General features: G+C 38.8%; 2 protein-coding genes and 1 long non-coding RNA gene across 3 annotated transcripts; 1 reads left to right on the top strand and 2 right to left on the bottom strand.

Annotated features, from left to right (window-relative positions):
• Nucleotides 1–98,670: 98,670 nt before the first annotated feature.
• LOC115947167 (uncharacterized) lies at nt 98,671–101,840 on the bottom strand. The gene is made up of 3 exons (XR_004081122.2): nt 99,188–101,840; nt 99,016–99,076; nt 98,671–98,919 (listed from the first exon to the last, which is right to left on the bottom strand). It is a non-coding gene; the product is annotated as an uncharacterized lncRNA (long non-coding RNA).
• A 3,968-nt stretch (nt 101,841–105,808) lies between these two features.
• On the top strand, nt 105,809–156,044 carry STT3B (STT3 oligosaccharyltransferase complex catalytic subunit B). Its single transcript, XM_034066616.1, has 16 exons — nt 105,809–106,295; nt 127,148–127,256; nt 128,664–128,951; nt 130,780–130,845; nt 133,897–133,996; nt 138,524–138,622; nt 139,731–139,877; nt 142,373–142,421; nt 143,966–144,120; nt 145,880–146,091; nt 146,862–147,049; nt 147,538–147,709; nt 149,998–150,171; nt 151,070–151,183; nt 152,215–152,427; nt 154,395–156,044. Exons 1-16 carry the CDS (start codon nt 106,015–106,017, stop codon nt 154,473–154,475), a joined length of 2,448 nt encoding a protein of 815 aa, XP_033922507.1. The 5' UTR covers nt 105,809–106,014; the 3' UTR covers nt 154,476–156,044.
• Nucleotides 156,045–159,061: 3,017 nt separating this feature from the next.
• On the bottom strand, nt 159,062–265,679 carry OSBPL10 (oxysterol binding protein like 10). The gene is made up of 12 exons (XM_034066625.1): nt 265,369–265,679; nt 234,366–234,541; nt 232,524–232,603; nt 222,560–222,751; nt 205,028–205,238; nt 196,116–196,270; nt 180,372–180,518; nt 174,146–174,629; nt 165,042–165,228; nt 163,435–163,617; nt 161,750–161,903; nt 159,062–160,999 (listed from the first exon to the last, which is right to left on the bottom strand). The coding sequence occupies exons 1-12, from the start codon at nt 265,677–265,679 to the stop codon at nt 160,955–160,957; spliced, it is 2,325 nt and encodes a 774-aa protein (XP_033922516.1). The 3' UTR covers nt 159,062–160,954.
• Between the last annotated feature and the right edge of the window lie 22,679 nt (nt 265,680–288,358).

The following is a 288,358-nucleotide window of genomic DNA, read 5'->3' as shown; positions in this document are numbered from 1 at the left end:
AAAGGCCAGGGCAGACAGTACTCTCTTGGCCACCACCTACGTCTGCCAAAGCCTCTCACATAACTCACAACATATCAGTAATCGAGGTAACATCTGGTTGCAATACACAAACAGGACAAAAAAGACTATCTGGATGATCCCCATAGTCATTATGCATCTCTGCAAGGTCAGACAGGCACAGCATGACCTAGAGACATTAACTTTGTGCCAGCTGTTCTCTCATTCCAGAAAAATAATCTTGCTTTAATCTTATTTGCAAGACTCTGATAAGAGAACCATTTATCATCCACTTTAAATGAATAAATCTCATTTAAAAATCATTGCGATTCAGGTTGTACGTGATCTATATTGTTAACTTAGCACTGCAAAAGCTGGCAGTGCTGCTTTGGATATGGGGATTCAGCTGCATATGGATATGGGGAAGCAAGACTGAACACCACACTGTCTTTCTGCTTCACTCTGCTCTATGGTGGTGAATTAAAATTAAGTCAGAAAAAAATACAGCAGAGAGCAGGATCCTTGCATATTTGACTATTTTCAAAGGCGTTTCAGGGCCTTCCTGAAACACAGGGAAAAGATGCTTTGGAATACAAAAGATCACTGCAGAAGTCAGTAGCGTACATGTGTGTACGGTGGTGATTGTGAGTTGTCTGTATGAGAAGGTAAACTGTTATCTGTGTTACAGCCTTGTTTCATTTGTGTGTACAGCTCAGTCACATGTTTTGGGAGCTATGGGATATAAGGGGAATTTTTGTGGGGTTTAAGTGTCACAAGAGTTTTAAGACAGTTTAAGTATTACACATGTCAGCCTTAAAAATGTTGCTGTAAAGTGGCATGTGAAATGAATTACATGGCAGGACCTGAAGACTACTAGATTCATGGATTGCTGAGCGTAAGGGTTCAGAGGACAGAAGAATGAATTTCCTGATAAACATAAGGGAAGAAGCAGCACTGCAGTCCATTAGTACACCCAGATATTGAGCCAAATACAGCAGTCTGCCAAGTGTCAGTACTGCAAAGACCCCACCAGGTCCCTGACAAATCATTAAGCACATCTTTTCAAACTAAGCAGGTTCTTGATTATACAACCACACAGTCAACCCAGACTCAAACACTTTTGGTTAACTTTCAAGCACGTGCCTTGTGCTTGAATCATTCAACAGTCACTCTATTTCAATTTCTGACATGACTATTTTGTTATGAGACTATTAGGAACACAATAAAATTATGCAGGTGTATCTCTTTGTGTCTATCAGGTACCTGTATTTCACTACATACCCAGTGTACAGTTTCATTTTTTGGTAAGTATACATGTTCCTTTTGTCCCTGTTCTCTTCAAATAATTTTACTGTTCAACAGAATGTTTGTAATGCTTTGTACAACACTGTATTCTGAAAAACTAGAGTGCCAAAGCAACCCATGGTAACCTTTCATTCCAGCCACTCTACTTTTACACACAAATGTAGAATGCAATACAGACATACTCTCAGCTTCTTTTTCTTGTGTGTTTACTCTTACTCCGGTGACAGTAACAGTTTAGTTTCTGACTGTGTTTACACCAAATAGAATGCATGTCAGTAAAAGTGCAGCTTTTCTGAGCACAGGTAGTACAAGGGGTACAAATTCTCAGCACAGGAGCCACTCAATTTTAATTCCCTTTGCAAACACTCTGCAAAAAACAGAGCCTTTTCCATCTCGCATAAGCCAACTCATATTAAGTGTGCTCATATTGAAAGGTCCCCCAAACACAGCATGGCATACCTATTGCACTTTATACTCATAGCCTTCACACTAACTTCTCATACAAACAAACTCTAAGAGACACCACATATGGACTGCAAAGGAGAAAAATAACATGACAACAGATTATTCACAAACTAGATAAGAACAGGTCCATAGAGTAAAGCTTGAGAGATCTACCATCTTGTATAACTCCTGCTAATCTACTTCTGCCAAGTTAGATGGCTGTTAGTAAATTTCCAGACAAGAGCTGACAAAAAAAACTTAAAAAAAAATGCAGGTTTAGGGTCTTGTCGATAGCCCACATACATCATCAAAAAAAATTAATAAAATCTAGAGATTCAAGGAATGAGACATAAAAAAAAATAGCAGTATGTCTACCTTCAGCTTCAACATCATTTACTTTTTATATAAGCTTCACTGTTTGAATCTACGATCAAAAATAGCCCTTTGAAGACATGGTCAGGATCATGCTCCATCTTATTGTTAAGGAAATGGTACACAGGGTCAGAACTTGTGTCTTGTTGAGATTTAACTTTTTAGCCGTATTGCTACAGCTTCTGATAGCATAATGCTTCATAAACTACTGAAGTGGCTGCAAGAAGAAATCAGTCATATTTCTTTCACCTCTGATATAGATAATTGAAATTTCTCTCATAGAAACAAATTGATTGGATGGAAAATGAAGGAGTAAAGACTAGAAAGGAAACAAAACTTTATGAAGTACTAAAATCTTGGCATGTGCATGTAAGATCATTTACTATTCTACACTGCATAAAAGGAAGTTCAGACTAATCAAGAGCCAATGTCATGAATGCAACAAAAACAAGAACAAGAAGTGCTCAAGCATTCAAACCTACTGGGCAGGGTGTGAAGACATAGTAATGAATATTTTCCTATTTTGTTTTTATGTTCAATTAGGGGCTTTTTATTGTGACTATCCAACCCCAATGAAACTGTTGCAAATGAAAGTTTAAGATCCTGAAAGACTTAGAAGCATAAAAGACCAAGCTATTTCAGAAAATCTTTCTGAAGCGATCTTTTAATGATGCATCAAATTTCTGTGTACTTCTGAAACTTAGCAATTAATCAATTTAAGAAATTAACTGATAAAAATGGGAATGTGTCATGGTTTAAACCAACTCCACACACAGCTCGTTCACTCACTCCCCCCCCTTGCTTCCCCAACTCCCAGAGAATTAGGAAGGAGAATCCAAAGAATGTAGCCCCCACGGATTGAGATAAGAATGGTTTAATAGCTAAGGCATAACACAAATCACTCCTGCTACTACTACTACAAATAATATCGATAAAGCCAATAACAAGTGAAGAGAATACAACACCTCACCAGCCACCGACCCATAACTCACTCCACCCTGCCCAACCAAGCACCGACCGATACCTCCCCCAGAGCTCCAGCCCTTCCGGGTCTCTCCCAGTTACATCCTGGGTATGACCTCCTATGGTATGGAATACCTCTTTGGCTAGCCTGGGTCAGGTGTCCTGTCACTCCTTCCTCCTGGCCTCCCCTCCTCCCTGCAGAGCATGAGGCTCAGAAAAGGCCTTGGACAAACCAAACACCCGAGCAGTAACTCAAAACACACTTGCTATCAGCAACCGTTCCCAGCCCGAAAGTCAAAACAGCACTGCATCAGCTACCAAGAAAGCGAAAAATGACTGCTACTGCTCAAACCAGGACAGAATGTCATGATGCCAAGTAGTGTTGACACCAAGAACACAAATATCAGTACAACAGGCTTTGTAGTTCTGTTATTAATATTCAAGTCGGTCTTTCTAGACTATTGCACCTAGGCCTATAGGTCAGTTCACATGTGTGGCATATGAGGCACGAACTCCAGCTGTGTTGCAGCCAGAGACATTTATTAAGTGAGCTTACAGGATTTTACAGTATTCTGCTTAGCCACCATCAGCCAATGGCTTTACTGATCACACGCCTTTTCAACCAGTCATGTTATCGCTCATGTGCCTTTGCTGAAGCAGCTCTTCCAGATAAGACAAGTCCTTGCCCAGACATGTTCTAACATGTTCTTTCTGCTGCTACAGACATCACAAGTGTGTGCCCAGACATGTCCTGAATAAGGCAAGTGCTTGCCCAAACAAGTTCTACCTAAGGCACGCGCTTGTACAAACATGTTCTACTGCTGCAAACATCATTACTTCCCGTTCTCCTTGACCACACATTCTGTGTCCCCTTGGCCTACACACTTGATCATATGTAAAATGAAAAAGAACATTTATAAATCAAAACCATAATAATTTACAAGTGTTTGGCTGAAAGGCAGCTGTGTTTTCTTTTGCTGATCAAGACCACTTAAAGGAGCTCCAGGCTTCTCTATACTCCAAACATAAAAAGCTCTGCTCCCAGTTCTTAGTTTTAATAAATTATACTCTAGGAGAAAACAAGTATCCATGTGGAAAATAAATAAATAAATAAATTCTGAAGCCATGAACTACAGCTACTAATTTTAGGTACCATCCACAGATTTGTCACAATTTATGCAGACATGAACAAGCAGCCCAAAGCAAGGCTGTGCCTACACGTGAGTTATTTCTATTTAGATAGATCAGCAACATTAAGCAACTTTCAGCAAGGTTATACCCCGAGGTGTCTATATTGCTTCCAGCAGCCCCCATAACTCATGGGTCCTAGACATATCCTTATGATATCCTCAGTGATCTCATTACAGTATTGGCCCATTCTATTAGCTAAACAATATTCAGACTATTGCACCTCAGGGCTGCATTACACTACTTGGGTTGTTCTGGAAATCAGAAACTGAAAGCATGCAGTAATCCTCATGTTGTACCTTCTTATTCAAATGGCCAAGGTTTCCTTTGGAATGAGAAGCTTTTCTTCTGCTGGGATTACCTAATTCAGGTGTTAGATGGTTGGCATGATCACAGAGCAGGGGAAAGATCTAGATATTGGTGGGGACAAGTCAGCACAAGTCAGCAGGGCAGGATTCAGCAGTCGTCCGAAATGATTGCCAGCCACTAGATTAGACAATGTTCCAGTTGGTGCAGAAAGGCAAAAATTAGTTAAAATCCAAATGCCACTTAGCTTCAAGGCAAGACCTTCAGAAAAGACCTTCCCCTAAAAAGAAAATGTTGAAAAGAAAACCAGTTCAAACCTGCCATAAAAATCAGGTGAAGTTACATATGCTCTAAGAATCAATAGGACTGGAATAATTTGGGTTCTAAGCCTGCACTCCATTCCCTGTGGTCAAGCTTTTAAGTGAGGACATCACTTGAAAAGAAATGGCACTCCACAAAGGCAGGCATCTTCCCATGTGACTTCAAGATTGAACAGAAAGAGCATAAAATGCAAGTGATACAAAATGTATGATATAGTGAAACTAAACTACCTTTTTTGAGAGGGGAGAGACATGTTTGTTTTCTTGCCAGTTTACATGACTTCAAGAATGATTAGCGACTAAGAAACCTAATGTAATTAGGGAACTGAATAGCCTAATAGCAAATGCATCTTAAATGGAATTGAATGCAGAATAATGGAAGGACAAGATTAACTCTCTGCATATTCTGATGGCTTGTACCCTTAACCACTTTGAAAAAAGAATTAGACAAATTTCTGAAAAGCACAATGTCCAGTGGCAGTATAAAAACCCCAAATTACTTTTCAGCCTTCATTAAGGAACAGATAACAAGCAATCTAGAAAATATCAAAGTGCCATTAAATGAAATCACTGGTATAATCACATTTCAGTCTGGTCATCCATTTTCACACACCAAAAAAAAAAAAAACAGAGCAGAAATATTAAGGGACAGGGAAGGGCAACTAAAAAAAATTAGAAACACAGAAATATTTCCATACTGGAACAGATTAAAACCAAAGAAAAATAAAGATTATAACTCTTGTTTGGAAAGAAAAAACAAAATACCATTCTGGGAATACAAAATGTCTATAAAATAAATAATGTATAGAAAAATGCAACATAAGACCCTAGCTGCTAATGAAATATACTAGAACAGAAGATATTTTAAAAACTGATAAATCATGTGAAACTCAGTTCCATGAAATACTATTGAAATAAAGAGCTCAGTAGGATTTAAAAGGGGAGGTATTGCTGCAAGTACATGAGAGTCTCCATCTGAAGCTATAAACACATTTCAGTTACATCAACCTGCTTGCTTTCACATATTATTGTGTATAGGGATATTACAGTAAATTTGTTCATGAAAGACTGCATTTTAATCTTTCTCTAAAATGTGTGGTATTGGCTACTGCTGGTCTTTGGAAATGCAGTTCTAGGTGGATGTTGAGTCTGATCAATTGCAGCAACTTGTTTTACTTTTGAAAGTGAATAACATAATGTTTCCACTAATAAATTAGTATATAAACACTTAACAAATTGACCATTTACTTTGAGTTGGAGAAATTGAATACGCAAATAACAACCCAGGGAATTATTTATAAAAGAGGGAAATAAAACAACACCACCAAAAGAAATCAAAACCCAAGTACCAGGAGTGTGATCCATACCATAGGTCTTGTTGCTTTGAATTGAACAAATAACTTTTGCCAATCTGTTCCAGAGCTACAAATGATGAAAACTTCTAAAATAATGCAATTTATAACTTCTGCAATTACAGGGCTTTAGCTAAATGTTACAAATGCTAAAAATTTCACATGCTTCCCCAGCCAAGGGTAGCAGTTGATCTCACTGTAATTGAGCTACTACTTCAGGAAGTGAAGTACACTCTGGAGGTGTGTTTTTATTAAAGATCAGGACAAGGTTTAATGATTCCAGTTTTTTTTCCCCCCTTTTGGCTACTAGTTAGAAGTTTCACACAGTATAATTGAAATAAATGAGATATTAAACCCTAAAAGTCAAGGTAATATACAATTAAAAAGTAATCACGGATCACTTCAGCTACCTGCTAGGACATAGTCTTACAGGTCTCAAAAGCCACATCATTTTAAGTAACTCATTTCTGTCTGTCCTTTATTTACAAAGTACCAGCACTACTGAACTATGTCTGCTTTGATTATTCCACAGAAACCACCTAATATAGGGGTTTTCAGCTTTCCAAGCTCATTTGACAGAGGTTCACAGCTCAGACTCAAAACAAGGTCTCTGAGAAAAAAAAAAAAAAAGCATTTATTTATCCACTAAAGCCATCTACAGAAAAATCAATACCTCAGATGTAATGAGTTGTAAGACAAGTAAATTAGAGTACAGATTACTCTATCAATTGGAACATATAGCTTTTCTCTGTAATTAAGTATTTCATACGTGGTGCATTGCATTTGGCACTGGTTGCTTTGTCTAATTACTGTACATTCTATTTTAAGTGAACAACAAACTTCCTAAAGTACCTTGGCTTCCATTTCCAAAGGTGCATGAGCCAAAACAGAGCCTCTGGAGTAACCACAAAAATTTCCTGCCCTAGCAGGAGCTGGCACTGGAAATAAAGTGTGCTGGATAGTTAATGTGCCTGTCCTTCCTCACTTCAGCCCTGCTACTGATATGAAAACAGTTAATTATACCAGTTCTAATAATCACTTGTCCTAGTCACAGGGACAGTGTGAACATGGAAGGCAACACAAAAAAAAATTGTATCTCAAATCCATAACTCAAGGAAATATTTCTGTTTACAAATGCAGCTAAGAAGAATACACATTACTTCTTGTGGTTCTTAGAACATTCACTGTCTAAGAGTGTGCAAAGCCTGTTCAGGTTTGCAGATGGTGGAGGCATCTAAAACCTGTTACACCTGTACAGAGTGACACAGGAGTATGCTGTGAGCTCAGGACATACACAGGCAACATCAGCTTTGGAAGCAGAAGACTTTGGGGTGGGATCCTGGACAAACCAAGAATATTCTGAATGCTCGAGAAGCCTATACTATAGCGAGACCCCCACACACTGCTGAAGATAAAGGAAGAGTTTGGAGTTGTCCGTGTTACAACTGTAGCATGATCACCAATAAGTCTGAGACTTGAGAGCTGTTAGTTGTACAAATCTCTGTTCACAGGATGGAGATACCAGAAAGGATGTCAGTATCTGCATCTCAAGAGTATGCTTGCAGATTTATGGATATGAGTAGTGCCTGACCTCTTAGATTCACAAAAATTTGGTTCAGTTCAACTAGCTCTAGTAAGATTTAAACACAGAAAGCTGATAAATACTATGTTTGCACTTGAAGAGATCTGAGACTTACACCTGTTCTTTAAAAAAAGGTCTAGGAGACTGCACATGCATAGTTGTGGAGGATTATATACCAGAAGGGCCTACTAGAAATCCCACATTGCCATGTATGTACTGATTTTTTTTTTTTTGTTTCAAGAGATTTCATATTATTCTATGATTTGCAGGTTCTGTGTACAGAAAGTTTTGCTCACTCTAAGACTAAATAAAGGACTGCGTTGTCTGTAGTTCCAAATAACATCTTTGTGGACAGAGACGAAAAGTTCGCTTCTTTATGTTGTTCATTTGTTCTTCAGCTCCTTCCTTTTCACTGCTGCATCTGATCCACTACCCAGAGAAATCAAAGGAAGATTTTTCTGATCAGTAGTCCTCTGTTGGTGTCAGATACAATCAAAGACTGGGAGTTTATTACATTTCAAGGTGCTGGGATTTAGTGGCAGATCAGATCAAATTGGCTAAGGGAAACTACCATGGATCAACATTTAAAGTGCGCTGCCTTTTTCTTAAGTAAAACTTGGCCTGTTGTCAAGGAAGAAAACTTTTCATATTTTGATCCTCACTTTCTCCTTTCAAAGTCACATAAAAAGCCCCACATATGAAACAATAGCTGTTTGGATTCTCTGTTAAGTGGGAATTATTATGTTTTCTTTATTTAATGTGTGTTGCAGAAAAGATACTTTATTTCCAAGAAACCAGAAATTATTCTAGACCAAAGTCCTCCTGTACCACCAATAATACAGAACACAATTTATGGAAGTATGAGATATACTTACCTTCATTTCTAAGTTCCTTTTACATTACCTGACTAATGTAAGGAGGTCACAGTGTTAATCAGATAATACCATTTCCCATCTTCAAAAATTTTACCAAATATTTTCTAGGCATGTAGGTGGTAGCTCAGAGTATTGCCTTCAGACTACCTACACTGTGCAATGAAGTAACACAAGAGACTCTAGGTGGTGAATCTAAATGGCACAATGCAGAGTTGTGTGTGGCACTCTCTCAGGACAAGAATCTCTGTCTGATGAGCTTGGGTACCACACTGGAATAGTGCGCCCATCCTGCTCCTGAGACTGACTAGTTCAAACACGCCTGACTTAAACTGTTCTCTCCAACATCTTCACAAAGCAGCAAACTTTTTTATTCTTTCAAACCCTCTTACAATCAAAAGAAATCAGTTTCCAGCAACAGAGATATAAGTCAATAAAGAAAGAACAGCTTTAGGATGCATTTGTGAACCATGGTTTAGCAGATCTGAAAAAGCAGCAGCATAGTTGTGCATTATAATTCAGCTGACAGGAATCATGACTTCTTCACATGACAAGTTCCATCAAAATCACAACACATCACAACACAACACAAGAAACATCACGAGGACTTTAGGTGCTGATATTACAAGTGACAACGCACAGACAAACTGCTGAGACTACACTCTGTCCCACTGAACACCAACAGAAATACTTTAAGATCCCGCTTTCTACCCTGGTGCTACCAGTTGCTGAATTTGAGTTACATTTTCCAGTCTTGTAGGAGAATAATCAAATGGGCAAATACACAGAGAAAGAAAATAACTCATCTGCTTGTGTTTTAAATACTGGTTATGATATTCTTCTCAGTAAACTGCATCACACAAAAGTTTTCCACCATAAGCAGCCTACAGGTACATACAAATGGTACATGGTACCAATACATGGTACTAAACAGCATATAGTGTAATTTTCAACTTCATATCCAAAATAAGTGTCTTCTTTTAAAAGTGAGACAACTAGCTTTAAATGACTAACCTGAAAAATCAAACAAAAGTGAGAGTTTTTTTAACCACATTTTGGGTATTTGGTGTTTTTTAACTACAATATAGCTTGGCAAAGTCACAGTAGGTAAGATCTGCCAGACACAGACCACATCAAAAGACAAAGTTCCTAGTACTTTTGTCTCCATCAGGATCATACCAACAAAAAAAACAAAAGAGCCACACTTCTTAGAGTGAAAATGCAGGAGACAAAGATTTTGCCACTCTCAAAAATAAGACATGGAGCTGGACACACAGTGATCTCTCCACCTGGGCAGTCACCAGCTCAAAGTCCACACGCACAACAGAGAGGAGCTTCAAACCTTTCCCAGTCATTCAGCATTCAACAGGACTTACAGTACAACTTTCCTGCTAACCTTAAACAGAGGAAAACCAGATTACATGCCATTACATAACAAATTTGGAGTCATCTGATCTGGAACAGTAAGAATTCAGGTGATTCAACCTGTCTGCCCTTAATGCTATTCTTCCATCCAGTTTGCTGCTAAAATTAAATGTTTTCATCACCATGTTTGTAGGCATCCACAGTATAAACATTGAAAATATGGAAGATGTGTAGCCTAATCTGTTTCAATTTTGCGCATAAAACTGCATAAAGACCCATTCACTTTATTCCTATCAGTCATGAAGACACTTTTTCCTGAGTATTACTCATAGGATGTAATCTTGGGTGTCAGGTTCAACCGTGCCCTAAAATCCTGAAGAAAGCACTGCTGAACCCATTTCTGTTTTAATGCAAAGGAACTAGGTGTGGGAGAATATTCAAAAGAAGTAATCCAAATTCACTTTTTAAGAAGATTAGTTAAACTACATTAAGCTGGCAAATGGATGTTTTTACTCAGAATGAAAGTGGCCTTAACTTGGTTTAGTTTAATTTGCTTTGGAAAAAGATCAGGAATTAATCTGACTTAAAAAATCCACCTTAAGTCCATTAATTACTTCTGATTCTTGAGTTTTGCAGTGCAGACAAATCTACTTACATCTAGAGTCTGAGCTTGCAGATCTAGATGAAAGAGTTCAAGGAGCATTTCCCAGAAACAGGTTAGCATCTCCATGGTTAAACCTCATTAAAAATTTTTGTGATATTACCTACTACAATTCTATTGCAAAACAAAAGACATTAATCACCTTCAGTGTTCTACAGAGTAGGTCATGTGTGCCTACCTACAACAGACTAGTTCAAGGCAGGCTCAACAGATAATCTGTTGCTCAAGAGGCTTTTAGCTGATAATAGTTGGAGGGTTTGTGGTTTGGATTATCAACTGAACTGGTATATTGAAAATACTGAAAATGGATCCCAAGAGGAAGAAAATACAGAACTTTTAGAGCAGTTGATATGCAAACACGGTAGATGCTCTGAAAAGAAAACTTTCAGGTGGCCCTGGGGCACCAATCTGTCACCTGGAGATGGTGCTGGTATGAGCCTCGCTCAGTATTTTCAAAGATTTTCCATCTATCACTTAAAAGGAGGTCAAAGATATTGATTATTTTGCAAGGCTTCTGAGGATGGAAATTACCATTAGATTAGGGGAAATCTGAATAAGTGACACAAATGCAAATAGTCATTTGCTCCAGGAAAGAGAGGCTGAAGTCAAGCCTGCTGCAGTTACTCATCTGGGTTTTGTGACACTTCTCAGCCACTTATCAAAACCTTCCTTCAGAGAACAAGTGAAGAACAGCCCTACTGTTTCACTTCAGCTCAGCTCAGATCTTACCTGTAGTTCTTACCTGCAAATGTGGTTTTGGAAAGAGAACTGCTTATACCTCAGGGAGAACTCATGCCTCAACACTTCTCACTGTCCCAGCTCTCTTGAGAAGGGCTGCTACTGTCCATCCTTTATGCCCCCACTGATCCCAACAGGCAGGATTGAGGGCAACTGGGGCCAGCCACTTTCTAGAGGAACTTTTAAACCCAAGTATTGAACAGCAATTTGGGGCATGCCATGTCACTCAAGTACATAGAAAATCAACCACACGAATTGTCAGGATTCAGATGGCACCCAAACAGCAATATGACCCCAGCTGATACTCTGCTCCACAGGACCAGGGTTGGAACTAGATGATCTTAAGGTCCCTTCCAACTCTAACCATTCTATGATTCTATGATTAATGGCATTCTAAATTTTCTATTTTACATTTATTTATCCTCTCCACAAAAGGAAGAAAGAATAAGAATAAAGGTGAGAGAAAAACCTCTCAGAAGTGCTGTTACAGATAGGTAATTCACAGTGCATGTTCTCCCTCACAATGGTTGTGTGGTTGTGTATTTTTTCAATCTATTTATTTATATATATATATATATATATATATACACTTATATATATATAAAGGTATTTTCAGAAAACATAATGCAACATGGGATTTCACACAAAATTTTAAAAGACTAAATTAAGCAGGATTGAAAACATAGGAAACTGCTACATTAAGTAACTCGACCTCAATGAATTCTCACAAATTATAGACAGATTATAGACTCAAGGCACAAAGGAAAGATTATTGCTTATTGCTTCTCTCTGTGCCACGACTGAAAGACCACAGAGCCCTACCACCTTTTCCTGTTATCTAAGGACTAAACAATAGCGCCCTGAAGTACCTAATCCCTACAGCCACCAGTCTACTTCCTGCCTGTGCTTGCAGGTAAATCACTGGAGCTTTTGAGCCTTTTCTTCCATTACTTTTCTAGGTCCCCAGATTTGCAGAATTACCAGCATTGTTTCTGACGCGATCTCTTCCAGACTCCTTCCCATCACAAATCATGCTGCTTATATATCTTCTCATGGCCTACTTTTCCTACCAGCAATCCTTTTTCAGCATCTCTTACAACCATATTTCCTTTACCTTCAGCTTTTCCATGTTTCTTTAATGATGCTACCTACTTCCTGCCTCTCTCTTTTCTTCTGCTGCTCTGTCTAGTAGTTACAATTTCTTTCCTTTCTCTCCATAAATGGTTCAATATGCCCTTTGGTTCAATACGTCTTCAACAGATTGTATATGTGCTTCTCTTCACCACTCAGCCTACCCTCTGCTCTTCCATTCTTACATTTGATTTTGAAGCTACATTCAACAATATCTAAATGCAAAGCCAGAAAGAAATAAAGCACTAGTAAAACTCTAATCATATCACCATGTATCTTCCAGCAAAGTTTAGCTCTAGCAGCCTTGCTAACAGTTTAAGGAGGGCCAATAGATCTCATTAGGTAACACACCTGGAGCAGTACATGACTGTGCTCAGCTGTCTTGGCTCTACCTCACATCATTAGCACAGAGATTGCTGTGCTCCATGAAGCCAGGCATTACTCTCAGTGTATAATATAAACACTGCATAAGCAAGCAAAACTTAATGCAGGAAAAAATTTACTTATTTCATATTAGTAAAGCATTCTGGAAAATAATGTCCCAGAGGATTACTGCTCATCCAGTTGTGTGGACTGCAGCCTTATGACTTTCAGCAATCCAGCTGAGGCAGTCAATAACCTCTCTGAAAGACACTGCTGCCCACGGTGAATTATTGCTTAATTAGATGGAGCTCGTGTGTTCTATCACATGTGAAATGCTTTATGAATAAAACCAAGTGTATCTTGCTTTCTAAACATTTATCTTACCGCACCAACAAACTGGAGAAGTGACAGCTTGCTACCAGGAGGAAATCTACCAAAAAGACGTTATCTGCTATGTTTCAAAAAAAGAAGGGCAACTATAAACAGTTCAAACAACTCAATAGTCTCCAGTGCTGTCAGTCATAAATGCTTATGTGGTGCAGAAGCAGAAAAAAGCTCCAGTCAGTATCAGGACCCCACTGTGATGAGCTGCATCAATGTGGGAAAACAGCCTGGCAAAATTTTCTCAGCAAAAGTCACTCCCCTTCTATGCTTACTCTAATTCCCCACTATGAATGTCTTTATACTAATCTGCTTCCATACTAGTTGGAGGCAATTTCAGAAAGATCCTTGGGATTAAGTGTGTCCACAAGAAGAGTCTGTGCAAAAATAGCTGACATGTTTTAAATTCACATTCTAGATGGTTTTGAAGCAGCTTTAATGTATATTACTTCAACATAAAACCTCTGCCTTTGAAGATTTATTATCCAAAAATCCAATCTCACAAATGTTTATATACTTTCTCAGCTTGCAGTACACCATTAAACAATTCTAGTGTGTTTCAAGAAGGCTGCATAAAGTTTCATGACATAAAATGTAGGAACAGCTTTTAATTTCTGAGTTAATTGGAGGTGATCTCCCTTATGTCAAACTCCTAAAAACAGGTCAATAAATTCTGTAGGAGGTCTTTTCAAGCAATATTTAAATTTCCAGTTCATACGAGAAGACTATAAAATCAGCATATACTTGAGTGAATACTGCACTTCTCAAGAGGCTAAAATCACTTATACTTCCCACATTTCAAACATTTTGTTAGCTTTAATACTATAAAGACACATGCTAACACTTTAATTATTTGGTTAGTCAATTACTGAGGGTTTTCTATACAAAACTGGTGCAAAATAAATTCCCTGATTAATTTAACTCTTCAAAAGGTAGCGCAAAGAGTGAACAGAAGGATGAAAAAAGACTGTAAATAATACTACTGTTAAAAGGTTTTGTAATCTGTGTAGTGCACAGAAAATCCCTACAAACAAGACCTAAAGACACACTGTGTGAGATACAGAGATATAGATATGGCTAGGAGCCCAGGGGAGCAGTGACAGTAGTTCAAATAAATCCAAAGATTAATTAACTAGAGATGTTGTTAGTGAAAAAATATTCCAATGCCTGTTCAGTACAGAGTTGAGGGCAGAAACTGTCAGGTCTCACAAATGAGTGACATCATCCACAGAAGGGAATAACCCAACTGAGAGCAAAGTGAGTGTACTAATTCCACTGAGCACCTCTACTGATAGGTCTCTGCAAAAGTTCTGGCTAAATGAAGATGCTGTGGTCTGAAGGAAGCCCTGAGGAAACATAATCAGAGACTAACTGATGAGCGGAGATGGACTGTGTAAGACTGAAGGCACAAACGCTAAAGGCAAAGGTGGACAGTGCATATTGGACTAGTAATCTTTCTACAGTAACTGCCATCACTGATGTGTCATGAAATCTCCTTTGAAAGCTGGTATTATGCTGAAGAGCATGAACTTAGATAATGTATGTATAATTCATCCCTTCTATAACATTCAATATGTGAAATTAATAGCTCAAGCAGGATATTAAAGTATAAATTCCTCAGCCCACCCTGGACAAAAATAGGTGGCCAGAGGCTAGCCCTAAATGCCTGCCTCCAGAGAAAGCCATCAAGCCTTCACATCTTTATTCTAAACCTCAGTTCTCAAAGATGTGGACCATGGGTGAGTGAAGACACCAAAGCTATCGGAGAAGAAAGTCTTATTGGCTACTCAATGCAAACTTTGAAGCTGAAGTAGTGAAATTAAGTGGGAAATCAGATTGGAGGGAGGCTGTCCAGAACACACACACATTTGGGCTCTGGCTGAAAAAGGATAAGCATGTCTATCTACTTACTGAGATTAACTGGATCTTTTTGTGTGTGTTTGTAACATTTCCTTCCATATTGTCAGGCAACAGTATGGCCTTAACTCTTTCTTGGCCTTGTTTGACCAGTTAAGCTTGAAGTTGGCTACAGGGTGGCTTGGGAAAAAAAACACTGAACTGAGCAGATAATAAAAATTTCAATGTGACAATGATCCTTGTAGACTTGCAGGCATTTTTAGGACACCCAATGCTGAAGGCTACTACTTGCTACACTGCTGATGACCCTTATTTGCAGGTGGTGTCACTGGTGCCAAGACTTGGAAAATACTTCCCTGTGGCAAACATAAAACATCATTTCTCTTGCAAAGAGCACATGGATGAGCAGCACCCTGGGAGTTTAGGCAAAGCCTGAGGCATTGCACTTGGGAAATTTTCAGTTATCTCTCCCATGGTTTTATAATTTAAGGAGAGGTTATAGAAGAGGTCAGGCAAATACTGTCATAACCAAGGAAACATTTCAGAAAGTCATACAGTTACATTGCTTTACTGGTTACACTATAAACTGATTCTTTTTTTGCTAATCAAGGCCACTGCTGCAATCTCTTTTTTAACTTTGATGGTGATAAATGCCTTTGGTTCCCAGCATCCCAGTTCACAGTGAATACTTGAGAGTACTGCAGATAAATCATCTGGGGTAGCAAGAAGAAAGAGGGGCAACAGCTGCTATTTTTAGAGGCCAGTGGATTTAGTGTGCTAGTCTCTTTCTCCATCTACATTGTGTAATGTTGCAACAGTTATATAGTGGGAAATATCCTGAACCAGCTGGTTGTGAAAGTAATTTGGGTTGGTATCTCACAGTCTGCAGCTGCCTGGCTTGGACAGAAAGCCACCATTCTCTGAATGAGCCATACCTTAAAATGAGCTTTTGTCATTCATCATATGTCATTCCTCATCAGATACAGTTGGGTTTCTTTGGATTCTGCCAGGCATGTGGTTTTCATGGGAACTTAGTGCCAGCAGCCCCACAGAAACAGTCTGCATGAAAAATTCATTTACGTCAAATTACTGCAGCATCTAGTTTATCAAAGCAAGTGCTTCTACGCTCGACCAGTGTAAGCCACAGATGGGAGGTTTTAGGCAATCAGTTGTAAGATTAGGAAAAAATCTGAATATATAACCTGCTCATGCATTTCTGAATGTAAAAAATAAATACCCAGTGGCACAGGAACAGTAGGCAGCAGGTCACTGCTGTCCATCAAATATTTTATCAGCTTCAGTAATGGAACATGGATATTTATCTGGGATGAAAACACAGTGCTGTATAGTCTGCTTTGATTAACTCGTCACATAAATCCTCTCCTACGAGAATTTTCAGGACGTATTGAAGGCATTATTAGAAATGTCAAGGCTAGAACTGTCAGGTGCTACAGCGTGTGGGAGCCTCAATTGAGCAAGGCAGCAGATAACAAAACCCTCTGAGTTAAAAATGCTTGATTAATTTAACTTCCTTACATGAAATGAAAACCTGAGTTTGTTTTCTAATTCTTCCCTTGCTGTTCAGATAAGCATCTCCACTTTAGAACATTATTCTGATTTAGTTTCCAGCTATGATTTCCCAAAGTACCTTTGCCAATTGGATGTCTCAAGTTAGGTTAATTTTTATGAATGACTGGACTGCTGACAAGTGTTAAACTTCCTATAGTTTTAATATCGCCTCAATAATTACATATCCCTCGTATATCCAGAAACAAACATAATTTTTCAAAGAGGTGGTATCAGAAAAAGATGCAGATTTGAGTCGAAGTACTTTGGGGAGCTTGGATGTTGAGAGGACATCCTACAGACTGAAAAATACTGTTTCAGAGTTCCTAAGAACCTGTGAAGACTGTAGAGACACTGCAAAAAGCAATTAGACCCTTGCAAGGAGAAGGAATTTTACATGGTTTTGCTACTAAAAGACCCAACTAAAAATGAATACAATTAGAAATAAAGTTTTTACAAGATTCTCTCAATTTGTATTCCAAATCTCTGCCAATTCCTAGCTGTAGTTTTTGTGACACTAATCTATTTTTTACAGCCACACAGCATTTTTATTAAACAATTTCCTGTCTTAGAAAATATTCATTTCATGAGCAAAATAAAATAATAACCAAAAAAAACCCCCAAATCATAAAGCTGGAAAGGTCTGCATTTTTGTTTATATATGAAAATCTAACTATTTTATTTGGATGTTTTATTACAACGCCTCATGAAATTCATACACTGGTTGCTGAATGCTCCCATTCTCCCCTGCACATTGTGCTCCCTAGCTGGATTTTCTCTTCCATCATTAAAGACCTTCTCTCACATGGGATGAGGCTGTCATAGTCCCTTTATGAAGGAAGGAAATTATGAGCCAACAGGGAAATGTTTTGGAATCCAAAATATAACTGGTTTTAATTAAATGTTCCATTTTCAAGTGTTTTGCCAAAATCCATATTTTTTTCAAGACAACAAAAACAAACTGAAGTCTCCATACAGCTTTATTTTAAAGTTTTGTCAACAGTGGGGAATCATCAGGCACCACTGTGTTTGCCCATGCAAATGAGTTATCTAAGTGTGGGAAAACTAGAAAGCCCTAAATTTAGCCACAATAAACCCAGAGTATTTCTGCAATGACAATAATGGTACTGAAATTATTAAAATTGTAATTTAAATCATAGAAGGTCAACTTTAATTTATTCAGACAGAATTTGTTCTTCCTATAGGAACATCTGTGACAGGGGTTGTTGGAAAATGACAAGTATCCCATACTTCATTCTGATTTCTTTTACTAAACCCAATATATTTACCTAAACTAGGTAAATATCAGCATAGTAAATCCAGAGGGCCACTGTAGCCAGGGAATGTTAAATTCTTTGCCTTCCCCAGAAGGAGAGCAAACAGGATCTGCAAGAAATAGCAAATGAATGCCTGAGATTCTCTAGTATAAAGCAAGCATTCCCCCTAAGCCTGAATCAAATGTTGTTCAGGCACTAACTGCTTTCTTCACCATAATTTTCCAAGTGAGAAAAGGTGTGATACTGCAAAGAGGGTGAAGAATGGTAAATTTGCAGAAATAATATCATAATAACCTTACTAAGATTCATTGACTGTTTTAGTCCTAGAACCATACGTGTTCTTAAAAATATAATTTCTTTAATCTGTTGTGGTTTTTAGCATACACATTGTTTGTTTCCTTCTTCCCACACAGTTTGACAGGTAGTTTGTTTCTCTTGTTTTGTTTCTCTTTCATCCGATGGTTTTCAGGAACAAGAACTGTGTATTTTGAATTTATAGCAGAATAAGAACATACTGAATTTAAAGCCATAATCTGATGTGAAGGCATTCAAATCACTACAAATAATAAAAGGCAGATATAAATTGTCCTAGACTGCTTAGTTGTAAATGCAAGAGTTATGAGTCAAGACTAAGCTGTAGTGGCATTTTGGTTGTCTCAATGTAGACTAAGCCAGAGATGGAATGCCTGCTCTGATCTTCATAAACTAAAGTCCTGTGTAGATTTTGAATATCCATTTGCATATGCAAATGACACCATTGTTTATGTAAATTGGACATTTGTTCACACAGCAGAGTAGAAAATGTACTATGTCCACACACAGTTAGTGGAAATACCTGTGCTATCCACATACACAAAAGTAACCCTGATTACAAGAAGCAGTTACCAAGTAACTTTCAGGTCAAAGGTACGTGTTCAGCAGCATACAGTCAATTACATTAGTTTGACAGTTATTGTCTGAAATTGCCAATAAATCCAGTAAGGGAAAGAAATTAATTTTCAGATGCAATAACAATAGAGAGATGGCAGTCATAACTTTCATATTAAGACAGGAGGAAAAGCAGAGATCATTTAACTCAGTATTCCTGAAAATAGTCCTGGGAGCAGACTTGAGCAGACCTGAGCTGCCATCACTTAACCATCACAGACCGCTCACTGTTCTCTGGCTACAGCAAATACTTCTACAGCATCTACACATGTATACGGTTGTAAACATGCAGATAAGCTCATGAGACACATCCTGAGATTGCTGCAAAGTAATTAATTATTCTGTTTCAGTTATCCGTCCAAAAATAATTAATGTGTGCAGACTTCAAACACATCATGCAGGTCAGGTTTGTCAGGGAGGCTTTGATAAGTGAGTTAATGATAAAAAAAGTCTTTTCTAGAAATATAAAAGTTATGTCATGATGACTTTGAAAGTCTTTCTTATATCATCCTGTGATGAGATGTATTTCTTTATTCTCAATTTATTTCTCTGTGGCATGTCTAGTCTGAAGCATAAGTAACATGGCAGCCCCACAGACAAAAAGGGAAAGAGGGAGAGAAAGTGTCTTTTTCAAGGAACAGAGATACCTAAACGGTGGCCAAAATATCTGTGAATCCACACTGAAGGCACATTTTTGACCCATTATTTAGTCTTATTTAAGAAAGATTGATACAGCTATCAGACTTATCATATATAATTTATGCCATTTTCATTGAAATAAAGGGTGTTCATAAAGTCATTTGACTCTGATAGTCCTTTACTCATAGTGAAATTGAGTAAAAACATGGTTTTAAGCTGAACCTTAGCTAAGCCCCTTAGACCCCCAGATTCTTCTTGAGCACCCCTACAGGTCTATATGCAGTTTAGTCTTTACACTTTAGCAATAACACAGCTGTTCCCCAAATGTGTTCAACAACTGTTCTCTAAAATGCCATCAGTTTCATAGTGTAAATGGGTCCTAAAATAGCTAGAACATTATGTCCTTTACCATTATATCTTCCCTCCTGTCTGCCAGATTGTTCTCTTTTCCTTCTTTGATGGATTAAGTAGAACCACAGCAATTTGTTGATTTGAAAACTAAGCAATCTCTTTAAACTGCCTCTGTGCTTATTCACTTCTGTCACTGACTCTACCTGAATTCATTTTGGAGCCTGCATTATAAAAGCTTTACTCATAAGGAATCTGCATATGCAAGCAGTGTTGACAAATCTGATAGAATAGACTAATACCATATCAAGACTCATCTTTAAAGACTTACCTTTTTGGCTCCGTTGCTGACATTGACTCCCTTCCCTGGTCTTTTTAGGTTAATTCTGCAAACATTTCACTTTTAAGGAAAGTCCTTTCACAGATGCCCCTCTTGTTGGACTGTGCAGAAGTACTATCAGTTACAGCCCTCTTTCAAGATTTGTCAGCAGCAACGGTGCTGTTCAAGCATCGGTGTGATTTTTCTTGAAACCACCAAAGAAAATAGGCCCAATTCCATTCCCAGAAACCAGGAAGAAATTAATTAACAAATGACTTGACATTAGACAGACATTCTTCTCTGCAACTTAAGTGCTCCCTTCTTCTCCATTGAGAGGTGTGTGGGATCACAAGCCAGTTGTTAAGGTTTCTCTTACTCTTCTCATATCCTTCACTCAGAGGATATAAATACAGTTATGTTTGAGAGTAAGAAGAAAAAAAACAATTGTTACCCCAAAACCTCAAAATGGAGCAAAAGATTGCACTGGTAGAGCAGGGAGCATTAGCAAGGTCAGATCACTCTGCCTTTTCCCTTAGTTCACCAATAGATGGTGGCAAAGACCCCTCTGAGGCTACCACTGGATCTGCACATTTAACATTTTAAAATCCCTTAATAACATGTAAAATGGTTCAGATGCAGACGTCTCCCTTGCAACAACCACCTATAAACAATTTACTAACTTTCTTACTCCTAACATACCTGTACATAAATATTCTGTTAATGCTAGCTTTCTGCATTTTCAGATATGAACGTATTTGTTTCCTCTTTCGTAAAGTAACAATAGTGTACCTCTTTAATTTCATGCAACAGGGCATAAAGAGGAACACCAAAGCAAAGCTCTTCTAAAATAGGTTAAGAAATGACACTTGTTCCTAAGACCTTGGCACATGTCTGCCTGAAAGGGAGGAGGGACTGGAGAAGAAATACTCACGGAAAGTGATTTCAACCTCTTGTTCCTGTATGTAACATGTTGAAGAGCAGGTTGCTCTCTTCTGAATCATCAACAATAGAGGCAACTTCCTGTCATTTCCAGAGACTCCACCTAGCTGCAAGCCATTGAGCCTGTGTCTGGCAGTATTTGGTGGTAAAATCAGCAAAGATTATTTTGGTTTGATTCAAAGGCTTTCAAGTTCCATCTTTATGCTTCAGGAAGTCATGAAAGAAATCTGCTCCTGCCTGACTCAAAGCAGAGGGGTAGGTAGGGGCAGAGCACTGAGAGTGGCTGGAACACTAAGGGTGGCTAAGTCACTAGCAGGGGTGATTTATGAAACAGGAGCTCTAAATGTTTACTAAGAACTCATCACAATACTGGCTGAAGTAAACCAGATGTGTTAGCCAAATTACAGAGCACATAATGATATCCTGCCTATCTTAATATGTCATCGTTTTCAGTTCATGGTGATATTCACCACCTCATCTTATGATCCTCTGTAATGCTGCCAGTAAATGCCTGTCCCATTCCACACCAGCTTTAGTGAGATGGCAAAAAGAAGTTTTATTAATCTTTTATTTGAGAACAAAGAGCTTTGAGGTCCTTGGGATTAAATTGATTTTAAAAAAAGTTATTTTAGTCTCTTTGCTGTCAGGTTCACCTCTGAACACAACTGTGCCAGTTTCTTTTACCACGTACCTTTTTAGAGCACTTCACAAGGATTTTTTTGTGTGTTTAGATAATTCTCTTATATGCTTTTTAGTTCTCTGCTTGTCTCCAACATAGGGATCTCTGGTCAGCTTATTTTTGTAAGTACCTAACTGTCAGCATAAATAACCCATTATGCATCAAGCTTTTCATCTTAAAACTAAGAGCAAAAAATATTTTCTCAGCTGTTTTTTTCCCTAGCAAGCATAAGGAAAACTTCCCACACTAATTTGCACAGAGAATATTATTTAGAATTTTTGTATGGGAGTGCTGAACTATTTTTTCTAAATTATAAACCTTATTTTTCCTTCAGGTTTTGAAATGTAGGCATGTAAAGAGTTCAAAAACACACCCCCAATCAACTCTGGAACTATTTCCTACCAAGAGCTAGAAAAAGCAGCCCTGAATAGGGTATCTGTGATGTTGGACCAGGTGAGCTCCAGAGATCCCTTGCAACCTAAATTATTCTATGAATCTATAACTCTGTAATTCATTCACCTTCAGTTCATATTGGTTTGCTTCTCTGGCTTATTTATAGTAGAAGGGTTGAGTTTCTAAAAATAAGTTTAAAACAGAGAACATGTATAAATAGTTCAGTTTCTATTCTTATCCAGTCTGGAGCTGATATAAAAGTGATAATTCTCAGAATCCCAAAAGGAGAGTTGATACTAATACTTTGCTAAGAGATCATCACAGACAATGCACAAACCTCTTAACACTCAAAGTCCAGACAGCTCCTTTTTTACCACTGTAAGATATCTTTAACTTACTGAGTCACATACTCTTCAGTGTGAGTTTTTTATTGTCTATATGAGGTGAGGTGGTATCTTTACTCAAAGTGGATGCTAAACCTGGGATGTGTACTGTGCCTTAATTCATGCCATTCAATACCAGCTTATGTTTTTAATTTCATCTATGCATTTAGCTAAGAGGATGGCAAGAATTTGTACTGGGATTTTAGATGATGATGAGGATGATTATTATTTTCATTATTGTGGTTGTTATTATTATAGCAGGATGAAGGAAGGATGAAGGATGAAGTTATATTCCCAGCCACCATCTTATTTATTATTCATTGGCTTTTACAGATTTTCAGATTAGTTTCTGATGATCAAACATACTCCTGAGGGTTTGAATACTATGTAGTCTTTTACAGAGCAAACTGGACAATAATGGCTAAGAAAACTAAGCGTAGCCCTACTACAAAGGGACAAAATCAAGCAGCGGTTCAAACAGATTAGCAAAAAACCTAGGTAAGAGTGTAGTGCATTTGACTGAATTAGTGGTCCCCCTTCTTGCCTACTTAAAAGGGATTCCTTGGGAAGTGTGGACTATGGTATTTCTTAGTCTAAATAGTGTAATGGCCTGAGTACAAGAAGTGAAAACACACCTTCAGAAGTCAGAAGGTTTACAAATGCACTAGCTGTGCTCCAGCTATCCAGCAAAGACTATATGCATCAAAGATACATTTTACATGTGTTTTTGTCATCCAGCGATGTTTGCTGGCTCTGGACTACTGCCTTGATCTAAAAAGCTTCTTCAACAAGCTGAACCGGGAGTAGTAGTGGGAGCATTGTGGCTTCAGTTTGTACAGGCAAAAAGGGGTTGCTTGCTTATGTGTTTGAAGTCAGGGCACATATTGTTGGGAGCAGCATTCAGCCTGAAGAAAAATGCTAGGAACTTCAGCATACTGAGTATAATTATTCCTAAAAGCTTAGCACTTGATCCAATGTCTATTTAAGCCATTGGGTGTTTTTCATTGACTTGGGGTGATAGATAAAATGGGCCATTAGTGCACTTTTTAAAAGCTTTGCTGAACAAACATCACTAGGTGATTCAGGTCTTTTTTATAATGCCTTTCCTTCTCTCATATACTGCATTTATCTCCATTCTTGTCCTTTACAGCAGCTTGTACTGTAAAACCTTCTCCTGCACCACACAAGGAGACAAATTCTCAGTCTCTTTTCCTTTTAGTAACAGCGAATCTGCTCCATGAATGTCTTCATACCACGCAGCTCTGAAGAAACTTTATCAGGGTATATAAAGGTAAATTTGGGTATTCAATGCTGTATAAACAAACTTTTAAAAATACCACTATTTAGCCTTTAAATTCTAATTAAACCATTTCTTTAAAGAATTTTAGATCTCTCATATTCAAGTACAGCAGAGTGAAACAACTGGACAAGAAGCATGGATTCAGCAAATGAACAGTACTTTGAATTTTTCTGCTCATGCTGGACATTTCCCAGGTGAGAAAAGAGGGAAAAGGAAAACAACTTTAGAAGAGGCATCTGCATTATACCAAATTGCCATTCCATTCTGCCTTCTAAAAAGGCCTTGTTAACTGATGGTAGTGTGATTTAATAACTAAGATCAGGTAAAAGTAGATACCATGGAGAAAACACATAGCACAAAGCAGTAATAATACGCAGCAGCAGCAGGATCTCATTTGCTGCCCACATACTGTAAACTTGTGGGTAACTCCATATGTGTTAAGTGCCCCGTATTCAATTCACAGTAAAACAGAGCCAAAAAAAGGCAATGACTGTAGCTGTCTGGACCAGTAACACCTCCCACCTGCAGTAGCACTTAGTTGTTTGCTTTTAATAGCTTTTTGTTTTTTTAATTTTATGTTTACTTGAGGTGTAGTACACCCAGCCCTGACATCATTGTCCATATCTCTAAGTATGGGCAGACAGGTCAATGTTAAATGCAGTTTATCCACCTTTCACTGCTGGTCTAGGCCACCAAATACAGATGTTGCCCTGCTGTTTTACTTGCCATTGCACCACTGGAATACAAATGCTCAAAAGTAAGCAGACCTTCTGCAGCATGATTCCCCTAAATAGTTGGAATTCCTACAAAGACAACATTATTATTAGTACACAAAAGTGGTAGGTCAACATTTCCAGAAGCATCTCAGTTGCTTAAAGGCTTGTATGCTCATGAATGTCATTTTCACTTGAAATGCAACAAGCACTGCTTAAAAGGGAAACCTTTGAACTGAAGGATAACATCATTTCCAGAAACACTGACAATATTGGTGAAAATGAAATGTTGGAAATGAAACGTTTTTAGATAACGCTGCCTTTCAGCTCCCCTGTGCTTTATATGAGACAACAGTGAGTCACAGCATAATGGCCTTAAGTGATAGGCAACACTGCTGACACAGCAGTATCATGAATCAAAAGATATACAGTATCACTTAATTAGAAAATTATTACATGCTCGTACTACCACGGTGTCTCTAGTCAGTGCTCCCTGTGTCTCTGCCCCTGTTTCCTGCCCATGTGAGCCCAGGGCAGTACCAACAGATCAGATCCCCTGCCCTGCTGCAAATAGCTGGAGGAACTGCAATGGCACTGCCTCCCTGTTAGCTAGCAGCAATACTTCCTTTGCCCAGTATGAAACCCAGTGCCATCTTTGTGGGCCTGTGAAGACCTAAGGGCCTGGGGCAGATAGGAGAGAAGAGGGGAGGCTGTACCACTGCCTGTACTGCAGGCTCCTACTAGACTGTGAAGCTCTCTATTGACAAGTCCCAGCTCCCCCGTCTTTCTCCCTAAGCCAACTAATTTCTAGACTGAAATGAACTGCATTGCGTTTGTGGCAGAATATTCTATTATCAGTATCATTATAGATTCAGTAGGTATTGCCCCTCACTAAGCCACCTTTGGACCTCTATACCAGTAGCAAAGAAACAGAAAAGGAGAACAGAGAACTTGGCTTCAGGAAAGGTGTCAGCAGCAGGGACACATGAACCACAAAACTCTCTGTTATTCATAAAATGGAATACTATCTCATTTTAAATTAAATCATGAGGCTTTCTATTTGTCTGAATCATACCTCTTGCTGATACCCTCATTACTCACCATGTCCAGAGTTTTTGATTTTCCATCTGGGCATTTAACAAACAACTTAATTTGCCTCATAAATCTTTGTTAAGATTTTTTGAATACTGGCTGCTTACCCACACAGGCATGCAAATGCACTCTCATTTCCACAGTAGATCACCCCATCTCACAGCTGGGGAATCAAGGCAGGGGGGAAAGACCCAACAGAACAAAAACTAGCTGTAGTGGAGTCCTGCAAAAATGAATATTACCAAATCTGATAAAATTTAGCCTTCCCTTGAATTTTGTGGTTTCTCAGAATGAACCCAGCTTTACCTCCTTGTCAAGGAGGAAAAAGGATGGTTTTTAAGGAAAGGAGGTCTTCAGAACTCTTCAGAAGACTTCCACTTTCCAAAAACCTTTGTTTGAGGTAGAAAGGTGGGTGAGCAAGAGAGGAGGAAAGTAAGGACTTGTTAAAAGACAGTAATGAGAGAAAATCAAGGCAATATGCACTCCTATACACAAACAGTGGCAAACTATTCCAGAACTGCATGCGTTTGCTCTCCTCCCTCAATCCCATTCCCCAGATTTCATGCCATTGAAGTGAATCACAACACACTGTCTCATCACAGAAGTTGAAACTCTGTCCTTTATGTTCTTCCCTACCAAAGACAAGCAGCAGTAGCTTTGGAGGCTAAAGCGTCAGTGTACACTTATAACAGTAAATGAACAAACTAAGGATTACAAGCTCCTAATGAGGTCTTTGAGGTTTTACAGATCAGGCTCCTCAAATTGCTGTTCTCCAAACAAAAGGCTCTTGCTAATCACTGGATTTATGCTTTACAATTTTGAGAAGTGTGCAGTACTGTTCAAATGATGTTATCTGTTTTTAGATTTCTTTCTTAAGGAGCTCAACAGAACTATCCATCCCTTCTCCTGGCCCCACTCCAGGAAGGTATTTAGTCACATAGCAAGTCAGCTCTTACTCATAAATTCACCTAGGCACAGTTTAAAAGCGCATAAATTCTAATGGAGTTGAAGTACACATTACCCAAAAAGTCAATTTTCCTGACCAAAGCTTTGAGAATTGATTCAACTGAAAAAATTAATTTTGTAGAAGATGGACAACTGTGCCTGCTGGACAGGTATCTAAGAAGATGTTCTTTCAAAGGTTTTGTTCTTTCCTAAGTTTCCTTCCCCAAGTCTAGATATGCTGAGGTAGCTGTTCTCTAAGATGCTGGCTAGAGAGCTGCAGAATTCTTTTTCTTGTAGTTCTTTGACCTCATCTGTTTTTATTTACATATTCTGCAGATTTTCAGCTCGATCTGTCAAATTTGCTTGATATATGCCTAACTCTTTTCTCATCCAAGGGTTTTATCATTGTTGTTTACTTCATGCACCTCCTTTTCAAAACCAGCTTGGTTCTTAGGAAGAAAATGCCACTTCTTTCCTTGGTCCTTCTCTTCAGTCCAGCTGTCCTCCATAGAGGAGAGGAGGCTCTTTTTACACCAGCAAGCACTGCAAAGTGTGAATCAAACCCAAAGGTTGTTTGACTGAGAATTCAGAAAGTTAAACTGCTGAAATAAGTAGTTTATAATTAAAGTAGCGAGAAAACCTGAACCGAAGAATCACTAGAGCAACACTATAATTATGCTGTCCTTCATATCCTGCCATTAGCATTTCTAGAAGTGACATAATAATAATGCAGCTTTCTTTCTCTTTAGGAACTGTCAGCTCTCTTTACTGAATTCAAGTAAGTTTATAAAGAATATCAAGTTCTTAAATGGAAAATGCAAATGGTGACTTTCCTGTAAGAGACATGACAGTCACGTTAGTAAGCTCATGAATCTCATGGCTGTATGTGTTTCAAGTCAGTCGAGTAGAACACCTTTTTCCTTTTCCTTTTTTTTTTGTTTTTGAACCCGAACATCTATTCAGGGTTCAAGAAAAAAAAAAGGACCTAACAATCCTTTTTTGTGCTCTCCTGTTAACTGCTCAAATCAAGTGTTTTTGTAGGAACATAGACTGCCTGTACTTCCAGAAGCACAGAAAGCCCATCTCAATCAATTAGAAGGGAAGTTCTGATGCCAGACACCAAAAAGACTTTATGCATATATCAACCAAGCTTGTAATAAGCTTGTAATACGAACCACATTCTGGGGGACGTCTCAAGGACACCTTCACACTGCTCTTGCCAGCAGAAAACGTTCTTTCTGCCCCATAGCAAGGAAAAAGCTGCAGTACCAGCTGTGGTTGATGAGTTCCTGGGAGCCTACTAGGCACGTATCTTCCAACCACTACATCCTATCAGGAGGTGTAATTTGATTTGCATTCTGACATAGCCTAACATGTTCTGAAAAGGTAAAAGAAAGCATGTAGCCCTGTGTTACTTTATTGGGGATGCTAGAGAGACTTACTATGGATTCTGAAGGAGATCTGATACACTTCCAAAGCACAAGTTGCAGGAGTTGTGGCTCACAACAGTATGTGAGGCCCTGACAGCCAGTTCTATTTGGTTGATCTCAGTCAATCATAAGTGTTGATAAAAGCAAAAAAAATATTTAGGAAAAGTGCATTTTCTGTCAAACAAGCGGCAAAAGTATAATGCAGTTAAAATAATATGCTTCAATGTTTTACTTCTGTCATGGAGTGTGAAAAGTGAAGTACTAAATCAAATCTAAATGAGTTCTGCAATAAATTTTAATTATTGACTGCTTGAAAATAAATTATTATATTAAAAGAATATGTTGTCCTGGGTTCAGCAGTGGCAGTTATTTTTTTCTCCTTCTTGGTAGCTGGTGCAGTGCTGTGTTTTGACTTTCGGGCTGAGAATGATTGCTGATTGCATGTTTTGAGTTACTGCTCAAATGTTTGGTTTGTCCAAGGCCTTTTTCTGAGCTCATGCTCTGCCAGGGAAGGAGGGGAGGCCAGGAGGAAGGAGAGACAGGACACCTGACCCAGGCTAGCCAAAGAGGTATTCCATACCATAGCACGTCATGCCCAGGATGTAACCGGAAGGGACCTGGCAGGGCTGGGACTCTGGGGGATGGAGGAGGTATTGGTCGGTGCTCGGTCAGGCAGGGTGGGGTGAGTTATGGGTCAGTGGCTGGTGAGGTGTTATATTCTCTTCACTTGTTATTTCCTTTATCATTATTATTATTATTGGTAGTAGCAGTAGTGATTTATGTTATACCTTAGTAGGTATAAGAACATAACTGTTCTTATCTCAATCTGTGGGGGCTACATTCTTTGGATTCTCCTTCCTAACTCTCCGGGAGTTGGGGGAGCAAGGGGTGGAGTGAGTGCACAAGCTGTGCAGCTTGGTTTTAAACCACAACATATGTGATATTGATTAAATTGCATGGAATTACACAGGATATTTCAGGATCATAAAATGTTACACTGAGGGCAAATATATCTCGTTATAACAACTTTTGGGGAAGACAAGCATGTCACATCTGACACAGGCAAATAGAACTATAGAATAGAATCATAGCATAGTTAGGGTTGAAAAGGACCTTAAAATCATCTAGTTCTAACCCCCCTGCCATGGACAGGGACACCTCACACTAAACCATATCACCCAAGGCTTCATCCAACCTGGTCTTGAACACTGCCAGGGATGGAGCATTCACAACCTCCCTGGGCAACCCATTCCAGTACCTCACCACCCTAACAGTAAAGAATTTCTTCCTTATATCCAATCTAAACCTCCCCTGTTTAAGTTTCAACCCGTTACCCCTTGTCCTATCACTACAGTCCCTAATGAATAGTCCCTCCCCAGCATCCCTGTAGGCCCCCTTCAGATACTGGAAGGCTGTTATGAGGTCTCCACACAGCCTTCTCTTCTCCAGGCTGAACAGCCCCAACTTTCTCAGCCTGTCTTCGTATGGGAGGTGCTCCAGTCCCCTGATCATCCTCGTGGCCCTCCTCTGGACTTGTTCCAACAGTTCCATGTCCTTTTTATGTTGAGGGCACCAGAACTGCACACAATACTCCAAGTGAGGTCTCATGAGAGCAGAGTAGAAGAGCAGGATCACCTCCTTCGACCTGCTGGTCACGCTCCTTTTGATGCAGCCCAAGATACGGTTGGCTTTCTGGGCTGTGAGTGCACACTGCTGGCTCATGTTCATTTTCTCATTGACCAACACCCCCAAGTCCTTCTCCACAGGGGTGCTCTGAATCCCTTCTCTGCCCAACCTGTAGCTGTGCCTGGGATTGCTCCCACCCAGGTATAGGACCTTGCACTTGTCATGGTTAAACTTCATGAGGTTGGCATCAGCCCACCTCACAAGTGTGGCAAGGTCCCTCTGGATGGCATTCCTTCCCTCTAGCGTATCAACCGAACCACACAGCTTGGTGTCATAGAATCATAGAATCAGAGAATAGTTAGGGTTGGAAAGGACCTCAAGATCTTCTAGTTCCAACCCCCCTGCCATGGGCAGGGACACCTCACACTAAACCATGTCACCCAATGCTTCATCCAACCTGGTCTTGAACACTGCCAGGGATGGAGCATTCATCGGCAAACTTGCTGAGGGCACACTCAATCCCACTGTACATGTCAGCGACAAAGTTATTAAACAAGACCGGTCCCAACACTGATCCCTGAGGGACACCACTCGTTACTGGTCTCCAGCTGGACATTGAACCGTTGACCACAACTCTTTGAGTGCGACCATCCAGCCAGTTCTTTATCCACCGAGTGGTCCACCTATCAAATTGATGACACTCCAATTTAGAGACAAGGATGTCATGTGGGACAGTATCGAATGCTTTGCACAAGTCCAGGTAGATGACGTCAACTGCTCCACCCCTGTCCATCATTTCTGCAGCTCCATCATAGAAGGCCACCAGATTGGTCAGGCAGGATTTCCCCCTAGTGAAGCCATGCTGGCTATCACCAAGCACCTTGTTGTTTTTCATGTGCCCTAGCATGCCTTCCAGGAGAATCTGCTCCCAGATTTTGCAAGGCACAGAGGTGAGACTGACTGGTCTGTAATTCCCCGGGTCACCCATTTTCCCCTTCTTGAAAATGGGGGTAAAATAGCATTTACCTGTTTTATATGTACATATAAAATACAGATTTCCTAAAGATAGACAGGAATAAGAGTGAGGTCCTGGGAACATGTGAAGTAGATGTGAGCTAAATCTGCATGCACCATCTTAGTGCAGCACTAAGCTCATCTCATAAACTTTATAAAAGTCAGTGTATAACTTGTTTGAGTTTAGTACTACTTAAATGTAGCTATACTTCTTTCATAGATCAATTCCCTCCAGCTCAGAGCAGCAACAGAAGGAACTCAGAGCTGACAAAACATGCCAGGAGAATTGCTGCTGATAAAACCTTGAACTTCTGTTCTTTTTAGAAGCCTGGTTCAGAACCTGTGTAATGCACGGTGTCATGGGGTCCCCACCTCCTGCCAGCAAAAGCATCTTCTTTCATAACAGGGATCACAGACGTAAGAAATGGACTTCAGTGTAAGTCTCTTTCAGGCTGCATAGAGTGGGAGAAAAGATTTGCCTTAACACCACAATTAAATCAAGATATGTCTCCAAAGTCTCTCTTTCTTGCACATAACCCAAACCTTTCTTTTACCATATTGTCGTGGTTTAAATCAAGTCCACACACAGCTCGTTCATTCACTCCCCCCCTTCGCTCCCCCAACTCCCGGATAGTTAGGAAGGAGAATCCAAAGAATGTAGCCCCCACGGATTGAGATAAGCACAGTTTAATTGCTAAGGTATAACACAAATCACTACTGCTACTACTACTACAAATAATAATGATAAAGCCAATAACAAGTGAAGAGAAGCCACCGACCCATAACTCACCCCACCCTGCCCAACCAAGCACCGACTGACACCTCCTCCATCCCCCAGAGTCCCAGCCCTGCCAGGTCCCTCCCGGTTACATCCTGGGCATGACGTGCTATGGTATGGAATACCTCTTTGGCTAGCCTGGGTCAGGTGTCCTGTCTCTCCTTCCTCCTGGCCTCCCCCCCTCCCTGGCAGAGCATGAGGCTCAGAACAGGCCTTGGACAAAACCAAACATTTGAGCAGTAATTCAAAGCATACTTGCTATCAGCAATCATTCTCAGCCCAGAAGTCAAAACACAGCACTGCAATAGCTACCAAGAAGGAGAAAAATGACTGCTACTGCTCAAACCAGTACACATATATATGACAAAGGCCTCCAACTCGAGGTAGCTGGCTTGTAAGATCACAGAATCATTGAATGATTAGGGTCAGAAGGGACCATAAAGATCATTTAGATGAGGAAACTAGATTAAATGTGCACAACTCAGTTGTTCACCCAGTTATTCTGTATATCATATTTTGATGTGGCTAAGAGCTAGTCTACACAAAATGGGAGGGGAAAGAGTAAATATGTGGAATATTCTGGTATTTTATTTTCTGGTTGAAATCTCTGCAGCCGAATGATGGACTTCTCCCTAGCAAACTAGCAAGCTTCTGCCAGCTGGGGAAACTCTTCCAAAAGGGCATTACATTCATTTCAGGATGAGTTAAAGCAGGGGAGGAAAAGTTCATATGGTTGCAATATGTACGTCAGATGTCCTTTTTTAGGCTTTGGCAGTCTTCCTACTGCTGTCTTGCACTTTGCTGTCTCGCACCATGACCAGACTGTCAGATCACCTATCTGCCCTGTAGTCCACCAGAATCAAGCTGACCAGCTGCTAATTCACTACTTTCAAAAGTTAGCATGCAGCTCAGTGCGTTCCACTGATGGTCACACACTACTAAAAGCTGACTACCCTACTCAGCATCACAACAATCATGCATTGTGTAACTGCCTAACACTAAGCAGAGGTCCCAGATTTCTCTGACACCTAATAGAAGAAATTATTCTCCTTTAAAAGTTTGCACTGTAGCAGAAAGATCTATGAACTACAGCTAAATAAAGGTATGACACGGTATTTGCCTAGGACAAATCTTAGGTAATGTCATAAAGAGGTATACTTTTTAAAACATCATAGGAGAGAAAGAGGTCTTTCAATAATCATGGAAGTCCTCATCCTTATTCTGAGTTAGAAAAACGCTGAGACACTGAAGATAGCAGAAACAGAATTCTCATGAGATAGAAACAAAAGTCAGAACAATTTTGTTATGAAGGAGTCAAAGAAATAGACACAGAGAAACAGACAGACAGAGAGAGAGAGCATAAGTCCCAAACTCAAAAGGGTTATGAAAGAGAGCTGTAAGTACATGCTACATTAAAGTACATGAATGGATGATCTGAACAAAGACAGATCCTCTGTGCCCAACAGAGACTGCATTTTAGGCAGGTGTTAGTGAAGACCCTTTCTGACCCTATTTGGCTCTCTCCCCATATTTTCGCATGTATGCTGGGAAATTCACATCAGCAGCAATTATCTTCCTTCTGTTTTCAGATCACACAGACTTCAGCTGCATTAGCACTTACCCCTCAGCTGTCCCCTTTCATTTGGCCAGCAGTCAGGGCATACTACTTATGCACTCCAAGTGCCTTGTGTAAGGTTTCATATGGCAAAGCAACAGAGGGTAAGCTGGAAACCTCAGGATCAGTGACAGGTTAATAAGCCTTTCTCAAACCTTTGCATCTTCTGTTTCAAGTGAAAGGAAAAGTCCTTTGATCTTTTCTTATCTACATATTTATGTAGAAGCATGTAGACTGAAAGAGCAAATAAAATAAATAAAATCCCCCAGATCCACCAAAATAAGAGACCTAATTAGACGAGATTTTCCTCCTAGAAGGAAAATCTGAGAATAAGTATATAGAAGATGTATAAGATAGATGGCTTAACGCACTAACAGAAGGCTCTTGCACCCACAGGGATAAATGCAGTCTAACAGTCTATGGAAAATGGGATTATTCTTAGTAGCACAACCATGAATATTATCTTTTGATAATTATTCTATGGGTATGTACAGCATGTATTTTATATGCATATATACATTTGTTTCCTCCTTTTTACTCATTTAAGGTGTGATTTTTCAAAACTGCCTAGGTGACTTTCCCACTTTAACTCTTTTATGGAATATCAGAGCATGAGGCTAAACACTGCCCTTGAAAGCACTAACTTCTCTGGGAACTGTGTGTATTCAGAAGATCACAGGCTTTTGCAGGGGTGAATCTGCAAACTCTGCATAACTGTAACAGCCTGGTCTGACCTTTTGGAGTTGTCTGTTGCCAGAGCCTTCAACATAGACACCATTTGAAAAAACAAAATCCTTAACAGAAATGGTCCATTCTTCTCCGTACATCTGTGCTGGGCTTTTCCAGCACTTCTCTGTAGTTTGGAGTGAGTACCATTAATTATTTTAGGGCGTTTCATTGCAAACTAGCAGAACTTCTTGATTCCTCTGTCTTTGCTGTGGCATTGCCAGTTCCAAATCCCTGCCAGCCACAGTGGAGAAACACAGCCATGAGCTGTGACTGTGATTGATAGTTCTAACAAAGATCACTGAACATTTCCTTCTGCCCATCCGGCCAGGTGGCTTTAGCCGGCAGCAGCCTGGAAGGTCTTTGCACAGAAAAAGGCGGATGCCCTGTGAAAGTTCCACCCTGATGGACTTTTCCTGACGTTACTTTTCTGAGGTATGAAAACAAGGTGGGAAGCCATTAGCTTTTATTAAGAGAGGATAATAGTGTGGCCATGGTAACAAAATCTGATAGAACAAAGAAACAAGTAGATCATATGTGGAGGGCACCATGTATCTACTTGTTTAACACTCCCTAACCTGATTTAGCCACAATTACCACCTGAACATTAATGTTTTACATCATAAATGTAGATTGATTAGACTCATTTTGATAGAATAGGGTTAGGCATTGCTGGCAGCCCTGAATAAGTGACAGCTTCTCACACCACAAAGGGTGGTGATGAGGTGCTGTGGTATAAGCTACTGGTGGTATCTGCTTCCTACTGCGAGCAGAACACAGCATCTCTCTATAGGCTTAAGAGCTAACCTGTTTAAAACGTGAAAACCAGTGGTAATGATTCTTTTTTTTCTTAGTGTGAAATGTCAGAGCACAAAACCAGTGCTCCTGTGAGCCAGTGGAGTGCAATCCCTCAGGTTATGTTACATTCTTGTATGCCACAAATATGGGGGTAAAATGATTCCAGCTTCTGAAGTATCTGATAATAGCATTTGTGCAGTCTGAATGGGGAACCAAATCCCAGGCTCCTTTACTCATGTGAGTAGTTTTGTGCTGAGCTATTCTTAAAATAATCATCAATTCCCTCTCGGTACTTTCCCCCATAAATTAGTTTCTATGATGTATAACAGCCACTGAAAGAAGAATTGAACAGGAGAAATTAACTTGCTTTTCAGCAACAGAAATTTATCAAGCCACAGTTTTTACTGGGACAAAAATAATTAATTTAAGCCTTGTCATGATTCCTAATTAAAAATCCTTTATTGCTAATTGCAACTTACAAATACTGTGCTTAACTTAGAAACTAATAATATTTCCACACATTTCAGCTTTATTCTGCTGTATCAGTGTCAAGTCTGGTCTGATAACAAGAGCACTGTATCCAAGCCAGCAGTAAACAACTTTCCTTATTTCTGTGTCAAAATGAAACTTTGTAGAAGGGTGATGGGGAACTTTGAAGCTGTATTTATTGTCTGAATTTCAGTTCTACTGTATGGGATACTAAAGACTTGTCTCTTTTAGGTGTAGGCTAATGCATCAGATATTGCAGGCCTGAAAAGCTTTGACTTTTTATTGTTAATCAATCAGTTCCCGCCAGACTACCTGGCAGGTCTCCATTGATAAGTGTTTGTGAGCAGCTTAGATCACAGGTCACACTAACGGAAGACCAAGCCTTCAACTGACTAACCCATGAGTGGAGCTCAACATTGCTTTTCATTAGCTATAATTTGGAATAGGTATCTTCCTTCAAAGACTTTGGTAGTGTAAACCTTCATCATGTTCAAGGACCAATTTTCTGTTCTAGAATGTGATTTTTCTGTGATGGACAATTATGATTTCATAGGTAATCATTCAAGCTTGTAGTACTTTGACTGGATTTTTTTAATGCAAATATAATAAGACCTTGAAAGAAAAACACCTCTCAGTCTTCACCAACATAAAACAGTTTATCTTCTGCTACTTACAGAGGAGTATTACAATGAAGAACATGTGACAGATCTCCAGTAAGTCAAAAAACCAACACCTCTCTTAAGCATCTCAAAAATGTTTCACTTTGAAGTAACCCATATTCTGCCTTCACTGTATATCAGTAACACCTTTTCTCTACACAGTCTCATCTTTGTTAGTTCTCACCTTGCTTATAATCTGTGAGACAAGAGTGTGCACAAGAATGTTTGCTAATCATACAATGAGGGTCCCAAACATTTATTTTCCTGTGCACTAGCAATGTTATTACCTCAGTAGCCTGTCTATGGCCAAAGGTCCTGGGAATATTGCTTAAAACCAGACAGTTTTAAGGAGAAATCTAAGAGAGAAACAGAAGGCAACTTTTCTGATATTTATAGGAGAGGGTTTTTTAATCATGAGGACCAGCACAGTAGAAAAAGAAAAGCTGTAAGTTAAAAAAACATCAAAATAGAGGTAATGGAGGATGTGATCCCTGCTCAACCATGGCCATCATGAAGTTTGACCTAAACTGTATTTTCCAATAAAACATCTGAAAACCAGGCTTGATTTCCTAATGCATACACACACTTAAAAAAAAAGAAGCATGAAAAGCCTTTTAAAAGGTGAACCAGCCTTTTCATTCTTAGTTTTATATGAGTTGGATATAAAATATTCAACAGTCAAAACACAGCTTAAGAAATACCAGTACAAACATGAAGCGGGGGAAAACCTTAGTACAATGATTATTTTTTTTCCGTGTTGTCTGGGGGTTTGATTTGTTTTGTTTTTTTTTTAAGCTGAATTTAAATATTATTACTTGGTTTTGAAGTTTCAGAAGAATATTGTGGTAAACCTCGCAGTTTAACCACCTTAGGAATCATTAAGAGCCAAAACCAAGTCAAAACTAGATACTAGTGAGGTATCTTTTCCTGTAATCATTGAAAACTGGCATACATACCAATCTATGAACTCTGAGATGCAATGTACCTGAGAGTGTACACTCACTAGCTAACACTATTAAGAATTAATAGTATTAATTAGACAGTCATTAAGAAACAAGATAAGAAAACTTATCTTCATGTTGTCAGGACTTGGTCTAAAGCCACCAGAGCAAATATAAGTCTTTCCAATGGTTTCAGATGAGGCCATAAGTCTGGAGACAGCACCATCTCTTGAATTTGGTGAACTATGATTCCTCAGCACCGGTGGCACACACTGTCACTCGCAAGGTCACATCAACTGTGAAACCCAGCCAGTAATAGCAGCCAACCTGCCTCTGGTGACAAAAGAAAATCCAATGGGTCATTCATTTTTGCAGCTATCGGTTTTCACTTAATGCAAAGGGAAAAAAAAAGACGAGAATGGGTCTCAGTTCTGCACTCTACCTGATATTCTCTGTTTCTATTTTTATTTCCTTTTCCAATTTAAATAATGTACACCTTATGTGGCAGTTATTTTTACTTACTCAAATTATATGATATGATTTTTATATTCCTGCTCTATAAATGCAAAAGAAGAGATGTCTTGGCCTCTTGAACAGACATCACTTGAGAAACTAGGATGATGTGGGAGGCCAAAAAGAAACTAGAGGCTGAAAATGTGTGGGAGTCCAGCAAATAAGTAGTGGCCAATAAGAAATTAGAGGCCAAAAAGAAAGTGGAGGCTGAAATTGGATGGGAGGCCAAAAAGAGGCTAAAAAGAAAGTAGAGACAAACAAAAAAGAAGAGGGTGAAAATAGGTATGAGGCCAACAAGAAAGTAGAGGTCAAAAAGGAAATTAGAAGCCAGAAACAAATTAGAAGGCAAAGTAGGTGGAAAGCACACAAGAAACTAGAAGCTGAAAATGGGTGGAAGGCCAAAAAAAAAAGTAGAGTCCAAAAAGAAAGTAGAGTTTGAAAATGGGTAGTAAACTGCAAATAAGTTAGAAGCCAAAAAAAAAACATAGAGGCTGAAAATGGGTGGGAAAAAATAAAGTAGAGTCAAAAATGGGTAGAAGCCCAACAAGAAAGTAAAGGCTGAAAAGAAAGTAGAGGCTAACAAAAAAAAAGTAGAGGCCAAAAATGAGTGGGAAACCAACAAGGTAGAGGCCAAAAATAGTGGAAGACCAAAAGGAAAGTAGAGGCTGAAAATGCATAGGAAACAAAAAAGAAAGTAGAGGCTGAAAAGTAAGTGGAGGCTGAGAAGAAAGTGGAGGCCAAAAGTGGAGGCTGGGAAAAAAGTAGAGGCCATAAAGGAAGTGGAGGCCCAAAAGAAAGTGGAGGCCATAGGTAGAAGCTGAAAGTGGAGGACAAAAAGAAAATAGAGGCTGAAAAAGTGGAGGCTGGATGGAAAGAGGAGACCAAAAAGGGAATGGAAGCTGAAAATGGAGGTCATATGTGGAGGTTTGAAAGAAACTAGAGGCTGAAATGAATGTGGAGGCCAAAAGCAGAAGCCAAAATTGGAGGCCAAAAATAAAGTGGAGAGTGAAAAGTAAGTGGAAGTCAAAAAGAAAATGGAGTCCAGACGAAAGCAGAGGTCAAAAAGAAAATTGAGTCTGAAATGAAAGTGGAGGCCAAAAGTAGAAGCTGAAAGTGGAGGCTGAAAAGAAAGTGCAGGCTGAAAAGAAAGTGGAAGCTAAAAGCAAAAGCCAAAGTAGAGGCTGGAATGAAAGTGGAGGCTGGAAAGAAAGTGGAGGCTGGAAAGAAAGTGCAGGCCAAAAAGAAAGTGGAGGCCAGATAGAAAGTGGAGGCTGAAAAGAAAGTGGAAGCTGAAATGAAAGTGGAGGCCAAAAGTAGAACCTGAAAGTGGAGGCCGAAAGTGGAGGCCAAAACTGGAGTCTGGAAAAAAAGCGGAGGCTGAAAAGAAAGTGAGGGCTGAAAGCAGAGGCCAAAAGTGTGGTCTGAAAAGAAAGTGGAGGCCAAAACTGGAGGCTGAGAAGACAAAAATGCAGGGAAATAAAGTGGAGGACAACAAGAAAATGGAGGCCAACAAGAACGTGGAGGCCAAAAAAGAATTGAAGACCAAAAACTAAGCGGATGTTGCAAACTGATGGGAGCCTAAAAAAATTGTAGAAGATGAGAAGAAAGTGGAGACCAAAAAAGATAGGCTGGAAAGAAAGTGGAGGCAAACAAGAAAGCAGGGGCCAAAAAGAAAGTGGAGGCAGAAGATAAAGTAGAGTCTGAAAATGGTGGAAGTTCCACATGAAAGTGGAGGCTGAAAACATAATGCAGGCCAACATAAAAAATGGTGGCCAAAAATGGTGGAAGGCCCAGAAGGATATAGAGGCCAAGAAGAATATAGAGGCAAAGAAGAAAGTAGAGGCCAACAAGAAAGTGGTACTCAAAAAGAAAGTGAAGGCCAAAAATGGGTGGGAGGGCAACAAGAAATTAGAGGTGACAAATAATTTACAGGCTGAAAACAAAGTGAAGGATGAAAAGACATGCCAAAAAGAAAGGTCAACAAGAAAGTAGAGGCTGAAAATGGGTGGGAGTTCAACAAGAAAGCAGTAGCCAAAAAGAGAGGCTGAAAAGAAAGTGGAGGCCAATAATAAAGTGTGGGATAAAAAGAGAGTGGAGGCTGAAAAGAAAATGGAGGCCAAAAAGAAAGTGGAGGCCAAAAATTAGTAGAAGGCCAAGAAGTATGTAGGGGCCCAAAAGAAAGTGGTGACCAAAACCAGGTGGAAGGTCAACAAGAATATACAGGATGAGAAGAAAGCAGAAGGGCAACAAGAAAGTGGAGGCCAAAACGAGTGGGAGGCCAATAAGAATGAAGAGAAAGAGAAGAATGCAGAGGCCAAAACCAAAGTGGAAGCTGAAAATAAATTGGAGGCCCAAAAGAAAGTGGAGACCAAAAGTGGAAGAGGGTGAAAATGGGTGGGAGGCAAACAAAGTATTGGAAGAAGAAACAAATTAGAGGCCGAAAACAGTGTGGAGGCAGAAAATGGGTGGGAGGCCAACAAGATATTGGAAGCTGAAAGAAAGTGGAGGCTGAAAAGAAAGTGGAGGTCAACAAAAAAATGGAGACCGAGAAGACAGTTGAAGCTGAAAATGGGTGGGAGGGCAGCAAGAAATTAGAGGTCAAAAATAATGTACAGGCTGAAAAGAAAGTGAAGGATAAAAAGACATACCAAAAAGAAAGGTCAACAAGAAAGTAGAGGCTAAAAATGAGTGGGAGTTCAACAAGAAAGTAGTGGCCAAAAGAGAGGCTGAAAAGAAAGTGGAGGCCAACAAGAATGTGGAGGCTGAAAATGGCTGGGAGACTAAAAAGAAATTGGAGGCCAAAAAGAAAGTAGTGGCCAAAAATGGGTGGGAGTATAACAAAAATATAGAGGACAAGAAGGAAGTTGAGGCCAAAAAGAAAGCGGAGGCCAAGAAGGGGTGGGCGTGCAACAGGAATGTAGTAACTAAAATAAAGCGAACGCCAACAAGAAAACAGAAGCCATCAAGAACATGGAGGCCAAAACAAAAATGGAAGACAAAACCGAAGTAGAAGCTGAAAATGGGTGGGAGGCAAACAAGATATTGGAGGCTGAAAAGAAAGTGGAGGCCAAAATGGGTGGGTTGGCCAACAAGAAAGTGTACGCCAAATAGAAAGTGAAGACTGAAAATAAGTGGGAGGCCAAAAATAAAGTGGAGGCCGAAAGAAAGTGGGGCCCAACAAGAAAGCGGAGGTTGAAATGGAAGTGGAGGACAAAAATGGGTGGCCAGTCAACAATAAAGTGGAGGCTGTAAAGAGAGGCCAAAGAAAAACTAGAGGCTGAAAATGGGTGGGAGGCCAAGAAGAAATTAGAGGCCATAAAGAAAGTAGATGCCAAAAATTGGTGAGGAGGTCAACACGAATGTATAGGCTGAAAAGAAATTAGAGGCCAAAAAGGGATGAGAGGCTGAAAAGTGGTGAGAGGCCAACAAGGAAAGTAGAGACTAAAAAGTTTTGGGAGGCCAAAAAGGTACAGGAAACCAAAAGGAAACTAGAGCCTGAAAAATGGTGGGAGGCACACAAGAAAACAGAGGCTAAAAACGGGTAGGAGTTCAAAAAGAAATTAGAGCTAAAAAGTGGTGGGAGGCCAAAAAGAAACTAGAGGCTGAAACTGGGTGGGAGTCCTACAAGAAATGTAAAGGCAGAAAATGTCTGGGAGGCTGAACAAATGTAGAAGTCAAAACTGGTGGGAGGCCAGCAAGAAAGTAGAGACTGAATAGGGATGAGGAGGCCAACAAGAAAAGTAGAAACTAAAAGTGGTGGGAGACTGAAAAGTGAGGATGATCAGGGAGCTGGAACACCTCCCATGTAAAGACAGGTTGGGAAAGTTGGAGCTGTTCAGCCTGGCAAAGAGAAACTGTGTGGAGACCTCATAGCAGCCTTTCAGTATCTGAAGGGGGCCTATAAGGATGCTGGGGAGGGACTCTTCATTAGGGACTGTAGTGATAGAACATGGGCTAATGGGTTAAAACTTAAACAGAGGAAGCTCAGGAAGGATGATGAGGCACTGGAGTGGGTTGCCCAGGGAAGTTGTGAATGCTCCATCCCTGGTGGTGTTCAAGGCCAGGTTGAACAGAGCCTTGGGTGACATGGTCTAGTGTGAGGTGTCCCTGCCCATGGCAAGGGGGTTAGAACTAAATGATCTTGAGGTCCTTTCCAACCCAAACCATTCTATGATGTTGGAAGCCCACAGTTTGACGTTGTTCCTATGTAGTTCATAGGGATGCAACTTTTGTTAGATAAAGCACAATTGTTACGAACAAAAATGAGAGGAACTGACAGAAATAGAAGAGCTAACTTATGCAGGAATATTTACCCAGTGACTCAATAAAACACTGAAAGCAAAAGCTCACAACAGTCCTCCAGCTAGCAAAATTTAAACAATCTGAAGGATGCTTTCCACGTCATGAAACTCATTCACCTCAGCCCAAAGAGGGGCCAGCAGCACACCTGCCTCTGGGAATACCTGACCTAAGAGGATCTCCAGGGGTGTCTCAGGCCAAGATAATGCGGTCCAAACCAGCGCTAATACCCCACTCTCCTAAACTATTAACAACTGCTGCTCCAGTGAGCACCTAAAATAGAAGTAAAAATCATCCCATTTTTGTAACTCTGTAGTCTTCTACATATTAATAATCACTCTTTCACAGAAACAATAAATATCTAAACTTCTTCACACAGATCTAATTATCACATAGGGTTTGACATGTGAGTTCAGTCCATCCTGACCTGAACCACAATCATAGGCAATGCACTTTGAAACTCAATATTCTCACTGAACTTGTATTAATTCTGATAAGCACAAAAATAAGCAGGACTACTGACAGGAGGTTCAGAAAGCCTAGAACAGGCTTCATTATCTGTTACAGCTATTGTAAAACATTAAATAAATAAATGCACACATTCTTCCTAGATAAAAAAGAGATCCAAAAGTCATCACTTCCTCTTCTAGTACTGTTAATGGGGCTGGTGTCACAAATTTGGTTTCTCTGGTCATACAGGCTTATCTTCTTGCCAGAGATGATACTGAAAAAACTTTAAAAAAAAGCTCTATACACAAACTTGAATTTATGAAAACAGCAAAAATACCTAGTTGCCATAAATTTTGTGAAATAGTAATACATTTTCTGCTTTCAGACTTAAACCCACATCTAACTGCTGCTCAAAAGGGCGCCTAACGTAAAGAACACATCAGCTTCATTTCAATATGAAGCAGGTGGTTTCTTCCACCTTCCCTCTGAAACATCTGGTTCTGGCTATGTTCGGAGACAAGTTTGTAGTGCAGATTGATATGAAGTCTAATTTGGTAGGGCAAATCCTCTAGGCCAAATTCCTCCACAATGTGGAGATGTACCAGGAATCTGAATTCAACAACACTGCATCATTTACATCATCACTAATTTGTGCCAGATTGGTTGTGCCTGGGTTTTGTGGTTTTGTTGCTGTCCTTTTTCTCCTTTTTAAGTAAAACTTTATTGGATTTTTAACAAATATACATACACAAAATTGTGTGTTCTTTAGCATTCTGACTCCTGGATATAAGGATGGAGTTTTTGGAAGGCTACTAAATTCAAACAGGCTAAAAATCCCTTATTTCATGAGATAGTCACAAGTCATGTCAAGAAGTATGATGTAGCATGATGGGCAGTAATTTTATATATACAAGTGCGTATTCTCTAGATGTAACAGCATGGTTGTTGCTTCTTTGTCAAGCGTGCTGCCAGGTCCTACAAAAACCGATAATACTATTTCCAGCTGTATTACTCAACATAAGGAACACTTCATCACCAGGATTGCTTTTGAGCACCTGCAGCCTGCCCTGACAGTCAGTTTTTTCTGTTCCTTCATAAATGCATACAGTATTTAATTTAAATCAGAAGCAGTGACTTTTACCTGGATATTACTTGAGAGCTTGCGACCTGTGTACATAGGGAACCCACAGATGGTCCAGTAGGTCCTGGGAATAAAGGGAGAAATGCAAGGAATGAACAGCTTTGTCCTCATCCTTCTGTTTTCTGTCTTTTGGGAAGACACCTGAAGACTATTTGATTTCTTTCTCATTGTGAAGTGATTAATTTTTACTTATTTCATGCTAAAAAGGTTCAGTTCCTGTTAAAATTAGCAAATACTTTTTACCTCCATGGGCACAACAATACTGCTTCTCACATTGCATTAAATATTCTTTCTTACAGAACTGAACAAAGCACTAAGTCATATAGCCATTCCCTCTGTAGAGCTTTGGTTATATTTACATCACACAATGATAACACTACAAAAAGGCTGTTATACAAAGGTAAACAATGAGTTTGCATAGTCAAGCTGGTGACAGACCTTTTATACCTGTTAGCAAGCTTCTATGAATATAACTGCAAGCTGTAGATACCATCAACCTACATTTTACTTTTATTTTGGGACTTAAAATGGATTCCTTCATGCATCCCGAATTCAGCAAACATAAAGTATTCATTATAATCAATAGAGTGTATTATATTGTGACCTCTCAGCTGCAGCAAGATCTTTCACCCAGCAGAAATCATTCTATGTGAAGGGCCCTTGAGCAAAAATTAAATGAAAGTAGACTGCAATTGAAGGAAATTATAGTCATAACTGCCATAGAAATGAAGTTGACTCTTTCTCTGTATGATCACCGCAAATAGCGCAGATGCTCTCTGTTATCAGCATTGATGCAGGTGCCAAAACTCCTACCTGCTAAAAGAGTTTTATTAAAATGCCTTTATCCTTAAGGGATGTCTCACAGTATTACACAAAAACAAAGAGAAACAAGCTTTAAAATACAATAGGACCCAAGAACAAATTTGATCTACTAGTGTCATTATAACACATTGAATTATAGAATCACAGACTAATTTGTGTTGGAAGGAACCTTCAAATTTCATCTAGTCCAACTGCCCTGCACCGACAGTGGCATCTTCAACTAGATCAGGTTGCCCAGAACACATCCAGCCTGGCCTTGAATATCTCCAGGGATGGCGCATCCACCACCTCTCTGGGCAACCTGATTACCATCCTCAGTACAAAGAATTTATTCCTCACATCCAGACTGAATCTCCTCTCTTTTAGTTTAAAACCATTACCCTTCATCCTATCACAATAGGCCCTGCTAAAATGTCTGTCCCTATCTTTCTTATAGGCCCCTTGTAAGCACTGAAAAATACAAATTAATAAATATAAAATAAAATAAATAAATACAAATGAGTGTCTAATGACAGACATTGCATTTCAGGTGTGAGTAAGAATCCATACATTACCTAAGTGATGTGCATGGAGTGCTATAAAACACACTTAAAGGTCTCCTGCTTCAAGAAGTTTGACAGAATCACACACACACACAAAACATACCTATTTAGCAAATTGAATGTTTTCTTTTTTCCTTCCAACTGCTTCTTCAGCATAGATTTTACAGTATATAATTTTTTCTCTATAAAGCTTATGAAAGCTAGTGATAGATTCTACACAGTAGTAAATCACCAGAATCCAAGCTAGCTTGACAATAGGCAAAAAGCTAAGAACATTTAATGGAATCTGCTTGCCAACAGCCACCAATTGAAATACAAAATATTACTACTTATGACCATATTTATCAGAGAACTCATTCACTTGTATAATGTACTACAGTCAATAAAGGATCATAGAAAGGGCAGAGATATTGTTCTTCTGAACAGAAACACCAACTTCAGAGCTATAAGCCTTTGAGCAGAAGATTGGGTTTAGTGAAGATTTTGAGCTCTCTACAAGAATAAAAGGTCTTTCATAAAGGTAGAAATATCTGAGTTTCCTAAACAAATGAATGCAAAATGAACAATTCTCTTTTAGAACTTGAAAACCTTAAATGTAGATCACTGACAGACCAACAGGTCACTTTATTTCAAAGACACTAGGAAATAAGGAAACAAACAAAAAAAGAGAAACTTTAGGAAATTACGATCAAAACCTTTTTAAGGATACTTCCTCTTTAAAAATGTGCTTCACAAACACACAAACTAAATGAATCTTTCTTAAAGGTTAACTAACATGCTAAAGATTACAGTGCTGACTTCTCAAAGAGGAAAATGCAAATAAAAGCAAAACATGTTATCTTAATTGAACTGCTTGCAGGAAACATACCCATTTCCATCAATAACAGACAGTACACTCTGGGGACCAGGAGAGATGGCTGACAGGCAAATGATCAGTAACATCACTTTACGATTCCTTTGTCTTTCCATTCTGAAACCATTGAAAGAGAGAAGTGGAAGGAAATATCAAAGGAAATATCTCTTTTCTCCATTAAAAAAAAACAATATGCACAAGCATACTATCTTTTTCATTTATGGCCTTTATTGATACAGAAAATATTTGGTTTGGTTTTTGCTTGCAATATTTTCCCCCCACATTAAAGATTTTAGAAAAATGTAAATGTAATGTCAAATTACTATTTATCATAGTCCTGGCTGAATCCCTTTCACAGGCCATCATTCCTGCTACAGTCTTTACTCTGTCTTTCTCTGCAAATTCCTGTATATAGAAATCCTGTCTGGAGCCCTCTTCAAGGGATCCATTAGTCCAACTGCCTAGGACCCAGGACCAGCAGTAATACCCAGCTGAAATCTGCTGTTAATCACATTCTCCCACAATTACACCTTCCTGTAGCTGTTCTGGCTCATGGTCAAAAAAAAGCCAAACAGAACAGACATTCAAAGGAATCTCCTACACACATGGACTTTAATTTTAGATAGTGTGAAAACATTGCAATGTTTATAAAAAATGAACATAAACACAAATACTTGAAAAACATCCCCCTTTTGAGCATTTGGATTTGGTCTGCATCCTTGAGGAAGGATAGCACTCCACTTGCTCCACAGCTACTTCAGCTGTCTTCTTTTCCCAGAAGTAGGTTGGACGTACCTACTTTTCTTTTACAGATGCATCTCCTTCACAGTAGCAGAACACTATCCTTTTTCTCTTTCCTCTACTTGAAATTTTCCCATGTCTGCCCCTTGCCTCCCTTTCTTTATCAGCAGCTGAGCAGGGAACATGTGGAAATTGGTAATTCTGCTAGTAGAAACCCTATTATTCTGCCACAATGGAAACATTTGCTGAGACCTTGATTGGCTTCTTTGCTTCGCAGATGCATTCAACATTACATAAAAAAGATATTCTTCTCTACAGTGAAGATTACAATCATAAATGATGCTCATAAAACACAGAAAAATTCTTGTTCTGACAGGGGCATATTCCCCACACTGTCACACTATTGCTACTATCTTTATGTACCAGAGAATCAATAGACTCTGTTGAAGGAGAGCTACTGTAGCAGAGTATAAACAGCCTCCCTCAGCAGACTCCAGGCCATGTGTCATACTAACATGGCTAGGCTGCCTCAAATCCCCATCTTAGCTATCTGTGGTACACTTGTGTGATGCTACCCTACTGGCTTCTGACTGTCAAACTACTGGTCTTCTTTGCTTTTGCTAATTGGCATTTATGGGAGCAGAATGAGCTTTGGATGCAATTAAAGAAGCATCCATATCTATGAGCATGCAATTTAAAACAATCGTTTTGTGCTAATGTTTTCTTACACAGGGCACTGTCACATATAATAATTTATCAGTACAAAAATATAAACATGAAATTAAGGCATAAAGAGCCTCTCTAATGTAATGGCCCATGAAACAGATAACTCCACAAGATATCATTAAGGGTTTTCAGGCTAGAGAACACAGATACTCCTAAACCTAGAAATTCAATACTCACCCCTAAGCTCTTCATTTGTCAATTTTCCTTCAGAAATCCCTGGGCAGCTATAACTGTGGTCCAGTCTAATTTTGAAACATCATGTGAACTGAACCTTGTCTCAAGCTGAGCTGTCCAAATCAGATAAAGAGGTCAACTCATTGAACATGCAAGCCCCCAGATACACAATCAATCATGAAGTCAGGATTTCAGGCTGTGTGTATTTGAAAGTGTATTTTAAATAAAATAACACTAAAACTCTCTTAGCCACCTGACCTGTTTGTTGGTCCTAATAATAAATAGGTCTACTTAGCCAGAACTTGCTGGCACAAAAAGATGCATTTAAATTAAAATAACTCTTCCTCTTTTCATCAGTTACCATCTAATAGATTAGTTTATAAGACATAAACCAAAGAGCAAATCGGAAAAAAATACAGAAGATTTTGTGCATGCTCAGAGGTGTCCACACTTGAGATCTGAGAATAACATTCTGAAAGACAGATTGTGCCACAACTCAGAAAACCTGTAATCTTAACATAATTTCTTTTCCCTCCCTACTAACACATCAGTTTCTTAAAATTAAGAATTATATCTTCCTTTATGAGTTACACAGAAAATTTTTGCTCCCTCCATGTATTATATTTGGAGCCATAGCTTGTCATTATCTTCTTTCAGATTGCTCAATATTTGCACTGATTGCCTCCATTCCTTGCCGCTGAGTGTCATGACACTTGCCATTAATTTGTTGCCTAAAGAAATCATTCTGGAAACCTTCTGAAATAACTTACTTGCTTGGTGTATAAAATTAGGTACTTCTACAATAAAGGATGCAGCTTCATCAAACAGCCAAGTTCTAAACAAAATTACTTGAGTAGTGATTTGATGCCTTTAGGCACTATGCTGTCATGTAAAGGAATCATTAATAAAGCAAGTATAATTTTTATACCTAGAACAATCCATTATTTGGTTTGGAAAAAAGCATACCAAATGATTTGAGCTAAATTCCCAAGAATCCCTGGGAAGAGGGCCAAGTAGTAAAAAACCCATTTCAGCACAAGACCAAAGAAAGCAAAGTAGAACAGGGTTTTGATGTTATCCTCTAGACAGCTATTGACCTACAGCAAAACAAATTATAACCACTTCTAACTATTCACATTGCTGCCTTTTCAGTCTTACTTTTTCTTTATATATGCAGATATAAGGAGTCCATGGAATACTGTATTCTTTACTATGGTCACCTAATCCCACAGCTTCAGAAAGAGTGAGACAGCATTATTTTCATATACAATCAAAAAAGCAATATTATCTGGGGATAAACATTCTTCACCTTTGGACAGGAGGAATTTCACACTACCTTCTCCATACCACAAGCAGTAAATTACTTCAGCATCTGAGAAACTCTGCAGCTGACTGCCAAAGTGCAGTTTGTAATTTGCTTAATCAGTTTCCTTTATTTTATCTATAATGTTAACAGGCTACCAAGTCAGTGCACTAATATGTCAAGTACTTCAGTCCGGAATATGTGGTATAAGAAGTGTCAGAGAGAGAAATTAAATAATTTACATGTTATTACCTTTTCATCTTAAGAAGCTGTTGATAAGATCATGTTAATATGTCAACATTTTGACTTGGAATGAGTCTCTGCCTCATCTCTCTGCTGAAGCACTGGGTTAGTTCTGGGGAATAAGAAGAACAAGCCTATAAAATTCCTTCCAGGCTGAACAGCAAAAACATCAGCTGCAAGAGGTATGAGTAGCTTTTTGGCAAAAAGGCATCCTGTCATGCATCAGACCCACACTCATTAGTATAACTGAGCATTGCTGCAGTAAGAATTAACTATTATGCACATGATTCAAGAATATTTCACCCCAAACAATGAGAAAACATATGTATTTTAACATTAGAAGCAATGGTGGCATCCACTCAACTGCACTCTTGATTCTTTTGAACAGAATTAAAAACTAGCCCCATGCAGAATACCCTCCTGTTATGCTAGTTGAGGACTTCCAAAATATTAAATAGAAAATATAAGACAGTGAAATAGGATAAAATAAAGAAAAAACTCATGTGGGAAAAAAAATAAATAAATAAAAAGCAGCATTACTTGGACCTACTTTTGCACAGTACTGAGCACATGCTGAATATTAACCATCAACAATTATTAAGTGTTAAGAGCTTTCATTACCATTCACATAGCATCTAACAGAATCAGCCCTTTTCCAAGGAGAAAGTAGCTACAGAAAGGGTCATAGCAGCATTTTTCATCAGTACATCTCAAAGCACCATAAGCTGGTTTCATTATGCGTATTTTACAGATAAGGAAATTGAGGCAAAAAGTTGTGAAGTACCTTCATCAAGACTTGACAAGCTACTATTAAAGATAAAAATAGAATCCAGTTCTCTTAAATCCAGCTTCCCAGGGAAAAAATTGAGACAATTGTTCTTGGACCTGACTTTTCAGAGGTGCAGCCAGCAAGGGAGACAGACACTTGAAGCCCATGGGAAAAAAAGCACATATTTTTTCCTTTCTTATAGCCAACACAGTCACCAAATCAATAAGCAGCCTGGACTGCTATAACTGTATTTCTTGGCCTGGTTTCAAATGGCCAGAAAGACAAATCCTGCTGTCACCAAAGGGCTGATCTGAACAGAGTGGGATTCCCTTAAGGCAGAAAAGTCGCATGTACAGGACAAGTTATAGTATCAAGATATGATAGTGTGCTACATTATTAATTTTAAAATGTTTAAAATTTCAACATCCCTTTAAGTATAAACTATTTCCTACACAGTCTTGACAGTACTCTCATTAAATGCTAATAGATGATTTTGTAATAAACAGAAGCTTGAAAATGAATCACATTTATATACCTTGGGATGTCATGAGTAACAGTGTTTTGCAACTTAGGAGTGCAGATAATAATTTTTTATGATACACTCACATCTCCTTCTGGGGTTGAACAACACTTCATAATATCTTACACTGCAATTTTAATTCTTTTGTACCAAAATTTGTAGTTTTTCTATAAGTCTCAAAATTTAATTGTATAATTGTCCTTTACGAAGATACAAGAAAGTCTCTTCAGATACACTTTTTTTTATACATGCAGAGCAATTGCTCCCTTGTGTGCCATAATAATGACAAACCAGAAGTGTATTTTCTTCTGAGCTAAAAGTGATATACCACTCCTCTCATTAGAAATGTAAATATTTAGTCTGAAGAACTGTAACCAAGCAGTGTTTTCAGAAAGTCACATTTCTCATGACCTACTGTCTAATCCTTCTCTAGATGCACACATCATAGACTATTCCATGCAAAGCTGCTGGTAGCACTGAGGTAACATTTAATTAAATATGTTGTTCTAAGACACTTTGAAATGCTTCAGTCAATGGCACCAAGCAATTTCAAATGTTACTACATCCAAAAATCACTTAACAGCTATTGTAACAATATAAATTACATTAACACAGGCTGCAGGCCCATCAATGGAAGCAAACTTGAATTTCAGGGGAGTCCTAAAATAAGATTCTGATGTTGAGACAAAGGCAGGTGTCTCAGTCATTAAAAATGTGGCATTGTCTCAGCTTCTTTTCTTGGAGCCATAGTATGGGTACATCTCAATTCTGACACAAAAAAAGGCAAAGAAGTCAACAACTGTTAATCATTGCTATTCACATGGTTTCAAGCTCACCAGAGCTACCTGCAAGGGAAACTACATGATGTCTGCATATATGTGGTATTCAAGCTGGAAATAATAACAGGGCTAAATGGAAGGTTTTACATTACTTTTATATTTGGAAATGTCAAGGGAAAGAAAACAAGATGAGAATGTAGCTATCTACTTAGGTACAAATGGATGTCTATAGAGATCCATTTTTAGCAATAAGTTGTTAACATTTATTGTATAAAAAAGCAAGACAAGTATACCATGTAAGCTCTGCAGTTTAGTGGGCAATGTTGGTTTTAATCGGACAATTATTAATAACCTGATTCAATTATTAGTAGTTGCCTTGAATACAGGGCTACAGCACAAACATGAACCAGGAGACTTAATTTCCACTTCACATCTACAGGCTCTAATTCTGTCTACTGTGGGTGTAGTCATAGAACAGTGACACAAGTGTTATTATTGCTAGTTACGACAATACCAGGATCAAATTACCTTATTTATTTGCTCATGTAGATTTAAAAAAAAAAAAAGGCAAAACACAAGTTTAATAGTAATTATCAGATTAGTTACATTGTACAAAATCCTAGAGGTATGTGCATACACACAGTTTAGTGTGATGTAAAGCAAGGTACTGATAGATTAAAACAGTGCTGCTGAATTTGGAGACAGATAGACAAAAATTAATACTGGTAAAGGTAGTAGAAGGTCCAATTAAGAACTCCATTTGTTGCCAGGAAGTTCTCAATTGTAGTAGTTTTTGTACCTGCAAAGGTGGAAATAACATTACACACAAGGTTATTATAAATATCTGATTACTCTTGTCTGAAATTTAATCCTACCTGAAGAAATAGTGTCAGACAACCCAGAAAGAGTTAATTATTATCCTTGGAAGAAATTACATATTTCTACAGCTTTAGCAAGCCAAGTTAAAAATGTAAAACCTTTTGCTCCTCACACTCAAGGACTACAGCTAATTAGATTGAATTATAATGCTCCTTTAAAACCAATACATATTAAAAGGAGAGTATTTAAAAGACTAGAAAAAAACTATATAAAGGAAAATGAAATTAGTAAATTCTTCATGATTCTAAAAATCAGTATCAAAGGGTTTACTGTCATCCTATTTTAACATCAAACTGTATAAAAGGTAATTTCTTTATGTGTTTTGAAGCAGGAACATCTCAAAAGAGATTTACCAGGTATATTGCTTTGGTTGGAAGTGTCAAAATATACAGGAAAAATATTAACGTCCAAGGTGTCCAGGCTGATTTCTAAATAAAAGAAGTAATAGGCTGAGTTTCATCTATTATGGGAATCCCTATGGTTTGGGAAACACATTAATACAAAAAAGCAAAATATCCCAGCACACACAGGAATAAACAAGGCCTTGATTGACAAAAATTACTCCTTGCTGAGACTACTTGAGATCAATTAGACTCAGGATTGCCATGGGATATGGTTTATTCAGAACATTTTGCAAGATTGAGGCCAAAAATCTAAAAAACCAGAAATTCACTGCAACAGAAAGCCCCTTCTGCATTTGTTTTCAGTTTTCCATTTTTGTTGTTCCTTCTATATCTTATTGTAAGATATTATAAATAATACCTTCTACGAATGAGAATGAGGAACTGCTGGGCTTGATACTCACAAACTAAGAGAACTTTTGTAGTATCTCTGTTAGCAATAGGCTTGGCTGCATTGACCACAGTATTGTGGAGTTTCAGATCCAGCTGAGCACACTGAAGGTTAGTATAAAGACAAAGGATTTAGAGCAAACATTAGCTCCCTCAGAGCTCAGTTGGGAGGGATTCCATGGGAAGCTTCCACAAAGGATAAAGGAGATAATAAGTGCTGGGAGATGTTTTCAAGACTGTTTTTCTGGGAGCACAAAACCAGTTCATGCCCTTTAAAGGGAAGGGAAAGCAGAACAAGAGACCTCCTTGGTTTAACTGTGAGCTTCTGAGTCTGCTCAAAACCGAAAGAGAAGTGTACCAGTAATTAAAATGTGGACAAATATCCGTTGAGAACTACAAGGACATTGCCAGGGCTTACAGAGACATAGATAGAAAAGCAAAAGCTCATCTCAAATTGAAATTGACCAGAGACATCAAAAACTACAAGCAGGGGTTCTTCAGGTATGTAAATAACAAGCAGAAAAAGAAGGAAAATATTGGGCTGCTGCTCAGCAGCAGAGGGGAATTGGTCACCAATAGCGCTGAAAAGACACAGGTTCTCTTCACTTTCTTCACCTCTGTCTTTACCAGCATTGTCGAGCCCTTGGCATTTGGGAACAAAAATCCGGGTTGATGCAAAGACAGACCTATCACCAGCGAAGGAAGAGTCGGTGCGCACTGCTCGTTATCCTCTTTATTGATGTGGCAACTTCTTGTTCCGCTGTTATGGAGAGCCAGCCCCCTGCAGAGCTGCAAAGCAGTCCTGGGTGGGGACATTAGAGAAAGCCTCTTGCTTTTATTTTCCCTCTTGCTCTCGCTTTTGATGATTTTTTTCCTGACAAGTTTCCAACCCCTGGATTAATGCCGTCCCTCTTTTCCGTGTGTGTTAGGGGTATGCTTGTGTCTCCTGCACAGTTTGGGCCTGTGGCAAGCAGTCCAGCTCTCTCAGCTTCCCTGTCACCTTTCAGCTCCTGCAGCGTCCCGCAGCTCAGCCCTGCTGCTGTAGGAGAACCTCCACCAGGGCGCACGAGTGCAGCCCTACCCATTGTGCACCCACGGCTCAAGAGACCCGTGCAGACACTTTCCACACCCGAGCTCTGCACTGCAGCCTCCGCTCTCATCAGCTCTGCCTGAGTGACAACACTGACCACCACCACGTTAACCAGCTCAGCGCTCCCAGGCTGGGCCACAGCAATCACCCTACCTGCCGCATTGCTCCGTGGGTAGTGCTTTACCCACTCAGGGCAGTGCCGTCCCTCCTGGCACTGCCAGTTAAGAGCTAGCAGCTTGGTCAGCAGGGCTGCAGGGTCCTGGGGAAGGCCTGGCAAGCACTTGTGCAGCACAGGCTGGGATCCACCCAGCTGGGGAGCAGCTCTGTGGAAAGGGACCTGGGTTCTTGCAGGACAAGCAGCTCAGTATGAGTGGACAGTGCACAGCTGCTGCAAAGCAAGCCAACAGAACATCAACAAGGGCATCACCAGCAGAGAGAACCAAGTTGTGATTTCACTTGGCGCTTGTCGTGCCATACCTGGAATCCTGTGTTCAGTTTAGGCCCCTGCTCCACAAAAAAATACGTGGGCAGGCTGAAGAGTGTCCAGAGAAGGGCACAAAGGTGATCAAAGGACTAGGAAGCCTGCCCTGTGAGGAAGGGCTGAGAGAGTTGGGTTTGTTCAGCCTAGAGTAAAGAAGGCTCAGGGAAGACCTTATCACCATATGCCAGTATTTAAAGGGTGGCTACACTGGATATGGAGATTCCCTTTTTACAAGGAGTCACATGGAAAAGATGAGGAGTACAAGAACAGAGAGATTCCAGCTGGATACAAGAGGAAAATTTTCCACAATGAGAACAATCAGCCATTGGAATAGTTTCCCCAGGGAAGTGTGAATTCCAAAACATTGGATACTTTAAAGATTCAACTGGACAGGGTGCTGGGACATCTGTCTGGACTATGCTTTTACCAAGACAGGTTGCAGCAGATGATCCTTGAGGTTTCTTCCAACCTGGTGTTCTATGATTAGAAAGGCCAAGGTTTATTTTATTCTTAACATTTTTCATAAGTGAAAAGGGATATAATAATAATAATAATAATAATAAACCCCACATTTTAAATAAATAATTTCACAAGTACTACTAATATTCAGTGATGACTTCATAGGTAGCCAAATCATTTCTAAAGGGCTAAGAAATTTTATGAGGAAGCACTCCCCAAAAGCCAACCCCCAATTTCATATTCTCTCCTACAGGGAAACTTCCAGATACCTTTTATTTTCATTAAAAAGTTTCCCAGCTCATCCCTGTGGGTATAGGTGGTGTGAACCAGTGGTTATGGAGCAAGGTCATTCTGAGCTGTTGTAATTCAAGTGTTGGCACTGGTTTAAAATAAAACAACATTCTCAATGCCATGAAAAAGGCTGATCCTCCAACAGTCATGGTTTAGCTGCTATTGAAACTATTACTGATGTACAGTGGTATTCTCAGCAATTCATACTAACCTTGGAAAATTTGCAGAGAAAACTGAGAAATGCCACTCTACTTAAAAATGCATGGCGTATATAAAGTTTCAACCATTAGCTTAATAAAACTTTATTTAGTTTTTAAAAAAAACTTGATTCACCATAGAGCTTGTATGCTCTTCCTACTTTCACTGCATTAACTAAAATGCAAAAGGCAACACTTATCCCAGGAGGGAATAGCACAGACATTTCTTGGCTTTGTTTCAAATCAAAGGAGACGATCAGATCATCCCATCACTTCAGGTATTTCATAATCTGTTGTGTTTCATCTAGTCATCACTGCACTGAGCCTCCTGTAAAACTTGTGTTTGTTGAATGCCTGTCAATCAAAGTAGGCACCTGGAGTTTTTGCTTGAGTCGTTACTGGTTAAACTGTGGTCACTGTGGCCTCTGCTGCAGCTGCAAATTAGTCATGGGCAAAACATCAGCAGAGTTTTTTGTGTCACTCTCTGCCAGGGCATTTCACACACACTGCAACTCCTCGTGTTTACATGTGAAGACAAGGCTGATGTAAGGATGCTCACCTCCTTCACAGTTCATGGCACTTGAGGGTCAGAGCGACAGTAGAGGGGCAGGTATGTCATAGTGTAATGACAGAATCTGAAAACAGTTATCCTGGTAATGGTGGTGCAGATGACATTGTGAATGAGTGGCCATCAGGCACCTTCATGAAAGACAACTGTGAGGTGTTCCAAGACTATCCAAAATGGATGGATAGCATATGATCAGGCAGGAATAACTGTAAAACAGGGTTTTTTACAGAAACCAGAGGGTTCCTTCACTTTGTGCCTATGTAGATCTTTGAAACTAGGACACTTGTAAAAACATCTATCTGTAGCATACTATCTATATAACAGTTCCAGCACAAAGGAGACTAGCAGTTTTTAAATTTAAAGAATTACATAGGTAATTCTTTACTATCCCCTGTTCTCTGTCATTTGACCCATAACTTTGATAGTGCACATCCTTCAGTTTGAACTTTTCTACGTCACTGACACAACTGGAGCCTGAATTAGGATGTATAATAACATACTTGAAGACCTTTGAAGACAGCTGCTACCTTTTCGCAATCTGTTTAGTGATTGATGTAATCATGACCAGCATGACAACCCAGGTAGGCCCATGCAGAGGAGTTATGTTCACCAACAGTAAGTGAAAATGCATCAATATGATCATATGATTCTATGATTCTTCGGCTCTCACTCAAAGGCTTTCTGAGGAATTTGGAAGGAATTTAATTAATGTAGCCATTCCATCTTTATATTCTTGGATGAGAACATGAGGAGGCACAGCAGGGGCATACCGGTCAAGTGTGAAAGAAGAGAATCTCCCATAGGGCCCAAGGGATGGAGAAACCCTGATGCTGAATCAAAAGAGAGGGAAAAGCACAGATGTCTGGATAAAGAGTCCCACATGATTCCTAAGTACAGTCAATTTTTTGCTTTGCCACAGAGGAAAAGGAGAACTGCTGTTAAATCTTTTAATAGTGAGACAGAAAGAAACAGTAAAGAATAACCACCTGTTTCCTTACAGTTTCGCTTTGGAGTTCTCATCTTCAACACTGTGATTGAATTGCCTGCAAACACAAGGGAACCTCACCTGCCCTTTTTTTTCCCCCTATAGTCAGTCATTACTGCCTTTCCCCGAGGTGCCACTGAATTATGAAACTCAAGGAAGAATTTAGTCAGTGAGTAGGTAGGAGTGTAAAAGAAAAACAGGGGAAGAGAAGGTAAACAAGCGGGTAAATGTCAAAACAAACAGGCAAAAGGAATCTGTAGCACCAATATCAAAGCAGCAAAAGGCACAATGGCTGAGAACCTGAGGCTGACATGATTTAGTTTCATGCCTTAGGACATTCAGTTCCATATAATCCACTGTCAAAGTCAATTATGAATATTATAGTATCTGCCACTGGAACTGATCTAATCCATTCAGAAGAAAACATCAAATGCTGCCTGTAAGGTACATGAGCACTTAATGACAAGGATTTATACCAAGATACAATCAGAATGAACAAGCTGTGCAAAAGAGAAAACCAAAGCTAGGTTGTTAGTGTCTCTGTTTTTAATATCTGCACTTGATTTCTCAAGGGATTTTTTAAAACTAACTTTCTTCGAACATAACAGCATTAGGAAACAAAGGACCAAAGATTTTTATTTTTTTTTTTACACTGCCCCATAAAGTTACTTTCCTAAGTCTCTGCTAATATATAGAAATAGTAATAATTATTAGAATTTTAAGCCACCCAGAGCCCAGCACCTTCTGCTGAAATCAGTAACGCCATGTACCTCTCACTACATGACTTTACCACTCCTGAGAGGATGATCCACTCTTACATGTGACGAAGTAGTACTATCTGACGAAGGAAACTGCTGGCAGGGATAGGGAGGTGCTTTTAAGAGTCTGAAATCAAAGTACAGTCTCTTTTTACACAGGCTGTTTATTTAGAACTGGAACTGCTGCTTGGATCTTACCCCAGTTTTAGCTTGGATGGGTGAGATTTTGGCTATTAACTGCTTGGATAGGAAGCACCAGAATATTCTGACAAAAGAGAACCTCGACCACATTTATATCTGCCTTTGCCCTTTTTTTATTTGTGTACAACTGCCATGTACTTCAATACAGAGTGTCTAACACTTTGGAAATTCCAGCTGGCACACAGCAGAGCTCAGAAACACATGTTGCTGTGAGCACATCAAATCTATTCTCCTCACTGAAAAGTGGCTTCTCAACAGGCAACAAATGAAGTCCTAGTTCTAACAGATGGCAGGGTGTCCAGAAGATCAACAAAACCTCCAAAATGAACATCATGATCAACCTAATCCCATGGCCCAAGCCTGCACTATGGTAACAATCCAAACCTCACCACACAACTACAGAACAGAAGAACAGAAAGAAACCTCTAAAGTGATATTCCAAGTCACTTTGGATATCCTTTATGGAAGAAAATTGTGCTGCTTCTGTTCCTCTTGAAAACAGACTCAAGATTTGTTTTCAGACCTGTTCATTTGACTTATTCCTGTATTTCTTACTTTTTTAAATAGGAAGAACTCCACTGAAAATTGTGGATAGCACTGGAGACTAGCTTTAGTCCACATTTTTAGCATAGTAAAAATCTTCCTACACTATATAATTTCAGTTGCTACAATGAATCATAAAGGCAGCTGAAGTGCAAGATAACATATTTTAAGAACCTTCAAACAGAAAAATATGTAAAGGTATGTACCTAATTGTACATCAAAGAATACTTTAGGAATAAATTGTGTTATCTGCAATGTTAGAATTTTTTTAGTGCTTTAATTTAGTAATAATAAAAGAACAGTGCTGCTTGAATTAAGCATTGTGCATACCTGTGTTCAGATATCAGGGGGGTGCAAATGTACTTTTACATGTCCATTCTATTCTTATCATTAGAGATTCTCATTTCATATTTCTCACAGAAATATCCAGTTCTTCCTGTAGAAGTACTTCCACCGTGGTCCTTTTTAATAACTTCAGTCTTGTCACAGTTCAGCATAATATTTTATAAAGCTTCTTTTTAGGTTAAAGGGCATGAAGTTCCAATAATACCATTAATGTATATTGCATTTGTATTTCAGTTTTCAATTATTTTCACATTTCTATTATCACTTTCTCCACAAAAATGTTTACATGGGGACACTCATTTTACACTCAAGAATTCATCTAATTCTGACATCCATCTGGTAGGCTGTCTGGAAACTTTTTTTTTATTGTATTTGTCATAGCATATTTAGAGGTAAACTTACTCTGTGACATTTCAAGATATAACAGCATTTTCTCATGCATAATAACAAAAATCCTAAAAATCTCCTATCCTATGTCAAAAAATTGCCCCAAATCAGAGACAGGGGCAAGGTACTTGAATCTGCATGTTATTTTACACCTGAAAACACTTTATCAAAGTTGACTGGAGTTGAGGTTGGACGTGACCCCTGGAAGTCATCTTGTTCAACTCCCAGCACAAGCCAGATCACCTGGAACCTGTTGCCCAGGACCATGTCCAGATGGCTTTTAAACATCTCCAAGATGGAAGATTCCACAATCTCCTTGGGCAGCCCATGCCAGTGCTCTGTCTGCTCTGTCACCCTCACACTGAAAAGTGTTTCCTGATGTTCAGATGGAACCTCCTGTGTTTCAGCTGGTGCCCATTGCCTCTGGTCCCATCACTGGGCACCACTGAAAAGAGCCTGGATCTGTCTTCTTTGCACCCTCCCTTTACGTATTTACATACATTGGTAAGATCCCCCTCAAACCCTTTTCTTCTCCAGGCTGAACAGTCCCAGCTCTCTCACTCTTTCCTCATAGAAGAGATGCTCCAGTCCCTTAATAGTTTCTCACTGCCCTTCATTGCACTCTCTCCAGTATGTCCATGTCTCTCATGCACTGGGGAGCCCACAGCTGAACACAGCACTCCAGGTGTGGCCCCACCAATGCTGACAAGACGGAAGAACCACCTCGCTTGATCTGCTGGTAGTCCTTTGCTTAATGCAGCACAAGAATACACTAGCCTTTCTTTTGCTGCAAAGGCACATTGCTGGCTCATGTTCAATTTGGAGTCCACCAGCACCCCCAGGTACTTTTCTGCCAAGCTGCTTTCAGGCTAGGTGTTCCCCAGCATTTATTACTTCATGTTATTCCTCCCCAGGTTCAACATGAGTCAGCAATGTGTCTTTGCAGCAAAAAAGGCAAAGAGCACCTTGGGCTGAATTAGGAAGACTGTGGCCAGTAGGTCAGGGGAGATTCATAAATACCTGAAGAGAGGGTACGGGATCCAGTATTGGTCCCTGGTGTCCATCACTTGTTATTGGCCTCCAACTAGACTTTATGCCACTGATCACAACAGTCTGGGCTCAGCTGTTCACTCAGTTGTCAGTCCGCCTCTCTGCCAGCTCATCTAGCCCACACTTCAGCTTCTCTGTAAACATCTTTTGGGCAGCAGTGGTGAATGCCTCACTGAAGTGAAGGTATACAATATCAACTGTTCTTAAGTTTACCAGAGCCATGATTTCCTTTCATGTTCTTTTATTGTTCATATATATATATATATATATATCAATATTCCTGATGTACAACTGCTAACATTTTTAAAAGAGTAGGTCAGATATTCAGTGTTTACCAAAGGGTTCATTGCTCCTGAAATCAGTGATACAATACTGCTTCTCCATTAGACCAGGAATCAGCCATTAACCCTGGGAAGAGAGAGCAAGAAAAACAGCAGATCAATCAAGTTCATGTTTTCTTCTTCTTTTTTTTTAATCATTGTTTTTATAAATTCACTTCTTTGGGGCATCCCTGAGGATGTCTGTATGAGATGTCTGAAAGAACAAAGAATGATGGGCTAGTAATTGGGATGGAAGAATGTCCTATACACATCAGTCCTCAAAAAAAAAAAGAAACAGAAAAGTGGGACTTGAAAAGCTGGAATCACTGATAGAACAAAAGAAGGAGTGGTGATACAATAAAAGACTGCTCAGAGACAACAGACCCCGCTGCTTCTCAGCTTTGAATAAACAGCAGATCAGGCTTATCTTGTGTATTGAATGAGCCAATGGGTCCTTTGGAAAAAAGTGGGAAAGCCTTGGTGGCACAGAACTAATTAAAACCTAATGAAAAACATACCCAATGAGAAATTATTAAGAACAACTTAAAAGTATAGATTCCTTACATATTTTACCCCAGTGCAGTTTCTTTCTTTCCAATAAACATATGCAAATTTGAAGTTTCCAAATTATTCACCTTTTTACATGCATTCAAAGGTCTTTCAAATAATCTTCCTTAAAAGTAAGAGTAAAACCCTTTATTTTTTTTCAGAAGTTAACTCTCACAGCAGAGGTGTCATAGGAGACAATTATGAAATCTCAAAGTAAAATCCATCTTCCAAAGGGTAAAAAGTAGCACAGTTATTTAGTTAATAAGGTGGAGTAATATAATAATAACAGTGGCAAATTCTTTCCAAAGGTCTTGGAAAGCTGTATAAGTATTGGTGTAGATGTAAACATTATAATTCACCAGGAAATTAGGAAATAGTTTTGGTTTCATTTCAGAGATAAACAAAGGCACACAAAGGTTAACTAATTAGCTCAGGGTCACTCATGGAATTAAAAAGGCAGATGCAGAACAGCTGTGCTTGGCCACTGTTTCAAGAATATAACTGAAAACTACTCCAAAATCACATGCCTTCCTAGATTGCATTCCATTCGGGAGTACTATGTATCCAGAAAATAGACGACTTTGTGCCTTACACTGGCAAACAAAAGAAGTTACAAATCTGCCAACACAGTAACTCAGTAATGAAACACATATCAACAAACAGTATGGAACAAATGAAAAACCAAAATTCTGAAGATATTCTGTCAGTTCCTTACATGCTTTTATTATTGCAGATAAATGAGAGCAGGTTTGTGTGGATAGACTGAATGATTAGAAGAAATGCAAATAAGATCACATGGATAAAATGAAATTCTAGTATAAAAATGTGACTGATAATGAAGTGGGAGGAAGAAGGTGTGTGCTTACATGCCCTTATTTTTTGTCAGTGCAGGACTGAATCTATTCTACTGCGTTTCCTATCAAGGTGAGAAATAATCACATTCTATCCCACATCTATTTCCTCTAAAAATGTAACATAAACACAGGGCGATACTGCAACACAATCAGCAACATCCTAGACTGACTTCTCTAAAGGGGACACATAGTAAGTGTAATTCAGTGGCATCATACTCTGATATTTCTAATAGAGACACAAGAGAAATAAAATAGAAAATTAAAAGTGAAACTCTTTGTTGATATGTCTTAGTCACTGATATGTCTTGATACATATTAGTCACTGTCGTTATCTTTAAAATAAGTTATAAGGGATGAGGCATACCTAATGTTGGTTAATATCCTGGTTGTTACCATTATACCAAATTTAGCAGTCTATTTAACAGACAAAGATTTTTACTCTCATTTGAATGTGACTAGTAAACGTAACATGGCACTTGTATGAGTCCAACCTGTTGCTGAAGAAGCAACTGCTTGTTGAGGTTACATCTGTGTGGAAGTAGCTTCAAGTTTACTATTCTGTTATTTGTTGTACATCTTCCCAATCAGAAGACCACAACACAACAGGAAAGATAAGAGATGCTCGGAACAACCTGAATGTTGAATATCCCAGGACAATTCAGATCCTGTAATATCAATGTTCTTTCTAGCCTTATATATCAAGCATTCTGGTTGCTATTTTATATTGTAATAGGGCTAGAAAATATCAGAATTATTCAAGGGAAATTTATTATTTTTTTAATGGTAGTTTTGACAAAACTCATGCACCAAAGGTAAAAGGGTTGGTATTTTTAAAACCTGCATCAAATTTTCACTTGCAGTAGTATCAGTCTGTTAATAAGCACCATAAGTAGAAGATTACCACACCCACATACATTCCTTTGCTATCAGTTTAGCTATTCACTTAACCAAAAGACGGATCCTGAAGTGTGCTGTAGCTGGAATCCCATGGATCTTAACAGATCCAAAAGAACATTTTGATGGCCAGGTAATAAGGAATTAGGGAACAGAGCTACAAAGGCTATCTATGTAGAAACTGGCAAATGGGGAGGTTCCTATTTCTTCTTTATTCCCCATTTCTTCTTTATTCCTCAGCGGAACACTGTCAAAGAGAACTTATAAAGGCACCTCCACAGAAATACTGAGCAGATATATTCAGAATAGGTTAATAAATTGTATCATTTATTTATATTGGGCAGTGGTGGCTTTTTCATGTTTTGCACACATAATTGCAATTTATTTTAAAAAATCCAACAGCTTTCTGTCTTGTAGCAGCAAAGTCTCTCATCTTTTGAGTAAAACCTTCAAAGGCTATCTCACTGTGCTCCTTTTTATTAGCAGTACATAATGCTAAAACAAGAATATTCTCATGTCATTACAAATGAAAAATAATTTGCATCATCTGGGACAAAAAAAAACCCTCACAATCTACTAAAGAAAAGTCATGAGAAAATGGAAAATAGGAAACAATTTGTGATCAGACAAGGAGCTAAAATTGGTGATCTTTAGAAACATGAACAAATCAGGTGTTTTACTTGAGATCTCATGGAATCAAATTTATTTCCTGAGAAAGTTAGAAGATTGTTAATCTACACAATATTCACAAGCCAGAATTCTGAAAGAGTGCAAGAGCAAGCACCTCCCAGTCATGTATTATCCACCATCTGTAAGACTTGTCTGTAAATGGAGAGTTGGGAGCAGTACTTCATTGGTTCCAAAATGCAGTTCCAAAACAGCGTTCTCAGTTTTCTGAGTAGGTGGCACAGAGAAACACGTATAGGAGTCCTGGACACTGAATCTGTCATAATTTTCTCATTGTTAGAGGTCCACAATATGCCTGCAAATCCTTTTTTGGCACCTAATCAGAATGACTAAGACTGTAACTTTAATAACAGAGTCCAGAGAGTGCTCTTTGGCCCTAAGGCCACGTGGCAAATGCATACCACATAGCATTTGACCCTGTGTCTCTCTAGACTCCAAGAATTGTCCCTCTGACCACAACACATAATTACTTTTACTGTGTTTTATTTTCAGTTCAAACTGCCTGAAATAACATGAGAGCTATTCATACAGCTCCTCCAGTTGTTCTTTGCAGAATTTTAAATCTAAAAATAGGACTTGGATATTCCTTCCATAATGATATGTCACACTGAAACAGCAGGCAAAAAAAATTAGTATGTATTACCATATACTACTGCTGTGGCTGGTAGCTGTGCTGTAATTAAAAATTGTTAACGGTTCTATTCCAAGTGTCTAATTCATAGGTTTTATCATTTAGCCTTAAAAGATAATGGCTTCATTTTACTTCATTTACTTGAGTGAGTAATCCTGACTTGTGAAAGGAGTCTTGTTAATGAGTTGCATCAATAAATATGCAGAATTGGACCCAAACTGAAAACAACTTTTACAGCAAAAGCCACATTTCTTTCTTTCCACTCCTCTACCTGTAAAAGCAAAAGAACCATCTGAACCAAAATGAAAACATGTAGACACTCTCAGCTGACACTGGATTTGGTTCCAGAACTAAAAAGGAAATTAATCAAGTAAGCATTTGTTGCAGGGTTATGATTTCTTTTGGAAAGAAAATCATTGAAATGTAGTTCATGTGTTTATCTTTGCTCATGTTCAGTGGTCAGTGCTCTTCTAAAGCAAAATCCAAAAGATCTTATTGCAAAGCTTACATGTGATGCTGAGTTTAAACTCATTTTATACTTCACAACCCCAAATTCACATCAAATACAGTAGTTACTGGTCAGATCCAACAGAAATGTTTGTTTCTGGGTACTGCTACATATCATGATTTTTCATTGGCAAATATGAGGCTCTTCCTATGTTAAGGATGTCTATTTGACCATTTAAGGCCTGGTCTTTTTCACAATTATCAGTCTATCACTGCACAGAACAAATTCAGTAATTTCGGTGGAGATCTTATCTGCATTTTTGTGCAGAGCCTCTACTGTGGGATTTCCCAGAGCCACAATGTACCCCTTGCACTTCACATTCCATACTCTGTAGCACTGTAACTTTTTCCTGGAACATTGTTATTTTAGACACTACATTAAACAATGTGCCAGTGCATCAACAGAGATCTTGTCTCAGAGTACCAATGCATAGAAGTGCTAAATCACAGGGGACATGAACTCCAGGCTACTGAGGCCAATAAAACAATCCAGTTTATTCTGCTAAGATGAACAAGGAAAGTGAGTATATATCACAGAAGCTAGGAAGAAGTCTGTGCATCGAAACTGGTGACAGAAGGGTGCAACATTCAAAGCACCAACAGTGCTGGAGAGCTAACACAAAGAAGGCCAGCCAACCCAGTGATGATTCTGAGGATTTACCTTACTTTGGGCTGCTTATTTTAATGGGAATATTGAACTCATAAAACTAGATCAGGATTTGTAAAGGAAAAGTTTGACGCTGATGAGTTAAAATCCTAGCAAGATAAGCCAGTCCCCCAGCTCAGTCCTTTAAGCAATACAGTAAGATGCTTTTATCAGCACATCAATTGCAGACCACAGAGAACTTTCAAGAGAGAAACTAAGCATTAAAAAGGCACAACAAACCACAGATAACACCTCAGCATGGAGGAAAGTTTGACTCAGAGCTCAGAGGAAGCGGCCAAGAGCAGGATGAGCAAAAGTGCTTAGGTGTGCTAACAGCTAAAAACCTAGCTCAAGACAGCAGCCACTGAAAGAAAAGGTAGGTTAGGCATGTATTTGAAAAGCTTACCTACAATTTAAATTCCGGTGATAACAAGTGATAAAGAGATCAGGAGGCCTCAGGCTGAAACTTACAGGAATCAAGGATTTCATTTTATTTACATATGTGTAAACATATATCTGCACTGAGCACTTAAGAGGCTTTGACAAAAAGCTAAAGCAGTGTTGCTACAGTGATTGGAAATTACTGGAATTATAGAATAATTGGAAATAATTCTTGGGCAAGGATTTTCTTCCAGGTCTTCAGTTACAAAGGAACTGACTGAAATACTCTCAGAGCTATGAGATTTTGAGAGCATGCACCAGTGGGGTGGACCCTTTGGAACAATCTAAAAAGTTTCAGCAGTTAGCAGTTCCCCTAATTTGTGTTGAAGTGTGAAAAACAAGATGAATAGGTGAAAAATTAAATTACTGCTACATCAAGCTACAGAAAGGGCAAGGATTTTGACATGGGGACAAAGAAAAGCTGGACACTGGGAAAAAAGTGTGAGATGGTGCTGACCACAGAGGAGGTAGAAATAAAACTCAGGAGGCTTCATGAACTATAGGGTATCTGCCAGTTTCCAAGCTTGTATTCAAACAATTTAGCACATGCATTCACATGAATATACTTTTGATAATGTCTCAAGTTGTCATATGAATAGATAGCAGCAATTATGGAACTTCTGTTTATATGAAGCAGTGGGGGCAGAAAAAATGATTCAGTTACAGCACTATTTAGACCTCAGTGGAACACAGCACTTTCAAACAGATGATGCTGGTAGACAGAAAAAAATACAAAATGGATTCAAAGGCAGCTAAGTCCAGACTAAATTTGACAGAGTTCTTTTTAAAAGAAAGCTGGCTTTAAAAGAAAATCTTTGGATGCACTTTCTCCAGACTTCAGTACAATAGCTGACACAGGGCTAGGTGAGAAATTAATAAGTAATGATAGAGAAGAGGTAAAAGAGGAACTCTTAGATGGGTGTTGCTCAAGATAAAATAGAAATAAGAGTGTTGGATAGTTGACAGTGTTTAAAGGAGCAGTTTGACACCAGAGGGAGCTTAGTGGTAGTTACCTGAGGATCAGTTCTGGGACCAATTATTTTTAAGTTTCCTTTCATGATCATGGCATAAAAATGAGTAGTATGATGACACAAAGCAAAGAAGCATTGCCAATAGAAAACAAAATCAAGTCACTGCAGAGACAAATTGTAATGATCTAAAGACAGGACTAATGGAAAAAAGACTGTGGACTGCAATGCTATTTACTTGACACCCTAATTGCAAATCTTTCTGCAGTAAGTGTAGGAAATCCCTAGTGGTAAATGACTAAAGAAAAGAACCTATCTTGGCTATGAGGCACAGATTTACCAGGGAACTAGAATATGCTACTTCTCTTGCACCAGTATTTATCCGACAGTGGCTATAGCACACATACTCTCTTTGCATGTGATGCAATTTCAGTTGTTCAGCTACCTAGACCCCCAGTCAGATCACAGCTGTAATAAGAATGAAGACAAAACCATAATGTATTATTTTTTAGGTGTTTTCGGTGGACACAGAGAACCATGTGTACTGTGATAGAAGGCACTGGTAATTCTAATTTCAGTCACCTATTTAAAAACAAGGAAGACACAAACAAGAACAGGTGGGGAGAGGCTATTAGGAAAAGCAAGAGTTATGATTGATGTAATAGCAGAGCTTTAGAGTTCAAGTTGCAGGAGGTCTTAGCCAATCCTTTTTTCTTGGGTTGAAATTGGCAGTGTTTGTTAGCCTGCCTCTATTTGAAGTGACAGTCCTGAAGTAGAAGTAAAAACTTCTGTTGTTGGTTTTGTGTTAGTGTTTGCTGTTTGTTTCTTTGTTTTTTAAATCTCACAACAGCCAGGTATCTTAACAGGATATTTTAGCAAAGCTTTACATTTACAGCTTAATGCAGATCCAAACTGACAAAGATAGAAGAGATATTAAAAACATAACTTTGTTTGCATGGTTTATCTTTCATGCCATTGTAGAACAGTGTATTATATACTCAAATACAACAAAAGAGTCAGTAACTCAACCAGAGAGTGATATATTTATTGTGTTCTGCAGGAAGGGCAATTATCACCACCACATCATAATATAGGAAAAAAATATGCATTTGTGTAACATCTTTTTGTAACCATGATTAGCAAACAGAAGGACCAAACGGTAAAGCCTGGGGTTTCATTCATTCCTCCAAATAGCCTCCAAATAGCTCACTCTTGCATTTTCATTGGTTTATATCTTACTTATGAATTTTTGCAATTAAAGTAATAGTCTTTTCAATCTGTTACCCTGTCTTACACAGTAGCCACAGGCAGGTAATTTATGCAACAGTTAAAACTTTCTTCCTCGATAAGGAGCTGTTTGGTATCATATTGATTCATAAAATTCCTTCCTCACCTCTGGCAGATAGCAGCTAGATTACATCCTGAAAATTTATGTCCTGGATGATAGCCTTTCCTTTGAATATTTCTGATAGAAATCAGCATTACTGTTGTTGTGTCCCTGTGAAGTGGGAAGGCCCATCTAGAAACATGGGCCATATATAACTTGTCAAAACAACTGATCAAGTCTGGCTGCTCTTTTCTTTTATTATTCCTGAAGCACAAGTAAGGAGGGAGCTGCCAGATCCCTGAATATTTCTAAGTCCAGCCTTCTTTTCCAGCAGCCCAGTATGTGGCAGTCACAGAAAAATGGGAAAATGGCAGTGAAGGGCTCTTGTGAAAGAAAGCCGCAAGGACTGAGACAAATCAATGATTCTGGATGTGGCAGATAAATATGGACAGACAAACACTGCATCATGCATCAGCGATATTTCTGTTGCTTCAGGGAAGCATCAGATAGCAAGCATATTCAATCTCATTGATTTGGGCATGTTTTGTAAACCCAGTGCCATAAGGAGTAATCTCATCTACTGTGCAAGTGCAAATTCTCTGGTCAGTCCATTACGTGCTGGCCACCTAACCATGAAAGAGCCATGGCACATGACCTAAGTGCTTTTATAAGAAATTGTGTGGCCATCTGTATCAGAAAGACTATGCATTACCTACATAAATAAATAATGGCAAAAAAGCTTGTCCACATATTAAGGTACCAGTCTACCATCCAGGTCTATAAAAATCAGTTTTGCTCTACAAGAGATACTATCTGTGGTCCAGGGTAAAGTACTTAGTGTCCCCTCAGTGTCAATCCTGTTCACTAGATTATGGGCACTTTCCTGCCTTAGAAGCCTGTTGCAAACGTCAATACATTAAGCATTCTTAAATACGCAGATCATGTGTTATTGGATGATTACCCAAGATAGCAAGAAATTTCAGACCCTTTTATTAATCTCATGTTGTTCACTACCTCAAATCTTGAGGCAGTGAGGCCACATTTACATGAAAAGGATTTCCTGTTGTCAGTTTTAAACTGAAAGGCTATGATTTCATTGTGAACCCATTGTTCTTACATTCTGAGACAGTTAAATTGGTGCACCTTCTTGACCTTCTCTAAATCATTAATAATTTATACACTTCTTTCATTTCACCTTTTATTCATCTCTGCTATTACGTAAATACCCTAATCTTTTTAATATCTGCACATATGGAACTCTTTCCATGCCTCTAATCATTCTCATTACCATTCGCTATTTCCTACTTCACTTACAGCCTAAATGAAATTAAGTGACCAAGCTGAATGTATATTCAAAATCCAAGGATACTGTTTCTTTATGCACAATGTTTATATTTGATTTCCTTCTGAACTTCGGGATCCTCTTTTGTTGGGTTTTTTTTTTTTTTGTTCCTTGTGTGTGTAGATGTTTTCAATTAAGAGGTCCACAGTAACAACATAGCCTTTCCTTTGAATACAGCTGCTGTTCATTTAGGACTTCTTACAGTGAGAAAGCAGTTCTAGTAATTTTTTTTCAATGTCCATTACTATTTTCTCAATGAATCAGCTGCTGTTGGAGTACAGACTTCCAAGTGGTAGCTCCCTGAAGTCTGCTGTTCTCTCCGGTTTGCTCTTAGTTTTCTTCTGCCTCTCCTGTGTCAGCACAGTATTGCATACTGTCTTTGAATTCATCACCCAGTTACATACATAACCTCAGTTAGATGTTTTCTGCTTTCTTACAGATCATAGTGATGTCCGTAATTTCAAAACAAGATGCTGTCCATTTCATACCAGCTTCTAAGATTATTACTTAATTCTCTATAAACAAAATGTCTCAACCACAGAGCTCATCCATTATCTCATATAAGAGATAGCTTCATGTGGTACTTAGTCCTCACAATCTGGTCAATGACAGATTGCAAACTTTTTCACTCTCATTAATCACCACTTCCAGTACACTGTTGCACTGAGAGAGCACATATGCATCTCAAGAAAAGAAGCAAATATAATACTGTAGTACATTGCTGGAATCCATCTCACATAGATGCATGCATTGTGTTTAGGAAAGCCAGTTCAGTATCTGCTACTAGTAGTGACTCCTGCTTCATGCTGTAGTTCTGGAGTCTTCACAACACTCAGTCATTTGAGTGTACTCAGAATACAGCTTTTTTGTTGAGACTGCTCACAGTGCTAGTACCTAGACATGAGCTGGTAAAAATATTGGTTTACAAAAAGCTGTCTGTGACTCTTTCTAATAGCCATTTTTTGTGTTTCTTGATGCTTTCTAACAAATTTTGCAAGATGCTGCCTTAGCAGTCACAACATCCTTGGTTTCCAGCAGGACAAGTACTTCAGGCAAATTCTTCAGCTATAGTATTTGAAGAATATAGCATTCTTCAAATGCTTATTCCTGAACTCATGACATGTCTCTTCTTATGCTGCATCACTGTGTTAAAACCTGCCTCAATGGCTATTTGTAAGAGCATGCAGTATCTAGGAAGAGTTACTCGTCCTTATAGACCATTGGCTCCCTTCATATACATCAGTCTTACGTAGTCTTAATAGCATGTCAAGGCCTGATCCTTATTTCCTGCAGTCTATACAGTTCAGTTCCCCTCTGCTTCTCCTTGCCCATGTTTTCAGTAATACACCCTTCACAGTACTTGATTGTAAATTGTTGTACTTTCATATTAGGGACCTGCATTGCTTGAGTTTTGATGCCTCATTTACCTTCAAGAATGTCATCAGTACTGCTCCTAGGACTTTTTCTAGTGGGTGTTTCAATTAATATTAGAACTCCTTTGAAGATGGACAGATACTTAAATCTACTCATGGCCAGCAGTGCCAGCCCAATGATACCAGTAAATGTAGTTGTACTGCCTTATTATATCAAAACTTATACATGACTTCATCTAAAATGGTATTTTTATCCTAAAGCAGATCTTACATCCTCAGTCTCTGGATAAGGCTAATGACTTTTTCCAGTGTGACTTCAGTACATGTTCTGATATTAACTGAGGAGTCACTCATTCCTTGTAGAGCTAGATTACCTCTGCAGTCTGCTGTAAATAATTACTGTACACAGTAAGGCAGTTCATCTGTATGTTTGCCAGTTCCTTTTTACAGGGAGCTCAGAAACACTTCACTGTCTCACATAATAAACATGGGACTATACCTCCAAAATAGCCCAGTGCTGTAGGTGTCCTTTTCCTTGAAATGTATTATCAGTGTACAATTTGGATGCTGCTAGACAGTTTTCATTTCTCTTTTCCAAGGACTTCATTGCTGTTCAACAGCGGGAGGTACACCTGCATTTGGACTACTGGAAATTCTAACAGATAACATCATCTGGGGAGAAGGAGTTCTTAGGGACAGAATCTACTCACTCCACTGACTTGAAAAGGTTTTACTGTGCTGCATGACTTGGTAGACACTCTTCTTAGATCTAACCATTTATCAGCTAGTATTTAATTCAGCTGGGATTTAATTGGTTACCAGTCCAATAACATAGCTTTATACGTTATTTGACATGAATATACACACACTTCTTGGGATCGTTCACACATAACAAACATCTCTCCTATAAGGCTTCCTTCATTATCCATACTGGTGATTACTGCTCCTATAGTAGTTTCAGTTTTGGGATAAGAAGTATCTTTAGTCCTCCTCTCTGCCAACAAACTGGGCTTTTTATTTTTTTCTGCTTTTCTTTCTGTTTTCCGACGTCTGCCCTAGATCACACTATCAGCCCCAATGTCTCCCACTTTCTGTTTTTCTTTAATTTAAGCCAGTACATTAGTTTGTTGGGTTTTTTTGCTTGTATCCACTACTGATTTGATAGCTTCCCTGGATAGGGCAACAGTATTGGTTATTGGAAGATATGCTGTTGCACTGGATATATGTCTCTTGACAGTCTACCCTGTGAGAAACTTGTCTGGTACACACAAATCTGTCATTAACAAGGATTTTTTAATATTTCCAGAGTTTCATGAGGACACAAGAGTTTTCAGCTCTTGGTATAATTATTACCTGTCTGCTTGTAGAAAAAAAAAACAAAACCCAGCACAACAGCCTCTTGTCCAAATGGGTCGCCCAGGGAAGCTGTGAATGCTCCATCCCTGGCAGTGTTGAAGGCCAGGTTGGACAGAGCCTTGGGTGACATGGTTTAGTGTGAGGTGTCCCTGCCCATGGCAGGGGGGTTGGAACTAGATGATTTTAAGGTCCTTTCCAACCCAAACCATTCTATGATTCTATGATCTCCTTCTGTGGGATCACATCACTTATTAAGTACTCCCATCACTCTTCCGAGTGTTGCAGACACAACAGCATCTTACTTGCTTCTCTACCATCTTTTCTCAAAAAGGATGGTAAAAAAAACCCTGTCATTTTCTGATCTTTATTCCTTTGTGCATACACACACTTTTTTACCACTTCCTTGTTTGTGTAGGTTATTTTGTCTGGAAATACACCAGCACATTTTTTAAAGTGTCTCCAAGACATCTGTTTACTCCTAGCTTTATTTTCTAGTTAATCATATTTGAAAGGGAAGGTGTGTCTCTCTGGAATTATTGCTGCTGACATGTTTCTCCATCAGGTACTGGACAATAATACAAGCACACTCCATGTTTATAATACTAACATGGCATTTTAATAAGGAAACTATTTACACAGATGCTGAAACTGCAATTAACACCAAAGCCACGTGCATGCAGATTAGCATATGTGTGGTCTTCAGATCTCCCTGCAAACTGTATTCTTCTCCCTGGTTTCACACAGATTGCTGTACTCAGTTGCCTTTATTTTCCCAAACTAAGGAATCATACGTGATTTAACAGCAGCTAGAAGTCAGATACTGAGCACTTACCAGTAGTGGTGGCAGCTGTTACCTCAATAAATCTGTCTTTTCCAGCTTGGCTTTATATTTAGGTACTCACTTCAGCAAGACTGAATCTACGTTAAACAGAATTCCTCTCAAAAAAAAGTATTTTATAATGTTATGTATTTACTAGGAGAGCAAGTTATCAAAACTTTGTGCTCATGTTGCACATACAATACAGGCATACACAAATAAAATTACCAATTATGAGTACTGATGAACTTTTCTTAAATCCATCACTGGGCTTGTACACTTTATCTCACTTGGACTGTGTCACTCACATAGGACGTGCAAAAATTCTTTGCCTAATAAAGCAGTGTATCATGATGACAGAAAAACATTTAACATACTCGAATTTACTCTTTGATCATAGACTATGATGGTATTGCCAAGATAAGGATAAAAGGCTCACTTAAAATTACTTTCAGTTAAATATTTAAACATTACTATTTCTAAATTCCAATTTATAGAGAGATGCTCTAAAACATATGACCTGCTAAAAATAATCACTAAGCTCTTGCTACAGTCTTTGACTCCAGCAGCTAAACTTGGTAAAATGTATGACAATATTTTGACAGGACATTAAAACATGACCACTAAAATATAGTATCTACTGTGGGGGGCTCTTTAGTCAATAATTCCTGTGTTTATCTGGAAATAACTGTAGTAATTCAGGAAAATCTGAGAAAGAAATGGCAGTTCAGATGTTATGCTTAACGCATTATGCTCTTTAGTGTAAACCAGCAAAGATTAATTTTACATTTAAAAATTAAACAGCCATAAATACAAGATTCAACACCAACTACAAAATGAAGAGTGTATTGCCTTTGAGAAAATCTGGTTAATTCCCATTCATCCAAATTAATACGTACTTAGAGGCATACTGCATTTTCCCAGGAAAAGAGAGACATAGTATGTTTTCTTCCTTCACACTGCAGTAGAAGTGGCCACATCTGCTCACCTCAGAAAGCAGATGGATGTGCAAACACTGTATTAAAGTTTACATCTCAAGGAGAAAATTTAACTGCCTGGGTGTCACAGTTTAATTCAATACAGCTGAAGCAGGAAGATTAGAATTTTAAAAAATTTCCTGAGTTAATTGATTGATGAATAACAGCTTCCAAGAGCAGACCTTTATTCGTCTCATTTCATATACCCAATCCGAAATTCATGCAGATTACCTCAGGTCATATAAAAATGATAACTAAGGTCACACTGAAGTGTGCACTGCACACTCGCAGTTTCTATTTTCTAGCATTTTTCTGGGGTTTTAATTTACTGGAGATACATGACCAGAATACCTATTTCTATAAAACTACTGTAGACCTCCAGTCAAGAAATATTAAGAGCAAATATTTCCCCAAAGTATTTCTGTGAAGAGCAATAATGACCTGGTGCCACTTCCCTCTCTCAGGAGAAATTTTTTACAACTCTCTGCCCCTAGACAAATGGGAAAGCTTCTCAGCTCCAGTAATAAAACATTTTTATAAAGATGGTTATTGATGCAGATGTTTCCATGTTTTCTGCCAGAACAGCTTTCCTGCCCAATAGCTTATACAGTTGAAGAGGTGTTTGCTAAAATGATAGCCATATAGGTACAAACAACTTAACAATGAAAGAACACCAGCACGAAGTCTGGAATGTTAAATCTATACATAAGTTATTATGGATTTATCTCATTTTATCACTGCTGAGTGGTTTTAAAATGCTGGATTCCTTTGACTTGTGCATCCCCAGCAAGCATATAAATGTCAACTCTTTCAATTATAGATACCTAATAGCAGGCAGCCAAATTGTCTAAATAGTAAGAGGGAAATTTAAGAGATTTAGATTTTGAGATAGCAAGAGCCAATTAGAAACATAATAAAAGACATAAAGCTTTGGAACACAGTTCAAATTGTATCTTCTTAAAGAATGACCCACATCATATTCAGGAGCTCCACAGCTTGCAGAACACCTTGTCTGAACTGGGTACAACCCTGTACAGAACATACATGTTTTTCATAGGGACACACATGTTCCACACTGAATAGATATGTCACACACTGACTGTATCTAGCCCTCCACTGGACAGTGAATAGAAGCCAGGGGAAAATACCTCCCTCGTTACCAAGACTGAGTGAATAAAAAAACATTCAATCTGTGAATAACTGAAGGAAAAAATAAAATTCATGGAGAACTTGGAGTTGTTTGTTTAGTATGATTCTAAAATGTGTGCTGTTCACACAAATTTATATTAAAAAATTAATACTTGTTCTTCAAAAATAAGTAAGTGCTTTGCTGCAGAACTCCATCATCTCTGATGCTGATCATAGTGGTTTTCTTTTGTCATAAGAGTGATAGAGTATGACCAGTTTTAAGCAGGCCATATGATGTAATTATTATCAACATCCACATATATTCAGTTGGACAGGTCATTTTTTTCTCACTGATACTGGCTTCCATCAGCTCTGTGGACATTCTTTTTGTCTTCTGGAATATTCATAGTACTATTGGGAAATTGATTTCTAAATTATAAATGAAGCATAGTCATTTATAATAAACACTGGGTTTTAAAAGATCAGGTTTTTGCAAGTCAGTTTCTAACATTAATATGAACTGCCATTGCAAAGGGTTTGTGAGCACTGCTACAGCAAACAGCATGAACAAAGTACAGAACAGCATCACAGAAGAGGACATTATTGAACATAACAGGGGAAATAGGATGCCAAAAATATAAGGTGTGAGGAAGGTTTAAGAAACTATGAGCTTTAAAATTATTGTTTCACTTCTAGCTTGGTGCTGATAATGTCATCAACTAACTGGTATCATTTAAACAAGTGGCTAGCTAAATTTACTAGCTGTATATAGGCAACTGTGTAGAAATATACTAAAGCCCAGGCTCAAGCTGAATTTTTCACTTCTCCACAGTGCTTCCCTGCAACAACCTATTCAAGGGTAAGCTCTACAGCAACCCAACTAGCACACCTTGTAGAGAAATACCACGTACTTTTGAAAGCACATTAGGTTATGCTTACTTGCTACATGGATGCACTGCAGGATATCGTTACTAATGGGCCCTTAGGATGGCATCATGTCATGGACCAAAATGAGACAGCAGGAAGGTTCCACTGAGTCCTACTGCAAAGCCAAATGGTTTGTGAGAGCTCAAACTCCAGTTGAGAGAAAACTGCTCATAACAGAAATGTAAAACTTCAAGGTTTCAAAGAATTTGGGGGCCACAAAGCTCACATACAACGTGTAGATATGGCTGGAGGCTATTAACAGCTGTGATGTCTTTGTATCTGCCTGAGAAACTATATAAATAAATAGTAGGTCTCATGGCCAAACATCACTTTACATGTTCCGATCACTGTTACCCACATATTTGTCCTTCCTTAGATTGTTGGGTTTCTTCATTTAGGCCCCAGTTTTGCAAAGAGTTCCATGGCTTTATCACAAGGATGCTCAAAATTTTACATTCAAATCTGCTTTGAAAAGAAACTGTCTTGTGATATAGGTCTGTATAATGCTCACAGTTTCAGGGTATTTGAGTTTGCTATAATTAAAAAGAAAACAGACAAAACCTTCACACACCCCACACACAACACAAACAAAAAAAAAAAACCCTCAAACACATAACAAAGCAACACAACTAGTAGAACAAAAGATTCCTTCCACACCTTAAACTATTGGATTACTTGGAATTGGCTGGTCCATATAATTCTGTGGCCTCAGTCTTCTCCTTTTTTCTATCTTCTTTGGAGTTAGGAAAGTACCCAGAAATGGGCTCTTGCCCACTTTAATTACATCTTCAGAACCAACCAACAAAGTCAGCACTATTGGTAAATAAAAGAATGTAACATTTCAGGCGACAATACTCTTACTTGCAAATTCTCCATCTCATTTCCATTTCTTGTTTGCATTCTGGAAACAATACTTTAATGTTGGCACTCTATCCTTGCAACAATTATAATCTTCAAGTGTCTTTATTTTTGTAAACTAATGGCTTTTTATTCATAAATAAAAGTGGTATTGAATAAAGAATGCTGGCAAAACTAGCAAAAGAAAAAGCCTTTGAAGCGAAAGCTTTCATTATCCTAAGTCACCATATGAAAAGTTTTCTCCTATATTCATCTTAACATTATAAACAAGAGGTAGAACTGCTTCCAGAGAACAGTGGAATGAAGGTGCCACAATATTAGCAGTATCACAGCAAGTTACAGATTCTGATGTGACAGAATAATAATAGAATATAGTAATAGAAAATGTACTAATTTGTTGTCAAGTCCACACAGTGAAGACATACTGAAGATGGCAGGATATTAGCTGAGTCTCTTTCCTGAGACAATCAGCCAAGTGCATTACAGAAGAATGACAAGTGCTATTTTTGTGAAAGGGTGGTTAACTATTTGTACTATTGTTTATTTCTACTATTTCTACTAATACTAACTTGGCTTTTCATATAGTTTTCCATCTCACAGCACTTTGTGAAAGTTGTGTTTTATAGTTCCTTTCAGCCTGGGAATACAAAAGCAAAGCACTGTCAAAGTGGGTAGGCCTTTTAGAAAACACCAAAGGAAGGAAAAATAGGGCCAAACCATTCCTGTGGCCGCCAATAACATTCATCTCCTGTGCCCTCAGCCTTGCAAGATCAACCTGGAGGAAGCTTCACAAGAGTTATAGAGGGAAGGTAAAGGTAAGCAAGCTGACTGGAAGGAAGCAGAGGGGAAAATAAGGACCAGGAAAATTCTGGAGGAAGTACAGTTGATAAAACAGAATGTGGAAAGCTCACACAGATGGGAGGTCCAAGACCCAGAGGTAAAGATTAACGTTTATAGTCAACCACCTCAGGAAGTAGACCACAGATATGACAACCCTGCACTGACTACAGAGTTATTTCTAGTGGGGAATATGCCATCTGTTGTACAGTGAGTAACATTTCACCACAATCTAGGGGACAAAAACAAAGCATCTAACTGAAGCTACTAGGAATTTAGAAAACAGCAGGTAATTCTCTACAGTACAGAGTGAAGTTTGTTTTTCCCACAACTGCTAAATGAGAAAAGGCTCTGCTTAGCTCCCAGCTAGTAGAAGACAACTGAGGTCCACCTGTCTATATTAAGAAGTGTATTTCTTTCCCTTATGTCATTACTCTTCTACAGAGGTCAAGGAACACAAGAAAAAGTCTCTGCTATGCAATTCGCTAGTGGAGAATACAGAGTTCCTCTTTCACAATCCTTTAAGCAACGCTTTCGCTTTGTATCTATTGCCAGTAGAATCTGTAAGTTACCATATGGATCTCACAGTAGACATGGCATTGGCTCCCTTCCAGCAATTAGCTGAAAAACACTGCTTCAACCACTAAATCTACAGTTTTAATCAATTTACAAAACCAAATCATTCTTAGCAGTAAGCCACTGCACTCCTCCTCACTCTCTAAGCCTCATGGAAACAGTTACTGCATCTGTCACCCCAAATGCAATAACCCCAAACACCTGCTCTCTCTTAGAGAGCTCTTCACCATCCCTAGAGTCAGACTCCACACTTAAAATTAATCCCTCTGAATTTAGGCAAGATTTTAAATATGGAATAGTGCCCCAGTTGTTGCTATTTGGACCAGAATTCCTATGAATCATAAATTACAAGGTTTGAGACAGAACTGTTAATGAATATTTATCTGTATCATCTGATTCCTAGTTTGATCACAGAATTCCATACTGCTGTTATGATATGTTTTATGGGAGACCTTCCAGTATAACTGAATTTCTTGGCTACCATTTCCTTCACACCAAGAGACAGGGGGAGAAGGAAAAAGGTGGAAAAAAAAACCCCAAACCCTGGTAGGGACCTCATTAGTGCAATTTCCAGATAATCTAACTTTTTAAATTAACAACAAAGCAAAAAAAAATATTTCTAGGATACTTAATTCTAACCATTCTTGAGCCCTGCAAAATCAATTGTACAATAGAAAGCAAAATTCAGTAATCAGTTCATCTTTCCTATAGTAGTTCTCTACTATGTGCAATGCTCTCACCTGTTTAGTAATGTGGGAATGACTGCAATTTTCTCTTATATCAATCCCAAGGAACACAAGTCCTACTAAGAAATGCAAGTCTCTGGTAAAAAAAAACTTGTAATACGACCTTTACGGAAAAGTGTGCAAGAGGCTTGAAGTGTTTAGTTACTATCTAGCTGTGTATAGCACAGCAAATGACATTAAAAACATTTTCACCAGACATTAATTCTATGACTTCATATTAATTCTATCACCAGACATTTAACTATCTGGCCTATGTCTTATCCCTGTGTACTTACTTACACCTGTTCTCATTTGAAATAAAGAGTAGGTAAGGCGGCCATCCAGTATTGCTAGGACATACAACATTCTCTTTTAATAGCACAAGCACAATTTTGAAAAATATATAAATTCTTAAATATCAATATGCTACCACATAGACAAATTGCTTAAAAAGTATAGCAAAAAACCTACTTAGAGACAAATATATTTGTCCTAGCAAACTGTAGCAATCTGGAAGAAATCTAAAGCACATTGCAAAAGATAATCTTTCCAGAAGAGACTTCAAACATTCAAGTAAATTTCTGTTTATTTTTACTGTTGTTTGATCACTGTTGTCACAGACCATAAAATCACATCACCTTAAGCTGTTGAAAAATTAATATTTACTATGCAATTGAGTTTACTTGTATACATTGTTAAAGGTAATTGTCTACAGTTAAAAGGCTTCAGGGCAGAAAATTGAATACTTGATGTCATCAAAAGTGGGAAAAATGTCTGGTGTCTGCCCATCATATAGTGTAAATCACTGTTGTACTTGAGCAGTTAACAATAATGTGAAGAAAACAAACTGTATTTGCAGTAGAATTTTGCTTTGCATATCATACCTTCACTTACTGTCTTGCTTGCACAATTCTGTTGCCTTGTACAAATACACAATAGCTACATCTTCATTTTTCTAAGGAGAATGCATGTGGGGTTTCTGCCTTCCCATCAAGTCTGAACTGTCTTTAGTTTGTTAAAGATATATGTGGAGAAGAAAAGAGAAGAGAAGAGAAGAGAAGAGAAGAGAAGAGAAGAGAAGAGAAGAGAAGAGAAGAAAGAAAGAGAAGACAAGAGAAGAGAAGAGAAGAGAAGAGAAGAGAAGAGAAGAGAAGAGAAGAGAAGAAGAAAAGAGAAGAGAAGAGAAGAGAAGAGAAGAGAAGAGAAGAGAAGAGAAAAGAAAAGAAAAGAAAAGAAAAGAAAAGAAAAGAAAAGAAAAGAAAAGAAAAGAAAAGAAAAGAAAAGAAAAGAAAAGAAAAGAAAAGAAAAGAAAAGAAAAGAAAAGAAAAGAAAAGAAAAGAAAAGAAAAGAAAAGAAAAGAAAAGAAAAGAAAAGAAAAGAAAGGGTTCTACATTCAACAGTGTTTGACATGAATCCAGTATTGGGGAAAAAAAAACGAAGTATCTTTGTAGCACATGTGCTATCACACTGTGACATTACATTACCAGGTGGTGATTAAACATGACATTATGTGAAAAGATTATACCCCTTTGTTATAGAGAATGTTAGCTGCTTGCGAAGAATATCACTTGCTGTTCCGAGAAATAAAAATATCAAGTTATCAGGAAACTTATAGGATGGCTGCATCCAACACTGAAGAAAATAACTCGAAAATAGTTTCAACTTCACTGCCCAGAGCATCCATTAAATGCATTATCTGTATTGAGCTCTGCTTCAGCTCTAAATTTAGTGAAATGTGGTTTTCACTGAGGCTAATGAAACTGGTAATCCCTATGGAGAGTGGAATTTCAGTATTTTCTTTACTCAGTGGCTTCTCATTTTCCAACCAGGGTTGGAAAAAAAGAGATGATACAGATAAATATTCATTAAAACTTGGTGTTGACAGAAATGATAATGATACTACTGCACTACTATATATTCTGAACAAGGATATTAGGTACCTAGCACTGAAATTGCCTTCTTTTGACTGAGATCTAAACTATAATTAGCAGAAATGTGTTAAAAGATCACTATTGGAGTTTGGTGGAGTTTTTGTTGTGGGTTTTTGTTTCGTTGGTTGGGGTTTGTTTGTTTCCCCACAAGTGGAAATTTTTGTACTCCTATTTTAGTGGGATATGAGGCTGTAGTTCTTTGAACAGCCAGGTCATGTCACAGTAAACAATTCTTCTGGCTTAAATGTGGGCACACAACCATAGTTCTATTGAATTTGCTAGATGATGCAACTTGGAGCTTATACTGGCTTCATGATTTTGTGATAACTGTATGTCACTACAGAACACCTGCTTTACCCTAAAACTGGGCTGGCATAAAGTCAAGAAGAGCACATCTAGGCCACCAAAATTTTTCAGAGAAGTCTAACCTAGTCATGTGAGTAGGTTTGTTTTGTCCTGTTGCTAGGGTGGTTTCTATCCAAGACTAAGAGGTTTAATGCTGGATCATCATGTTATAGCTTTTACACAAATCCAAAGTTCAAAAAACAAAATTGATGCTCAGTAAGAAGCTATGAGCTCTGAGCTAGATGTCTACACATCCACTGTAGTTAGTGGATATCTGATCAATATAGTTGATAGAATTCAAAAGCAATTCAGATCAAGTCTGCTCTGAATTTGGCAGCTCGTAAGGCCATCATGGTTAAGAACACTGGTTTTGTGGCTAATTTTATACAAATTAATGATGCATCTGTCAAGCAACTTCATTACTTTCTGCTCCTGAACCCAAATGACCAAGGATCAACGCATAATAGGATCAATTACGGAGTTTTGTCAAAAGGCTGGAATTTACATCTCTACATAAGGGCCACTCTGCTTCCACAGCACCATCACTATCTATATTTCATCTCTGTGTCTTTACTACAAAGCTCCACTTAAAAGCAAACAAAACAGAAGCATAATAGTTAACTTTGGGTTAAGACCACAGTTCAAATGGTATAATTTCCAACCAGTATTAAGTCCTCTTGGAGAAATATATATAATGGCATAATCTACGCAAAGCACCTAAACTTACCTAAATGCCTGAGGTACTAAGCTGCCTGCTGAAACATATACTGATCCTATACATCCTCTAGGCAGCCTTTTCTGGCTGACACCTAAGAAAGCCAGCATGGAATTTAAATCTCCCCCTTCATAGAGTTCTCAAACTCTCTGTCCAATAATTACACCTGGGCATTACAGAAAGGTTCAAGCATCCTCTCTCACAAGTCATTTAACTGGAAATGGTTCACCCCTCAAGGAAGTATTATATGAAGATGCTAAAGTTATCTTCTGCAGATCAGCTTAAAAGCTTTTCAGCTTTTTAGTTAATAGATGAGAATCTGATTGTATTAGTATCAGCTAACTTATTTGGGATACAAAAACCTACTGCCTTAAGTTTAGCCTGTTTTACAACTACCCTATAGTTTGCTGGTAAAGCTAAACAGTCAGAGAGCAGGTCTTACCAGATGCAGCAGAGACTGGAAATTGGATGTTTTCCAGCACAGTAATTGGTATAGACACTATCTGGATTATGCAGTCCCTTATTTGGAAGTGTCAAGGATTAGCCAGAACTAAAAACACTTGTGGGATTAGGGATTTATTTATATGGGGACAATCAGGAAAGTGAATTAACTTGAAATGTTACTTTAAAGAGAAGCTGTAAAACTGCATTAAACCCTAATGTGGATGTTCTCCTTTAGAATTGCATTTAAATGATCTAACTTCACCATAAAAGTAAATTAAATAAGGACCACATGAATTCTGGGTAAGAAGGTCCTTGGGGGTTTTAATGATGTTTAACTGATCCATTTCTAAGTCGCATCTTTAGTTGACTCACATTAATTTTCATGAATTGCTCCAGGTAGGTAAGTCTCAAGTTCTGAAAAGAGGAAATCCCACAAAAAAGTGACTGCTAAATTAATGGTGAAAAAACATTTCTAAAGACAGTTGCAACACAGCTTATTCATCTGCAAACATGACAGTAAGTAATCACAATGACTGGATCTGTATACAGAAGGACAAGATTTAGCAACAGGCTCTCAAATAAGTTTTCTTGTGACAATGCCCAAGTGATGTTCCTTCTATGCTTCTCATATTGAAAACTGCTTCCTCTGTAATTGTTGTTTGTCTAAGTCTTACACCAAGATTTGATATTTTAGGAAACTCCAACCATTTTGGAAGGCACTTAGGCCAATGTTAAGATTTGTAACTAAATTTCATAATTAAAGAGTTGTAAACTACTGAAATGTCAAGAAAGCAGTTTTCTTTTTTCATTCCAAGTTCAACTGTTGGAAACAAACAAATCTCAAAACTCTATCCACACCCCACACCCTCCATTTCTGTAATCTATGTAATCCATGTTTGACAGCTTCCACCTAGTTTATTTCACATATGGTATAAGAAAGCCAGTGGGACAAATGGCATTACTGACCCTTCTGCTTTATGGATGTTTAATATCCTGTTTCCAGACAGGAAGGAGCTACATGGCTTTACAATATTATTTGAGTCAAATTATGCACCAGTTAATTTATTGTAAATTCAGCTAATTTACCATTGTCACCCCCCTTTTGCACATCCAGTTCCTTCTGTGCTTTCACTGTCTATAGAACAAATGCTATTACAGATAGTCACACCTGGGATGTTCATAAGACTTCATTCCCTCATATAAGGTTTCCTTTTCCTTCAGAGGTGTAATATAAGAATATGCATTTAAATTTTAATACCAAGCCCATATACAGATTTTCCTTGCAAACAGATAGTTTCTCAAGTCTCTCTCATGGCATGTGCAATAACAAGCTTATCACATCACTGTAGATGAGCTGTAGTTATTGCTGTACAGTGAATATCTCTACTTAGAGATGAAAAAAAAAAAAGGCTGTAACCAGGCTAAAAGATGCTGAACCACTGTTTCAATTCCTTTTGTCTTCATCACTGTCACTAGATAAGGACAAAAGCATCCATATCATGCCCCAAAAGAAGCAACCTCAAAGATTTTCCTTGTGCACAGGATAATCTATGGAGGCCTGACCTCTGTTGCTAACAGTAAACCTACCTTTGGGTCAAAATGCAGGTCTTAAAATATCATGCTCTTGAACACATGCACCTACAAGGATGTTATGTCTAATTTATGCCTTTGGGGAGGCTTACTATTTTCAGATCACGTTTTACTGACAGATTACTACAGTTGCGGAAATAAAGCACTGTATGTTTTATAAAAAACATGTTTAAAAAAATAAAAATCAAGATCAATATGGTGCTTTTTCCTCACTCAAAAGAATAAAAGAAATAGATACTTTGTACTAAAAACCAAAGCACTTTCAGAAACAGTCGGCTGGTGCACTGGTACAGAAGATCTCTACTGGTGCCGCCAGGAAAAAGCGGCGGGTGGTAGTAGTGGGGGACTCTGCCATGAAAGGGACAGAAGTGCTCATCTGTTGGCCTGACCCGGTTGCAAGGGAGGTGTGTTGCCTACCTGGGGCACTGATCAGGGATGTTGCAGAGAGGCTGCCTGCTCTAGTAAGTCCCACGGACTATTACCCACTTCTTGTGGTACATGTGGGTGCTAGGGATATAGATAGTAGTAGCCTGAGGAGTATAAAGAAGTACTACAGAGCCCTGGGAGAGGTGGTCAGGGGTTCTGGAGCTCAGATAGTCTTTTCAACAATTCTCCAAGGCACAGGGGAGGACCTTCCAAAGGCAAGGAGGATTGGACAGGTTAATAAATGGTTAAAAGGGTGGTGTCATAGCCAAGGGTTTGGGTGTCTTGGACATGGGGCCCACATTTGTAGGCCAGACCTACTGGGGGCTGGTGGAGCTGCTCTGATAAAGAAAGGGAAGAGTGGCTTTGCTGGGAGGCTTGCCAGACTTGTCAAGGATGCTTTAAACGAGTTGTGTTGGGGGAGGGGAGCATCATTCCATCCCAACACACCCAGTCAGTTGCCAGCACCTATAATAAATACTCTGAGCAATGTAGTAATATTCTAGCCGCTCCAGCCACTGAACTGGCTTCATTTGGAGCTCGGATCAGATGCCTCTATACAAATGCCCGTAGCATGGGGAATAAACAAGAGGAATTAGAGATGTGGGCACATCTACGGGGCTATGATATAATATAGGCATCACAGAAACATGGTGGGATGGCTCCTTTGACTGGAGTGTTGGAATGGAAGGTTACAGGCTTTTTAGAAAAGACAGGCCCAGTAGGAGGGGAGGGGGAGTTGCCCTTTTTGTTAGGGATAGGCTGGAGAGTATGGAACTCTGTCTGGGGACAGGTGATCAGTTAACAGAAAGTTTGTGGGTCAGGGTTAAGGGGAAATCGGTGACGGGACACATTACTGTGGGGATATGTTACAGACTGCCTGGTCAAGAGGAACCTGTGGATGAAGAACTCTACAGACAAATAGGAAAAGCCTCACACTCGCAGGCCCTTGTTCTCATGGGGCACTTCAACCACCCTGACATCTGTTGGGGCGACGGTATGGCCCGGCACAAGCAATCCAGGAGGTTTCTTAATTGTGTGGAAGACAACTTCCTTCTGCAAGCAATAAAGGAGCTGATGAAGAGAGGTGCCCTGCTTGACCTCGTGCTCACCAACAGGGAAGGGCTCGTTGGAAATGTGACTCTCCAGGGAAGTCTTGGATGCAGTGATCACGAGATGGGCGAATTTGAGGTCCTCAAGACAGTGAGAAGAGCGTGCAGTAAGCTCACTGCCCTGGACTTCAAGAGAGCAGACTTTGGGCTCTTCAGGAACCTGCTTAGCAAGGTTCCATGGGATATAGCCCTAGAGGGCAAGGGGGCCCAAGACTCTTGGATCACCTGCTACAAGGTCAGGAGTGTTGCATCCCAACTAGAAGGAAGTGCAGCAGGAGGGCCAGGAGACCTCCTTGGATGGATAAGGAGCTGCTGAGGAAAATTCACAGGAAAAAAGAGGCTTATAAAAGGTGGAAGCAAGGACAGGTGGCCTGGGATGAATACAGGGATGTTGTCCGGGTAGTTAGGGACCAAGTTAGGAAAGCTAAGGCCCAACTGGAGCTAAACTTGGCAAGGGATGTTAAAGGTAATAGGAAGGGATTTTATAGGTATGTAGCGGCTAAAAAACAGACTAGGGACAACGTAGCTCCCCTCCGGAAACTTTCAGGAAAACTGGCTACACAGGACTTGGAGAAGTCTGAGGTTCTGAATGGCTTCTTTGCCTCGGTCCTCACTGGCAAAGGTTCTGACCGCAGCACCCGAGTCTTGGAAGGCAGACACAGGGACTGTGAAAACCTAGACCTTGGGCCCACTGTACGAGAGGATCTGGTTCGAGACCATCTTAAAAACCTGAATGTACACAAGTCCATGGGACTTGATGAAATCCACCCGCGGGTCCTGAAGGAGCTGGCGAATGAAGTTGCAAAGCCACTGGCCATCATATTTGAAAAATCACGGGAGTCACGTGAAGTTCCTGATGACTGGAAAAAGGGAAATATGACCCCCATTTTCAAGAAGGGGAAAATGGATGACCCAGGGAATTACAGACCAGTCAGTCTCACCTCTGTCCCTGGCAAGATCTTGGAGCAGATTCTCTTGGAAGGCATGCTAGGGCACATGAAAAACAACAAGGTGCTTGGTGACAGCCAGCATGGCTTTACTAGGGGGAAATCCTGCCTGACCAATTTGGTGGCCTTCTATGACCGGGGTACAGAAGTGATGGACAGGGGTGGAGCAGTTGACGTCATCTCCCTGGACTTGTGCAAAGCGTTCGACACTGTCCCACATGACATCCTTGTCTCTAAATTGGAGTGTCATCAATTTGATAGGTGGACCACTCGGTGGATAAAGAACTGGCTGGATGGTCGCACTCAAAGAGTTGTGGTCAACGGTTCAATGTCCGGCTGAAGACCAGTAATGAGTGTTGTCCCTCAGGGATCGGTGTTGGGACCGGTCTTGTTCAACATCTTTGTTGCTGACATGGACAATGGAATTGAGTGTCCCCTCAGCAAGTTTGCTGATGACACCAAGCTGTGTGGTTCTGTTGATATGCTAGAGGGAAGGAATGCCATTCAGAAGGACCTTGACACGCTTGTGAGGTGTCCAATGCCAACCTCATGAAGTTTAACCATGCCAAGTGCAAGGTCCTACACCTGGGTCAGTGCAATCTCAGGCACAGCTACAGGTTGGGCAAAAAGGAAATTCATGGTAGTCCTGCAGAGAAGGACTTGGGGGTGTTGGTCAATGAGAAAATGAACATGAGCACTCACAGCCCAGAAAGCCAACCATATCCTGGGCTGCATCAAAAGGAGCATAACCAGCAGGTCAAAGGAGGTGATCCTGCCCCTCTACTCTGCTCTCATGAGACCTCACTTGGAGTATTGTGTGCAGTTCTGGTGTCCTCAACATAAAAAGGACATGGAACTGTTAGAACAAGTCCAGAGGAGGGCCATGAGGATGATCAGGGGACTGGAGCACCTCGTATATGAAGACAGGCTGAGAAGGTTGGGGCTGTTCAGCCTGGAGAAGAGAAGGCTGCGTGGAGACCTCATAGCAGCCTTCCAGTACCTGAAGGGGGCCTACAGGGATGCTGGGGAGGGACTATTCATTAGGGACTGTAGTAATAGGACAAGGGGTAATGGGTTCAAACTTAAACAGCAGAGGTTTAGACTGGACACAAGGAAGAAATTCTTTACTGTTAGGGTGGTGAGGTACTGGAATGGGTTGCCCAGGGAGGTTGTGAATGCTCCATCCCTGGCAGTGTTCAAGACCAGGTTGGATGAAGCCTTGGGTGATATGGTTTAGTGTGAGGTGTCCCTGCCCATGGCAGGGGGGTTGGAACTAGATGATCTTGAGGTCCTTTCCAATCCTAACTATTCTATGATTATTGTCATTAATTACGGTCTGAAACACCATTCATGCTACTAGAGTTAGAGGAGCAGAAAAACTAAAAGGTTGTAGTAGTAGAGCTCAACACCTTTTTTTTCATTATCAGATAAAGACTTGAGCATTTTGATTTACCCACAGCATCATAATTTTCAGCAGAAACAAAACATAACTTGCGTATTTCAGAGCACTGAAAACCAACAAAAGTAGGGAGAGAGTTCCATTTATGAACAAGGTAGAGAATGCAAACTGTCTCTGAATTTTCTGGAAAACACAAGGGGATAAAAGCCAGAGAGGTTAAGGGGAGAAAACTCTGCCAGTTTTCAAACTGAGAATGAAGCCAATTTAACCTTGATTTCCTCATCATTTGTGAAACCTGAGTGAGTATCCAAGCAGACCTTTAACTGAAAAAGACAACTTTGTCTCTCAATTATACTGGGATGACAGGGACCACAAAACTTCAGAGGCCATGGTTCTGTGATTCTGGCATGCTGTTGTCACAGAATCACATAATCCCAAGGTTTGGAAGTGACCTCAAAAGATTATCTAGTCCAACCCCCCTAGGGTAACCTAGAATACATCACACAGGAACTGGTCCAGGTCACTGGTGGATGATGATGATCTTGGCTTCCCCATCACTGCTGCTGCCACAGTGGAGCCAGCGAAGAAATAAATGTGGTCCTTCACAGGCTGCATCAAGTGAGCCGAACATCAGAATATCCCGATTTTATTTTCCACTGGAAAACAAAAAAATTATTTCTTCCTTTTTTGGGCCCCGAAGTAGTAATGGCTTAAGCACATACATAAATCCTTCTGATTTCTAAAATACCACGTTTTTCAGGACTGTGATTGTCTTGTTATGTGTTGGTACATATTATTCTACTACAAATATAACAAAGTTGCAAAAGCCAGCCTGGTTCAGCAAAAAACCCACCCTGCTTTCTGCTGACTTAGAGCTGCACCAGCTCATAAGTGGTTGAACAACTAACAGGGCCTGTAAAAAGAGAAGTTGGACATCGGGACCATTGGACTGAAGTAACGGAGGGCAGAAGTATGTGAGGACAGAACAGAACTCAAAATCCTCCTTTCAGCAGTAGCAAACTACTAAATGAGCTCAGACATCTCATCGCTTTTCAGGTCTACAGACCCAAGTATGACATCTGAAAACATGCAAGCCTTTCTGCCTTTTTCTCTTCCCTTGCTTCCCAGGGGCACAGTTCTACTAAATGTGTAATAAAGGCTGTTGAATCTTACAAAATTTAGCAAAAAAAATTTTTTTAAATCTATGTTAAAATATTACCAGTAACTCTGATGCATTAAACAGTCTTATAGGGAAAGTCTTAGCCTTTTAATAATAACCCTTATGCTTTCTCATGCCAGCTATTAAGTCTTCAGACAAGGTCCCTTCATATGGCTTTTCAAAAGGCAGATCTCTGTAAAAATGAGAACAATTTATTTTCAATTTCCATCCTCTCAGAAAAATACCTCACACAGTTAAACTTGAGTCCTTTTCAAGTACCTTTTTTGACGACACATCATATTCCAAGATTTAAAAAGTTTTCCTTTATGAAAGCCAACAACAAAATCTTCTAACAAACAGTATTGTAAAACTTTAACTATTAAACTGCTACTGGAAGACTGTATTTCTAAGATGTACTGCAAAATAACTGGGGGGACAGGTACAGAAATTGGTATGGATGTTTCTGTAAATAATTTTCAACATTCACTGAAAGACTTTGCTGGAATGTACTAAAAAACAGTAAAGAAAAAAAGTGTTACCCTTTTCTATCTATATTTAAATTAGACCTTTGTTCAAAAGCCCATTTCAGATGAGATTTTTTTTTTTTGCTTAAACCAACATTGGAAGAGATCAGGGGAAAAAAAATATCCCCCCAAATGAAAAAGGATTATCCAATTTTATTTTCTAGCCAGTTATGATTAAAACTCAGTGATAAAACCCCTCATATGCTATCCTGTGTAATAAATTGATATATAAGCAGCATCTGCAGAAATCTTAAAAATACAAACATCTTTCAATGCATATTAAATATCACACAGCAAACTCGTCAGCCTTCCACTGTTAAATAATACAAGTACCACAAGGTCCCATATGACAGTCTTTCATGAAGCCTTCTGCTCTTTTGCTGGAACAGAAACACTCTCATGACAGGTTCTTTTACAAAATTTATTATACATGGATAAATTTGATGGCATTTTCACTTTGAATATTACTTCTACACAGCCACAGACAGACCAGTAGTTTTATTTAAGCAGCTAAGTCTTACCATTGATTATAGAAAGTAAAACATATGCATGTTTGTGGAGGAAATGTAAATGTAGAAGAAAAACAAAACCAAATGTGAACTCCTGCATACAAAAGATAGTGGTAGCAAGTGGGGTGTGTAACATCCTTTGCTCTGTCAGAATTTGGTCATTTATGCATCTGTTGGGGAGAGAAATCAAATATTATAACTCTTACGACAGTGATGTAACTCCTGTGTCATACGTTTTTCAGTCTGAAGCCACCACAGACCACTTAAATATTGCATATCTCTTTATTGCCTCCACAAGAGTCTGAACACAACGACCTTTCTTCACCCTATGCAACTTAAAATGGAGCAAAGAATATGTTGGTTTGACACTAGAGAGTGTAGCTTGGGTATACATAACCAAGCTGACTCAACTAACCTGTTTGGTGACTGAGAAAAGTCCATCCCAAAGCAGGATGAAACTCAGTAAGGACTCTTGAAGCCTAATACATCAAGCAGCCTAAATAAAACTTGAGGCCCCTGTCTGGCTACCATATGCTCGGTACCCAAGCTAGCTGTTTTAAAGCCAGCTCAGGTGTCCCATGAGGAGCTATAGCTGCACTACTAGATTGCAGTGTAGATGTATATGATATTAGAGATGACCATAGATACTCATCAGCTTTAAAAATTAAAAAACGCTCATGTTAAGAGCAGGAAAGAGACAAAGGCAAATTTTTAAAGGAAATAAAATTTTACTTTCTGGAAATTGCAAACTGGACATAAAGCCCGATCAATGACAATTTAGTGATGGTTTTAGCATCTAATCATATTTGTTCAGGGTGGTTTTGGCTCCCACCAATGCTGGTTATCCAGTAAATTCCTAACCAGTCAAATATATGATTCCTCGGTCATCTGAAGATCCAGTGGGAAGATTTCTTGCAGGAAACTGATCCCAGTCCAAGAGGTTCTTCTCAGGAATGTCACACAAATTTTGAAGATTTCTATTCTTCACTTCCTAGGCAACAATCTTGCTCATCCATCTGCTCAGTACTACTTTCTTATTGATTCATTTTACCTACTTCATGTTTTTACTTTCTTGAAGCAAAATATCGCCACAGGCATTCTAAAAAAAAAAACCTTCCTTCAAAAAGGAACATAGACAAATGTTTAATATAACTTATTTTAAAAGTCATTAAGTACTTAAAACATTTTAACATAGGTATAAGTCCCATCAATATTTTGGGGAAGCAAGGAAGGTGAGTCTGTTTCTTAAGGTCTTTACCGTTACAGAGGGAAAACATCAGAAACTTGCTATGTGTAATTAAGGGATGAAGGCCATAGGAGTTCCAAATCCCTTTTATGGTTATGAACTGATCTACAGCTATGTAGGCAATCACGCTATTTCATTCAGATATAGTTCATTAAGGAACTTAAGCCTACCAAACTGTAACCATGAATGATTATTATCACCAAAACTAGAAATATTGGAAGACCATTATGTATTGGAATTCAAGCTATTCGGAAAATGAACAGCTGTTTTATTTCAAACCTTTAAAGATATATAGAGAATTTTTAAATGAGAATATAGTATTTTTAGTTTTATATGAACTGCTTTATCAAGCTGTATTTTTAGGCTTATTTACTTAAATTGACCAATTTCAGTTCCATGATTTCTATTAATCATCCTCTCATTGTATATCTTACACAAGTCATTGTTATCATGCTAGTTTTCCTGAAGAGGTGACAAATCACTGTATTTATGGGCAAACAGATGTGCTACATTGATGTTTTAAAGCACCACAAATTATTTCCGTTGCACCTTCTAGTAGGAACACTAACAGTTTCATTAAAGGATGAAATAAAATGAAAATGAGTGTTACCTTTCTGTGCCTCTGTAATGTTCTTACTTATTTGATCTTTAGAGACATTAAAAGAACGAGACCTGTGCAATTTGTTTCAACAACAACATTGTTAGTTCAGAAGGAATGCCTATAAAGACCTGCAGTGCCCAGCAGCAAGAATTATTAAGGACAATAGCAAAGACATGTAGTCATGAACTCAAAATAAAGAGATATAACATAAAAATCTAATTTTCCTCACTCTTTTGTTTACCTTCCACTGCAATTAGCAGTATATTAAACGGCTGTGATAAAAAATTACGGTAACAGCAGAAGCTCTTTTTTCTGTTTGTTAGTTGTGATGTATTTGAAAGGGTTTGTTATTATATCCTCAGTCATTCTTCAGTAAGGGCTCTTACCGCAATAAAATATAAATGAAAACATAACTGCAAAACCTCATTGTTTGCTAACACATTTGATATATGTGGCATTGGAATGGAAAAGAGTTTCATTTTTTTTTTCTCATTATCTATCTCAGTAAGTATCAGATAACAAGCTTCTGTCCTTTAAAATATATCTTTGTCCACCTACCCATCTATATATGTATGCTAAATATAAAGTTAAATATAATGGAATAGTTTCAAAAAAGTTGCTCAGTACCTTCCCTAGGGAAGCAGTCAAAATCCTGTTATTTGTGGGGATATTTAAAACTGAATTGCATAAAGCACTGGAAAAGTTTATGGTAGAGAACTTGCAGATTCAAGGTGATTAACTACGTAACCCAATAGGTCTTTCCTGCCTCTAGATTCCACGATTCATATAGTACATGAAGATGACCTATCACTTTTTTTTAATTAACCAGTAAAATTAAAACCAACATCTTAGGAAAACGCTGTCCTTCATTGTTCTGGGAAATAAGAAGGTTGAGAAGTTGCACATGTCTACTGGTAGCTCAAAAATTGCAACAAAATAAAAATAAATTATTTTAAGTACCATTTCACAAGTACTGTATTATGCTTACACTTTTAAAACATTAAATTTTCTGACATGTTTACATCTGATCATGGTCCAATGCAACCTGCTGTGAGCCCAGATCAACGTGAAATTGCAAACTCATACAAGTAAACAAAGGGTGCACAACAAGTATTTAAGCACGTTTTGAGCTGTAAATTTAGTAGCCAATAGATGAGCAATAAATAACTGATCACATCAGTGAGAATTCCAGAAACAACACAGTAGCCTGGAGTCTTCCCAGCCTCCCTTGGGATATTAACATTGTCACCTTGAGCTCCACCTATCATCACTTAGAAGGAAGATCCTCTGCTTTACCATTCAGGCCACCTACAAACCAAAAGAGACACCAAGACAGGGACACTCAGTTATTGATCCCTACCCCAACAGGGAGTACAGTCTGAGACACTCCTGGAAACCCAATTGCAAATCCTTGCTCAGAAATATTAGTAGAAAATGCTCTGCATGACCCCAACTCCTATTACAGCAGAGAGCTACAGCTGACCCCATAGTGATACGCAGCCCCAGCTACTGCTTTCTCCTGTCCACAGGGAATAGAAAGATCATATACTGGAACCACAGAGAAAACTAGTAGTAACTGAGCTGTGCACTGGCTATACCTATCAGCTACTCTTTATTACACTTGTGTGAGCCTTGAGTAACTTTGGCTTCTTCGCATGCTCACCCATGCACCTTCCCATCACGAAGAATAAAAATCTGAGATCCACTTCTGTGGGCTGATTCTTCCAAAAGAAATTACAAATAACTCTTATGACATCAATGGCTTAGTCATGTTTGCAGATGGAGCACAAAGACTAGTATTATACTGGATCAGAGTAGGAGAGCAGGTGATGTCTTGCACTTCCTCTGTGCTTATGTAACAGTATGGAACAGCACACACATCCAGCCCTTAGGCTGTGGAAAAGTACCTTATTACTGTCCAGCATTTTATAAATACTTAATGAAATTGTAACATCAATATCCAGCATGATACACTTGCAAATGCAGCTTTGGGGAAGAGGGGAAAGGAGAAAGGGAGGGAGATAGGGAGGGGAAAGATATTTATGGCATGCTTCTTGCATCTGTGTTGCTGAACAGCAGAATTATATTCAAACTGCATTCAAGGGAAACTTACACTAAGAAGTACACATAGAAAGCAAAAATATTTCCACCAAACCTGGCAACAATGCTCATATTTAGCTATATTTTTCTTTGCTCGCATTAAATTCTCTAGGGACTCAATTCAGCAAAACACTTCAGCATGAGATTAGCTCTGTGCACATTAATTGTGCTATTCACGTGCTTATGGAGAAATACCAGCTTAAGTGCTCAACTTAAGGCTTACACATTTCAACAACTTTTGAATTACTGTCTTAAAATAAAACATGCCAAAATAGACTGCATAAAAATGGATCTTATAAAAATATTCCCAGCTTGCAAGCAATTTTTCTCTCATCATCTGGAATCTGCAGGGATAGATATCCTCAACTCATTCATTGCTAGAGAGAATCCTCAAATATGTCCCTTTTGTTATATCCATACAGATATACCCATATACAGTGTAAAATCCAAATAGTGATACAACCAAAACACAAATGGCCAAGGCAACCTTACCTCTAAAGGGAGAACAGCAACTTGTTTTTTTTAATCATAGCTTTTCTAATTCTCTTAAAAAAAAAAAAACAAACCAAAAAACCAAAACAAAGATTTCAAGCAATATACAGTGAAAACTGTCAAGAAAGATGTTTTCTTGATCTAATACTTAAGCCAAAGTGTGTCTGCAAGAAGTTATCATTCTGATCCTGATTAATAGTAAGCAGCATCTTCCTGGCTTCTAGGAAGGACATGAGACACAAGTCTAGCACATACACATACACAGAGCAATCTCGGGCACACCTACAGGCTGGACAAAGAAGAGATTCAGAGCAGCCCTGTGGAGGACTTGGGAGTGTGGTCGATGAGAAAATGAACATGAGCTGGCTTCAGTGTGCGCTCACAGCCCAAAAAGCCAACTGTATCCTGGGCTGCATCAAAAGGAGCATGACCAGCAGGTCAAAGGAGGTGATCCTGCCCCTCTACTCTGCTCTCATGAGACCTCACTTGGAGTATTGTGTGCAGTTCTGGTGTCCTCAACATAAAAAGGACATGGAACTGTTAGAACAAGTCCAGAGGAGGGCCACGAGGATGACCAGGGGACTGTAGCACCTCCCATATGAAGATAGACTGAGAAAGTTGGTGCTGTTCAGCCTGGAGAAGGCTGAGTGGAGACCTCATAGCAGCCTTCCAGTATCTGAAGGGGGCCTATAAGGCTGCTGGGGATGGACTCTTCATTAGGGACGGTAGTGACAGGAGAAGGGGTAAAGGGTTAAAACTTAAACAGGGGAAATTTAGATTGGACATAAGGAGGAATTTTTTTACTGTTAGGGTGGTGAGGCACTGGAATGGGTTGCCCAGGGAGGCTGTGAGTGCTCCATCCCTGGGTTGCTCAAGGCCGGACTGGACAGTGTCTTGGGTGACATGGTTTAGTGGGAGATGTCCCTGCCAATGGCAGGGGGGTTGGAAGTAGATGATCTTAAGGTCCTTTCCAACCAAAACCATTCCATGATTCTATGATTCTACATACATCACCATAAGTGTGCTCTAGCAGCACTTCTCACCTAGATGGAAACCGTCACAAGAAAATCTAGAGATTTTTCTCTTCTCACAGTCTGAGTTCTTCTGTCACAGATTTAGCCCAGTCAAAACCCAAGCAACTCCATCTTTAAAAGAATCTGAAAATTCACAGCAAGAAATGTTTAACTCCATTACTGTAGGCAAGTTGCTTAGATTAATCAAGTAACTAAGCACCAAGAATGCTCCTGCTGATTATGATTTTATATGTGCTCCTTAATGCACAGGCATTTTAATTTTCTCCCCACCACAGTCACAGGATAAAAGTGTCAGATTTAGAATATTTTTTAAATTTCTCTACAACTGAAGTAAAATCTTCTACAACTATCACCCTAGTTTTCTTCCTTTCTGCTTCAGGTATCAGTCAGTACCCCTTATAACATATCTAAACTGCAGAATATTTAGGACTATTTAGTGTTAGTGGTTTAAGGATAGTTCATCTCCCATCAAATCAAGACATCTGTCTATCTGCAGTACTCTTCTTCAGAGACCTAAGAAACCTAGATTTTAGGGACAGACATTCAAATCTGAGTCTAAAAAGTATAATACACTGTCATATCCTTCCAGTCTTTTTTACTCTGTGTAAACTCTATATGCCAGCAGACAGGACTGAGGCAGCTCCTTGCTGTAGCATACCCTGCACTTGACCAAAAGTATAAGCATTGTAACAGAACAAATGTTTTCAGTCTTTTTCAGTTTTTATACCACAAAAAGTTGTCTCATGAAGATATATGTTTCCATAATCAATTTAACATCATTAGTATTGGGCTTCCTTTTGCAGACTCCTTAGAGGCCACCATGATGTGGATCCACTGACCACACTCTGGAATCTGTAAAAAGCATTGTAACAGGAACTGACCCTGTTACTCTATTCCTCCAGTGGCAAAAAGCTCTGCCACATATAAGTTACACCTAAAAATTGTGGTTTTCAAAAAATTCAGAGTTGATTAGATATGTGGGTAAAAACACATGGTGTTTGTTTCTCATGACATACATACTGATGAGCTTGTTTTGAACACTTAACATCTCAACTCTCAATTATTTCTAACTCCAGACTGTTTCTTAAACCTTGCAGATGCCCCAAAATAAGGACTACATAAGCTAGGGAAGGAGGCAAAGCTGGTAACTGTACTAAGAGGCTCAGAAGAGCCATAATACCATTCTGGCCAATTTAAGAACTCATTCTTTCCTCATTAACATAAAGCCTCTCTACATTCAGTTTCTCAATTAAACAAGAGGTGAAATGGTTTACATAGCAGTGCTTTAGTGAGATGGAATCTAATTATAGGTAATCTCACAATACACAAAAGGGTGGCTTCCCAACAGTTAATAAAAAAAGAGATGGTTAGGAATGATGAGAGTATTGCTTCCAAAATGAACATAAGATAAAGCACAAGAACGTCTAATTACCAGATAAAAAACCTGCATTGAAAGGTATTCATGTCTCAAGCAAGAATGACTGGAACAAGTTAGGATTATATTCATCCCAGCAGAAAGGAAAGCTTACCATGTGCATTTCTTACAGACTGTCATAGTTTAAACCCAGCCACACAGTCTTTCTCTCACCCCCTCCCCTTCTTTCCTTCCGCCCCCCCCCCCCCTCCCTCCCCCCCCAGCTCTCAGAGGTATGGGGAGGAGAATCGAAAGAATGTAACAAAATAACAAGGGAAGAGAATACAACACCACTCCCCGAAACAAGCCTGACCAGGAAGAGAGCGAGCCCTTCCAGGAAAACTCCCAGTAACCTTCCCAGGCATGACGTGCTGTGGTATGGAATACCTCTTTGGCTAGGTTGGGTCAGGTGTCCTGTCTCTGCTTCCTCCCGGCCTCCCCTCCACGCTGGCAGAGCATGAGGCTCAAAAAGCCCTTGGTCAGAGTAAACATTACTTAGCAACAACTAAAAACATCGGTGTTATCAGCGCTGTTCCCAGGCTGAAAGTCAAAACACAGTGCTGTACCAGCTATTAAGGGGAAAAATGACTGCTACTGCTAAACCCAGGACACAGACCTACCTTGCACTAGTACTTAGGAATCTGAATGCTTCTGCTTCATTATCAAGAAACTAGGTGCCATGATGCTGGTTGTGTGAGTAAAAGGATAATACCATACAGAGACAGAGGAGCTAAAAGGTTTATATTTCATTTTTTAGTTCTACTGGGGACCTGTCATTATTCAGATTGTTCTAATATCTGACACACAAAACTCTTTGCTATAATATATTAATATGATTCAGGATTGCACACCTAAAAGCACTCAGGGTTTGACCTTGCATTTCCAAATTTTTAGGAGTCTCTAGTGTACTCCAGAACATAATTGTATTAGGCTGACAGACAGTGCTTATAATACTCTGGAGGATCTGGCTGATCTTCAGAAGCATATCTTTATCTCAACTAAAATAGAGAATTATGTAAAAGATGGTCAGTTTCCACACTTAATATTCACAGCTTTCCTAGTTTCTAGCTGCGAGAACCAGTACTGACTGTATTAATAAAAAATCTTCAATCACATTAGAAGAAAACATCTTTAGAAGAAAAAAATCTTTACTTCAGGTCAGGACAGTGAACACTAAGCTACAGGCCACAGCAGGAAAGAGGGACTACAATGAAAAAACATTGCATATTCCCAAAGGCTGACAAAATCAATCTAATGCTGTTAGAATAGCACATGAACACTGTGTCTTCTTGTTATGTAACACAATGAGTTAATGGAGAAAACCAGGAAATCACAGACTAATACAAGTCACGTTTCTCTCCAAAAGGAGGATAATTGTTGCAGAAATAAGGAAAGATTACCATGCCTAATAATTCAAATGCCACTAATTAACAGCCCAATAAAAACTGCCTAGGATTTCCACACAAATCTTACCATCTGCCTGCAATAAAAACTATGGAGTGTATCTGTGCTTCAAGTGGAAGTCATATCAAAGAGATGCAAGTAGAACGAATTCAGCAAATTAAAGAACCTTGCATATCAAGATAATGGGGGTATTTTCTCTAGAAAATGCACATTATCTTAAAAATTCCTGAATGTATTATCAATATTAACAAATAACATCCTTTCAAAGGTTGCATGACTCCATAAATATATAGAGCCTCCAAATATAATACTGAATGTGTGATGTTGCACAAACAATAACAGTATGTAATTAAAAGACTTTTGAATAAAGTAATAAAGTTTTGGTAATCAGCAAAAATATCCCTTGATTGAGATAACCTGGTCACATTTCCTATCCAGCTTGACTATGTGGACTTGGAAACCTGTACTGGGTAGTATATGGCATTGTATATGTCAAGATTGTGGTAGCGGGAAGACTGCAGGAGCAGCCACTGTGGTAAGAGGTCAGAGGCCAGTCACAAACGATTACAGATGGCTTTGCAGTGGACCCACTGCAGGTGAAGGCTGAGCCCATCAGCCAATCTGGTGGCACTTTTATGAAAACATATCTAAGAAAGAGAAGAAAACACCAGCTAGAGAGAGGTGGGAACAGAAAGAATCAGAAAGAACAGAGGGAACACTAAGCTCAAAGGAGGAAGATGAAAGGGAGGTGCTCCCCAGAAGATACTCCCTGCAGTCTGTGAGACACTAACTTTATACCATGCACTTGAAAGACTGTAATTACATTCACAAAGTACACCTCTCTCAACTTAATGTTGATAAGCTCTTTATGACATTGTGTGTCTGCTATATGACAGAGGATGAGAGCAGGCATGGAAGCTGCCCTTCAGTTCGGATCCCAGCATCTACATCCCCCTTTCCTCCACTGACAATGCCTGTCGCACACAGTAGGTTATGGAAGTGAAAAAGCTCTGAGGATGTATCTTCAATACCATACATAACAGTCCACGCTTCTGGCATCCATACATGAACAGCTGGAAGGTTTGTTCATCTCCCCCCTACAATATCAACAAGGTGGAGAAAGGGGTAAGCGGGCCATATGCCTGTGCCAGAGGAGTAGTTATTAAATCAACATTTATAAGACACTTTAGTACCTTCATGTTAAAGCCAATGCAGAAGAGTCTATCCTCTGGTCCCATTTCTGCAGCAGCTCTTCTTACATAATCAAATAAGAAAATGATTATTATTTTTGTATCAGATTTTACATGGCTGCATTCCTTTAGCAAGTAGAAATTCTCTTTTAGGAAATTAATTTGAAATACTAACTGTTTTTTAAGTCTTGGAGCACATATCAGTGACTGACATAAAGTATCAATAGGGACTGCAGTGTTCTAAGACCTATAAAAGTGGAACAAATATTTAAAGGAGTTATGCATGAGAGTTTGGCAGTAATGATTAATTATTGCTGGATAAGTTTCCTCAGAATAAGATTTTAACCATTAAGATCCATTGTTCCAGATACATCTGCAATAAAGAAAAAAGAAAATCAAAAACATGCCAAAAATTCAACTCCATAATAATAAATCTGGGATTCAAGTGCTAAAGTCATTTACAAAAAAAATAGATTCCTGTAGTAAGAACCGAAGACATACAGATTAGATAGCACAGAACACAGTGTCTCAGTTCACATGTGGATAGAAGCTGTTAAAAGCCTTTTAACGCCTCCTCTGATACAGTGGTCTTTTTACTTCTGAAGCCTCCAATCATCTGACACCACTGCAGCAGCCAGAAAAACTCAAGTAATATGAAATCACAAAGTAGTCATTGCTGAATTGTCTTCTTGACAATGACGGAGTCCTCACTTCAGATCTGGGTGTGAACATGGGTTGAAATGACACTGTCCCAAAGCACCCATAAGCTCCTGTTTTGTAGTCCATCATGCATTTTGGCACAGTTCATTCCACTACAAAAATGACTTGAATTCTTTTGCATTTCTGATGCAATTATTAATGCGGCAGTTGACCAGAAGAATATCTACAAGTAGTGTAGAGAACAGCAAGGAGACAATTAGTCTGACTTGCTAGCAATATAAAAGCATTATCCTTTGTAAACTTCTCTTTCCTCAAGGCTATGCACATTCAGACTACAAACCCAATTATGGAAGAATACTGCCCAATGCTTACAGCCAAATTTTCAGGCATGGGGAATTATTTGCTGATATTATACTACATGATCTTCAGATTTTTTCATACTGAAATAGTTAATGCACTGAAGTATCTTTGATACTGTAGAAGAACTTTCCAACTTAACTTGCTCAAATTTATCATCCAAACTAAAAATCAGAAGAGTTAAGCTTTGCTGAACTATGGTAATAGTTGACACACAGTGTGTGAACAACACCCTCTTCCCCTTCCCCTACATTCAAGTGCTAACAGGAACTGTGTGGAATGTTCTGGTGAGGGTGGCAATGAAGAAAAATACAATTCAAGGGTGATCAAAATCCAACTGACAAAAAGCTCCCATGGATTTCAACAGGCTTTAAACAACAACATAAAAATAATTTTCTTTCCTCACTGTCCCCGATTTTCTGTTTCCACACATCTTACTCTGATGGTGTAACACACAGCTGGTGCTACAACCAACAGCAAAACGCCTGTTTCCTGTATTTTGCTCTCCCCTCACTTTAATCTAGTAACAAAATTCACCTTAGCTGCAACTAAAGAGCCCATATATTTAAAATTGTTCTCTCTTTCTCCCCTCCCCAGATGTTAGCTAACCCTCCAGCTGGTTCCTTTAGCAGTTTTACTACCCCAACATAACATTTTAATAAGACCCAGTATCTACAGCTTAGGGGAACTCAGTATTTACATGCTCAGCATCACTTCTCAACTATTTGATGGGCCATTTAGCAATGTCCCTGAAGAAAAGGGCCTTTTTCTACCTTTCATTTATTTTTTGCTGATCATCCCCAAGGCAGCACATTGTTTCTTACCAGAAGGAATATAAAGAAAGTTTTGCAAAAATACCTGATTGCAGTATTTGCTCAGAGCAACTAAATTTTGGTTAAGGTTCTTGCAAACACTAGAAATGACAAAATGGCACACTTCAAGAAAGGTATTTCACAGGTCCACAGGTTTGAAATGTCGCACAGCACTTGGAGTACAATATGTAGACATGCATCTGATTTTTCTAGTTATTTATTCAAAGAAAGACCCAGGTTTTCCTCAGTTTTTCTAACAAAAGATGAGGACTTTGAAGAGCCAGTGCCCACCCACCAGCAGGAAAAGCTCAATTTCTCCACAAGAAGCTAAGACAAGACTGATACAAAAGGTGCTGGCAGCAGCAGAATATGCCAGGGTTGGTTAGGGAGAGCAAAAAGCATTTTGATTCCTGGCAGGCCTCTGTGTGCAAACCAGAGTGATTTTTACGACTGTGCAGGTCATGGAAAAGGGAAATGAAGCAGGATAATTAAGACAGGAGAAGCAAAGGATGAATATCAACATGTGCTTAAATTACTGGGAACGAAGAAGGGAAATCACTAGTAGAAAGCTGTGAGTAGTAAGTCAAGTTTCTACTGTTACTGAATTAAATGCTAGATGAAGGCCTTGTCTAAACACAACAGTTGCAGCATTTTAATTCAAATCAATTACAACCTCATTATAGTTACACAGGTGCAAAACTCTTTGAAGACAACCAACCAGATTGGTTCACAACTGGCCTAAATGACTTGCACATTCCACAGAGGGCTGCACCTGCTGAATTAAACTGATTTAAAAATTATTTTAAACTCATGTCACTTTCTTTATATGCAGACTAATAAATAGTTGTGTTTTTTTTTAACGCAATAAACTTCAGATTCTCAAGGATAATTATGTGCAATATTATTACCTTTCCTCTCATTTAAACACTGTCATGCATTTTGAAACAACGATCATCTGAGCACATAGCTGAAATCGGGCAGCTTCCACCACGAGTTATGCTCAACTGTGCTACTTACATTGTAATAGTCTTTAGTTTGGAAAGTATTGCATTGTTAATTTCTAAAGCCACCCTCAAAAAATCTTAAACCAAACTTAACTTGTTCATCTGCAGGACCACACAGTTGGAAGGAGTGTTTAAGAGACTTCTTTATTCACCTTAAACCTTAACTACTCTTCAAATGGCTTTCTAAACTGCAAACAAACACTGCCGAATTGTTGCCAATAAAGTTTTGAGAAAAGTATGAACTGACCCCTCCAACCATGAGTGTGTTACTTCTGATTAGTAATTTATTACCTGGATATGTTCATGTGCAGTTTTTTTTCTGCAAAAATTTTGTTTGCATTCTTTCAATAGCAGACATAACATCAGAGACACATGGTAGCTGTGTTGGGGAATGAGAAGCTGTCATCTGACATTTTCTTGCATGCAGCTCCACAATTTTCAAGATGCTCTTGTTTGTACAACCATAACATGAATTTTGCACTTGGCATTACCCCCTGAATAATTCAATTATTGAGGAACCTTGGAAATGAAATAAGATTTTTTTTGTTTTCCCCTTAAGGCATCTGGCAATGATTTTACATACTCGGAACCGGAAACTGATTTTCTATATGCAAAATAGTTCATAATCACTACACAACTCCTCAGTCACTAATGAGGATATTTTGGTGGGGCTTTTTTTCTGTTCAAAGAAAACACCACCACAGTGCATGGAACAAATCAAAACAAATTACCTTAAAACAAATGACAGAACACAAAAGGATGGTGGAAGATGGGGAGAAGAGACATAAAAAAACTCTTTCTCTATCAAGTTATTAATAGGGGTTGGAGTTTTCAGGAGACATGTTTTGCATTTCCTCTACAGAAATTTGCTTTCCATTGCTGTCATGGCAGTATAGTATCAAAATCATTGAATCCTTCCATCTTCCATTAACAAACAATAGGAGTCTATGAATTTCCAGTTTTGTGTATTTGATCAATTTTACTGTAAGACCACTAAACCTTATTTCACACAAAATTCAAACAATGCATTTACAGAAACATTAATAAAAGCTTTTACTAGACCTGCGCTTTTGCTGCCACTAAATTCCACTGCCCAGGCTATAAGGTATTCAACAGTCCAGACTTTTGAACAGTTTGAAAATGAACAGGCAACAATTTTGTTTGTTACCAGGAACAAAGAAACACTTTACCACTAGTCAGCACTCAAACAAATCACATTGTCTGGGCTTGTCTATGCTCAAAAAATTGTCTGATATATCTGTCAGTACAGTCAGAATGGATATTGCCTAGCTGTTGTAAAAGTCATAGCACTGAATTGTAAAGTAGACACCATATAACCTTATCCACAATAACAGTGGTAAAATACTGGCAACACAGGTTGCCCAGTGAGGTGGTGGATGCACTCCCCTGGAGATATTCAAGGCCAGGCTAGATGTGGTTCTGGACAATCTGATACAGTTAAGATATCTCTGCTCACTGCAGGGGGGGTTGGACTAGCTGACCTTTGAAGGTACCTTCCAAACCAAAATATTCTGTGATTCTATGATCTGCAATAACCGTGCAGTAAACCAGACTCCCAATCAAGCAAAGTTAATGATACTAAACTTTTACATAAAAATAAGTTCTGATATACATTTTTTTTTCCAGCTGTTATGCATCATCAGTCCTTCCTAGCTCCTTAACAGCTAGAAAAATGGCTGGTGGGAGTGTGAGGGAGGAGAAAAGACAAAGGTATTCCAAGTACAACACTACCATTTAAAGCAGCTCCTCTACTGCATCATTAAGCTTGAACTGCTGATACTAGAAGACATGATCTCAACAGTGGGAATGGAAATACTGCATTGTCATTTTGAAAAAGCAGGCCAGGACAAAGCCTGTTGTAAAATTAGTTGGTTCCTGTTATAAAATCTTTAATAGTTGCACATTTCTAGTCACATTTGCTCTTTGCTCATGATCCAATTAGAAAAAACAAATCCACCCTCGAAATGCCACTTGGTCAGCTCATTAAAAAGGCCTTGCTGACAACACTCAAAAAGGGGCAAATGTCAGACTTAGTTTATCTTGAAAACAGTATTGACCTATTTAAACAAGAATAAGAAACAACACAGTATTAAAAAAAACAAAACAACAAAAAAAGCACCATTTAATAGTCAGATTAAGCAAAACTGAACCTCAAAGTCTTCTGGAAGTTTTCCTAACCCTTATGCTAAAAGGGTAAGTAAAATGGAGTCTTTTATGAGCAAATTTATCTAACTGCTCAGCTTAAAACATACACACACAATTCAAAAACTGCTTTCAAACCTACTGACCAAGTCACAGCTGCTGACTAGTGCAAGGACTAAGGAAAATTAGTTACAAATTGTTAAATTGAGCTTTCCACTAAAAGAACAATTTTCATAGAAAGGCTTCTACTTTGCTTACATGGAAACATACTGTTTTCTTCCTCTAGCAAATAAAATAAAACCAGAGACAAAAGCAAGGACTAATTAGAATTATATTAGTCAGCTAAGGCCCAGATTAGTCCCCTTTGGTATCAGTGAAATTGAACTGCAAATCTTCAGTAACTCTGAAGAGTCGTGTTTGTACATCACAGGCAATGCCTGGAGCTGAGACAGCAAAACCCAAACTTACTTAATTTAGAAAATACAGCCCTACATAAAAGCGACAGAATTAGCTGTTGGTGTAAAACAGTGCAAACAACTATGAATTAGCTTATTTTGCCTGTGCTTAGTTTCAGCTTCTAAACGCAGGCAGCCTTCTGCCATCTGAAAAGGATGGTCAGCACAACCATTCAAAAAGTAAGACTGCAAAACCAGAGTAGTTTTGCATTTTCTTCACATTCTTCTAACTGCAGGTTTCATAAAATACTTGGAAGAAGTTACAGGCCTCCCAAGCAGCATTTCATTATGAAAACACTTCGGAGAGAAGTCACTGTTTAAAACAAAATCGCCCCAGGTTTCCATTCGCTGGCCCCTGACCCAGGCTGAAGCACTTCCAGCAGAGGCAGGCACCTGCACCCAGGGTGAGGGCTGCAAGGTCTCCCTGACCCCAGCCAGGCCTTGCTTCCAGCCGCTCCTCCGAGCTGCCCAGGGCCAAGCTCTGGCACAACACTTACTGCAACCACGAGGGTAACTAACTGAAAATCCGAACAAAACCCACGAAAGCCCCGGGAAGCGCAGCATCACAGAGCGACCACACAGCGTGAATGACAAACAAGCAGGCTCCCCACGCCGAGAGACGAGCGAGCACCGCTTAACCCCAGCCTCGGGGGAGCGATCCGACCCCCGGGACTGCCCGGGGACACTGCTGCCACACACACCCCGAGCAGTGCCACCGCGAGCACTGCCCTGAGCCGTTACACCCATCACCGCAGCGCCCGGCCACGCCCACACCCCGCGCAGACTACGGCTCCCGGCAGACTCCGCTCCGCTGCCCGCCGCGCGACTCGGGCGCCCCCGCACAGAGAACGCCGGGATCGGTGCCGGCCCACAGGCACTGCGGAGGTGACCGCCGCTCCTGAGGGTGCCCACGTGACTAGCGAGCCTCACTCCGATTGGAGCAGACAACCACCAATCACTCCTGTACACCCACCACCCCAATGGGTCAGCAATGAGCGCAACCTTCCCTACGCTGCCACGCCTTCACCTCCACCGCTCCGATTGGCCGGCTGGGTTCGCCCCGCCCCTTTACGATACCTGTCGCTCTATGACAGGCCGCCGCGGTGTTCCTGCGGGGAGGGATGCCGCGGGGGCTGCTCCCTCCCCTCCCCTCCGTGGCACCTCCCACGCGGGAGGCCGGCAGTGTCAAACCGCCCGCCCCCTCCCCCCTCTCATGGGTGGCTGCGATTTCCCCACACCCCCGGCCGCGCGCTTCCCGCGAGCCAGCCCGCCCCGCCCTCGGCTCTTCTCGGCTCCTCCCCCCGCCACCGGCCCCGCCCCGCGCAGCGCCGCTCTGGGATGGTGACGGCCGTGGCGGTGGGAGGCAGAGCCCGGCTGCGCGAGGAGGCGGCGGCGGGGAGCCCGTGAGGAGAGCCGAGGGACCGGGTGGGCTCCGCCCCTGCCCTTCCTCCTGCTCCCTCCCCCCAGCTCCTCCTCCGCCTCCTTCCCCCCTTTCCTCCCCCCTCCCGCACGCGCCAGGCGGAGAGGCTGCGAGGGAGCCCCGGGTACAACATGGCGGAGCACTCGGCCCCCGACAACAAGCACAAACCCGCCGCCAACTCCATTGCGCTGCTCAACAGCCGCGCCGGGGCGGGTGGCGGCGGCTTGGTGGCGGCGGCTGCCGGCGGCCCCCCGGCGGGCGGAGGCGGTCTGTCGGGGGGCCTGTCGCAGCCGGCGGGCTGGCAGTCGCTCCTCTCCTTCACCATCCTCTTCCTGGCCTGGCTGGCCGGCTTCAGCTCCCGGCTCTTCGCCGTCATCCGCTTCGAGAGCATCATCCACGAGTTCGACCCTTGGTGAGTGCCTGCCGCGGCCGGACGGGACGGGGCGGGGAGGCGGGAAACCCGACCCCTCACGGGGTGCGCCTCAGGTGGGCGCCGTGCAGTGACCCCCGGCGGTGGGGCGGCGAAGGGAGGTGTTCCCCCTGCCGGTTTCCTCCGCCTCGGCCGCCGGAGGCCACCGCCGCCTGCGCCCCGAGCCGCCACTTCGCGAACTTGCGCCCTGCGTGTTCCCGCGGCTGCCGGGCGGAGGGAGCCGAGAGTCGTGGCCGCTTTGGGAGGGAGAGAGGAAGGGAGGGAGGAAAGCGGGAGAATGGAGGCGGTGCGGAATGGACGCATCGTGGCAGGTCGGAGGGACCCCGAGGGGTCGCGACTCACGGGGACGAGGCATGAGGGCCGGCGGGGAAGAAAGAGCGGCTGTGCCGGGCAGCTTAGGTATCTCCTTGGGGACGGGGAGGCGGCTGTACCCCCCGATCTGGAGGGCTGGACGCGCTGGAGTTGTGGCAGGAGCCTCCGCCGCGCTGCCGAGGGGCACGGGGAAAGTTACGGGGCTGGAAGGGGCATGGTTACGAATCGGGGGCTCCGGCTGCCGCCGTCGTAATGAAACAGTTGTGCCAAACGTGAGCGGTGCCTGTGTCCTTGTGTCGCGGTGTTAAGTCTCCAGATGTGCGGTGTGGCTTCTCCGAGTGGTCTTTCCTAGAGCCCTTGTCGGCCCGGGAGGAATGCACTGCAGGAAGTAATCTTCAAAAAAGTGACTTGAGGGATTACAGTGGAATGGGTGACATTGATTTACTGCCAGGTGTTTCAAAGGTGCGTTTCTAAGCTCAAGGACTTCTGCAGTTTCCCACGCATCCTAATTTTTCTAAAGATTGCTTTCCCTCGTGTAGAAGCTGTCGGCTCTTTTCCCTGTTGAAGGGTACTGAAACCATTTTATGTGCAAGATCAAGAAATGCTGCACTCGTTCCTTGCAGCAGGACGAAGTCAAAGACGATGGGACTTGTGGGGCAGGTTTTTTTTATGTGAAAACGTGACAGTGAATTTTTATATTAGCAGCTACTTTATCCTAAGGATTCTGTGGGCTTTTTCTAAGCCTTTAAGCAGGGTAAGCAGCACATGACTTTAGAATAATGAATTCTGTGTTTTAATTTAAAATTCTATGTCTCAAGTCTCATTTTTAATCCCATGAAGGAAAGAGATGCTTCGTTTTGAAATGCACGGTAGATACTCTCTGCTTAAACGTAATCTAAAATTGTTATTGAAATTGCACTTATCTGCAAGGCATCCACTCTGCTTTGATAGTTTCAAAAGCACAACTTCCTCTTTTCTGGTTATTTTCCTCCCTTTTCTGCCCCCTTCCCCCCTCCATGTAATCCATTCACAAATCATGGTTCAGAAGAGTGGATAGAGAACAAGGAATTGCTTTGTTTTTTAAATGCTCTCTGAAGTTAATACACACTTTGCGATGTGAAAGCCAAATACCTTAAAATATCTTTAAAACATAATTTCCCATCATTTAAGTGTTTTTCTGCAAACACAAATGAATGCAAGGAATGCAGACTTTCAATTAATGAAGTTAACAGGGGAAGCACTGTTAAACATATCCACAGTGATGCTATGAACCTGTGGTTGTATCCTGTGGAGTAGTTCTCAGGCTCTTCTAATCTAAATCTAAGCAAAAAGACTTATCATGGAGGAAACTTGGGGGGCGTTAAGCATACAACCTACATTTTTTGTACAACTTTATCTGATTTTTATAATCAAGGCTCACCCTTGTTGGATAAATGGAAGTTTTACAATGTAGAGTTGCACGGTTTCTGTTATTAAGCCTTGAAGGACATTTAAGAAGCTGCTGTGGGAGTTAAGTTCGTAGCTGTGATATGGTTGTAAAGATAAACTTCTGTTTTAAGTAATGTGTAAGCTGATGCAAAGTCATCTTACGGAGTACACAAACAAAAGGCGTTGCTGCCTTTGATAATTAAAGAATAGGTAAAGTTGACAAAACTCATTGATTTTTAATGCAGATCTGTGAGGAGCAGTATAAGTGTCAAGAATCATGCCAGTGTCCTGTTGCCGCATGCCAGAAATGGTACAGGCAAATGTACTTAAGTTAATTAGTAGAAAAGAGGACCTAAAATGGTAGAAACTGAGGAAAATCAAAGTGTTTGCTCTATTGCAGCAGCAGTGTTGTTGGAAAGGGTAAAAAATGATGTTCCTAAATTCAGTTGAATCACTAGGTAGGCATGTTTTTTCATATTTGTAAGGGTCTTACAAGTCTAAATCTAATGTGGGAAAAGAGTTTATGAAAGGCGATGAGAAGCAGTGCCCTTTTACTGGACATTGTCCTGGCAGGGAGGAGTGAGCTGTAGTCCTTGCTGGTGGAACAGTGCTGTAGTTTTCTCCATCCCTTCAGCTTTTTCTGTGGAGCTTGCATAGCTAGGATACCTTGCAATGTGTTAATAAGTCGCCTATTCTTTAGTATTTGTTTTGTGATCAAGAAAGGAGCCTGAGGTCTGTTTTATAAAATGATGAGCATAAGGCAAAACAGTTATTCTTTTGAAGGGAAACATATTGTTAGGAAGTCGGTTTTCTGGTGTGAACCTAAGAAACTTAGGAGATCTGGGGTGGGAAGAAAGGGAGTTTTGCTACTTTTTTTCCTAGCATCCCTTTCAAGCTGCATTATGAAAGCCAAATACCTCAAAGGTTTTGATTTGGAGAAGGGGAAGTTCACTTGTTTGTAAAACAGGCCTCTGAGACTTACTCCAGTTGGCATTTCTTCCACAAATCACGCAAATGTAGTGTCATAGGCTAAAGCAGTAGAGAGAGAACAGCTTTTGATCCCCGTTATAAAACAGTGCCTGTGTGAGGAAAAACAAACTGGTATTTTAATTTCACCATATAGTTACTTACAGATTTGTAACATGTTTGTCATTACTTGGGTTACTGTTGTTTCTTCCACACTTTATACTTCTTCTGTATAGCATTGTCACTTTATTTTGATTTATTTCTCATGTCTTGTTTACTTTCCATACTTGAGCTGGTATGGAGACTTTGAAAAATGTGTGTACTTCTTGGCAACTCCTAGATCAGGTGAGTTTATATATGAAGCCAGTCAGCATTCGGTTTCAGCTGTGCTGTTGAAAGGCCTCCAACATTTAACCTCTCGATTTCATTATCAGGCAAGAAGCTGAAACATGGACAGTGATGGTACATTGGGATAGACAGGTTTTCTTGCCGAAATACAGTTTATCTGTTGGCTGGTTTGGCAGGTGGATGGATCAGCAGCATGATTTCTGTGCTACATACACAGGAGTGCACTGTGAAAACTTTTAATGAAAGTATAATAGTGTGGTTAACTCACTTGTCAAGCAGGGTCATTCCTCCTGTCAGATATTGGCTTAAATGCCAGCATGGTTGCTGAACTAAGGCAACCAAAATTATGGAGTTCTTGGACAGAGACTGTTTTCTCTGCACTGGTTTGCCTCAAGTACAGCTCCAGCGTGCCCCTGTACTATTTCATACTGTATCATATATATACAGATAACAATCTCTATGTGTGTTTGTGTAGATATGTATGCATACATATAAGGTAGCTATATCTAGCAAGAACATTACATCCTGATACTGCTGCTAACTGAAATAGTGACAATTTGTACATCAGTAGTCTTCAGGGAGTGCTATCAAAATAGTAACATTCATTTTATTTGCACAGTTTTTACCATTAAAGTTGCGCATGTGAGAACTGTATCTGAATCATTAATCATATCCCATGACATTAGATCAAACTTTTGTCTTTCTCTGAGAATTTTAACAATTTGTTAAGCATCAGATTAACACCAGTTACCTTAGTAGTGAAAGCTGGCTTAAGCTAGAATTCATGTCTGAGCATGAGCCCTTCTCTGTACCAGTTGGCACATGCAGGATGGAGCACCAGTGCAATCTTTGTCAATTGTATTTGCCCATCTACAACTGCCAGGAATGTTGTCTCCTACTGTCCTGACAGTTTGTGTTACTGAACAGCACTATCGCAGTCTCATATCTTTGCATCTTCCAAACTAACACTGTTGATCACTCAAACCACCAGCTCTTTAACTGTCATCAGGGTGACCATTGCTTATCATACCTCATTGAGGTAACATAACTGTCCTAGTGGGAAGAATGGTTTATAGGTATGATAGCAGTCCACTTTCTCATCACTGATACCACGATCTACTATTAGTGGACTTCAGTAAATAGGGATGAACTTGTGAAAATGAACATAAGATTGGTGTCATTGCTTGTGTTTCAAAGGCAGACAGGTTACAGACAGGTAACAAAGGAAGTTAGGCTTTATCTTGGGCACAGCTGAAAAGACAGGTTTTGCTAGGCTCAAATCACACTTGCTAGATGGATTCTTGAGCTTTTATGAACTTACTTCATTAATGAAAATTCAAATTAACACCTATAAATATGATATGAAAGCTACATTAAAATACCAAGTGTGACTCAAGTGGTATGTGGAATTGATCAAACACTGGAGGTTGTGTAAATGTATTGGTTTTATTTGGAGAGAGTAAGGGCGTGGGTTTGTGTTGTAGTTAGCTGTGATCCGATGGGTGCCTTTTTGGAGTAGAGTTCTGTCACCCACTGCGCAGTCTTGCTTTTTATTTTGTACTTGCTCTAAAGCAGTCATGGTGAATTGATTCAATGAGATGAATTGTAAAAATACCGTAACATTTTAGCTCCCTGAGCCTACCCACCATCAGTTATTATACTGCAGTTTGGCTTCTTATGTGTTAGGAAGAGTATGAATGTTGGGAGGGAATGTAAATAGCAGCTGATTTTAGAGGGTAAATTGGGATTGAGTGATAGGGTGGAGACATGTATACGTATAAAACCAGAGCCTAACAGGCACTGGAGCAAGAGGAGTGACAAAAAAAAAAGGGTATGTAGCAGTGAATGAGAGTACCTTAAGCTGGGAAGGGAAAAAGGATGGGGGGAGAGGGGAATATCACGTAAAGGTGTTGATAGTGTTGATAACCTCAATTAACAGTACTCAATCTGTAAGTTATGGTGAGATGTCCAGATAATTCATCTGAACATTGCTTACTTATGAGTGACTCTTGCTGGGCAGACAGGCAGCAGATAGCACAGTAAATGTGTTTCTCTCGAGGGGTGACAGCCAGGGTCATCTCCAGGCTGCTTTCTGGAGACTTTCAGTTTATCCCATAATACTGTTGAAGGTGAGTATATGAGAGTAGATCTGTTTAGGAAATATTTCCAGACTATTTTAGGATTCTTTTCCCAAACACTTCCTTTTGTTTACAACCTTTGAAAACTCCAGACCTCAGGAATCCATTTGGATTCCAGACCAGTTTGAATACAGTCACTTTGGATTGAATTTGAGATGTTGCAAATATCATCAGATTCATATTGAAAACTTACTGTACTATATTCATTCACAAGCTTTTGGATTCAGTGAAATGAAAAGTGCTGTATTTCTGTTTTATAGGACTGTACCTTAAAAGATTGTATACTTAGTGAACAGTTGGATTAAGTATTTTGTGACTTTTTCCTGAAGATACAGATGTATTACACTTAAATGAGTAAAGTTGTTCATGCTCTAGTATACTAATTCTAATACTAGTTCACTAATTTTAGTGGAATTTCAGGTAGCTCAAATTCAATTCTGCCATTTTATGGAAGTAGAAAAAATAGTCTAGCATAGTCTTCAAATCCAATTTAGCAGGGCCTATGTGTTCATGAAGGGCAAGTTTAGAGATTTTTTTAAAGTTCTTGAAGAATAGTCTGCCAGATACCTTTCCGTCTTTTTGATGAGGAAGATCCGGATTAGGCATCTGTTTTGATCTTTGCTTCTATTGCAGTATGGTGTGGGTTGAGAAACTCTGTTAGCACAGGTCAGTTTCTGGCTTTTGGGCTTTTCTGGATTATAAATCCTGTATGTCCAGGGACTTGAACAGCCTTTTGTTGATCAGGTACTTGGAGGGTGCTGTTCTATAAAGTAAACTTTTCTAGAATGTTGATAATGGTGTTAACAGTCAAGAAGATGTACTGTCACTGTACTGAACTTCTCTACTGCTTAGGAAATAGCAGAAAGAGGTAAATATAGAAATTCAGCAGAAGGATGACAGTTGGACAGAGTTGAAGGCGTAGCAGAGACCTGAATCTCTGCTATGGGGAAGAGTGGGGAAGACCTGTGGCTAGATTTGATCAGTTAGGTTGATGCAGCTGAAAAGTAGTTCATCATGTGGCAGCATAAAATAACATTAATGTAAGAATCAAACCTGTGCTCCACCTCAGCTAGTGTTTTCTACCATCTGTACTTAGCATGTAATGTTTTTTTCCTCACTTGCACAACTTTTAATTGGGGTAAAAACCTCATGTGGGTTACAGTAACGGAGTTATGCATGAGAGGGTAGGAGGGACAGTGTTCATAAAATGTGTGTAGAGTATGGCTGAGTACAGAGACCACTCTTACAGTCTTCTTTTGGAAAACATAAAGAGATGAGGCAGAATACTTGCAAAGTGTTGACCTTTTTATTGATTTGTTTATAGCAGAATGAAACTTGAAAATGTATCAGAATGTTTTATGTAGGTTGGGTCGAACTGAACCAGCAAGTTTAGCTTTCAATGCCATTATTAGAAAAAAAACCAAACAAAATGGTCTGCAGCAAATACTCACAAACACTTGGCTAGCTAGAGCAGATACTATGATGAAAATCCCTGAATGGACTTTTCTTGGCAGGTATCCTATTATTTGAGCAGCTTAATATGTTCTGGTTTTTAAACAGAAACTTGATTTGATTACATAGGGTTAGATGCTTTATAAAGGTTACCTTTTGCTTCTTATCATAATTCTCTCCTAATGGTATGGTTTTGGCAGTCTGTAATACTAATACTCATGTTTTTAACTCTCTTGTGTTGAACTGGTGGAAAAAGGGAAGAAGAAAAATTTTGCACAGTGAAGCTAGCAGGAAAATTCAAAATCCTGTAGGTACTAATAGATTTTAAATGAGTTGGGGGCAGTCTGGGTTTAGGGAGGTGTCTTTGGTTTTCCACAAGTCTCTTCTGATTCAGTCAGTCTATATCCCACTTAATGCCTACATGTGCATGTGCTGCAGAGGTTCACCAATTTTTGAAAATTCTATTCTTGCAAGCCCTTTGAGGTACATTTGTACTGACATTTAGGGCTACTCCTGAGGGCTTCTTTCTACTTAGCAGAGCCATTAAAACTGCATCTTTCAGAGCCTGTGGAGCCTGCACCCTGTAGCAGATCACATGCAGATGGTTTTACTAACTCCTTTAGCAAAACTGACCATCAGTCGTACCACATGCTTGGAGAATGAAGTGAAATTAAGACAAGTATTAGGCCAAGTATTGCTGTAGTATTTCTGTGTTTCACATCATTAGTAGATGTCCAAAGGATAGACTTTTATTTCCAGCCCTGTAGCTGAGCAAAGCTTTTGATCTTTATCTGAGCTGTTGCTGGGAGTCAAGCTGAGGTATTTTTAATGTGGGTAGCTGGTAGGTCTGGACTTGAGAGGTACCATGAAATTGACCCTAATGCTGTACCACACCTTACATAAGTTGAGGCAGCCTGGGGAATGAATTTAAGAACAGATACAAACAAAATAGATGAGCTGCTCTATTTCCCAATTTACTGCATCTTTCCCAGGGTAAAAGATCCTTTGGCATATGGAGAATTAAATAAAGTTCTTGCTAGTAAGTGAGGCAATATCCCTGTGCTTTAGGAAAGGAAATGGTCCATTTTAAACAAGGAATAACTGAGTGTACATTAGTGCTTGGAAGAGCAGGATCAGAATTTTAAATGTTTTTCTGCTGTGGGAGACGCAAGTCCAGTATCATATACTACCATTACATTAGATGGCTAGAGCCCATCTAATATAAACGACAGAAGTATGTGGACTGTATTTATCGTTACATCCAGGTGTTAAAATGCTTATATAATTTTCTTTGGCAGTTATTCTATATGGATTATGTTACTTTGTTAGGTAAAGAGCATGTTGGAGTTCTGTTCAGCTGATAATTGATGAAGATAGAATTGCAAAACACCTTTTCAAAACTTTCCTTGCTTAAACAAACAAAAAAATCCTCTTGGAAATACATTGCAACTAAGGGTGCAAATTTGGTTTAATTATTGATATTTGATGGTGTTCTTAATGGGGTTGCTATTATCTTCTAAACTGTTCTACACAGTATTGTTTACATATATTTAAAAAGAATGGCTTACTGTATGCATGGGCACCATCTATCTTGTTCATTGAATAGTAAATGGATTTTGCAGAAGGGAAAAATAGTGTGTAGTTATGTAATTTTAAACTGTTCTAGGACATATGGCTGGGCAGGCTACATTCTGTTGGTTCTTTGATTTATTTTCATCAGTTTCTCTGTTCATTTTTTGCGATTGTTATACTATAAATGGTAGCCAACTTCTTTAAATTCAAAGTGTTTGATTTATTTATTTTTATTTTGCTCTTCCCAATAGATGGACATTTTAAAGAAATCTAGGTGTGGAAAGAACCTGTTTGAGGATGCAGCTGATTGGGGGGAAGACCACAGGTTGAAGAGCGTATTTGTGTGCTATAGCCAGAAAATGTGAAAATACGGCAATAAATTTTCATGATGCAGAAGCAAAACATAACAAAACAAGCCTACTTGTACTGAATACTTTTGTTTATGTTTATCCCCAGGTTTGGGTTTTTTTTTGGGGGGTGGGGGGAATGTGGCTTTTGGGGCAGGGATGGAGTGTGTTTGTTTTTCTCTAGTCCATTACATATGTTGAATGTGTTTCTTCCCTATTCTAAACTTATCCCAAACAGCATCTGGAAGTTTAGTTGAATAATTTCATAAATATTGTTAGGAAAGTGTATCTAGAAAAAAATGGTTTCATCTTCATGGTCAATATATCTGGAGTTTATCATTTGGGTATTACAGGCCTTTAAAATTACTTTAATTCTTTGCTCTGGCAATAGATAAAACACCTTAAAGTTGCAATTCTGCTGATTTAGAAAGTCAGCGGAACATAATTGAAGCTTTGGCATTATTGTATTGATGTTAACAATTGAAGTAAATGGGCATCGCTCTTTGGCTCATGAAAGCCAATGCAGTGTTTGAATTTTCTAAGAAGCTCTGTAATGCTGTGTTTTGACTATTTTATCTTATACATGTGACTAGGATGATTTGTCTGATGTCAAATGTCTGAAACAATATTTGAAAAACTGTTGCATATGTCTCGCAGTTCTTTTTACTCTGTAACGGTTCTAATCTTTCATTTGCCAAATAGAAAATGGATTTTGATGCTGGAGAAACTACCTTAAACATTTGCAACAGTACCTTAATTTATGATGTCTCGGGTCAGCTAGTGATGACAGTTGTAATTTTTCTTCTCTGGCTAAATATGTTCAGGAGCCAAGGAATTTGAAGTGGTTTAATCTTGTTATCTACCACTACTTCACCAGTTCTCACTTCACCCTTCCAATTTTGCTTGGGCAAAAGCTAGATGATATGCATTATGTCATGCTTGTAATTGTTTGATCACTGAATTTGATTTTCTGGCTTTTGTTTTAGCAAGTCAACTGCAGGGTCCTTTTTTCCTTATGCTTCCGGCATACCATACACAACATTCTTACCACACCTCATGCTTTCTGATAGTATGTTCCATACTCTTGTGATCTTCAGGAAATAAAAAACCCCGTAGGACAGCTTTAAATGTTACTCAGATGGTACTTCTACCTGAGAAATTAAGCAATGTTGTGTTATATCTCAGTATCAAATGTGCTTTGGTGGAGTATCCAGGGATATCTTTTGTGTGTTGGAAAACATGGAAGATGATTCCAAAGTTTCCTTCAGGACTCTCCAAGAAGTTGCTGTGGGTGATGTCAGTTCAAAGTGTACTGAGTAAGGCCTGACTCAATGTCTATAATATGACACGGTGCTGCTACGCTTGTCTTCACCAATATAAATTGGCATTATTTGCATCTAATCAAATGGAGCAGATCTGAATTTCCAGTCACCTCTTAGGCATTTACTGGGATAGTTTTCTGCTGTGTTAACAAGTTAAGGCAACTGACAGAAATCTGGTAAGCATGTGTGTCAGCATCTGCTGCTGAATTCAAGGGAGGAAAACTATTGGCACATCCTGTACCCTGGTCTGATCTCAAGTATCCATGAGTTCTCTGAGCAACAGGTCATGGGTTATCAAGAAGTGAACCTGTCAATGGTTTATGCTAAAGCTCTTCTACTGTACTATCAACTGTTTACAAGTTCTGCAGAATTAAGATTGTCATTGCTTAAATGGTTGCATGGGGTGTTGAGTCTCTAGAGATTAATCCCTCCTGTAAGGCTAACTTTAGTTTTGTAATTTAAATGTGTATTTGTGGAAAGAAAGTTGAGAGGGCATATGGTCTGATGGGGATTGAAGTGTGAAAGGTCCTGGAACAGGCCAATTTAGTTCATGTCTGGAGAGTGAGGAGGGAGAAGATTTAGGATTATGTGACCTAAGACCTATCCCTTGAGAACTTCTGCTGGGTCTTTCCCAACAGCTTTCATGTATCCCCTGCAATAAAACTCTTTCAGCTCCACCTGAACTGCAGCTGATCCTCTTGCTTTAGTGTCTTCATTTCTGCATTCCTTTTCATGGGCAGCCAGACACTCATTTTACCTTACCACATTTCATGTGGCAGTGGGGGAGAAGAGGAAAGCATGGTACTTCAGGTCAGTACTTGTTATTTAATAAAAAGGCATTACAAATTAAATTCACCCCATTTACTGTTCATTAATATAAAACAGAAGGCCTACAGCTACCAAAATGTATACTAATGTAGCCAGCTGGTCAAGGAGGAGATGTGTTTGGGAAAGGACATAATCCTGGACATACGAGCAATGAGGCAATGGTGGGTCTAGTCTATGAGCATTTTCATAATAGTGTTTGTGGCGGAAAGGCATTGGAGCTTCAAAGCATATGTGTATAATATAAAGTCTAGCTCATCTTAACAGTGTTGCCCTACCTCCACATTTTTATTGTATTTATTCTTTTTTCATTTTAAAGCTCCTCTAAAGTCTAATTCTGAACAGAACAGCAGTTTGGTTTTACTAAAATGACAGAGGAACACAGTGAAACAGTTTGACAGCTACAATATAGTAAGACTAAGCAATGCTAGAAACTCCATCAAATAATATGAAAACAAACATGTAACTTTCATTTCACATTGTACATGGCAGGAATTTAGTATTAATTACAAATACTGTCTGAAGTGCTGAGCACTGTGGTCACCGCAGTACACTTAATCTGTGGTGTTTCTGTGAGGATATCTGATAAAAGGTAAATAATGTTTTGTGCTTCTTGTGCATACTCTAAAGAAACATTGATAACCATTAAGTACCATTCTTAATAGCTTGAATTAAATTCAATGAAAATTTGCACTTATTTATTTTAAATTTAGACTTATTTTAAACAGTGTGAAAGATAAATATAGTGGATAATTGATTTTAAATTCTGCTTGCCATACTTGCTTCAGAATAAATGAGACATTGAAAGTGAATCAAAAATGTAAGGCATGGACTTCAGTCTGTGTATTGTAGGGAAGGTAAAGATCATTTTCTGCTGTTATCTACATTTCTGGTCTTTGTTCACCAGTTTCCTCCAGTGTGAGAATATGCAGTTGCTTTGCAAACAGCTGGTAGTATTTCTGCCGTCAGATGGAAGTCACCATCCCTTCTGTTGGACTGGTATTAATATATCATTAGCGTACTCCTAATCTGCTTCAGAGAAAAATCAGGTGAAATAGTTCAGATCATCTTTAGAGTTGTTTGCTTCTTAGCTGTGATTCAAGCTAATTTGTCTGATTTGTGTAAGGAGGTGGATTAGGAGTGCTTCAGCAACCTCTTTAACCAGCAAAGGTGATAACTTCCACAGTTAAATTTGGGCGAGAGTATAATTCAGTACAAGGCATTCTGTAGCTGAGAATCCTTCCTCCCACCTCTTCCATCCTTACCCTCTCACATGTCAGGTCTTTTTCATTTTAGCTTTATTTGATAATTGGATCTGTTTCTAGGTTTCTGAAAAGCCTAGGTGTATTGTTTAGTTTGTTCTGTAGGTAACTATATATATCTATATATGTACATACCTATAGCAGAAAATTTCCTCATCCCTGCTACAAGCATGATGAATGTATTATTTATGTCTATTTAGGCCAGCTTAGTGAATGGTTAAGCAGAATTTGAGCAGGCATTTTAAAGTTAGATAAAATTAGGTCCTTAACCTAGACTCAGTCACTGGGAATAAATCGATCAAGTTAGATAGAGACTCTAGTTCTGCTCTGATGATGCTTTGTATTATGTACTATGAAACAAATTTTTATTTTTTCAGCATTCATTGTAGTAAAAGGTCAGTAAGTCAACACTGCAGTAGATGGAGCTGAACAGGTATGCTATGAGAGGTCCAACTTAACGGAATAAACATCGTCTACATGCAGAAAGGACAATCGAAAGAAAGCATAGTCAGAGAATTAAGGTAACTGAGAGCTAATGGCAGGAGGAAGAATAGCAGGTGCAGTAAGAGATGTACTAAAGAGCAAGGAAATATTTAAGAATATTGAATGAAATGCTACCTTATTTTAACTTGCCAGACTTAGACTGCTGACATGCAACAACACCAACACTGTAGATTCTTTTAGTTCCTGTGAGCTAACAAAAACCTTGCATCTGTACAGTGTTTTAATATCTCATGTCCAATTCTGGCTGAACAACACTGTTGTGTTACATGGAAGGTCAAGCAACAGGCTGTTGGTTATTAAGGGGTGAACACAACAGTTTCTGCTAAAGCTCTTCTGTGATGCTGTAGCTCTTAAAATGTTCTGCCAGAAATAAGGTTGTCAATACCTAACTACCATACAGGATGTTATCGACCTAGAGCCTTTCTGAGGGCCCTATTTACTTTTTACCGTGTCTTTCATTTTACAGGGTAGAAATATCTGCCAGGCCACCTTGCATCCAGATACCCTAAATTTCACTTAGTGGAAAGTGATTGTGAAGTTGGTTCAACTGCATTCTGATGTGCTTCCACAATTGCCACTGCATTGTACCATACACATGACTTTATGTAATAATTTATGTCACAGTTAATACATAATAAAAAAACACACTATAAATAAGAAATATCCTTTATTTTACTCTATATTTCAGACTATTGCAAAAATTTATATTTCTTTCTGGTTACATGCTAGATCTTGCTGTAGGGTAGCAGGCAGTATGTTTGAGATTATTTGAATAAGAGTCCTCTTGTAGTTGATTAGGTGTTGCAGGTTGCTTTGTTCCGTAGGAGGACCATGAAAAAAGTGGCTTGGGAGCTAGCTAGTGACACGCTAGAAGTCACTTCTTGTAAAACAGTCACGTTCAGCCCACGGATTTCTAGTACCTAATTTTTGACAGAAAATAGTATTTTGCTGCTTAAGGTGTATTATTCAGCTAATTGCCTTTTGAATTCCTTTCTGCCAACCAGATCCTCATGTACCACTAGCCTTGAACTTCAAAGATCCTGAAGTTAAGCTGCATCTATCATGTTAAAAACAAGTACAGCATGAAACTGTTTCATCTGGAAGAATCATCCTTCTTGATCATATTCTTGAATTTAGTAGAAAAACTTCAGAGTTGCAAGATACAAGGCTAATATGCCACAGAGTAGCCCAGTAGCATGCGGAAAGAAACAGATGCAGTGCTACAGGACCTTTTGAGTTTGTGGTAGTTGCCTCTCAAGAAGTTGGTGTTGTCAAGATAAGGAACCAGTATTGCCAGCCGTATTGATGCCAGTCATAGTATAGTGCATACTGCAGTGAAGTATGTCCAGTAAAGAAGAAAATGAGCATTCAGGTTTCCTCTGTAGGAATTTCTAATGAGTATGTTTCCATTTTATCATTGACACTTCTTTGCAGTTTTGACTGTCTCAAGGAAAAAAAGTCATTATCACTTCTTGGGTCTAAAATATTGATAAAAGTTACTAGTTTTGGGCTTCACTGGTGAAGTATGTCTTTCTATATTAATAAAGCTAGCACTTAGTAATTTTCCTTCAGACATGGAATAGTTCAAAAGACAGAAAAGTGTCATGAAAAAAAACTTAATAAACCTAAAGGCCTAATAGGAATTGCCTGCAACTGTGGGCAGATACATGCCCATTTCAGTGATGATGGGAAGCATATTATGGCTTCATATGAAGTTTATTGTGTGAAAAGTGTAAGTTGTGGTCATGGAATGCTTTAAAAGTCTTGCAGCTCTTTAGTGAGAGATGCCCTGGGCTCTCTGAGGAAGTCAAGAGTGACTGTATGCTCCCTGTAGAATTTCCTATCATTAAGCTACTGGCAGCATGCAGTTCTTGATTTCAGCACTCACTAAGCGTGACATCTTATTGCAGACAGTGAAAATACCATGCTAAGTAGTGGCAGTAGGAATGCTGTAATCCTTCTTAAACATGCTGGGGACATTCTGATATTCTTAATGGTTATTCTATAACCATTCTGATATTCTTCAGGATTTCCATTAAGCATGGTTGAATGTTGGACCTGAAAAAAATATGTGTCCTTCCAGTTGTGCCATCCACCCATTTTTTTTTTTTTTCCTCGTCCTGTCTGGGCTTTCTGCTGTTCTTCACCATGGGGGATTATTCTAATGGTATTGCAAGCAAGTGGAGGTTGGCTGCTCAGCCAGATTCCAGGAACAGAAACTTCTTTCTTTGACTCAGAATTTCCATCTTTTCTGAAGTTAGATAGCTACATTGCTGCAGAGCTTCCTGCAGTTTTATTATGTCAGCATACTAACAATCCTTCATATAACAGAGGAGTCTTTGCCACATTTTTCGGAGCATGTTTGTTCAGAATTAGGAATCTGAAGTCGAAAGCAGGATCATGACTAATTTTGAGCCTCAGGAAACTCAGAATGATAGTACTGCTGCCAGTTCTTTTATCAAATATTAGACTTTCTGGTTGACAGTCAACTTTCAAGATGTATATTTCTCTTTTCTGATGGCCCTACTTAGAACAGAACCCCTAAAGATCAGTTTGCCCTCTTTAAATAGAGGGCACTCTTGGGAGCTTTCAGCAGATACTTGATAATAGGTTGAGGCATATCTCAGGATATAAAGAGTAGCTTACATATCCATGTATTTTGAGATAAAATCACAAAGACTAAACTGTCAAAAATTCCATATTTAACCCCTAAAACCCATCAGGAGTTTAGGGGAATTAGGAGAATATTAAACTCTACATTATGCAAAGCTTTTTGTTCTTTCTGGTGGACTTGACTTAATAATCATCTTTTGGTGAACTTTAATAAGAACTGTGCAAACATGTTCTGCGTCCTTTGTGAAAGACAGGGTAGAGTTAATGTGTTCATGTTTCTTGTCCAGTGAGGTGCAGAAGCTCCAGTTGGGTGTGCAAAGTGATAACATCTTCCAGGTAAAACTCTGGTAGGTGATAAGTCTTTTCTGGTGACATCAGGTTAAAAGAAAGGAGTATGAGATTTTCCTGAAATAAAATGGCCTGGTTGCTTCTGTGTTTTGCAGAGTTATGTCAGTTTTGGCTGAGGTGAACAGAGGACCACTTTCTCTCTCACTAGTTCTTAGGCATGTACAGTTCGGTGTGCTTTCTCCGTGCTTGCTGTGAAGTCTATAACACCTCAGGTTTGGGTTGTAAAGAGCCTTTCCTACTGTATACCTCTCATAAATACTTTTGCCTACAGGTATTGCTGATGCAAAATTCTGATCTTTATTAGTTGAAGCTACATGCATACTTCCCAAGGTAATAAACTCAACACATGTAAGCATTTGCATGATGAGAAATACCATTCTAGTGCATTGAATTAATGATGTGATTGATGGGGTACTGTATTTCCATTTTAAAAACCATATGTGAAACTCATTGTGGTAATTACTTATTTGTAGATACAAGCTTTAGGATAAGACTTCCAGGATGTTGTGCTGGTAGTAAAATATGTAGGCAAGCAGGTGCTTTAGAATTTAGTATGGAATACTGCATATACATTTGTGTCAGTGGAAGTTGCTGAACTTTCTCATTAGATTTTCTATAAAAGTGTTGTGCTGAATAAATTCTTCCTTTGGTTGCAAAGAATATGTCGGATATGGAGTTAATATGCAACTATCTTTTTCAAGAATCTAGACTTGCTATCCTTAATTAGATGCTGTATGGCAGAATTGATTCTGTAATCTACATTTGCATTAAAAACTGACTCCTAGAATTGCTCAGATAGCTTGTAATGTTCACAGTTAGTTTGTATCATGTAATTTTTTCCGAGTTGGCAGATGTGAAAATTTTCTGCATCTGCAGCTGAAGACTTTTAGAGCAGAGAAGCCTTTATAATTGCAGGCTTTGAAAATTTTCAAGTGATGCTGTTAGTAAGGAGATTACATATTCTCAGATGGCTATAAAATACCAGCTAAGAAGTCTAGATGGTGGGGCAATAGTAGCATGAAATTTATAGGGTTTTAGACAGTCAGTGTTCTGACAAGAAGCAACGCTGATGTTGGCTTTGCTGTGATGGGAGGGTCAAATGAATTCTATCACTCTCAGTGTAATTTGCCTTAAGTGTTGTTAAGATCTGGATGGAGTAACTGCATTGCTGTATATGTGCTCTTTTCCTGTGTGTTCTTACTTTCTAGTAGGCTTAATTTTATTTGAATGTTCATCTTAAGTAGGACTTTTGTCAAGGAAATACTAAACTTACGAATGTCAAGACAAAGTTGTCTCCTTTATAAATACAGCAATAATTGTTGCTGTGAAGTGCTGGAGAATTCTATAGCTCCTGGATAGAGAGAGTGATTGCTATGACTAGCATTACCTTGTGCCATCAAAAAACAGCGGAATAAAAATCAAACCCAAGCATGAACAGATAGTTAAGATTATGTATTAAGAGTTCATAACATATAAGTGAAAACTTTACAGGCTTAATTTCTCAAGTTGCTTAGTTAAGCTTTCTGAAGTGATGTTGCTACTAAAAAAAAATTATGCCCCTGCTCAGTTATTATGCTGTTGCTGTTTGTGCTCTATTCTATGCTGAAATTGAGATATGCTTTGAAAATGAGAACCATGTCTTTATGAACTCATCTTCAGTTGTTTACTGAACTAGCTGTAATATGGGTATCTCCAGTAGTGCCAGAAAATTAATGGTACCATGCATGCAACACTTCTGTGATCATTCAAGCATCCCCCCAGAGGATCAGACTACAATATCAGCCTGATTTGGTGGTGGGGACATTGAATTCTGAAATGTGCAAAGACTTAGGATTACTTGATTCCTTTAAAGCTTTTCTTGGAGGAGGAAACAGTTCAAACTACAGACTTGACAGAAAGAGGCAAGAACAGCAGAGCATCGCTTTCCTCCTAGAACATCAGCTAAAATAAGAAAGGTCAACACTTACTGGTGTTAGTCAGGTCCTTAAGAGCTCTTCTCTGATGAATTTTTCCAAGTCTGTCTTTTTCACAACATGGACTGAGAACTTGAATATTCATCTCGGTCCTTGAAGCTAACTTCTTAATTGAGCAAGTGCTTCACATAATCTTTTCTTTATTCTTCTCAGGTTTGTCTCAAAATTACCTGCATCAAAGTGATGAGGGAGGATAGAGGGAATCTTGGGAGATGGGTGAACAGTTCCCATACCTCAGGATCAGATGGGTGTGAGAACTGAGGGTGGGAGAAGGTTCCTTTCCTTCAGTCTGGTCCTTTCACGCAGTGTTGCATTCTATTCAGTCACTGTAACCCATAGCATACCCTAGTTTCTGTGTCTGCTAGGCCAGTCAGAAACAGGGTTGGATAAAAATCCCTAAATATCACCTATGCTTGCTGCCACTAGAGATGGAAGAAGTAGGGAAAGCAGTTACACCCAAACCTGTAATGCAACCCCTACCCAGCACACACTGTTCTTGTCTCCATTCTGATTCTTTCCTCAGTTGCAGCCCCTAAATCCCCAGGTTGTGGGTATTGGCAAAGGTGTCACTTTCTCTAATATTTCCCAGGGCTGTTTTATGCCCCTGTGAAACCTATAGGTAGTTGCAGATGCTGCAGTAGTACTGCCATAGAAATACCTCTATGCTGCTCTTCAAACAGTTCAAAAAGGACCAAGATAGAAGGTTTTGCAACTATGGTTTGCCATACTCAGTGTTCATTAGTTCCTCTCTCCATTCTGGCCTAAAGGGAAACAGTTTTACAAGGCTCAGGCTTGTCCCTAAAGGATTAGAGTGCTATGAAGTAGGCAAGCAGTACCAGAGCATAATACTGGCATCATAGGATAGCTAGAACATACTGCTCTCTGGTGCAGTGTTGCTTCCAGTTTTCTGGTGCATGAAGCCGGTTTCGATACGCAGCATTGCTCATCAAGCTTCTCCTTATGTATACATATATATATATTTACATTTTAACATATTTATGTTTGTAGGTTACCTGGTGAGGGATGAAATTAGTTGGGTTTTTTTGTGGGTTGTTAGTTTTGGTTTTGTGGTTTTTTTTTTTTTGCTAAAGTTGAAGTGAGGTGCTGTAGCTAAGCTTCTAAATACTTTTTTTTCTTAGGTTTCTATGGTCAGAAGGTTATTTCTTGTTCTCACCTATAGATCTCACAGTGAAAAAAATTAATGTACCTGTCATATTACTAGTAATTTGTGCTGTAAAGACATGCCCAGCTGTCTCTGCATGCTTTCATTTGAGGCAAAAGAGTCAATCATGTTTTGAAGGAATGGGTTAATACATTTATATCTATCTGTATTATCTATCTCTATTTGTATCTATATGTATTAGGAGAGATTAATTCTTACCTATTAAGTGGTAGAAAAAGAATGCTGTTACATTGCATTTCAATTTTGAGTGGGAATTCATGTGTATTAAAGACTTAATGGGATCCTACCAAAGCACAAGACAGTTGTTCACATACTTCTGAAGTCATTTAGTTCAAAACACAAAGAGAATGTCAATATGTATCTTGGATATTTAATTTGTTTAACTGATCTTTTAATGCTCTAAAAGTAAGCATTAGTCATACTCCTGTAGCCTCTGTGAGTTTGAGTCGTGATTTAAAAAGTTGAAAGTAATCTGTGTAGGTAAGAATCTTTCTTGTTTCCTTTTTAAAGTTCTAGGATAACAACATTGATTGGGTTTTCAGTGCAGTTTAGGTCTAGTCCATAGCTGGCTGTATTGTATGTGTCCTGTGCAACATGGAACACCTGCTTTGTCTCATACCATACTGCAGACACTTAGCACTGAACAAATTAACACTAGACCTTGCTATATTAAGATAAGAGGCTAATTTTACAGGTACAGCATTTCATAAATCACATTATAGCTGTCAGTTCAGAACTGGAGAATTAATTAATTTTTAGAAATTTAGTCAAATGGGAATAGTTGCAGGCTTATTAGAAACCAGTGTCACATTGCTGCTTGCTACAAAGATTTCTAGGTCAGAATGACTGATGTATGTGTGAATTTTTTATATAAACATGGCTAATTACTTTTGAAAGTCTACAATTTTATCAGTTACTGTATCCTATATAACTGCTTATTTAACATGTAAGAGAATGTTTCTGAAAACTGCACTTTTTTTATTTACTTATTTTTAATGCTATGATAGTTTAGTCAGTTTGCTGACATCTGGACTTGAATTTCAATTCTTTTTGTTCTTTCACTGAGTAGATGAAGAAAACTGCTCATGACCTCTGTGTGGTTGTCCTTCAGATACAACACTTGTAATGATTAAACAAGGAACTTGATGTCTGTTAGTCTTGAATTACATTAGCTTTATTCTGTTGAAATAAATTAGTTCAAAGTAAACCTGTGATGTTTTGGGAATCCTAGGTATACAGAAGTAGTTGATGTACTTTCAAAATCTGTGCTGGAAGTGATGCATATTACTGATATAATTGGATATTTTCATATAATAGATGATAAAACACACTATCTTCTCGGGTCTTGAATACTAACTATACTCAGAAGTCTTTCATGGTGGTTTGTTCATCTAATCTGTTGGCTGTTACAGTATTCCGTTTAGTCATCTGCACTTCTACTTAACTAATGTGTATAATCTTTAATACTTCTTTCATGATTTGCACATTGTTACCTAAATTCAAATTAGACTATCTGTTAGGATGGTTGGGTTTGTGGATCTTGCTTCTTTCAGAAGTGGTATCTAACCAAACTTTTCTAAATGTAAACTTTTATCACAAAACTTTACAGTGTCATTCCTTGTAGCCTTGTTAGTTTGGCTTTTAAATGATCATGAAAGAGTTGTAATTTGGGGTAACATACACTGCAGTTCTTAAAGCAGTCTTATACCTAATCTGAAGAATTAATGGACTTTGTAATAGTTAGGTTTTGCTATCTGAAGTTCAAGAAGTTTGAAAAACTTCATGCCATGAAAGTGGAAGATCAATGCCTTGATGGCAATCCATCCATATTTTTAATGGTATACAGGCAATGTGGAAGACAACTATTGTTATGCAACAGAAATTATGCATGGGAGATCTTTTTTTTCTAAAGGAATTTTCTGCAGCAGAGTGTGTACAAACTTTGAAGATGAACACATAGATTTTGCATTGTGAAGAGTATGATTGATTGAAAGAAGGGGATACGTAATGGCCTCTGGCTGTAGAAATGAAGAAGGTATTAGTGGTTAGTAACTGAAAGCTTAGTAATTTACTTTAAAACTCTGTAGAGATGACTGTTGTGCTTATATACTAAATGAGATGCTGAAGTTTTATTCTTTTTCTAGGTCTTAGAAAACAGGTGACTTAAGTTAGGCTTAAAACTTAGGTTCTTGACCTTTATCTCCCCCCCCACACACACACCCTTTTCTCATTTCCTTCTAGGTTTAACTATAGATCAACACATCATCTTGCGTCCCATGGGTTTTATGAATTTTTAAATTGGTTTGATGAAAGAGCATGGTATCCATTGGGAAGAATAGTAGGTGGAACTGTAAGTATTGTAATAATAACCATAATAACTTAAAGATAACTTTGCACTTAGTTTTGTGAACTTTCAGTACAAATTTGACACTGATAAAGAAAGAATCTTAATAAAATATGCTTTTAATTTTCAAATTGCTTATTAACACTAATAATATAGCTACCTGTTACTTAATGTGGGAATGTGCATTAAAACTTGTTAGTTATAGTACATACCATTTAAATGCATATAAGAAGTTTTTGTAACAATTTAGGTCACTGTTTTAATATCATAGAGGTACTTGAGACTCTTTCTGTGTAATATATATATGTTTTTTTCCATACCTGTCTTGTATGAAGTAAAAACCCGTAGGAAATAGAATTGAAATGTTGATTGCATATATTATTTTGCAAGTCACATGGAGTATTATGTTTTAATAGTTTATGTTGAAAAGCAGCTCTCAAGGATATATGCAGGAGAACATTCTGTCTGTTAATTTAATTTAGTACAACTCCCTTCTTAGCTTTTGAAAAAAACTAAGGCAGATATATGCAGGGGAACATTCTGTTATCTGTTAATTTAATTCAGTACAACACCCTTCCTAGCTTTTGAAATAAACTAAGCAGGTGAAGTACATACTAACTTTTCTAGTACACATTGATTTTTCTAATGTTGATAACTGGGAGAGTAGAGTTTCTGTTAAAGAATATTTTAAAGTTATCTGGTATTCTTTGATGTGTTCAGTAGATTTAAGTCTACACTACCTTGCTTGGAGAACATCAAAATTCAGGTTTTTTATAGGACTCTATTATAATCCTTCATACCCAAAGATGCCTACTAATGTAATGCAAATATGTAATACTCAACTGACTGTCAGCTTTTCAGCATGTTGATAATAAATCCTGTTGATGCACATCATCTTTCTCCATTGATAACAATAGGCGAAATAGCAGCATGGTGTATATATGAGGAAAACAGATAAGGCTGGGAAATGTTGGGGGTTTTTTTTTTGTTGTCTTAGGGTTTGGGAGTTTGTTTTTTACTTAAAGCCTTTTAGCTGACTTGAAATTCTCCTGCAGACTTTAGCTTCTTCTTCCCCACCTTAATGACAAATTCTTCTCATTACATGATAAATGTCAGGCAAGAGAGGATATTATCTGTATGCTGCTTATTCATTTGCAAATTTGATTATATGTAATTGTTAGCACTTGGATAAAATTTAAAGAACCTCTGGTATTCAGCAGTTTTGTGAAAACATGATTAAAATAGTATTAAAATAATTCCATTAGCTTTACATGTTCACTGTTTATATCAGCTTTAGAAATGTCTGTTTCATTGCAAATCATGTGCAAATAAACCTACCATGATAGTTTTCTGCAGTAACCTAGTGGGGTTTGATGTTTTATTTTTGTTTTTTGTTTTTTCTCCTCCATTTAGGTATACCCAGGACTGATGGTGACAGCTGGCCTTATACATTGGATTTTAAATATGCTTAATGTGACAGTGCATATAAGAGATGTGTGTGTATTCTTAGCACCAGTTTTTAGCGGCCTTACAGCTATTTCTACTTTCCTGCTCACCAGAGAACTGTGGAACCAGGGAGCAGGGCTTTTAGCTGCCTGTTTTATTGCCATAGTTCCAGGTTACATATCCCGATCGGTTGCAGGATCATTTGACAATGAAGGCATAGCTATTTTTGCATTGCAGTTTACATACTATTTATGGGTAAGTAATTGCTGACTCTTTTGCTTTGGAAAGGTTTTTTGGTGCCTTCTCCAACCAAATGGCTGATTTTACTTAGAATTCATTGAACTATTTTTCTCCTTCTCATCCCTCTTCCCCTTAGCTCTTGATCAGGCAAGTACTGAGAAGTCACATGATCTGAACCACTCCATAATCATGCTATGTAAAAGTACTGTTTAGCTGAAGTATTTGTGTCCTATAGTAGTAGTAATCATAACAATGATGATAAGTATAAATTTAAAGCAGAACAGTTGCTTATGTTTTTCAGTTTGGAGGTATTAGCATTGCATGAGCATCAAACTTCACCTCCTTATTTAGCTGGTGAAAAGTTGTAGACTCTGAATTTAAGCACCTTGAATTGTCTTCTGAAGAAGCTTTTGACTATATAGAGAGTCTGGGCTTTGACTTAAGTGTCCAAGTTAAATATACCAAGCTGTCCAAAGCAAGATACTAATATTGCTTGCATGCTTAGAAAAGAAATAATTAAAATTGTCTGATGTCTTTTAATTAGCCTGCTTGCTAGTGCAACTTGTCGGTCACTCATTAGTCTGTATGTAGAATTGCATCTGTAATGCAGTTTTGTATGAAGCAGTTCAGGCAAGCTGTAGCTTTTCTGGGCTCTTGCATCTATTTTGGAAATTTCACAAATAATATAACTATATTGTTAACTCAGCATAGACTCTGTATGATACTTGTGCATTCCTTGAATGCATATACTTTTCTTTGAGTGTCTCCATATATGTATATGGTCAGTTACAGCTTTTTCCATGATTTTCTCAAGAGTTCCACTTTTCATAAGTGGATGCATACTCAGCAGTTTTATTTTAGCTTTAGAATATTCAAGCTTGGGATATTGTTGGTAGGAATATAATGGAAGGGAATTCAAGTTTTTAATGATTGATGTTACTTAATGCAGGATTTTAAAATCTGGACTTAGAATAAACTGCAGAATCAATCTTTGTTGTTGCTTTATAACAATTGAGACATCACAGAGGTTATCTGTTCTTATGGAACTCATTTAACTAAACTGCATAGTGCAGTAATGTTTGTATGATCTCTTGTAGTATTATGTGTGATACAGTGAGGGTAGTAAAATACTGGAACAGGTTGTCCAGAGAAGGTGGTGGACGTGCCATTCCTGGAGACATTCAGGGCCAGGCTGGATGTAGTTCTGGGCAACCTGATCTAGTTGAAGATGTCCTTGCTCATTGCAGGGGGGATAGACTAACTGACCTTTGAAGGTCCCAAACTATTCTATGATTACTTCCTAGCTTTATTTAATGTTGAGTTATAATTCCTATTTTCCTGCATCACAGTCACCACAATCAGTTTTGGACAAAATCATATTCCTGGGCCAATTCATGGGTCCTGCTAAAGCTTTAGTAGCGTCTGAATGGCTCTCATTAACCTCAAGTGAGTTTTTCAAAATTCCAGAATAGCACTTCTATCTATAATTACAGAGGTGGATCTGATGCAGTTAAAGTAAGGCATACACAGTCTACACTGATAAAGTGGTGTGATGTTTCACAGAAGGTAGCACAAAGGTGTTGCAACTACTTTTCTACCTCAGATTATGGGGTAGAGAGTTGTTGCATTGCATCCTGCCTCTGCTTTAACTAGATAAACAGGTATAAGCTGTTCTGGTTGTGAATGAATTGCTCTTGTGGTTTGGTTTTATGGACATCAGTTCAGAAGCATACAAATACGACTTCATATGTGCTAAAGTTCTCTTGATTTTTTTTTTAATGTTTTTTTAAAAATATTGACCAGTATTTGATTATCATTCATAAATACTTGGTTATTTTTAAAGGTGAAATCTGTGAAAACCGGGTCGGTTTTTTGGACAATCTGCTGCTGTCTATCCTACTTCTACATGGTAAGTCTTTTTTATATGTATGTAACAGCTAAACTGTTTGAGTAGGGCTTACATAATCCGTCTGTTAATGAAGAACAGGAGGAGATTTTAGTTTTTGTTGGAGCCATAATAGAAAATTGTTGGCTCATATATATAAATATATGAGTAGCCTCAGTGATTAGATGATAGAATTTTATTGCTTACCTACATCATTCCTGGCGGTAGCTTTCCATATATTGTATTTCCCTTTGGGAAAGAGTTTTGTTAGATGCCATTCCAGACATTCTGCTTAGGTAAATTTTCAGGACAAAGCATAATTGTGGTTTGTTAGATAGTATTCACTTGTCTTTTTTCTGATGGAATTAGTTATGGTTTCAGTTCAATTTGAAAATCTAATCACAGTTTGAGATAGTCAGAGTCAGTCCTTGCATGGGGGGTTTTGGGAACAGCTCCTTGAAGAGGAATGGATATCACATGGATTGGCAGAAATTTTTCTTGATAACTACATCTGCTTAAAATATATATATAAGTCATTGTGGTAATTTGACTCACAGCACTGCATTGCATTCCATAAGGAGAAAGCTTTTTTCCCTTGCATTTTTATTTTTAGCATTTCTTTGACTTCAGCAGCTTCTGCTTCAGATAGCTTTTTATGATGAGGAGGTAAAATAAAACAAAGCTTTACACTGGAGCAGTCCTTGTAGGAGTAATAGCATGTTTCTACTTTTTTTGCCAATCTATGAAGATACCTCAGGTTTGTTTTGTTTTTTTTTTTAAGTTCCAAAGTATATTTTCAGTTTAGTATAATCTTCAGTGCTTAGATTTGGTTTAATATTTTGATGATTAGAGGTGCATGTCTCTGGTCCATAAGAACTGCATGCTGTCTGCCTCATTCAAGTTCGCTGATGACACTAAACTGGCTGACACACCAGAAGGCTGTGTTGCCATTCAGCGAGACCTGGACAGGCTGGAGAGTTGGGTGGGGAGAAACTTGATGAAATTCAACAAGAGCAAGTGTAGAGTCTTGCATCTGGGGAAGAACAACCCCATGTACCAGTGCAGGTTGGGGGTTGACCTGCTGGAAAGGAGTGAAGGGGAAAGGGACCTGGGGGTCCTGGTGGACAGGAGGATGACCAGGAGCCAGCAATGTGCCCTTGTGGCCAAGAAGGCCAATGGCATCCTAGGGTGCATTAGAAAGGGCGTGATTAGTAGAGCAAGAGAGGTTCTCCTCCCCCTCTACTCTGCCTTGGTGAGGCCGCATCTGGAATATTGCATCCAGTTCTGGGCCCCTCAGTTCAAGAAGGACAGGGAACTGGTTGAAAGAGTCCAGCGCAGAGCCACAAAGATGATTAAGGGAGTGGAACATCTCCCTTATGAGGAGAGGCTGAGGGAGCTGGGTCTCTTTAGCTTGGAGGAGACTGAGGGGTGACCTCATCAGTGATATCCAGTGACAGGACAAGGGGCAATGGGTGTAAACTGGAGCACAGGAGGTTCCACATTAAAATCAGGAAGAGCTTCTTTACTGTGAGAGTGACAGAGCACTGGAACAGGTTGCCCAGGGGGGCTGTGGAGTCTCCTACGTTGGAGGTATTCAAGGCCCGCCTGGACAAGTTCCTGTGTGATGTACTCTAGGTTACCCTGCTCTTGCAGGGGGGTTGGACTAGATGATCTTTCGAGGTCCCTTCCAACCCTTGGGATTCTGTGATTCTCTAAATAGGACAGTGTCCTCATTGGACTTCTGTTCTTACTCCAGTCTGTCTTACCTGCCTTCATATAGTATTTTCGCCCATTAAATAAGCTTGGCTGTGTAAGCCATGATACTTCATGCTAGTAACACAGCGATATATGTAATGATAATCTGAAACAAGTTTCTGGAAAACATAAACAAATTCTGTTCTATTTGTTTCACATTGTCTGATCAGGTTACCGCAAATTTTGAAACACTGGGTTTTCTAGTATTAGAATAAAAGAAAACAAAAAATAAACAGTTGTAATTGGCCTCATCCTTACTTTAGAAACTGTTCCGTGGAGCATAGTAATTGGATTTCTTTTTGGATTCTGGGGCTTTAAAAATATCTATGTGAATCTGAGCCCTGAAGTACAATTGAAGTGAAAACCACATTAGCTACTGCATTCTAAGAATGAAGACCTATGGTAAGCATTGTGCATATGGGAGAAGTCTATGGACTGTAGCTTGACAAGAGGATGTGTTAAAATAGTGATTGTCTAGTCAACATTAGCCCTTTTAAATACATTAGAAATTTAGATAACATATGGTAATAGTAGCTCATTAAATCTTTATCTAAACCAGCAATCAGTGGTACGTTGTTAACATTGTAGTATTTCAGTTCTAAGTACATCATACTAGGGCTTCTCAAGTGCTGCTGTTGCTACAGCTTCATAATATCCATCAAACTGTTGTACCCCATTCCACAGTACTCAGCCCTGCTTCCTTGTGCATCTTCCCTTTTATTTCCTTATGCTTCAATATGCATTGACTCCCTTGCTCAGTAGTTCTGCTCCCAGAGGTATACCTTGCCCCTTTCTCCTCTCTGCCTGGAAATACTGTTCCCTATTGCCAGCAAAAAGTGCAGAGCATGGTGCTAACTTTGTATGTCAAAGGAAAATCTTGGATCCTCCATGGGAGTCATACCACTGTCTTGTGTTGCAGACTTCACCATGGGGAAAATGCCCAGCATCACATTGGTTGCCAGCATGACCAGATTAGCTTGGGGGGAGGATGAGGAGGAGGAGATACAGGAAGGATAGTCTTGAAAATCCGCCAGCCCATTTCAAAAGTCTTTGCTATGTGGGGTGTTTGTTTGTAGATGGGGCCGGGGGGGAAGGGGGAGTTTGGTTTGTTTGTTGGGTGGTTGTTTTGGGGTTTGTTTTTTTTTTCTTTCTTAATGCATACTAAGAATGATCCTGGTGTTATTAGTGGTAGTTCTGACTGGTTGTCTAGATGGAGTTTGTGTTTCCTTGCTAGACCATTAAGGTGTATAAATCCAACATTGGCTACCCTAAGAATATGCGGATATTTTCAGATCTGATTTCCCATTCCATTTCTTGTAGGTCTCTGCATGGGGTGGTTATGTTTTCATCATCAACCTTATTCCACTGCATGTATTTGTTCTGTTGCTGATGCAGAGATACAGCAGGAGGGTCTACATCGGTAAGTTTTGTTCATTGAATCGTCCTTCTCAAATACTTATGAGATATGAAATTAATTATACTGATGTGTTTTGTGTCAAGTGGGAATTAAGTAATTGCACATCAGGTTGCATTTTAGTAATTTCATTACTGGTTATAGTCAGTTATTCTCTACAATATGGAAACAAGGAGTTAAGAAATATACTTCCAGAATTTCATATATGTAGCTGCTAATAGATTTTTCTGCTTTTTAGTGCACTGAAAACAAAGCTGATCGGATAATTTGGTATTTGTAGAATCCTTCTAACGTATCTCATATTTATTATGTATGTGTCCATAACAATGTTTCATATTTTTGCCTTTTCCTAGTATGTTGAACAGTCATTACTTTCAACAAGTTCTGCAGCAGAAATGATGCAAACATATATTGTGACGTATAAGAGAAAAGACATAGGGAATTTTAAGCAGCCATGTATGTTTTATGTAACCTGGACTAGAAAGTACTGTTAAGAGTATCCACTCCATGTGAATCCTCAAGGTTTTATCGGGTTAGTGGGTCAACTTAGGGTTTCTTAGGAGACTGACTTTTTAATTGATATGCCTGACATTTAAAAGTCTCTGTTTTTACAAAGTCTTTGGCAGTTAAATCAGTTGTGCATAGTGTAGTTGTGTGAATGAAATAAGTAATAAGCAATTCAGGTGTTCAAAGGTTTATAAGTTAGCTAGAACATTTTTGATTACCTAATGTGAAATCTTTCCAATAGATACTTTGTGAACATAGTATGAATTCAAGTGTAGTATCACAGAGTATTTCTTATTTGTAAATGTTTTTATTGCCCATTTTAATGCTGCTTTATCTTTTGTGTTTTTAATTATGTTAATGCTTTTTTAATGCTTGCTAGAGAAATTAGTATGTTTACATATATGTATATTGAACCAATATACTGTAATAATTACTCAATTTACTCAACTTTAGTTTTGTATTTTTGTTACCCAAACTATAAATATTTGTTTCATGTTTCTTTGTTAAGCTATTTATGGAATTCAGAAATTGAAATTCTTAAAAAAAAAGGGGGGGGGGTTGGGGGAGTGCCAGAAGCTCTAATCCATCTTTAATTTTTTATGTTAGTATTACTTCTTCATTGACCACTTTGTCATAGCTTAAGGTGAAAATGATTTATCTTGCTTTTAAAATCATTAAATGTTTTCATTGTCCAGTATCTATAATTTGGGCAAGAGAAAATTAAATCTACTAATTATAAATTCCTGAAGCAAAGTGGTAAACAAACAATAAAGAATAAGTACTCTTGCTTTTTCAGCTTTTAATGAGCTAGTCTTTGAACTCATCTGGAGGAAATAGTACTGCAGGTTCATAAGAATTAAAGGTTTTGGCAGAGGTTTGTTTTGCAGATAGCTACAGTGTTTTGAGATGTTACTGCCATTCAGCTGTGAGGTAGATGTACTTAAGCAGTTGTCCGAATGAAAATGTGGTTGTTGCTCTGCTGTTTCATTGCAGCTGCTGGCATAACTTAAGTTTTCATGAGAAGCCTTACATAGAGACATCTCACATTTGTATGTAGTTTCTAGGTTTGTTTAACAGGATATTTTTGTAAAACGGGCAAGAATGTTCAGTCACTTCTGAGATGAAATTCAAGTGTGCTTGACTTCCAAACTATTTAAACAGAGGGAATAGTTTACAAAAGCTCATAGAAATAGGGAGAATAAAGGATATTTTTGGAGTTCCTATGATAATGCAATTTCAAGTGTTCCTGCAGCAGTCTCATAATTCTTAAACTACCAATATGCAGCTTAAACTTTTGTAAACTACTGTCAGCTGACAGCAGCTAGTAAAATCTGCATCTGTGTTACTATCACCAAGAATTTGGGAGGTTTTAATGTCTATCAGTGCTCAATTTTATTTTAAGCTAGCATGAGCCTAGCTTTTGTAACAGATTAATGTTTAACGTAGTAACATATAAAATGTAGAGAACAATATTTTGCAGCACCAAGTTTAAAAAAAATAGTGATGGTTTCCTGGACTATTTTTCACATGGGTGTTCATACACCAAAAAGAAGATTGATGTGACATGGTCTGATATGCTTGGCAGTGTAATTCATAATCATTTAATGTGTAAAAAAATCCTGGAATGTGAAGTTTTTCCCAATTTTAAAATATTTTATGACTTGCAGGCAGGTTAATTTATCAGCCAGGTAGCTTCAGACCCACTTGGCATCAAAGGTGATCATGCCACCTACATTTGAAAGCTTAAGCTGTGGTTTTTGTTTGTCTGTCTTGACAGACAGTCAGTATCTTTCATTCAGATATTACTAGCATAATAATTCAGAACAAGTCTTTATAATTCCAGTGTATTAGCAGCACTTGTACAGGAAAATAACCTCTTTATTCAGATACAGGAACCATCAACACTGTTTTCTGTTATTGTATTTAGAGTTTCTCATGCAGTTTATCATGTGTTTAAAAAATAAATAGTTTTGCATTTATAAAGGTACCGATACAGATTTCAGTCATGTTTGAACACTTGGGAGATTTGGTAATTCCACTTCAGCTTGATTTTATTTTCCTCTACATTTTTTTAAAGTTCTGTGTACTTTATGAATATTTAATAACAAAACACTTAAGGATCTTTCAGAATTAAAAACTTAATTTCAGTAATTCCTAGTTCTGTGTCTTGGATTTAATAGTTTAAATAATGAGCAGGGATATATCAGCTACTTCAGTTCTAAAACTTAAGATGGTTAGTGTTTATTTCTGATGATTGCAATCCATTAATTGAAAGTATGCAGTAAAGTATTTGATCCTACTCTCTGGAGAACTTTTTCAGTTAGTTCTTTCTGGTTTTGCGCAGTGTACAGCAACTAAAATTGTCTGTGAAAGGAGTTTATCCACAGAAGGTCAGAATGTTTTTGTTCCTGGCCTAGTGCAAGTTATATCCATGGGAGCAGCTTGCAGAAATCAAAACTAATTTCTTGGTTTTGCAGAGACTGGACAACCAGTAGAATGTGAAGAAACATGGAAAGTTTATGATGGTGTATCACCTTGATGTATCAAAGTTCCTAGAAAAAAAAATTGTTGTGGTGTAAATTGCCATTTTTTTCGATACCAGTCAGACAGATGTGATAGCTGTTTGAAGGAAGTGGGACTAAGGGAAGAGGGGACACAAGTAAAGTGATAATAGAAAATATAACAGTTGCAGGACCGGGCTTAAAAATGGTGATTTACTAGCAAATGTGCAATGTAGTGATTTATGCCAATCATTGAACTTCCACAGGATGGCAGTGTTGTAACATTTTCATCGTAGAGTAAATGATTTATGTTGTAATTAATTCTTAAAAAAATGAGCTTCCTACAGTAAAAATGTATTTCAGTGACATAAGAGAGCATATATCAGTAGCTAGGCCAAGTAATGCAATATAGATGCTTGAAAGAATACACCAGAGAAGACAAGAAGTGGTTGGAAGTATCATCACAGTCGCTTCTATGACTTTTGAAAATCGTACAGTACCCTGTGAGCATAACCCCCAGAAACACATCACACAGGTGGTATGGAAACCATACCACTGGTAAATGGTGCACTCCCCAAACCTGTTCTCATGGAGGTTAGCAAAGGATTGTATGAGAACAAGAATCTCTTAATAGGATCAAGGCTATAACAAAGACTATGGTTTAAAATTTGTAAGAGTGTTTAAAAATCTGGGAGGTGGACTTTTAAAATTTGCCACTGAAAGAACAAAACTTCATTTGGACTTTTAAGGCGGCTGGTTACTTTAAATGTAATCAGACTCATGGCTGATCAGAGCTGATATTTCTCTCTTCTCTCCTCTGCTTCCTTCTGGAATACTGAGGACCAAATCCCTGTCAAAATAAAGTATATGAATCTTAGTGCATGCATAATAATAATTCATTACATTAATATTAATAATGTTCTTGTTCTCTGCTTTTTGGAGGGTTATGCCTCCCTGTGGTTGATACAAATCCATTAATAAGTATGCTTAATATTAATTTTTAATACTACTGCTTTTCAGTTTCTTGGCATGCATTTGCTTTCATATTAAAAAAAGAACAATTGTACCTCCTTGCATTTTTAAATAGGTATGGACCCTTAAAGAGGTTTTGCTTCTTTGAGTTCTCCTCATATAAAAGGTTTCTTTAGTTACTTATTATCTGAGAGCTCTTTCCCATCCATGATCTTCGAAAACAAGATGGGAAGAGAAAACTACTAAGCTTGAACATCTTAGGTAGATGGTTTGTTTCCCTTGGAGGAGACAAAACAGTGGAATTAGGAGCAATACTTTGCTGCTTCCTCTAAAACTGTGTGCAGTAGACGGGTTTCTTTTAGTCAAAGGAGAAAAAGAAGGAATTAGCATGGCTGACATATTTAGAATTATACCATTCTGTTTCAGCGTCACTGAAGTTGGTGGGAGGATGGACTCTGCTATGAAACCAATGCATTTTAAAACATATGGATTCATTTTCTTCCCACCTTTCTTTTCCTCCCCTCCCCACACTGTTTTTTTTTTTTTTTCCTAGCATATAGCACTTTCTACATTGTGGGGTTAATATTATCGATGCAGATACCTTTTGTGGGATTCCAGCCAATTAGAACAAGTGAACACATGGCAGCTGCAGGTAAGAAAATTCAGTACCTGCTTCCAAACAGCCTGCTTAGAACAAGCAAACCTCAAGCCCATTCAGTTTTGTTTCTTTGTGTTAGAAAGAACACATACTAGTAAACCAAACTGTTAAAAAGAGGTACAATTTAGTGTCTGTAAGGAAGTTTTCTTTCCAGTTGTCACATTATCCTTCTTTGTGTGAGTTAATGGAAGTAAAATGCCTCTATAATGCAGGATCAGTTACAAATTCTGACAAGCACTTACTTTACACATTGGTAATCTCTGCTGTTTTGCAATATAATGTTGCCTTCAAGCACTGGAAAGCATTCCTCATTGGTAAACACAGCTTTTACTGAGCAATTTGGGTTTAGAGTTGATAGATTTTGTATTTTTTCAAAGTAGGTTAAATACAAATGACTTCAATTACTAATCAGGAGACTGATTTTTAAATAACTATTTTCAAACTTGATTTTTTTTTATTTCTTTAAGGCGATTTTTCATTAGTTGTTAATAGACATCCTGATTTCTTGACAGCAGTAATCTCTGCTGAAACTGATAGTTCTATGTTTAACTGTGTACGTAGTTGAGTTCATTAGATTCTTCAGGTTTTTTATGTGTAGCCACTTACCAAAATGTATTTGGGACAGCAATTGGAATATCATTAAAATTTAGCAGAAAATATTTGTAAAAATTGAGATTTCACCCCGCCCCCCCCCCCAGCAATCTGAATATAATAGAAAAAGTAAAGCTTATCAAACTATTTTTTGCATCTGAATGATTTTACATTTATTTAATGAATAGAGTTGGTGTTTTTCTCTAGGATTTCAGAACTAGTGAATTTCAACATTGTATACCTCAAATTTGTTGTTAAATTGAAGAAATACTGTACACTTGAGTTCTGTTTTCTTTGTTCTGCCACCTACCCCTATTTAATATGGAAACAAAGAGGTGGTGGGTATTGGAGCTCTTGATATAACAAGCAAAGTATGTTTTGGAGAGTATTTTCTCTCATTACAAATTGCTGTCATTGCCAGAAAGTTTATTTTCAGAAAGTTATTTTATACTAGTTTTTATATTTGAGGGTGTACCTTAAGTTTTAAACAAAATCTTTCCTCTCTCTTTAGGTGTTTTTGCACTGCTGCAGGCCTACGCATTTTTGCAGTATCTGAGAGACAGATTAACAAAGCAAGAATTTCAGACATTGTTCTTCCTGGGTGTCTCATTAGCTGCTGGTATTGTATTCCTGAGTGTCATCTATTTGACATACACAGGTAAAAATCCCACCCACCCAACCCACTGAAAAACACTGTAACATCATTCCAATATTTTGGGTTTACCAACAATCCGCATAATGATGTAAGAAGTCAGAGTAGGGGAAGAGCTAACTATAGCCAAAGTATATTTTGAAGATACTTATAGTTAATCTATTCTGAATAGCATTGATGGTCAGAGTCAATTTGCTTAGTGAGTACTTGAGTCTGGTATCTGTAGGACTACAATTAATCTGTAAAACCTACTTAATTTCTGTGGTTCAGCCTTCAGTCTTTAAGCCAGTTCTACCCAATCTCACAAGAACAAACTTGTCTTTGCTCGGTTGCCATTCCCAAGTGCCTCATTGCCATCTTCTGATGCTGTGATATGCTTCCTTGGTGATTAAACACCATACTTCCTTCCCCTGATTGGGAAAAATAAAAAAACAATCTTAGCTGTGTGTTACCCTTGCCAAAATTGACTTCTCTTTGATTCAAATTGAATTATCTTAATAGTATACCCAAATACTGTTCAGTTTTCTGAGCTTTATTTTGAAAAAAAGAATTCTTGAGACATACTTGTTTTTATTTTAACTGACCTCTTTCTTGAACTTCTTTTTACCAGTGCTTCTGGTCTAAATTTTTTTGTTAGTTGTTTTAACATTTTGTACCATTTAATAGCAGTTTCATTTTTGTTGGTTGTGATACCATTATTCCAAAAGAGTACTTAGCAGATCCCCTTTGTTTGCATGTCTTACAAAGTCTGATGGTTTCTGATTTGCTTTTCAGTACATATGAGCAAGTCCTACTGTACTTAGTAAAAATTTTCAGACAGACATAGCAAAACAAAATTTGTCTTCTAATCTCAGTGTGCAGCAGTGTGTTGCAGTTTTTCGGAAGTGTTGATTTCAACTTCTGAAATTCACTGATCAGTATCACTGCTTCACCAGATGGAAGAAATCTTGTTACCTCAGCTTCTGGTGTGTGTGTGATTTGGGATCATGAGCATATCACAGCACTCTAATCCCTCTCTATTTTCTTAATAGAGAAGGGTGCCCACATCTGGACCCTGTATCCCAGGTGCAACACCTGGAATAAGGGTTTGAGGTTCTGGATCAAAGTCCTGCCTGCCATGAAGCATGTCAGACATTCTTTTCAATTTAGTATATTTCACTGTTTGTTCTCTGAGATGTTTTTACTTTTTACTAGCCACCAGCTGGACTCTCCTGATCCACTGAATATTACTCTGAGGTTGTCAGGACAGCCAGTATTCAACCTATTAAATGGTCTGCCTGTCATGCTTCTTCAACTTATAATTGAGAAATGGGGAAAATGATTCAAAAAACATTTAATACTGTATTTCAGGAGGCTGTGCTCCATGATCTTTTCAGGGACTCAGGTTACTGGCCTGCAGTTTCCTCCATGTTCCTCCTTGCCTATCCTAGAGGTGTAGCACTGGCCATTTTCCAGGCACCAGGGGCCTCCCTTATTACCCTGGTAAAGGTGGTTGGTAGCTGTTGTATTGGCAAACTCCTTCAGTACTCTCAGGTGAATGCTGTTTAATCTCATGGTTTGGATACCTCCAGAAAAGACCATAACTGGTAGCTCCCCATCAGCTGACAGCTCCTTCTTGTGTGTGCTATGGTTTGGGAACAAGCTTCACTCCCAGAAGACTGAAGGGAAAAGTAATGTCTTGCTGTGAACATAAACCACAATATTTAAATGTCTAAACTAGATACTAGACTAAAACCTTCAGTCGGATTATACTAATTTTAAATGCTGAATAGGGGGAAACTTGCTGTGTCATGCCCAAAGGCTTGTGTAATCAATAAAAGGTTTAAATTTTTTTATTTCCACTTGTGTGTATGTCTTCAGAGGGAGCTAAAATTTGGAAGTAAAATTTAAGATTAATCCTATCAATAACTTTTAATAATAATTTTTATCTTCCTCCTGATAATGATACTGTTTATTTTCATCTTACGATACTCAAGTATCTAGAAGCTTTGTTTTTTTAAAATAAATATGTAGATCTTATCAGCACGCCTAGTAGTGGTTTTGCATTTTGTGTCACATGTATATCCACTAGTAGAAAAACAATAAGAAACAAATGTTTCATTGAGTATTAGTGTTTGGCTATAGATTGTTCCTAGTTTCCCAGTCAGGCATTTCAGAAAAATTAAGTACTTTCTCAGTGATTATGTTTTCTTATGCTTCTTTACATAGTATAGGTTGCTATCTGTCATATTTCTTGGGAAGTATTTTATTTATTATTGTATCGCATTGATTTTTGAGGTGTGCTTGTCTTCATACATGTAGAATGTAAGAGTGTGTTCTTCTAAAACTAGCTTTGTGGTTGGTAGACTTTATAGCTTGCCTAATGCAGAAGGTCTGGTTCACATATATTACAAGGTCAATGAAATGTCTTTGGGTTTGTGCTATAATTTGAGGGAGTAGTAAAATTATTGCATTTAAGTACCTAGGCAGCAAGAGGGTTTCTTTCCGCTTCTCTTTTTCAGGTTATATTGCTCCCTGGAGTGGCAGATTTTATTCATTGTGGGACACTGGGTGAGTAAGGATAAAGGATATAAGGATTTAGATACCAATAGCATTCTACTGAAAATTAATAATATTTTGCTTTCCTCATCCTCAAACCGATTTAGTTTTTCAGTCAAGGAGAATATAGTGGTCTTTAATCAGTTACCTAAAGGGTATTTGTAGTAACCTGATCTTTGCCACTACTTCAGTAATTTGTCTGTTAGGGTTCTTGCTTCTTTGGAAGTCTTTGAATATGTACTATATGTTTTTCTATATAAAATTGTAGTCCTTCTCAGCATAAAATAACCAGACGTTTTACCAACACTTGAGGACACATTTAAAACCTATTAAGAGTCTTAAACTGAAACTATTTTCATTGCACAACATTGCGCAAAATCACAATGATGTTGCACATATCTTGCATGTTGCCTGTTTGTTATGTTCACACATCTGTTTTGTGTATACAGATGTCTGCTCTGACCAATTCTGCTTTATTTATGTGTGGTTTCATAGGTAAGAAACCCATGTTAGTTAATCTTTTGGTTTAGTTAATCTTTAAAAGTCCAGTGTTAGATTTTTTTAGCCAGCCAGGTGATAAAACTGAAGACATTTTTCTCAGATAAATATATTTAAGGTGAAATTCAATGGGTAGACTTAAAAAAAATTAAAAGCAGGGATACAAACTTCTGCAGTTCTGATTTTTTTTCAAAGAAAAATCCACCTCATGCAGGATTCTGTACCAAGTCTGTAACACATGTAGTAGAATAGATATCAGTAAAGAAGTGTCTATATATATGTATATATAAAAGCATTAAACTTTTGAGGGCTTGTCTACATTAGAAAAACAGATTGTTAGGACTTACAATGCAGTTTTGAATGAGAACTAGGTCTCAGTGAAGACAAGGATATATGTTCGATACCTCACCATTCCATTATGTAGCACCTCAGAACAGGTCTATATGCATGTTTGTCTTCAATACAGAACACAATTTTGTCCTTGTCTGCACTGTTTGATGTGTTGTTTAGCTGATAATGTATTTGCGAGTGTAGACAAGACCTGATTATTTTTTTTTCAGCATCTGAAAGAATGTGGGGGCTTCACACACTGTAGTTGGTCTGGTGTTAAATACTGAACTTCCTGTATTAATAATATGAAGGTATTCTGTGTAGAGGAGAATTTTTGAAATACAGTATTGAAAATCTGGGATCCTTACTGGCATGGATCATTATCTCTTCAAAATGTAACGATGCAGCCTCCCTCCCTCCCTGCCTGCCTGTTATCATTTTGGTGAATTTGGCTTCATATTTAGCTGTAATAGAACACCCATAATTTTCACTGTCTTAAGTAGTATGGAAATAATCCTTTATATTGGTGTTTAAATAACCCTATACACCAAATACTTCCTAAGTTGAGTAAGACCTGGGGAAGTTTTATCAGATTTACGCTGAATAGAGCACTTGCCATTTTAACTTGAAATGCTTCCTTTGCAATGAGTTTCAGAATTCCTAATGTTTACAAGTTTTAATAATTTTATCTTTTCAAAATAATTTGAACTGAATTTTTTTTAAAAAAGGTATGCGAAAATTCACATCCCGATCATTGCCTCTGTGTCTGAGCATCAGCCTACAACATGGGTTTCCTTCTTTTTTGATCTGCATATTCTCGTGTGTACTTTCCCAGCAGGGCTGTGGTTCTGTATCAAAAACATCAATGATGAAAGAGTCTTTGGTAAGAGAAAATGTTTTAAAAATTGTTTTGAAAAAATCTTGCCTTCAGCTTGATTTTATGTTGTATTTGTTTGCGCAAAGCTGCTACCTGGTTTGTTCTAAGTGATGTGCTTAAAGATAATGATTGAAAGTTATCTGCACCCGGTAGTATTTAGAACCATTTATAAAAATGCTGAGATGGGTGAAATGGTGAAGTGTCATCCCAAGAGGTGGGATTAAGGTATTTGTTGGTATGGTTCTGTTCCACAGCTATAGCTGCATGCTCTTCCACATGCTGTTCTTCAAAATGTGCATCTGGCTACAGTGCCACAGTGCAGTTTGGCCAGATGAAGAGCTCAGTGCAAAGGGAAGGTCCCTATCCTGCATGGGCTGCAAGGCAGACAGCCCTTCCATGGGTGTCTGGCACTCATCCCTGTACAGATGATAGTTCCAAATGCCTTTTCTTTCCAGATTTTTTGCTATCTTAAAGAATGGAATCACTTGCTGTGGAACACGTGCTAGACAGGGCACAAGCCTAAGCAGAGGTGTGGGGTCTCCCTGTGTCACTGACAGCAAATTGCTTGTTTCTACAAAGCTGTACTGTGAAAGCAGACTTTCAAGATTATGAATGAGGCTTGTAGGGATGTGATTTGGAGTTGTAGCCCATATGGAGGAGTGAAGAACACATGGGCCTTGGGCTTTTACAGGGCCAGGAGGCTCCAGACTAATATAGCTGCCTTTTGAGATTACCTAAGAGGTATGTGGGCAGTGGGAATGTTTACAGAGTTAAATCCAGTGACTGGAGCATTCTGCACTCTGTGGCTTTACAATGTGTTCTTGTCAAGGCTAGTGCTGGGTGACTCACTGCCAGCCTCCTACTGCTGCATCATCCATTTAAGTCAGCATAAAGAGATCTATGAATGAGAATGGCGAGCCATACTACTTCACTATAAAGTAAAAAATATTTATATAGTGTAATCTGGTAAAGCAGTGTCCTTTGGTTTCCATGGCAAGCCTTTCACAAAAATGTATTGTTAAACTGTAGCAGACAAGGAATAACCACTACTGCTTGAATTATAGATGTTCCTGAACAGTGTATACAGGTTTGCTTGTTTGGGTTTTTTTGTTTTCTTTGGTTTTGGGTTTTGTGGTTTGTTTTTTTTTTCCTTCTAAGGAAAGTGTTCTGAATATTCTCTATTATTCTGAAAATCTTATTTACGGGGTGAAGGGGAGGCCACAGAGCAGGGATAATATCATTCAGGAAAACTTCCTTCAGAATAGGGCTCACAATATTGTATTCTTAGTATGGAAATATAATGTAGACAAGCCCCCAATTTGTCCACCAATATCTCTAACTTAAATTTACAAGAAATTCTAACACTTCCTTTTGTTTTTTGAGTTCCAATAACTTGTTTGGTCTAGAGCTGTTTGACATTTTTAATCAAATGAAGCAACCTGTTATTCCAGTAGTAATTTTGGTGTGTGCTATTAAATTTCTCTAATAATGTATCTTCTGACACATTGTTAATGAATATGAAAATGGGGTTGTATATTATTAACAGTTCTCAAGATGAACTTCAAGAAGGATTTGAGGTTTAAAAGGGATAAATGTTAATTGAACTCTATCTGTAAATTAAAAAAGCCATGAAATGCAAGATGTGTACTCGAGTCTGTACACACAGATGCTCAGCCCACTCCAGAAGCAGTTTTATGGAGAGCATGTGCGTGTGCATTGAGAGTGTTATTTTCTAAATGTCATCAATAGATTTGTTTCTTCACAGTTGCTCTGTATGCAATCAGCGCTGTTTACTTTGCTGGTGTGATGGTTCGGCTGATGCTCACTTTGACTCCAGTGGTCTGTATGCTCTCTGCAATTGCTTTCTCCAATGTCTTTGAGCGATATTTGGGTGATGATATGAAGAGGGAAAATCCACCAATAGAGGACAGCAGTGATGAGGATGACAAAAGGAATCCTGGCAACTTGTATGATAAGGTGAGTGGATTGGACAAAAGTTAGGGAACAGCTTGTTTTTTACTACTTCTTCCCCCCTCATCTTTGGTCAGAATATTTTAAATGCCACTAAAGGTTTGAATCACTAGCATTCAAGTCCAGGGCAAGTACTGGTGTTATTAAATAAGGTGTAACTGACGTCCTGAAAAAACATCTGTCTGTCAGTGTAGAAGTGGTTCCTCACAGTGTAATCAGTGATGAGCCTAAAGGTAGTGTACATGGTTGACCCAGCTTTCTATAGAAGCAACGACAGTTGCTCACTCTCCTTAACTAGCTATAGCAGTTCTTTGTCACTGAATGTTTCTCTCTTGTATTTCCTCTTAAGACATGGTGAAGCTGAAGAATGCTATGTTTTATGAAAAAGTGTTTCTATTCATAAATTTGCATACTCTCTTCATCATGAAGAAACTGCTGTTGGCTACTGATTATTTTACCTCTTAGGCTTTGTTATACTGACTGTGACCATGCATGAGCTTTGGGTTTCTTCTTTTTCCTCACAATACATATCCGTGCATTTCTGTTTTCCACCCTGCCCTGTAAAAGGGCATCAGCATACAGCTAAATCAAGGAAGTCACATAACAGAGCTTTTTTCTTCTGAAAGAGGCTTTCAAGTAATTATCGATGTCTACAAGTTGCTAGCTTTCTAGTATCCTGTAGCATTTATAGGGTGCATGTGGTGAAGAAAAAGGCATGGGTTCCCCTGTCAGGGGTGATACCAGTTACCATAACAGATATATTTGTGTTTGTTTAGGCAGGTAAAGTGAGAAAACATGTATCTGAACAGGAAAAAACAGAAGAAGGACTGGGTCCCAATATCAAAAACATTGTTACTATGCTGATGCTGATGTTGTTGATGATGTTTGCTGTTCATTGTACCTGGGTAACTAGCAATGCATACTCCAGCCCCAGTGTTGTTCTTGCTTCCTATAACCATGATGGGTAAGTAAGGTCTACAGGTCTGCAAGTAATTCTACTTCCTTTGCGTTAGCAATTTGCTGTACCTTCTTCCTATTATATCATGGCAGAGTTGTCACCTGCATAAAAAATTGTTAATACTCTAATTTTAGAAAAGATGCATCTTCTGGAATATTTAATGTAAACTATAGAATAGTATAACAGTTAGGTCTGGAAAGGACCTTAATACATAGAAATAATCCTATCCAAAGCCAATAAAGATGATGGTTAAAAAAAGCTTGAGTCAACTGGGAAAATATGTCCGTAAATGCATTTAGTCACATCTTCAAAAGTAGTTTAGCTTCTGGCTGCTCAGCTGTTAGTGGGTTCAAGCTTATGACTGCTGGTGACTTAATTGCTCAGAGGGAGCCAGCTGCATGAGAGAACCTTATTAGTGAGCCCGTATTTGTCATCATACAGTTAGTTTGTTGCTAGTATTTGTACTGATGTGAATAAAATTAACTGTTTTCCAGCACACGGAATATCCTAGATGACTTCAGAGAAGCCTACTACTGGTTGAGACAAAACACAGACGAGCACGCCAGAGTGATGTCATGGTGGGACTATGGCTATCAGATAGCAGGAATGGCTAACCGGACAACTTTGGTTGATAACAACACTTGGAACAACAGCCACATAGCCCTGGTAAGGGTGGCAGTTTTCTATGGTGTGGAAACATCAAAATGTTTAAATTGCAGTCAAGTATGAAATTGTAAATGTTTCTTGATAGATGGTATTACGTAAAAATTCCATAGAGTGGGAAACACAGAGGTAGGTGGAAGGAACTCTTATTTTTTTTTACATTTGCTTAGAACTTGAGTATAAATTGTTTCAGGGCTGGAAGGGATCGATTTTGCTTTTGGAGTGTCCGTTTTGTTTACTTGTAAAGTTTCCAAAATTTCTACTTTGGTTTCTCTTCTTTCTTTGTGGGAGGATAGACAAAACCTAATGTAACCGTTCCCCTTGTGATTAGTGCTACAACAGCTTATTTGTAACACTACTTTACTGGCACCATTCAAATACGGATTATTTCAGTTCAATAAGGTTTTTGCTGGTTGCATTTCGGAAAGCTGGCCACATGAAATTGCAAATTTTCGGGCATCTTGGAAGTGTTGCAGATTTGATGCAATTCTGTCTTCTCAAATTTGCAGTTAGACACAACATCTAATTTCTTTCTCTTCTGAACAGTAAGGTTAAGCTTTGTGCATGTGCTTTAGACGCAGGGTATGAGCACTGCCTATGGTTAAAGGGGCATCACCTTGGAGCAGCTTAAACTTGTTTCAGAAACAAAAGAATGCTCTACTATTGTAGTTGGGCTGCAGTCTTTCTAGGTGGTGTGTCATTGTGACATTGGTCATCAGTGGCTATTTCTTCCCAGTAGATTAATGTGCTGCATGGGCAGAATGGTGGAAGGGCTTGAGGAATGTAGTAGGGTGGTTTGTCTTGTGTCAGCAGCTAGTACAACAGTTAGACCAACTTGGTCTGCAGACAAGCAGTATTCCAAATCAACAAATTAATCAATCTGTGCTTTGGAGAATACAAAGTCCTGGGAAAAAATGTGTTGTGGAAGGGGGAATCACATTTACATGCTTTTGTAGGGGCAGAGAACTTACATCAGCTGAAAGCAAGCTTGGTAAATTATACTGTTGGTGCTAATATTGGTCAACAAGCCTTCCTGTGTACTCTAAGGCACTTTTTTCTTATTTTGGTTGTTGACCTGACAACATTATGTTTCAATGGAGATCCAACTCTGATAGTTCTATGTGCCTCTCTCTTCTACACATGGTAGAATTGTACATACTATATTTAAACCCACAATCTGTGGGTGTCCGTGCAGGACAAGGTGTGTTTTGTGAACAGAGAACTGTGGGAGTCATCTGTATTGCTTAGGCGCAGTAACCATACACATTGCAGCAATTAGCAGCGATGGGCTTTAATAAAGAATTCTCTCCAGCTGGTGCTGTCAGGTTCCATTTCAGAATGAATATTCCATAAAGAGGGACCCAAGCAACAAATGTGTGTTGTGGCGAATACCTGAACCTTTATGCTCTAAATGAGGTGTGCCCCAGAGACGTGTCCAGATGACTTCTCCTACACAGAAGTGGAAATCTGCCAAATAACTTCACATTGATTAGGATAATGGCCAACAACCTGAGGTTCTCACTCTTTTTGACAGAATGCAGCCTAAATTTAGTGTTTCCCAATTACACTCGTAACTGAATGTTACTAGTTTGGATAGAATATTATTTATATTGTAGTTACTTCCTTTTACTATAGCAGTGCATTGTAACACCTGAGCTTCAGTAGCAAACAGAACTACTGAACTGGAAGCCAGTTACTGATCTAAGTGAACTTTTAAGTGTGGCAAGTGACTGATGTGGAAGAGATTCTGGATACAGCTTTGGGAGGTGTTTCAAGGCTAAAACTGTATTAGGCTTTTAACTTAAGGATGTCTCTATTCTGACATTTTCTCTGTAAATTTACCTTGAATTCAATGCTACCATGTAGCATGCCGCATGGCTTGAGTTATTAGTGAAGGACGGAGCTCAGGAAAAAATAGACAAAACAAGAAGTTACTAATATTTCACATTGGGCTGTGTTTACAGCTTTGAAAATAATTTTTAATTAGTTATTTTCTGCAATATTTAATTTTGTTGCAATACAGCCATGGCTTGAAAAACCTTGCCACAAAACGAAAACCCTTATTGTGACACTTTCTACTCAAAACACTCAACAGGCAGCACTCCTCTTGCAGAGGAGAAAATATTTTTAGTTCAGGTTGGGCTTTTGAGTTTCTAAATATTCACATTGAGTTTTCTTTCTCTAGAATGGAAATGTTGGCAAGTATGTATCCTTGGGCTGTGGTCTGTCAGGTACTGATCTGTTTGATAGGCAGCTGTGCAGGTATTTAAGATATTTTTGCTGTGGTACAGGTGGGAAAGGCAATGTCATCAAATGAGTCAGCAGCATACGAGATCATGAGGAGCCTGGATGTTGATTATGTTTTGATTATTTTTGGTGGCGTCATTGGCTACTCTGGCGATGATATTAACAAGTTCTTGTGGATGGTGAGAATAGCAGAGGGGGAACATCCCAAAGATATTCGGGTAAGTGGAGGGCAATCTCTACTACTTACTGCAATTTTATTTGAAAAAATGTGTTATGGGTTGTTTCCCTAGAACAGTAGGAGTGCAGAGGCCTGTAGCCCAGTTTCTTTCAATATTTATGCTTTTGAAAGGTCAGTAACTTCAAAAGCTTTTCACTTGTTTTTTGCACATTACTAAAAAGTACAGGGTGTCTTGTAATTCGTGTGTGCGTGTGTCTCACTGCATCATCATACCTTAAAAAAGCAGGAGTGTTCAGACTGTTTACATAGTTTGCATTACAAATGTCTTCAAACTCTGTAATAGTTGACAAAGGGTTAATACTGACTTAGAGTTTAAGTTACTCAGACATCTGGGAGATTGCAGAAGTCTGGGGTAATACTTTCTTACGCCTAACAAAAATTTCTAAATATTGAGCACAGGCTTAAGGGAGTAGCCTGTGCATATAGTTTCACCTTGTACTGAGGATAAAAATGGCAGAATTTTTGTGTTTAAACACAGTGCACATACATTGCAGACCCCCTGTATTAACAATACAGTGCTTTTCACCTTTCTGAAGAATAATCATGATTGATCAGTTTTCCAGGAACGGCTTACTGTGTAGTATTATTGTGCTGGTACCCATTTTGTCATGGATTTAGGAAGATTGGTCCATTGGGGTCTGGGTTTACAAGCAGGTAGTTTGTAACTCTTTTACTTTTAATGACCACCATCATTTTCTGTTTTAAGACCTAGCTTAAATCAGCTTTAAAACTGTAAAAGTCAGTTTTGATTCTTTATGAAGTTTGGGTTTTTTGTTGGTTTGGGTTTTTTTATGTTTTTATTTTTGCAGAGAAGAGAATGAGGAATGACTTTAATAGGAGTTCAGTTTATACTGACTTTTTGTATTTTCTTTTTAAAGGAAAGCGATTACTTTACCCCTCAGGGAGAATTCCGGGTAGACAAGGCAGGTTCTCCAACCTTGCTGAACTGCCTCATGTATAAAATGTCCTATTACAGATTTGGAGAGATGCAGGTCAGTGCTACAACTTCTGCTGGATCTTAATTGAAATGTGAGGAAAGAAATGTTATTCTGATGTATTTTCACTCTTCTAGATTGAGTGTTGCTTGTAGTAGCAAAATCAGAGGCAAGAGTCAGCTCTTCAAATAAAAACACATTTAGGCATGGTCTACTGTGTATAACATTAAAGAAAAAAGCATTTCTGCTCTTACCCTGCACTTGTGCTTGACTTTTTGCTGCGCTTGACACTGCCTCAGATGAACATCTTAATTCTGCTATGCAGTGTGCTTGCTAAAGCATTGTTATGTTTTAGAGAGCTTTAGATTTGGGGTTTTGTAATAGTAGCACAGAAGTAGAACTGCTAATTGACTATATAATACCTGTCAGAAACTACTGACAAGTAGTTTCTCTACGTGTATTTCTATACAAGTCACATCAGTGTATTAAACAACACTACACTTACTTTTAACGTAAGGGCATAATCCTCAGAGTTCTCATTCCCCTTTAGGATCATCAAGCACATGTATGTAGCTAAGTGCCCTTCATTCTGATGTGTTAGCACAAGAATCCTTTATTCATCTAAAACTGAGGCCAGTGGATCCGATTTGTAACATGGGGTGGAGAGTTGAGGTGTGTGTCAGATCTAACTCATAAATATGAACTATTTCTACCGTGTATGGAAAACTATTAATGTACAAATTATTGCACTGTTGAAGAGAGAGCAAAAAGGAGCAGCTACGCTAAAAAAGGTACTACAGGCTGCTGCATCTCAGACTTCCACCAAGTAGTTCCATCTTTGAATGCAAACATGATATTTCTGTTGAGACATTGAGGATGTGTGTAGGAGGGAGAAAAAAATTTGTCTCTTTCTCAGCTGTGAAAAGGAACTGACAGGTTTTTTACTGTGTAGTAATAATCAATGCAAGAGAAGGTGTTCTTTGACTAGACCAGCTGAAAGCACTCCCTTGTGGTATACCAGGGTTTGCAGCGATGGGTGGTTTGCGTTTTGTCTCATTTGAACTAATATGCAACTTTCCTTTTTATAGTTGGATTTTCGGACACCCCCAGGATTCGATCGTACACGCAATGCCGAGATAGGCAACAAAGACATTAAATTTAAACATCTGGAGGAAGCCTTTACCTCAGAGCACTGGCTTGTTAGAATATACAAGGTGAAACAACTAGACAACAGAGAGACACTGGATCATAAACCTAGAGTAACCAGCATTGTACCGAAACAGAAGTATTTGTCAAAGAAGGTGGGTTCCTAGTGAAGTAACTGAAAGGGGTCAGGAGGCAGCAGTTTATTTTTAACAGCGAATCACATAGCTGGTGAATTATGTATTTCCACTAGCCAGAATGTTAACGGATACTGTTCATGTTAGTGTCCAATATCAGACCTGCCTGCTGGTAATAATTGTTAATTTACTGTCTGCTTAACTTAAAAGCATGTGAAGACACAAGGCTAGATTTTTTTTAGGCAGAATGCTAACTGGAAGTAGAGTGTGTCACTGGCTGTTACAACTCTTAAGTCTTCATGTAACTGGAAGTATAATCTCTGAAGTACATCAGTTCATGTTTCAATAACTATGGCTCACTAAGTAAATAATGTGGAAGTTGCTTTCTGACTTTGTTTGAAAGTAGTGATGCCTAGAAGTTTAAAAATGGCAATTTTGTATGAAATAAATTAAATATGAATCTTTTGTTGATGGAATTTTAGTGTCTGGCTGCTTACTGTTTGAAGTCATCTTCATGGTGTTTTAAAACGTTGCTCGCTGTGGTGTGCTGCCTCAGCTTATTAAGAAAGATTTGTTACCAGGGGAGCTGGGGAGACTCCTAGGAGCCCAGCCCTCTCCTTCACAACATCTCTATATACTCAAATACATGTTGCAAAAGGAATTCCAAAATCTTGTCAGAAACAAATGTGTAATAAATTAAGTTAGTGCAGGCTGTAAACTTACACTGTCCTGGAAATACAGGTAAAGAATGTTAGAGGGTCAAGGTGCTTGGTTTTGTAATTTAGTGGAAGGTCATACAAGAAGATGTTTGGGAGTTGCCTCTGAAGCTAGGCTTGCCTTGAAAGGGAATTACAAGATTTACTGTGCCTGTCATATGCTTACCGTGTAAATTTTGATCTTAAGTGACAAGCAAGGCTATATTTACTCATGACAGAGGCATTAACCCCACTTAAGCTATGGATATGTTGGTTCTCTGTCTAAAGCCAGGATAAAAGCTGGTGCAAATTCTGATCTGTCACCAACTCTTGCAATACAAACTGGCACTACTTCCCACTAAGAAATCTGAGAACCACCAAAGAACAGGGGGTGAATGTCTAAGCTGGGACTTGCATGGGTTGAGGGCTCTACTGTAGTAGCCACAGGTTTTCAGCAATTGCTTATTTACTGGAAATTCTCTCTTCTGTGTTAGGAATAACATGTTCAAGCTTAGAGATAACTCTTATGCAATACTCAGACATGTTGTATCTGTCTCACTTTATAATAATAATGCTGCTGTTATTAAAAATAAAAGTTTTAATGAATTGACATAATAGAGCCTGCTGGTAAGCACAGCCAAGTGCAGCAAGTGTGGGAGCTGCCTACCTGTCTAATGTGCACAAGGCATGTTGAATGTACAATTCCACCTGCCACAAACTAACTCTATAGAACTGTGAAGTGTTACCTAACACTGACATCAGTGCTTCCCCCATTACTAGCTTAATAAAATACCTAAAATATGCTGATAAAGACACATAAAAGCACTAAGTAGCCTACAGACCAATGGCAGAGGATTAGAGACTAAAATGTGATTATTCAGCTTTCTCTTTTGAAAAATGCTGCTTTGAGTAAATATTTCTGCCTGTCCTCGTGCTAACTTCTGAGAGAATCAAATACTGCAAAAGATGCAAGGTTTTTCCAAACACAACTAACACTCTGCTTTTTGGGTGTATTAGAGTTTTATTGTGTTGGCTAATTATTAACTCTGCTTCAGCACAAGCTTTGAAAACAGTTCTACTTATCTGGTAGACAGGGCTCACAAAAAGCAAAGGCCAGACATGAATTAACAGTCCCCATTTTAAAAATAACAACTGGATAATATACCTAATTGAGGGTTTACCATCCAAGCTCTTTAAAATCAGTCTAAAGATCAGGCACTGAAATGCACAGCATTAAACCGCGGTCAAGACTTAAATCATTAACTAATACATTTTATTCTGTTTTCTTTTTAGACCTCCAAAAGGAAGCGTGGCTACATTAAGAATAAACTAATTTTAAAGAAAGGCAAGAGACCCAACAGGAAGACAGTTTAAATACACTGTTCTGATTGCTAATACGAAGCAGTTGTCCTTGAGATAACCAGTCTTTGCCTTTAGCTCGAGTCATGTTTCACAGCAACATGAGGGTACAGAACCATCATTGGTCCAGATTATTGTACAAAATTTTCAGGCAATGTCTGATTAAAAATATTGGCTTATTGAGAACAGCTGTTTTAGATTTGTAATGTGAAGCAGGACAGAGCTGCTATCCAAGGCTAGCAGCAGTTTTTTTATTGGTACATATTACCCTTCAAATCTGTTGAGAATTTGGACTGACTTTACCAAAGAACCCTGTAATTTGGTCCTTGGCACATGCATACTTGTCAATCTTTTTTTGGAAAACACTGTTCAGCTGAATAGCAGCAGTACATGGACTGGAATGGTGAAATCTAAAAATTACTTGTTTTCAACAATTAACAGGAAGCAGAGCTCTCTAAAATCAGACTTTCAGAACGAGTTGCTCCGATGATTACTTTTCACTGGTTTCTTTCAATATCCTTTTACTGTTGCTGCAGGCTGGGTCTGAGCTGGAGCGTGAGCAGCAAAGCTGCAGTTTTCACCAGAGCTGACAACTGGATGCTAGTTTTGATTGGCCAGGCTGCTTTTGTTTAACGTAGGATCGCAGTATCACTGCCTTACACCATCACTTCTTAAGGTAGACAAGGCAAATCTTGCACACTGTAGCTACAAGGGCTAAATTTGTATCCTCCCAAAAAATCTGAAATGACAGTAATTAAATGCAATAGTGACACACAGCTCACTGAGCACCACATCATGGCTGGTGCTTCACAACAGAAATTAAACCTGGTTTAGGTGAATGTTTGCAGTGGTAAAACAAGCATAGTCTGTGTAACAGGGAAGGTAAAAGAATGGTTGACAGGTATACAACCCCTTTCTGTGGCTATCGGAGGGAGAGGATCCACAGACCTCTTCCCCCCTCATTGCCTCAAGTTTTTCTGGAGATCTGTTTGCATTTTTATTTAGAGTGCTTAAATCAATTGAAGAAATTCCTGCTATAGTGCTATTTGCTTTGTCTGTCTTTTATACCATATTTTTTTTGTTTTTTTAAGTGGTGAAAACTGTCAGGTGAAATGCACTAAATATAAATGGAGACTGAACATGTTCACTTTCCAGCTACAGGAAAACTTCATAGAGACTTGAAATTTTTCTTTAATTGAAATGAAAGGGTTTTGCCGTTTGTTTTCCTGCCACAGGTTGTAACTTTTTATAGAAACAAAACTTGCATCAATCACTTGATGTAAAACGCAGAATAGTACGTACCTATTATGAAGAAAATATAAATTTACAGTGTTCTGTGAGAATGTTACTGCTGACTTCTTTCCCGAGGTGTAGAATATTTTTTTTGATTTATGAACTCATTTTTTACTCCAGTGGTTTATACAGACCAATTCTACAGCTGCAACATTTTCACAAAGGTAATTAAATCTGGATTTCTGGCCCCCTGGCATTCGGAGATTTCATTTTATTTTGTTGCTTTAAAGCTCAGTGCAGACCAGTTGTTGACTGTAGGGGAAAATAAAGTTAATTCAAGTTTTGTGTTAAGGGTGTTGTGTCAGTTTTGTTGATTAATTTGGTAACATGCTGCTTATAGTCCTAGTTATGAATTCAGTTGTGGAAGCTCCAGAATGCAAATCTGCTGACCTCATGAAGGTGTTGTAATGCAGCCAGAGCAGCTATTTAACGTCCTTCCAGCTTAAATCTATTAAGCCACACGCAGGGTCTCTGCTGTATAGTGGCTGTACTCCTGTGAAGAGCAGCAACCATCTCTCCCAAACACACAGTGTTGCAGTGACTCTTTCCAGCCACCTGGAGCAGGTCAAGTTGCCTCAGTTGCTTACCCACATGGAGAAGGGAGAGGTGATGATGGGGTGCACTGTTTATCATATCTTGCCTTTTCCACACAGATCTCCGTTCTGCCCCCTCACCACTGGTAAAAAATTAAGCGATCTAACATTTGAAAGGACAGCTGAAAGGCAACAGAACAGATGCTGCTGGTCAGTCTCTGGTTTGGCAGTAACTCAGCCTTGGTTTAAAAAAGGAAGAAAGAGGTTGCCCTCCCTCCATTTATGAAGATGTAAAGGTGTCTTTACAGTTGGGTCAGATAGGTTTCCATCTTAGCTGACAAAGCTCTTTAACAGAGAGAACTATGTGAATCCTGTCAACTTTTATAGTGTTTTTAAAGCTACATGAAAGAAAAATAAGCTTAACTTAAACTAGAGGAATCTGAGCTAGCCTGGGCCTAAAATTGCCTACCACTTACCTAAGCTTACTTAACTTTAACTTGGCACCAGGACTTCAGCAGACTTCTACCTCTTCTCTCCAAGAAGTGGACCACACTTTTTTCCACCAGCCAAGAAAGCTAGCATCTTGCATTATTGGCAAACACACGGCCTGTACCAGGTCATTTCTTTAAGTACAGCCATCCTTTCTTTGTTCTGCTAGGTCGAATTCTGAAGATCTTGAGGCATAACTACCACAACACAGTAAAATTCAAACTAAAAAAAAAATAAACGCTTACCAGGCTCTGGTCTCCAGTTGCTACGGGGCTAAAACTGCAAGTGTCCAGAAGCCAGGACTACATAAGGTCTGTATCACTTAATCATTACTGTTGAAAGCCATGAGGGCAGAAGGCACTATTGATAATCCCAGGAGAAACTTGTAGAAGTAATTCCATAATGGAGGGGGAGAAAAGTCATTAATTAAATATTATGACAGACAGATATAGTCTTGGAAAAACAGCTGAATGCTTGACTCAGCCTTCTACACCCATCAAGCCTACTGTGAGTAAAAACCGAAAATAAGTCATACTTGGCCATGACTAAAACTTAATTTAACCCAAAACATACAACCTGTTCCAAGATGTGGCCTTGAAGCAAATGCAGCAAAAGGCAAGGAACACGAGTGGGTCGTGTTTCCTGTCCTGTTTTTCAGCCAGTGGTTTGCATTAAAACAAAGTGTCCTGGCACAGTCATTTCCAACACTGTGGATGAATGTTTAAAATAAACCACAACTGCATTAGCTAGCACTTGAAAAATGTTGACCAGGATCCATGAAGCCTCTAAGCACATTTTTCCTCCCTGTGCAAGTGTACAATGCTGCAAATATTCAGAGTTGCATTTTAAGCAGTATCTAATCAAGAATCTCTGTTCAGGACGAAGATTAAATGACATACGATTTTCAGAAACAAGGGAACACCTTCACTTTTTATTTCTTAGAGTATATGTTGCCTAGCCTCTCCTAGAGCTGTGATGGTGCCCATCCCTGTTCTCCCTGATCAGTGCTGTCCAATATAAACAGGAACTTACCTCTGTGGTGTCTGCTAGTATGAGCAGGGCAGAAAACCCCAACAACAAACCCAGATTCAGCTGAAACATCACTTCTATCACAGCCACATGAACTGCTGCTGAGGCACCTGTACCAGCTCAGTAAGGCTTCAGTGGAAACAGAAAGGGCATCCCACTACTAAATGAAACAAATCATTTATTCATGAGCATTGTCATCTTAAAGTTACAAATTATGAAAGGAAGGCAAATCAGAAGAGACTGCCAGAGCATCTTTGAAATGATAAAAATTTTCTTTCTGAACACTCCTAACTTGAGAAAGAAGGTTGCATAGGCTTTCCACAGTGTGCACGCACAAAACTGAAGTACATGGAGGTTTCATTACAATCTGGGGTGTACACTGGCTACTTGCAAGGCATTCACTTGCAAGTCCAAGACAGCTATTGGAACAACCTACAGAGTAAGACTCATGAATATTTAATTTTCAGTCTCATACTGAACACAGAACTACCAGAAAAATGACACTTTTGAACCTTGTTCTGGAATCTCGCTGATGGGATCTTTTCAGAAAGGGCTATTTTTGTGTCTGCCTCTCCCAAGTTACTTTGGAAAAGAAACAGCAGAAACAACATCAGCAGGTTCTTCACAGCATCAGAACCAAACAAAACATCTATCAGAATGTAAGTGTAATGTTCTGGGCATGCAGAAACAGCCAACCATGCAGACAGAAAAACTCTTTAATAGATTACAAGCATAAAATTACTCCAATTTCTCCTTAAAAGAACAGCTACAGTACCCTTGTAGCCTCAACAGTCCTACCACCAAAGCTGAAAGAGGTTTACTCTTCCAGGAGTGCAGGCCTGCACACCTGATGGAGAGGGGTTTTCCATGGCTCTTTATAGTGAGTCTGTGGCTTGTTCTTTGGTATGTGAAAGCCAAAAGTTCTGGGAGGATGTTCCACATGTTCAATTCTGCATTTTCGACTGTTCTTTGTGACACTAATACAAACCATATGAATACTTCTGGTTACTTATCAGACTGACCTCTAGAGCAGGAGAGCATCCATTAGAAAGCTAATTCCCACAGGTGATGAAGTACACGTTTTCCTGACAATACTTGTGGTAGTTCAGTGATTACTATGACAACATCATTCTGGCTTTGTTCCAAAAAAAAAATCAACTATTCCTAAAAATAAGATTTTTTCCCCCCCTTAAAAGTGTTGGTTACAAAACCAAGCTCATACTGTCCACATTTCTTTTAAAAATAGGATTTACATCATTCATAACATGGATTTTTTTAATGTGCAAAAATAAGGGCATACAAGCAGACAAAATAGCATTTAGGAGGAAAAAGCAGCCACAGCTGCATTAAACGGGGATGTGAAGTTTGAACATAAAGATCGATTAACAACTGTTACGTCCAACTGAACAATTACTGGTGTGTTTCCTTGCGTACACACCTCTGAGCAGCCTCTTGAGTTGCTGAAGGGATTGTCACGTCTACCAGACAGATAATGAGGAAATGCAGGACACATAAGAACAGATCTAAGCAGCGTTTTGACTTAAAAGATATTTGTGTCACATATATAAAGCATGTTACTGTGTTAAGAGAGCAAACAAAAGGCACAAAATTAATCAGTACTATGGAAAGGCCCACACTACTGCGCATTAGAAAACAGAGTGGTTTCTTGACAGGGCACAGCAGAAGTCAGCACATTTACATTTGCCTTTTGTTGCTGCTCCTCAAAAACATCTTCACTGTCAACAAAACACCAACTAAAAAGCAACGAAGCCTTAGCACACTTTCAAAATCCACTTCCTCAGTGTCACAGTGGTCACCTTACAAAGCCAGATCAAGCCACAGGACTGTTTCCTTTTTTAATTTACAAAACTATATCCCATTTTGTTTGCTTCATTAATAAAGTTTTTGTTGCTGTAACAATTAACTAACCTGTTACTTTTGCATCAGAAAATCATCTAAGAAGGCTAGTTCTACCATTCACCCAAGTATGTAATTTGGAATCAACCAGGTCAAATGCAGAAGCAGTCAGCACACACATGGTCTGCCTGGAGCCTTAGCACAGAATGAGGGGCTCCGAACCCACCAGCTCGGTCTGACTGCCCCGCGCAGTGCACTGCTCAACCGGGGGGAAGGCTCTCACTGATCCCAGCAGCACAGCAGGACAGGACTCCAGCCCAGCATCACCCACCTCAGCACACAGGCTTGTCTTTGAGCAGTGGTTTAACTTCAAAGGCAAGGCAGGGAATGCTCAGGTGCAGCACCTCTTACATGGGGGTAGAAAACTGCAGTAAGGCTGAGCTGCACACCACAGCTACAGCTGCTAGAAGGGATTTAGTGGAACATGTAACCCAAAGCACTGGCGCAATAGTACCCAGAACATTGCACAAGATGAGAATCACCCAAGCAGCTGACTCACTGGTGACCAGATCTGTTCAACAGCTGTAAGTATGAACAAAGGAAAAAACGGGGACTCAGTGAGTTAGTGTGAACAATGCTCTTGAGAAGGTATTGCTACTTCTTATATGATGGCTGAAAATTGACACTCTTAAGTGACCAGCAACACGCTCTTGAATCAGCATCCCAAAGAGGAAAGATGCCATCAGTGTATCATTCTTAATGTCAAAGTGACTACTCAATGCCTGTTCAGACAGAATGATGGCCATTAAGTGACACGTCACATTTTAAGTGCAAAACATTTTTAGCATAAGTGAAAAATAGAAAAACCTTAACTAATAAAAAAGTATTTTCTTATATACTAGCATAGGCCTGATCCTGCAAGCACAGAACTCGAGGAGCCCCACGTGGGTCCAGCTGAAGGCCTGTGCCCTAACACTTACAGGAAAAGGTCTCCAATTCACTGTGTTTAAATTTGTTTACATGTAGTGTAAATAATACACACACAAGCATATACACACTGTGTGTATAATGTGTGTACATATGGACGTGTGCGTGTGTGTTCTTCTACCCATACACACAACATGGCTCCTGAATAAATTACAAATGTCATTATTTTGAGATGCACCATTCACAGTACACAGCTTCTCGTTGGTATCTTCCAATAACACGACCTACTCAGTGACATCCTCAGGTTATACACTGTATCATTTTAATGCCTTAAAGGTAAAGTTATGAGGCAACTGCTCTATCCCATCATTGGGTCTTCCAGAGAGGATTCAAGTATAGCCAACCATCGCCCTGCAAGAAAATTAGGGAGAGTTTGCTAACGAGATTTATACATACAGGATCGGTGTAGGTTCACCTAAATCTAAAATAATTCTCATCAACACAATACTCATCAACACAAGAAACCAGCCCCTGTCATCTGAAAATTCTGTGGTTAATGAATTTACAGATAATTTGGGCAGGAGGGAAAAAATTACAAGGGGGTAGAGAAGCGATGAGAAGATGCAACAGATGAACTGCTGGTTCAAACTGCTGGTCATAGTGGCTATGTGGCAACACAGGCATATAGTAATTCTCTCGGTCAGTCTTAGTTCCCTTCCCCTTTCCTCTAGGAAAGGGCAAAGACAAACTTTAAAATCTGTTTCATTCCAAGCAGATGAGACCCAGTACTTTCAGATGTCCAAGCTTAATTACACTGGACAAATATCCCTAGACCATATTCACTTTACTCTGCTGAGATAAAGATTAGCAGGGGTTATGAGTACACAGCACTTGCAAATTAGGATGTTGATTTTAAGGTAAAAACCAGCTTTAAGTGCCTAACATTAGGTACCAAAAATTCAGATTCAAATCTAACTGAAGGAAAGTAAGCTAGTTTACAATATGGAAAAACCCATTGCTCTTTTTTAAGGGCCAGACTCTGGTGAAAATAGAATTTACAACAGTCAGTGGTAAAAACCACAGGCAAATTGATTTGTCCTTAACATCCTCCTGCACACAGAAACATGCTACAGGGTCTCTGAAATAAGGCAATAGAAATACCTCTTTGGCAAAGTATTTTGGCTTCCACTGTGCTGCAAGAGCCACACGTTGCCTCTCCTCTGCTCGCTGTCTCTCTTCAAGGTGGTGCTTGTGCTCTGTGGCTGCATCAATATTGCCTTCTTTCAGAGAGTTAGTGACATGCTGCCAGAGGTGCCTGTGTGGTGGAGAAGGAGCACAAGTGACAGCGTTGAGAGAACTCCTCAGTGGCCACAGTATGGTGAGAGGTGGCCTGACATCATGTTCTCCACGCTGCTGCTGCAATCATATAGCTCATGAACCATCGCTCTCCTGGGATGGTCACTGCATTTGTGGATCAGATTCTCCAATTTCCTCAACCCCCAGTGTTTTGCAAGTTAATCTTCTAATCACTTTTGTTCATGTTCCTGACTCTTCACAACCTAAGCTTTTTTCTCCCAGCAGAGGGATTTATGTTTATGATTTCCTGTTTACATTCCTTACCAACGATCCACCCCCAAATGACATGTGTTTATTCTGCATTTATTTGTAGTGATACTTGTGAATTATAAGAGAATGTCAGTCAAAAGCCAAGAGTACATTCAACTGGGACACTGACTGCTCCCACCAGGTTACTAACAGAGGAGCTGGTGCATTGATTCTAGGGAGCCTTCTAGCTCTGTGCTGTCAAATCCCAGTTAATAATTCCCAGTATACAACCAAACTTGCTTTTCACATGACTGACAGCATTCAGGTTCAAAGCCTTCTCACACTACATCAGCCCAGAAAAATACTGAGAAGAAACCAACTGCAGCTTTCACATACTTCCAGGGATGTTTAAATAAATGAGTTTCTGTTTACAATCTGATAAACTGGATATCCTGCAGAAACACCAGGTAAGTTGTAATTTGCTTACTAGTATCCAAAATAACCCCAATAAATACACTGCAGAGCTACTGGCTTGCTTATTTCTGTTGCAAAGCTACAGGGGAAAGATAAGTTTGTGATAAGGAAGCATGTCTAGAAAGTAGCAAAATTATATTTGACCCTGCACAATGATTTGAAACACACCTTTATACAATAAAGAGAACATATCTACAGGTAATAAAATGAAGCTTAACTCATGTTTTTAAATTCTCAAAAAAATATTCTGAAATGCAATAAAAATATTAATTTTTCTAAAGATAAGCATCAACAGTTATTGTTGATGTGATAGTGACAGTGATAGTAACAGTGCAAGTTTTGTTCTAATGTACCTAATCAGAGTTATGCACATGATGTGGGTGCTGAGAGCCTTAATACACATGTGTGTATTAGTATCTCACACTGCATCACACTTTGCATATTTTTATACATATATAAAATCTAAAATATATAAACCATGTATTTCCAGTGTAAATTATAAGATGTAACATTACTTGCATCAGATTAATTTGGCTACCATGTTACCATTACTCAAAGCAGCAGGTGAAAACACTGCATTACCATTTTCCAAGTGCTCATTAAAACACATACAAGCATTTTCCCCCTCCACAGAACTGATGTACATGTCACTATAATGTAACTTACGTTCCACAGAACCAATACACAGCTTCAGCTGTTTATGCCTAGACTAATGTGCTGCAGCAAGCAAGGTGTTTTTGAACCACACCATTTACAATTGCACTTTGCCTCCCTCTTTGGCTCTCACTGGAGGTTTGGAAGAAGAACATGAACACCTCTGGCCTTACCTGGATTCCAGTGGACCTTGCTTTGCTATCGGCCTGATCTTTTTCCTGATAATGGGCAGTTTGTTGGTGTCAATCACTTTGGTTTCTCCATTGCTGTAAGTAAATTCCAGTGTCCCATTCCATTCTCCCTGTGCCTTGCATACAATGGTGTTAGTGGGACTGTGTTTCACTTCAGCTGTAACCCTAATTCAAGACAGAAGAAGAAAAAAAGACCATAGAAATAATTGGTACCATTTATTATTAGCATACAAAAGCACTACCACAGCTAAGGCTACAGGCAGCTTTCTACATCTACACAGCAATTTTTCAAGCACAGTAGTGACACTGTCTCCAAAAGGAAAGACTCAACACAAGGGAGCTTTGCTAACACAGCACTAGACAACATTCTCCCAAAGCACAGCCATAATGCAGCTTCGAACTCTGACACAGCTCTAACCCAGAGCTGTTCACCTCATCAGCCTGAAAAACATCTCCTGACATTCATGTGATGTTTCCAGTCCACATGTTGTTTTAGCACCCAACCATAATGAAGTCAGATACCGATGTCAAAGACTTCAGGTACCTCTATTTTCATTTTTAGCTGTGCAAATTTACTTTTCAGCTGCTGAGAGGCAATGACTAAAGCCACCCCAGTGGTTCAAGAACTGGTCTGAGAGTGAGCAAAGTAGAAAAGCATGACTGGAAACCCAAAATGCAGGGAAACCAAGCTTTCACGTGTGTGTATCTTATGAACATGCGTATGTGCTTCAGCAAGCCATGTAAAGCAATCTGTAAACTCAGTTATGTTGTTAAATTATCACATTAATATAGCAGAACCTTCCCCAATTTTCCCTCACCCTGATGGGACCAATTATTAATCTACAACTTTCAGAAAAGCCCCTGTCAAAACACCCCATAGTGGTATTTTGTGCCTGAGCACAGTATTGAAATTAATATATATACATATGGAGGAATAATTAGATCAACTGAAGTAAAGCAGAGGTATCCATGCAGAAGTGCAGCTTCTCATGAATACTGCTACAACCCACAACACAACAAGGTCCTTTAATGACTTTACCATCAAGTTGAGCATGGAATTAAGACAGGAACTGTCTTGCACAGTGCTTCTCTGCACCCTTAATAAAGGGGAACCAAAGACACATAAACAGTATTTTTATCAACTAGAGTTTTGGTGCAGGAGCAGGAGTCCCCAGCAGGGAGCTACCGCTATGGGCAGCGCCACTTCTGCTTTTCTCCTCCTTAGAGGAACTCCCTCCATCCACCTAGAACACTGGTTAATCTGCAAGAACCGCACAGAAGCAGCAGCTGGTGCAGCAGAAACACTGCCTGTTCTGGTCCTGCACTTAGAGTGATTTTTACAAGCAACAAAGTCTGGAAGAATACATTCACAGTTTAATGAGAGAAATACAGCCAGTTCAGCGAAACGATATAAAACATAACTACAATAAACTGCTCCAAAGCTGTAAGTCATCCCAGGCACTAATAGGAAAAGAAATTCAGATATCTGTCTATAAAATACTCCAAGAGAAGAACCAAACACATGCCCAAGCCTCTTGGCATTGAAATCCAGCAGCAGGTAAACACGAATAAGACAGTAATTCCAGTACCTGTGGACCTTCCCTCCATAGAACGGCTTGGTGTGGAACGTGACCGTAGCAGAATAACCTGTTCTGGCACAAGTGATGTTCACTTTCCCTCCAAGCTCCACCCATGGGATCGTAAGTATTGAGCGAGCATAGGCACTAGGCAGGGTGAAAACATACTCTTCTCCATGTTCCAGTAAGTGAAGAACACCTATTTAGGAAGAAGATTGAAACTGAAATTATGAAACTTCATAATTATGGTAAGATCTGATAGTCACTGACCAAACAATGCCATCAACATGTACTTCCATAAAGTGCACAACATGCAACTCCTCTTGAAGAAGGGCACTGTCTGCTGAGGAAAAGCCTGTCCTCTGGAACAAACTTCAAACAAACATTTTCAGCAGCACACAGTCTGAATGTGAACCCTGGTGACTTTCGTGGTACCAAAGGGCTTAGCAGAAAATCTGACTGTGTTAGTTATTTTGTGTTACTGACAACCGTTAAAGCTGGGAAAAAGTAACAGCTGCTTACAAACCACCACACTGAATACTCAGATGCTCACTCGGCATCATCTCATCTCTTTACAGAAAAAATACGAGCACAGCCAAAGGACTCTTCAGTTCTCCATTCAATCAGACATGACCAGGTCCACTTCTTACCGGTGGGGTGTAAGAGGCTCTCCCAAGGTCTAGCCCACATACAACTAGGAAACAAGCTTCAGGAAGCCACCTAGAAATTGCCTCTAAGTTTGCTCCTTCATTCCCAAATGCCTAGTTTCCCACATGGGCTTTGCAAAAGTCTAGCATCACCAAAGTAAGGGCCACCAGGGCCACCGCTCTGTTACCACCATCACCAGTGTCTCAGCCAGGCAGAAAAAATGACTGGCAATTCCACTTCATTCTGTAAAGGTTCCTCCACCCTGAACATTATGGGGTTGTAACTAAAAACAACATGCAGCAGCAACAGTAATTTGTTAAGATTGCACATCTGATCAGCTCTTAGTGTCTCTTGTGGTTAAGGATTCAGCTCCATCCCTACCACAGCTATAGTTTGGGCTTCAGGATGACAAAGAGCAGGACATAATACCAGGTAAAGAGCATCTTAAACCTTACACATAGAATTAAATAATGCCAAGTATCTATAGTATATTTTGGTTAGAGATTTACACTCTTTTGTGCTCCATTTAATAACTGCCTAAAGACAAAAATTACAGCTTTGAACTTTTCATAACAGGGATTAAAAATAACCCATCACAGGAAGCACTCAGAACCCAGAACTATTTGGAAAACACCCAGATCTTGGCAAGTAATACTATCTGTTTAGAAACAAGACAAGCCTGAGCCAATTTGCCTTCACCCTGGGGCAGGCAGGGGAAGAACCCATTAGTAGCAGTATTGACTAGTTTGTCTATGTGTTTAAGGGCATCACAACACTACTTTTGCAAAGTGATCTAGCATGCAATGATGAAGAAGCACTAAATAGGAACAAGACGCTACTACTGCCAACATGAAAATATGCCCTTAACGCTGTATGAAAACACAAACCTAGAAAACAGTCAAAATTTTAGAGCACAGAGCTCTGAGCAGAATCATCATCTTAAATATTGGCTCCAATTAACAGCACTCAGCACAGGCACAGGAAGCTCTGCAACCCATAACTTCTGCCATCTGAAACTGCGCCACAGGAAAGCATCTTTTGCAAACCAGAACAGTTCTATGCAGTTATTCTCAACACTCCTGCAACCTCAGCCTCCCAGCAACAACACAGCCAGTAAATCTACTGCAGCAAGTCTGGCACAATCATAGGATCATAGAATAGTTAGGATTGGAAAGGACCTCAAGATCATCTAGTTCCAACCCCCCTGCCATGGGGCAGGGACACTTCACACTAAACCATATCACCCAGAGGCTGCAAAAGCACAAATACAGAAGAGCAATGTCGTAAAAGGAGCTGCAATCATTTTGCCTCAGGAAGTTGCTTGTGTCACTTGTGCTGACCCCTCATGAGCAGGAACATCCAGGACACAGCTGGAACACACACATTTTGCCTCCAGGTTCCTTGGCTCCATACTTGCAGGTAAAACCAAGCTGAACACACTGAAGGGAGGCTGAACTACCCAACTCACCCAGGATATACAGCCACTAAGAACTTTTACTTGGAAAGACAACTCTGCTTAGCAAACTCATTAAATAGATGGTGCAATAACAATAACTTAATAATCAACAATCAAGAAGCCTTTTAACCTGGTGATGATATTCAAAAAGGATCAAAGAAAGCTCATGGGTACTGATCAAATGCAGAAAGGAAGCCTGGCAATCTGCAGGTGGGCATTGCCTACATCAAATCACCTAGGTTGGAAAAGACGTTTAAGATCATCAAGTCCAACCATTACTCCAGGACTGCCAAGTCCACCACTGAACCATGTCACTGAGGGCCTCATCTACACAGTTTCTGAACACTTCCAGGGACAGTGATTCCAACAGTTCCCTGGGCAGCCTGTTCCAATGCCTGAGCACCCTCTATGTGCAGAAATTTTTAGACTCAATCCTGTCAGTTTCCCTTTCTCCTCCTCTTCCATTTATTCTCCACCTTCTTCATGCCTGTCATGATCAACAGACATGCAGTAGCAACCAGCTGTGGGAAATGGCCTGTGGAGGTACCGACTAAGCACAGACACGATTCTCACACAGTCAAAAAGCATCAGCTTCCAACGCGGCAGTTTTTGGAGCCTTTCATGACTGGTAATAGGTTTTTCTGTTAGACAAAAGGTCTAACCCTTGCCTGGTGGGCCAGGGTGGTGCTCACTACTGGGCGGAGAACCTCACTGTATTTATGATGCACACCTTCACACGAGCTTCTCCAGAGCCTCCGACTTCCCCAGGTCCAGCCATCTGACCATCACTGTGTGTCAACACATAAGAGGAAACTGCCACAGTAAACATAATTCCCTCTTGTTAGTGTAGCTTTGCTTTTGTCTCTGATGGGATCAATAGCTTTTTTCCCTGATGCTCAAGTGGGAGGGATGCCAAGCTCTAATGAACATTTTCCAAGCACATGGAAAAGTGAGCAGCAAATAACAGCAGTGACCTTCAATGTAAATATTTAACTACCACAGCAGGTTAGATATTAAACACTGAACCCAGCTCTTGGCAGTATTTTTAGCACCTGGGAGATTACTTTTTGAATTCTTTAAATACCTGAATAAATACATTTTTAATGAAGTGCTATTTCACTTGAAACATGATTCCAGCTCAATAACTGCAATCTAAACAAGAACAAAGAGAGTATTTGAAATATCCACAATTGATGCTATGTTTAGTATTAACCAAACTGTTAGCTTTACATTCCATCATTTGCCCTGTCCACATGCAAAACCTCATTTAACTGAAGTACCATGAAGATTGCTGCTGCAGCACCATGACTGTAACTAAGACTCATGCTTTCTTAGAGAAGAGGAAGCCAGAATGACACTGAGCATTTGTAACTGCTACCACAATTTGATTTCAAGCCCTACCCTGCAGAGGAGAGAAATTAAGGCAGAAAAAGTAAAATCTAACAGTTATTTTTAACATTTTAAGATCTGCTTTTACACATCATCACATTGGGACTGATCTTTAAAAATACACCATCTATTTTTCTTCTCTTGCTTCCTCACTGGATTATTACCTTAAAAATGGCCGTATGTAAATATACATGAAAAGAAGACTCCCATTTTCAGTCACATTTCCTCCTCTCACATCAAAGAATTATTTTGGAAACTGCAAATTCCCTTAAGAAAAAAAAAAACTGAAGTATTTATAGGCAGTTGTTATGCATGGAAGAATGCACCAGATTAAGTATCCAGGGAGGAACAGTGGATTTTGCAATCTAGTTTACGAGACAAAAATACCACATAGAAGAGAGAATATTTTATAAACGTGTGGAATTTTGAAGTCCCCCTTGAAACGTCCTCCACACCATTTGCTCCTGCTTTTAACTAAGGCAACACTCACAGTCATGCTCCTTCCAATGGCTCCTCAGCCTGCATTAAAAGAAGTGATGCTCCTGACATGTTATGTTTTCCCCTATTTGATTTTTACATGTTCCTCACTAATGTTGCAGCTTTGCACATTTATTTTCCAGTAATGCACACTGACAAAGTACCCAGAGGAGGCTCTGGATCAATGAGCTGCAGTATAGGCATGTGAAATTTAATGGTTCCCACTGACTGTATGGAGATCAATCTGAACAACAAATGGAATGTGGGACACAAACAGCCTTGGGCAGTTTCCTAACTTGACAGGCTCTCCACTCCCTCTGCACTGTTCTTAACACGGCACAAACAGGCGTAAGTTACATGGGGCATGAACCCCACACAGGTGCAGAGCATCAGGTTCCAATGGGAAAACATGAGATGCCAGAACCAGGCTCTTATCCTCTCACAAACATTCCAGTGAGCTGTGCTGCACTGCTCGTTTTCCAAAGACTGGAGCCATTTGCCAAATTAAGTAATGACTGTCACACCATATGGAAACTGTTCTGAAACCAATGGGCTAAAAAATATTGGTACAAAAATCAGTGCTGGGGAAATATTTAGGTAGCTCTATTGGCACAGAGAAGTAAATCTTTGGGACTGGTAAACTGAAAAGTCACTAATGCCTCAGGAATAGAAATTACAGACTTGTACATCTGTAAACACATACAGATACTTGAACAGAAAAGCCCAAATAAAAGAATATTATTGCTCTCATTTAGATTTACCCCGGGAAGAGCATCCTATCAAATCTTTTCAAGGTTGATTTCAATTTAAAAGCTAATTTCTGGATGCCTACACCTCACTAGTTTTTAAAACACTTAAGATAGCAGGAGTGAAAACACAAGACATAAACAGCCACCTGATAAAACAGAGTAATCCACCTAAACCTACTTGATGTTCTCTGCAAAATTAACTTGTGAGTCAAAGGTGACATTTTCTGCTGGATTTTGTAGCTTTGGAACAAAATCTAAGAGCAGAAAAGGAACAAGCAATGCCACACTGAGGTGTGCTCATCACAGCCTTTTCCACCTATCCACTTTCCATCATCCTACAACCAGGGTCTATTTTATTCTACAACCAGTATCTAAAGATTCTTTGGACCATGTAAAAAAAACCATCAAATATTTACACTGACTCTCTCATCCCTGACTATTTTAAATCTTAATGAGATCGTATTCACTGCATAGTCTTCTCCCTCACTCTCTCATTAGTACATAATTAACCAGAATTAGGGACTGCACATGCAACATGAATTCCTTTATACAAAATACCCTCTCTTCTATTCAGGGTAGCTTTCTCATGAGGAAACTCAGTGCTGACTACTCTGAAGAATGGGAAGTTGATATATAGTGAAGAAAAAATTGAGACATTTCATTAGCGAGCCAGATTTAGACCCCTTATAACCACAGATGGAGGGCTAGCATATCAAACAGCATCTCACATGGATTTCCAGTCGTGCTTTTCTACTCGTTCTGCATCTCTGCAGCTGATACTTACTTTGAATCAACAAACAAACATCAGAGATAAAGAAAAAAAATCTTAGTCACTCTGAGGTGCAACACACACTGAAAATTGTACAATTGAGTTACTGAGCTATACTCTCTATGACAGGACCACACTGTCCTCATATCTCCATATGCTTTCAATTCTTGTAGAAGCCTTTCTACTTCTACAACATCCTACTTCAGTGTAACCACTGCTGCTTCTACCAACAGTGCTATTCTAACAGTATTTTTTATGCTATTCTAACAACATAGCATAAAAAGCAACATGCTCTACACATCTGTAACCAGTTAAAAAAAAATACCTTTCAAAAACCACCACAGAGACATGACCAGCGTTTCCCTCACACAATACAGGTCCCAAAATTCAGCATGACTACTTTCTTGTAAAAGCCAACTGTGGTAGAAAAAGCTTCGCTGAATTCCTTGAAGGGCACACACAAAACTATTCCATAGACAGCAAACATTCAGAACACATTCCAGTTGTTTGTATTCAACATTAAGGCCACAACAAAATTACAGGTGAAACAAAAGTGTTCTGATACATATCTGAATTGGTACAAGGTGGTCTCTTCCTCCCACTGAATTATCCAAAGCAGTAACTGCAGCTCCCTAATGCTTTGTTTTTTTCACTCCATACATCAGATAGTACTATGAATGCACAGTAAAATGAAACTACTCTACCAACACCAGAATGATTTAAACAAAGTCTCAGAATGGACACAGATATTTTAAAGATATCAAGGAAACTGCCTTTCAATTCACACAGAATCTAAAATCCTTATTGTTCTAACAGAAAGCCAAAGGCACCAATGTGTGTAAGTAAACTTCAGCAACAGTCAAAAAAGGGCTGAATGCTCATAATGTGGAAAAAGAAAACAGAAAGAAAGAAAATAAAGAAAGAACAAAAAATAACAATAACACATGATGAGTTTGGTCACGCAGCACAGAGTAGCAAGTACAATCAACCCCAGGGATTTCTATGATTCACAAACCATCACATTGTCTCTTACAAGAGCAGGATCAGTCATTCCTGAGAAACTTGTTTAATCCAGTTTTTAGTTTAAAATAAGATTCTACAATCTCAGTCGGCAACCTTGTTGTCAGAAAGCTTCTCCTAGTAGGTAACTTTGTTTCCACCTATCTTAACTACTTTCATGTACCTTCTGACTAACAGCATAGCTTGTCTTTCCACCATCTGCGCTTTGCAGCCTAATTCACTCCATTTGAAATTCTGCAGTGCATAAAATGTCCCTAAAGAAAATTCTTCAAATTATATTACACATTTAAAAAATACTAGGCCTGCATTATCAGATGTGTAAATACAGACATAGGTTCTGCACGCTGTAAGCCCTCAGTGGCTTTGGTTCAGCAACCTGTTCCCCAGTGCTCATGCTGACTTCAATCTACGACAGAATTTATACTCATGAAGCACATGAGAAAGAAATGTCTGCAGTAGATTCTGATTTCAGGACAGCTTCACAAAGCTTCACCAGCTTAATTCTGAAGACTTCCCTGGGACTTTGCTTTCAAAACTGAAGAAAGCATCATTCTGAGTGAAGAAACCACATTGTGAAGCAAGCACTTTAAAACTGAGGCTGCCCGTTTCAGGCTGCCTGTTTCCAGATGATAGAAAAGCTTCAGCAGTACAACTTCTTCCTGCCCATTGCCAGTCCTCAACATGCAAGAGAAATGCATGGGCTGCAGTGAGGTTTTTCCGTCACTTTGAAGAAATGCTGTCATCATAGAATCAACTGGGTTGGAAAAGACCTTTAAGATCATCAAGTCCAGCCATTACCCCAGCACTGCCAAGGCCACCCCTAAACCATGTCATGAGGGCCTCATCTACATGGGTTTTGGACACTTCCAGGGACGGTGATTCCACCACTGCCATGGCCAACCATGAGGCTGCATGTCTGGCACCACTTACATGAACAAAAAAAGACAAATGATAACTACAAATTGGTAAACCCAAACTTTCTCCCAAAATTCCCATCATAAAGACCGCAGTAAACCCTGCAGCAGAAGAGTTCACCATTGCAGATGTTCCCCAAAGCCTGCCTCTTCCTCTGGGATATCTCCAGGATCATGAAAACAAAAGTGGTGAGGGGAGAACTTAGTCTCAGAAACACACCTTAAATTATCCTTGGGGTAGGGAAATGGTTCATTTCTAGTCTCTTTGTCTCTCAAAAGTGGGACACATCAGGACTTTGAAGTCTTAAGTAATCCCCACAGCAGACACCCTCAATCCCAGGGAACTGTGCGCTAGCAACAAGGAAGGGAAATTTCCCTACTCCTACATAACCATAAGTGACTTAGTGTTTAATTTTATTCCCATTAAATAGCTCCCTTCGCTGAGAACAACAGTAGTAGGAATTTATATATACCTGAAAAATGCAGCAACTTAAACAGTGAGTCAGGCCGGCAGCAGTACAGTCAGGAGACAGAAAGACCAATTTCCCTTCTGATACTCCTTTCCCAACTTTTCTAACTCCGTATTAAACTAAAAATACCTAAGTCATAGGAAGAAGGAAACAGCAGTGCTGTTATAGTCTAGCTATCACAATGCTATCAAATGCAGTAGTTAAGGAAGTTACAGGCCTCTTCTGTAAAAACTGGAATATATTGCCATCAGAAAAGAAGCTCCTGTAGCCTTTTCTACTGTTTGGATTTGTTCTTTAGTTCTAGCTAGTAGAAACAGCAGAACATATCTGTATGTTTTTACTATAATCGTTTTGTTGTTATTAATGAGCAAAACCTAATTGCTCATTTCCCACTCTTACTTCTTTAGTACCTTTAATATCATAGTGTTTAACATAATGATGACAAAAAGAAGCATTTACTGTAAGTTGTCTTGGTCCTTCTGAGACTACAGTCTAAAAACTAGTTAAGACAAAACACCAAAAGCCACACACAGGGAATTTCCCTCAAATGGCAAAAGGGACTAAATTGTTTAGAAACATTAGCAGTCAGTAATGACACTGGTACCACTGTGTTTATCAGCTCCCATCACTCAGGGAGAATTTGTTACAATTCCCTGTATTTCTGAATTACTGTTGAGCAATGACTTACCATAAAGCAGTCAATGCATGTCAAATCATGACTTACACCTTGACTGCATGATTTTCTATAAAGCATGACATAAAACACTAACTTTGTGAACACCACATAAACCATGATTCTTTGCAGAAACTATGAGAAAAAAAGAACGCTCGGATTAAGTAAAAATGTGGAGTTTTCCTATTGCTTTGTTCCATTTATGCAACCATCGCATACCAAACTTAAAAGTGAGCAAGACAAATAAAACTGTTCTTACAGAATATGCTGTCAGTAGCCATTTGCTACTGCAACTTAATTCTGTCTGAAGTACAGCCACATGTTAACAGAATTGCAAAAATATAAGTACACATAGAACTGTACACATTCTGTCCAGACAGAAAATAAGTTGTATGAACATTGCAATTTTACTTCCAAACTTCACAAAACAAATAGCCACAAGGGTCAAAGGAAAGGTGAGAGGAAGAGCAAGCAGGAAAGTATCTGGATTTCTGTTGTGTTGATACCTGTGATATTAGCTCAAAAAAAGGAAGTAAAAGCACATTTCTTACCTTCGCCTACCATAGAAACACCTATTGACATGCCCATAAACTTGCTTTTGGTCCATACGTGAGCGTTCACACACATTTTCTTCTCTTTGCACTCACAGTAAAAGCAAGATATTGGTGGATGGTGGGACACTTGTTCAGCTACAAACCTCAGCTTGTAGCATGTGGACTGGTCCTGGCCAAACTCCTTGGTTGGTTCCTTAGAAACCATGGAGGCACCGTTAGTTCTTAATGCTTTCACTTTATCTTTAGGCACATCCCAGGAGCAATGAAACGTTTCACCAATTATAGGGTTATAGGGCTTCTTGGCAACCGCTCCCTTTCGGCCTTCGTGAAAAGCTGTTAGATAATACTCCACAAAGCTGATAATTCTTTCCTCAGGAGTGGCTCCAGCTGCAATTGACAAAAACAGGTCTGGATGGGCCATGAAATTTGCATACATCTCCAGCAGGGATCTTTTCTCCAAAATAAATGTTGGAAGCACTACCTGTATGCAAAGCAGACAAAGGCAGATATGATTTCCCCATGATCATACTACCACAGGGGAAGAGTAGGGGGAGAACAGTTAAGACACCTGCAATTGTGGCCCTGTCAAGTTTTGGGAGAGTGTATTTTCCCTCCCCTGTACCAGCAATTTCATTTTCTTTGCAGTGTAAATAAAGAAAGAAGAAAAAAAAAGCCTTGACAGCCATGCAGGCTGCTTTCTATTTCATTAGGATTCTCAAGAGCAGCTCACACAACAGGGACAGGCTGTTCTGCTCACATGGAAATCTGCCTCTTCCTCTCCTTTCAGTTAACAAACCAACCATTGTTCTCCCTGTTTACAGGACACAGAAACCATACTTGATGTAAATTCATTTACAGCAAACATCAACAAACTCAACTCACCATAATCCTCCAAAAAGGGAGGGCACACCCTCTGAAACCACTGGGTGACAAGTGTTTTACATAAACATATACATCACCAACCTGTAAGTGGTGGAGAGTACACCTGCCCATTCTGTCAAACATCTAGGCTCTCAATTTCATTTTTTGGGCCTTGGACCTTTGACCACCCACTGCATACGTATTTGGTCCTTTCCAGCCTCTGACAAACCAAGACAACTAGATCCAACCAAAACCAAGTCTCAGATGTGTTTCCAAGGATAAAACAATGCCAAGGACCCTTCCCAAGAGGCTAGAGGCAAGCAAACTCTCCCTGTTGGGCTCCCTCCACTGTACATTGTCACTGTATGTGTGATGCCCTCTCCTACCTCTCTGGTCAAATCCCTTGCCACCCAGTCACCCCAGGCACACGGCACATTCCCTCAGTTATACTATACCATACTGGTGTGACAGATCCCAGCTTGCCTTCACCTTATTTCACACAAGTTGAGACAAAAAAGAGCCGCAGGAGCTGTTACATTAATGTCCTGGGACTGGAGAGGCTCTAGGCAGGGAGGAGGGGGCAGAAAAAATCTGTGACTGAGTACTAGGCAGTCTGCAGTGATTTGGATGCAGCCTCAAGCAGCTCATCTGGCAACGCAGATGCTGCCAAAGTCATCCACTGAGGAGTAACAGAGTTTTCAGTAAGACACCCTGGAACACACGGCAAGGCAGACAAGGGCCAGGGGACCGAAAATAGTTTCTTTCCTTCTCATCCATGCTCCACACCTTGTGCGGGACTGTCCCTGGGGAGCTCAGGGGTTGCTTCTGCATGACCAACAAGGACCTTGTGGCACACACCTATCTGTCTAGAATCAAAGTGGCTCAACACTGCCAGATGCAGACCAACAGCTGTCCTCTATTAAAACAATTATGCTTTCCTCTTTAATAATTCATTGCACTTATCTTCTTCCCTCAAAGATTAGGTTATCAAAGAGGCGAGAGCCAAACTAAAAAAACCTCCATCACTTCTGTCTAGAAATACTGGTAGTGACTATCACAAGCTCACTGCAGAGACTTGAAAGGGCAGAAAAATTAATTTGAATAAACATCTTGTCATATCCAAGTGACTCTCTCTAAAAAGTGACCTTTATTACACAAATGGAGGAGAAAACTACAGACCATAGCTATGGTGGTGCTAACTTTATGCTTCAAAATTAAGTCTGTTGACTTGATCATGTAGTCTGCATTGCTACTCGCTCAAGTACCAGCTGTGTGCTTTGCTGCTTACATACTTAACACAGCCAACACCAACACAGCCACAAAATGAGATGTTACAAATCACTGGACTCTTAACATTCAGTTTCAAGAATCAATTTAAAATCCAAATAAAGCTTGAACTCCAGCTCTAATGATCTTGCTTTAAAAGCCCTACTAAAATGGAAACTACGCCCTTAATTGCAGCAGGAAAGGAAGGATCCACTGCAAAGGGCAGAATAATTGTTTCCACAAAAGAAGGCAGAACGGTATGTGAAAAAGAGTTGTAAAGTTTGCACAACTCCAGTATTGTAAAATATTTCTTGAAAATATTGCCTTTTACTAAATAATCTCATACCCTCAAAGTCTCGAAATGCAATACTGGCAGGCACTAACATAAAAACCCCCACACCAGTTAGGGTGTTTTTTTTATTGGCCCTATCTTGATTTCTACAGAAACAAGCAAAATAGAAATAAACAAATTTGGAAGTGTAACCCCATTCTTCTTGCCAGCACTGGAGTGTCATGCACTTGTGCTGGCACTCCAGCTCCGAAGGGAGTGAGTTTTTCAGCTCTTCTGCATCCAAACAGAATGCACTGTCCAGAAAAATACACATTGAACCTATGTTCTTTACATTGGTTTTGGTCTGGATTACTAGTAGGATTTTTTTTTTTTTTATTGCATAAGAAGTCAAAACTGCTTGATTTTTTCCTCTGAGAAAAAGCCACCATGACAACCAAGTGGACGAAAGAGTCTCTCTAGAATAAATATGAAGTTACTGAAGTCTGAAGCAAAAAAATCTCCTGAGTGCATTCTAAAATGTTAGAATAATCTCTGTTCTTTCTCAGGCTTCAGGTGAAAAGGAAGCAGTTTAACAGTTTCCATTTTCACTGAGCTTAAAAAAAAGAATACCGGCTGAAAGCTTGATCATAACCTCCTACATTTTAATTCACCTATACTTAATTAAATCTGCATGCAATTGAGAAAAGTAAAGAGTATGGGTTCTTAAGAACACAGATATTTATCCCTGCTACTACTTACTCTGAGGCAAAACATGAGTGTCAACACCATTACCCGACCAAGGTACCCCATGTGAGATGTCATTCTTTTAGAGGTACAAAAGCTTTTCTACTGTCACCTGAGTCACTGTGGAAATACATTTCATGCCACTTATATTTTAAAATTACAATGCAAAATTATACTGAGAGACAAATTACAAACAACATCATCAACATCATACTACAATGTTAATTTACAACAGGTTGATATTCTGCAATATTACTGGCAGTCCTTTTACAGAGAATGGCAGCCTGTTATTTTCAGCATACATCAACTGCATAGGGAAGGTGAGGGAAAGCAGGGGAGTGATCACCCATCTGTAAAACTGCTAGAAATAACTGCAATCCATTAGATGCCATTGCCAACAAATTCATGGCTCTGTCAGCGGGTTTTGGCACTACTTTTCATTTTTTAAAAGTCCAAATTAAAAACAATTTAGAAACTTACTTTTTCCCCCAGCAATTCCAATTTTAAATGAGGTTTAAAGTCCTAGCCAGGTCTGACATACCACTTTTGTATTATGTCCTGCTGCTGTGAACTGCTCCCCCACCCCACTCTCTTCAGCTTGTGAAGTCTATTTGGCCATCAGAGTTCAGCCTCTTCTAGCAAATCCCCATGCAGATTTAATACTTCATTGCAGGTGTTTTCCTTCACAGTAGATTTTTACCATTGAACTCCTCATTAAAAGGCACAGCAGCATGACACATCTCAGAAATTAAGTACGTCTGCAACATCAAATGTGACTATCATCACTGTGGGAAATTGATGTCAGCAGGCAAGGCCAAGACTAGCATAAGCCATCGCTCTCCAGGAAAAGGAAAGAATGCTGCTTCCTCTGATACAGTACATAAGGTAATGATTATGCATCCAGAACTCAAAGCCACCAGGGGCTCAGAAAAGCTGTTTGTTCACGCACATGTCACATTACAATCCATAGCTCACAAAATGAACCAAAGAAACAAAGGAAGGCAGCACAGAAAAATGGAAACATGTAAAACATCCTCTGATATGAGCAACTACTGTGCCACAGACACTTCCAGCAGAGGATGACCAGCATCAAGGCTATCTGAAATCCGACTTGCAGAGGAATTATGAATGATGAGAAGAGAGACAGCCAACAAACCAAACTGTAGTGTCACACATCTGTAGCCCCAAGGGCTTCATGACAGTAAGAAAAAAAAGTTAATGAAAAAAAGCAGCCAGCTGTCTTGTAATTTATGTTTTGTTTAATCCTCAAAATGGTCAGAAAAGTGATGTGCACATGTGGCATGTCTAATTAATACTCATCATATGTGTATTCGTGCATCACACAGAGTAGGGATGGATCTGACTCTGCCATATGCCTGTTCCTGTTTTCAGACTGTGGGTATTACATACACACATTTATGCATGCCAGTATTCTGCCATACTATAGATCTGATAATATTCATCACTATCCTGAAAAACTGTGCTCTTAGAACACTACGTAAGAAGGAGGTTATCATACATATTGACATTCCTACTTTTCTTATAAGTGTCTACACTTATCTACAGGAATTTCTCTTAATTATATTAACTGTGTGTCTTTGGGATTTTGCCTCCCCTGCCATGACAAAAAGATGACACAAGGAAGAAAAATCTTGTTCATTACCAAAGACAAAATGCTTTGAAGGCAAAAGAACAACAGGTAACGAATCCTGATCTAGTTTAAACATTATGGACTCCCACAACCTTAGCAAACCAACACAGAAAAGAGGAAGAGTTATGAAAAATGAGGAATGTAAGAAAAACAAAACCAAAAATTAACTGTACATAACCCCAGATATACTAAGAAGTGACACGTATAAACTATTCACAAATAAAATTATGAAACTCCTGTTCTATTTAGAACAAAACAATTTCTGTGCAGCTATTCAATAGCTATACATAGCAACAGATCACGGGATTGCTCAGTCTTAAAAATGTATTTAAATACTGTCAATTGTTCCAGAGGAAGGAGAAAAGACTATATTGAGAAAGCCTTATTTAGTAAGAAAGCGATGGTAAAAATAGATTCCAATTAATATGTAAGATCAAAAGGAAAGCAGATGAACTCCTCAGAAAAGCAAAATGCCCATGAGAAGAATCTCCTGCAAAACTACCCCATGCACAAGGGAAATTCCCTGGAGATTCCAGAAGCTTTTATTCGTGGAAGGTGCATCAGAAGGAGCTCTTCTTATCTGTGGGAAGGGGATTACAGGGGCTTATCAGAGAGGTGTAGGAGGGGAAGGGGAGTGGATTATGTAGAAAACTTGTCTGGAAGGAAAGGGAATTCTGTATCTCCACAAAACTCCATTTGATTACTTATTAAGCCCCATGGGAAGGTATCACTGGAATACATGATTATTCAGAAAGAGGAATTCCCTGCTTCCAGAACCTCTGTCTCATTTCCAAAACTCTAAGGACTTATGGGGAATTTCTCAGACACCATAATTTCTCTGATCACATCAGTATAGAGAAGTTCCTAACAATGCTGGTTCCAGGGCCAGATAGATGCACAGAAGGTTAAACTGGTGAGCGGTTTAACACAGACAAAAACAGTGATACATTGAAGACTATGATTTCTTTACCATCATGTAGTTTTTTAAGCTGCCAAATAATTAAATAGAATCCGGTCCACAAAACAGTAACTTGAGCACACACCCCCATCTATACCATTGCCATTATTGTTTCTCAAACACTCAATGCACCCATACTTATTATACACTCAAGATACATACATGACATACGGTTGCTCTGAAAGACTTACAATGAAATTAAGAAAGAGGTTGAGAGCTTTTTAGTTATTTTTTCTTTCTCTTCCCCCAACCCTATAAAATCTGATGTGGTCATTTCCTGTGAAACCCTGCCTAGCAAGAGACAGCCCTCTACACCTGCTTGGAACCAAAACTTTATAAAGAGGCAAACTTCCTTGTCGACAGGGGCAAAACATGGTTGCAGGAATCATGCACGTGCACATATACACACAAACAGAAGGATGAGAGGAAGAAGAAATAATGAACAACTATAAGAGAGAAACTGTGTCCATACCCTGGTAAGGTCCATGCCAAGTTTGAGTTGGGAGATGAGATGAAGAATTACACTACGTTGATCATCCATGACTCCTAAATCCTCCTCTTCATTGTCTTCAGTATCTGTCATTTCATCTTCAACTACGATCAACTCAGAAGCTGAATGCTGAAATTAAGAGGAACATCACCATCTGGACAGAAAGATATATAGTATGCTTTTCTTCCTATTATATATGTTTAAAAACAGAGTTGTCTCAAAGCTTCTGTTAAACCAAGAAAAGGTATAAATTCAAAAATTAAAAAATCCAGTGATGGATTCTTAGAGCTTTTTGATCCCATCTGCAAAGTGCAAGTGGTTAGGTATCACATGCTAATTTACATATTATCTTCTCATATTATATTGCAGTGATGCCAAACAAAAATCATAGCATTTTAAAGTAACAGGTCTTCTATTTATTAAACAGAAATACAGAGTTGTAAATGAGTCTTCAAGACATTGTTTCACAAATCTCTCCAACAATTATTCATACCTTGATGTTGCATGACCTGAGTTCACACTATTTTTCCCCCCTTTCTTCTACTCAACATCCAAGTTAGGTATCTAAGAAAGCTAAGACTATTACTGAAGGAGATAAGAAAAACACTATAATTGGAAAAAAAACCAAACCCAGAGACATTAGATTCTGGGGGGTAAAGCAATACTGTGAGTCTTTATGACATTTGTCATTTGTAACACTAGGCTGCTTTGCTGCATGGTAATGCCAGTAACAACCCAGTTTCCAGACACAAGCTGCAGACCAGGACATCCTCCTTTACAAGGAGGCATCATGTCATCCTCCTTTACAAGGAACTTTACAGCAGAAAGCAATAACAATTTGTGATATTTTATTTTATTTCTCCTCAGGGTTTACAATATATTACTAACAATAATCCAACAGGTGGCAGTTATTTTGTTCAATCCATTGAAACCACTCTGCAAGCCTTCCAGGTATGTATTGAGGTAATCTTTTTGTACTATAAAAAGTTGGGTTATGTAGCTGAAAAATTTACAGCCCAGCATTTCATTACTGCCCCAGGATTCCATGCTGTAAATGAGACACCACTACCTGCAGAAGTTGGCATTCCTTCACGCTACACAGCACTTCTGCAGAGCCAGCTATTTCATTACATGAAATGAGAAATTTTTCATCTCACTGTGAAAGTCTTTGCAACTGAAAAAAAAAAGTTTCACTCAAACCAGATTATACTCAGAATTGGGTTTCAAAGAAATATTTCTGACTGATGACATCAGAGACCCCTCAGGTGAAGAGCAGCTTGTGTAAGGAGAGTGTCTCTGAAATTTAATTACTACAGATGACTCCAAGATTTCGGTGAAGTGTTTCCTCTTTCTCTCTTTATGTTTTGTAATTGAATAAATGTTTAGGTAGCTATCCTTTTGAGAATATCTATTTGGTAGAAGCAAAGAACATTTGAAAGACATTTTATATTACTTTATTTAGAAAGTAGACTATGTAGATTACATAAAACAAAATCTGGTGAGCTGCTGTCACCTCAACAGCTTGGAGCTCTTCCAAAGGACAAAACCACACTTTCTTCCTCCCATCCCTCAGAAAATAACAGGATAGAACAATAAGCCTTTCCCCCCCGAAATGCACAGTATTATTATCCAATAGGCACCTTACTGCCAAGTACAATTAACATGAAACCTGACAACCTCCATACAAAATTATCAGCCAGGGAGACATAAAGCACCGAAGCCTGGCTCAACTGTACAGGCTACGATTCATCTGGGGGGAGTGTGGAAAAAGCAGTAGCAGAACTTACAGTAGATGCTTCCACAGGAGGCTTCCCTTTGATCCAGCTTGACCTCATTGAGAGCACTGAGCTGGTGGATAAGCACTGCTGCTTCTGTTACTGCCATGAACCGAGCTTGAGGCAAACAGGCTCCGGCAGGAATTAACAGTGCTAGGAGAAAAGCCAGGGAACCTCCCCTCCTCACTCCCACCCCCTTTTTTTTTTTGGCTGTCAAGTTGGAGACTGTGCACCGGATGTCAATCTGCTCCTTGCTTTTCCAGTCGCATGGCACTGAGATCAGTGAGCTTCACTGCACACAGCTCCAACTGGGAAATGGTGCTGCTGTTTCTCAAAGGATATCCTGGTGGATCCAGGAGGGGAGCAGGAGGGAGGGGGCACATGAGTGAGAGAGAGGTAGGATGCTTTCAAGTGAACATGTAACAGCTGCTAACCTCAGTTGTTCACAGCATCAGAAAATAAACAAATTACGCATTAACAAGTTTGCAGCCTAAATCACATATTAACGATTTTCTTTCTCTCCCCATGAGGGCACATTCAGTCAGGGATAGAAATCCTTCTTTCTTTCCTGCTGTATAAGCTTTTTTCATGCCTTTCAAAGAGTAACTAACAAAACAGCAACTGCCTCTCATTGCTGCTCTACAAAACATGCAGAGAGGACAAGCAACCCTATAAACCATTTACGTGCTCAGGAGAGTAGTGTTTGCATTTTTTTCAATGGAAGTGACATGGTTGGTTTAGTGGTGGCCTTAGCACTCCTGGGGTAATGGTTGGACTTGATGACCTTAAAGATCTTTTCCAACCTAGTTCATTCTATGATTCTATGAAAGACTTTCTGCTCATCAGGGAGGATGAGTACAATATAACATTAGGACAGTGTTTAATGACCATCTGCAACAAGGACCGTAATTTTAATTAACTATAACCTATTTTTAGAACATATGCAAGGGCACCAAAATTTCACAACTTTACTATTAGAGCTGGCAACATACAAGTGACCTTCAGTGCATGTAGAATGGTATCAACTATCTGTATCTTTTCACACTTGCAAAAACTAAGAACTTCAGTAGAGGCTTACAATTTATGTCACAGGAACCATCTTCAGTAAGCAATATCCTTTCTGTACTTCCCTCTCTCACTGGCTGTTCTAAGGAATTACTGAATTGCTTTTTAAAGCAGAGAAAATAGACATTTTCAACTAATACATATTTCCTTTAAAAAAACCCAACCAGGTAAGTACAACAACAGAAGGGTGGGCAAACAGCCCTAAAAGATGAAGCTACTGTATTAAAAAAAAAAAATCATAAAGGCCCAATCAAGTTTTTAATTCTTTTTTTCCTCCATAGAAATAGCATACAGTTTAGTAGTAACCAGTGTGTTAGCAGTCAGTAGAATACAAAGGATTATGTTGAGTGATTATCCTTTAATGGCAGCTTTTCTGAATTATCAGACAGAGGCATACTCTCCACCTCCCCCCAATATAACTGCAAAGCTGAACTAGGAAAGCAGTGATTTGCTCCATTCCTGTGTGGTCAGAGCATAATGGAAAAGCTATCGAGCTGTGTGCAGCTCAGCTTTGGAATGAATAGCACAGCTAGGCTGGGGTGCTAACCCTGAGAATCAAATACTGAACCAAGTACAAATAAGCACCAAAAAGAGGCTTATATTTAAAATCATTTTAATCAAAATGAGTTTCCAACACTGGGCTGAAGCACCAGCATTTTCATAAAAATCTGACTGGAAAACCACATGCAGGGATTCACTTCAAATTTTAGAACACTGAAGAGATGAAAACACAAACTAGCAGAGATCTATTTTAAACAGGTCTTTAAACAGGTCACTTCATTAGAACTGGGATTGATAAATTTAGAGAGGTCATCTGCTGTGATATGTAACAGATGTTCTAGTAGCAGCCTTCATCAGAAAACATGCTGATTCTGTTTTAACAGATGAAACCTGTAAGGGAAAGAAATAGTTTCTGAATGGAATATTCTGCATTTAAAAGAACTGTCCTCAGGAAAAAGATGCTTTGACAAGCTTGGGATAGAATCACAGAGTTAGAAGCTATGTTCCTGTAAAACGATAGCTTTCTATGATGGCATGGAGAATGGATCGATAAGGGGAGAGCAGTGGATGTTATCTGCCTTGACTTCAGCATGGCTTCATCCACCTTCCAAGGGACTGAGGTGAGGCTGATCAAACTACCGTTCCCCACGTGCTCTTTGCCCTTCTTGAACATAGGAGAGACATCTGCTTTCCTCTAGCCTTTGCGAACCTCTCCCAAACATCATGACTCAAGACAATATCATTACAATAGATGGTGGCCCTGCAGTAACACTGGCCTCATAGGTGCATCCCATCAGGCCCCATGGAGTTACATATGTGCAGCTTTTAGCGCTGCCTAACCTGTTTCTCCTCCACCAAAGCCTTCCTCAAGACTTCTCCTCTAATCTCAGGAGCCTAGGATTCCTGAAGGAGGCAACAGAAACACCAGGGCAAAGAAGGCACTTTCTCCACTACAATAATAAGCAGAGACCATATTTATACTGACAGGAGCACACTGAGGACTTGCATAGGCCTCACAAAGCAATTCTTCATATAATTACACAAAAATATTCTAAGAATTTTCATTAAGGCATTACAAAGTTTTTATGCAGTATGAAAAGAACCGTAGTCAGGAGCAAAAGGATGAATCTTAGGAACTCAAAAAAAAAACCAGATAAAAAGACATCATTTAATAATATTCCAAGAGAAGTAGTCCACAAGTGTTTCTAGATTAAAAAAAAAAAAAAAACCCTGCAAGAGATACTAAAAAAGTAACACTATATGAAGCATTTCTGCATTGAGAGAAAGATTGAATAAATTACTTGCAGTTTGTTCAGAAGCAACATTAAACAGAATTAGCATTTTAAGACTAGGCAAGAATTGCCATATTTTCCACAGTCATGTAATTACAATTAGTTCTACCAGTGCACATAAAAGTCAAAGGCCCCATTTTGATTTTCAGATTCCCTTCATTAATGATATAGGTTTGCAAGCATCATTTACAGTTGCACTTGTGTAACTTGAGAGCTTGCAAACAGGTTTTCTGTGGGTGTAAGATTAAATATAATTCTGTAAGGTCAGAGAGCTTTAGCACATTTACACAATTGTGACAAATTGGCTTCAGAAACTTTTCACCAGCCTCAGTACCAAAGTTAAGAGTTCTCTTTGTAAAACAGATACAGTAAGAATACCCCAAAAGTAGTAATATATAATGAGCTGTCAGCTTACACAACTTGTCACTGTATCAGAATCAACAAAACTGCATGAACTTGTGTCACTTGCCTTCTCCCTGGCAGCTGTCACACATGACAGAAAAACATGCAAGCCTTCAGCACCCATCCCTCATCAGCAGTGATGTGAATCTCAAATGTAGCTTATCCAGTAAGTTGTACTTATTAAACTATTTTATATACAGACTAGCATATTAGCATGCTATTGTGGTTGCTTGTTCCTGGCTGGATGCCAGTTGTCCACCAAAGGCAATCCCCTGCTCAGCTGGACAGAAAATATAATGGAAGGCTAGTGGGCTGAGCAAGAACTTGCTCAAGAACTTGAACAAGAACTTTCCCAGTACTGTCATGGGCCAAACAGACTTGACTTGGGGAAATTTAATTTATTACCAGTCAACTCAGGGTAGGATAATCAGAAATGAAACCGACTCTTAAAAACACCTCCCCCTATCCCTCCCTTCTTCCTGGGCTTAATATCACTCATGATTTCTCTACCTTTCCCCCACCCAGCAGCACAGGGGGATGGGGAATGAGCGTTGTGGTCAGTTCATCACATCATCCCTTATGCTCCTTCCTCCTGTCTTCCCCTTCTCCAGGTGTCAGGTCCCCCCCACAGGAAACAGCCCACAAAGTTCTCCAGCTTGGGTCCCTTCCATGGGATGCAATCCTCCAGGAACAGACTGCTCCAGTGTGGGTCCCCCATGGGATCACAAGTCCTGCAGCAAACCTGCTCCAGTGTGGGATCCTCTCTCCATGGGGTCATGGGTCCTGCCAGGAGCCTGCTCAAGCATGGGCTTCTCATGGGATCACAGCCTCCTTCAGGCAACCCCCTGGTCCGGTGTGGGTTGCTCCATGGGCTGAAGATGCAGATCTGCTCCACTGTAGACCTCCATGAGCGGCAGGGGGACAGTCTGCCCCACCCATGGGCTGCACCAGGGGCTGCACGGGCATCTCTGCTCCAGTATCTGGAGCATCCCCTCCCCTCCTTCTGCAATGACACTGGTGTCTGAAGGGTTGTTTCTCTCACATATCCTCAACTCCTCTCTTCCAGCTGCTATTGTGCAGCATTTTCTCCCCCCTTCTTAAATAAGTTACAAAGTACTACCACCATCACTGATGGGCTCAGACTTGGCCAGCAGCTGATCCATCTTGGAGCCGGCTGCCATCTGGGCTTGGCGTGCGAGAGAGAGGGGGCAAAGTTTTTATGTAATCCTGAATACATCATTCATCACAGACAGGTCAAACTACAGAAGCCATTGGTAGAAAATTAAAAATTGTCTACAAACTGTCCAGAAATTAATTTCTTACTAATTACTTGTGTCTGGTAATTCAGGCCTCCAGAGAGAATAAAATTCTTCAAACTAGGACTATCAATGATTAAAACATCTCTTTTTTTTTGAGTGGGTGTGGATAATTTACATATATATAATGGTCTGTTGTTTTGTTTGAGGTTTGGTTTTGTTTTACTGACTATGCTAAGCACACTGGATGTTCAGAAAATGTCTCTAGCTAGGGACAACAGCAAGGATCAAAGTGTGGCAATGTGAGCAGTCTGTCTATCACACATGATTAATTGGATGCCAGTAACTGCAGCTACCTATTGAATCAAGCAATATCTAGCTCTCTTTAGGTGACCCTTCCTTCGCTGTGAAGCAAGCAAAGTAAAAATGTATCTTGATACCAATACTTCACAGACAGGCTGACATACAGATGATGCAAGCAAAGAAAATAATTACAAAACTTCTATCACAGGTCTATGATTTTTTCCTTTCCCAACAAAACCAATCTGACAAGCATCTGGAGGCCAGCACATTATCCAGATATTCACCATTCTGAGAGCTTTACTAATGCTTTTTTGTTAATGTTCTGCAGAAGTATCTCTGGGAACAGAAGTCTTTTCATCTCTGAAGATAAAGGTCGAAAAGGTTCCTTTTCCTACACTGCAGCTGTGTTTCACTCTGACCTGTGACCATACTTAGGGGTAAACATAACAATATAGTAGTGAGGAGAACCACGTAACATATAAGAATAGGGTTGATTTCTTGTTTAAGGAAGAGAACATGAAACAAAGAGCATCTATGTTTATGTTCCAGTATAGTCTGCGTAAGCCTTCAGAAAAAATATTAGAAACTAACCATGAAAATTATTATGTTAAGAATAAAGAACCAGTGACTTAACATCCTTTTAGAGGTCCTCATTTGGGTTACCCACAGCACTCTAATCCTGTAATGCACCAAATACTGTTTGTTGGATAACTTTTCCCTGACATGTTCATACCTTCTTCCTAAGACAATTCCGTCTTGAAAATTTTGATTTTCATAAACCTAATGCAGTCAGTCCTGAAAAGCAGCTGAAAGGCAGCTAATTTCCAAGCACAGACTCCACAGGAACAAAGTACCAGCACCAGTCCAGACATCTTGTGAGCGCCTTTCATTAAATGAGAGCTACTGAAGCACAGCAGTATTTAATCTGAATCCTAAACCACAAAAAGACTTTGCAATATTACATAAATTCAATCAGAACTGGGAATAAGTATTTTTCATCACTGGTATCATCAGAAAGAAAGAACAACATTATACTATAAGAAATGCTCAGAGAAAAACCCCAAGGACTTGTCCTAAATTGAAGCAAAAAAACCTTGAAGGCTAGCATAAATCACAACAGTAAATTTTATGCTAACCTAAACCCACAAGAAATACAGTATCACATCATAAACAATTTTAACAAAACCTAATGCAATAAAGATACTAGTGAAGAACAATTTCCTGAAAAATACTCAGTTTTGTTACAAGCTGATAACTTTTGGAGAGCTAAAGGCAAAAGACTGCACTGAGCTGCAGGATGGTAAGGAAGACTAACATGGAGGAAAGTACAGCATAAGGCTATAGTCTCTAGAGCCTCTATTAAAAGGGATCATCTCTAGAATGATATCCTTGTGGAGAAACCTGAAGAACTAGAAACAACTTGCCTCATACTCCTGCAAAGCAGGGAAAGTCAAACACTTTTTGGTAAGGGACCCAGCAGGCAATTTTAGTTGCCCACCTGACAGTACAGCATACTGATAAGGTACGGAATCATACTCAAACCTTTGCTCCCACAGATAAATTCTTAGAGAAACTGCAACAGTTTGTGCAAAGGCTGTCAAACCTCCACTGTTGGAGGTGTTCAAGACTTGACTGGACATGACCCTCAGCATGCTGACCTGAGCAGCTCTGCTTTGAGCAGACTGTTGAGCTGTAGGACCTCCCAAAGGTCCCTTCCAATGTGGAGTACTCTGTGATTCCATAATGATTCTGCCTGCAAAGCCCCGTAACTGAAAAGTTAGGAAGTCACAGAACTGGAATCATTCAGCCAGCTGCAATTCTCTTCTCTTTTATGTCACTTAGTATGCTAGCTAAGCAAATTTATGGTAGAAACATGCTATGATTTTAGTCAATAACATACCATTCACATATACAAACAGGGCACAAAATGATGGACAACTACGAACTCAACCTTTACAATCATCTGGTCTTACAATACTAATCTATATGTAAATTGAGTTCTTGCAATGCTTTTCTTGTATGCAGCATCACATGCCAGCATATTTGTAAGAGGAAAGAAATGGTAAAGTAATTAAATACAAGTAATATTAACAATCTTTCCACAAGACAACATGCTTATTGAACTAGTCTGACTCTTCCTGCAATTTCTTGACCCATCCACTATACACACTGTTACTGCTACCACAAACACATTCAATGTATACATGAAACTAGAAGATTGTTATCTTTTATACTGATAACTTCTTGAGGCCAGTGGAATTTTCTGCTTGAAAAGTTTGTAAGATTTGTTTCCAGTCTGATGATTCACTTGGTGCATCTCAGCCTGTGAAGATGACTGTCCTCTCTCTGTACACTACAACATAGAAAAATCCTGACTCTCTCTTTCTAACTACTTCTCTGAGGCAAAGTTTTATAATGAAACACTTTCACCCCAGCTGTTTCCATACCCAGGACTTTTCAAACAAAGAATCACTGGAATTCATCACCACAAGCAGAAAACCCTTTTTCTAGCAACAGCGGATGAAAGAGCTGAAGCCAGTTTGGGTACTGCCTCGCTAAGATAGATAAAGCAATTCCAGCCTGAGACAAACACTCATTTTAGAAGAGTTCAAAAGCCCAACTTACTAAAATCTAGCTAAGATATTGACAGTCTTAATGAGATGGGTAAGTTTACTAATGGGCAGTATTGCCAAACCCATACATAAACATACTAAGAAATAAAACTTACAGCACAAAGCAAATCAATTGGCATACAACCAATCAAATAGTGCAGAATCCTGAAATAAAATTAACATTGGCTTGAGAGTTCATTTCGCAGAGGGCACAGGTTTTATAATAAACAGAGTAAGAAACTGATCCATTTTAACTCAATTTTTAAGCCTTACTGCACAGGAACCTGAGTTCTTTATATCTCAATGATTAGTTTTCACCAATTTTCACTAGCAATTATGGAATGCCACATGAACCAGAGCCTCATGTTTATTTAAACTGGATGCAAATTTTGTATCAGATCTTCATATTTTTATTTTAAGAGGAATATTACTCTCATATATTATATAGATAGCAGCTGGAACACATACATTTTGGAGATGGGAGTGAATCAGCAAAATGCAATGGGTTTGGCTGGAGTTAAATGATTATTAATTATTTGCATAAACAGTTTCACTGGAGATCATTTGCTGACACAGTAATGGGTCCAGAATGCTAACAAAAATTAAAATCAAACTTAGCTAGATTATCTTAGTCATCATCAGTGCTGCTGCAGCAGGCTTAGGCTCATTTCATTTTACTTTTAGTGTAATTGTGCATTTAATCCTCAAATATACCTTTCCTTGGTTACCCTTAAATACACTTTCAATTGATTATCTCAGATTTCATTTTTTAGATGGCCTGCTAGTGAATGGATTAACTGGTACCACCTTTGCCTAGAGATTAATTTATCTATACAAGTCATTATAGCCCATTTACTGTGCTCTTCGGCCCAAAAAGTATTTAATCATGCAGAAGGTAAAAAGCAGAGCACATTCAGAGATCCTGGAATGTCTATTGTTTATTATAGACAGAGTGAAAAAGTACTCCGCAACACAGCAAATGTTAACTTTCCCACCCTGATCTGTTCTCTTTCCATTACTGCGCCTGTGGCTAGCACTGTATATTCATGGCTAAACTGATCTTCCAACATAAATTACACAGATTTATGTCAAGTTCAAAAAAGAACTAGGAAACACTAGAAACAATTTACATTATGAAAAATCCCACAGTCCCAGGCAAGTCTGCCCAGACACAGATAAATAAAGGTAATACTGTATCTAATTTTAGTTTCTAAAATAGCAGGAGCACATTTAAAATTATTTCTTAGCATCACTAACACATTCTATGACAGTTCTAAAGGCTATTATATCTTCTGCAAAGGATGAGTATCATCATATTAGGATGTATACTAACCTACAGACAGAAAACAACTTCAGTTTGAAAGCGACTAGCACCTGAAGAGACTGGACAAAAACAAATAATCTTGTAAGATCAAGAGCTAAACAATTCAGTACCTCCTGCAAATAGTGCAATTCCTTCTTACAGTTGAAAACATCAAGGTTCAGATCATGTTGGGTCAGATCACCTAGGAGTCTGAAATACCTTCAATAACCTGGACTTAACTGCCCTTGCAATCACTATCACAATTAAAAACTGGTTTAACAGTTAGATAATCAGAGCTAAATCCTCAATCCTACAGAGCTAAAACTACAATCCTATTAAAAAGACACTTCAATATGGAGCATGTATACAGGGAAAGTTAGAGACAGGAAAGCAGAAAGACAGCATAGATACCAGATCCACAGGATGGAATCAGCTGTCATCAAATTTTAAGGAATAAAAATTACATGAAAAGAGCTAAATCACAGATGTACCTCCAGCATAATTTTTGCAATAAATCTTAACTAAATTGTTAGATCAGAAGTAAAATGATTCCTTCATTCTCAGGTCCCACATAAGAACAGCCTGTTACCCATTTATATTTAGCTGCAAGAGGAAGCATTTGGCCTGCAGTTACATTTTGTCAGCCCAGAAGGAGAATCAGACCACCAGTTGAACTAGAACAGTAACTCATATATGGAAATGATACACACCTTTATTCTACTTTGGTGCCAAGTTTATTATACCTGAATTCACAATGAGACTCGGTATCTTAAAACTAACCAATTCCAGCATTTTCTGAAAAGAATTTCCTTAAATGAAGGAAGCAGGGTCCTGTTTACTGCAGACTGAGCAAGTTCATGTAACAGCTCTGAAGAGGGTATTCTGGCAAATTCAATACCAGGTTTGTCCTGTTCTGCTTAAAGGCAAAAGCACTAAGAAGTACCTTAAAACTATAACTTAGCTTATGCCAAAGAGTCCAAAGTATTTCACCAGGGGATGCACAAAAAATAGTATTTTATATCAACTCACACCAGGTGGAGAACAGTTCTGTTTAACTCAGCTCTTATCCCTGCTTCCACCTGATGTTTCCAGTGGACAGATCAAAAAAATCCAAAAATGGGAAATAAAACTTGGAAAGTATGAAAAATAAAAGTGCTTGATCCAGCCTTTCATTGTCAGGGGTTACTTCTTTCAATGATGGTAACAGGGCTTTAACTTCATGCTGTCCTGTGTCTCAACCCTAAAAAGGAAACTCAGCTGAGAAGATGAAACAGCAATATCAAAAAAGGACAATCTAAAATAGGTAAAGAACATAAAAGAAAATAGTCTCTGCCACAAAATCTGTTACTATCTGGACAATCTTAAGCAATACCTCAAAAAAATATCCCTGCATTTGGAAGCAAGAAACACCGTAACTAACAAAAGCAAGTAAACACCAACACATTATCAAAAGAGAAGGATCTTTAGCTGCTATATTATTTCACCAGGGGAGAATCTTTGCATTCCTGAAACCCTGACTGCTCAGACCAAAAAGAAAAGTTTTACTTCAGTTACCTACAGCGTCGAAGCTCAACTTCTAACCCATTATATCCCTCAAGAATGCTTAAGTTTTCAAAGAAAATGGTATCAGATGAACCTTGTTATTCCAGAGGAGAATTATAAAGCTCCATGCCTTTTCATAAACTTATAAAAAAAAACATGGCAGAGAGGAAGCCCCTGTTTTGTTAATGATGTTCCTTAATGCACTGCTGCAAAGTGTCTGCATGCTGTGCAGAGAATTAACACAGCTATCATGGAACACGTTCACCCACTTGGTCACGTTGCCAGGAAACCGCTGCCTGCCAGCCTGCTATATAGGAAAGAATCCTCAGCACTCATCTTTCCCCCTCACCGAAAATCTCCACTTTCTTTTTAAAATCATTGCTGACCTGTGTACCTAAAATTACCTTTTCCTTATAAGCAAATTCTATAATATAAGCAGCTGAGTTAGTTGTTCCTCAAGAGTAGTAATTTAACAGCTTTTTCTATTTTAGACTAGAGGTCAATTCACAGTTCGTTTGATTAGTACATCTACTGTATTATGCCAAGCATTAGCCAAAAAGCTCTCTCCTGTTACTTTGGGGTATAGCTTCTGTCCAAGAGATAGAGATTATATCATAAAAAGTACAGATTTTAACAATAAAAATCTAGGCCAAGTCAAAGAAGAAACTGGAATTAATGCTGACAGTACAAACAGAGGAAATAGCACCCTCATAATGTCTGTAAAAAAAAGCAAGATTCACTTCTTTTCGCAGGAATATTTTGAAAGCTGAGTCCCATTAATATACTATTAACTTCTTCAGAAAAGAGGATCATGCAGTGCCTGGTTTGGGGTTTATAAGAAGGAAATCATTATGAGAAGCTTCAGTTGAATGACATTTGTGGATTCCACTTTTCTACATTGAAAAGGAGCTACCAGATAAACAAAAAAATCAGGGCCTTCAATGTAAAAAAAATTTGTCAAACAATGACATCTAGATGTGTTTTCTCATTCTCTCCTGTTGCCATCACAATTATTATCAACAATGTATCTGGACCACAAAACAAGTGGTATGAAATGATTTGCAGATATATAATTACATACTGAGTAATTAGCATAGTCAGTGCTAATTGAAAATTAACTTGGACACAAAACAGGCCAGAATACATTTAATAATATGCTTAAAAACTGCACACAGAATTGTTAAAGTGTGAAAGTGTGTGAAGTTAAACACCTTTGATAACTTTGGAGGATGTCCAACATCATCTCCTGAATAGCTACTTCTCTCATCCTTCACAGCATAACAGTTCTGTTGCTTAAAAGATTGTTCTCTTTTTCAAAGCCTGCTCTCTCAACCTCCTTTCTCCAGTCACAGCAAGCAGCTCCAGCTTCCTGTTCAACTCTTTGCTCAGCTTTGGAGAGATGGGCAGGACCTGCAGCACACAAGAGAAACTTCAACTCCTCTCCTAGAAAAGGATCTGATGACAGCAGCCAAGAGAGGTGCAGCCTCTGTAACAGGGCATGACAACTTGTTTGTTATGAAGATGAGTATCCAACAAAAGCATCAACATGTGTTAGATACAACTATTCACCTCTTACATAATTCAGGTTTTGTGCTTGAGCCTTCCAATGGGGCAATGGCATATTGATCAAAATGATCAAAACTGAAAAATAGGTCAGCTACATTGAAAAGAACACTTCAAATTGGGAGCCAACAGTACCAATCTCAGACAACAAAAGGGACTCTGGAAATGAAGACACAGGTTTGGAAGGAGCTTGAGGGAATGACTCCTGATTCAGGCCATCTTCCTGGGACAAAACTGAATTTCTGCTTAATAAACTGTATTATTGGTACTAACAAATATTGCACACATGAATTCAGCTGCTTCTTGTTGCTCCACCAATCCACAAACCTCCATTTACTGCTTCTGCCAAAACCACCATCTTCAGCTGATCTTTTCATAATTTAATCTTATTTATTCTCTCCCCACCCCTTCCCCCTTTAAGGGGCCTCAGGGCCTCCAAATACAGGGTGATGATTTCAGAAAGACTGCCCACAAAGCACTGAGGATTCTGTACTACAAACAGTGATATTCTCCCTTGATGATATCCTTCTCTTCAAGGGTACTCGTCAATAAATCATGAATTCCACAAGCAAAGTAGTGCCTCAAGCTGTAACAGCAACTCAGTATCTCTCATCAGCAAGCAACAGAAAGAGACTGGACCTTAGAAAAAAAAAGTAATTTAAAATAAGATGTAAATAGCTCCACTCAACTGCAAAATGATACCCTGAGATGAGTTAAATCAGTGGCTGCTCTTCATGTTCTTGCTGCAACAATCCATTTGGCTTTACCAGGTGGTCAAGAATACAAACATCTAAAAAAACCAATGAAACAAACTGCAGTGTATCACTGAGTAAGGTGGTAACTCCCCAGACAATATTCTTAAATACCTATTTGTCTTAAAAAAGCACTATCAGAACTGCAGTTGGCTTATGTGAAAAACAAATTACACAACTTCCTAATAAAAAGCAATTACAGGTAATTTAAATCCTGTGATTAATGGGCACTAGGAATTTGAAATTATTAAGGACAGATCTGGAAGAGGACCACGCAACTAAAGAAGATCAATCTGGTTTATCCTTGGATTTTCTGAACTATATTCAATTCAAGATACTACGAGCAAACTGAGAAAACAAACGGTTTTATTGATGTCCCCAGCCATTACACATTTTGCTAAAGGCAACATAATTTAATTTAAGCCATTCCAACTGCCAAAGAACATTTGCTAGTAGTAGAAACTTATTTCTTCAGCTCTCTCAAAAACTTCTTCCCAGTTCTCCGGGTCTCACACGCTTCAGGTGCCCTACAATCTGTGGGGTCTCAGAGTGAAGTGTTTTCCTGATGGACAGCACTGGTAACCGAAGCAGACAGTAGAAGCTGGAGAAGTTTGTCATGGTGAGAGACTTTCAGTGCATAAGATGCCTGATACGCAGCTGTGAGCCTCCTCAGAGAGTCGATGCTTCAGAACTGCCCTTTACCAAGTAAATGCCACAAAAGCACAAATCAACAGGCTGGTGCAAGATGATGTGGGCAAGTTCTGCCCACAATCACTTAACAGTAACAGGGGTCAGAAAACAATATGGTTTTACAACTCAAAGTACAGTCAATAATGTTCAAGAGACACCCAAGAGCAAGCAGCAACATAGAAGAACAAGTAGCAAGCGGATGTTGTGGTCCTAATTTCTCCTCTCTTTCTCAAACCAGTATAGAAAGCAGCTTTTTCTATCACCAGAAGATAGAAATGTGTACTGACAGTCTGTTAACTGTTTTTACGACTAGGAAAGAGACTGCATGCTTGCCACAGTCCGCTGTCCAAAGTACCTCAGAGAAGCAAAGGCACATCACTATATCGTTAATGTATGTTTCTAGTTTTTAAACTGCACTGTTGCATGAAACTTGTCATTTTCACAACTAATTTCAAACAAAGAGGACGCTATAAAGAAAACAAAGTAATTACTAAAAGCATGTACAATCATACATAAAATCACAGAATCAACTAGGTTGGAAAGTACCTTTAAGGTCATCAAGTCCAACATTTACCCCAGGACTGCCACATCCACCGCTAAACCATGATGCATCTAACCAAGGTCAAGTCTCAGATACAACAGAAATGGCCTAGAGACCTAGTGTGCTTACCTCTGTATTTGGCTGTAGTGCCGGTCCATCCTGGGCTGCAGATGGAACTATTGCCCATGTAATGTTGGCACTAGCAGTTGATAAGGAGCTGAGAGCACCATTTTTCAGTTGCTCTGTGGAGTGTGACTTGGGCCCAGACCATCCCAGGATACCTTCTAAAGCAGAAAATAATCCATATCAGTTCACAACTGACAGATTACAGATTTCTTCCATTCATCTGATCATTCTACTAACATAAATCTACTGCCATCTCTTCTCTGCTTCCACACACAGTTTTACTTTGGTAACAAAAATCTTCCAGCATCTTCTGTACCAATTCTTCTGTGATAAATATTTTTAAAAGTCAATTAAAGAAGATTTTTAGTGTTACTCCTACCAGCAGACAGGATTACACATAAAGATTATTCAATGTGACACACCGTGGTAAGTAAAGCATGTATTCTCTATCACTATTTTAATAGTTATGAAGTTATCCAAGTAAACCCTACATTTCTTCTGCCTGAAATCAGTTTTAAGTTTAGCAGCTGTATTTTATTTACGTCTGTACTATTAAAAGCTCTTTCTAGATTAAGTGCTAAAATGCTCTCTACTGGTCCCAAGACCACAGTTTAGAAGAGATCTCATTGCAAAGACACATATTAAGTATGAATCAAACAGAACTAGACACCAGAACAACCTTTATTCCTGGGGACACCCAATTTCCAGGATGGGCCAGTACTTAAGGATGACAAGACAGAAAGAATGATCAGCTAAGGCACAGGTTCGTTCCTTACTGCTCTAAAACATACTATCAACATTCAAATCAGTAGCCCTGAGCACAGGGCTTAAATTTCAGCTATTAATTACAGGCTGCTATAAAATGCAGAGATATGGAAAAGAAAATCACAGCTCTTTAGTTATTACCATAATTTGTATGTGAAAATACAATTGGTGCCAGAGGGAGGATTTCCTTCTCTTACCACTGACAGCTTTTTAAGATAGTGCAAATCAACACAAAGTACATTAAAGAACATGCTGCTTCTCTTCTCTGTATCACCAGGGTTATCTGAGGTTGCCTCCTAATTAAAATAAATTGTTTGATCTGGTGAGGTATAATATATTAACAATTTTATTAAAAAATAGGCCAAAAATCTTTTAGCTGACCTCTTACTAAATTCTGAAGATAATTACAGAAAACTCCTCTCATCTAAAATGGCACTAAGTTATGATGACATGACAAAACTTCAGGTCTATCTACTGTGATTTTGTGGCACCACTCTTTGCTGAAGAAAGCATCAGCAAATAGTTAAATATAAAATGAAAGACCTGAGTAATCAACAGAGGAAAAAAGTCCAGCATTTTTTTTAATTTATATGTGTATTTCACACAATAACCCATATTTCCCCTTGCCAAATGCAGAGTATTTCTGTGGCTCTGCTGTCAGGCCTGAAACTGTAAAGCTTTTAGGGTTCCAATGACTTTGAGGACTATGCCAGTAGATGTTTTAAATCCTAGTTGTTACATGAACGATGACAAAGAAACTGCAATAAAAGGTCATTTTCTTGGACTGGCTTTACACATTGGTCAGAAAGCTAACTGCCCTCATTCGAAAGATGGAGTTACATCCACACGCATTATTAGTATACATGGCAAGGAATGAAGAGCACAGTGACTGGTAGTCATAGTGTTTTGCTTTCTCCTCAGGTCAGTAATTTGCTGCTAGGAAACAAAGGATACCCCTAGATCCCTCAAAACAAGCTTTGATTCAGAGGATAATCTGAAGATTGTTTTGGCAGATCCAAAATGGACTCTCACTGCATGGAACAAAGGAATCATAACCATCAGCATGAACAATAAACTAAACTGGAAATTTTCAAATATTGGCTCCTTGGAGGGAATTCACATGTCTATAAACCATTAAAAAATAAATATTCTTTTTGATCTTACCTAGTACAGATTTCAAAGAAAGAAAAAAAATAAAAAACCCAAACAAATAAAACCAAGATGTTTAAATAAACTTGTTTCACTTTTAAACAGCCACAGAGAGTTTTACGGAGCACACTTATGCTCCTCATCCCTTGTGATCCTGCAGTAGCAAATCTCAATCTATTTTTCTGTTTCTCCCTGTCAAACAGCAGAATAATGTGTTACTGCTGCTATTTTCCTATTACAGAGAGACTGAAAAAAATACTCAACTGACTTTTCTTTACACCAATCTTTGAAAACAAGTGATCCAGTCTTTTCCTTGGGCTATCCATATTCTCTCTTCGCACACAGCCTATTTGGCCTTCACTGTAAACAACTTTTTGTTTAATCTAACTTCTGTAAATAAGCACAAGAAAAAGCTCCCACTTAAATAAAACTTTGCTCCAGGGGAAATTCTTAAGTGGGAACATTTACTTCACCATCACTTACGTATTTTAAAACCACTATACTAGTTTTCCCCTTCAGTACAAACACACTGTAAAAAGACTATTTATTCCATCTTTCTCCACACATTTTAGAGACTCTGTTATAGAAATAGCAACTGTTAGAACAAGCATGTGTTTCCACCTGTCCCAAGGGCAATGGCACCCTCACAAACCAACAAATCTTGCCAGCTTTATCAGTTTTTAAACAGATCTTAACAGCATATTATGACCTAGCCCACACCAACAGGATGCTCAGAGTTCCGATCCAAAGGATAAAGCACATCTGTTTCCTCAACACCTCTGCATATGAGAAAAACTGTTTTGTTAAATTCTGTCTGTCTGGAATTTGGCTAGTTTGCAGAAGAGACACATACAGTAAAAGGCATTAGTCATATACCACAGAAGCCTAAACAAGTAAAAAAGTCAGTTGAAAAAAATGCCTAATTTCAAAGTATCACCAGGGAAACTTTGATGATCTTTAATCAACAAATCTGAGATGTCAGCATTCTCTAACCATCCCAATATAGCATCCCATCCCAATATGGCAGCTTAGTTTTCAGGCAAAAGTGGAGTATGAAGACAGAACTCAATAGAAATAACCTTAAAATCAAGTAAGATGAGAAAACAATCTCTATATAAAAAGTTAAAGGACACAACAACGTGGCTCCTTCTTTACTCACATTATCAGCTGCGCATCCAAAATATTCTCATCTGCGCTAGCAGAAATTACTCTTACCTCAAAATAGTACAGGTAGTTGTTCTCTGTCCCATATTAAATCAAATCAAATTATTTTATTGGAGTTTACTCTTCACAGACTAAGCTGCCATCTATACTCAACCTGATCCACACTAATGGAGTTGCCATCTTTGTCAATTTATGGCACTCAGAATTTTCTATCACTAGATCAATTCCTGTTTCTTTAAAGACTTCAAGAAGAAAAAAAAAAACAAATGAAAGCATAAAACCTAACCATGTATCTTCAGAGTTGGATAAGAACAGGAAGAAACTGCTGTCACTATTTTGTTTTTAAATCAGTTTTTGCTCTGTTCTCAGTCATAGCCAAAGACAGCTGACAAAGGTAAATTCAATTCTTATTTTGATACATTTCATAGTTCTAAAGAAATGCTCTAGAAAGGCAGTCACAAATGACAAAAACATTCATAGTTACACAGCTACTTTACTGTTTGCTTTAAGACTACACAAAGCACTATAGAAAATACCCAAAATATAGCTTCTTTCTTGTTTCCTCTCAACATTGATTTCCACAGTGATGAACACACAGCAAACAAATCCACCAAGGCACAGGAGACTACTTCTGCATAAGAAAAGTACAGCATCCAGACACAACCTACACTCCTTTCCCTATAGCAACACTTTAATTCATAAAATCCCATCTATTTCAGATGGCACAACAGGCTGTTCTCCACACAAATGCTCTCAGAAGAAAAGTGGTTTCCTTTCACAGGTACACACAGCAGAAAGGAAATTCTCCCCAAAGAGAGTTTATACAAAATATTTTTCAGCTAAGCAGTATTGATAACTTTCTTTTGCTGGTTCTCATTTTCTAGGTACCTGATGTACCCTCAAACCACATTTTTGTATGTTCATTGATGCATGAAATATGCCTAACACCTACCTCAATGCTATACAAAAACCTTTCTATTTTTAAGTCCTCTGGCCTTGGTTTATAGACTAAAAAATAAACCTTATGTTTTTTCCTGGCACAACTGTAATCTAACATCTACTGATAAAACTCTTGCAATATACTCTATATGCTAACCAATATCCCACTACCAATGCAACAGTCGGCCTCAAGGAGACACCAAGATTATATCTAGGTTCCTTCTGCTGCGTGGGATGGATGCAACAGTTTCGTTTCTCTGCTGAATCCTAAAGCAGGCTGAATCAGCAACAGCAAGTGGCAGCTGCACATATGCTTTTCAGATTAGAAAGACAATGATTTATCTGCTAATGCTATATGGGGACTAGAAAATAGTATTTATCTTTAAAAGCAAAAAGAACATATAAGGAATAATGTATTAGCATTTAGATAGAACAGCAAATTGTTTGGTTATTCTTGACAGAATCAAGTCTAGTGATGATGCATTTAATGGAAACCTGACTCACCACACCAAATTTAGTAAATTACATCAGTAACAAATAGTATGTTCTCCTCTGTCTTCTTTCCTCACTCTTCCCTGCCCAGAAGCATTTGGGGTGGAAAGGGGAAAGCAAGAAAGAAGACTCCTCTGCTCATTTTTCTCTCCTCCTGCCATCTCAGCTGCAGGAGAATCCCTAGTTGTCATTTGTCATCAAACAGAAAGCATCTAGATTTTGTCTTTCTTGTCCATTTATTTTCTTGAAAAAGGAGGCAACAGAGAATCAGCTAAATTAAAGTTCAAGTATATCCCCTCCAACTCCAAAATCATCTTCAATTCATTTTTTGCCATGGCAGCTAAAACAAGCAGTACTTGCACATTCAAATAAACTTCAGAATATCCATAGTAAGAATGGGTTTGGGTTCTCTTTTTTAAAAAAATCCTCAGGAAAAAAAAAAAAAACAACATTTTATTTTACAGTTTGGAAAAGCGAGAAAGTGAGAAACGAAAAGTATAGGAGGGAATTTCTACCAGGGAGATGATTTATTCAGTAAATGAATGGCTAATATTGAAACACAGACTCAAAAAACAGACTTATGTGTGCAGGCTGCTGCTACAAGACAGGATTCTTTCTGCCAAAATACTAGAAGAAAAAAAAAGAAAACCAAACAACAAAACAACCCACCCCATACTTAAAACACAACATTAGCTGGTAAAGCTACTTTAAAACACTGATATTTGCTTTGCTCATAGTTTGGGAGAGAAAGATATTAGTCATAGCAGTCAATAGGCTCTCTCTCATACTCTTCTGCCAAAGGCCATAGAGGCAGAAAAAATAACATTAAGTTTTCAAGTTTTAAGTGAAGACAAAAGCTTCTTCTCCACATTTTTGTTTTAAAATGCACTCTTTTCATGTCTGCATGCTAAAAGAACTCAAGCTTCTCACAAGGCAGTTAATGCTGATTAGCAAGTGCTTTACATGCATCTAAACGGTAATATTCTTGGGTAGTAAGAAAATCTTTGACATTTTTCTCCCTTCCACAAAAAGAGCAAAATTCCCAAACTGGAAGAAGCTTGTACAGATGCAATTCCTTATCCTCAACTCAAACTACACTTAAACACTTTCAGCTAGTAATATCTTTCTCTGGCATATTTTTCAATGAAAGAAAAAAAGCCTACAGATAATTTTCCCAGTGATCAATGCACATACCTTTAGCAACAACAGCTAGAAATTAATTTGTTATTTTGACTCAATAGTAGAAACACAGACAGGATTTTGCTCCACTGACTGTTCTTGTTGATATACTTCCAAAACCAAACACTAACAAAAAAGACAATCTCAAAAACCTTTCCCTGAAGCTTTAGAGTGGAAATAAAACATGTATTGACTACCCTTCAAGATATGATTGAAGACTTTGGTTTCATCTTCATGTCTGCTTGTAGGCTTCAGGTCTAAGACTGTCAACTCATGAAAAACACGAAAATGAAGAGGAAAAATCATGTCATCCTTAAACTATTCCATGACAAAGGATACCATAAAAACACGTGAAGTCAAGAGCTACACAGTCCCAGATTCTGGATAAGATTCCACAAAACTGAATGCCAAGCTTCCTTCTTTCTACTCGCATTATTGGAAAACAAAACAATAAAAATATTTACATCAAAAGGAGACATTTTCTTGTTCAAAGCAATAAAAGTCTGTAAATCTATTTAAAACAGCTGCTATTTACCTATAATCTTCATGAGTGCATTCCATAGGTACTAGGTCAGAAATTCAGCTACTGTAAGTCCCTGCATTAGGAGCGGTAAGACTGCAAAGCTTACAGTGCAAAAGGTCATCAGTAATCCTTGCATAATTGGCCATAAAGACTTCAAGAACACAAGCTGAGCAAAGGTAAAGGGAAAGCAAAGAAAGATCGATATCTACTTTTCAGGCAATTCTCTCTTTTATGGCATAATGGTGGGAGCTTTTGACCCTGAAGGAAGGTAAACCCAAGGGTAAGTTCAAACCACCAAAGCTAAGTCGTTGATTATTTCTCACACTGCACATGAGCAGGACTGTGCTGCTTTGCTGGACTGGACTGCTTTCATAAACTGCAGGCTAGAGGCAGGAATTTGGTAACTTTTTTTCTTACCCTGTCTCTTTCTACAAAATTCTGTGGATCCTATCCCATAGTTCCCCTAGCATCTTGGATGCTATGCAGCAGGTAATGAGACAGCACTAGGACGGAAACATTTAGCAATAAATCATACCGGGCCACTGAATCTCATGGGAAAAGCATTTAAGACTTCCTATCAGAGGAACATACAGCTTTTAAATTAGTAAGAGTCATTTTCACCTGACAGTACTGACAGGTGACAGTCAAGGTCATCGTTTGGTTGCGCCTTCTGAGTATGGAATTAAAAAATTCACCTGGAGGACACAGAATCCAAATTAAATATGTCTCAAAATGAGAGTCTGCTAGAGGATTACTTAAACGCATTAGTCTGAGTAGGTATAAGTTAATGCAGCTTTGATAACTGACACTCTGCCAACTCAGCAGAAATGTTAAGCCTATCAAAGTACGCCTGGATAAGATTAAGTGTGTAGGAAAATCAGTAATCAAGACTTGTAGGCCAGGTTCTGTCAGTCAACTGTGTTTCGTAATAAAGCCAGGGCAAAGAAACGAAAACAAAAAATGTAAATTTCCTGCAGTCAGGGAGAAGAGCTGAAGTATTTCAGCAGCTTTTAGCTGCTTTTGTTATTCTTTCATTTTTCTTTTTTAATTATATACCAAAGAATAGACACACACACACATTGAAGAGATAACTGTGCACTCAGGTTCTCACAGTTACACCAAATGGGCATGTGAACCAGTACTACAGAATTTTGATTCTTAAAGGTACTGCTGTACAAGTTGTCCTCCTAGGAGGAACAAAAACACTGACTAAATTTTATTTATAGCTATGGTTTTCCACTTTATTTTCTCCCCCAAAAATATGGAATTTGCTTTCAGCAATTACTAATGCTATGCTTGCTTTTCTCTGTTCTCATGCACAAACCCTCAAAAATCATTTTCAAATCAAGACACTGATCTAACAGAAAATTATTTTGACATAGATCCAAGGACACGTACAACTCAAGTCATCTATCTCTGACAGTTCACTTAGATCATATAAACATGAAAAACAAATTTCAAGGACTTTGAAACTAAGACAGTTACTTTTCATCTTTGTTCCAAACTATTCTCTTATGAAATGAAATTATATGAAATAATTCAATTAAATGCACTTTATCATTACTATTTAGGAAAGTGCAGGGGCTTTTTTGCATTTTCTATAAGACAGAATGTAGAAAATAAAATTTATTGATTTTTTTATATAATCCTTTATGAAATACATCAGAATCTGGATGTGGGATAGCTACAAAATAAGTTTTTACACTTTTTCCCCAAGAACACTTGTTACATTATTTGCCTACTCCTCAGCTGACCCTCTCACATTTCTAGTCTCACCACAACATGAATTCTTCAAAGGGCTTCTTACCTAGGCTGCCTCAGCAGTCCTGAGGGCATATCCCACCAGTAGTAAATTTACTGTAAGAGGGATGTTGTTGAAGCACATGAAGAAAACATTAAACGCCCATCCATATCCAGAGTTCTGCTGCTGCTCCTCTTACATTAAGTCCTACTCCTGCTCTTAGACTAGGTAGTGCAGTTTGCATATGGAAACAAACTGACCCCCCTTTTAGATATTATGGACAGAGACAATACTGGGTAAACCAAAAAAATTGAGCTACATGGGGACTGCGAGGTTCATGCTTGCAGAGCTCAATGCAGAATCACACTGATATTTTAGGCTCATAAAAGTTTGCCATAGATATTTTTAATTTTATTTTTAATAACAGCTTGGAGAACTATTTCCAGTTTTAAAGAAAACAGCAAATTGGAACAGATCTGCCTCAGCAGCATCCTTCCATGTGGAAAACTAGAAATATGATTTTCACTTTTGCTGCATAATATTACATATCAAGAAAATCTGTATTGTGATTTCAATCTAAAAAGAAAAAAAAGCTAATAAGGTGGCAAAACAAACTAATCTGGCAGGTTCTGCACTGTCATTAAAAATACAGTACTTATCTACCTGTTCTCCATGTCTCTCTTCCCCCTTCCCCATCCCCTTTTTTTTGTCTTGCTGTTTTCAGAACCTGATTTCCCTGAGAAGACTTAGGATAACCTCTTTTCCTCCTCTCTTCTGATTTCAACAAAATTTGCATCTTCTTCTATGCAAAGAAAAAGATTTGTGATACTTGAGGCCGTAGAAACTTACAAGTTGCTCACCCCAACCTGCCCTTCTGAGGAATGTGTAATTTTGCCTGCTTCAGTATCATAATAAAAAAAAACCCAAGGCACATAAATAATACCCAAGAGAGCTTGTGCTTACCTGATGACAGTGGCCTGTTATGATTCTGGCCCACTTGATGCATGCTTTGCTGTAACAGAGTCAGGCATTCTCCAAGGCAGCTCAGGGTGGCAGCAGAGGTAGCTTTCAAAAGCAGCAAGTCCTGATCCAAGGCAGAAAGGGGCCCAGAACTTGGGAGAGCTTCAATGGCTTGTACAAGATTCTTCTGTCGTCCTTCAACTTGGCTCATGATCTGTAAAGTTTCAAAAACATTTGCTGTCATAGGTAATATCACTATTGTAGCTATTAAATTCTTATGGGTTGATATAGTGACTAAGTGTGAAGAACTACCACAAATGGATGTTAATGCTCTGATCCAAACATACCATAAACTTACCTACAAAAAAGAAGGGCTTGAGACTACCAAAGGTCTGTAAAAAAGTCAAGACTATGTTAGAGAAAAATCATCTCTTAAAATAGGAGGTTCGTAGTAGGTTTAATAGTATGACTGATACTTTCTGAAAGTCTTTGTAAGGAAAAAGTATGAAAATTCTACTTCTTTCTCCATTACTAATTTAGGCTTAGATTTTTCTCAACAGATGTCACCTGAGGCACGCAAAGATGTTACACTGTCCCTCCTTCTCCCTTCCTACATAAATTATCTAATCACAGTTTAAGAACAGATATTTTTAATTTCTCAAGCATCAGTAAGGAATTGTTTTTACAAAATAAGGTAACTTGTACGTTTACAGACATTAGCGTAGGATGCTACTTAGAGTACTTATTTACTACCACATATGAATACCACCTGTCAGGGAAAAAGTTAATTCTAGATTTGAACCATCCAGATGATAACGAAACATGTGCTTGCATGGCAGATAAAAACACTGTTTGAGCAGGCTGCTCTTTAAAAAAAAATAGCAAGCTTCAAAAATCCCTCCTAAAACCAAAAGAAGAAGATGTTTAAAACTTCTCACTTCATTTATACAGCCTGTAGGAAATAATACATGCATTGACAAGCCTCTTTTCCTACACTTTGTCATGGTTTGACCTCAGCCAGCAACTAAGTACCACACAGCTGCCTACTCACCCCCTCCAGTGGGATGGGGAGGAGTAGAGTAAAAAAGGTAAGAACCCATGGGTCAAGATAAGAACAGTTTAATGACTGATATAAAGTAAAAGACAATTATAATAATCATAACAACAATAACAACAGGAAATAAAGACAGAAAAAGGAATAAACCCCAATAAATACAAGCAATGCACAACGCAATTGTTCAACACCTGCCCACCAAAACCCAGGCCTGAATTGAGCAGCAATCGGTCCCTTCCAGGTGCCTCCACCCAGTTTATATACTGGACATGACACACTGTGGTATGGAATACCTCTTTGGCTACTTCAGGTCAGATGCCCTGGCTGTGCTCCCTCCTGGCTTCTTGTGCCCCTCCTCACTGGCAGAGCATGAGACTACAAAATCCTTGACCAAGGTAAGTGCTACAGAGTATCAACTAAAACATCCCTGTGTTATCAGCTGTTGTTCTCAGACTAAACACAGTACTGCACCAGCTACTAGGAAGAAAATTAACTAAGCCAGACAAGACCAGGACACATTCACCTTGCCAAAAACTTACTGCAAAAAAAATAGAGGTTTATACTTAAAGTACCCAAAACTTTCAGAAAAAAATAACTGAAGACTTTACAAGAAACAAAGATTCAAGCTCCATCTGTCCAAGATACTACGCAAAAAAAAAAGTATTAATGACTTCTTTATTATTATTGATATATTTTCAAAGTATGGTGTGCTTCCTAAAGGAACAGCTAGAAGAAAAGATTATCATCACCCTGGAAGAATGTACAATATAATCATATGGAAAACTGCTTCCCTCCTTTTCCCATCCTGAATAAGAGTGTTAAGTTGAAAACCTGACATTCTCATGCTTCACAGCTACAGACATGGTCTTATTTTCATTTCTGAGTGACTAGTTTTCCTACCTACTTTTCTTTTTCTTTTTTTTTTGTGAGAAACAGCTTACATTTCCAAAGATTTACTTCCACAGGAAACAAAATCCAAACTAACACTCTGAAAATTTCAAACATTTCCAATTTTCTCTCACCCTTAATAAAGGACAACTATATTCTTCTGCAGCTAAGAAAGGAACATAAGATGAACTGATATGGGAGCTTATGAAACGTTTAGAAAATAATGGAATGTCTGCAGTTATCATCTAGCTCAAAGTTTATGGCTTTCATCACACATATTCCCTTTAGGTCTGGAGAAGTTTAAATTAAATTAATGATAGAATTTACTCTCATTTTATCCAAAACAAGGTATTGCTCCAAAGTCCTACTATTCTCTAGCTGACCTAAAATAGTTTTAAAGAAGCCTTTTTGAGGCATCCTTTCTATGCTACTCAGCTTCACATTACAATTGTGATACCAGCAACTGTCCTACACACAACACAGCAGAAGAAGAACAGCAACTTCTGCGTAGGATTCAAAGTATTAGAACTTGCTGAACAGTTACTGTTCAAGCACTGATGAAAAACACTTCATTTAAGGTGCTGAATAAACAGATCAAAAAAGGAAGAGCATCCTCTATGCTAGAGAGTCAGAGAACAACTCTGGCAAAAAAGACAGAAAATAACATATACTATTGAAATAACTGAACTTTTTTTACATGCTTACCATTTGGTTGGGATTTTTTTTACAATCTTTTGTCAGTGACTTCAGAGTTGAAGTGTGGTTGTTCTAAAAAGAGTATATCAAAGAGGGACTAATACAAATACAGCAAACCATGCAGGACGAAACTCATTAAACACATTAACCTTTAACAGGACAGACATTAGGCCATGCAGCTATATCATTACTCTCTGGTTTACGTGTGGGTCTGCTTTTGGTATCTCAGGGAGAAGAAGCATGGTTTATCAGCACCCCACGCTGGTTTTAAAACCAGCATGAAAAGCTTTGGTTTTGAGAAAGTTAAAGTGTAACTTTAGTTTCCCAAAGTGAAATAACTTGCTTAACTTAAAATTATTTGCTCTACATATTAACAGGGTTATTTTAGTACCTTACAGCTCTCCATCCTACCCATTTGCAAATACAGACAGCCCAAAGTAGTAGCTCAGCAGGACATCCAAATCAGCTAATTCACAGCTTCTGTTACTGCGTGTTTCCTCTTGTCCTGGTCTGATCTTAAAATCCCATGTGACTGTTTTTTCTTACTTACCCTCTCCACAGCAACCGCTAACCACTCCTTCACACCTGGGTGGAACTGCACATCCTGGATCTTCTGGTGGTGACACACTGCCAATCATGATGTATGGGACCAAACAGTTACGTTACAAGATCCCAAGCAAATAAGATAAGTAAAAATTACTCTATTCTCAGTGTCATCCCCACAGTATATATGAAAAATAGGCACAAAAAAGCTATGAAATACCCTAGGATTACAAAGAAATATTTTTCAGGCATACTATGAAAGAACATTCTTTCATACAGTAAATAAGCTAAAATTAGTTGTTAAAAATTAATTTATGAAATAACAATGAAAAACTGAGGTGCTTTTTTCTGTGCTAAAAGTCATAGCAATTCAATATTTTGTTAAAATACTAGATGGTATAATTAATCTTTCCCATACAGAGAAATCATCTTATGAAGCCCGAATGGCATTTACTTTTTTAAGGCTTCAATTCATTTTTGAAACTACAAAGAGAGATTCAAATTATGAAGTATAAAAATTATCTCTCTGTTGAAAGATTTTTCCTCCTATCCTAAAACAAAGATATATAGAAATTCAGAGGAATAAAACTGAAGAGCCACACCTGAATGGAAGAGCATTATGACTGTTGCAAAATTATTTTCTTTACAGTGGAAATGCTCTCACTATTCAGACTTCAGGACTGCTCAGCCCAGATGGACATTATGATAACTAGAACATCTTTCTTTCTAGAATTAATTACTGACTTTGGTCTTTCTCTCACATATTCTGACTCTTCTCTTCCAGCTACTGTTGCACAGCAGCTTTTTCCCTTTCAGAAGAAAGGGGAAATCTACTTACCTTCTAGAAAGCCTACAGGATTTCACCCAACTAACACAGAGCCTTACACCAACCTAAAGCAAACATCAGATTTAAGCAATCTATGAAACTACTCAATCCACAGCTGTCTCTGGGGCACCTCCCAAGACACTGTGATTTCAAGCTCCCTGCAGCAAAGGAAGAATGACATCAGCCCTATTACCTCAAAAAGCAAAGAGACACTCTCCCTCTGTCATTCAGGCCATGTGGTGCTGGCCAAGAAAATTAGTAGCATCACTGAACCTGTCTTTCTAATATAACGAATTAAATACTTCAGATCATCCTACCATTCTTTTGGAATATAAAACCCAAGGAAGATTCTTCAGACCTCCCCAGCCACAATGTGATACACACGTAAGCAACTTAAATTTTAATAGCATTTTCCTTTTTTGATGTTTACATTTGCACATACTGAACCTTTTTATAGTAGGTATTAACATACAGGTACCCATGCGTACGTAAGAAATCATACAAATGATTGGTTGGTTTGTGTCATGTTTTAAACCCAGCCATGCAGTCTCTCTCTCACACACAAACACACACACCCCTTCTTGCCCTCCCTCTGCTCCCAGAGGGATGGGGAGGAGAATCAAAAGAATGCAACTCCCACAGGTTGAGATAAGAACAGTTTAGTAACTAAGGTGTAACACAAATCACTACTGCTACCACCAATAATAATAATGATAAGGGAAATAAGGGAAGAGAATACAACTGCTCGCCACCCACCAACTGATAACTCACCCAACCCAGCACGACCGAGCACCAAACGATACCTAGTCCAACCCCCCAGTCCTCTAGCCCTTCCGGGTAACTCTCAGTTACATCCTGGGCATGACTTGCTGTGGTATGGAACACCTCTTTGGCTAGTTTGGGTCAGGTGCCCTGTCTCTGCTTTCTCCTGGCTTCTCTTCCTCCCTGCCTGAGCATGAGGCTCAGAAAGTCCTTGGCCAGACTAAACATTTGAGCAGTAACTAAAAAACATTGGTGTTATCAGTGCTGTTCCCAGGCTGAAAGTCAAAACCACAGCACTGCACGAGCTACTAAGAAGGAGAAAAATGACTGCTACTGCTGAACCCAGGACAGTCTCTGTTTTGTTGGGTTTTTTTAGTTAAGTGTTATATGAAAACACTGTATCTCTCTCTCTCTGTATCACACACACATACACACTTTCTGGAAATACTAGCTTCTTTCTTTTAGACAACAGGACCAAAAGGAGAATGTTTCAGACACTTGGGGAAAGGACACAAGGAGAAACCAGCTTTTCAAACCACTCTAAAATAAGCTGTTATACAAGTCAGGACCTTGGCTCTCCTTGTTAAACAAGTACATACAACAGGGGTTTGGAGTTTTTTTTTATTTAATATCCTTAATATAAAGCACTGCCTTTTTAAAATCAAAAGCAGATGAGTGACAATAGAGAAGAAAGTCCACACAAAAAAAAGCAAAAGCTTCTAAGCCACTGTAAACCAAACGCATTGGGTTGCTATGTAAACCTAATACAGTCATCAATTCTGACCTTGAACAAGGACTCGTCTTGCAATCTTGACCTGTATTTTATCAACACCGTGAACTGTCATACAGTAAAAGTTAAAAGTGAAAACAGAGTTCCGATATACGTAAAATACACACACATGTACCAAGCATATACAAAAACCTAACGTACAGATACCTGGAATTCCAATGTCACTAACAAAATCATACCAGTCATTAATCTGACACTTCACCTACCAATTCAGCCAAGTTAGCAATTTCCATTTAGTATTTCCATGAAACTTCCCCACTTTCAACTATTTATTCTGAAAAAGGAAAGAGCATAAACACATATGCAACAAGGCTATTGTAAATATGGTTAATCATCAACCTAAAAGTTATACCTCTCCAACTGCACAGTCTGACAAATGAAGGTAACTTCTAGAACTGTGGTAAAAATTATTTTTTCCCCAATTTAATGCATTTTTGTTTTGAATTAAGCATTTATACAATACCTAACCACTTAAGAGCAAGAGAACTTCTGCCTTTCTTCTGAAAAGCATTCTCAAACTACTCAAGGTCATTTATTACATGCACCTTACTACTTGATGAAAGAGGTTTTCTGTTAAGGATTCATAGACTTCTCTTCAGTAAAGTCAAGTCCATAGATCTTTTAATGGGATTCCATTGATAGCATTCAAGCTAGGAAGGTAAAATTACAGCTTAATATATAATTGAAGTGAAACAGCTATATACAGAGGTTTCTGCTAGAAGTACTGCAATATGTAACAAATCTCTTATAACATGTACAAGACCAGATGACCACAAACATGCTCAAGCTCCACAAGTAACATATATGTAGACTCTGCTTACAAGAAAACCTAAGGTTTTTGCCAAAAAATAACCTCATTGTGCTGCAAACTGAAGAGAATTCTACCCACAAAGCTTCAGTCTGGATAAAGACCCATAGTAGCCTCTGTGAATATTACTAGGCTAATGAGAAAATATATTGTAAGAAAGGATCCTAGAACACCAAGAGAGATACTCTAAAAGCATCCTGGAAAGATGAAACAAGATAATGACATCCAGATCAACTGGCTTTTCTTGATTACTGCCTCCCTTCCATTAGAGAGACTAAGCAAGTAATTCTCCATTATAGTCACCGCAGGGTAGCAGCCAACTTGACCTCAATTACTTTAAAGAAGCAAACAATGACCAGTAAAATTGGAATTACTTGTTATATAATAGGTATTAAGGCTTAGACACATACATCCTACCAATGAAGTTTCAAAGGCGCAATTTTCATTTGGCATGTATTTGCGGACAGAGATACAAAAAGTGACGGAACAAACAAAACAATGCCTCTGACAATCAGGTTGGCAGTTAATCACTAAGGCACGTTTCTTTTTCTTTTCAGTCCTTGCCTCAACTTTCACAATTCTGTTTCTTCTCCTGGAGGAGAATAAGAACAAGCTTCCCTCACCCCAAATTGCTACTTTGTTCTCTTTTCCATAGCCAGGAATCCACACAATCTCTATTAACAGAACAGCTGAAAAGCCAGTTGCTACATATCATCATTGTCTCAGCTAACAAAACATTATTTCCTTTGGGGTTTTGTTTTGGGATTTTTGCTCAGCCTTCTAAACACTCATTTTGCAGGGTGGTTCTTTGTGAGGAAAACCTTACAGAACAGAGAGCAAATGTCATTAAGACTTGGATTTTAGAATCAGTCCAAGACAACCAGGAGAAAACAAGATTTGGAAGTGACAACCTGGCTCAATTGTTTCCTGTTTCTAATTACTATCTAGTCTGGTGCTTCCATTAACTCTGCTGCTGTTCCACTGGTCCACATTAGCACATCCTGGGGCTATGAGATCTCCAAAGACCTCAGCACTGGTTTTTCACTCCAGGCACCAGCAGATATTTACTGACCCCTATCATGCACTTTTTTAATTCACTAGTTTGTTTATTTATATACTAGACATGATCCTATGTTCCATTCTTTACATACTGAATTCCTATTTTATATCTGTATATGAATCAACCTTTTTTGCTGGATGAAATGTTGCTAGCCATCACATTATTAGCCATATTTTAAAAGCATATTGTCAGAAATCAGAGCTGCAACCAAGAAGGAGGTAAGCAGCAGCTTAAAAACATCTGTGTAGCACACTGTCATGCGTTCAACAGTAGCAATCATTTTTTCTCCTTCTTGGTAGCTGGTGCAGTGCTGTGTTTTGACTTTCTGGCTGAGAACGGTTGCTGATAGCAAGTATGTTTTGAGTTACTGCTCAAATGTTTGGTTTTGTTCAAGGCCTTTTCTGAGCTCATGCTCTGCCAGGGAGGAGGAGAAGCGGGGGAAAGGAGAGATAGAACACCTGACCTAGGCTAGCCAAGGAGGTATTCCATACCACAGCACATCATGCTCAGGAAGGTAATTGGAAGTTGGTCAGAAGGGGGGGAGTTAGCTCTCTCTTCCGGGTTGGGCTCATTTCGGCGGGTGGTATCGTATTCTCTCTCCTTGTTTATTTCCTCTATCATTGTTTTTATTAGTGGTAGCAGTAGTGATTTGTGTTATACCTTAATTACTGGACTGGTTTTTATCTCAACCCGTGGGAGTTACATTCCTTCGGTTCTCCTCCCCATCCCTCCGGGAGCGGGGAGATGGGGGGAAAAGGGGTGTGTGGTACTGCAGGAGACTGAGGTGGGGTTTTAAACCACACAAGCTGTGCAGACTTGGTTTTAAACCACGACACATACACAAGTGTCTAATGTACTCAAAACCTGCAAGCAAAGCAAAGATGGAGATCACAATAAGAACATGTAGCAAAAGCTGCTAGAGACCAAGTCTTTGTTCAATAACTGATGAGAGCTACAGTGCTAACTATTCCCATGTGTTGTAAAATTGAAATGTTTCCTGTATTTCTTAGTGTAGCATGCAGCACTTTGGGTGTTATACACAGAGTTGAAGATCATAGTAAGTCTCTTGATAAACGTGTATAATAATATAAACTGAATGGTCTGCTTAAAATATATGAGACATCTCTACACTCACTTCCTCTTGGAGGCCATTTATGCAAGTATTTTCCATACTTAATATTTGAAACTTGACTAGCCACCTAATACTACATTGTCATCTAAAGCCATTGAGAACACTCAAGAATATCTTCCACTTAATTTAATAAAATAGCATTTAAGGGTGGGCTAATGAAATAGCCCACATCACTTGGAAGCAGTAATTTGCATTATAAACAGAGTTGCAGAAGATAAGTGCACCTTGTCTTGCTCAGGGTTTGCTCTAAAGATCAGTGCCAGTCACGCAGAAACCCACATTGAAAGCAGAGCCACTAGACAAGCAGCTCTGAGATGCAATACTCCAATCTGAGATTTATTGATGCATGTTTTCTTTAAAGCTTGCTTTTCAAACTGCCAGCTCCCAAATGAAACTACTGCAGTATGCATGCTTTAACTGTGAAAGAAAATAGCATTGCAGCTTTCAAAAACATAACTAAGTGTATGATATGCTGGATTGTATATGCATATAAAACAGAAGAGCTGAATTTGACTTTAATACAAAATTAAGTGACAAAAAAGCTGGGTACTCAATTCCCTTCAAATCTGACTTTCCTCAAGCTCCTCTGGGAACCTACTATTTACTTAAAATTTAATGAAATATTTTAGTAACTGTAAAGAGTAATGTTAGCTTCTCTGCAACTGCTGAAGAAAACGAATGCTGCAGCAGTCTCTGAATGTAGCTATCATACACACTATTATCCCCAATCTATAAATTACCATTTATTAAATGATAGAAAATTATTATCTTTGCACATGCTCAATTCCTACTAACCTACAGACTGAAAAAAAGAAAACAAGAAGTTAAAATAAGCTATGTTTGCATTACTTTTATTTTTTTAGGATTTTTAGGAGGAGAGACAATCAGAAATAGTGAACCAGATTCAGTTCACTCTTGACATAACCCACATGGACAGTGTAATTTTAGTAGAACATTTGCTCTACGATTCTCATAGCAACCTGAATTCTCCCTGCCTGGGTATCTGGAATCCAGGATGACTCAACCTTAGCATGAAGACAAGATCAAACACACAGCCCAAGGTGGGTTTTAGGAAGGTGTAACTGACATGTACTTCTAGCAACCTCAAAGATATTGGCAAAGGCAAGGTAGAGATTCAGAGAACACAGAGTAATCAGCTCATGCTTATGTGATTTAATAACTACTGGTTTATAGTATTAGAATAATTTCTGTCTCCTCATCCCCACAGTGAGACAGTTAATGCTTCTTGCTGAATTATTTTTATAAGCACATGCATATTTGCTGCTTTGGATGGTAAATGAAATCCTGGGGATTTAAGCATCTCATTTATGCCCCAAGGAGATTTTTTTATTGATTTTTGCAGTACTAACCTGAGGTAAAATAAACAGGTATCTATAGATGCCTCATCACCTACAAGTCAAACAGCCTTCAAAAAAAACTGCCAGAGAAGATATCAAATAATTTAATCTGTTCAGTATGCTCTCAATTCAGATTTTGTCATTGCTGAGCAGCCAGAAGAACATTTCTGCATGCTTGCACTGGTATCTTCATACTGTACAGGGAACACACATTACTAGAATTGGTGGCAATACAATTCAGAAGAAAGTGCAATGATAACACCTGCAGCTGCCTCTTTTAGCCCTTGTTAGATTTGAAACTGGTTTATATTGTTAAAGGTCTAATGCCCCTAAACAAATTATAATGTTAAAACACAGCTGGGAGTAACCCTCAGTATCAGCCAGCTCAGCTGCAACTAAGCTGCTAAATGCACCCATAACATAAAATTGTATTACAGTATTTCTTAATTCAGAAAGTGCTTCTAAGCATGGTTAAATAGTAGTAGGTGTAGCTTAACTTACACTAGCATCTTCTATGCCAGATAAATACCAACAGCTGGATTAAGACTTATGGCTGCATTCACTTTCTATTGACTTCAGTACACACAGAACTAACCCAAAGGTTTTCTGCTGTCTTTTCTTCACTACCACCAGCCAAGAAGAAATTGTTGCTTACTGAGAAAAAAAATTTGTTTTTGGTTTGGGGTTTCTGCAAGCACTTTTTTTATCTCTTTCGGAGTGGAGACATTTGTCCCTGTTTTCCACACCCTGTTAATTAAAATGAAAAACTTGTGACAATGAGTTTGCAGACAAATGAAAGGATAATACACACAATACATAAAGAGCATAATTTAGTGGTATTAAGATGCAACAAACTGTGGTGGTTTAAACTCTGTCAGCCAGGCAGTCTCTCTCTCACTCTCCACCTTCCCCTCCCTTCCCAACCCCCCCCCCCCCCTCCCCCCCGGGAGGGATGGGAAGGAGAATCAAAAGAATGTAACTCCCACGGGATAAGAGCAGTCCAGTAGCTAAGGTATAACACAAACCACTACTGCTACCACCAGTAATAATAATAATAAGGGAAATAGCAAGGGAAGAGAATACAACTGCTCACCACCCGCCGACTGATACCCAGCCCGACCCAAGCAGCGATTTAGCTCTTCTGGGTAACTGCCCCCAGTTTATATACTGGGCATGATGTGCTGTGGTATGGAATACCTCTTTGGCTAGTTTGGGTCAGGTGTCCTGTCTCTGCTTCCTCCCGGCTTCCTCTCCTCCCTGGCTGAGCATGAGAGTCAGAAAGTCCTTGGACAGACTAAACATTACTAAGCAGCAACTCAGTGGTTCAATGTCCAGCTGGAAAACAGTAACAAGTGGTGTCCCTCAGGGATCGGTGTTGGGACCGGCCTTGTTTAACATCTTTGTCGGTGACACGGACAGTGGATTGAGTGCACCCTCAGCAAGTTTGCCAATGACACCAAGCTGTGTGGTTCAGTTGATATGCTGGAGGGAAGGAATGCCATCCAGAGGGACCTTGACACGCTTGTGAGGTGTCCAATGCCAACCTCATGAAGTTTAACCATGACAAGTGCAAGGTCCTACACCTGGGTTGGAGCAATCCCAGGCACAGCTACAGGTTGGGCAAAAAGGAAAGTCAGTGCAGCCCTGTGGAGAAGGACTTGGGGGTGCTGGTTGATGAAAAAATGAACATGAGCCAGCTTCAGTGTGCGCTTGCAGCCCAGAAAGCCAACCGTATCCTGGGCTGCATCAAAAGGAGCGTGACCAGGAGGTCGAAGGAGGTGATCCTGCCCCTCTACTCTGCTCTCATGAGACCTCACTTGGAGTATTGTGTGCAGTTCTGGTGCCCTCAACATAAAAAGGACATGGAACTGTTGGAACAAGTCCAGAGGAGGGCCACGAGGATGATCAGGGGACTGGAGCACCTCCCATATGAAGACAGGCTGAGAAAGTTGGGGCTGTTCAGCCTGGAGAAGAGAAGGCTGAGTGGAGACCTCATAGCAGCCTTCCAATATCTGAAGGGGGCCTATAGGGATGCTGGTGAGGGACTGTTCATTAGGGACTGTAGTGATAGGACCAGGGGTAACAGGTTGAAACTTCAACAGCAGAGGTTTAGATTGGATATAAGGAAGAAATTCTTTACTGTGAGCGTGGTGAGGTACTGGAATGGGTTGCCCAGGGAGGTGGTGAATGCTCCATCCCTGGTGGTGTTCAAGACCAGGTTGGATGAAGCCTTGGGTGATATGGTTTAGTGTGAGGTGTCCGTGCCCACGGCAGGGGGGGTGGAACTAGATGATCTTAAGGTCCTTTCCAACCCTAACTATTCTATGATTCTATGATTCTATAAAGTCAAAACCACAGCACTGCACCAGCTACTAAGAAGGAGAAAAATGACTGCTACTGCTGAACCCAGGACACCAATTAAGTAACATACCCCATTTTCCAACCAGTATCCATCTGTGGTTACAGACTACCTGTTTTGTATATGACTGAAATAACTGGTTGAAGATAATACTGATTAATCAAAAGGATGACCCTTTATTATGCATAGTGGAGGGTGGAAGGAAGATATTTTAAACACAAGCCCAGTTAAAAGTGGCTATCTTAAACTAACAGAAGTTTCTCCTCTGTGTTCTTTCCAAAATTGCCATTCACATTAACACCATATTGCTTCTCCAAATTAACAGAAAACAGGATACTTTGATTTGAAAAGTTGAACACTAGAAATGTTTTCTGCAGTATCTATACTTCACATTGTTTATGCACAATGTCCTTTACAAGAATCCAAGCCAATTTTTTACATACGCCTTATCACACAATCTCATGTAACCTCAATGCTATGCCAAACTTCAAGAGCTACAGCATTCTTTTTGCTAAAACTGGCATTAAATTGGTTTTATCCATTGATTATGTACTTCCAGAGAAACAAAAGGAGGATAAAAAATTTAAATAAAAAGCAAAACTTCACGTTTTCAAAGTTGAAAAGTAAAATCTGGCATGGAACAAAAATGATCAGGTTTTCCCCTACTACCAGCTTAAACACTGATTACAAAGTTTCACCGTAACCTTTACGGCTTAGTCTGCCTTTGTGCTTTCACATACGCGAAAGTCCTACAAGTCTGAACGCTTCCCCTAGTGAATTAAGAACTGCATCTGCTTTTTTTACCTACAATACTGCTTGTGCAGTGCTGTAATTCTGCAACAGGACAAACAGTTCTTCATGGACAACAGCATTCTTTTTCACTAACAGTCACAGTTCCTGATTTTGCTAACCCAACACTACAGCGAGCTGAAGATATTCGCTTCTTGTTTGAAAATCCCAGAAGTGTTTTAGAATCATCTCTTTCTCTTAGTAACCACATAATATTGAACAACTGCAGACCAACAAAATCGCAGGTAAACCTCACTCCATGAAGCCCTAGGTCCAAGTCCTATGTTTTCCTGTATTGTAAGGGAGGAAGCAAAGAACTATCATCTACTTTCATAATTCCTGCAGGAATGAAACTGTAATCATGTTCAGATACGGCAAAGGACATGAAAGAAGCAGTAGGACTGTGTCATCTTACCAAAAGCAGTCCTTTCCAAATTCTGGAACTGCCCACTGGCACATAAAACAGATGTCTCACACTGGTGGAGGCCCCATGGTATCTGGATGCCACTGTACCAGATGTTCAGAAATACATGCTTATGACTACCCCACTGCAGAGTATCCGAAGGTATAACAAACACCACATTTCAAAGGGATCAGGAATTTCTCTATCAACTTTTAAAATTGTGGAAAAAAAATTTCTCTAGACTTCCTTTGATTAATGACATTTAATTTCTCTAAATTTTGGTAAATAATTAATGTAAGTCACTAAAAAATGTTCATATACTGCAGTTCTTGGTTCTTTAACAATAATGGTAACTCTGGTAGAGGTTGTACAATGGTCAGATGTTCTCAGCCAAAATAAACATGATTCCAAGATGAAGTGTTCCACTATTATTTAGTTCAGTGACAACTAAAATTTAGTATGAAGTGTGATGTGGTCACTTGGCTTTATGTTCCAGTTAATTTTAACTGCCTGCATGAAAGAATTCTTCAAGCATAACTCTTATCAGAAATTGCTAAGAGGACAATAATATGCACAGTTTAAAAACAGAATTCCATTTTAACACCACACACACTTAGGTTACCATAAAATTACTTATTGAAAAAAATCAGTTGAAAGCACCATTTTAATGATAAGTTATGGCCCAAATAAAGAGGTAGGATCTCAAATAATCCCACATAAAATGCAATACACAGTAAATCAGCTCTCCCAAATTGATGTATGGGGAGTTTTAATTTTGTTGTAACGTTCCATAAACCAGTATGGACTGGACTATTAACATCAAGTTAATATCAGAAAAAAATATTTAAGACAACAATATTATTTTAAACAAAAAATTACATTATTATGAGAAGTAATACTCCTGAGCTCCTTTTCAACTCAATGCTGTAAAAAAGTAGCTTGAGTATTAAAAGTAAAGTTTTATAGCAGTCAAAAGCTCAATATTCATGCTCAAATTTAGCTTACCAAAATTTTGAAGAAAGGGGAAGTTGTTTCACAACACTTACAAAATACTTACTACATGTATCATTTTGGAGACTTACACAATTGCTTTTACTACCTTTATAGAATTTTGCCTGTCAGTTTGGTGCTAAACAGGCCTCTGCTGTAATCTGTGTAAAATAAATAAATAACTCAATCAGCCAGAACAAACACCACAAGGAAACAATGTGTCGTTTATTCTTACTACAAACGGTAAAAAGGGGAAAAAGTACAACTTGCTATTACTAAATATCACTGCATTACTTTAAATATTGGAATATATTTTCTCCTGTTTGCAACACAGAGATACACTTCACTGTTTCCAAATAACATGGCCAAATCAAGAAAAACTGGTATGGAATTGAGCAGCAATTTCAAATTCAGCACTTCCCAGAGGCATTGTCCAAGCTAGTGAAGACCCTGTGTCCCAAGTGAAGAATGCCTCTTTTGTAGCATTGCTGTTTTTCACAGATCTCATATATAATACTGTAGTATTACCATGACATTGTTTTAAAAATTTGAAAAAACACAGGTTTCTTTTCACTTTCCAAAGGTATATCAACTCTTTCCATTGATTCAACTGCTGTATTTTACAAGATATAAAATTAATGTAGTCCTACTTGTAGTATAATGAAAAAAAAAAAGCTTATTTGCACATCAAAGCTTCAGTGTCTTCATTCTATAAGGGGAACACCAGCACAGATCTATAATCCTTTTGCTGTCTTTTCCCTTCATCCAAATCATACCAAACAACTTCCAAATAAAAGACAAGGATTTGGCTGTTGAGGATTGGATTAACTCTCTCTTACTGTACTTTTAGTACTTCAGATTAAAAAAAAAAAAGGACTATAACAGATTTAAGTGCACTTTTGGGAAGAACTCTGGACCCATCTCTTTATGCATAAATTTAACATGAGAAGCTTGATGTAACAGTCACCACTGACTTTGGGAACAATTAAAATCCCCTGAAACAAACAGGCAGCATATAGCCAGGTCTATAGTATTCACTCTTTTCAAAAGAGGGGAGAAAGAAATGCATAGAGCATGCCATTGAAATGAAACCTGTCTGCTTCCTTAATCTGGAAAAACAGACTTATCTTCTCACAAGATGGGAACAAGATCAGCGAAGCAGGCTCCTTTTACATGAGACTGGGAAAGAGGGAGGAGGACTGATTTTTCCACTGATAAGTTCTTATTTAAGCAGGAACATGCCAAAAAAAGAAAAAAAAAAAGAAAAAAAAAAGCACTACCAGAAAGGTAAAGTTCACATGCCTCCATATAAAACTTTCCTATGCATTGCTTATCTTAGTACCATCTTCCCTCCCTGAGAAACACTCATTTCTTTTAACCATCTATAATTACTATATGTTCAGTGTCTAAGTTTTTTTTCACTGCAGCCCTCTAAGTTGCTCCCACAGGATTTGGTGCTGCAGCTGAGGTAATACTCTCACATCAAGCATAGCAAAATAATTATCTTCCATGATTACAGATTAAAGTCCTGTAATATTTACCTTTTTGGAATGACATACATCGCAATACACTGTAAACAAATGAGTCTCCACCACTCAGGCATTTCTGCAGAGATGATACCTAGCCACTTGTTCTGTTTTACTATAGGCTAGTATTATTTCTTCCTTCCCAAGTGTAGCTCTTTGCATCTGCTGACTTTTTCCCTTTCCATCTTATCATGATCAGCACATATACTAATTCTCTCTTTTAAATTCCTTTCAGCCCTATCCATCTTAATTTGACAAAGCTGCAACAGCTCCCACTGTTTATTTGATCAGTACTTTTAAGGTGCACTCTGAATTCAACCTACAAGAACAAATACATTTAATAAGGTAGAACCAACCTGGGGGAGATGACTGGTAGGCAAAGACAAGATATTCTAATGAAAAACAAACAGATGTGTGTTTTCTATAATGTAAAGAATGCTCTTCAGAGACAGCATGCTCTTCAGAGCAAGGAATGCAGTAGTTAATACAATAGAGGATAAAAAGGAAGTTTTCACTTTTAATGTTACTAGAATAAAAACAAGCATTCATCATCAGGATGTGTAATTTGAGTATCCACTGTGAGCACACACCAAGAATTTATTAAAATTCTTAATATGAAAGGTCTCCATTTACAAAGCATTTAAGGGAAGTAAACTTAAAAGCAGACTGCTGAGACTGTAACTTGAGGGACCTGGGTAGATATTTTAAACCCATGTCATAAAAGAATGCTTTAAAGCCGCTAGGCTGCCAACAACTTCTTTGGTGGAATGGTGGGAGAGATACCTACAAAGCCACTATTAAAGAATAGCAAGAAATTCAGACGAAGCTAAAATATGAAAGAAAAAGGATGAAAGAAAGACAAAGTAAGTTCTATGTAAGTCTGCTGTACTATTTAATATTAAAACTCTGTACTCTTTTTGCTGTCTGGAAGGCAGATTTAAATTGCTATAAGAGTTATACTTCTTAAATCCTGGCAAACTTGCTCTGAAAGAAACATGTTTTCTCATTTGCTTTTTTATGTGTTTAATATGGACAAAGTATTCTTCCATCACAAGGCCAACAGGAGAAACTTGACAACAAAGTTAAAACTACTGCCATATAGAAACAAACTGCTAAGTGTGGGGAGCTGTGCCTTCTTTTACATTAATTTGTCAGACTCAAATCAAAGGGATGAGGGGTTTAGCTATATGCTAGAAAGCTAAATGCTTCAGGGCCTGCTCTCCAATCTGAAAGGTTTTGCTGCATGCAGCTTAAGAGATGTTCCCCTGGCACTGCAGCACCACTGCAAAGTCTGAGAGCTCTGGCCAATCTATTTCCTCTTTAAAACATGTGCACACACCAATTTTATCATTGGCATAAAAAAAACTTGCACAGATCAGACTTCTAAGCTTTACCAGAATTCAAGACGGCCTTTTGCTCTGTGAGGGGATCAATACAAAGCAGTCAAAGTAGAAAACAAAAAGAACTGTTTAACTTGTCAGACTTGATGCTTATTCTAAAGCAAAATAAGCTGTTCAATAATACAGCAAACCAGCACATTTTATCTCTTACCTCTCTGACTTCATGGAGTTGACCAGAACGTTGGCTCTTTGCTCTTCGAGCAGCTGCAGGTGATTTGTGATGTGTGATGGTTACAACAGTTGGCCCGCTTTGATTCATATGTCGCTGGCCACTAGGAGATGCAGCATTAACTGTCCCAGATGGCAGCAGAGATGAGCTTCTGCTTCGTGAGGATGAAATGTTCTAGAACAAGCAATGGGATGCTGATATTAGCAACCAATTAACAAGTAAATAATCTACAATTCAGCCTATAGATTGTGCTGTTTTACTTTACTCAAAAACCTAAATGTGGAGGTGTAACTCACAGCTGATTTATCCCTTCTGATACATCTGCATTGCTCAGCAGGGATCTTCTTGGAAACATTGTTGCTGTCACCTTTGTTTCTTGGATTGTCTGAAACTGACCTTCACAAAAATCTTCACAAACTCTTACATATTAACATGCTACTAAATTCTTGCAACCATACTTTTTAGGAAAGGTTAGGAAGGATTTTGCAGGCAGAGTAATAATACCAACACAAATACCTTTATGAAGACACTGATCTATAATTCACCAAACTGCGGTAAAAAGAAAATGATTCTTAATGGTTTCACCTAATGAACTTCTGAAATTGTGCAGTTCAGCACAACAGAAGCTGTAATTTTGCTAATGCAAATCCACACATCACTTAAAACATTTAAAATTAAATATGGCTTAAAGAGTCACAATATTTTGCAGTAAGCTTGGGATAAACCCCATATACAAAAAAGGACAGAAATAAATTTCCAGCAGTATCCACAGCATAAAATACTCTTAATAGACAACATATAAAATCAGACTGAATATTCAAGAACTTTCTCTGTTCCAACTGTGTCAGTGTTGCCATCTTGGTTTGTTTGCTGCAGCCCTCAAACACAAGTTTTTTAGGACAATTCTCATTCAAGCTCAGATGTGCACTAGAGCACCATGGGACATCATATATAGAAGTGCAATATAAAAGACCTTTTCCCTTCTATTTAAACTATTGACTGTACCTGCAAGCTTAAAACTAAACCAGAAAAACTGTTGCTTCATGAAATACAAACCATTTCGGAGAGTGAAGTGCTACAGTTAGTAGCACTTTAAGGTAAATATACAGCCCATGGGTGACACAGCAGTTCACCTCTGCTACAAGCCCTGCACAAGTAATACTGGCAGTCTTCAGCATTGCTAAGACAGTTACCATCAAAGTGGGGTACTGCTCTTAAGTCTGCTGGCAAGTGCAACAAAAATATTACTTGGGTACAATCTCTTCCCTTATCTCTCACAGGTCAAATCTGCAATTCTGTGGTTATTTCACATAAAAGACTTCACATGCAAGGTGGGCAGGTTCCAGCCAGCACTGGAAGGAGGCAGGCATCCTGCTACCACTACACTGCCTGTAAAAGACAGATTATCTGGCACTGCCAAGAAGGGAGAGTGAAGTTACATGATTCTTCTGCCACCCCCACACAAAACTAGACTTCAGACTTCCTGAAGCATTTGAAGGTTTAAAAAACAGGTATAATATTCCCAGTGTGCCAAGAGCCGCAGCACACAAAGAAGCATTACTCCATTTGGTCTGAATTACATTTACAAACACTTCCAAAAATGATGGTCTGACTCTGGTATTACAAACGATATATTCTTCACTACCATGACTAAGAAGATTATAACAATAAACATCTGTGGATTCATACATTCAAAAATTAACCATCTTGGCTGATAATTCACAACTGCATTCAAACTCAATTTGACTCTAAGGCAAAAAAAAAAAAAGCAGGTGGAATTTTTCAGAAGGGCACAGAAGGTTGCCAGGTTTTTAATTCATCTTCCATGTGAAAGAGCATTGCTTAGAAATAACTACGATTAAAATAAGAGGCAGAGAAAAAAGTATTCAGGAGAAAAAAAGGGGATGACAGAGACCGAGTGCGACTGACTAGCCTTTTTTAAATAGAAGTTTCACAGAAAAATTGCTATGCATAGTATATAATAGCAAAATAAATGATGTTTGGTTTTTAAACTGATTATAGCATTAGAATACTTCTAAACTAAATTTAGGCTGCAGAGGAAAAACAGGAACATTTCCCTTTTTTCAGCATAAGATCAACTTATCTTCCAGTTTAATAAAAATTATTTTGGTTTTAGAATGACATCTGAGTATCACTGACATTCTAGTGTCATGTGACCACAATATTAAAAATACACAACTGCTACCTTTATATGGCTAAACTGATCCTAAAACTCAGATAAACAGCAGCCATGTAAAACAGTGAGTTTTGCTTAAAGGAAAAAAAAGCAATATTGTGTGAAAAGTGTCGTTATGTTTTGATTTTCTTGTGTAGGGAAGAGTTTGGAGTTACAGATCTGCAGATAACAAAAGTAACATAAAATATGAATATGAAATATGAAAAAATCCATGTACTGTTTCTGTTTAAATACAGAATCAGAAGGAATGTCAAAAGCGAGTTAGTTTTCAGAAAGAACAGCTGCCAAAATAATCTCATTTAACCTGCACACATCAAGAGGTACGTTCACAAATTGAAATGCACATATATTTTAAGTTAATAATGATACAATTCTTCTTATTTGGTAATTTGATGCTATTTTTCCCTAAAACAATGTTAAAAAACTGCAGTAAACTATCTGCAGCTTACATCAGACTTACACTGACTGCAGCTCACACCTCATTTTGTTATCTAACACAATGTGCCTTTCACCAAACCCCATTTATGTTTGGAAGTCGTAAATTTGATAGTGGACTACTAGTACAAAAGCTGCTAGCTAGCTGCAATTTTTAAACTGGCTTTGTATCACAAGTCAGTCATAAACACATTTCCAAGAAACTGATATGCCTATCATTTTAGGGCTCATTTTCATCCAAATCTGATTATTTTTCCAGCAAGATTTCCTATAGTTCACATCACAACTCACTGGGCTACATCAACTGTACTCCTAAACTGTGACTTAAGGCAAAATAAACCGTCTATGGGACCATAATGCATTTAAGACAGCTTTTCATTAAACTTTGTGAAGGTACGTGGCAGCTTACAGCAATTGCTGCTGAACAGCCATTTTTAGGGCCGTTTTAAGGGCACTTTCACATAGTTTTTAGGGTGTTTTAGGGAGTCTGTGAATCAGTGGGGGGGGGGAGGGAAAATCAGGAATAACAATTTATCTATACTTTCAGTAGCAGGTAGGGCTCAAGATAGCTGTCCTGCTACAAGGACACTAGGTAAGCTGAAATCCGTATGGTACACAAGGACATAGCCTAGTGTGCCTGACATTCAGCTGCATGCCTTGCCCAACAATAGTGCTATGAGATCTCCAGGGAGAGACCACCTCTGCGAGTGAGTCCCTCTCCTACAATCTTCTTCCCCTCCCAGCACAAGATAATTATTAATACTATGCAGCAGGAAGATTAGCAGTCTTGAACTAGTACATACAGCCACAGTCTATGCCAGATATCAGAGCCAAATATATTGGTTTGAAAATTTTTTATAAGTCCATTAGCAAGTTTTCCTTACCTCTTTGTTTTCTGTCCCTTTACACCCTTCAACCATCTCGTGACCCAACACTTCCCACTATTGTGCCAGAGAACTCCGCTAGCTCATGACACAAATCCATGGCAGGGTGGTTGGAAATAGATGATCTCAAGGTCCTTTCCAACCCTAACTGTTCTACGATTCTAGCATGTAGCTTGGAATTACTCTTTAGAGTATGTCTGTAACACACAAACCCTAAATGAGCTCAGCACCAGGCCCTCTGGCTACCCATGAAGCTATCTCCCTATGCAAGGCCCCATAAATATGGAAGATTACAACTTAAACTTGCAAAAGCAGTCACACACAAAGCTTGGGTGAATGTGTGCAAGAGGCAGTTCATGCAATCACTGAAAACCTTTTGAAGTGGGGCTCCACACCTCAATGCCATAAAGAACAGCAGCAGTGCACTGTGCCTGCTCTGCCCAAGGAGTCAGGGTGGCAGCTAATTCCTTCTGACAGCTTCTTCCTGCCACTGCCAGGAGAGGCCTCTCCAGGAACCAACACTCAGCCCCTTCAACACTCGAATTTTACAACACATTGTCAACACCTACATCCCAGCCAAATACGCGACTCTTCTTTTGCAGAGCTTCTTCAGACTAAATACGGAGAATGACAAGCACATCTTTCACCTTGGCACACAGCTGTGCAAAAACTAGTTTTCTATTTTTGTTAAGATGTTAAAGCCTGTGTGATGTTTTCCACAGCCAAAAACACTAATCACACATCATACCATAAAAGACATTAAAGACACTCTCACAGGAAATCAAAGCAATTACAGTTATCACTGTATCTTTATTCCTAATCCCCTGCTCTCCATCCTAGCACTGCTGGTATGACTGCCCCTCTAACTATTAGCGTATCTTCTTTTCTTTGGTCCTACTGCCTTCTGGTTTGCAAAAAAATAAATAAAAAGATACTGAAAAGTCTGATGAGAGGAAGACATTATCTTTCCAACAATTAGTAATGCATGGTGCAAATGAGTCAAGAAATCCACAGGCTGAAGCACTCTGAAAGGATTACGAGTATTCTTTCCTGAGGCTATACTTTACCATTGCTCCAACTGTTTGCCTACTAATAAAATGAAACTAATAAAAGAACAATACAGAAGCCAATAAAAGGTTACTCTGTTATTTGCCAGCATCTTGGGTTTATGACCTAAAACCAGCCAAAATACACTCAGCTAACATAGATTATAGTTACGATTTTTATTTTAGTAGACCATCCACCTCCAAGATAAAAAAAGCAGTATAATGAATGCTTCCACTTGGATATCAAAAAATCCTAACAACTAAAATAATGTAATTGTAGAACAGTAAGTTCCACCTCTATTAAGGTTTTCATGACTCACTCTCCCTGGAGACTGCCCTTCCTGCTCACAAAGAAGCTGAAATGTTTTTCACCATTTACCAGAAGCAAACAGTTTTGTTTATCTTGGAAAGTAAATGCACTGTTGCAGAGATCAATAAACTCATTTCTGAAGTGAATTGCCATATCTGTTTATGGCTGATAATCATCATTTTCACAGGCATTGTGCCACAGATGTTTTCTACAGAATAATACATACTGAAATGACATTCTGTTACTGTGCACATATATAGAACAGAACCAATGCCAGCATGCAGCTTTAGATATGAGAAGTCATACGCTTTCAGAAAGTAATTACAATTTTGAGACATCCCCATTAAGTATTTACATTCCCATCTACTTCTTTTCCAATGCATCTTAAGTAAACAAACACTAATAAAAGAAAAATATGAAGAGAATTCTGTTTAATTTACATTATAATCATTTGCAAATATCAAAATGCAAATGACTGAATCTACATAACATCCAAAATTCAGCACTGAAAATGGATTGGCTTATGATATACTTTGCACATTTGTGTAAAGCATCATCTATGGTATTAACTTTTCTGACAGGATATTATAGTGCTTCATCATCCTCAGTAAGGCAATACACATGTATGCTTTTAAGCAAGAGACTATGATAATCATTCCATCATAAAATCTTTTCTTCATCAAGAATCATTTGAGCAAGCTCATGTTTAGTGCTGAATCATTTTTTTTCTATTTCTATAGAAGGATTTTGAAACAGAACTCTTATCTTCATGCAGCTTCCAAAGGGAGGAAAAAGGTGTCAAACATTCACGCATCTACAGCCAAGCACTGTTTCCTTCTCAGCCTCACAACTGTAAGAATTTCCAAAGCATGCTTTAATTAGAAGTACTATTCTTTAGTTGACTTTATAGGTCACGGTTGAGAAGAGGAAGGAAACAAGCATACCAGAGGAGGGACAAGTGAACTTGCTCAAAAGGAAAAAAGGTTTCATGTGCATAAAAGAACCAAAAGAATATTCACAAAAACTTGAATCTTTCACTAAGCGAATCTGGCTTTATGGAAACCATTATCATGCAGATGTTAAAAATACCAGTGAATAATCCATTTTAAAATGTACAATAATATTCACCTAGAATGGTCAAAAAAACCCTGCAATCCTGTCCAGACACAGATTTCTTTCAATACAGTGCAAACTGGCACTTGCAGAGGTTGAGCAATTTGTAATTAAGTAAAATGAAACTTGCATGGGAATACCAAGAACATTAAGACTATCTTACAGCATGGGAATTATTTGCTAGAGAACATTATCCTTTACTGTTTTTTTATCATTAAGGTACAAATCTTAATTAAAACAACATGAGAGACTTAGCTTATGTTACATCCACTTGTTAGCTACATAGCTCACCTCCCGACCATTCATTAGTATGCAACTAAATTTAAAGCACTGCTCTGATTAATTTACTCCACTAATTCAATCCCAGCTGAAGCTTTAAAGACAGCAAGGACAGCAAGTCACACAGTAGCATTCTGAAGCAGTCAGTAACTGAAAAGGGAAGGAAACCAGTGCTGATCTGGATCCAGAGTAAGAAGGAAGAACGTTTTCCTACTAGTGTTTCACAAGAATAGTGACACAGATTCAGTTTTGAAAATATTCTCCAAATCCTCATGTTTTCTCTTTAATCTCTTTCCAGTAATGTCTATTCAAGGTTTCAAAACCATATTATCTTTCCAATATGAAAGACTAGTAGCTAAGAGGTGCTTCGCTGTTATTCTTGGGAACGTTCCCATTGCTTGCTTTATCATCCCATTATTTTTCCCCTGTTAATCTATATCCCACTTGCATAAGATAAATATACCCTTCATTGCACATTTTACACTTCCCATCCCACCTCATTCTCAAGTGTATGACTCCTAAAAAAAATAGCTACAAATTTCTGGCTCTCATTTTTTCTCTGAAAAAGGTGTAGCTTGTACGAGAAGGCAGGAGCAAGCACTCAGCCTCCAACCTTCCAGATGCCTGTTCTCAGAGCTTGGATGCTGTCCAAACTTTAGAAGCCCAAAACACATGAGTACCCATCTGCCTGCTCGTGACAGCAACTATGAGAGACAGACAAGATGTGATTATCAGTTGCTACATCCATCAAAGAACGGGAAAGGAGGAAAAAAAAGAGCAATCCCATCCTGTTGCCAGTAAAATAAGAAATCACATTATGACAGTCCTATCACTGGTAGGGCTATTTTAACAAAATCCAGACATACATATTTTTGTCAAGTCCTCAACCATTCAAAAGGAAGCCAAACATGTATCTCTCTCCATGTCGTTACAAACTTTTCTAACTCCAGTCCCTAACCTCAACACGAAAGAAATAGTAAGGTAGCTAAAATAGCAGCATGCTATTTTATGTAAATTTAAAATACTTTTAACAGCCTGTTTCCACTTCCATGCTAATAATAATTATATTAATGTACCTTCTTCACCTAAAAGAGAAAGGAAAAAACATAATCACAAAGAAATGCAGCATTTTTTGCTTCCCTTACCTCCTACCAGGCAGTGGTTTTGAAGTAAGAAACTGAGGAAAACAAAGATGTCATACAAATGCATTTTTTCCCTAGCTTCTGGAATCCCTGAAGCATCACTCCCTTGTAACCAGTATCTGATACCCAAAGAGAAGCTTTAAAACTTACTTGTAGATGAATCTAAGCACTATATGCATTGCTAAAGTCACAGAAAATGTGCCTCTTAGATAATACTCTATAAGACTGAGAAGACAGGAGGGAAAAAGGAAAAAAGATACTGGAATACAGGAGACCAATCTGGTCAAAAGAAAGGTTCCCAGGAACAGGTAAGCATGACATTGTTTCAAGTACAGTACACTTCTGGTACAAGAAGCAGAGTCAAAATACAGAAGATGTAAATTATCTATTCGCTTTGTGCTTACAAAGATGGAGAATTAAGAGTGCTTCAGTAACAAATATATCAAGTGAAAAGTCATCTACTCTGATTTTAGATATACACTTGTAACACAGAACAAAAAAAAAATATTTTTTCCTTCAGCATTTCTATTTCCTCATAAATGGATCCAAGCTAATTAAAATGCATGACTGGCTGTACCAATCAAAACACATCTATACTCCAGAATCCTATGCAAAGTTTCTGTAATTTATCAGTCTAAGAAAAATGCAAGAACCCTCATCCTGCTGTCTGAAATAACCTTGCATTTGGTTCCTCAGTTATGTACGCCCGCCACCCCCCTCAGTCAAGGAAGTCCTTTTATTTTCTTGCACAATGAGTCTATGAAGTAGAAAAAAGGCACAGCAGTGGCAGGTCACTATGTAAGACTACAAGAAAAAGCCTAGAGGGATGCCCCCCATTCTAAGCCCTTCCTGTTTCCAAAAGTTGTGTGTTCAGTCTTCTATGACAGATGCTGTCTTTCTATTTAATACCCTCCTACTCACCTAGTCAAGATTTTCTAATATTATTCCTTTCAAATGTTTTTCAAATCTATGTATGCTTTCAGCATCCAGAGCATCCCATAGTAATCTCTAGTTTTCAATAATCTCTGTTTATTTTTCAGTTCCTTTTCTCTGAGGATCCCCCATACTGCTATTACTATTAACAGCTAGCAAGTATTTCTATTCAGCCACTCCAGAGCACTTTTTAACACTATACTTCCCTCATTTGCACTTTCCCCTTCCATCATCAGTAAAAAAGTATAGTCAATTCTACAGAATTAGTTACCAGTAGCAGGCAAAAGGAGAAAAACAAATCCAGTATTAAGAAATATTAGCAAGTGAATAGAGTGTAAGAATAATTATGCCACTGCACCAGTCACTGATACCACCTATACTGAACAACAGTACTAGTGACTGATCACAGTACACTGTAGATGCTAAACATTTACATGGGTTCAAGAAGTGATCAGAAAACCTATTGAGGAATAAGTCATTGACAGCAACAGAGCATCAGAAGTTACTATCTCTAGCACAGAAAATCCCTGAGTTGCCAACAGCAACTGTAAGAGTATTCTGATGAAGCAGAGTTGCACCTTTTTGAATGGTACTGGGCCACAGCTATAGAGAAGCCATATTTAATTGCCACACATAAGAACTGAAGAAGTACCAAAATACTGAAGGTACATATTCTCCTTTGAAAAGTGTGTTAACTATACCATAATGCCTTCCTGACATGTCCACATCACTTAAAAAGAGCAATAAAAACTTGGTTTTATTTTACATGACACACTTCAATGAATGCCAGTCCCTCAAAACACCATCCAGCTTTTCTAAGTCCAACTTCCAAATATACTCAGGATGAACAACTTTGACTTCAGTTAACAACAGACTGATATTCTCAGCATCCTGGGACAGGGAGGAATCCTTTCTCCTTGCAGTTACATCCATTTTATTTTTTTAGTACAGCAAACCATTACTCATGAGGAAAGCAATCTTTTTCATTCTTGTAAAGATATCAACAGAAGGGCTTAAAGAACTGAAAATTAGAGCAGGGCTTTTTTTTTTTACTGACTCAATATTAACACCAAAACCATACATAAAAAATGCAATAATAATTTATTTCTAATGAGGCTTTTTGTTTGTTTTTAAAAAAATCTCACTTTCAAGATGCATTCTAATTTAAACAGATTGATACAATTTCTGCTTGGAGATAGGAGACACCCTCAACCCATCCTTCTGCTATTTTTTAAGTACAAACATTTTTTTTTTACCAGGCCAAAATTTTTTCTCTTTGAGGACTAAAATTCAGACATCACTTCCGAAGAGAAATAAATAATATAAACCTTCATATGATGACCTCTTCCAGACTTGGTAAAGAAGCTGAAGGCTCCTGCTAACACCTACCTAAAACTTCTACAATAAGAGCCATTAAATGAAATTAAAATTAAATTATTTCTCATAAATAGAACAATGTTTATTAAGATTCCAATTGACTTAAAACTGCTCCAGTTAGGGAGTAATGACAACTTGCTGCTTTTATTCATAATCAATCCACTAACTAGAGCAGCCAGTCACCTACCCACTTGAAACAAAATAGTTACTTCTCCCTTTAAATTATTTACCTTAGAATTACCTTCCTTGTGATGTTTGGCACAGGACCGAAGCTGCGTTATCCAGTATTGTTTCTCCTTTGCATCAGCAGCTAGAACAGAAAGAAAAAAAATGCAGGGAATCACACTTAAATAGATACTGAAGAGAAGATGATAGGGCTGGGGGGAAGATCATTGATTGTTAAGGATGCACTATAAATTCTAATTTACACTATTCTATGTGTAAGTTTTTAGACACAACAAATCTAAACCTCCACTTAGCATGATATGGCCAGTTGGAAGACATAAGCTTATGAGTCTTCTTCATAGTTATCCCCTTCAAGTATTATTAAAAGCAGAATTACCTCAAGACGACCTTTTTTTATTAAACCAACAAATAAAAACCAAACAAAACCCACAACACTTTAGTTTTACCTGTGTCCCTCTGTAAAGTGCCACACCACAGCATTTAAATCAGTAAAAGCTCTATATTAACGCTGTCATTCAGTTATGAGGCAAGCTACTAGATACTTAAGTACTTCTGCTATAATGTAGTTCAACTAAATCTCTCTTTAAATCTGTATGTTATTCGCATGCAATTTCAAGACACAATAATGAGAACCAGAATTTCCCCCCATCTTTAAAAAACAGCTTTAAAAATATTGGAAAGATTGTCTGCACCCTGTATCAGATGGCTCCTGTGTAATATTACTAAATCTACCTGGGAGAGAGGTTTTGTTTTAGACAACCACTACTACAGCAATCCTAATTAAGAACACCAATACAGAGGGGATCATTTCAGTAAATAATTTCTCTTAACATCCTTTGCTATTAAGTATCTCGATGGTTATTGACTCAGCATAAAAAATATTTACTGACTTGAATAAAACTCATAGATTTCACTAAATTAAAAGCAGCATATTTTAAGTCATTTATAATCTCAAGTGACTGGAAAAGCATCATAATGAAATCACAAGTGTTCATGATTTCCAGCCATGCAAATGCCAAAAAATTTTTAGCAAAAACTCTCCCTGGTTGTTCCTGTGTTTCAGTTCTAGGTATAAAACAGCAACACACTGTACCACAGAGGAGGCTTGCATAGGCTGTCCTGATAGACAGCTGATAAACTGTAGTCAGAATAAAACTAACAATTTTAAACTTTCGTTACACTACATCATCTTTAATATATACATATATATAAATAAATATATAAATATATATTTGTTGGGGGTTTTTTTTGCAAAGTAGTTCAATACAAAAGTGTCCTGATTAATCAATCAGACTGAAAATACCTTAAAAGAAAGTTATTTCCTTAATTAAAAACTGAAAAAAAACATTCCAAAGTAACTCTTACATACCCTGTATTGTCTTTCTTACACTCAGGAGCAAGGGAAGGCAAAATTTTATGTTAATGCTGCATTCTCATAAGAATAGAGGATCTTAAAAGGCTTCCACTTGGCATTTTTCCCTTGTCTGACCCATCAGCAGGTTCATTCCTGCACATTATCTGCAGCATGGTGGCAGGGGAGATGAATAACAGAAACTAACTGCTATGCGGTGGACAGCAATGAAAGCAGCTTTTCCTCCCTTCAGAAGCAAACAAGATATATTGTACTATCCAAATGCCACAATAATAGCTTACAGAAAGCATCTTGAGATACCTTCCAGCCCTGAAAGTTTATATATTATAAATTCATACGTATTTAACTCCAGACTAGTGTTCCACTGTGTTTTATAATATACTGTGTAATACTATAGCTATCTTAACCACTATTTTCTGAAAGTACAGGGAAGAAAAATGAGACAAGTGGGAATAGGAGAAAAGAATGATGCTGAATCATGAAGAATAAAGCTCACATTTAAGCAGCACTGTACCTCTCAACTTATACATCTCTCCATTAGCAGAGTAGACCACCAACATGTGTGGCACTTCATCACCATGCAGTATTATAGCTCCGGCTAAAGACAAGGTTCCTCGTGGCTTCTGGTTTTTACTTTGTTCATTCACAAAATACTGCAGAATCCCCGTCTCAAAGTCCAGCACAAAGTACCTGTTCAGAGAAATTGCAAAGGTATGGTATTTCTATTGAAGAGTCTTTCATGTATTCACTCAGAGAAGAACACAGACTGATCTTAAATCAAGATCATAAACAAACAAATGAGGTCAAAGTAATTTTTGTAATTACTCAATTTTATAAGATACTGTTCTTTTGATCATTAGGTTTGGTTTTTCAAGGGCATGTGTGAGCTACTCCTTTACTCATGTTTCTTTCAGATTAATGGGATGTTCACATACAAGACATGAAAGTAAGGAAGGGAGCTTTTAATTAAAAAGCTTCCACTGAAGAAGCACAAGACCACCTCTTTTGGGGTGGATTTGGCTCCTCCCTTTTTATTTCCATTTATAACCTTGAAAGACATGCTAACTCCCCACTACTTGTCTTTTGAAAAGTGACACTGTTTTTGCAGAGGGATGAACACAAGGATAACATGGTATTTTAATTTGTGATAATATTTCACATATATTTGAAAGCAGACCAAGGGAATTGAACATTCAGTTCCTAGTAAGTACTAGGTAGGAAGTATGGACACCCACATATAAGAAAACAATTAGGAGGAGAGAGAAGTAAAGTCTAAATTCCATTTGGTCATTCTGCTAACAAATTCTAACACTGCTCAAGAAACAGTCAGTGAAAATCCAGTAACCACAAAGATTTAAAAAGCAGTTTTAACAAACACAAACCATTCCACAATAAGCCAACTGCTAGGTTACAAAGTTCACAAAGACAAAAATAAACTAACTGCATTATCCCAGTGCATTAAATGAAACTGAAGATGTTTCAAATTTAGTGTCTCAGTCTCAGGAGTCAGAAACTTTCCCCCTCCCCCATAAACCTATCTTTCACCACAGCACAGATCTAAAATTATATTTCCATGTGGAAATCATCTATGCTATTACACAGAACAATGCTTTCCCAAGAAGGGACAGACAGCAACCTCCTGGCTCACATGAAGGCCAGAATAAGAACGCCTGTCCCAAATAATGTTAAGCTAATGATTCGCTATACCCCTCACTTCTGCCGTAACTCCATCTCTCACATAACCCATAAATGAAAAATGGCAAGCTGAATGCCAACCACCATAATACTTCAATAGTAGTGTTAAAAATAAGGAGGCCCTAAATGGAAATTGCCAAAATTTCACATTACCTTACTGACTTGTATTACACCAGTCCATAACCTTCCTGTTTGACTTTTAAACGGTCTTAGAATACTGCTCTCCCACTTACTAAGCATTTTTCCTCTTCAGAGAAAGATGATGCAATTAACTGCAGGTGAAAACAGCAGAATTGAATGCCCACAAAAAAGAAGTCAGACTTGCACATTTCATAGTAAATAGTGATTTCACTCAGTTTTCTTTGTCCATTTTAGCAATCTCTCTTACATATTTAGGAGGAAAAGCAGAGCATTACACAGAAAAAAACTACATAGCAGCTTGACCCTAGAGTTAGTGCTTCTCTTCATCTGACAAGTTTTCAGCCATCTCTTTAGGTTTAGCAAACAAGTCTAGGTTTTATATGCTCTGATGTCCATTGTGAGCCCCTACCACACTCATTGTAATTTCACTGCCCTTGAAATCACTGAAATGATTGTTCAGGTACAAATCACTTCAGCCCTTGTTATCAGGCCATCTTTTATTGATTGCTGCTTTGTAAGTCATCACTGTGGTTAGTGCAGTACTGGTCTACAACTAACAACAAGAGAAACAGTTAAAAATAAAAGGGGAGGAAGGGGACAAGAAAATCATCCTTCCTTCTCCTATCCAGACCAAAGGATTTGGGGGAAAAAAAGTTTCTCTGAGTCTATTAGAACAGAATCTATTAAGCTATATAAACACTATGAACACTTCAACTCAGAAACCTCTGCATGCTAGACCAGCAAAGCACTCCCAGGATGACTGTAAGCTCCACAAAGACAAGCTTTGCATTGCCATAAAGCTACCCAGGGAAGCACACCAGCCATTAGAATACAGAATACACCTTTACCAGCATAATGGCATCCAAGAGCAGTGACTTCTGCAAATCCACATATGCAGAAACAGCATCCTTCCACATCCTTGTAATTGCAGCTACAGTAGTGTTAATTTGACCTCCTGGCCAACCATAACTATTTTACATCCAGTCTCAGAAAAACAGAACATTAGCATTCACCTTGTACCTTCACAGTTTTCAGTACTTGTGATGATGACTCAGTTGCCTGTAAAAGCACACAACCTTATGGAGATTGGAACTAGATGATACTTTAAGGTCCCTTCTAACCCAAACCGTTCTATGTTTCCAGCACAACTCAAGCAAATACTTGAAAAAGAAAAATATAACCTGTTCTCATACACCTCCAACATGGCCCTCTTCAAGCATCCTGCCTTCTTTCTTGTCCTCATGTCTGCCAACTTTTAAAGTCATAAAAGGGAATTATCTACAAAAACATAAGTACCAATTACTCAACAAAAACTGATCATGTCAACAAAATAGGGTTTTGTTAACTCTGGAGATCTCATTAGCTTTCAACAGGGATCTTGACCATGGCGACTGTTCATATCATATGGAATCAAGTATTTGGTTTTCAAGCACTATAGTGCAACTCCCCTCTTCACCTTTCACACAGCGATATCACAGAAGAAGATAGATAGGAGTAAGCTGTGCAAGCAGCTACATCGTCACAGAGCAGCAGGGAAATAGTGCACTTTGAAACTGCTAAAATAATAAAAAAGCCAGAAGGAATAAGGAATTACATGTCAGACTAAGAAATCAAGCAGCACAAGACTTCATACAAAAGGAGGCAAGGGGAGGAACAGAAAGAAAAAACAGAAGCAGCTTTCAAAAACATTTTCTTGTATCACAGACCAAGCAACGACCTAATTCAGACCATCACAAAAATGCAGAAAAAATGAAGACCAGATTCTTTCATTAACTGGGGATAGAAAAGCATTACGTATATAAAGCAGAACAGAAGAGAATGATACATGTTGTGTCCCATTTTAGAAGGCCCATGCAGCTCTATTGAAAGGACTGGGGTATCTTTTTAACTTGAATTCCAAAAGCCATTTGTCCTGCACACCAGGAAAATAACAGCACTAACCTCTAGAATTGATTAATCTTGCCATCTTATCCTGTATTTCTCTACTGGCCTTGCTCACAGAGCATACATTTGCCAGTGATGCTAGATTTCTGTAATTAATTTAGAGATTAACGATGAAACCTAACATACTCTAGAGAACATTCAGGTAGGACGTAGCAGAATCAAGCTATGTAGTACTAGACATACACACAATTAGTGCTATACAGAAATTATGAAATGCTACTGACAAACTTCTGAAGACAGCTGAATTTTCTTGCTATGCCAAAATTGGAAAAAAAAAATCAGTTTGTTGTTTTGGTTTGGGTTTTTTTAATTAAAAGAGTCCATCTAATGGTAAGCTAGAAAATCACTGCTTCAACACATTTCAAGCAGTTTTAACTGCTTAAGCACTGTTCAAAGTAGGCACATAACATTACAGGCAAGAAAATGTAGGCCATTTCATGAAAGAAAAGCCTTTGCCAACAGATTTCTCTTTAAACTCAAATCTATTCAGAGACTACAGGCTTCCTGCTCCTCTGGCCCAGGCTCCCTCAAATTCCTGAAATTCACTGGGATACTTCCTTCTGCCATTCCAACCAAATGCATTACCAACTGACAGATAGTAGAAGATAAAATATTCAGCTACACTCAGCAAACTAGAATTTTACTGCTGTTCTATCAAATTAAAAAGTCTGACATTACCAGAATTTCTTTATGCTACTGATGCATTTGTCAACATGGGTATGACATATTAGGAAGCATAAGGATGTTGCCTTCTGAACTCTTGGAGGGGAAGAGAGAGACTGAAATACTATGCTAATAAACCACTTCAAATGTATTTTGCTTTCACTGTTATGATAATTTATTATAGTAATAATAATATTACATTAATATAATAATTCTATAGTATTATAATAATTATTAGGTCCCTGAGAAGAATTTAAGAAAAAGCAATAGCTATGGTTTAGAAGTGATAAATACTGGTAGTATAGTAGGAGATGAAAACGGCCTGCCATCAGACCCTGTCAAAGAGAACAACAGATACACAGCTTCCAGTTTGCATTCATTATGTGAATGACCTTTTTTGTATAAAGACTTTTTCATCTGGACAATTGCAACCCTAGTCAAATCTTCAATCATGGACTTGATCTGCTATAAAACTCACCTCTTTTGGGAAGTACTTAATAAAATAGTATGGTATTAAGTACTTAATTGTATTAATTACTTCCTTGAATTCACAAACTGCATTGAAATACATGCTTCAAACTTGGACCCTGTCTAATCCCAGAACACATCTGTTTGAAACTGGCATGGATGACCAAATGCTGCACAGTAGCATTAGACAAATCTTTTGACTAAAGACAAAATCTTCCATAACCTACAAACAACAAAACAGTTTTCATAAGATGATGACCAGCAACTATTGGATGAAGAGGCATGCTGGGTTTCTACACCAGGCTAGCCCTGGTTTCAGCTTTTTAGAGATCTTTTCCCCAGTTACTTTCGCACTGCTGTACTAGAGGAACTTTTCTCTCTAAATACTTTAGATCTTCTACAGACACCTTTCTCCTAAACAGTCTCACAATATGTACTTCATGATCTACTTTTTATTTCTGCTTTAACCATAAAATACATTGATTTGAAACACCACAAAGTCTTCACTCCAATTTAAAACCCTGACAGACAGCATCACCTTCCCTATCAGAAAAAGTAACAATTTATGTATTTTCCATTCTCAGACTGCTGAATATATTATTCCAGACACTCCAGCACCATATTAGCTCAACAGCAGCAGCTCACCAACCTTTTCCTTATATCACTTTGTTCTCAACATTTCTGAGTTTCTAAACACGTTTTCCTTTTTCTCCATTCCAGATTTCCTCCAGTGACTGCTAGGGCGTCAGTGATTCCATAGTCCTCAAAAAGAGGACACTCTGAGAATAAGGAACCAAACTGTCTTATATTTAAAATATATATGTATATATATATATATATAAAATAAAAAAGCTAGGCAAGAATTATAGGATAGAAAGTAAATGACTGTGTCAAAGAAAAGCCAAGTTTATGGTTCCAAGTAACTGAACGAGATGTCACATACAAATATTTCATTATTAACGAAACTGTATCTTACTAGATTGTCTTGGAGATTACATTTATGCAACTGCCTTTTTTTTTTTCCTTTTACCTTCAGCCATAAGATTAATGGAATTATTCATGCTAGTAAAGATAAAGCATGGCACACACATTTGACAACCAAGGATTTTATTATTAAATCATCTCTGAAGTTGTCATTTAAAGACAGTGGTTGGGAGAACATGCTTACATTTCAGTAACTGTTTAACATCCTTTACGTGTTGAGGTTCCTCAATTTATCATTTTCTCATATCAGAATATGGAAGAACCACAGTATTTATTAAAAGCTTTATTGACTCTTGAGCACCTCTGAATGAAAACTTGATTTATTAAACAATAATTTCTCTGCATTATTTTAATTGTGTCTCAGTCAAGCTGAACTAAAATTTGCTGGATGCTTTTAGAAGTGTTCTACATCTAAAATGGAGATAAGAAATAGTCTTATCCACAGCTACTAGATGGACTGCCTGTTTCTGATCTTATACTGTTTGTAATTTTAACAACCACAGACCTCTCACATAAATAAATAAAATGTTAAGAGAAATCTCCTTTCCTGTTTTGTGAAGTTCCGGTCAGTCTCCAAGTATACAAGCAAGCTTTTCTTATAAAACAAAACACTTCTTTCCCAGCATCAGCAGAAGCTACAATTGCTGTTGACCAGCTCATCAGTTCATCAGCTTCTGTTGCCACATCAATTACTTTCAATGGTCCAAAATTCCATACAGTCAGCAGCAGACATGCCGCTAAAAATTTAAGTACAAAAAGACTATGTTAAGGATAAATATTAACATTAGTTTTCTGATTTTAAATAGTGTTGTTTAGGGATTGCTGTTTAGTATTGAGGATGGAAAAAGAGGCCTTGAAATAATGCACCCATTTTTACACATCATGCTTTGAAGTCATACAGAAAAGTACATTTATCATAATAATCTATGCTTTAGCACAACACAGCCACATGGAGGGTCAACAACTGCAATTTAGGGGCAAGCACATAAACAAAATGTACACAGTTGAGGTAGGTACCATAAACAGCACTTACTGCTCACAACCCACTGAGCTGACTGGCTGCCTAATGCTACTTTGCGTCATTTAGTGGTCCTAGCCACCTTCCTTTTCACTTGCTCTAAATTCACTACTACTTAATAATTAAGCAGACTCAAATTTTCATATTGCAGATCAAAAGGAAGAGGCTAGCAGTGCCATAACTGGGGGAATAAATGTGCTGGTGCAATCCTAATTCTGGTAAAGTCATTATGCAGCTCAAGTCAGGTGAGAGATTAAAAACAGAGCCTCCAGAGAGGAAAGTACATTTTCCTTTGTGAGAAAACCAAGATCTAAACCAAAACAACAGAGTGTTTCCATGTCATGTCTAATGAACAGCATGTAATGAAAGGAGGACATTAAACGTCAGAAGAAACACTTCTGTGTGATTCTAAAAGAAGATAGAGGAGACAACTAGTTAACATGATGTAACTCCATTCCCCATTTGATGCAAAGACAGTGCTCTGTATGACACAAGACTACTGCTAAATTGGTTCTCGCTGAAGCCAGGCCCACATTTGGGCACCAAAATGAAGAAAGCTAGATGGTTTATCCTCTCTCAATCCCACCTTTCCACCTTATGGAGGAGCAAGACTTTGCTCCTTTGAGAAAGTAAAATTATAGAAACCTACTTTGGAGCCTGTATGGACAATGCTTCTCTGCAGTCTTTAGACACTTACTGGTCTGTCTCAACCAGAAAATACAAAAAAAAACCCACTAATAATCAAGGCAGCTATCAAAAAAAAATCAAGCTCTTAATTTCCTTCTGTTTTTCCCAAAATCTAGCTAAAATGGGTTTACATTAAGATGTTTAGATTTCACTTGGCATCCCAAGAGAATGAAAAGGAGTAGAATGAATGTGCTTTGTTTAGCCAAGGAATATTCTAGTTGGGAAGTAACTTAGGTCTATCTAGAGAAACAACTGTTAGGAGGACCTATGAGGAAAACTGACTCACTTTCTTTACATAAAAAAGCACCTACAAAAGAACTAAACATGGGTGGGGGGAATAACTAAACACTGGAAAACATCTGAGTTTCTTTCCCCAAATAGTGCATATATAAATACATATACATACATATAAATGAGGCATTCAATCACAACTAGCTTGTGAAAACAGTTTTTCTGTATTAATATTTGTAATTCTCTCTGCTCACATTAGCAGTTGTCAAAACTGCTGCTGACCAAACAGCTGCACCACTGCAAAGTTTTAAACATCTCCCAAAACTACGCCAGCTATGCCAGGAATCTTACTGCCTATTCTTTTCTGTAACAAAAAACACACACCAAAATTTTAAGTGATACAGCAATATCCAACCTTCTGTAAAAATATAACTTTTCTGCTTGATGCTTTCTGCAACGAGTTGTGAATGATGTGAGAGTTTTAGCAAGTACACTTCACATCAGAAATTGCCTACTGCCTGGCATCAACTCATCTTCCACAAAGTACTTACAAAATATACTGTGAAATAAATAGTTCAGAAGGTGGCCTAACATACCAAAAATACACCTCTCCAACAAACTGAGTAACAAATTCAGGAAGCCTAAAATGCTGAACCAACAGCTGTATGGCCATTAAACACAGTAAGAAAATTGAAGCATCCCACAGACCTATCTGAAGGAAAATAATAAGGTGGCAGCACTGAAGGCAGCTACTTGTGAACACAGCTGCTCAGAGTGCTAAGGAGTCAACAGTGACTGACACTACTATGTACTATTCTTTCTACAGTCTATACTTTAATAAGGAAGGTGTCTCTGCCCACAGCAGGAGAGTTAGAACTTGATGATCTTTAAGGTCCCTTTCAACCCAAGCCATTCTATGATTTTCAGGAAGGTCATATATGAAGACAGATCAATAATGAAGTGAGATTTGACCAAGGGCAGTATTTGGCACAGATTTCTGTCTGCTAGTTGCCACATACTGCAGGAAATGGCACACACTGAAAAGATATGACCTTAGCTTGGTCTTTCTGGTACTTGCTATTACAACATCCATAAACTAATCAAATACATCCATTTGACAGCCTGGTTCTCATACAACATAATGAGTACCAGCAAATTCAGCCACCTAACCTAATGCAACGCACTCATAGGGAGCCTGGAATTGCTGGGTTTTTATCAGCACTAACATGCAACAGAGTTTAAAGAAAAACATATCCTACTCAATTTGTGAGAGACAGGTCTAAATCACAATTTTATCTCAAAATACTATCATCCATAAACCAAATTCTCTACAGTTTGCAGTTACTATATTTTGTCAATCCCAAACATACACACCTCTGAAAGTGGCTGCTGAACAAAACCATTCAACTGAAATACCCCCAGACCTCTCTCTACCTTCAGCAATTAGAGTCTTCCCTCTGAACTACATTAATAGAGATGGATACTACTACTCGAAGGACAGAAAAAGTAGGAAGGAAACGGTAAACCCTCACACACAATGTCTACTACACAGTATCTTTCACTGGCCCCATCCTAAACTACTGTCTCACTTCCCTCTTCTCATGTATCAATGATCAATCAAACCCTTATTCCCAGAGGTCAAGACGATTTGTTTCTCTGACTTGTGCCTCTCAACTCTTCCTCTCTTCTCAAATAGCTTGTATTTCTCACTGGTAAAAATTAACCCTAACTCAACCCAGCACTACTGTTCTTGGATATTATATACTGTCTAAGGGAGACAACTTCATTCATCAAACAGCTGCAGATTTTTAAAGCTCTCTTGCTGCCAAGATTTACAGACTGTATATAGAAAAGCACTCAGCTGTGAGACAACAGGTATAACCCTGGGTTTTTATGGCAGACCTGATATAAGTTAGGATTTCACCTGAAGATAAAACACTTTCAGGGACTGAATTATTAATGAAACAAACAACAAAGGCACAGAGTGACCCTGGACAACAGCACAAACGCTGATGCTGAGAAGAGACAACTGCTGGATGACAAACCAAGGGATGGCCCAAACACCTCCAGACCAGAGTATCAGGCAAACAATTCAGGTAATCAAGACTACAAAACAGGCTGCAAATAGTAGTTCAAATTACAAGACTACTGTAGCTTCAGTTAGAGTAGCTGTAGAGTAGTTCAGACACTTTTAAGTGCTGCTTTTTGCTCAATTTAACAATGAGAGAACGGAAATTAGGAATATCATTCCTAATCTTCAGCCAATTACAGAAACAAAAGGAGTCTGTTAGCCTGAAGTATTTTAGCTGTGTGTCTCCAACTTAAAAGCCAGGCAAATTATCCATGTAGGTGAACCCTAATGAGCCTGCTCCTCACAAGTGAACACATTCCCATGCACAACAGCAACAGCCTGTAGTGGTAAATTAGGGAACTTCAAGAAGTTGACCTCCATATAAATAAAAACAAGTCAGTGTCAATGCAAGAACACTGGAGTTCTTTCCAATTCACTTTTACTACTACTAGAAACTAGGATTGCTTTAAGAAAGACTGTAAAAACCCCAAAGCCAAAGGAAAGGTATTTTAAGTCACGCAATCTAACTGTAAATTCTATGCTATAAAATCTGCAGTATTTGCAATATAGCAATAATTGAACAAAATAGCTAAATCACTGAACTGTCTTCTTTCAGTAACACTGTTACGTTGCTCTTCCCTCATTTTTAATTGTAAAACATGAAATATAAAAGGTTAGATAGGATTCATAAAATCTCTTAATAAAAAATGTCACCAACCTGAAAGTCTTCAATAGAAAGATGTTGCTGAAAATTAACTGGAAGTCAAATGTCATGGTTTATGGAGACAGAACATCCATTTTATTATGACCACCCTGCTGCCAACAAGCAAAGGACAAATTATAGTGGAAATGAAATGGAGGGAAGAGTAGACAAGAAGAACAGTTTGGCAACAGCAGATGCCAGAAGGTTTTCAGTAGTAAAGGTTTTCTGAGGAAGCAGAAATCTGAAGAATCATTTGACATTATAGTCCAAAATAAAGCACTTTACTAGCTAGACTTCCGACCACCATCCAGAGCAAAACACTCTGCTGCACTGGGCTATAGGTACCATAAGTTAATTATTAGGCTAGTGAAGACTGAGTTTTTTTCTTACTTCGCACCACAACTAGTTCATCAACATCTTGAACATATCTTTAAAAAAGAAAATTAGTTACATACTTCTTTCAAGGCTTATTAAACCATACTTTATTCCAAACCTCATTACACAATACCCTCTGTGTGCTATTTTAATGACATAGCACTACACTGTATTTACTTATTAGTAGGGATTAAACTGTGGAGAATAATTCTGATGTTTCTGTTACTCCCATTATGGTCTGAGATTACAGAGGAATAACCATAGCACTGGTTTTTCTCATTCCTCTCATATGTATTCTTGACTTCTGTCATACCACCTGCTAATACGAAAACTATGTATATGGAAAAAGTAAACCTACAAATGAAAACACAACTCTTATATTCAGTATGTTCAACACTCTCGGGTATGCTGTACAGAGATGTAGTTATGCCACTCCTGCTACGCTTAAATGTGACCAGCAGGCAGGAAAAGCACCCTTTTTGTTCCTCTGTGATGTACGAGACACATCTGAGACACCTCCTAGAAGAGAAACGCACCAGAAGCACTATCACAGGATAAAAAAAATAAAATAAAGAAAAACAAAAACTCATCCATGCAGATCAAGCAGTGAAGTATTAATAGTAATCTAAAGGAGTCTGTCAAGGCATTCTACCTTCTGTGCATGCTCTCTCAGAATATATTTTTGCATATTTCTGCATTCATACCTTGAAAAACTTCCAACAGACACCACTTAAAAATACTAATTTTTATTACTGGATTTATTACTGGATAAATCCAGTAATAAATTTATTACATATGGATTTATTACTAGATACTTGCAGACTCCAAATCACACGTACCACTAACGCAGGAGAAGCTGTTATGTCTTCCTGTTGTCTGGTCCTCTCCACTTCATTGCCGGAAGTCATCACCCCTGCAGAGTAACAACCAACCAACCCTACCTAAGTCCTGTGCTCAGTGAAACAAACTGTTGGACTGATAGTAGATGATAGTGTACCACTCCTTCCACATTAGGAACAGTAGCTGATGCACTGACTCAAAACCTTTACTAAAAAGGTTAAATGAGTGAGGAAGAAGCATAAGTTGTAAACGAGTGATCAGAAACAGGCTTCAGTTAACTATTAACTGAGAGAAATTATCTCTTCCCTCTCCCTCAGAAACTGTACTAGGCTTAGTACCAAGGGTGGGCTACATTTACGTATCTCAGATTTTCTTCACACAGCACAGTTACGATTGCTTCATCTCTAGACCTCAGCTGGTTGTAAAACTGCACCCAAACTTAAGGCTCACCACTGCTCCTCTTTCCTCCTTCCTACCCTGCTGCATAGTCACAACCCACCCCTTCTCTCTCTAGTGTTTATTAAACTCAGTGGGAACTAATTCAATTTTCTAAACCACAGAAGGAATAGACAGCTGGGAGAGGGTCTCTCAGGAGTAAGAAGATGAAACAGCAGCTCATCTTCTGGTCTTATGAAAGCAGTTGATAGATACATGCTAACACAAAAGCAAAGCAGGTTGTTTCAGACACCATCTACCGGCTTGGCTCAAACCATAAAATGCATTCACATTAATTCTATCAGCAGACAACAACTGGAATACACAAAATAATTTTTATTTACTAAACCATTATAAAAGCCTACAAAGAGACATAAGTAATGTTCTTTTTTCCTCTTAACTATGCAGTAAACCTTTCACATTTTCTTCTCCTACTCTGCTTTTCCAACATCGTTATTTGGAAGAAAGTCAGAGATACATAATTCTGTACGAGCTACTGATATGAGACTTTAAGAACATGGCATTCCTCTGAAACCTAAAACCCTTCCAAAAATAATACTTAACCTGATTTACATTTGATACATTTCCAGGGAAGAAGACTTAGAAAATCAGCATAGGCATTCCATTATAATTGTTTGCATTCTATGAAATAATTCCATTCCACAACTACTTACTGCATAAAGTGGCTGTTATGACTCAATACATACAATTTCTTTATGATCGATAAATTAAAAAGAAAATTAAAAAAAAAGGTTCAACATCAGGTATAAGTCTTTTAATCTCTAAATCACTTTTAGATAGAAATACAATGTCTTGCACATTTACACCACAGTCCATAGCAGTGGTGCGAAACAAAACCAAACAGCTATTGTTCCCCCAAAATCTCAGTAACTTGTAATATCAACACAATTTGGCTAACCAAAAAAAGCTGCCCTTAGAAAGCACAAGTGAAAACCAGTTGTCATTTTTCACTCTTCCTCCTCAAGAAAGGATTGCTATTTGCACTTTAAAAACCTACTTCAGCTGAACTAGCCGTCACCGATTTGGTGTCACATCAGTACTACTGCACTCTCACCTTCACTTCTTTGTTCTCATCACTGGCCAGTAGCAGTACTCAGGACCACATCCCAGAATAGCCTATGGGATAACAACTGTTGTAGTTGGGTAAAGAATAATGCAGCCAGGGCAGTCTAGGGTAAAGAGGAACTTTGCAGAATCATCCATCCAGCAGGAAAGATGCTACCTCAATTTTCCTCTGTACATTTATTCCATGCAGTAACTAATAAGGTGCACCTTGCCGTTAAACATAGAATCTTGTTAAACCACTGTTAAACTCTGTTAAATTCCATCAGATTTATTGAACTCTATCAAATCCTTATTTTACCTCAGTAGAACATATTTCACCTTGTTCAAGAGAGAGAAGCAGCACTCCACTCATCCAGGATAAGGCCACACACATTAGTCGTCACACACAGGGGTCCTGACTTGGCAGCTTGTCCAGCACACAGAAGCTCACTTGCTGCCCCATCATCAACTTTCAACTACTCCAAAGTCCTGGAACACAAGCTTTTATGCAATTGCATGCAACAATCTTCTCCTGGGCTGAAAATACAGCCCCTCCCACACTAACAACTACTTTAATAACACAAATCTTGGACAGCCAAAGAAAACAGGTAGTAAGAACAATTTGCACCACCCAGCAGGAGCAGTTCTGCCACATTAGTTCCCGCTGTACTCAGTACTTTCAGCAACTTCCATTTTAAAATTACAAAAAACAGTATTTTTCAGGCACCTCCTACATTACGTACGTTTCTGTCAAATCCCTTGTTATATCTTGGTGAATTACTGCGAAGAGTCATACCGGCTGATCAGCTGGCAAGTAGGTACTTGTAAATAAAATTTGGCATCATGCTTAATACAAAAGCAATCAGTCTGCTTTATAAAAAGGCACTTGGTAGACTGGTAACTTCTTAAAAGCTTCATTTCTGTTGTCATTCCTTTTGTTACAATCATGTTAGCTGTAAAAGGAGTTCAGAAATTGCTGATCTAATCCACTCTCCCACACAAAGAGCTCCTTTGCCATAACTAACATTATGAACTTCTAAGTTTTGAAAACATAGAACCAATAGACTTGAAAGAGAAGTTTAAAATCTTAATTTCTGCAATAAACTAGTGCACAGGCATTAAAGAAATAATACCAAAAATGAAAATATAAGAACAAATTATCAACTGCATAAAAAAAACACCTGTCTGTGGATGATCAGACCATGGAACAATGAATTAACTTATTCAGAAATAAAACATCTTTTAGAGTCTGCTTCCAGTTCAACTTCAGATTTTACGTATTGTCTCAGGTTAGGTTTGTGCTCTCCTCTTTTCGGTAAAACCAGCATGAAACCTATTACAACAAAACAGGAAGCTTATTTCCATCTGATGGGAACCAACATGAAGTTCTGAAATTTCTATTAAACTTCAAGTTTAATGGTTCTAGCACTAGCAAGAGCCCCAAATATTATTTTTAGTGCCTGAACACTTAGGCTACATTACAAACATCCTCATGAACCTCCATAATCATAATAATGAAATGTTAGAGGAAGATTTGGAAGAAGAAATGATCAAGTTGTTATACCTTCACCACTTGCTCAACTAGCAGTTATAAGCAATGTTTTCCTTAAGTTATCAGAAATCTTCACTTTAAAAATCAGAAGAAAGCAAAACTACTCTCCTTCACTAGGTTCTCTTCAGTAGTGACTTAGAATTTATTTTAACATCTTTACTTCAAGTGCAATTCAAAAAGCTCTTCCTTCTAGCTTTTTGCCTTGTCCCTAATTATGATAAAAATCAGTGCTGCGTTAAGCACTTCTCTATTTAACCACTTGTTTATAGTTTTCTTTTAGTTTATTACCAAATGTTATCAACTGTTTGCAGAGTCCAAATAGATGCTGCTCTTTAGCTGTTATTTTCTCTTACCTGGCATCTCAGACAACCTACGATTTGAAGGCTTCAGAATGTGTACCATTACTTCCCCCCTCCCCTCTTCTTATTCATTGTATCCAAGACACACAAATTGCAATCAGAAACACACTAGCAAAACAAGGGAGAGTAGGAAGGGAGAGGGGGGAATCCCAAAAGAAATATTGGTCCCAACTGAAAACTGGAACTACAGAGAGCTGCACTTTTTTTAACAGCCATTTCTAAAAGCCTGCTATTTTCTCAGAGGAAAACATTGCAAAGATATGTTACTTCTTCACTTTAGGGAGCACAAACTGTAAGTCCTGTTTTCTAACAGGGATTTGACATTTGAAGGTCACTCCTGCTCTTTGGTACCCTGCTACCTACCTTCACTACACTCTTCAGTACTCACACTGGTCCTGCACTGCAGCAGTCGACAAAGTACCCTCTCTACTTTTGATTTCATTCTAAGCAGCGACAAGCAGACAGTAGAATAAAATTGAGGGAAAAAAAACAAAACAACAAACCCACAAAAACCAAACAAACACACTTGGAGGAAAAAGTCCTTACTAACAGAGTAATACCAGCAATAGTAACTCCATGCTTGCTGTTAGCACAGCAATAGCCAGCTTGACTACTCTGCAGTCCCTGAAACAAGGACAGAGCAGAAAACAATGGAGAAAAGGAATTTTAGGAAGAAATTCAGTAGCAGGGATCTCAAGAAACAGAACTTGTTACCCCTGAAAGGAAAGACACAAGGTGGTCATTTTTTCATTCAGCAGTATAAATATGCCACAACTTAACTGAACCACTGAACCCAGTGTTGGCAAACACATACAGAAAGGGATCAGAATAAACCAACTCATAAGTAAAATACTCTTTAAAACAGAGGAGACCATCCAGTTAGTCCAAGCACCTACTTGATGACAATGCTATTAGGAAAAAAGAAAAAGGAAATAAAAATAAAAAAATTAAAATCAAACAGTACACAGAACAAGTAGACATAATGCATAAATAAACTGCCAGGAGAGATTCAGTAGTTTTCACATTTCAGAACTAAGGTTCCACATTTCCAGTTTCGTAATTCTGTTCTTTTCAGAAATCATGCAATTCGGCATTCTAATAATTAAATCTGGTTAAGGGAATTATTTCATGAAAGTATTTTCAGTCTCCCAGGCATCTGTTCCTGATGTCCTGACACCATTCCAAATAGGCAATCTCTGAGAAACTGCACTGCATTTTTTCCTATACCAGCTGCTTTCTCTATACTGACAGTTCCATTAAGCTTTCCAGCTCCCTCAGTTGAAATACCTGTTCCACACTTCTTGTGTTCAATCTGTTCAAATGTCATTTCTGAAAAATCTATTTTTAAGCTCAAGGGGAGCAAAACTCAAAAAGGCTTCATGTCATAAGCCTCCTCTCTGGAACCTGGGGTCACAGCTCATCCATCTGATTTTTAGTACATGTAACATTTTCATACCAAATCTCCTTACTTTCAAATGTTCTCTTCTTCCCTTCACTCCCCTATGCTTGCTGTCACAGTATCAAAAGCAAGAGCAAATAAATGTTCCCATAAGGAGAAAGATCCTTAGAACATGGAAACAAGGACTAGGTGGATTCATACCATTTATCTGATACTACAGAAAAGCTTCGTATTCAACTGCCAACCTGTTTGTTCAGCACATGGAGGAGGAAGACTACTGCATCTAGCATCTGTTCAGCCCTTTTCCTCTAGGTTTTAATTCCTGCATTTTAAAAACCAGCTTAGAGAAGAGGTAAGAGCCTAAGTTATGAAGCTAACAGTTGTATGCTCCTATAACCTGCTTAGAAGGTCCAGCTATTTCCCACAACTCATGGGAGTCCTACCAGAAGCTCAGCACAGAAAGAGAATCCACGTAAGCCTCCTACCGGCTTTCAGTCATCTGATGTGTCTCCAAAGGCCAATCACAAGGAAACACTGCCACTATTTTTCCCACACTGAAAGGAACACGTGCTACAGGAAGGCCTGAGCTCTGCCTAGGTTTGAATGACCTGCCAGCCTCCAGTCCAAAGTATAACAGAAATGCTGTATATATTAAAGGATTTCTTTCAGCCAACATTTAAACCACCACACTGAATGAAATAAGCTATGCCATACGTACAACCTATCTTCCTGCGATGGGCCCAGGGCCCGAGATCAGTTTAGTATAGCTCCACAACTAACACCAGTATGACTGGTTTAGTCACAGTCACTCCAGGCATCAGAAACCACCACAACAAAACACTCTGGAGTGTCCCAAAATGCAGGTATCACCCGCCTGTGCCCTGTGAGCAGCATGAAGCATGGAAGGCTGGAAAAGCACCAGAATATTGGAAAGCAACAGAATGAAACTTGCAATTTGAACCTCTGACCCCCTGGGAAAGACAGAACAGCTGAGCAAGGCTGTCATAAACAACAGGTTATCAACTGCTTATTGTCCACAACCGATTGTCACCTTTATACTCACATCTGAGAGCTTTGCTTCAAGGCACTGGCTGTTCTCATAGCTCCTCATGACTACAAAATGTAAATTAGTATAATAATTTTAAAAAGGATAAGACTATGATTGAAATAATTATTTTCCCAGCATAATTACATTTTCACTAGGGTTTTTATTATCAAAATATAACAACTAGGTGGAGAACAAGCAGTTCTGTTAGCAACTTATTTCATGACAGAAGAAAACCAAGAAATTAAAAGTTCCTGCTATTCCAGTCTCTGGCTGTGTTTTTCTCATCCAGGAGCAACGAAATCCAGCTAGACAGAACCACCCCAAGATCAGGTGGGGAAAACTACCAACCCTCCCCACACCAGTGCAATCTGGGACTTCAGAGGAGAAGAGGATACTCTGCAATAAACCTCAAAGGCGTGTTCAGATCAAAATGCCCTCCCAGAGACAAAGAGAAAAGACCAAAAAAAATGGACCACACATTTTAGCAGCAACCTCCAGACCCATTGCAATCACTATCTTTCCAATGATGAATTTACTTTGCACACTAAACACATTTACAGGGTGTAGAACAATTGTAGACATGCTGTATGAAGACTTGTAAGCATTAAATAAAATGTACACATAGACTGAACTGGGCAAAACTTGCCTCAATTATAGCTGTAGTTCACAAACAGAATACTGAATTACAGAAATGCCTTAGGATGACCAAAAAATCTTGAACCAAACAGAATAGAGGCACTCGCAATAGGAGGGTGGACAGCATGACTGCATAGTCAATTTAAAACAAATCCATGGAATTCCTGCAGAGATCTTCTATAACAGGAAGTAACTGTAAATATTACTGTACTATGTAATTTATTTCTTTTCTCAGTAAGCATTATGTTAAGGAGTGGCAAGTATTATGCAGTTCATATTGTATCTTTAAAAAATGGCAGAAAATGTTTCAAGTATATCCAAAACTAGTCCTGGTCTATTTTTACATCAACTAGATTTCAAGTTGACATCTCTTCAATATTCAGAAGCTATTTTGATGAAACCAACCTTTTCAGAACAAGAACGTATCAGGAGAAAGATACTGACTGTACTGCATCACAGTAATGCAATCCAGTGAGGTTCAAAGCACAACCACATTCCATCACTGGATATTATAGCATAAATTTTCAATTAGCTGCCTTGAGTCAGCAATATTTTATAGAGCTTGCATCACAGTTCACTGACTTTTTTGCCAGACCTTCATAGCTCATCCTTGTTTTGCAAGGTCTTGTCCTCAGCAAGAATGACTGCCAGGAGCCAGCAACTCTTCAGTGTTATTTTCTAGTCCACAGGTAAAAACATCAAGGAGTAAGAGACCTCAAGATACAATAATCTCCCTGTAAACTGAAAGATTGATGTTTAGATTTGAAAACTACCTTCTAATCAATGAAAGTCACTTGTAGATCTCAGTTTTATACCAAGAAAAGGAAAACAAAGGACAATACACTGTCACTACACCTAGCAGTGATTTAATGAAGCACCTCTTTCTCTAACTTCAGTAACATAAGCATCACAGCTGAGGCTTTTTCAAATTCTGTGAAGTATCTACGGTATACCCAGACAAAAAATAAAACTTGGGGCTTTTTTAAAGATGTTAAAAGTCTTAAAAAAAAACGAAAGAAAGAGAACAATGGTGCTACAACTTAGTTTTTGCTGAATAAGGAATTGTGATACTGATGAGGAGGATACTCTTAACTATACTATAGTGTATTCAAAGTATTAATTGTATTTCTAACAAAACAGACTAGTAGAAGTCTGAAACACATCATTTGAAGTGTGCTTGTCTTCATCAGTCCAGGTCATCAGAGTTATAATGCCAGTACAAAGCTTCTGGACTCAAGAATCTGGCTTCTCAATTTTTTCCAATATCTACATCACCTACATCTATTTTTGGCTTGTGGATGTATGTACATTATTCATATAACTTCTGTGGAAGAAGAACGTAATAACAAAACTGATCACCACCTGTGAAAGCAACACAAAAATTTTAAAGGTAATTTGAAGGTAGAAAAAGACATAGAAGGCAGCAGTCCTCAAACCACCTCTTCATTCCCCCCTCACTGGAATCTAGTTCTTACATATTTCACTGACGGGATGTTCCCTATAGCTGTTTCAGACACAAATTACAGTGCTATGTTCTAAATGAATACATGGAATATCTGATACTTTCTAGGAGACAAATGCTTTCTGAACACATCTGTTTGGACAGTAATTATTGTGCAAGTTGATGGAATAAAACATCTGGTTTAAAATTTGTTTGTGTTTTACTGTTTACAGCAGCTGTTATTCTCACTTTCAAAATGCAGATAATTCATCATCTAGGTTCTCAAAATTGAACCACACAAATACTGGCATTTCTTCCAGCTATTTTAAATGCTTATTTAAAATGCTATTTTATGATTTATATTTTATGTTCTTTAAAATACTATTTTAAAATGAACTTTTACAACAAGTAATATTCATTCCACTCTCACGTACCAGGGGCTGAGAACTATGTTACACTAATGATATTTTTTTGTGGGCAGCATGGATTTTTAATATATATTCACACAGAAGAAAAGCAAATGCAAAAGGCAAGTTAAGGTCTTGCTTTCGGACATTTTGAAGTTCTCAATTTTATGTCTTCCTTTATGTCTGTTTTTCCGAACTCCTGAATTTGTAAATTTTGGTTTTTTAGTCCACAATCTAAAAGTTCTTGCTTGGAAAGAACGAAGATACTCAAGACAGTGAAGTATTTTCTTTATGCATCAGACGCAAAACCAAATACGATACACAAAGGAAGGATCAATAGATCAGAATGTTGCCTCATTTCCATCTCCTCTCCACCTCAGTTCAAACAAAGCTTTGCAAAAACCAGACTTCTCTTATATGATGCATCATCTTATAATAGTTGCAACTTTTCAGCTCTGCGCCAATACTTTGCAATCCAATAGGGTCTGACCTGCCTTTACTCCTCAGACTATCATGTCATTGACCGAAACGATAAGTTTAAGTTTCTATGTTTGATCTTTACCCTGACAGTTGATATGCAACCATCTTCACAACAAAGTTTCTTGTCAACACTGTTTCTTAGACACATTGTCCTGGTTTGAGCAGTAGCAGTCATTTTTCTCCTTCTTGGTAGCTGGTGCAGTGCTGTGTTTTGACTTTTGGGCTGGGAACGGTTGCTGATAGCAAGTCTGTTTTGAGTTACTGTTCAAATGTTTGGTTTGTCCAAGGCCTTTTTCTGAGCTCATGCTCTGCCAGGGAAGGAGGGAGGACGGGAGGAAGGAGAGACAGGACACCTGACCCAGGCTAGTCAAAGAGGTATTCCATACCCACACATCATACCCAGGAGGTAACCAGGACACCCGGAAGGGCTGGAGCTCTGGGGGGATGGAAGAGGTATCGGTCGGTCCTCGGTCAAGCAGGGTGGGGTGAGTTATGGGTCAGTGGCTGGTGAGGTGTTGTATTCTCTTCACTTGTTATTGGCTTTATTGTTATTATTTGTAGTAGTAGTAGCAGTAGTGATTTGTGTTATGCCTTAGTTATTAAACTGTGCTTATCTCAACCCGTGGGGGCTGCATTCTTTGGATTCTCCTTCCTAATTCTCCGGGAGTTGGGGAGCAAGGGAGGGAGGGAGTGAACGAACTGTGCAGATTTGGTTTAAACCACGACACACATACATTGAGACTCCACAGAGTCTATGAGAGGGTGGTTTCACCAGTATGCTGTGAGATATGCAGTATATTAAACACCATCCTTTCTGAAGAAAGTGTATTTAGATTTGCAAGCAACTTCCGAAGACCTTTATGCATTAGGCTGTTGCTTTGTAAGTATGCATATTTCTAAAAACATTGTTCTACAAAAATCCAGATCCTCATTGTTTTGATCAAAAGTAAAGAAGCAATACGTAAAACCTTTAACAGGAAAACAGTTCCATCATCACATATCCTTGAATATGCTTGAATTCCCACATAAAGGTAAGTCTAGCATATAGCATATACAGTATATATCCAGGTGGACACTGTCAGTAGCTTGCTCAGGCTGCTATTCACATCAGTCATCCACTATTCTGAAATGAGCTCTGCTACATAAGGTGGATCAGGGAAGAAAGCAAAACCAGAAAAATCCTCACTGCACTATGCATTCTGCAATTTAGGAAGTACTCATTTCCTCTCTACTTCTCGTGTGCCATTCTTAATGGCAATATTAAAAATGGTAACAGCAAAGTTATCTCACTTGGGTTTCTAAGACTTCATTCGGAATGCATGTTATATGACTTCCTGTTTTATTTTTCTAAAAAGTAACAAAGGTCTATCCTGTCTTCAGTATCATACTCCCTTCTCTCCTCTGTTTCTTCCCTTTACGTCCACCAATCCTGCAGAGGATTTAACTCCTTTTCTAAACCTCTTCCACCATTCTACATTTCTTATTTCCTCTTTTGTTCTATTGCAAAACTACCCTTTCCTTGTACTTGCATAATAAGACAAAATTTGGCACGTGAGCCCAGCAGTTACAACATCAAAGCCTAATAACCAGGTAAGATAAAACACAGGCAATAAGAAAAAAATGACAAAACTTACACCTTATAGTGTGGAAGGCAAACCTTCCAGGTCAGAGAGAAAAAGAGAGGGAGCTTTATTCTGTTTTCAAGAGCAGCAGCTGAAGCACAGAATCAGACTCTACAACTCAGAGAGAGTTATAAAGCAGGTATGTTTATTACAGCACCAGGTGCAAGGGGGATCGCTCCTCCTAACTTGCACATGGAGGGGTTAAGCAAGCAGATATTTATTACACACAAACATGCATATTCATTAGGTTTCTGAGAGAGCGGGCAGGGATATTACAATTAGTTTAGGTACTCATTATCATAAGTCTCCTCCCTTTTGGCGCTTGTGCACAGCCCTCCTATGGTTGTGGGCAGGGGTCTTCAAGATGAAGTAAGAAGTCTTCCTCATGGTGCACTTTTCACCTTTGGCATAGTTGAATGCCCAGCAATCACAAAGCTAGCTGAAACCAGCCCTATCTGCAAGTTTCTGATAGCTGGCAAAGATTTAGAACAGTGTGACCTTCGTACAAAATTTATTGCAAGCAGAACAGGATGGGCAGACAAGAAGTATCATAAGCCAGCAGATGTTCAGGAGTCACTGTCTCCAAACTAACTCATAATTAGAAGGATAGTAAGAAATAATTCACTCATTAGAAGGATGGAAATAATTAATTCACTCTTGTTAGTAAGACTACTAAATTCCATTATCACACCACAGACTTAGAACACAAACATTGTTCTCTTAGACCTAAGTTAAAAGTATTTCAACCCTGTTTTCCAGGCACTTGCTTTCCTTATATCAGAGCTTCTATAAAAATCCTACTGTGATAAGGCACAAAAAAAAACATTAAAGAGAGGTTTCTGTGCCAGTGTAAAACTTCCAAATGCTTGCAGCAACAAATAACACATTTTGCTCCTCCATCTTGCCTACACATCAGTACCTTTTTCGTTATCAATATCATTACCTTCCTCCTATCAACATGATAAAAGCAATACAGAGAAACCTCACACAAGTCTTCTTCAATTCCCTGCCACCTCAGGAAAAAGGCAAAAATTGGCTGTTTTCCCTTTTCCCCCCACTTTTTTTTTTTTAATTTAAAGAGCATAATACCAGAATTCCTGGTCTTGCCTACAGTAGCTTGAACTGTTCTCCTTTTACTAGGAAGGGTTTCTTCGTATTCCAGACCTAGAAAAACAAACATACCCCTCTCCTGGTGAGGGTTAAGCATAGTAGTCTAACTCCAGTATGCAGATTTTCCCACAGTGTGTATGTGTCCCTTACATAAAAGCATGACCTTATCTCAATGAAAGATGTAGCCACCAATATAGCTCTAAGTAGCAGTGTGGTTCACAATCCTGTATATAAGGTAAACATAGAAGCTTTATCAATACAGAGCTCCTTATATTTATGCACTTCTTCTAACTTTTAAATATCCTGTTGAATGACCTAGATAGGTTGCACCATCACAATTCTTACCTGTGCTCTAAGTCTATTCCCCAGCAAATCAAATAATCATCACTGACTTATCTTAAAAAAATCTTGGGAATCTGACAACACTCAACTCTTCATACTGCAACAGGTAATCCACAAGGCTGGGTGGCTGAAGAAAAGCTGTTTCCTAGGTCACTAAGAAATACATACTTCATCTATGAACTTGTAGTAGTAACTTGTTCAAAATTACCAAAACTATTAATTTAGGAATTTCAACTTGCAACCATCTAACTAATAGCCTAACGCCTTCCCAGTCAAATACCTTAAGGCACGTGCACAGGTACACCTGTACAGTGCTCTTGAGTGGACTAAGAGATACACAATAGCAACTGCATATAGCAGTAGAAGGCTCCTAAAACAAGCACCAAGCAATTAATACTAGATATCAACATAAACCTGCCTTTTACTTTGCAGACTAGCACTCCAAATTTTAAATTGTAATTTTATCAGAAAACTACTACCAGCAAAATTGTTAGGTTTCACCAAACACATAGTGAGGGATTCAAAATGCTACAGTTCATCAATACGTGGTGCATCCAGCTCCTTTCCACCAAAAACAATGGGAAAGTTCCCAAACTAAAGGAAACTACACCGTGCAAGTATTTAAGTATAAATGCAAGAGTATAGTCAATTACGTAGGCATCTCAGCCTACCCAATGCTCAATAAAATAACAGGATATCCGATACAGTATCTTTTTTAAACAAACAGAAGATATTTGAAGCAAGATAATTTACTAAAACCAAACTTCCTCCAGAAAAGCTGCTGGGCTTCTGATACTACAAATTTGCTTCAGAACATTAACAGCATTAAAGCAATGTCTAATGCAGGCAGCACTGAGTTTTAGGTACAATTTAAAAAATTAACAAGACAGATTAACTGCATTGAAAAACAGTTAAAAGATTAAGACAGCTCAAATGAGGATCTCTGAGTGAATGTATTTCTAAAAGGGCTCTTTAGCAACCAGTTCTGGGCTTTGGAAGGCTCAGCAATGACCTAGATAGGAAAAAAAAATTCCACAAATATTGCTGATGACATGAAAATCAGCTATCATCAGCAAACAACATGCATTCCAATACCATCAAAATAAAATCATGCATCTAATGACAAAACCCTCATAATTGCGATGTAGAGGATTTACCTGGAAAAAGACTGACTCACAAAAATTCGGGGTAAGGAAAGTCTACCAATTATTTTGTCCAAGCAATCCTTCCACCTAATAATCAGTTTCCACAACTACAGTTTAATACGGTCTTCTGCAAACAAATAATTAACTACTATTTCTAACCCCTCAAGAAAGGGGCATGCACATACCATGAGAAAGCCCAAGAAGTATCACTGGGGGATACACAAGAATATGCTGCCTGTGGGGAGAGCTTACTACAGGGTGACAACTCCCATAGCACTCCTTTTTATCACCTTCCCATCAAAAAAAAAGGATAGTAAAGTGCTACTCTTCATTTTGACACTTCTAGCACTCATTTTGGTAGTAGTATGCCACATGTTACTGGATATCGTAAGAAAACAGCATAACAAGCACCAGGGCATTGCATCACTGATGGCTTAAGCAAAGCAAGTAAGAAATAACAAGAGTGTAGCTACAAAGATACCTATCTGGAGAACCCAAGAGGCACAGGGAACATGAGGTCCCAGTGTTATGTGTTATCAGACTAACAGATAAACTTATGAGGTAAAATCAGCAACCTAGTTTCCAAAAAAAATTATGATGGAGGGCTAATAAACTAGTATGCTTTGAACTTTCTAAGTAGGGAATACTGTGTTGGAGGAAATGGATGTTAACACTGGGTATTTAATACCCAGTGCAAGCACAACTGAAAGCGTACACAGTTCTGGTGTCCACATGTGAAGAAAAACACTGAAATACCAAATAATAATCAGAACTATGAGAAAATTTTCAAACCACTGGCAGAGCTGACTTGCAGCAAGAATATTTCATGGATCTAAATTCTCCAAATACAAACTTTAACTAGCCAGCCCAGAAAGGCCACACACAGAGAGGTTATCTTCAGACTCATATACAACGAGCATAATGAGATCCAATGAAAAGTCTAAGTCTGACACATATTAAGAACAACAGGCAATTTTTTTTAAGTAGTGATTAAAGCTGGACAAATTATTCCCACATTTATAGTGCAGAAACCTCTGTCACTATAAGAAAAAAATCTCAGATATCCAGTGAGAAACACAAGTCTAGGTGGAACAGAAACCATGACAAATTCTATGGCACGTGCTACAGAAATGAATAGTTAGGGACCTATATTCTTCAAATTACCTAGTAATTGCTGTCTTGGAAAAGAGAAACGCAGTAGCATTTAGACAGCATTTATTGAGAAATTTTTATATGTAACAGCTAAATACGAAGCAAACTTTGCCTCTCTGGATTAGGTTCCAAAATGTGACCAGCCCTCTCAGTAAGATATCCACAAGACTACAAGATCTAAAGCTCAGTGCCAAGATAACTGAAAACAAAATTGCAGAAGTGTATTAGGACCAAAGGAACTCGAGCACTTTTAGTCAAACCAAATTCAATACCTTCTGTTTCATCACTCATAATACATATTTAACTAATATAATTTTACATTAAAAATGAATAGTTACAGCATTTTTAGCATCCTTTTCACTCAGAAGGTCAGCCTTTTAGATACATTATAAAAAACAAAGTAAGAATATTAGGAAAAGCTAAAGCTCAAATACATTCTTCTTATTACACAGTTGTTTTTAAATATAAAGTGAGTGGAAAATCTTCTGAATACTTTTCTTACATACTCATTAAAAGACACCAGGCACATTACCTAGTTTAACAACTTACTTTCACTTCTCCCACTTGAGCAAAATCCACATTCATAAACTCGTGGGGTTTTTTAAATGAGCCAGCAAGTGCACATGTGCTCCCTCTAACCACATTTATCACGGAGTTGCTAAGCACAGAAATCACCATTCAAAAAGCTAGCAGCAAAATGAGCTAGTAATAACAAAACCTAGATAAGAGTAAGTGCCTCGGTGTTAGTGCCAACTGCCACTTCTTTTCACTGTCTGAAAGCTAAGTGTGACATCTGGGTGAAAGGAAGACCACACTATTTTGTCTGTCACTTCAGTCCCTCTGGTACAAGACTGCCTCTGAGCTCTGAAATGCACTTGCAAATTCCAAATACATTCTGAGTGAAAATGTCCAAGTCTCATTTGTTTTAAACAGATTTTTCCTACATTGTCATAAAGAATCTTATCCATTAGATTATCCTCTGTATAGGCATAAGCAGCCCTGACATCATATGACACAAGTAGCTGAGTAACAAAGAACTTTGATTACAAGAGAAATGTCCATGGAAGTTCCCCAACCAGAATCCACATCTCCAGAGTGCAAATCAACTCCTTAATCCTTTTAAATTTCAGCCTGAGATTCAAAGTCGCCTTCTTCCAAATTTTCTTGAAAGCATCACTGAAGGGCAAGGAATGATGGATTTCTCAGCCTCTCTCATCGACTTGTTACAATTCCTTCTTTGACTTTGCTGTTTGAACAGCCTTCTCCATTCTCCCAACAGAGCTTGTTTAGAGGCAACAGCAAGTGCTGTTCAAACTATATCAACCAGTTTGTGATTAAACCAGTTAGGTTTAATCAACCACTAACTAAACAAAGGCAAAGTGCATCTTAACTGAAAGTTCTCATTTTTCTGCAAAGAATGTAGTGATACTCACTTAAAAAGATTTCGTTTTAATTTGTTTTCTTTTGTAAGTGATCATTAATGGTACAGAGAGAAAGTTTCAACAGCAAAATGTAAAGGAAACCCTGGAAGGTATCACAACGTTACACAAGTGTTGTATAGATGGGCCAGAAACACACCAAGACAAAAAGATGATGTCATGGAGGGGCTGATGTTAATCTGATTCTAGTAAGAACAAAAAAAATCCTATTTCAGCAAACTTCACAAATATTATATAAGCATCAGGTTAATTTCTCCTTCTCAAGATGCTGTCTACTGTTAGCATCCTGACAGTATGATTTATTCAGTATTAAGAAAACAGCTTATTTCTCTAGGACAGACTTCTCCCCAGCATTTATACTGGTATACCTATACATCTACAGTCCAAAAGGAGCCTGGTGGTGGCCAACTATGGGGCACAACTCATGCAGACTGGTAACACGATACTTTTCTCACCTGAAAGAGGAATATGCCAAAGTAATGTTTTAGCAAACACTTGAACTACAAAACAACTTAGAGCAGTTCAAATCAGAAAAGAAACACCACTACCATCAGCTGTTACAAATCCAAATTTAAGCCCCAGGCCAAAACTCTAGAAGTGCTAAAAACATTTTCAAGGAAAAGGGGGAGGCAGACCACAAGTCAATTTCAGATTACTTTGGTCAAATGGAATTTTAAGACTTTACAGCACTTTCTGGATCTATTAAAAAACACAGTAATAATGCCATAGGCAGTATTTCATTAATATCAAATTAATTCATGCAAAATAGGTTTTGCATAAGATTATTCTACACACGTATCTGTCCATCCAACCATGCAACTCCCACTTATAATACAAGCTATTACCCTCCCATACAAACAAAACAAGTAAATCTTAACAGAAATGCTTCCTTGCAGTCTTTCAGTTCTAAGAACATAATTACTTGTAATTTTGTATGTGAAGATAATCAGATCCCCCAATGTCTGCAAGCAGACACAAATGTTCTTACGTCAATGGATCTGTGTTGTAGATCAAGTTCCACTCTCCACACTCATACCTGTGTAAATCCACAAAAAGTTACAGACTTTAGTGGGAAATCCTCGAGATGCCCGGCCCCCTCAACTCCTTTATCACCCAGCAAACTGCCCTAAAATAACTGAACAAAAATCCAGCATTTCTTTCTGCTAGTTATAATGATGAACAACCATCTCACTCATTTCCAGATCAGGTTGCTCCTGACCTGCTAGAGCAGAACAAATAGATTTCTTTAGTAACCAACAAGAAACCCTCCAAAATTCTGAAAACAGGAAGCAATAGAGCTCTCCAGATTGACTGAATTTGAGGCCTCTCAATTACTTCAGTTAATGGTTTTAAATGCAGTATTATGCTTTAGTATCCACACTCAATTGCCTCATCTAAACTACCTTTCATACACCTGTTAAATGACAATTGATAAAAAAAGTGAAATTATTATAATTCAAATAACAGTAATTTCTTTAGACTTGTAGAGCCTACTCTGCACAGTAAGTGCTGGGTAACCTACGAAAGCCCTTCGACTTCAATACCACACAGCATAAGCTAACATTAAATACATTTAAATTGCTTAGGCTAATGGATAAGGACTTTAAAGAAGCACACTCCAAATCCACGACTGCAGAACTCTTGTCAGTTTTTGCTTTATTTTTCCATTTTATTTATATTCACACCATCTGGAGATATTGCCATGTGGTTAAACAATCTTGTGTTTTGTTCAGATGAAGTAAACTCAGAACCAATTTGTATGATCATTCAGTAACACACTCTGTGTTGATTTGTAGGTGCCAGCTATGAAGTCACTTAGCAACTCTTACAGACTGAGCTCCAAATCATGGAAAACACACTCCATAACAGATACTCAGATGCTCAAGCAGTCGACCATGCTCAACCTACGAGATCACTACTCATTTATTGGATCTTACATACTAAGACTAACTTTTGTAAGCCTTGTTTCAGCTGTTCTGTTTAGAACTTGTATCAGATTCCCTATCCCAAACAACAGATACATATCTTAACAGAGTGGAGTAAATAAATAAGTTATTTAGCCTAAAGGCTGAGAAAGGGGGGGCTGTTCAGCCTGGAGAAGAGAAAGATGCGTGGAGACCTCATAGCAGCCTTCCAGTACCTGAAGGGAGCCTACAGGGATGCTGGGGAGGGACTATTCATTAGGGACTGTAGTGATAGGACAAGGGGTAACAGGTTCAAACTTCAACAGCAGAGGTTTAGATTGGATATAAGGAAGAAATTCTTTACTGTGAGGGTGGTGAGGCACTGGAATGGGTTGCCCAGGGAGGTTGTGAATGGCAGTGTTCAAGGCCAGGTTGGATGAAGCCTTGGGCGATATGGTTAGTGTGAGGTGTCCCTGCCCATGGCAGGGGGGTTGGAACTAGACGATATTAAGGTCTTTCCCAACCCTAACTATTCTATTCATTCTATGATTCTAAGCTCTGTGTCATCATAAACCACTTGCTCAAACAGCCAGATTAACAGAAAGTAAAACTGGCAACTGACAAAGCACAATAAAGCAGCATCAGAGAAAAGACTTCTAAAAATAAAAAGACATTAATTTCCAAGTGCCGTGGTACAATTAAGTGACTTTCACCTGAAAACATAATGGAAAAAAGCTAAGTTTCTTGGACATACAGATTCTACATGCTGTATGTCAGCCTTATCAAATATTTAACCTGCTCCCAAATACAACAAACAGGTAGTTCTAGATCCAAAAACTGACAAGCAAGGACTTCTTCGTAATTTCATCAATTACATGAAAGCAATCCTTAAAAATCAAAGTAAAGACTCACCATTCCTAAAAAAAAGAGGTGTCAGGCCTTTTTAATTTTTAGTCATGCATTTTAACCTTACATTTTAGGTGTTAAGATGTGTTTATTCGGTTTTTAAAGAAAACTACAGGAAGACCACATAAATCAACACACACAGGTGTAATGTGAATTTAGCACAGAACTGCAGTAACTGAATGACAGTAAAGGGCCTTCTCTGTGTCTACACTGAAGCAGTCTACTTCTATGGAGGTAAGCATGTGTCCAAACCACACCAAACATATTCATTACCACTCACAACTGGCACACCTCCCCCGTATGGAGTTGACCGACCAGCTCCTTAAACTTTCCAGGAAGTACTGCTATAGTACTCCTACCACTGATTTAGCCCCACACAAGTCCGCATCATAGCATCACTGGCATTTGTGCAATTTAACTGCCACTTACAAATGCTTTAAAATTACTGTCAGGACACCAAGGTCCCAGCCAGGCCCATGTTCTTACTGACTGGGATCACAGCAGATTTTGCTAGGCTTAGGTGTCTGTTTGTTTTTTAAAGGTTTGTGCAGGGAGTTGTACTAGTCCTATAAATGTTCTCTCTATAGCATTTGCTTCTCTCTCAATTTCAACAGATCGCAATACAGCATTTTTACATGCAGTGTCTGGGCTTCAACTCTGTAAACAATTTTACACCGAGATGCTAGATTCAAAACCAGGGACTTCCACAGCTGCTCATCAGCATGTCCACACCCAACAAATTGCAGGACCAGGGCCTGTCACCATTCTCGACATAGATTAAGACTTGTCAAACAGGTAGGATGTAGCAACAGAAGAGATCTTAATGAACACACAGGTAACTGTAATATTAATTAACACCGTACCATTTTCCCCCCATTTATGTTGGGAGACTCTAACCCAGTTTTTCATTCTTTAGTTATTCAATATAACTTCACAGAATAAGTCTAACGTGATAGAAAAGGAGCTTAAAAACGGGACGCAGCCGGGAAAACATCACATACGTCGTTAACTCTCCCGTGCACCCGCCAGTATCGGGCTGCCCCCGCCCCGTCCTTACGCTCCTTCGGCTGGGAATACAAACAAGTAACACAGAAGGAAGGGAAGCGGAACGGAAAGGCGCCTGGCCTCGGGCAGAGATGGCGACAAAGCCCGGCCTACCTGCCCGCGGAGGCTGAGGAAGGGGCGGCGGCTGCCCGGACACCATCTTGTGGCAGGGGGCGACTGGGGGGTGAGGCCCCTGGGCCCAGAGGTTTACCTGCTCTGCCAGCCCTGCAGGAGGTTGGTGTATTTGCTGAGCGTCCCTTCCAGCACCGGCTCCCGCCGCCTGCCGCCGCCGGGCGCCTGCGTGCACCCCGGGCTGGCCGCTGCCGAGCCGGGGCTGCTGCTGCCGCCGCCGCCGCCGCCGCCGCCGCCGCCGCCACCTCCATCCAGCCTCGCCGCCGCACGGCCCGGCAGCCCGCGGCTGGCGGAGGAGGACGAGGGGGACGAGCCCGCCGATGTGGGGCGGCTGCTGCTGCGGCTGCTGCTGTTGCTGCCGCCCTCACTGACTGCAGCCGCCTTCTCCATGGAGCCCCGCAGCGCACGCTGCAAGCCTGCGGCTCGTACCCGGCAAAGCCCCGATTCAAAGGCGGCACGGGGAGAGGCGGTGCCCGAGGGAGAAGGGGCCGGGCCGCGCGAGGGAACCGCCGCGCTGCCTCCTCGCGACCTACGGGGGGGAGTGGGGCGGCGGCCGGAGTCCAAAGGTTCGCGGTGTTCCCGCCAGCCCCAGCCCCGCCAGGCCGCTGCCCTAGCGGCGGCAGCCGGGCCGCACGCAGCAACGGGGACTGCCCAGTGTGTGCAGGCAGGGGCCAGCGGACACGGAAGCTGTGCCCGCCAGAGCGCGGAGCGTGGCACCGGAACGGGCTGGGGCGCATCGCTGCCCTGGAGTTACCTCGGAGCGTGACACCAAGGCCTGGATTGGCCACGCAGCAGCGCACTGGCACTGGGCAGTGGCCGCACACGGGGACAAACCGAAAGGCCGCGGTGTGTTCAGCAGTCAGGAGCATGGCAGCTGTGCCCAGTGTACAGCATATGCTGCTACACATAATGTATAGCGACATACTATGCCATAGAATCATGGAATGGTTAAGAGTTGGAAACGACCTTAGGACCACCTAGTTCCAACCTCCTGCCATGGCCAAGGACACCTTTCACTACAGCAGTTTGCTCTAAGTCCTCTCCAACCTGGCCTTGAACCCTGCCAGGGATGGAGCATTCACAGATTCTCTGGGCAACCTGTGCCAGTCTCTGAACACTCTCACAGTAAAGAATTTCTGTCTTATATCTAACCTAAATCTTCCCTGTTCCAAGTTTGAACTCATTACCCTTTGTCCTGTCACTACAGTCTCTGATAAATTATCCCTTTCCAGCATCTTGTAGTCCCCTTCAGACGCTGGAAGTTTCTCAGCCTGTCTTCGTACATGAGGCACTCCAGCCCCCGGTCATCCTCATGGCCTCCTCTGGACTTGCTCCAACAGCTCTATGTCCATTTTATGCTGAGGACACCAGAACTGTACACAGTACAAATGAGGTCTCACAAGAGCAGAGTAGAAGGGCAGGATCACCTCCTTCGACCTGCTGTTCATGCTCCTCTTGATGCAGCCCAGGATACAGTTGGCTTTCTGGGCTGCGAGCGCACGCTGCCTGCTCATGTTAAGTTTCTCACTAACCAACACTCCCTATCATCAGTTCTGTCATTTACCCAGACCTTGGAAATTACAACCCTGTGGGTTAAGTCACATCTGAGAACAAAAGATTCAACTTCCACATCACCATAAAAAGCTAAGCAGGTCGTTGTAGTCAGCTCTTTACAAAGCTGTGTGCTTCAATATCCAAAAATCACTTCTGTGTCCATCCTTGCTTCATTAGCCAAGTGCCTCAGTTCTGTTACAATATGTTTCTTCACAGCATGCTAGAGATGTGGTTATTCTTGTTGTCATTTAATAATTGGAGACCTGAAATACAGCAGAGCTCAGAGAGTCTATGGCAAAATATCAGCTGCCATAAAGCAAAAGAAAAGAGACAACCGGTGTACAAAACAGTGTTTCTCATGAAACAAGAACCATGGGGCAGCTGGCTTAGAACAAGCACAAGAAAGTATCTCTCGTGCTTTAAACCCACTGAAACTGGAAAGTTTTACAGTCTGTGTACAGTCTACTGTCCACAGTCCCTGTACACCTCAGAAGTCCCCTACACCTCAGAAGATACTCAAACCATCCTAATCCACATACAGCTAGAGGTTTATATTCCCCATATAAATCAGTATAGAGAGGAGAGGTCCTAACTTCACTTCTTCCAGTCTTCTCTCTGGAAAAACATACCATATGTGTTGTGGTTGGGTAGCTGAAATGTTGGGCATTTTGGATTGTTAAACTTGGATTTTGGATGGTTAAACTTCTCACATTTTAGCTAAATACTGAGGCACTGCAGTCTGGAAACTTAAATTTTAATGTAGTATTTCATTGGTGGAACATTTAATGCATGTCTCTTGCAGTACAGGCAAAGATTATTAACTCAGTTATTTTTTAGAACAAAATAACTTAGAGTAACTACTTTTCCAAGTCAGAGCTGTTACTTAAGATATTCAATGGAACAGTGTTCCATTGTTCACTATGAGAAGAAACTCCATGACCACGATCTGAAAATCTTCATACTCAGGCTCAACTACACCACTTCTCATGACCATAGTTTTCAAAAGACACTGGGACAAACAAAATATAATCCTTCAGAAAGCTCAGACCCTGCTCACTAGAGATAAGGATAAGATCCCTTCACTTCTCTTCATACTCAGTTATAATGATAGCCCAGAACAGTGGGACAAAATGATTTAATGGAATAACAGTGTCATCACATTAGCCACTGCAACAAATTACCTATATACTTTCTACATTACAGGTAATGAATGTAACTTTTTTCTGCCTTCCGCAGAATTTACTGGGAGAGGATTATGTCAGGAAAAGAAACCATCTTACACAGGTATAGAGATGCCTTTCTGCATCTTTGTATACAATAAAACTCAAGTGACAGTGAGGCACTAATCAGGGAGTTTCTGAAATGAGAGGGACAATGGGCTGTAGGTATACCATATCCCCAAAATCCCAAAACATTTTTAACTGCTACTAGAAGGATTACTGTGGTATGATAATATAGGAAGTCCCTTTACAGTTTATAAACTAGTTAATAGATGGGATACAAAACACAGGAACAAATGTCCACTTTTCACTTCTCTGAGTGTCTTCTTAAATCAGAATCCCTTCTCATTCACTCATAGTTAAAACTAGAATCAAGTGCAAAAAATAGCAGAAGGATCTCACAGTACTGATTAAATCACTGATAAAATGGCAGTTGAAATTTAACGTTGCTAAAAAAATAAAGCACATGGGGAGAAAACAGCTACTACTTTGTATCCATAATGATGATCCATAAATTAGCTATAGTCTCTCAGAAAAGAGACCCTGGAGTAATTTTAAATAGTCCTCTGAAAACCCCATCTCACTGTTTAAGGGTAATCAAGCAAATAGCTGTCATGAGCTCATTAGGAAAACAGAAACAACAGCATGCTGCTATATAAATCTATAGTACAGCCAGAGCCTGTATACTCCACATTTATAATATTTATTCAAAAAGAAGAGAGTAAAAAGAGAAAAGGTATGAACACTGGATTTTCTATGTGGAGAGAGTTAACTGAACAGGGTTTCCAGTTGGAAAAGAGACAACTAGTGTACAAAATGTGTTTCTCATTAAACAAGAACCACAAGGCAGCTGGCTTACAAGAAAGTACTTTTTCACAGAATTTGTACTTGTAAAACTGCTTGTTGTGAGATGGTTTGGGATGCCAAACAAAGCAATTGCTTTTGAAGAATCTTTAAACAACATTGACCAAAGTGTTTTGGATATATTTGTGTAAATTCAGAAAGGCCCTAAATGTCTGACTTCTTGAAGACTGTTTATTGATGAAATAATCCCTGCCCTGTTCTTGAGTCTTTCTCTGAGTACCTGTTAGTGGAAGGAATAAGTAAGTACTGCACTAGGTAGACCTAGTTTAACCTATAGTGCAGCTTTTCATATATTGAGGATTCTTTCACCTTGGTTAACCAGAGGTCCTTCAGAGCTAGATATTGGCACTCTATGCAGTTTCTACATTGTATTTAAGCAAAAGAATATGTAATTCTTCTCATCCCTTTTCCTTTCCCATTATGTACATACTGTTGCACTCTGACAGAGCTGGGCAACCTTTCTTAGCAATCTTGCTATCGGTGAGCCCCTATCCTCATTTATTTTTAATAATTACTTTTTTTTAATATTTATTTTTAATATGAGACCTGTAATTTTTTTAGACTACCTAATGGTCTGTCCCAGTAGACCTAGACTTCAGGGTAATACACACTGAATTAATACTGCATGATTTATGCTTTGTTACACGTATCCTCAATTAGCTATTTATTAACAGCAACCTGCTTAATGAAGATTCTCACTGTTTCCAGGGTAAGGCAGCTGCTCTGCAGCTGCTCCTTTAAAATGTTACTTTCACTCTCTGACCAAACCAGAGTTTTGCCTCTTTCATTAAGTACTCCAAAGACTCAAAATAACGCATTATTTATCTCACCTTTTAGAAAGCAAAACATCTGCTAAGATAACAAATTCAATATCATTTGCCCTTATCAGGAAACAGAGATGGTTCTCCATCCTTTGCTAAGCTACATGGTTTTAGTTTCTAGAACAAGGTCAGCTGATAATCATAATACATTTGCTAATTTCTGTTTCCTGGTCATCTTGTTTTGGGTTTCTACACCTTTTTAATGCTCCCCTAACAAACAATTTTCTCAAATTTCTTTCCAACCTCTTGTTTGCACCTCCTTCCACCACCAGATTTCCACATAACTTCTTAATATCATAATCATATGGAGGAATATAATTATATGGTCTACACAAACTTCTTCCCAGTCTACATTCAAGCATTGAACATATTCCATGGAAATGCCCCAAGGCTTACTCAATTTTACTGTCTCCTCCTTTCTCGGAGTCATTCTGAGACAGTGCTTAATTTCACATGAGCTTTGGAGGCTAAAGCCATTTATCACTAAACTTCAAGCAATACTCAGGGTAAAAACATACCACTGTGCACCTCTGTCACAATGATCTATAGATATCAGCACTGGAATGACTCAGACATGATCCCTAGTGTTCAGTTCATGTCACAGTCTTACCTGCTGTCACTAATGCTTCCCCAGTTGTAGGCAATTGGGGAATGAATGCAGCATGTGGAACAGTGCACAGCAGCAGTACGTCCTCCAATCCTTCCTCAGATCCAGTTCTATAGATTCCTGGACTTGAAGTTCAGAAAGAAACAGTGACACCTCTAATATGGCCATTTCATGACACAGTACAAGAATTCTAACACTGTGCTCTCTCTTATATAATGTTTTCACTTAGATTTAACCAGCATGTCATCCATAACTAAACCACTTCTGACCTAAGGATTTCAAGAACATAGAGAGGCTGCCATTTAACTTTGCAACCTGCCTGGCAACTTTGGCATTAGCTTTGCTGAATCACTGTGCAGCTTACTCTCTCTCCCTGGTGCCTGTAAGCCCACGACGTATGCTAAATGCACTTCTTTGCCACACTTCATCCTGTTGCCAGCAGCTTCTCATCCATGTTTCTCATCCACCAGCATAACCTAAACCTCACTTAAAGCTGATGACAGGGAAACAGTCAAAAGAGAGACAGCATATGACAAAAGTATCAAACTACCTCTGCTTCCAGAAGTAGTCAAGGCCAGGAAACAGAGGCTTGCTTACAGGGTAATTTACCATGAGGCATTGCAAGTTCATTTGGACTGAGATTTGTGCTGCCACAGCTTGATTCTCATAGTGTTTCTAGTCAGCTAGACTACACTGCTCTGTAATTTGCAGGTTAGACCAGCTGAAAAAAAAATTGGCAAAAATGTCTGACCTTCTGGAATACAAACTTTGGAATGGTTAGCTGGAGACAATACTAGTTTATAGAATGCATATGATGTATACTTGCATCGGATGTCATTAAGTGTGCATGAGGGAGTGATGTACAACAACCATGATGAAAGGTATTTTCTGCATAGTTAGAACTATGAACTACAACTTTGAACTACAACTGGAAACAAAAAGGAAGCCAATACAAAGAAACAAAGTGAGCATGAGAAACTAAGTGATTATAAGAAACTAAGTGAGCATAAATATCACTGACACTATATATTGTATATTTTAGCCAGTGGGAACAGCCTTATTCTGTGCCAGGTAATATTTGAACAGTTGTTACAGGTAGTCACAAATACAGTTCTTTACAATAGATTCATTTATACATTGGGGTCAGAAGAAAACACTGAGACTATCTAGTATTACCTGCTGGATACAGAAACCCTTTTTGGTTTGATGTGAAATTATAGGTAAATGTTGAGATACTAAATCCGAACAGTGTGCAGGCCTTTACCCACTGTATTGCTAGCTCTATAGTTAAATATTCAGAGATTTGAAAAGTACACTAGACACTAAGGGTCAAATTCATATTCAAGATCAGGCTGAGTTTACTCAGTCAGTCTTTTATCTTACCTCAAAACAGTGCTCAAGCTGTCATTTATACCCCCTTTTTTGAGAGCTCAGTGTTTCCAGTGGAATCTGTCACATACAACATTTATTATTCATAAGGGGTGAGGCTGTATATCACTGTAAAAACAACCATCTTAGTGTCCTTTTTTCTAAATGAAATATCTGTGCACCTGTAATCTTACGCCGAATTTGCAAGACCATTTTCACATCCTAAAAGTGCTACAGAGCACTTACAGTGCAGAGTGTGTATTTATTGACAATAAAATGCTAGCTTATGTCATTAGGGCTCTGATCTCATACTCCACCAACAGCAATTCATATGGTCGCTTGATAATAGCATTCAGTATTTTACAGCTTAAGAACCAGTCTCATTCAAATTTGACCAGTCTCTAATCCCTTTATTCACCCAGAGCAGAGCTGTATTTTACTCATGTCATCTTTAAAAATGCTATTTAGGTAGTGTTAGAATCCACCACACAATGGGATGACAGTTTAAAAAAGGAAAGAATCATGCACTGGAAATTTAAAGCACAAACATTTAAGATCATTTGTCACTGAGAAAGGGAGAAAAAAAAAACAGTTAATAAAACTTTCTAACAACTACTTATGCAGAAAGTACTTTAAATTACTAATTTCAGACTCCATTCTGTCAGCACTTTCATCTACAGAACCTAATTGAAATAAATGCAAGTTTCTAATGCAACAGGACTGATTTCTTTGTTTTACCTAAAAATCTGCATTAAAAAATGCTAGTAGGTGTTTCAATATATGTGGTTGAAATACATAGCCATGACAAAAGACAGAGTGTGTTTGAAACACTTTCTGAAACTGTGGAACCTTGCATTAAAACAACCACAATGTTTACTCCTTTTTTCATTACAATGTTTTAGAAGGCTGGCAGATAATAGACATTTCCTAATTTTGGAGAGTGATGTTAAAATAAAAAGCAAGAACCTTAGAGGAAATCTTGATGCCTATATTTTAACTGCTTTTCACTATCTAAAGAAATCTCTTGTAAATTCAATAGACTACTGAAATATGTTTTGCCATTCAGTTCTCAATTTTAGCTCTCACCAATAAAAGCAATCAATAAGCACATAAAGGACAGTAAAAGACAGTAAAACTTTGTGGCTTTTTACATTTTGGGGATTTATAGTTTTAGGGCTTATACTTTGATTAACTCTAGAATGTGCAATGTGTGCAATTGGCCCAAGGGGTGACATTTTGTTTGCCAGGGTTCACTACTGAGTGATTTTAATTTGGCTGATAACAGACAATAGCTCATGAAAACCACATGAACCAAACATTTCTTACATATCACAATAAGATTAGTTAAAAAATTAAAGGAGTGTGCTGCAGATTGCCTAATTAATGCAAATGCTGGGCTAATTCTTCTGTGGTCTGCAGGTTTCATACTAATGTAACCGACAGGCAACGTTAAGTTCAGCAGGACCTCACAGCGCACAATTTACCATTATCTTCACTGATTCTGAAGAACAGGAGAAGCTGAGGTTTATAAAGGCCTGACAAGGTCATTTATCTAATCCTCTTCTGTTGCTAGACAGAAAAAGCCATACTTTTTCTCCCTTTTCCCCAGTGAATTTACGTGTAATGCTTGCTGTCTCATATCACACTCAGCCTTGACAGGAGTATCCAGTGGAGATAACCTCAAATATGCAAAGAGCTGAATTATGATTCTGTCCCTATGGTTTCTAAATCTCAGCTGTCAGGTTTTATCTTTGACTTTTGAGAGCCTACTCTGCAAAACTGAATGTGCATTCATATATGGCTTGACATGAGTGTATTTGCTGTGATTTCAAAGGCAAAAACAAATGTTAATTTTCTAGAATAATCAACCTACAAGCTCAGGAAGCTGCCATTTTTCAGTGTAACTTTTCCTGACCTTGGTCTTTTCCATAGAGGATGCCTGGAACAGGCACTCCTTAACTGCTGTTTCACAAATCCAGACATTCTAAACTCTGAGCTCTGCCAGCTTCAATCAATCTTAAACTTCCCCTTACTATGGTAATACTATGTTACAGCCTAAAAATGGGGCTATGCTTACAGACAATGAGATACCATTAAAGCTACAAAAGTTGATAAAAGAGCTTCCAGACACTAACAATCTGAAATGACAATAAGAGGAAGAATTCAGCAGTTTGCACACAATAATTATTTTCTTCCTTCTTTATAAGATAGACAGGAGATTGGAGAAATCTATGTTATTTTTTTCTGGCATCCTGCTTGTGTGAAATGAAGAAGAAATGTCTAATCTTACTATCCTATTGGGATAATAAATAGGGACCAATTCTGGAGGACCTTGAAATTCAAAGCCAATTCCTACCTGACGAGACAGGCACTGTATCTCTAAAACCCCAAATTTTCTCACAAATATTTGAAAATGTCATCAGAAATAACAATTTAAATACACATAACGAAGCCCTGAAGGGTCTCAGCAAGGACTTTCCCCATCCAAATTAGGCTTCACTTAATCTGATGTCAAATTTAAAGATTCTGTACATTCTACACATAATTTACAAAACACTTCATGGAAAACAAATAGAAAGGATTGGAGTTTTTAGCATAAATATCAAATGAAATAGGAAAGGACTTCAAAAGGTCATGTACCTCCTTTTTTTAGAAGACTGCTTGAACAAAATAATTATCTTAAAAGCTACAAATGAACTCACACACAACATGTGCTTCATAAACTGGAATAGCATCTTATTATGGGAAAACACAGCCCATATACTAATTTAATCTGATCCCAAATTGCTTCATGTCAGAAATCAAAATCATATTGCTTTTAGTAGAGAAGGGCATAGAATTTCATTGCTGACAGGGGAAAATGGAGGTTATAGGCAGAAACAAAGACAAGCATCAGTTAGTTTGAATGAGTTCTAGGGTTTTTTCTTCACCACCAACAATGAGGACTGTCACACTACATTTGGAGAACCAGCAAGGTTTTTGGCAGTTGCTATCCTCTTATTTTGCCAGCAAGATCTGTTCTAACCAAGTATAGACAACACTTTGATAGCAACACAAATGGCTGGTCTACTTTAGAATTCCCAGTGGAGGTGGAGCTGCTCCAGTGTCAGCCTGACAGTGTAATGGGGAGTTTGCCAAAAAAGGCTAGGTTAAGATGCAGTCTTTGGAGTCTGCACATAAATCACATGTGTCAAAATCCTGGCAGTTAGCTGCCAGAAAGTTTATAACCCAGGAGGAAATAGAAGACAAGTCTCCTGACATAACCACAAGATTTTCTTACTCTCATAGAGCTTCAGAAGGAAAACTGATGTTTTATTATGCAGTGTACCAGAAATAAGTCAGAGGTTGTCAACCACAGAGATAACCATGCGTTTCAGGGCAATCTGAATCTTAGGCAAACATTACAAAAGGCTGTAAGCAAGCCAACCCAAGCCATCGCACACGAAAAAAAGTTAAGGGAACAAAAGCTTTCTCTGTATGAAAGTAAACTGATACCCTGATGCTATATTTTTAAGATTATTTTTCTCTAGATCAGTGGTTTTGAGGGAAAATACCACTTCTATCTACACACCTTGTATGCATAACATTTCTGACAGATCCCTTGCAATCAAGTAATTTTCTTCACAGAGGATAGGAGCTGTGTTTACATATTCAGAGGTACTAATGGCCTTATTAATTAATTAATAGGGGAAGAAATATATGAAGCAATTTCTTTCCACTTTTTTTTTCCCTAACATCTCCCTAGTGTAAAATTAGAACAGTTCTCAAACGTGGAAATTCTATGAAGTTGTTTCAATGCAGTACAGGTCCTCAGGCTTAACTCTTGCTAAAAGAAAATAATCAAATTGAGGGAAAGGTAGAAAAATATTCTTGCATCAGTCTCTTTCTCAGGAAATTTCTCCACTTTAGTTCAAGTCAAAAGAGAGCAAAGTTTACCAACTTATTTTTATTTGGCCAAGAGCAGTTCGCTTCAACCTGGACTGGGGAGATAGAAATAAATGGCAAGCAATACACAGTCTCAGTTTACAAAAGAAGGGATGAATATCTATTTCTAACAGAGAACCAAGGCAGTGTATTTTTCATTTAGGATATGTAGCACAATGCAATTGATGTTTCTTTCTTGGGGAATAAAGTTATTTTCTTCTTACTAAGGCTGCTTTTAACTACCCAGGAATACACACGCGGAAGGACTGAGCAGGAAGCATGTACCTTCCTGCTCCTCTGGCTTCTGAACTTCTCTGACATTCTCCGTAGTGTTAGTGGCACCCTTTGTGAACAGCTGAGCCTCTGATGAATGTGTGCCATAGAGAAGATAAGAGAGAAGATGAAGAAATTCAAGCCCAACTGCAATCACAGCACTTAATTCAGTTAGTCTCTGCTATGCTTCCTGTGTCCCAGAGTCTACCAAATTAAAATACATACCCTAAAGGCTCAGTCACAGCACTAACTCTCTAGAAACACAGCAGCCAATGAAATACAGCAGCCAATGGAAGGAAGTTCAAACACTGTTATACTGCGTATACAAAAGAAATACGTATCAGTAAGAGAAAAAACAACATAGAGAAGGTCACGTTTTTATGGTGACTGGTGCTGAAATGCACATCTCCTGTTAGAGTAGGTCAAGGGAGGCAGTGAAATTGCAGCATAGAAACGTAAGAAGTACAACAGCTGTGCCATAAAATGAAACAACAAAATGTGGTTTTATCTAGGGTACAAGATTACATCTGCAGTGAATGAAAACTGAAGAACCAAATTTGTTTTCTTATGAAGGAAAAGAACACTGAAATCTAAGACATGATTACAAAGCTTCAGAACACTTCGAAAACTGGCAGATTTAGAATTAAATCTGGGCACATTCTTTACAGTTAGCTTGAGATCTACTCAGTCCAGAACAAGGCTTTGAAGCAGATGGATAGCAGCCTAATTCAGCAGACATGACTGAAAATTCAAAATGCCATTAAAAAGGATGACTTGGGTATGAAACTCACATCTACAGAGTAATAAGGAACATGCATACAGAGCTGTCTGTATAAAGAGAAAAATAACACAAGAAGCCTTACATTCTGTGACAGCCAGCACAATCCAGGAAAACGTGGCAAAACATAAGTGGAGAGAGAAGCAAAAAACCTAATACATTATGTCACTTTGCAAGGGTGCCCCAGCAGAGTGCAACAACATCAAGGAAATGGTGAGGGACTCGTTAAGTATGATTAATTCTTCACAGGAGTTGTACCAGGAGATAAATGGACTGTGCTAGAAGGCAAATGAGAAATGCATGGTGATGTAATCCAGAGACCAGCTTAAAACTAATGTACTGCCAGAACTGCAGAGTTTCTAATAAAATGCCACTAATAACAGAATATAAGCAATAGGACCTAGATCTTACAGTGGTTAGCTCTTCACACAGACATAATATATTAATTAGGTTATATTTCTATAAATTATAACAGTGTCAAAGGAAAAAAAGATCCAACTATTGGATTTAAAGTAACTAATGTCCTTGGTCTCACTAAGGAGGCCGCACTCAGGCAAAGGTGTCGTGGTTTAAAACCAAGTCCGCACAGCTCGTTCACTCACTCCCCCCCTCGCTCCCCAAATCCCGGAGAGTTAGGAAGGAGAATCCAAAGAATGTAGCCCCCACGGGTTGAGATAAGCACAGTTTAATTGCTAAGGTATAACATAAATCACTACTGCTACTACTACTACAAATAATAATGATAAAGCCAATAACAAGTGAAGAGAATACAACAGCTCACCAGCCACCGACCCATAACTCACCCCACCCTGCCTGACCGAGGACCGACTGATACCTCTTCCATCCCCCCAGAGCTCCAGCCCTTCTGGGTTCCTCCCGGTTACATCCTGGGTATGATGTGCTGTGGTATGGAATACCTCTTTGGCTAGCCTGGGTCAGGTGTCCTGTCTCTCCTTCCTCCCGTCCTCCCTCCTTCCCTGGCAGAGCATGAGCTCAGAAAAGGCCTTGGACAAAACCAAACATTTCAGCAGTAACTTAAAACATGCTTGCTATCAGCAACTGTTCCCAGCCCAAAAGTCAAAACACAGCACTGCACCAGCTACCAAGAAGGAAAAAAAATGACTGCTACTGCTCAAACCAGGACAAAAGGGAAAGCAAGATTATTCAGGTTGTTATGAAGACATCTTAATAGAGAATATAGAAGCCCTTGCAGAGTATAGAAAAGAACTGGAGAAGTTCAAGCACTTACATTTCATGCCTTCAAGAAAGTTCCCCTTGGCCTAACACAGCATAAGAAAAACTGAATGCATTATTTTGGGATTCACAGATCAAACATAGGAACCAAAAGAGCAAATACATTTAAACATCTGTCATGGTTTAAGCCCAGGCCGTAAGTCAGCCATGCAGCCCTTTCACTTACTCCCCCTCTTCTTCCCTCCCTCCCACCCCAGCTCCTGGAGGGACGGGGAGGAGAATCAAAAGAATGTAACTCCCAGGGGTTGAGATAAGAACAGACCAGTAACTAAGGTATAACACAAACCACTACTGCTACCACCAATAATAATAATGATAAAGGAAATAACAAGGGAAGAGAATACAATACTACCCGTCGATACCCAGCCCGACCGAGCAGTGAACCAGCCCTTTTGGGTAACTCTCAGTTACATTGTGGGCATGACATGCTGTGGTATGGAATATCTCTTTGGCTAGTTTGGATCAAGTGTCCTGTCTCTGCTTCCTCCTGGCTTCCCCTCCTCCCTGGCAGAGCATGAGACTTAGAAAGTTCTTGGTCAGACTAAACAGTTGAGCAGTAACTAAAAACATCGGTGCTATCAGTGCTGTTCCCAGGCCGAAACTCAAAACCACAGCACTGCACGAGCTACTAAGAAGGAGAAAAAATGACTGCTACTGCTGAACCCAGGACAACATCATGTAAAAAATATTCCACTTAGGCATGGATTCCAAAGAATTCTGCAAATATTTCAAAAGGGCACATGTTCCATTTCCTTAAAGGCAAGGAACACCCAGGGACCATGGCTGATGCTGATTTTTCTTCACTGAATGAATCCTCAAAATCCTCCAGGTACATCTTCAGTGGCCTATCCTGAAAAGCTCATGGATTTCACTTTTTCCTCTGAGAAAAGACTCACTTTTTTATTTAATCGAATATTCTAACAAAAGCTCCATGGTTTGAAGGTGCAAGAAAGTGCCCAATTAATGTGCTCATTAATGACCGCAAAGTCATTTTTCCATCTTATTATAATTTGGACAGCTCACACTTCAGAAGTCTTCTAATTGCAATACTGATGATGAATTTTGAATGGTCAAAGCCTGCGTGTGTTGTGGACATTCTAGTGCCTTCAAGGCCAACACACTAAACAATTAAAAACTCTCAGATAAATTCTCTTGCAAATTTGAAAGCTAAGCCATAAACTACATTACTACGTTCACTGTTATTACAGTAGATTAATTAGTCATACAATAGAGCTTATAGGTGCACAAAGAAAAATAATGCATCATCCCTACTACCAGCAAATAAGAGCTGAATCTCTGAGAGAATTGGTAATACTTCTTCTAAAAGATGCAGCAAGTGTTTTGGCACTTGAGAAAATAAATACAAATGAGAAGAGGCTTCATTATATACTATGTTAACTGATTCTTTAATCCAAATGGTTTTTACACCATACTAGTATCCATGCTTACACGTTAGGTATAAACTAGAATATCAGCACAGAGGAGACATGTTTGCAGAGATGAAGATTACAGGGAGGATAAGCTCTATGTGCTAAAAATCGTAAAGAATTTTCCTCTTTAATCAAATGAATACAAATTAGAACAGTGCTAGAGCCTCTCTGTATAAAAAGACAGCTTTTGGGTTTGTTTTTTTTGAGACGATAGTTTGTGGCATGCTGTTTGTTCACTTTCAAAGTGGATTTATGTTAATAAAAGTGGATTCATCCCTTGTGCATATTCAAAATGAAAACTCTTCTACTGGAGATATCAGCTGATATTTACTGATATCTGGTGATATCCATTGATAGCTATCTACTGATATTTACTGGGTTCAATTCCTATCAGTAGTGACCAAAACTCAATGCTTCTTCACCCTGTTTCTTAATCAACATGATTGCATCTTATACTCCCATTATTTATGCCTGCACAACCCTATCCATGGCAACCAAGTTGGATGAGCTTCAGGCTCTAGAACATTATTTTAGGTCTGAATGCCATATTAATACACATAAGCATTGCAAACAATTAAGATTTTATACCCAGAATTAGAGAAAATCAAAAGTGGTGATGAATTTATTAACATCACTATAGTTCATCACTGTTTTTGTAAACACTTTCAGGGAGTTTTGTTTTTCCTGTTGCATCCCCACACCCAAATAACCAACTGAGGCATCATTCAGGAATTCAGAACTCAGAGGTCTCTTGGAAACTCCTCTGTTGAGCAGGGATTAAGCTAGCTGCTAAAACCAGTGAAGCTATCCATAAATTACAAATTTTTAGCTTTGCTGTGAAGAACATCACAGGCTTTCTTGAATATAAAGGGTGGAGATTCAAATTAAGTCCAAAATGGGAGATTAATTAAAATAATTTACTAATTTTAAGAATTGCAATAAAAATTTACATGTTAAGCAGCTGTAAACTTTGTTTTGTGCCACACCTTGTTCAGAAATGTTCCATCAAATGCCTCCTTTGTCTCCATCTTGATCTTTTGCCCAGCCAGGTTGCATACAAACTCTGTAAACCAATGAAGTCCCCATACATTTGAACTTCAGCTGCATGAGACAGGATTTATTGTTGGGAAACAGCAACTCCCCCTAGTGCCAAAGGAGCTTCCTCCTTCACAGCACACTAAATTAATTTCCAGTTAAAGTCATTTTTTGCTGATTAACATTGTGTTCTTGTTATGAAATTACATTCACATGCCTTTTCTTCTCTTACTGGTCTTTGTTGTATCTGCTAACACAAGTGTTAACAGGTACTAAAACTTAACAGGGAAAAAAACGTTTCTGTGCTTGCAAATCAGGACACTGCTGGCATTGATGATTTTTTCTTTGAAGCAAATTGTTAAGCACACTGAAAAGCTTTGGTTTACATATTCAGATCCTATCAGATTGACACTAAAACTGCCTAGCTGTTTTACATCTTTGAAAGCTGTTTCAGAACCTCCTGGTCTTTCACAGTTTATGGTAAGTATACCATTTGCAGCTAAACAGAAACATTGGAATCAGTCCCAGTTATTCTGGATGCAAAACTTGTCCTAGGTGTCAATACTTGGGAGTTTAATATGTATAGATGCTACCAAGGAATAACAAAACAGAAAGTTGAAGCACCCTCGTGGGAGTTTTTGTCCTCTGCAGATAAGAAAAATAAAGCCCTATGCTCCTGAGTTACAGATTAGCTGCAGCAGATCAGATCCACAGAGGACATTCCATGCCCGCTTGGTAGCTGATAAAAGGGTTTGGATGCTGCTGGAACTTACCAGACTGCACATATTGTACACAAAGGTTACTGAGATTGTCACCCTCGACGCAAAGAGGCTTTGCACACATTAGGATTGCACAGCTTGCATTGTTTTCTGATGCACAGCAATGAAACAGCATAAATGTAAATGGTCAAAACAGAAATCAGCCCACTAGTGATGAGACATGAGATTGCATTTCATTAAAGGCGACCAGAGGTAGCTGGGAATCTGTCCACCTCCATCACAGAGTGGTGACTAGCCTACAAGGCTAAACCTACCCTCCATTTTGAAGGTACACTAAGGACTGTGGGTGGAAAAGAATAGGAAATTGGGTTTATAGAAAAGATCTCCCTAGAAACTCCTGTTACAGTGCTCTGAAACTTAGATAATGATCTGATGTAAAAAATGAGGTTTTAAAGCTTTATAGGATGACACATTTTGACCTGCTATGTAGAAAAAGGATGAATAAGGAAACAGCAAGCTGCTTTGCTGTCTTAAGGTCAGAAGCTGAGGCACAAACTGCCCCTCCTGTAGTGTATGTGGTAGCCACTTAAAAAGCAGACAAGCACAGGGCAATACACATACCGAGTGCAGATTCGTATCAGCAAAGTATGGATCTCTGTATGATGCAACATGGCAGAGTTCTTTACAGTGCACAAGCTACAACAGCACAAAGTCAGCATATACAGAGAATTAGGGACTCAACAGTGCAGATAGAAAGGGTGGATCACATCTCTATCCCAGCAGAACTACCAAGTACAATTCGGCTTTTTGACTCCTGTAGTATAGAATTTTTTTCCCCTCCTCTCCTGCAGATAGTATGAGTTTACACAAATGACACCCCACAAGCTGGTCTTCATCAACAACCAGCCTGACTGGGTTCCCAGCTCAAAGTCACACAAACTTCCTTCCTATTATAAAGAACCACCAATTATGAGAATGTCACCTGTGATTTAAAAAGTAACCAGCCTGACTGCCCAGGTGGACCCATGAGATAAAGTGCTTCTCTTAAGTCACCTGAGAACCTCTTAAGGCAGTATTTCTATTATGTATTTTGTGGGTAATGAAACAATGGCTGCCATAGTTGCTGGAGTTCTTACATTTTGCATGAAAAGCTAGTAAACTGCTTTTTACTAAATACCATCTTATATTTTCACAGCCCAGAAAGCCACCCATATCCTGGGCTGCATCAAAAGGAGTGTGACCAGCAGGTCGAAGGAGGTGATCCTGCCCCTCTACTCTGCTCTCGTGAGACCTCACTTGGAGTATTGTGTGCAGTTCTGGTGTCCTCAACATAAAAAGGACATGGAACTGTTAGAACAAGTCCAGAGGAGGGCCACGAGGATGATCAGGGGACTGGAGCACCTCCCATATGAAGACAGGCTGAGAAAGTTGGGGCTGCTCAGCCTGGAGAAGAGAAGGCTGCGTGGAGACCTCCTAGCAGCCTTCCAGTATCTGAAGGGGGCCTTTAAGGATGCTGGGGAGGGACTCTTTGTTAGGGACTGTAGTGATAGGACAAGGGGTAATGGCTTAAACAGAGAAAATCTACACTGGATATAAGGAGGAAGTTCTTTATTATGTGGGTGGTGAGGTACTGGAATGGGTTGCCCAGGGAAGCTGTGAATGCTCCATCCCTGGCAGTGTTCAAGGCCAGGTTGGACAGAGCCTTGAGTGACATGGTTTAGTGTGAGGTGTCCCTGCTCATGGCAGGGGGTTGGAACTAGATGATCTTAACGTCCTTTCCAACCCTAACTATTTTATGATATTAGTTTCGCTTGGCATGTAGAGTGTATTTTTATGATACAACATGTTAGAGATACAGATTTTGTTTACCCTACCTGACTTATTTTTAACATGATCTCACATAATTGAGTGATTTGCTCCAATTCTACCACAAAGGAGTAAGATGGTTTAACTTCCAATCTGAAATATTTTTGTAATCTGGAATAATTTGACCTTTGTATATACCTTGCTTGTATGAGTGAGTCGTATTAATTGCTTCTCTGGCCTTAGTCCCTAATCCTGCATAATTGTATTCAAATAAACTGGCTCTGCAGCTCAAATAAGTGAACTCAGATAGGCACACTGCTGGGTTTGGCTGGGATAAAGTTATTATTCTTTCTAGTAGCTGGGATGGGTATGATGGCATGATGTTTTGGATCTGTGCTGGAAACAATGTTGATAGCACAGGGATGCTTTCATTACTGCTGAGCAGTGCTCACACAGAGTCAAGGCCTTTTCAGTTTAGCACCTCACCCCACCAGTGAGCAGGCTGGGGGTGCACAAGCAGGTGGGAGAGGGCACGGCTGGGACAGCTGATCCCAACTGACCAAAAGGATGTTCCATATCATATGGTGTCATGCTCAGCAACGGAATCTGAGGGAAGAAAAAGGTAGGGAAGATGTTGGGAGGGCGATTCGACTGACTCGCTCAGGGAATTTTTTACTCTTAGGTGGAGCTTGAGTGACTCTGGTCATACATTCTTTTCTTATTAATTGGTGTAAAATCCTCTCACTTCTCATTTAAAGATATACCAAACAAAAAAAATATAAAGAACATGCTTGGTGAGGAGTGGCCATGGCTTAGAGGCAGGAACTTTGGGATGGAAGTGTGCATTAGTATTATAATGAGATTATAATAAGCAACATTCACCTAAGGAAAGTTTTTGCCACAGCTGTTGGCTCAACAATGGCTATCCCTTGTATTTTCCATTTGTCACTGCTATGTGGCTTTCAGTTGTATGGTACCAGCAAGTTCCCAGTCCTATAGGGAGTACTGCAGACCGTGGCTGAGGTCTCCACCCTCTATTGCTCTTCTGGGATAGCAGGTTGTGTTGCCTGGGGAACCATAGTGGAGTGGATTCCTTGCATATCAACTGTCCAGAAAATGGCAACTGCATTTTACCCTAAAAGGGTTTCTATAATACTACAGCTTTTGTTAGATCCCATTTTTCTCTATTTTGCCCCCAACAGTGATTTTCCCACATTAGGCAAGATACAAGGCCAGGCAACACGTATATGCAACATAGTTCAGCCAGGAACCTGCAGCAAGGCCTAAGCTGAAATGCATATCCCGGCCCAATAGGTGGAGTGTGCATGGACAGAAATGTGCATCCTGTCCCATTTGTGACTCCTCACAGCTCTCTTTCATTAACAGAGGGGTCTGATCCAATGTTACACAGTTGCACTGCACCTTAATTGTCTGTGAACAGAGGCAGCCAAAGCCTGAGAGATAGGGAAGGTTTTCCAGAGAAGGCTTACAGAAAAAGGTGGCTACAGGTCAGTCAAGACAACTAGAGCTCACTGAGGGATGTCATAGCAGCTTAGTTAAAACGTTTTGTAAAAACTTATTAGTTATTTCCATTTTCCTTCTTACATTTTTTACTCTCCTTGCTACATCAAATGTTCACGAGCCATATACACCAAGGCTCTCATCTTGCTTAAGATGAACCAAGATTTACTTTCTGATTTTAGTAGTTTACACTGTTTCACAGTGAATTTATATTGTTTCACAATGTTTACATGATGAAAAACTTGTTCCATGGTTCTCAGTTAAGTTTCTTTTGATAAGCAAAACAAGTCACTAAATTTTTCCAAAAAAAGGGCAATGATATATAATCAAATATAAATGCAACAAACAATCAATTATGGAACTGCACACAATTTCAAACGGTCTGTGTCAATAAAAGCTATTAAACAGTAACAAACTGATTTTCAGACACAACTACTGAGAGCACCAACTAAGCATATCATCGATCTAGCAGGAATTGCTGGCACAATTATTGTAAAAAATATCAGTCAATACATTTTTCTACAATAACTTTATCTGAATGTTTTCTTCATACTGTGTAAGACAATATCTGAGATATAGAGAGAAACAAACACATACAAGTCTAGGTCAACATTCATTATGTTAATGGAACTGCCTCCACTCTCTTACTTTGGAAATCCCAAACTTCACATCTTGTTGATTCAGAGAAATCTCCAGGAACTCGCCAACAAAGTTTTAAGTTGACAAGCAGGTATTCTTTATTGCAGCATCAGGAGACATGGTGGATTGCTCCTCCAAGCATATAGCATGTATAAGGAAATAATAGAAAAGAGCCCTTTGGGATGTATTCTAGCTCATTGGAAAGCATTAGGAGGATTACCCAGGGACTTGGTAAATAAAAAAACTTTAATGAAATATTGTAACTGATGGTGGCCACTGTATATCTTGAAGGATCCGGAAAAATCGCCCAAAAATGGGACTTTGAATTATAATACATTGTTGCAATTAATGTTATTTTCAAGACAACAAGAAAAATGGGATGAAGTGATGTATGCAGATATGTTTTTCACTTTAAGAAACCACTGGGAGTGGCAGACGGAATGTGAAATTAATATAGTTCTGCCAGATGCCTAATTTTGGCTTTGGAAAAGGAAAGGGAAAAACAGAAAGCTAAGCTGGAGAGATGTTGTTCAGCCTGTGATATTGGGGGAATGAGGTTTAAAGAAAAAAGAAAAAGGAGTAATCAGAAAGATAGGTTGGGGGATTATGTATCACAGGTACCTCTGAGAGGAGCACTCTCGGCATGTGCCCCATCTTTTATTGATAGAGAGGGAGAGGTTGCTGTCACTGGCAACAGAGCAGAAGGATTTGTGAATGTTAAAGAAGTGTGGAGAGCATATAGGAATTGGGAACAGGTAGAGAAGAAAAAGCTGAGTCATGCTATAGGCAAGGCTACGGTGCCTGCTTTGGGACAAGCAGAAACTGGTGGAGGGACTAATGTGAGAGGATGAGGCAGAGGTAGAGGAGGAATGTCAGGCAGAGGTGACAGATTGAATTCTCCTGTGGGACGGAATCAGTGTGCATACTGTAAAGAGTTTGGACGTTGGAAGTGAGACTGCCCTTGGGAGAGTGCCATGGGGTGGCTCCGGTGACTGAATTGTAACTAGACTGACAGAGGACCTAGGGAATCTACCCTAGCAGATCCACTTCAAAGGAAGGAATTAGCCCATTTGAGATTCTATATGGAAGGCCATATCAATCTCAGTTTAAAGGAGAGAGCCTATAAGAAGTAGGAGAAGGATACCTTCAATAGTTCTTGGTAAACTTGGGAAAACAGAAGAAATAAATGGCAGAGTGTTAGGGACCAGGGCCAGAGGTTTAGACCATCCTACTCATCCTTTTAAGCCAGGAGATTTGGTTTCTAATCAGAATTTTGCAGGTGATCCCCTAGAAGAGAAGTGGAGCAGACCATATCAGGTATTGCTGACTACCTTTACAGCAGTGAAGATAAAGGAACAGCCTGCTTGCATACATTACTCCAGAATCAAGAAGGTGCCAGAATCAGAAAAAACACCAGAACTGAGAAAAAGTATGGCATGTCGAGTCTTCAGGACCCACACATATGAGAAACTACATCAATCATAATTTGGACTTGTATAATAATAGGTGTAGAAGCCTGGAATCAAAATCTATATCTGAGATTGATAAAAAATGTTACTAGTATCTTAAACAAGAGTGATTGTTGGATCTGTATTCAGCTACCTAAATCAGGAGAGAAACTGGGTATTCCTTTAATTGGCCTCCCTATCCCATTTAAGACAAATTGGAATAGATTAGATGTGGAAACAAGTTAAAATATTTCATGAGGTGGCACAGGATAACACCTCATGGGGATCTGAGGAAATCTGGGAAAAATTAACATCACAGGTACCCAGTCTCTCCTGGCTGAGACAGTTGTTTTTTACTGTATTAGTAATAATAGGAATGGTTTTGATTATATGTATAACAGTCCAATGCTCCTTTTGGTGTTGCAAACAATCCATGATGAACTATGATGAATGGAAGACAAAATTAAGCATCATGTAGTTTGAGGAAACTTTAAATAAGAATGAAATAACTCAGTTGCAAAAGAATTTGCAATAGAACAACAAAAGGGGGGATTGAAGAATGGGATTGATTGAAGAATAGAGTTTTAAATAAGTAACCTCAAGGATGTTAGGCTTTGTTAGCAACTATAGAGAAAAGGAAATTACTAAAATAAGCTTTGCCAGAACTGCCTGGTGGTTGCTGATATGACTGACATGACAACGATCCTAAAACAAAGTGATGAAGAAGTAACCACCAGAGGTCCAAAAGCCCACTACCACATTTTTGTGTGCATACAGGAGGCATTCTCTAAACGTATGATGTAATGTATGTAATGTAATGAATATGTATGTTTAAGGACAATATAATCACAGCCTGGTTGATGCTTGGGAGAGACACGCTTGGAGGAGCAATCCCCTGTGTCTCCCAGCACCACAATAAAGAATACCTACTTTTCAACTTAAAACTTTGTTGGTGAATTCCTGGAGATTTCTCTGAATTATTGTGTTACTAAAATCTCACAGTGAGAGCACTGGGACTGTCTTTGCAGAAACTTTCAGTCTGGACATGTAGCTGTGTACCAGTTAAAATTTGCTGTAGATGTAATAAAAGTTAACACAGTACAGTAGAGAGACTACAAGTGATCTATCCTGATTCCCTGAGCAGCGCCTGTGTGGTCTCTTAGCTGTGCTTCCCATCATGTGAATGTCAGTTACATCCCTGAACTTCTGATTCCATAATTCAACTGACCAGACAGTCATTTTAGCTCTTAACCAGCTAGTAATAGTTTTTGTTTCTAAATAAAAATACTCCTTTACTTACAGATCCTTCATGGCAACCATGTACTGGTGCCAAGGGCCCCTGAAGAATAGCCCAGTCTCAGCATGGTGCTGCCACAGGACACTGTATTTAGCAATCAAAGAAACCAGCAGTAGTAAACAGCAATGCTAAGAAAATCCTAACTACTGCTTGATAAGAGCTTTCAAGCCCACTCAGAACTCTCTTCTGTTAAAATGTGGAGGAAGTGATGACAACTAATGTGCAGCAGATCTCCAGTCATCTGTGGCATCACAGTTATAAAGAGACACAAACATTCCACTCTAGTTAAAACAGAGTTTTCTTAATTGCAGCATTCCATGGGGTAATGGTATATGCAGAGGGAGACCTGGTATTCTTTTTGTTCCTAGCTGAGAATGGTTATGTCACACGGACAGTAGTCAGTGCAGTTTATCTAAAGATCCAGATTTATTGGGCAGGGTGCATGTGTACACACACACTCACCACCCAGTAACGCCCTTGCAGTAAGAAGCTGACACATGATCCAAACGTT

This window comes from Melopsittacus undulatus, chromosome 1, assembly GCF_012275295.1.
Source record: "Melopsittacus undulatus isolate bMelUnd1 chromosome 1, bMelUnd1.mat.Z, whole genome shotgun sequence".
NCBI lineage: Eukaryota > Metazoa > Chordata > Aves > Psittaciformes > Psittaculidae > Melopsittacus > Melopsittacus undulatus.
The sequence above is the reverse complement of the archived record's forward strand: the minus strand, read 5'-3'. Positions and strand labels throughout refer to the sequence as shown.

Coding starts and splice junctions, on each gene's coding strand:
- STT3B (XM_034066616.1), top strand. CDS start 106,015: ATGGCGGAGCACTCGGCCCCCGACAACAAGCACAAACCCGCCGCCAAC. Junction 128,952..130,779: donor AGTTTACATACTATTTATGG/GTAAGTAATTGC, acceptor TTATTTTTAAAG/GTGAAATCTGTGAAAACCGG. Junction 147,710..149,997: donor ACAACAGCCACATAGCCCTG/GTAAGGGTGGCA, acceptor GCTGTGGTACAG/GTGGGAAAGGCAATGTCATC.
- OSBPL10 (XM_034066625.1), bottom strand. CDS start 265,679: ATGGAGAAGGCGGCTGCAGTCAGTGAGGGCGGCAGCAACAGCAGCAGC. Junction 205,239..222,559: donor AACTCCATGAAGTCAGAGAG/GTAAGAGATAAA, acceptor GAAACTTTACAG/ATCATGAGCCAAGTTGAAGG. Junction 163,618..165,041: donor TATGGAGGGAAGGTCCACAG/GTACTGGAATTA, acceptor GTCTTGAATTAG/GGTTACAGCTGAAGTGAAAC.